Here is a 288,358-nt window from a genome sequence, read left to right as displayed (position 1 = left end):
CAAGGCTGAGGATTCACTGGTTATCTTCTTTCCAAACTTCCTTTGTTTCTCATCTTGAAGCAAAAGAGAGAAAACCTTACTTAAAGAAGGAACAGGATCCATAAGCAAAATCTGTCCTCTCACTGAAGTATAAGTGTCGTTAAGACCCATTAGGAAAGACAACACACACTCTTCTGCTTGATGTCCACATGAACAAGTCCTGTATTCAGAAAATTCTTGCCACAAACTCTTGAACTTGGTATAATAACCATTGATAGTCAAATCTTCTTGAGTCAAAGAACAAATCTCTCTCTTTAACTCAAAAATACGAGGACCATTCCCTTGTGCAAACCTATGTTGCAAATCCAACCAGACCTCCCTTGCGGTCTTGAAATAAACCACACTAGGTTGCAAATCCTTCGAAACAGAATTAAACAACCAAGCAAGAACAGTACTATTACACTTACACCAAGCAAAATAATAAGGGTGATCAACAGACTCAGGTTTGGGTATGGAACCATCAATGAAACCCAATTTTGTTTTAGCATCCAAGGCAATGAGAACAGCTCTACTCCAGGTACTATAATTCTCTTCAGTGAGATGTTGAACAACAAGAGAAACACCTGGATTATCACTATTAGACAAGAAATAGGGACTTGAAGAGTTTTCCCATGGATGAATAGTTGGAACAGAGGTGCTTGATGTGCTATCACCCATATCTACCAACTCAAATTTTGACTAAACAATCAAGATTGAGTATTCTACAATCAAGATTCACAAACACTGAACCAGGATAACAAAGACAAGCAATTGCAGTAATCCCAAGATTTCTTCAAGAATCAACAATGAATCCCATTGATCAATCAATATCTAAACAGAAATCAACTGCAGAAACCCTAAGATTTTACCACAAAATAGGATTCGAAGGAAATCCCAAATCCAATCTCACAATCCCTAGGCTTTGAACTCAATTGCTAGAAATTGCAAATGAAATTCAAGAACGAAATAGGGAAGAGACAAAAGCAGTGCAAGAATCAAGAATCAAGAGGAAAAAAAAATTCTACTTGATCCGAACTAAGCACTGAAAGTAAAGAAACAAGTAAAGGATTGAACTAGCGAATTTAGAGAGTTTCAAAAAATACCAGATGAAGCTCTCAACCAGTTCAGCTCTGATACCATGTTAGAATTCAAGCACATACACCCTCAACAATGGTGGAACTCATGGAAACCAGAAAAATGAGAGAGAGAGTGAAAGTTTGTATGTGAAAGAATCTGTATATTAAAATAAAGGGAACTCTGTTCCTTATATACAATGAGAGTTAACGGATGAAGCTAACTAACTATTCACAGCCTAACTAATCTACTAATACAGAGCTAACACGTGTCCATTACCATCTAACTAATTACATCAAAGTTGAACTACTTGTAGCTCTGAACTATCTATACAAAACGACTTGTAGCTTCTCTGTTTTCTTTTTCTATCTGCTGCTACTGCAATCTGCCTGAAGCCTCAAATGTCATGCTTTAATATATCCAAAATCTCTCGTGAACGGATTGAATGGATCTCGAAACCAGAGCCTACCAAGCACCGAACCAAGCATCGTTGACCGTACATAAACAGCTCAAGTTTAATAAAAAACTTGTTTATATTCAATTGTTTATAAAAAAGTCAATCTTAAGTTTTGTTCTATTGGAAACAGTTTATTTAGTTAAAATTGAAAAATTTTTGTTGAAAGTACTGTAAATAAAGGTTAAATTTAGTTGAAATAGTATAGTGGGATCTATGAGTAGTACCAAAAAATGTAATGAGACTCATGAATAGTAGCAAAAATAAGTTAAATAGTAAAATAAGTTAACTTTTTAAGCCATGCCAAATGCAACCTTAATTCTAAGCTTGTTTAATAAACGAGCCAAATTCAAGAATTTTTTTTTCTTCATGAACACATAAACAATATGACTCGATAAAAAAAAGTCAAACTTAGATAGGTTTATGAGCTTAGTAATAAGCTCGATATGGACTTATTCCTCCATCTAAAACTCAATGCACGTCATCCTAGAGCACATCCAATTATTCAATCTAAGGGAGAAATTTTTGGTATACTAGAAAGACCAATTTTGAGGACAACCATTCTAATTATTCTTTGGAAACTTTTTAATTTAACCAAATGTAAAGTAATCTAACAAAAATACAACTAAGAAATCAAACGTTGGAATCATCTATACTTTGTATTGTACTTTGTACCATAAACTTTGAGTTTTTGTTCAAATTAATAACAAACTTAACGTTAGAGTGCAAAATGTAACAATAATCATAGTTTAGAATACAAAATATGCATTTAAAAATTTTAAGGTGAAAGGTATAATATGAGATATAGTTTAGGGTGATAAAATATAATTTTCCTAAAATTATATTCAATAACTGTCTTTACAATTATTTTAAATCCTTGTCTAATTATATAAAATAGAGATACATAACACACTTCTCCCAATCTAAAGCATCAAGCTATATGGTGAGATCGATTTTGTCCCAACTTGTGAAGCTAATCAAAGCTTGGTCCTTAGAGTTTTATTTTTTATTTTTTAAGAAAAATTTGTCTTTAGAGTTTAGAGTAGGAAAATACGAGTTTTGTTACTTTTGTACAGTTGAGTGTTGTATTGATAGCGGCAACTTTTTGCTCTTCTATTCAAGTTTCCTTAAAATGACATTATGCATTTGATCATTAATAAATAATAAAGCTGCTAGTGGGATCACCATATTCATGGTTTAAAGAATATTGGACTGTAGTTGCCTCTACGTGCATGTGAGATTGATTTTTATTTCTTGAGAAAGCTGTGGATGATTTAACTAGTAATAATAAAGAACCTTATTTGAGGGAAATAAAGGCACCTACGTACATGACATCTATATCAACTACTACGTAGGGGCTAGCTAGGACTTGTTTCGGTTTTGGGCCATGCATTCGGCTCAAGAGTGGACCCATTTAAAGCTTGAATTTTGTATCCTTGTTCCATTCCTTGAGTGGTGCCTGTCTAGGTCAGGCAGGATAATGTGTCCATTAGTGGATTGGACGCAATACATTTAATACTAGCTAGTACAGGTGCTCGATTGATTGTCTTTACTGTTTGATATTCAATTCTCGACCTCAACCACTATCTAGGTAGATCCGTAGATGAGTAGATCAGCTTCGTGAGTCATGACCTCCTACAACAAACCAATCACTTGTAAAAGAGAAATGATAGCATCAAAAGTTTCACAATTTTTGCCACCATTTCCGACGAGACGAATTGTAAATGATAGAAAAATATTAGTGGGTCTATAAAGTTCACATCATTTATGGTAAAAGTTGCAAAATTATTTATGACAGTGACATTTCTCTTCATTAAAACGTGGATAAATATTCTGACACGATCATATTGAATGAATTTCCTCGAAATTAGAGCATACTAAGCATTATTGGTTGACAATAAATAACTCAAACTTAACAGGAACTAGGAAGTATACCCTATTTCGGGTGTATACTTCCCCTCCCATTTACAATTGATGGGAAGAAACATACACCCAAAATAAGATATTTTCTCCAAGCTTGATTTAATAAAAAGCTTATTTATAATTTAATCAAATATAAAGCAATCTAACAAGAATGCAACTAAGAAAACAAACGTTGGAATCATCTATATTCCCAAAAAAAAAAAAAAAAATCTAAAATTTTAGGAAAGTTAACTTTGATGATAATTCAAACTTCCACTAACCAAATTGCCCCATCTATAAACCACTCGCCCCCTATTTATAAGTATTATTAAAATCAAGTTTATTAAAGTTCTCTTAAAAATTTCGTATTAATAGGTATGCATCCGATATATTCTAATTTCACAATTCTTATAATATTTTTACAAATAGAAAGAGGTGAAATCTAAATCATAATGGAACCTAATTATACGCACGCTTGCAAACAATAATCAATTGACTAAATTCTATCAATTTTTTTTTTTTTTAAATAGTAATAAAAAACTTAATAGTCGTTAATGCACCGAGCTGGATCAGACCGGTCCATATTTACTTGATCCATGGGCCCTGAGGGTGGGGTAGGGCCAGCCTGGAAGGCTGCTAAACCTCCTCCTTCCCACATAAATTCGTGGACCCAATTTCATTGATTATATACACACAATTTCTCTATCCCTTTCTCCTAGGAGACTTTCTTTTTATATATATATATGTACTATTTTGGTTTTGAATGTGACTTCTAGAAATCTAAGTTATCAATAACTCTCTGAATTATTAGCTAAAAGAAAAACTCTTTAAATTTAAAAGTTAAAACTTAGGTGGTATCCTTGTGCTACTTACCAAAATACTATCCTATTGGCTATCCTTGTGGTTGGAGCAATGAAACTAGGTGGGTGGCATATGATCGGCCTTTTACCTTGTAAACTTCCTACAGTGATTTCTAACAAAATCAACCTAAACCTAAACCTAAACCTTATTTCTTTCATTGTTTACCTAGTAATTGAAAATATTGTACGTCCAAATCCAACCACCAACATTTACCATAATAAAGAAAACGAAAAATTTTCTAAGCACTGAGGGATAAGAAAATGTATTTTTCATGGACCCACTTTTAATTCCAACCCATTTGTGAAAAAAGCACAATTATCCAAAATCTTGTTCATGCACCCAATTTTTTATTTGTAGGCCACAGATATTTGTTGGGCTTATCCCGTGTGAGGGAGTGGCATATATAACCAAAATATGATAGATTTTTTATTTAGATGCGAAATTGCTCAATTGGTAAAAAGTTTATTGTCAAATAAAGAACCTTAGTTTGAATTCTCCATACACCAAAAATCAATTAAATTGGATGATAATTATTATAGAACATATATCATAAGTTTAAATTTTATTATATTTATTTATTAAAAAAAGAAAAAGAAAAAAAGAGAGACGAGTATTAAGACAATTTTATAGCTGGGTGGCATCTAAGATTTAACTTTTTTCTTCTTTCTTTTTTATTTTATTTTATGTTAATTTTTATTTTTGGTCAGGTAAGGAGGGTGACATCTATGATCTAACTCATACCTATTTCTTCCCTAGGACTTTAGTTGGGGTTTGGTTCTCTAAAATCTTAATACTCGTTAAAAGGGTGCAATGAAAATTTGCTTTAGTGGGACATTTAAAAACTAGATAGATATATAATTCACTAATAAGAAATTGCAAAATAAATAATAATAGTAAAAATAAAAAAACAGCAAATTTGGACAGTACTACTGGACTAATCAAGGCAGTGATACTATTATGCTTATGAGTTATGACAACAAAAAAAAATTATGAGCGAACTGTGTGTCTAGAGATTGATATAAAACCAAGATTGTTCTTTGTTTATCACGTGTTCCAAGCAAAGACAAGTATATCAACCAAAAAGACTATAGCTTTATGTAATTTTTTTTTTTTGTTATTTATTTTTCTTTCCAATATATATGTAATCTCCATTTTTAATTTGCAATATACGAGCGAATTATTAAGAAAATAAAATAGTTACAAATGGTGACGTGCTATGCATGTCAAAATCTTGTTTGTTGTGATTATTTATATATATTTTTGTGTTAAATTAATTTGAGAATGAAAAGAGAGAATGATGAATCTTACAAGCAAATATAGAGTCTAAAATTATCATCATTAAAAAAAAAAAAAAAAAAGGTGTCTAAACTATCAAATATAGAGTTAGAAAAAAAGAATCTAACTCTATATATGATAGTTTAGACATTTTTTTTTTTTTTTTATGATGATAGTTTTAGACACTTAATTAAACACCATTTTTTTTCCTCCTCAAATTAACTTCACAAAAGAACTGTGATATACGTACGTCACTATTCTTAGACATTGATGATTAATCTAGAGGAAAGTTTGTGAGATTTTTTGCATTTAAAAAAGAAGAAGAAGAAAAAAAAAAAAAAATTTGTGAGATATTGCTCCCCTTGGAGTTGGCACGTGCGGGTGCATAGTGCACAGCACAACTACCAGTCAGTCACAAAGTTAGAATAGCGGTTTGGATTTTGGTAAGTTAGATGACACTGTCCCACGTGTCCCAACTAACATTCCACGGTCGAACCTCAACTAATCCTCAAGACTTTGCTATGTGACCAACCTATGTGGACATTTTTTTTTTTTATTCATTATTTTCATCATTTGCATTTTTGTACTTCAAGAACCGTTAACAACTGTACCTGTAAATGCTGTTGGGTCCTAAATTAGTAGGACACTTTTTTAGATATAGACCTTATATTTAGGGTTGTCTAAATGGGCGCCGCAGAGTGCCCGTTAGCAATATCTTTTTTGAAAATTTTTCCACAATTTTTTTGTTTTTTTTTTTTAGAGTTTTATCTCATTTTGTCAAATTGCCCGTTAGCAATATCTTTTTTGAAATTTTTTTTGTTTTTTTTTTTCAGAGTTTTATCTCATTTTTTCAAATTTATAAGTATCGCTTGGTGACTTTTTTTTTTTTTTTTTTTAAATTGTCTTTTTTGCACCTTAACATTTCTCATTTATATATGTAGGGTTTGTTAGATTAAGACATTGATAACTCAAGAATAAGTCAAATTTGTTAATTTCTCCATGCTATTTTGGAAGACATTACTCCACTATTTATGCATATATATATATATATATATAGAGAGAGAGAGAGAGAGATCCATATTCAATAACATAGAATACAAAATTGATAAATCTCCTTTACCTTCTCATTTAGGTTACCTACCAATTTGTGTTAATTAAGTTCGTTAGTTATGATTAGCCTCCTCTCATACGCATTGCGCGCGTGCTTAGAAACTTTTTAATTTCTTACATAAAAAAAAATAATATAAAAGGAAAAAAAAAGTAGAGAGAGAGAGAGAGAGAATTGTTGAAAAATAAGAGGAATTACAAGCGATTATCCTCTTGATAGATACTGTGTATGCTAATTTTAAGTAAAATTAGGTGTGGTCTATATAACTAGAATATTACACTTCATTTGGTAGTTAGTAAAGAAATGGAAATAGTAAAGCATAAACGAATGGAATATAATGAAATGTATTTAAATAATGAAAAGAAATTAATGAAATCAAATGAAATTAAATAATTTTATTTGGATATTTTAAAGTAAAAGGAATGGAAATGAATGAACGTAAATGAAATGTAAGTAATCTTATTTGGAAATAATATTAGAAGAAATGATACCTGTAGGGACACGATTTTTAACGACCCAAGGATGACATTGGGTTCGTATGTAATGAGCTCGAATAATATGATTTGTAGAGAGTGGGTTTGAAAGGCCTGCCCTTGGTCGCCGGATAACGGTCTGGTCCTGATTTTATGAGAGCTCATACAAATGTAGGTTTGGCCTGTATAGCTAAGCCTTACATCGATGCAGTTTGAAAGGTTTGACTCCTCGGACTTAGTCCGAGGAGCATCGCATTCTCACCATTCTTCCTCCTTTTTGTAGGATCCCCCCCCCCCTTCTCTCAGCTCTCTTTCCTTTTTATACTAGTATTTACTTCCCGTTCTTCATCTACGTGTCAGTTTTTCCTTTTTTGGGGTAATTACTCGTCCTATCAATCCATACGTCAGAGTGGTTAGAGGTGGTTGGGAAAAGTCGAATAGCATGATCTGGAGTATGGGCTTGTCAGGTGCTGGGCTCCACATTACGGTGTTGGCAGCTTTCTCCCCTGTACTGTTCTTGTACTGAGTTTGTCATTTTCTTCAGACGTTTTGTGAGGTGTTGAGCGTGAGATCGTCCTCGGCCACATCTTTGGGCCTTTAAGGGGCTTTCATCATACGTCTTCGGTAGTAGGGCTCCTCGGCCTGGGCTTTGGGCCCTTAATACAAGGTGGGCTGGGACCGCAGATTTCAGGCCCCACAATACCAAAATCATTTTATAACAACGTTACTATTATACCCCTTTTAAAAATTAAATAGTTAAATTTATAGGGGTATTTGGAAATTTTAGTGAAATTGTCATTAAACATAATTTTTTTTAAATAGAATTTCAACTTATGGTGTTCACATATCTTATTCAACCATCAGGAATTTTACCAGTTGAGTTAATATAATTTCATTCCTTCAATTCCTCTCAATTTTGTGGGGAATAAAAATTTAATATTTTGAGGGAAAAATGAGTAATTAGTGTTCTTTTTTTCTCATTCCATTTCCTCACATTAAAATTCTCAATCAAGAGAATTGAAGGAATATTCTAAAATAATTTTTGTATTCCCTTCTTTTCTATTTTTTTCCTTTCTCCCAAATTGCATGTAACTATTTGCGTCCACTTTTCACTATTCCCAAAACTAATCTTTTTGGTAAATATTTCTAAACTACTTTTATTGTTTAGTTCAAACTGATTATCTAAAAAAATTAAATTAAATTAAATACATGTTAAATTAAATAGTAATGTTAAATTAAATACATGTTAGGGATGTTTTCAATTTTGAAGAGTATAAAAAATGAACACTGAAAAATGTCTTATAGCAATTATTTGTATTGATAGATTATATGCTGAACTAATCCCATACTCATATCATCTTCTGTCAAGGTTGTTAAAATCGGGATGCTACATAAGATCGTGGGAGGTAGGTGGGATCATGGATCGTAGAATCGGATTGTGAATCGTAAGATCCTACATTATTTGAGAGGAAAAAAAAGGTATATTAAATAATTACAAAAATTATACATTCATAAAAAACCAAAAATTTGCATTTATTTGATGTAATTACCCTATATCATTACATCTATTTGTAAGCATCATTTAAAAATGTCAAAAATCTCATAACGTGACACTCTATTGGGATATTATTTTTCGTTTGGTTCAACTAACACTCTATCTCTCTACATTAGAATAACAAAACTTGGTCTATTGGGATATTATTTTTCATTTGGGTCCAACCAAGTCTTCTATCAAGTTTAAAAAGATTACAAGAAACCAGAATCGTTTGGAATCGTCAAAATCGTATGATCCTGAATGATCGCTAAGATCCTTGAAAGATCTAGATCATTTTGGGCATGTGAGATTGTAAAATCGTAAGATCGTAGGATCTAGATCGGGATTTTGACAACCATGTCTCCTGCCAAATATGAACAGACATAAATTATATTTAGAAGAAGGTTACAAACATATAATATTCTGGGCTTAGAATTATGTTTATTTCAAAAAAAAAAAAAACGTATGAAAGCTTTTTATTTTATTTTTTATTTTTATAGAAGAAAAACCATATGAAAGCTAGTGACAAAAAATTAGCAGCTGGTTCTGGACCTTGGCCTAAGTTTATGTATAATAAGAAACATATATCTTTATTTATTTATTTATTTATTTTTTCTTTCTCTTTCTTGAGAAGACTTTTCTTAAATAATAATAAATTTAATTAACGAGATATGTTAGACCACAAATTAGTCTTTATGTGAATTAAGAAATTCAACAGATGATTTTAACCAATTCAAAAAATATTTCAAACCAATAGGAAAATAATTAAAAAAACACACAAAAACTCCAAAAATTATTTTGAAAATGAAAAACCAAGGAGATATAGTTTCAAATATACCCACTATAATAAAAGTTGTTAAAATATATCATGAAGTTTATGTATAAAACTTGAGTTCACAAAAGTTTATAAAATAAAAATATCACATTTCTAAAACGGTAAAACTTATATTTATGATCATAACATCCAAAAATTTATTCTCTAGGAAAAACCAAATCTTCCTTCCTTGCATGTGTCTCACAAAGAAAAACTCTAATTGCTTTCTTTTTTCTCATACATACGTTGCACTTTTCCAAGCCAAAAACTCGAATAAACGCCAGGAACTCTCATACTTGCAAATAAACAAATCCTCTTTAATTTGTGTGCTTTTCAAAAATTCAAAATATACCATTTGTTTGTTTTAGTGGAAATATATTTTTTTTCTTTTTTCTTTTAATACATTTTCTAGTGTTTGGCATTTGACGCATACATGAGTCAATTGAAAACATTATTTTTAGTCAAAGGAAATAAGTCCAATATAGCATAAAAAAGTTTTTTGCTCTTTAGAGTGGAATTTTTTTTTTTTTTTTTTTTTGAAATGCCTTATACTCAACAAAGCACCACAAAAAACTCTCCCAAAAGTAACTTCTCTCTCTATTACATCCTTTCTCTCACCATATGCCGACTCTTGATCGTCATTGACCGGTGGTTGATTGACCATTAACTTTTTTTTGAAATGAATTTGTTTGTTAAACAAGTCATTATCCTACCTAATTTTTCACATAGATTACAAATTTAGGGTTTGTTTTCCTATTTAAGGTTCCTAAATGGTCCACAAAAGAGATAATTTATTCTCATTTTGGGTGTTTTCTTTAATAAAAATTTTTGTTTATATAATTATTTGGAATCACAATAAATATTAATGATATTCCATGCAATTAATCCAAACAACAAAAAATATTTTCTAACTTATTTTTAGGTTTGCTATCAAACAAGTGAAAACGAGTCATTTTCTATAATAGTGTTTTTTGCCGAACCAAAGGAAGTGTTGCTACCTTTTGTCTTCTTGAACAATTATCTAATAACAAGACACACCCTATCTATAATAAATTTAATTTCATGTAAAGTAGACATAATTAACTTTACATGATTGAGTTTGCAATCGTAGTATCTTGCTTGCATTCCACTCTCTTTATTCATGGAAAATAAATACTATTTGAACAAAAATTATTGATCAAGATTTTATTTATTTATTTATTTTTTTTTGAGGATGATCAAGATCAAGATCAAGATGTTTCCTTGAAACAGGAATAAGATTCGTTTAACTTAACATTAGGGTTGGTAAAAAAGAACAGGAGTGTTAGTAAGTTATTACGTGTCCGTTTGACTTGAGCTTATAAACTCAGTTTTTAGCTAATTCTTTTATGTACAGGTTTTAAAATTTTCATTTTTTTTCCTCACTTTTTTAAAATATAAGTATAATTTAATACATTTTTAATAAAAAATTAGATAAATTATTCTCACGGACATTATATATATATATAAAAAAAAAGAAAAAAAAGCAAGCCACATAAGACACTTTTTTCTTTCTAAATAAAGACACATGATTGTAAAGAGTCTGAATAGGATGACCAGACCAAAGTATGGTGGGAACAAAAGGAGACTTCAATCTTTCATTTTTTCAAAAAGCTTATTGATGAGGCGGCTATGCATGCGTTGTCACTTGTGGCCCTTGTCAATGATAGGCTTATCAAATCATAAGTGCTTTAAAGGTGAGTTCTAAACTCTTCGAGGATGTGAGAAAATAATAGGAAGTCATAATTTCTTATTAACCATCTAGAAGGGGAGAGAGAGAATATAACTGAGTAAACCAATTAAAATTCTTACGTTGAAGTATTCCTCATTTCCTCTTATGCTTTGTTATAAGTCATGTTAAAATACTTGTGAGTTTCTTTCAACTAAATTATTCTAAACTCTAATTTTGCTCAAAGATTTAAGGTCAACTTAAAATTTTTAGGATACCCTTTTGATTTTGATACTTATAAGGAATATATTGTTGTTTAAGCCAGTTGCATGTGATACTAATTCCATTCACATTTGTTAATACAAAATCTTACTAAAAAAAAAAGTCATATGTTTTAAATATTAATAAATGTGGATGGAATTAGTATCACACGCAACAAAATAATAAACTCTGCTATACTAAGGTTTTTTTTTTTTTTTTTTTTTTTTTTTTTTTTTTTTTTTTTTTGTGTGGGTAGAATCTAGACTAAATTTTTGGTCAATGTAACTGACAAACTGTCACAATTACGAGCATGCCACCATATTTGTATCTTGCTTCTATCTTTCATAAGTATTTGGTGAATTGGTCCTAAAAAGTGAGGGATAATTTGATAAATTTCACATTATGGATCGTTTGGATACAGCTTATTTTGCTGAAAACTTAAAATTGAAAACTGAAAACAATAACAAATAATAAAAAAATTACTGTTCACATGCGGGTACTGTTCATTTGCCTGTTTGCACTGTTCATGTCCCATGAACATTGCAAGAGGCGCTGAGCTGAGAAAAAAAAAAAAAAAGCCAAAAACGCTGAATGCGGATGCACAAAATGCGCAATACAAACAGATACTATATAGAAATAGTATCAATTTAACAGTTTTACCAAAATCTTTTTTTTTTTTGGTTATGAATTTTAAAAATCTATGAAATAAGTGCCAACAAATAGACTTGTATTCTTCTCAAAAAAAAAAAAAAAACAAATAGACTTGTATTTGTATGCAATCTGTGCAAGTTCAGCTACATTGGATAGCCTTAAACATGGAGAGTGAGCCCAAAACATTGAGGTGTTTCCTAATCTACGTTGTCAACTATTAGCACCATAGTAGGTTGTTCAGTACCAATTAAGCATAAACTACTATATATATTTTTATTAACTAAATAAATTGAACATTATGAATAATTTTTTTAATTGAAGTTTAATATACTTTTTATTTGGGTAAAAATACATTTTTTTTTTGTTCTAAAATTAAAAATATATAATTAGTATTAAAAAAGACAATGTGAAAAAATTGAATTTAAGTTTTACATTATTGAGATTCAAAGTGATAATCAAACGGTAATGATATTATTTGCAGTATTTTCCACTATCCATCTATAGATAAAATAAAAAGTGTCACATGTATGACTAATATTTTTTACACTAAAGATGAGGGTAAAAATTCTTATATTTCATGAAAATTGAAATGTTGATGAAAATTTTCTCAAGAATTCTGTGAATCGTATAACCACATTCACACGAATCTTCATAAACTAATAATTTCTATCTCAAAATTCATAGTTAAGGAACACATCTCACTTAATTATTCTCTAAATACCATCTAACTTTCAGATTTCCTTTGAAGTATGGTTGCTAACAAAAATTCCCGACATATACTTATACCCATTGAAGCATGGTTATAACAAGATTTCCGACAAAACTCTTATCCATTTGAAGTATGGTTTTTTTTTTTAATGGTTATGAATCTATTTGAAGTATAGTTGCTAACAATAATTTATCAACAAGAATGTCTTCAAGGGAAGTGAAAAAAAAAATTATCCTTTTGCTCTACCAACTTCCAATATTTTAATCCAAGAATAATGGGTAAAAAAGTATTTCTCTCAACAAACATAGGACCCCATTACTAGAACCTCATTGACTCTCATACGTTGGATGAGATTTTCCACTGTATGCTGTGGTTTCCTGTCCAACTGACAAGATATCAATTTAGTTTAGTTTAAACTTTAAATCCACATAAATTTCACAACTTTAGTCACAATTGTCTATATAGTAGACTGATAAAGAAAAAACAGTAAATTTATATAAAAGTATCGTGCTATCAATTACAGTCTAGTCTACCATGTAAGATAATTATACATGGTAAAAGTGATACAGTTAAAAGTGTTACTAGATTTACTTGACGTCTTGACCCACACCCATACCCACACATAGCTCTAGAGTGAATCCACGCACCATGAAGGAAAGTGGGACAGGGTTTTTACTTTTTGGTTTTTACACAAAAGTTCTAAAACCCTATTTTGTTGATCAAAGAGTCAAAAGGTTGGGAAGAAGAGACGGTTAGTTGGCCGTACAATTAGGCTTGTAGCTCTTTTAGCCTCAAACAACCAATCACATTCTTCGAGACAAATAAGAATTTACTATGCAACAAGTTTTTGAAAAAACAATAATAAGTAGTATAATATTACATAAACAATAAATATGGCAAAACTGAACAGAGTTGGATCTTAGTTGGATTTTTTCCAAGTCCTCATCTTTTCTTCTGCAACTTTTCTTTGTGTCAAACTTGTAAATGTCTTCATTCTTCACACAAGTATTAAAAGTCCATATCTCTCTCTCTTTAAAGGGTACTGTTCAAAAACTTCAGGAACTTGAAATACCATTGAGAGTTTGAGACCCTCTTTTTTTATTTTTAAGATTTTCTTTTTTTAGCACAAAAAAGACAACTCCAACATATCCAGTGGTCCTTACTTTTTACCTACCAAAAAAAAAATATTATAGTGAGCTTTATGATGTACTGGTTAACGTTTCTCTCTCTCTCTCTTGAGGTCAAGTTCTTGTATATATGTCACGTATTATTTTGTAATTTCTAATTTTTTTTTTTTCATTTTCTTACAAATTTCTTCACTCTGTAATACAGGTTGAGTTCAATGTTATAAAGTGAGTTAGTTCTTGGGATTTCAAGAACCCAACCAACTTCTTAGTTTCTTAGTTATTGCCATTCTGGTTAGTACTCACTTCCTTTTCTATTTATGTTGAATTTTTTCTAACCAAATATTTTTGGATTTTGATTTATGATTTTTGTGTACCTGCTTTAGTTATTATAGGTTTCTCTGGTTTCTGAGTCATTTTTTTTTTTTTTTTTTTTCATTATTAGTAAAACTCTTGAAGTCCCATATTATCCTGCATTTTTGGGAAAAGTTTAATTGTTGCTGTGCTAGCAGAAGGCTTAAGTGAGTTGGGTCAAAACGTTTTCTATCTATTGTTTTGAAATATGCTGGTTTGCTTTCTATTCGTGCAATTATACTTATTATTGTTGTAGTATTCTTATAAGTTTTTCTTGCATAAAAATTAGTTTTTTATTTTTATTTTTATTTTTAAAAATCTTTAAAAGATGAAAGAGTCGAGGTTGGAAGTTGGCTACTTTCATATTGGTGTTTAAGAAAATCCCTGTAATGGAAATATTTTATGGTATTTCTTGGCTCTGCAATGAGTCACAACTAGATTCTTGGTTTTGTGATTTTTGAAGAGGGAAAAATCTGGATTGTTGCAATGGTTTAGAGTCCTCCGGTGCTGGCTGAGTTCCACTAGAAAAAGCTAATAGGGTTGATAATCTATTGTGGGATTGATGACAGGGTTCATGTTCATGAAAATGGAACAAGAATATATGAGAGCATCCACAACAGAGGAGCTGAGCTTTCTAATGATTGAAAAAGTGTTTAGAGGATTGCAGACTTGTGGTTGCAATGAAAACCAAGAAATTCAGTGAGTTAGAGGCAAATAAGCACAATTACGCTTGCTCACAAATGAAATGCTGGATAACAAAATCCACCAAGGGATGTCTATCCGATAGTGTTCAGTATTTTGATAGAGAGTATCAGTAGATGGTGTAATGTTATAGTGCTTCCAAAGTTTGCAGGAGAATTATTCTGAGTTATAAAAGGAGACACAGATTCAATTATTCTTCTAAGGCTGGATGATAGTTGAAGCTTGAGAGTGACTTCTCAGTTGTGCAAATGAGTATTTGGGGAAACTCAATTGGCTTCTTTCTGATTCAATTCAATCATTCTGTGTTTGTTCTTTTCTTCTTTTGAGAATGGCATGGAATTGTCTTAATGTCACATAATTGTTTGTTTGATAGCATATAACCTGGTTTGCAATAATTTATAGGCAACTAGATTCCAAAAGATGCTTCTCATCTTGTCGAGCAACTTTGATAAAAGAGAGTTTGATCCAGTTCTGGCATTTGATTAGGACCTCAGGACTGAAAAGATTAATACCTTGTTGGGAAGGATTCCTTGCTTGCTTAATTATAAAGAACATGACTTACTTTGTATTGGGAAAGTACTGACTTCCTTTTGTAATAGTAAAGAAAACCTGAGAGCAGGATTTTTTTTTGGGTCAAGTTCCTAGATCTATGTTTCCATAGTGCCAAATGCAGCTTCAGCTCAGTTTATATTAATTGACGATTAATGAAATTTGAGGCATATGTTTGGTGGTATGCTGTGTTCTACTAGTGCATACTATTCGAATTAAACAAGGGGTGATTTCCAGCGTGCATTTTGGAAATGACTTCTGGAGATGTTTTGTTGTTATTTATTAAGGATTATCACAAACTTTTCTTTAGTTTCTATTTAATTTATAGGTTCACTAGGAACGTAGTAACAATGATGGTTTCTTATACCTGTATTCTGGGTCTACTAATTTTCTTTTTATTTGTACTCTTTAGCACTTTAAATTGAATAGGCATTTACTTATTGGGGTCTAGAAGATAAGGCCCTTGCATCACACAATGATTTGGTGAACGTTGAGAAAAAAAATAAGTTTGCTTCTTGATTTAAAGACATGCTTAAAGTTGATCCTATTACCTTCTTCTATCTATTTTTATTTTATTTTATTTAAAAACATTCATCTTAAAAGATTTTATTAGCATAAAGCCTCTTCTGGAGCTAGCTAGCTGCTTGGAGTGGTTCAACACTTCCTCTCAAATGTCTTCAATGCCTTCCGATCTTCCTATGATCCTATCCTATAATTTTGTTGACTTCAATTATGGAAAGGTTGGACTGAGTGGTGATGAATATAATTGTAGAGGTGAATTATAACTTCAGTTTCTCATATGTCTTGGCTCTGTTGCATCAGCATGGGGTTATAAGTCAGGTTTGCAATCAATATTTATCATAGATACCAAGTTATTTGTGCAGCTGCATGTAACATAATTGTGTTCTTTTATGTGATGATAAATGCCTTTGCTGTTCTTCCTTCACACCATTTTACTCTTCTATTAGAGTTGCAATCAATGTTTATCATAGATACCAAGTTATTTGTGCAGCTGCATGTGACATAATCATGTTCTTTTATGTGATGATAAATGCCTTTGCTGTTCTTCCTTCTCATCATTTTACTATACTATTAGAGTAGAGTAGAGCTGTCCAGAAATTGCAGCCAATTTCCGGCCAGCTCTACTCTACTCTCATCTACTCCCCCTCTAACCAATCTGGCCATTAATTCAAAAACAATTACTAATTCACTAGTAGTTTATCTAATAATCCTAGTATTATGCAGGTTTGAGGAAGAAGAATTTGAGCTTTGCCCAGCTGTAACCAACATTGACAAAAGTAACTTCGCAAGCATATTTTAGTTGTCCTTGTATTTGAAGATTGCTTCCCAACAACTCTATAGCTTTGCTATCTCTAATAGAGGAATATCTAGTATTCCAGGCAAATGATAATTGGAGTTCAAGATTTTTAGTTAGTTCATACGGGCATATTGTGCTCCATGAAAACATAATTAGAACAGCATTTAATTATTGGAGATGGATACCAAAGAAGCAGAGAGAATAGTCATAGCTAAACCAGTTGCTTCAAGGCCTACTTGTTCCACTTTCAGATCTTTCTCAGAACTTCTCGCAGGTGCCATTAATGCCTCACCCTCTAATGTATGTTCAGAAACTGCAGTTGCTGCCATTAGACCAAAGACAGTGAGGTTTAAGCCAATGGTGAATCATGTTCCAGCTGGGTTGGTTTCGTCCCAGGTGACCTTCTAGCTCTTCTAAATATCCTTCTTCATTTGATTCTTCTTGTCTAATGATCTTTATGTGGCTGATAATTTCAGGCTGAGATCTCTGGAACAGCTGTTTGTAATTCATCTGATAAGGTTTTGAAACTTGATAGCAAATCAACTGTGGTATACAAACCTTTGGCAAAGCTTGCATCAAAGAGAACTGTGTCTCTTTTGGCAAATATGGTCAGTTGCTAAAATCTATGAGCATACCTCTTTCATTTCTGGTATATATGGCATCATAATGGCAGTTCATGTTGTTTTGTTGTTATTTACTTTTTTGTTCTATCATCCTAACCTGTGCAATACATATACAGCAGACATAAAATTGAACTTGGATAATTGTATACTTTCAAAGTTTAAGATTTTATTTTTTATTTTTTTTTGGGACCAGGGAAACTTCAACACTAGTCTTCAACAACCCCAACCATCAGTTGATGCCTCTGTCCAACATCCAAACCAAGGAAAACACAATTTCAGACCCCAACTTAGCACAAATCTTCATCAGAACAATCCATCATATGTTGAAACAAATCGGACAGTAGGGCCCTCAAAGATAGCATCACAGAACCTGGAGGAGGATGCAAAAGCTTTGCCACCCACGGCTAATGGTGATCGACCTTCTTATGATGGATATAATTGGAGGAAATATGGTCAAAAGCAAGTCAAAGGAAGTGAGTACCCAAGAAGTTATTATAAGTGCACACACCCAAATTGTCCTGTGAAGAAGAAGGTTGAGAGATCGTTGGACGGTCAGATTGCAGAGATTGTCTACAAGGGTGAGCACAGCCATTCAAAGCCTCAGCCTCCCAAGCGCAACTCATCAGGGACACAAGCACTTGCAATTGTATCAGATGGGGCTGGTCAAGATACCAACACTCCATTGTGGGCTAATCACAAAAATGAAGGGAATGAAAGTTCTGAAGGTAGAGTAGAAAATCAGAATGAAATAGGATTATCTGCACCTTCGACTTATCCAGGCAAAGCTATAGTGCCTTGTGATCCTGTTTCAACTGGAGCAATTAATGCTGGTGGTGGAACTCCTGATAATTCCTGCGGTCTTAGTGGAGAATGTGAAGAAGGGAGCAGAGCAATTGAGCCAGAGGATGATGAACCCAGAAGCAAAAGAAGGTATGATTAGGTGAACATTAATAGCAGCCTAAAATGAAACCAATAACAGGTATATGAAAGTAGTGACCCTATCTGAGCTGGCTGTGTACGACTCAAGTATTGGTGTTAGAGCTTGATATACATTGTTGACCCACTTTGTGACACCTTAAACTTTTGGGACTGATGGTTTTCTAATAAATGCTAAAGAATTTTAATTTAGGGATAAGTTCCAAAAATTTCAGCCTTTTGTTATAATCAAAAGCTCACTACTTATCAAAGAAATAATATAAGTTTATCTTATGTCAAATTTATGCTTGCCTTTTTTCTTTCTTCCTATGTATTTTCCCCTACTGTCCTTGCACAATCAGTGAGCTCTCTTATTTTCAGCGCACATCATTAACATTTTCCTCTTTCCAGTTGAATGCAACAGTTTTTGCTGAACTGTGCTCTCTGCTTCAGGAAAAGTGAGAATCAATCCAATGAAGCTGGCATACCAGGGGAAGGTGTACAAGAACCCCGCATTGTGGTGCAAAACTCCACAGATACCGAAATTACGACTGATGGCTTTCGCTGGAGGAAATATGGACAGAAAGTTGTCAAGGGAAATCCATATCCCAGGTTAAGATTCTATTACTTTTTGGATATGATATAATCTTTTCCTTTTCAGATCCAAGGTCTAATGTGGCATTTTAAGATTCAGAAACTAGGAACAAAAATTTGTGGTCCTTTCAACAATGCTTTATTTTGTCCATGTAACTGTCATCATTAGGCACACCTCCCACCCTCTGTAAATGAAAATTTTGAGATATCATGATGTTCACTATTAAACATAGGTTCTGTGAAAAAGTGAGCTTTGAAATTAAGCTCCAACATCATGCCTGTGGCAAGTATGTTCTGACTAGAGTTTGTATTGCATATATCATCTTGTGGCATAGGTTATAGTATTGGACGATACACGATACATATCGGATATGTATTGTATCAAACCAATAATATATTGTATGCTCATGAATCATACAATACAGAGCTGCATATCATAGGAATTGGATGTATTAGATGACATATAGACTTCAAACATGTAGATTAAGATTGGGTTTTTGCTAATATTTCAGTTTTGACTCAAGTCCAACAAGTTTTTGGACTTGTTTTTAACACAAATATATTGGGCTACACTGTTGAGTCCAATAAAATAACATGTCCATGAGTTTCTCTCTCTTTCACTTTTTACAAAAATTAGACAACACACTTGAATTTGGTTATTATGTATATTTGATTTATTTAGTTAGTTTTGTTAAATATTATTAGATAAGTGATGATTATATTAGTTATTAGTTAAACTAGTTGCAGACCCATGTGATGCGTGGGAATATGAATATTATGTAATGATTTATAATATATAAAAAGTAACTATTATTTCAAGTATTGTATATTTTTAAAAAAAGATTTCTACAAGTATTTTATTTTTACTTTTTTTATCTTTTTATCTTTACAAATATATCATTTTATTATTATCATTATCATTATTATTATTATTATTATTTATGTTTGATTAATATTGTTTTAAGGTGAATCATATTCTTCTAACTTCTATTGTAGTGTATTATATTTGCTTAATATACACCTAATTTTTATAAGTTTCAAATTTATTATTCAAATTTCTCATTTCTTAAGGAATAAGGAAATTATCATAATAAAGGAATAAATAATAAGCTTTATAATGATTTATAATAATAGGCTTTATAATAATTGGTAGGCATATTCAAATTCCTATTTTCAAAAAAACTAAGTATTAACCCAAATTAAAATTCAACTAAAGCTATAAAAGAGAAAGAGGAGATTTTATGATGGGATATTAAAAAAAAAAAAAAAAAACACAATATCAAAACACATATTAAAAAAAAAAAAAAAACTATCAACCTTAATTAGAGTTATAAGAAAGAACAAAAATTCACCGAAAGAAAGTAAAGAGAGAGAAGAGAGAGAGTACTCACAGTTTTGTGTGGAAAAAATATGGATTGAATGGGAAAACGATATCAAATTTATACAAAATAAAATGGATAGAAGAAGAGTCAAAATATAAAAAGGAAGAAGTATAATGGTAAAGTAGTGGGGAGATAAAGAGGTAAAAAGGAAAGGGAAATGTTGGAAGAAGTGTAACAGTAGGTGTGTGAACTAATAGGGAGAAGAAGAGTTTTTTTTTTTTTTTTTTGAAAATAGGTTTGAGAAAAGTTTAAATAGAGAAAAGAAAATATAAAAAATAAATTAATGACATGACTGCTGATGTGGCTTAACAGAAGCATAGTAACAATAAATGCTACACTTCAGCTTTTAATAATATATAGATATGTTGTTTTTTTTTTTAGAGAGTTTTAACCTATGGCGTCCGCTCCTGATGATAGTTCTTTATCATCAGATTAAGATACCAATTAGTTTTTGGTGTAGGCGGAGATTGAACCCCAAATCTCTTATGCAATCATCAAAGACTTTGCCAGTTAAGCTAACTGGAACCCACAATATGTTGTTGTTAAATGTGTTCCAAGTTTCTAATAAACTAGTAGTGGACTTACGGAATGCATGAAAATATATAATTATTTAATGTGATATAATTTATAATTTATTCTCTAAAATTTGTTGAATATAGTATATCAAGATTAGCCCTTTTAGGAAGTAGATTCACTTAAACAAAAAGTGATTAAAAAGAAAGGAAGAGGCTTGTGTCCTGTGGCCAGTTCCACTGGACATGCTACGATACAGACACGTGTCCAACCCAAGCCCAACCCAAAAAAATATTAAATAGTTAGCCAAAGCCATAAGTGGGAGAGATAGGACTTATGATGGGGATTTAAGAAACACAATATCAAAACAACAAAATGCATCATCCCAATGTATAGCTTTTTTTTTTGATGGGGTCCCAGTGTATATCTTTAAAAAAATACAAAAAACTCAGCAACTCAAAGCAAAGCTCCAAGAAAGAATAAAAACCCACCAAATGAGAGAGAGAGAGATCACTTAAAGTAGGCAAGAATATGGACTGAATAAGAGATGGGAAGGGTTGGAAACAGTTGGCTGATGTGGTACAATGAGAGGTTTGCAAAATTAATAGCTAATCATCTACTTCATATTATTATATATTGTTTTGTTTATGCATAGCTATAACTTTTTTATAAATTTTATTAAGTGTGCATCTTACAATATATGATTTAAAAAAAAAAAAAAAAAAACTCTTCTATAGGATTCATGTTTTGACAACCATGCCACTATATTTCTTTCAATAGAATAGTCCCTTTAAACATCATTTAATCTGTCTTGCAGAAGTTATTATAGATGTACTAGTCTCAAGTGCAATGTGCGCAAACATGTGGAAAGAGCATCAGATGATCCAAGAGCTTTTATCACCACATATGAGGGAAAACATAACCATGAAATGCCAGTCAAGAACACAAATCCAGTGGCCTCCGAAACGGATTCACTGCCCCCTAAAAGTAAAGACAAGCGATGATGAATTGACACCATGGATTGAAAACTTCATCAATCCATCTTTTGATCAGTCAGATAATGTCTGATAGAGTTCAGAGTTCAAGGGCAACAGAAGCCAAACGGCTAAAGCAATCTGCAATGGTAGATCATTTTTCCTGTGAATCTCATAAGTTCTTGATGAAGACAGCTTCTTCTTCTTCTTCTTCTTCTTCTTTTTTTTTTTGGTCTTCTCCTTTTTGTGGGTAAGTAAAAGTTTTAGTCGGTGACATAAGTTGACACTAAACCTTTTTTTCCTTTGGGATGAGTTACCATTTCACCTTTGTCTGACTCAGTTAAGCTTCTTAGTAATTCTTTATCTTTTAATTGTTTCCCACTCCATATAATAATAAGTAGACTTGTATATCCTGTGATCTGTATATGCACTTCAGTTTCTTTTAATGTTCTAGAGTTCTTAATTGTTACAACCTCCATAATTTTTGGTACTACACAGAAACCATTTGTACGTTTTTGCTGATATAGACCCTATGTGCTTATTACACGTGAACGTGTTTAACCTCGAATTTTCTGAGACATCTGCTAGTTTTCATTATTTGAATGTAATGCCAGTTTTCATCTGCTAGTTTTCATTATTTGAGGGAAAACATAACCATGAAATGCCAGTCAAGAACACAAATCCAGTGGCCTCCGAAACGGATTCACTGCCCCCTAAAAGTAAAGACAAGCGATGATGAATTGACACCATGGATTGAAAACTTCATCAATCCATCTTTTGATCAGTCAGATAATGTCTGATAGAGTTCAGAGTTCAAGGGCAACAGAAGCCAAACGGCTAAAGCAATCTGCAATGGTAGATCATTTTTCCTGTGAATCTCATAAGTTCTTGATGAAGACAGCTTCTTCTTCTTCTTCTTCTTCTTCTTTTTTTTTTTTTGGTCTTCTCCTTTTTGTGGGTAAGTAAAAGTTTTAGTCGGTGACATAAGTTGACACTAAACCTTTTTTTCCTTTGGGATGAGTTACCATTTCACCTTTATCTGACTCAGTTAAGCTTCTTAGTAATTCTTTATCTTTTAATTGTTTCCCACTCCATATAATAATAAGTAGACTTGTATATCCTGTGATCTGTATATGCACTTCAGTTTCTTTTAATGTTCTAGAGTTCTTAATTGTTACAACCTCCATAATTTTTGGTACTACACAGAAACCATTTGTACGTTTTTGCTGATATAGACCCTATGTGCTTATTACACGTGAACGTGTTTAACCTCGAATTTTCTGAGACATCTGCTAGTTTTCATTATTTGAATGTATATCAGCATATAGTAATTATTATAATCATCTAGTTTGTACAAAGCTAGACTTATTCCATCTCTCCTTTTGCTTTCAAATGTGGGAAAACTAATTTTACTCTTTCTGCTCGGAAAAACAAGCCCAAATCTTTGGTACACAATCAAAAGATTTAATCAGTATAGCTTATCTGACAATTTCCTTAGCTAAAAGGCTGTGCATACGTGCATTTTCTGCATGGATTCATTTGAATGCACGTGATCCTAGGTGAGCTGACCTGTAGTAAACAAGTAGAGTATACTAGGGCCCTTGAGAGAACTGTCATAGGAAATATCTTGTAAACAATAAAACAAGTTCGTATCATGAGGTGAAACATTAAACTTGTTAGAATCTAGAAAGAGTAATCATAATGAAATAGGCGCAATAGAGTTTCAAAGCCTATACCTATTGAAAAAAAATATCCAAGGATATTGTGCCTCTCTCCTGTTATCTAATCACAACCTTATCTTGTATAACCTGGTACTTCCAAGATTCTATTTATATTAAGAATGGTTCTGAGATTATTGCAAACTGGAATGAATGAGTCTATGAATTTGATTAAAGCTGCGTGGTCTTTACGCCCATGTATGTACTGTATCATTACATGTGATCACGTATAAATAAAGTTAGATAGTCTCACTGTTTCAGAACAAAAATAAAATCTTCAGACTTAAATTTGGGTCCGGGTTTTATATGATGGAAATATATTTATAAAAAACTGAAAAAAGGTAATAGCACCGCCCACACGGTTTGACAAATGTGTTGTTTATAATGATTGCCATTCTGCCAAAATTTGAAAATGGGGAACATGAACCCCATTTGTCATGAATCATGATATCAGGGATATAGAAATTTTTGAATGAAACAGGTGGAGAAAGTGAGAAACCATCTTGGCGGGTCCAATTAGAGCTAGCCGTTTTGTCACCAAACTGTTTAATGGAAACTATATTCTAATTGATTGCAAAACACCTCTATACTGTACTATAGTCTGAGTCTCTTATATCTATATAATTTTGCTTCTTCTTCTTCTATCTGCCTCTTGATTGTATTATGATTATTAGTATAATAATGTGTTCTATCCCCATACGCATAAGTCATAACTACTTCGTATATATTCCTCTATTATGATATTAACACTACTTAGCTGTAAGAGATTTTGTCACAGATTTGAGATTACAACTAATCTCATTATTTTAAATGCTCATTTCATAGAAAAGCGCATTATTTTTTTTAATTATAATTTGATAGTTAAAAAAGATGGATTTTTAAATCTTAAATGCCTTAATTGAAAACTCCCAAAAGTTTCAAATAAACTAAAAAGCTTTTGACGCATAATCATTACAATTTACAAAGACCATTTTTTTTTTCTTTTTTCAATTAATGTGAAAGAAAGTCATCCACCTTATGAGTAAGGCTAAAGATACAAACTATTTTACAAAAAAATTTACAACTTGCTGATGTGGTGAGTGATTATTGGTAAATAAAAAAGTGATGTTAATGATTGGTCTAAATGAAAACTAGTAAGAAGTTGGTCACAACATCAGTTTGTAAAACTATTGTAAAATAATTTGTGTGTGTAGTATTTATTACTCTCCACCTAACATGTTGAATCTCTTACTAAAAGGTAAATGAGATAAGTTACATTCTACTAGGGGTGACTAAGAATTTTTTTCAGGGTGGTCATAAAGAAACTTAAATTAAACAAAATCTAATAAAAAGATAAATTCATATATTGACAATAACAAAAAATAAAAGCAAACATGAAATCTTACAATTTTCTTCTACGAATTTTTTATTTATTTTGATATCATTGCATGATAATCTTATTATCAATACTGTAAGTTACATCTTTTTCAAAATTTTAGTTAAATAAAATTTTTCTTGGATTTTTCTTTTTGTTTGTATGGACTCAATATATTGTTAAGAGGAACAAAGTTTGAGGACAAAATTTGACTACAAACTTAGTTGTAGCTTAAGACTACAACTTTCACTAAACAAATTAACATGGCTACATATTTTGAAAATCTAACCATTGAATTGTAAGTTCTTTATGTTCTTAAAACGCAAGTCAAATTTCATGTCAATCAGATGTTATTTACTATTTGATCCATAAACTTATTTTTTGAGTTTAATTTTAGACTACAAAAACTCGAAATTTAAATATTTGATTGATGACATAAGCTATTGATCTTTGATATTCTTGAAGTTTTGCAAGCATGGAGGATATAAGAAAAAAAATGTAATCTAATTGTGGATTTGTCAAAATTCGTATCCATTAAAAAAAATATTGAGTGGAGTTATAGCCTTAGTCTACAACCAAGTTAATTTGTTGCTAAATTTTATCCAAAGTTTAATTATATTGAGTTTAAAAAAAAAATTAGGGTGGTCACATTTTTTTAAGGGTAAAAAAAATCATAAATTTTTAAATTTTATATATAATAATGTTTTTTTTTTTCCAGGTTAGGGTGGTCCTGTGGCCACCCTGGCTCTAACATGGAGTCGCCAGTGCATTCTACACACTCTAAATTTGAGACCAAATAAGTAAAATAAGGTACCTTATATTTTTTAAAGGAGATTTTAAATTAAACTCTATATTTTTATAAAATGTTTTTGTAGGGACATATTTTTCAGGCCAAGCCTAGGATGCATGGATCCTTAGACCAGGGAGCCCGATACAATGAATTTTGTAGAGAGTGGGCCAAAGAGCTGGGTTTTAATGTATGAACAATGACCAACACAGTATCTCTCATGGGCCGAGTTTAATAGAGAAGATTTGGTCATCGGCAAGATCCGAGGAGCTTTTTCTGGTGTCTCCTCTTTGTTGGCCTCCCCTTCTTGTTCCTCTTTACTCTTCTTTTATAGTCGGTTTTCTCCTCCTGACTGGGGTCCCCAGGGTAGGTACTTGTCCAATCCGCCTTTACCTCCAGTTATTGGGAATGGTTGTAAGGACAGAGAAGTATGGTTGTGTCAGGCACAAGGCACTGAGTACAATAAAGGTTGCCTTCCCTTGTACGCATTCGTTCTATCTGTCGTCTTTCTCCACTTTCGTGATTTCCCTGCCCTGTGGAACGGTCTGGAGTTTTGCCATTGATGGTCTGTTACCTCTTTTGCCCTCGGCTTTATCCATCCGAGGAGGATTTTTCCGTGGCCGAGGAGGGGTTTTTTCATGGACTAAGCCCCTGGCCCAGTATAGATATTCAAGCGGGCCTATTAGTCTTTTTCCCCCCCCACAATTTTAATTCAAACCAAAAATTTAGTATGTTTGAAATAAGGGATAATTACAGTAAACCCACCTGAGGTTTGGCCCGTTTACACGTTACCTACCCGTGGTTCAAAACTTATAACTTTGCCCACCTGAAGTTAGTTCTGTTAACCTTCCGTAACCCACCTCTCCATTTGCCGTTAGAAAAACAACCTTTTATTAAAAATAGAACATAACACGGATCAAACACGAACCATCAAATCTTTTCCTCACAAACACAAGAACACAACATTTGTAAATATAGTTCAAAATTTTCAGTTACACACATCCAAAACCAATTAAATCCTCTAAATCCATACCAAAATCCCTCACATTTTTCAAACCCAAACTGTAATAAAAAAAGTTTTAGAACCCAATCATAGATTAAACAGAAAATAGAAACAAACCAAAGAGAGAAAAACAGCACCATTGTTCATCTCTCCTCTAAAAACAAAAAATAACAGAGAAAACTCAAACAAACAATATCAAAGAGGGGGTTTTGTAGCTTGGGTTCAAGAACACACTTACTCTTGGTATGAACAGTCTTGAGCCAATCAATCCGAATAAAATTTTCATATTCGCACAAATCTTAAAAAATATTTACAAAAATCCTACACTTGAAAGTGTTGTACTCTAATTTCACAAAAATCCTTTCAGTCATTCACAAAAATCATACACAACTTCGTTCTCTCTCAAATCTCAAACCAAAACCAAAGCAAACCCCTCTTCAAAACCCAGACCCACTACACCCACAGCAAAGAAAATAAGATAGCAGAGAGAGAGAGGCGGATCGAAGTCACAGTCGCTGGAGATGGAACTGTTTGAGCCGATGCAGTCGCTGGAGATGCAGTCGCTGGAGATGAAGTGAACCAAGACACCCATGACCTCTTCGAAGTCACTCTCGAGTCCAACCATATCTAGACCCTCGTCACCCATACTCCCCAAATGGTTGACTCCTGGCTCTCCGACATCTACCGCATCCACCGCCGCCATCTCCACCGCCTCATCGTCGGCCTCGACGTCGAGTGGCGACCCAGTTTCAACCACAACATCGAAAACCCAGTTGCCACTCTCCAACTTTGCGTGGGTCGACGCTGCCTCATCTTCCAACTCATCTACGCCACTCACTTCCCCAACTCGCTCATCGAGTTTCTTAGCGACGAGGATTTCACTTTTGTTAGAGTTGGGGTTGAGAGTGATGTGGAGAAACTGCTGGATGATTATGATTTGAAAGTTGGGAATGTGGTTGACCTTTGTGGACTCACTGTGGACTGGTTGGGGAACAGGAATTTGAAGAACGCTGGGTTGAACGGTTTGGCTCGAGCTGTGCTGGGACTCAAGGTACATAAGCCGAGGCATGTAACTTTGAGTAGCTGGAGGTCCACGGAGGTTGAGAGATGAGAGAGAGAGAGATGACACGGTTGTTGTTGCATAGAGACACAAAACACCATATTCCAAGCTCTTTAGAAAAAATTCAAACCCTAACTCTTTGATTCATGTTATGTTGTGTTTTGGTTGTAAAAGTTGTTTTCTAACGGAAAAGCCAAAGGTGGGTAACAGATGGGTAACAAATTGAAGTTCAGGTGGGCAAAGTGATAAGTTTTGAACCACGGGTAGGTAACGTGTAAACGGGCCAAACCTCAGGTGGGTTTACTGTAATTATCCCTTGAAATAACCATTAATGCAAAATATTTAAATAAAATGCCATTTTATGACATAAATTGAAGTAATGCTCATTTATAATAGAGGTGTAAATCCTATAAAGAAAAAAAGAAAAAAGAAAAAAAAAAAAAAAGCATGCGTGTACCATAGTGTGAATGGAGCATAAAATAGAATCCTCATATGAGAAATTTTATTTTTAGTGATTCCAATGTTTTCTCGTTACTATCAATTGATTAGTGGTTTACTATCAATTGATTAGTGGTTGTGGTTTTCAGTTAGTTCAACTATTAAAATTTCTGATAGTTGAATAAGAGATCTGGAGTTCAATTTCCGTCTAAACCAAGAATTGAATGGTGTCTTGAACTGTGGACTGATGATAAAGAGTTATCATCAATAGTGGACGCTATAAGTTGAAACCCTCTTTAAAAAAATGATTTGTGATTTGAAATTTTAAATTATGATATTCTTAAAAGTTCAAATTAAATTTAAATTTTTCTTAAGAACTTGAAATTTATTGTCTGTTTGGATTGAGAAGGGAGGAAGGAGAGTAGAGTAGTGTTAGCTAAAAACTTAAAAATATGCTAATTTTGACCAAATTCCATTTTACTTTACTCTACTCCTTTTCCCTCTTCCTCAATGCAACCCAACCATTAGTTTGAAATTATTCCTAAGCTATGCAATTTAAAGCAAGTCATGTGATCATATCTCTGTCCCAGGTTTACCCAAAAAAAAAAAAAATCTCTGTCCCAAGATCCTCTCATTTGGCCAAATCAACGCGGTAACGAAGATTTCAATTCCATGGATAGACTCTACGAGTAGAAGAAGAAAAAAGAACAATCTCCATTACCGCTGGTGGAACCCACCCTTTTACAGTGACAAGCCATCACATATGGTCTTCATTATTTCTACTACTGGTTAATAAAAAGTTTAATTTTAAAAAAAATTAATAATAATCATATTGGTCAAACAATCAAACATTGAAAAATCAAAAAGAGATTTTTCATTTGTGTGAAACTGTGAACCCATATTTTTAGCCTCAAAAACGACAACGTCGCACGTCTTATGTAGTATATCCTCGACAAGCTCAGAGCTTCAAAAATTCAAAAGTGGTCCAGTCACTCTTTCCACCAATCTCAGCCAATCTATCTTTGTTTTCTAGTGTGGAATCAAAATTAAAAAAACAAAATAACAAAGCAAAGAAAAAGTAAACGTTACAATTTGCAAAACTTATTTCTTTTTAATTTTAAAAAACTAATATTTAAAGATATACAGACAGACCCAGAAGAGAGAGAGAGAGAGAGAGAGAGAGAGGTGGCTTTTATAATTCTAAGTTCTAACCCTGTTCTCTGTATCTGAACACTGGTCTTTCTCTGTTGATTGATTCTTGTTAATCTCTCTCTCTTTGATAACACTCTATATAGGCTAATAAATATATATATATATATATATACATATTTTCTTGAAAAGTAAAAAACATGGGTTGGATTCCATGCTCTGGAGGATTACAGAGTAGTAGTAAAGAGAAGACAAAGACTAAGAAGAAAATAGTGCTGCAGGAGAAGAAGTCATTTGATGGATCTATCAAACCCACTTCAGGTATTTTAAGATATATGTGTCATGTGTGTTTATGTGTGTACTATTAAGCAGAAAATCAATGATGCGTTTGTTAATAGTGCTTTCAATCAGTATAGTCTTATATTGGTTTGCTTTTTTTTTTTTTTTTTTTTTTTAGTTTGATAAAGTTTCTTGCTTTCTTTTCTGGGTTTGCGGAGATTTGATCAGGGATTAAATAATTCGATTGTATTTTGCCATTGCCCATTTGGAGTTTTGAAGTTTTCTCCAGGATTTGAAAAGGACCAAGAGAAAAATAATAAATAAAAAAATTGGGGATTGGATTGCTTGGTTTCTATTCATTATATTTTTTAATTATCAGCAAAGAAAGTTTCTGTGCATATTTTGAGTTGATTTCGATTATAAGATTTGTTTTTGTTTTTTTTTATTTTATTTTTATTTTATAATTGCTTTGGTCATTGCCTGTTAAGAATACAAAAGTGATACAAACGGATGTGTGGTAAATCACAAAAAAATGTAATTTATTTGATTATTATGTTGTTGAAATAGTATCAATCACATTTATGGCCACAATCAGTTTGTGTCTCTTGTAGTATTATTGACATTAGCCTTTTCCTATGATAAATAGGCATTTAGGAGGCATTTTAAAGTAAAAGGTTCCATAGTTGATAAACTTCATGCAATCATTCCGATCATTGTCTTCTGATTTCCTGAGAATCAAATCCAAAATTTTCTTTTGGCTATTTTCATTTTTTATTTTCTCTCATTGTTTCCTGTTTTTCTTTCTATGTTTGTGTTTTCAGAGAAATTAAAGACAGCTTCCTCGAGTGTCAAGGAGGGCTCTAAAAGTGGCGGGTCGGATAATATATCGGCACAAACATTTACATTCCGTGAGTTGGCAGCTGCAACTAAAAATTTTAGAGCAGAATGTTTTTTGGGTGAGGGTGGTTTTGGTAAAGTATATAAAGGGTGTTTGGAAAGTACCGATCAGGTTAGTTGAGTTCATTAGACATTAAATGTTCATAACAGAAGAAGATAAAGTAATTAGTCCATCATACTCTTAACTGTTTATAGGTGGCTTATTGATTGCTTAACAAAAAAGAGGAAAAGAAATCACGTTTATGCTTTTTGATTTTTAAGATTTTCAGAGTCGAATTCTTTATATAGCCTACAAGATATGGGATGATGATGAATTATGAAACTTGCTTCTTATTATTGTGTTTGGTATAGGCTGTAGCTATCAAGCAGCTTGATCGTAATGGGTTACAAGGGAACAGGGAATTTCTTGTTGAAGTCTTGATGTTAAGTCTGCTCCACCACCCTAATCTTGTTAATTTAATCGGCTATTGTGCTGATGGAGATCAAAGGCTTCTGGTTTATGAATATATGCCTCTAGGATCTTTGGAAGACCACTTACTTGGTATATATCTTGTGTTGCAGCTGTGCTTTTATTTCTCATCTTTTCCCCTTCTTTATCTATTTCCTTTTTAAATCTCTCACTTGGTCTCGGTGTCATATGCTTATTTTGCAGAGCTTTCAACTGGTAAGAAACAACTTGATTGGAATACAAGAATGAAAATTGCTGCTGGGGCTGCAAAGGGATTGGAGTATTTACATAACAAAGCTAGTCCTCCAGTTATATATAGAGATCTGAAATGTGCTAACATTTTGCTTGGTGAAGGTTATCATCCCAAGCTATCTGATTTTGGCTTGGCCAAACTTGGGCCTGTTGGGGATAACACACATGTATCCACAAGGGTCATGGGCACCTATGGATATTGTGCTCCAGAGTATGCAATGACAGGTCAACTGACTCTGAAATCAGATATTTATAGCTTTGGGGTTGTTCTTTTGGAGATCATTACAGGCAGGAAAGCAATTGACAATTCAAAAGCTGCAGGAGAGCAGAATCTGGTTCAATGGGTAAGAGACTGCCACCTTAATTTCATATTTCATGTACTGATGTTGATAGGGGTTTCAGGCCTTTCTTGTCCCTTTTAAAGTATTTGTGAGCTAACAACTGGATCTGTTTCATAATGAGATCTCACTATGTTAAGTTAGTAATATACTCCTACTTGACTAGCACTCTGGAATTGATCATGCCTCAATGGCGTAGATTCTATCACATTACAATGAGTACAAGAGGATTGCCTATTTTTAAGTGTTCCAAATATAGTCACATAAACCTTATGTGCTACAAGCCGAAAAATTTATGAGCCTGGCTATATCAACAGATGAGTTACTGGCATATGCATAATTATTCACCTCCTTGCAATGCCAAAATATATAAAGTTGAAATTACGCAACCTGAGGTTCTTCTCAACAAGTTAATAGCAACACTGACATGGTAAACAGTTTTTATCTGATTGTGAAAATTCTGATGTCAATAATTAATGAAATTTTACCTTGGTTTAATGACAGGCAAGACCCTTGTTTAAAGATCGTGAGAAATTCTCAAAAATGGCTGATCCCTTGCTCCAAGGTCAGTATCCTTCGAGGGGCTTGTACCAAGCTCTTGCCATTGCTGCAATGTGTGTTCAGGACCAGCCTAATATGCGGCCTGTCATAGCTGATGTTGTTACAGCTTTGACATACCTTGCTTCACAAAAATATGAGCCTGATACAGTCCAAGGCTCTCGCCATTCCCTCTTTTCTCCTCCTAGAACAAAGAGGGACAGTGATAAGAAGCAGAATGGTGGTGGTGGATCTCAGAGATCAAAATAAAATGTTCACTTAAAGAGTGCTCTGTGGTCGAAATGTTCACTTAAAGAGTGCTCTGTGGTAGAAGTGAATCTGAAATGGTTCTTTGATACTTATTGGGCTGCTGTCATTCATGCCAACCATGGCTACTGCTTCAGAACTATAGTGGTTTTATACAGATGAAATTTTTTTATTTTACATTGTGGTCAGTGATAAAAGGCTCAGACCTTAGTGTTGGTTGTTCATACATTTCACTCGTGCCTTGTTATCAAATTTTGCAGTGTATAGATAACAGGTGCATTTCCATACTCGATTATACATTTGTTAAAAGATTTTTGTACGTTTCTTTACTTGATGCGTATGTGAACCTAGGTTGCTTTACGCATAAAAGCTTGGCAGTGGGCTACTTGTTTTTATATATATCCACATTCTTTTACTTAATCCTGCTATTGTTGTGCATTCTACAAATACAAATGAAAGCTCTGTGAATTGTGAAGTAAAACGGTTCAACCATCACGCAACACACATCAATTGTGCCATATCTGTTCTCATATCCAACTTAATCTGATTCACAAGTTGTAATTGAAGAGAAACTGCAAGTTTCATCCCAAATAAAGAGTGAAGGGAAGTTAATGAACGCATATCAAGACTCGGATTATTGAATGAAAATAATTTCCTTGAATTTATTATTATTATTATTATTTTAAAAAAGTGTAGCTCAATAGTTGTTAGAGCGACCTATGTACTTATGTCTGGAAATTCTTGGGTTGGTGTCAGAGTGATGGTCTTGGACTCATATATATGAATAAACAGCTGTAAATTTATACTACTGTTTTCTAAGTTCTTTCTCCATTGTTCCTAGACTTAACGAGAATCTGTTCTTTTTGTTCTGGGAGAAATCAGACCAAGCTGTGGCCCCTTCCTTCAGCAATAGCTGTTATTGTCATCGTTTGCATGCATGTTTGAAAAACAATAGCAATTTACATTTGTAATACCTAGGCTTTTTGTAAAGGGGTAAAATGGACAAAATCTTCTAAAGTTGCTTCCATATCGTGAGAGTCCAAAACTCCAAATAAACATCCATGTTTACTTTTATTAACATTACCCAGTTTATGTAACTTGTTTAAATAATTTAATAAACCATATGATTAAAATATACATGAATGATAATTTGATTCGACATACAATTTTTTTATAAGCTTCAAACAGTTAAGGAAAAGACTTGTGATACAATGGGATGAAGTAGATTCTAACTCGGTTAAGCATAAAGTTTTGTCCTTTAAGCCACCTTATCCCATCTTATTTTACCATCCCAAAAAGTCATTTTATCAATAATATATCCCACAATCACCCTCATTTACAATACAACACAAGCCCACCACCGCTGCACTACACACACCTAACACCCCCACCACTAGCAACTAGGGTTGTCCACGGGTCGGTCCGGGTCAGGTTTGTGCCCAACCCAGAACCGACCCAACGGAATTGGGTTTTGGAAAAACTCACCCGCCGTTGACCGCCGGAGTAAATGAGTCGGGCGGATCAGACTTCAACGAGTGCGCGGACGGGTCGGTCGGAGTCAAAGATCTGAGAAAACAGCAAAAAAACGGCGAGGAAACTGCGAGAAAAGGTGAGAAAAACCCAGATCCGGCGAAAATCTCATCGGAATCTATGAGATTTCGCCAGATCCGGCCGTAATCTCACCAGATTCGATGAGATTTCGCTAGATTCGCTCAAAATTTTGTCAGATCTACGTGAAATAGCGCCTGAATCCGGGTTTTTTGGTCGAGATCTGGGTTTTTTCTTGCCGGAATCTGGGTTTCTCGCCGGAATCTGGGTTTTTCGTCGGATTATGGGTTTTTCGCCGGTCGGTTCGGGTTTTTCAGGTTTTTGGGGAGAGAAACCGAAACCGACCTGTCGAAGTCGGTTTCTGGTGGAGAAAATTCGTCGCCGACCGCTGGAGTAGGTCGGGTCAGCCGGTTTCGGATCGGTTCCGGTCGGTTCTCCGGGTGGGTCGGGTCACCAGATATGTTTGGACAGCCCTACTAGCAACTCATAAATCTACCGTCAACACCCCAAAAAAAAAAAAAAAAAAAAGCAACCCATGGTCAAACCCATTCAAAAAAAAAATCACTATTAGAGCCATTGGAGCTCCAATTCAAACCTTTGTCAAACCCACCATCAACCGATCCACGCCGATCCACCATCGAAGCTCCGATCCACACCAATCCAAACCCACCATCAACCGATCCCAGCCCACCACCATGCCCAGATCAAATCACGAACCCAACCCAGCTCCGGTGCAAGCCTTGAACGAGAAAGAGTGAGGACTGAGAGGAAGGGGGACTTTGCAAAAAAAAAAACACCACCACCGTGACCTTGACATGCCGAGATCCACCATAAACAAGCCACCACTGCACATCGAGAGAAACAGGGATTGGAGATGGAGAGACAGAGTGGGAGTGAGGGAGAGAGGACTGATGGAATAAAGAACTAATATTTCGTTTTAGAATTGAGCTACAGTGCAATTCTAAAAGTATAGCACTATTGGAAATTTTTTTGCAATAGTTGAGTTTTAGAATTCCGGATAAAGCTTGGTTTTTGTGTGAAAATTGTAAAGTTATCCTACATATGCCATTTAGAAGTCCCAGTGCGAATGCTCTAAGTGTTTTCCAAATGCTAAAAGTGGAAGGACTTTACTGTTCACGGGCAACATACAACTAATCTTTATAATAAGTACATTGCCTATTCTTTGTTACGAGAAGAACTAGGATTCAAATTTTTCTTTCCATTGTTTTAACTCTAGAATTAAAAAAAAAAAAAAAAAAACCTAGAAGAGATTCTAATCCAAAACTCAAAATCTAGGTCGGTACTTACTATTATTAAGGGAATAGAAGTCTTTGGTGTCCTTTTTATGTACTTCTAAATATAACCCTATTATTTAATAAAAATATTATTAATCTTTAAAAAAAAAAATTAACAATATCCCCAACCCATTAAATTTTACTCTCGCTATCTCCTTTTATTAAAAAAAAAAAAAAAAAATTAATTGCACAAATCTAACCCTAAATTATGAAAACACTTTCGGTCAATATTGTCAATTCCATTCCAGTGGCCATTTGAATTTACCCAATAAAACAAAAGGGTTAAACTTAGCTAATTGAATTCAAACACTTAAAAAGACTAATAAAATATAAGAATAAAGTTTTTTTTTTTTTTTTTTTTTTTTTTTTTTTTTTTTTTTTTTTTTTTTTTTTTTTTCTAAAAACACCTAAATATTTTAATTTAATTGAAAAATCTAATTGTAAGGACACAATTTGTCTCCCAAACCCAAATGATGGATGAACTTAGGCCCAAAGAGCCCAATACAATGAATTTATAGAGAGTGGGTTGAAAAACTGGGCTTTAATGAGTTAGACAACAAATAAAATGGATTTAAATGACAAGAAAATTAAGATAGACTGGTTTAATCTAAAGAAAATCGTCCTCAGCACTGTCCGAGGAGACCAATTCTTATATATTTCTTCTTAAATTTGATTACAAGTTCAATTCTTGATAGCTACAATGTTTCTCTCTTAATTTCTCGATCCCCTCTCTTCAGGGTATTCTTTCTGTTTTATATTATCTTCCTTCTTTCCTCTTTACCCTCCACGTGTAGGGCAGATTGCTGGTATTGATCCTTATTCTATCAGCACCTTCTTGAAGTCTCTGGTAGTAGCTGTAAGGCTGAAAATTACAGTTCAGATATCACTTCCACATTAATGTGACCAGTTGGTTAGGTGCAAAGCATTCAATGCGGTGGTAGCATCTTTCTCTTTAGATATTTTAGAACTTCTCTCTATTCTGTGCTTTTGTGATACTTATCCATATCAATAGAATCTCCTGTAACGATGCCCTGGATGGTAGACCACTACTTCGGACCTGGGCTTTGATTAGCCGAGGAGGTATTCATCTTCGGACCGCTCTCATGGACCCCTATGATAAAAAATAACCTATTCACTTATTAACATGAACTCCTCTGATAATGTTCATCCCTCCTTAGACTACTTCATGTCCTCAGATTGGGCTCCAGGCCTTGTATATTCTACTGGGCCTAACATCCCTACAAACTATGAAAACACTTTCGGTCAATATTGTCAATTCCATTCTAGTGGCCATTTCAATGTACCCAATAAAACAGAAGGGTTAAACTTAGCTAATTGAATTCAAAAAGACTAATAAAATATAAGAATAAAGTATTTTTTTTTTCTAAAAACAACTAAATATTTTAATTTAATCGAAAAATCTAATGTATTACACCCAATTACTGTACGAGGTTATGGAATTTGACAGCAATGCTTGCACTTCACAATTTTAATCCTAAAACTATAATAAAAACTTGCAATTACCATTTACCACCACCCACAGTCGGTTAAGTGTTAACACTCATATCATTGCACACATTTGGTGCGATGGTTACTCCACGAGTATAAGTGGTTGTGGAGTGTGGGGGGTAAGGGCCAGCGTTCAAGTCTCTAGGAGAGAGTTTCACACACATATACACATAGATTAGACTATCTTGTAAAAAAAAAAAAAAAAAAAAAGTGTTAACACTCATGTGCAACGCACGTGACATTTAGAAAGCTAAACTTAAACCGCCGCCCACACATTGATTAAAAAGACTAATAGGACCTCGGAAAACATTTTTTTTTTGGGAAAGAAGGAGTGAAGGACCTCGGAAAACATAAAACTAGTTGCCCCGAAATTGAAATCCTCAAAAACCACCACACCAATTATCCTAACAAAAAAAAAAAAAACTTTGGTTTCGGTTTCAGCCACTCGATACTTTGATTGTCTCTCGATATAATCTGATCGCTACCTCTGCTCCGAACATCCTCGGTCGTTTACATCAATAGGTAATTCTTCTTTCTCTTATCTCATATCATCTCAGCTTATTTTGTTTGATTCGAATTGGGTCGATTAATTTAACCCTTTTTTTTTTAATTGTAGTTGGGGTTTGGATTTTGGTGATTTTTGAGGGTTTTAGTGAGGGTATTCATTCGGATTTTGCAGATATAAATATGGGTATTAGGGTTAGGGTTAGGGTTAGGGTTAGGGTTCGGTTTTTAGGATCTATAATCGATGTTTTCATCAATTAAAGCTTTTTTTTTTCAATAAATTAATTTAAATTTGTGTTTCCTGTATTGGTTTTGGATTTAGATTCTGTGTGATTGTGTTCTTGAGCTTATTATGCTGTTTGATTTTATGTGTGAATGTTGGTTTGATCTATTAATTTAACCTGGTTGTCCCTAAGTAGTTAGATAAGAAAGAAATTATTGGTATTTGTAGCTATGCACTAATTGTGACTTGTTTTTGGGTTTTATTTTTTGCAGGTCTGTAGTGGGGTTTTTGGTGATTTTTATTTTTAATCATGGCTTCTTTGAAGGATGTTCTTCCGCCAGCCAAAGCGACCACGACTTTGTATTATGATCATTCGAATGATCCGTGGTTCAAGCAGAGGTTTAACTTCTCTGAAGCGGAGAAGTCTAGTGTTATTAAGCAGAATCCTGTTCCTCCTTATTTGAAGCGAGCGGGTTTTGTTCCCCGAAAGGTAGAGGATTTTGGGGATGGGGGTGCATTTCCGGAGATCCATATTGCACAGTACCCGCTTGACATGGGTAGGGATAGATCATCGAAGCCTGGATCGAAGATTCTTCCTGTTACTGTTGATGCCCATGGCAATGTTGCCTATGATGCAATTGTGAGGCAGAATGAGAATGCCCGCAAGATCGTTTACTCAGATCATAAAGATCTTATTCCAAAGGTTTTGAAAAATGATAGTGAAGAGAACGATGATGATGATGAGGATGAGCTGCAGAAAGAGATTGAGGAGACAACCCAAGAGACAAAAGCTGCACTTGAAAAGATTGTGAATGTGAGGTTGAGTGCGGCACAACCAAAAAATGTGCCAAAACAGAATTCTGACTCAAAGTTTATAAAGTATAAGCCGTCACAGCAATCAGTTGCATTCAACTCAGGTGCTAAAGAGAGAATAATCAGGATGATGGAGATGCCCGTGGATCCGCTTGAGCCACCTAAGTTCAAGCATAAGCGTGTTCCAAAGGCGTCTGGGTCCCCACCTGTGCCAGTGATGCATTCTCCTCCTAGGCCAGTGACCGTGAAGGACCAACAGGATTGGAAAATCCCACCTTGCATTTCAAATTGGAAGAACCCAAAAGGTTATACAATTCCTCTTGATAAACGTCTTGCAGCTGATGGCAGGGGCCTTCAAGATGTCCAGATCAATGATAATTTTGCAAAGCTTTCAGAAGCATTGTATGTTGCAGAGCAGAAGGCTCGAGAAGCTGTAGCAATGAGATCAAAGGTTCAAAAGGAGATGATGATGAAGGAGAAGGAACGGAAAGAACAGGAGCTGAGGGCACTAGCTCAAAGGGCACGCTCGGAGAGAACTGGTGTGGCACCCCCTGCTGCTGTTCCAATCCCCACTGAGAAGAATGCAATGGATAACTCTGATATGAGAGTCGATTATGAGCATTCAAGGGAAAGAGAGAAGGATATGCCTAAGGAGTCGAGGGAGGAAAGGGAAGAACGCATGCGGCGTGAAAAAATTCGAGAGGAGCGACGTCGAGAAAGGGAGAGGGAGAGAAGGTTGGAAGCCAAGGATGCTGCTATGGGGAAGAAGAGCAAGATCACAAGAGATAGAGATCGTGATATTAGTGAGAAGGTTGCTCTTGGCATGGCTTCTGCTGGAGCAGGAAGAGGAGGAGAGGTTATGTATGACCAAAGACTTTTTAACCAGGAGAAAGGAATGGACTCAGGATTTGCAACTGATGACCAGTACAATGTGTATGACAAGGGCTTGTTTACTGCTCAGCCAACACTTTCAACTTTATACAGGCCAAAGAAAGATGTCGATGCAGAGATTTATGGTGGTGCAGATGAGCAATTGGAGAAGATCGTGAAGACTGACCGCTTCAAGCCGGATAAGGGCTTTGGAGGGGCATCTGAAAAGGCTGCTCCAAGAGATGGACCACTTGAGTTTGAGCAGGTGGCTGAAGAGGCAGATCCATTTGGACTGGATCAGTTCTTGACAGAGGTGAAGAAGGGTAAGAAAGCCCTCGATAAAGTTGGTAGTGGTGGGACTATGAAAGCAAGTGCTGGATCTTCAATGAGAGATGGCTATGACGGAGGTTCCAGTAGAACTCGCATTGGATTTGAAAGAGGGCGTTAAGTTTTTTTTTTTTTTTTTTTTGTTGGGATGATATGTATTTCTGTTTATTAAGCTGGAAAGCTATCATTTTTTTTTGGTTGCTGATCTGCTTGATGTGCACGGTATAATTGCTTTTCCTTTGAGATTATCTTTTATCCTTTCCTTTTCTTAAATTTCAGTTTTTTTGTTATATGATATATTAGCATCTAGGAAGCCTTTTTAAGTTGAAAGGTTTCAGTAGCTGATAAACTTCATGCATTCATTGCTTCTTTCCTGAGAATTAAATCCTTATTTCCTTTCAGCTCTTTCTATTTTTTTTTTCCTCTTCATGCGTTCTGCTTTTCTTTCTGTCTGTGTTTTAGAGAAATTGAAGGCAGCTTTCCTGTCAAGGAGACATAAATGTGGAAAGTCTGATCGTATCTTAGTACACGTGCATTTATAATAAGATCTTACTAAATATAAACGACCAGCAGTCTGGAAATGCTCATGCTTCAATCACATTAGATTCTATCACACTTTTACAAGTTCAAGATGTTTGCTAAGTGGTTGAAATATGTCGAGAAATGAACTTTATATGTCAAATTATCTCAACGAATAGGTTGCTAGCATATATGATTGTGTACTCCCTCCTTGCGATGTCAGTTTGTAATTATATGCAGATTGAGATTCTCAACGAGTACATAGCAAACAGAAACCTGGAAAATGATTTTGATCTCTAATTATGCAAAGTCGATTTTTAATGAATTTTCATCTTGAATTGGCGACAGTTGCCTGATCCTTGTTTAAAAACGGAGAGAAATTGTCACAAATGGCTGATGCAGTGCTCTAATGTCACTTTCCTCTGAGGGACTTGTACCAAACTCTTGCCATGGCTGCAATGTGTGTTCAGAAGCAGCCTAAATATGTGGCCAGTCATTGCTGATGTTGTCACAGCTTTGACTTAAGTTGCCTCACAATAATTTGACCCTGATACACAGCAAGTGCAACGAGCCCGCCAGGCCCCCCTGTTCTCCTAGAACAAAGAGGATAGTGATAAGAATTGGTAGTAGTGGATCCCAGACAAAGATTTTTTATTTCTTTTAAACTTAAACGAGTGTTCTATGGTATCCGTGAATCTGGGATTACCACGGGTGTAATATATTTAACCATTGATTTAATCCAATGATAAGGAAACTTAAAAGCTCGTCAATTTGTGACCTCTCTTCATATTCTTCCCCTTTTTTAATTTCTATTATTTGGTTCTTTCTATTTTTCTCTACCGTCACAAACACTTGCTTCTCTCACCTTCCACAACCATCTCTCCCTAACCCCATAAACAACCATCTCTTACCAGCGGAGGCTTGGCACTTTGGTGGCAGCAGTGAGCCAGTGACGGTAGTTATTAATGTAAAAGTGATATTACTCCAATTACAACTTACACGCTTAGGTTCTTGAAAAGGATTTCCTAAATGCGTGCTAGAAGTAGATTAGTAGATGACTAGATGGGTTACCCCCTACGCAGCAACTTGCAAATAATCTTTTTAAACAATTTCTAGTTCATCAAACTAATTGAAGGATCCTTTCTGTAGACGTGAAAAATAATACTTTGCTTGAGGTTCGTGCATTTATTTCTATTTTTCAGGTAAAGAAATAGCAAGCAAAAGGAAGCCATCGATGCAAATATTTGACTTAAACAAAGTCTCTTTCTAGGACGGTGATGATGTTTTATTAAAAATAAATGTTCTAATAAAAATGAATCTAATTATTTTCTGTACACTTAAAGAGTGACTAGGTGAGGGAGAAAAAAGAAAAGAAAAGGAATTGATGTATCAATTCAAATTGACAATGGTACAGATAGATAGCCCTTCACACTCCAATTCCCATTGGATGATTACAATAGGAACGATAGTGACTAAACAGGACAACAATTAAGAACATGGGCATTAGGAGCTCATTATAAGAAAGTCTTTGCATTGAGTCTACCACTTCAATTCCCCACTAAGTTTCCTTCTGCTCGTTTTTTGTTTCTTTCTCTGACGAGCTTGGGTCCATTCCCTCATTGGGGGAATGACTTAAATTGGACTCCTTAACATCAGTTGGTTTGCCCTGTTAAAGGAATGCATATAAGTTGACAAGATTTATAAACAATACCAAGCGCATATAGGTGTATCAGAATAGCTTAAAGCGAACTTAAGAAGAGAGCAATGCCAACTTGGAAGTCTCAAAACAATTAAGGACCATAAAACTTCACTTTTCGTAATCTACTTAACGCATAGATGGTCAGAAATAGAAAACTGAAAACTGACTCTTGAAACTGAATGACAGAAAAAGAAATGCTTTTCAAACTGTCTTATGATCCATTGATGACTGTTTTGGAGTATATCTAGCAACAATATTTCAGTCACCATTGTTCTATTGGAGACTGAATGACAGAAAAATGAAATACCAACTCTTTAAACAGGCAAAGTGCAAATGTTTTACCTTGTTTCTATCACGCCAACCAAGTCCAAATGACAATAGACCTGTCTTTCTTGTGGGAGTGTCTTGATTACGAGTGGACCTACAAAAGCAGCTACCTTTATAATCATCTAGAAGTATTTGCCACAACAGAAACAATGGATTGATAAACACTTATAACTGCATTTGATACTTGCTGACTATTGATCATATATTTTGAAAATTTTCTTAAGGCACATAAAGCACATTTATCACAGAGCAGATATGAAAGAATATATCAAGTTAACAATCTTGTGACCAGATAATTCCCATGCTTCAAAAATCAGATTTGAAAGAAGAACTCCCACCTCGCATTTATCTCTCTGTTGCTTATACTATCTCTTTTTCCCCCCTTCTTTACTTACAACAAGTGGGGGAGAGGCATTTGAACCCCAATTCTCCCTGTAATGCCATTGAGCCACAAAACTCTTGGCAAAGGTGCTATCTGTGTCAGTTAATCTAAGACAATGGCATTTAACTTTGTCCATCCACTAAAAGTTAGAAGATTGAAGGCCATAATAGGAAAGGATCATTATGTTAATGGAACAAAGAGCTGAACACCTGCTGATTCACTTTGTCAGATTAAAGAATTGTTATTTACATCCAGGAGGACTGCATACCCAAAATTTTCAAAGGACCAACCAAGGATTTTCAGGATGTTAGTTGAGGAGTTTTGTTAATCATCAACATCAACAATCAAAAGATCTTGACTACACATGGATTAAACTGAATATGAAACAGAAATTTGATGTCAAGAGAATTCTCATGTACCGTGGAGAAGCATGTGCTTTCGATTGGCCAGATTCATATTGCAGGGTAGCCTCCAACATTGATTCTGCAACAACCACCCTCTTTTCCATCTCAGCGATTGAAGCCAAAGCCTTCTCATATCTTTCCTGCAAATATATCATCGTGCTGAGATTTAAGTGTAATCATCACTCATGTAATACAAAACTAGAAAGTTAAATATAGTTGCTTTGTGAGATCTTTAATTTGATGTTGGTTAAGGATAAGAAGATGAATAACCAGAATGGTTAAAACTACTTTTTTCTAGAACCATTCATTTGCCATAAGTTTATTATATTTAGAACAGACTACATGACAGAAGTAGAAGTGCTAGAATTCATAAAACAACAAACTTCATTCTAGTTGTGAGTAAAAAGTAGAGACACAAAGTGACAAATATAGTATGCCTCAAGATTATTATACCCACAAATAAAAGGTAACAATAAGAGGTAACAAAGCCCCTCAAATGATAAGAGTTAATACCTGAGTTGTATTTTTATCACTTTATTTGATGGCAGAGGGGCTATTTATAAGATGAAGGTAAGATAACACAATCATTTGGAGCAAAATATTAAGAGCCAAAGAAACAACCATGTGAAATGAGCCCGATCAAGATAAAGCATCATCATTGAACAAGTTGATTAAAATTTATAGTACTCAAAAGGATTATAGGAGATGCTCCATCAATTGGCTGAATTGAGGAAAGCATTGAGAAGGATTTTGTATCTAGCAACAATCACCATCATGTTAAGTCAGACAAAGACCAAATCTCATTAGAGTTCATATATTGATATGGGTTTACATGAGAGATTGAAAAAGAACAATATGGGTTTATATTACTATGAGAGAGATTGAAAAAAAAAACCATTATTGAGATCATAACCTTAGTGACCAGAATGCCTCTCAATGTAATTGAGAAAAGAAGTTAGAAGAATGCTTCAAAGGAATGATGGATAGGTTGTTTACATGGTTTTTCAAATGTAAAAATTAAAACTGGCATGTTAATCTGCCACCTAAGCTCATTTGATTCATAGAGCAGATGAGCCTACCTCAGACATGTGAATTAAAACTTTTAGACTACTTTTGTCTTTCCACAACTCCATAGACTCTACTATGATCTGTAATAACCAGGACACATCAAAGATCAGAAAGAACCTGAAGCACATGAACCGCATATCTCTGGGCAGCTGCATCTTGCTCCGCACTTATTCGAGCATCTTCAGTAACCCTTTGCTCTTGCTCTACCCGCATGAGGACCTATAGCATCTAAAAGTAATTAAAAATTTCTATGGGACTCACACAAAGTATACATCATTCTTTGGAGAATAAACATCTGGAATAACTAGACCTGCAGCATTGCAGTTTCTTGTTCCCTCTTGTCAGCAAGGGCTTGCTTTAGCTCTGCTAACTCTTGCTCCAATAGCTCAACCTGCAGGATAATATAAAAATATTTAAACCTTGTAAGCAAGATGGTTGACAACCAGCACAAAATTTAGTCACTCTATTACAAGCAAAATGGCTGACAAAGAGTTTATGGAAAGAGGGAACTTATTGTACTTGGGAGACTGATCCGGTTCCCATGCAATGATCTTATACTAATATAAAGCCACTAGAATACATGTGGCCAACACAAACTAATTTGTCCAGGATGTGTAGCCAACCACAAAAAATTGGGACTAAGGCTTTGTTGTTGTCGTTTTACTTATATAAAGCCACTGTTCATCTCCATCAGAACAGTAGTACACATTAAGCATTTTCTGCTTCATGGATCTAAAACACTAATTTGCCCTGACCACCAGGTGTGGTGGGGATGCATTTTTGACTTTGGTGTGAATGAGTGGTTGCTTTGTATTATTGAGTATTATTGCTTGGAAAAGATTTGGTTTTAGTTATTCAATATCAATCTTCATATTATTGTGTGTTTTAAATTATGTGTGGGACGAGGCGCCAAGGGGCAGGCAAACTCCCTTGCAGGCAACCATGATCCAGCCTTGCCCTGCACCATTGCATCACTAAATTTCTCAAAAAGAAAATAATGAGTAGATCTTAAACTCATAAACCTACCCTCAACACTCCATATTTATGAGAGGAAGTGTCATTCGAGCTAAAGATCACATATAATACTTGCAGGATTTTAGAGAAACAGAAAGTATTCACTCTCTTGGAAAGTATTGACAATAAATAAATAAAGCATTGACACATAAAATGCTTTAGAGAGGCTATTTATCTCATTAACTGCAGCAAATTTATAAAATTTATATAAAGGATCCAACAGAGCTTAAGGGAAAAAATCCAAATCTCTGTGTGTGTGTGTGAGAAAGAGAGAGAGAGAGGAAACCCCAATTCATGTCCATTTTAAAGCAATAACAGCACATATATTTTTCAATGTGGTATAATAAGCAGACAAAACTACTTATAATCTTCTAAATAAACTTTAATATACCCTTGCGCTCAATTCCCTTCGATTATCTTGTTTGACCATCTCCATAAGTGCTGTTTCCAGCTCTTCAGCCCTGGAAAAGAATAGGAGCCACAAAAGTATATTACATGATTGTTTTTGTAAGTCATATTCAACATATTTATATATCATTATAAGAATCATCAATGTTTTGAAACTGATTGCCATCTATAGAGTTTTATAGATACCGATTAATCTTAGTATCAGAAGTTGTCACTGAGCAACTCTTTAGATAAAAATAGTTAGAGAATTGGGCATAGAGTTGACTTTGAGAAGTTTCACAATTATAAGGGCAGAAAAAGGAAAAATAATATGCAAAGAAAGCAAAAGCATTAAGAAGGTTAAATACACAAAGTTCTCCGAGTAAGGAAATTTCAATCAATCCATTCCGGGAACATGGATGCAGAGTGGATAAGATAAGTAGACCAAATAAGGGCAGAACTAACACTGGGCTTGGCTGGCCTCCTACCACATGTACTAAATTAGTCATTTATTTATTTATCTTTAACACATCTTTCATTTTTACTAGAAAGATGCAGAAACTACATAGTTCTAACCTGAGGACAGCTGCTCTTTTCTCCTCCAGCAACCTGCACAATTCCACCTTCAACCAAACCACCTGCACATAAGCTGTTAATGATTGAACTTTAAAAGGAGTTGCGCAGGGATTGGTTGTATTTGTCAAATAGAAACAAGTGAAATACATTTGCAATAAAATCAGATAGTATGATTGGAAATTGCAAAGCTTGCAAGATAACATGCACAGAAATGTTCTGGCTAAAAAGTGCAGAGTAATCATAAGAATAAAAATTCATTTAAGTCTATTAAGTTGTGGAATTAAGCCACAAAAAGATTGGGAACTGATATCAAAGATATCAAAGCAGACCAAGGAGTCAAATATTAAATGCTTGAATTGACAATGGATAATCTACAAATCTTCAATAATTTGGTACAATTTTCTAGGAAGATAAACTTCATAACTAAAATTACAAATCCTTCAATAAACAATAACATAAAATATACCACATTTATTAAATATCTAAAAAATGTATTATGCCAACTGTTTTGGTCCACAAAGGAAGCACATTTGTAAATACTGTAACTGGGGAGTAAAGTTTTAATCCAATGAAATTTATGAATGAAACAAGGATGTAATAAAGTTAAAAATGCACTTCTGCTCTAATACTGTTGTAGTTTATTAGTTATTTTGCCTAAAGCCTTGTAGCTCAACTGGCATATCCTGGTATTTCCAACATAGGCATCTACGGTTCAAATTCCCCATTTGTTGTAACTATTGAATTATTAAAAAAAAAAAAAAAACTACTTATCCAAAAGAATTTATAGAATGAGAAAAGGATGTAATAAAGTTAAATGATTAGAAGATGACTGATTATAATAAAATTATGTAAAATACTTTTTCCATTGGTAAGTTACTCATGTAGTTAGCATTCTCGAACACACAATCTCAAACTTCACCCCATAATTGTGGGAGGAGGAAGTGCCCATTTGAGCTAGAACTCATTGGAAATTATGTAAAAGAACTTTGAAAGTCAAAGAATTACATTTAAATTTTTATGAGTGTTGCAAGTGTAGTTTTGCATCGTTGAGATGACTTGACTCACGTATATCCACAAAGATTCTAAAGATTATATATAATTACTAAAGACGAGCATAAAACGTACAAGCATCATCAAAATTTGGAGGTGAAAGATGGGGAATAATACTTATAACAAGGATGGTGGCACAATGAATTATCATTTAAAAAAAAAATTTCACATCAAGAGTCAATTTTGAGTTCTTTTTCCCCTTTTCTCTTCATTCTGGGGTTTAACGATGATATTTCCCCCCAGCAGATAAACAATGAACTTACTCAAGGCAAGGCCAAAGCAAACCTAGTTAATTTAGGTTTGCACTTGAAAAATCTTCAGTAGTGGTCTTAAACACTCTAATAAGAAATATTTTAAACAAGGAAAATTTAGGACCAAATAGAATTGGATTGCCTCAAGTGAATTATTTTGCTAAGTACCTAACCCAAAAAAAAAAAAAAAAAAGCTTCTACCAACAACTTAAATGATCTTCCGTATAATTTGATTGAGAGAGAAAGAGAAAAGGCTAAACATAATTCCTTTTGCTATGTTAGGAAAGACTATAGCTGAAGCCATTGTGACTCTTTGGAATCTCACACTCCAGAAGTCTAACTTCATGTAATCGATCCAACAAGGCCAGTCACCAATATCCAGAATGATGTCAAAATGGACAAGGTGGAAGAAGACTAAAATAACATCTGTTTTCTGATGGACCTCACAAGATTAATAAATCAACAACACAGTGTCTAGTACATGCATGGTATTCAAAAATCAAACAAGCACTATGTATAGAAGAGAAAATGAGAGAAAGCTACCTGTTCTTGAAGATCTGGTAGAGAATCTAATTCTGAATCAACACTTAGGCTATTAAGCAATCCATCCAAATTAGTGGTCCCGTTTAAAGGAGATTTATTTTCATCTGCAAGATTATCACCTCCTTCAGTGGATTTCTTTTCTTCTATTAGTGATACAGGATCATGCTTAAAACTATACAGTTTAGATGCAAGCCCTTTAGAATCCTTCCAAACTCGACCCCTTTTTGATCTTTCTTCCACTACTACTAGTACAGCTGGCCGATGTTTTGTTCTCAGTTCTTGCAATCTAGCCTCAGTTACAGCCAAAAAACCCATACAGGCAGTTAAAACAAGCTGACTACTATCAAATGTAGAGCCAGCAAGGGATTGCAACAAAGTAATTGCATCCCCAGCATCTTTAGTTGTAACTAAAGCAGGACCTACAGGAAATTACATACAAAAAAATTACATTACTTTAAACACCAAAAAACAGTGATAACGTTGAAATCCTCACATGCAACTTTACACAAATCACACACACATCCTAGTACCATATAACTCCATTAAAGCAAGTGCTGTTCGAAACAGCATAACCCGATTTCCTTCGAATAGAAGAACATCCCAAACTCGAAAAACTGTAGGGAAAGTAGTAACCCATAAAAAGATAAGCATGTATGATCACCAAAAAGTTGAAAAATCAATATTGTTTACACACACCACATAAACCTCACCACTTTCCCAAGGAAGCATATTCACAAAAATGGATAAGAACCAGGGTCCAGATATCCATGCTACCTGCACTCCCAAGTAATCCAGATGATTAACTGCACCAGAAGCATAAGTGGAATAAAAAACTACCCACACTGCTTCATTTAATGAAAAGAATCACAAAAGAGAATGACAAAAATAGCACATGTTTAAAATTGACAAACCCAATTTAGGAAATCTTTCACGCATCAGTTCCTCAAACACAAGTTGGTCCACCTGATAAAGCAGAAGAGATCATTTAAACATAATTGAAAACTACTTTTTGAATACTAAATCTATCATTGTCCAAATGAACATAGAAAATTATAAATCAGGATGCAATTAAAAAAAAATGCAAAAAACTATGGTGAAATTTTCACCTGAGATTCAATCATTTCCTCCGTATAGTAGCCACCAAAATAATCATCAATAATGCCTACCAAAGTCCTGAAAGGTTCCATGAAAACTAATAAAGATTTTGGGTTTATGTTAACATAATGGCCCAAGAGGCCCAATATATTGTAAGCCCATGTAGGCCTAACCCTAGCTCTTATATATACCCTACTAGGGTTCATTGTAATCAACAATTGAGAATACATTAAATATGTAGCCCCTAGGGATTTATCCCGTGGACATAGGCCGTTAGGCTGAACCACTTAACCCTTGTGTTTTCTCTTTCCTACTTCCACTTCTCTAAATTATTTCATTCTCGTCTTTCAACAAAAACAAAATCAGTTCTATAGTTAACCCAAGTATTCTCATGTCTGCCTGTTTGTGAAAAGAATGATTTTACAGTGCAGTCATGTTTAACGAGGATGCAACTTTTTTAAGTCAATTACAAAAACAAAAAATTATATGAGCCCAATAACAGAAAGGTTGTGCCTCAATCACAAATAATGCCCCATTCAGAAATCCTATTACAGCATAATCTCAATCAAACTTACCAAAAGGCATTCTCCTCAGGCATCAAAAGAAGCAGTATACCAGCAAAGAAATTCATTGCCTGCATGTAATTTGATACTAATGTGAAAGAACAACAATAACAATAACCAAGATTAACCACAAGGAAAAGATCATTAACACTTATCAACAGACAAAAGAGCATTATAGTAAAATTTATTTAAATGAACTTAAAACAAGAGTTCTTACAGAATGTCTCAAGGGAATTTCAAAATGTCATGTCAGGAAATGAACGCCTCAGCAGTTTTTCCTTTACTATTTTTTTTTTTGGGATGTTTGAGGGAAGGGGCAGGGAACCTTTCGAAAATACACTAATTTTTTTTGAAAATTCTTAACATACAAATGTGTGGCGTGTGTGAGTGAATAGATATAGGTACACACACACACACACAAGAATATATGTTTAGGTTAGGTTAGATTTATAGCTGGTGTAACTTTGTTAATACTTAATATTACACCACTTAATAACTTTTATTAATTTAATATTTTAAAATCCTATTGTTGAATTACATGTTTTATTTGTTTTTAATTCACATACCAAATTTCATATCAATCAGATGTTCTTTACTATTTGACCCATAAGCTCATGTTCTATGTATAAATAAAATACAAAAAATTTAAATTTAAACATTTTAGATATGAGATAATTATAGATCTTATAGAGGATATAAGGTGACAAGGTAAACCAAGATTAGAATTGTTAAAATACACATCCAATGCAAAATTGTTAAGTGATGTAACATTAACAGAAGTTACACCGGTATAACTTTAACCTCACTCCTATATTTGTGTGTGTGTGCACGCACATGATACACGTGTGCATATTGACACACAAAACTATAGTAAGGGCTAACAATATAAGAATAGGAGATGAACTCCAGAAGCAATCAATGATCCACAGCCTACAAAGTTAAGTTTGGATTAAAGGAACACTTAAGATGTCCAAAAAACTACAAATTTGTCTGTCTTCAACCAAACTATAATTTTCCACCACATGGTATTGAAGATTCTTAGTTTGGATGCCTCACATGAGTAAGATATCATTGCAAGAAAACTCTACCATGTCCTGGAGTTTTTTCCTTTTTTATTTTTTAATAAAGGATATAAAAACCTACCAGTTAAAAGCTAATAAAAAAATCTTTCATCAAGATGGCTTCACTAATCTTTATATCAATTCAAGATATTAAGGGTCAGCCTAAATCAAGTAATTACCAGTCTTATAACCTTTTGTTATTTATTTTTATATATAGGTAATTACTAGTTTTATAGCCATTATGTAACTTGTGGAACCCATGGTTCTAAGTTTGGTTTCAAAAGCAAATTTGAAACATATCTAGGGGAGCAACCCAGAAAAATAAAAGGTATGGAAAATATATATCTATTTAAAGTATACATAGAACGAGAGGAGACTTTACAAAGATGATGCAGCGTTAACAAAACACATTAAATTAACAAGATCAGAGTATTCCATATCCTTAAGGCTTAAATGTCATTACCAGATACCAAATTGTTTCCAAAACGACCAATTCTTATACATTTTTTTTTTTATGATCAATACCTTATACAGTCATGTGTTGTAGGTCAGTGCATTTTAAGAATTACTTTCAGGAGTTTGATTATGATAAGCTTAGAACAGAAACTTCATTCATTCAGGCCCTCTCAGTTCGTTGTATTTCAGCAAAATCATGATGACTTTGTACAATATATAAAGTAGATGAAACCAAGCAAATGAGAGATTTGAGAGAAAGAGAGTCAAGAAGAATGTTTCTAAAAGAAAACTATGAGCCAAGAAGGGGCTTTTGCAACATTATCTAAAAATCTTACCCATGACAGAGCATGGGATTTGGGCTTCATTCTGCCTCATGGAAAAGACGTTTATGTAAACTGGTGCATGTTTGATAGCAAGAATTTTCATAGAAGCAAAACTCACAAAGTAGGAACTATTTATGATTCTTTTACCTGACAGTACCCAACAGAGGGATTATGTCGAGCATATGCAAAAAGCAGACGCCTCAAGGAATTCCTACCATTGTCATCCAAAGCAGGATGACCTGGGAACGTTCGTGGTATGTCCTGCAAAGAGAAAATAAAAAAGTTAGTCTAGGGAGAAACCCAAAGTGCAACACAAAGCAAAAGAAGTAGCACCTACAAATTGAAATAAAGTCCAAGGCGCATGCATCTAATGACCTTCTCAATCTGCCTTTTCCATTTCTTGGGTACACCAGATGAGTCCTCATGCTCCCTGCATTCCCCATCATTAGCTTCTTGCGCCAGCAAATTCTGGTAATATCTCTCCACCCTCCGTGTCTTTACACCTACAAAGGCTTGCCAAACCTGTAATGGCAATAGTGTAGGAAACACTGCACTTCTTCATGAACATTATTATGGAGAATGAATGAACTCATCAATGTTAACTATACCTCTCCCCTGAGATCTTTGGGAACTCCCCCACGGACTAGGAACTCCACTTCTTCTTTCAAAGGAAATAAATTTTTGGGAGAGACCTCATCAACTTCTGCAGTTACTGTCCCGGCAGCATTCGCATTGTCATCCGATGTGGCATTAACATAAACGTCTTCGTCAAATTCTTCTTCAGAAGCCCCTTCTGGGGATTTTGCCTCTTCTATAGATGGAAGATGATCCCTGCTTATAGTTTTCTGCTCATCTATCATATCCTTTCTCGTCAGAATTCGAGAACTCATCATAATCTCAATAGCACCAAGGGATGGTCTTATCTGAGCCCATGTTTGGACCTCATGCGTCTTTGTTTCTTTTGAATGATGCACCTCCTTTTCAAGATCTCTTTCCTTCGAACCATCAGAGATTGACTTCCTACCACTTGAATCATCACTTTCCTCACTCTCTAAAACAGTCTCTACTTTGCACTCAGTAGCTTCAACCTGTAATGTCTCTTTATATTCCTCATCAGACGAGAACGGTTGATCAGATATTGCAAGTCGTTCAAGGAATTCCTTCCACTTATCTGATCTCTCCCCTTCCTCCTCCTGATACCATAAATATATCTCTAAGCTGGACTTAATAACCTGTTACTGCCACTTTTTTTCTATTTTTTGACGAGAAATTTTTAACTATCAAAATAAAAACTTTAAAAAAAATATCTGCTTCAATGCAGCATATATGGTAAAGGATAAATTTCACATTGAAAATGGAAATGATTTATCAGATCTCATATTCCCACAATATATATATATATATATATATATATATATATAAATGAGTGTACTTTATATATGCGTGTGTGGTTAAAACACCCCGTGTGCTTTATTTATTTCAAAAATCTTAGAAAATAGATTGTAAGTTCATAACCCTAATAGGCTAGTATGCAAGTTGCTCAAACAATCACAAACAGCTCCTCTCAGTGGAAGAACAGATAATGTCTATTTATTACTAGAACAAAAGTCATCATATTTGTAGATGCTCCTACGAAGAAAAATGAATCCTCTATGGGTCAGCATCAAGTTACACTTAGTGTTAATGTTACACCACTTAATAACTTTTTATTTGATTAATATTTTGAAACTCCCTCTGTCAGATTACGCGTTCTCTCTTCTCTTAAGTCTTAACACACAGACCAAATGTTGTTTTAATTAGATATCATTTACTATACTATCCATAAACGCATGTTTTGTGTAGAATTATCTAGTACAAAAAAACATGAAATTTAAATATTATGGAATTGCAATCTCTACTGTCAAAACCTTCAATGTCAAAACATTTTTTTTTGATAGGTAACCTTCAATGTCAAAACATGTAATATTGTTTCAGATAGTTACAATGAATTACTTCTTCACAAATTGCACTTTGCACGTGGATCTACAAGTACCAGTTTCATAAAAGTGTGAAGCTTAGCCTCAGCTAGTTAGTATTAACAAAAATAAACCTCGATAGCAGATACCTTGTAGATCTTAGCATACTCTTTATATCTTTGTGTGTGTTGCGGTCTCAAAGCAAATCCATAAGCATCCCTGTTGACAACAAATTTCATAATTTAATATACCTAAATGCCGAAAATCTACAATCCCAAGCTCCCAACCTTAAGCTATAAACATTAAACAAATTAACAAAAACCAAGAAATCAACACAACAAAAAAAAAATCATGAAAATCATAAGGTCTACCAATTTGTGTTTTGTTTTTTCCAAACTTACCTAGAACCAACCTCCAAATTACGCTTACTCACCAAGGACAACAACATAATTCAAAAAGAACTGCAATTCTACAGCCCATAGCTCTGATTTGATTTTACACCAAACTCAGAAAACTCCAAACCTCATCTCACTCACATTTCACACACTTCATTCATTCATTCATTCATCAAAAAAAAATCCTTCCTAATTTTCTCTAAAATTTCCAAGAATTCGTCAAATTTAGTTTTCAAATAATGGGAGGAAATTTAGGGTTTGAGGACACGTTTGAGAAACCAGAAAAAAAAAATGAGAACTATGCGCATATATTATTATTGTTGTGTAGATAAGAGTGAGAAAATTTGTACCTCCTGGGATCGAGAGTGTGGAGGAGATTGAAGCTCAGCTCCGCCATTTTTGGGAGAGAGAGAGAGAGAGATTAGGGTTTTGGAATGATCTAATGGCGAGTCCTTGAATTCCTGCACATTTGAACGTTTCTTCGTTTTTTTTTTTTTCTTTCGTTTTCGTGTCAAACTGACTGAAAAGCTTTGTGTGAGCCGTTTCGGTTTTATTTTTACAGTTGTGGATTTTTCAAACGTTTCTGTTTGTTTGCTTGTTTTTTTAGTCGTTACAGGTGGATGTTGATGGTCACGTGCTTGTTTAGCGGGCTGGGCTTTGTTAGAGAGACAGCACTTGAGTGTGTTGGGAATTTCAAGGACGCGTAGCGGAAATTTGGAGAGTTTTGGGTGACTTTTACAAAGGGATTGAGACAACCGATTTTTTTGTAGCGATGTTAGAAATGGCAATAAGTTTTTGGTCGCAAAAAGTGGTCACAAGTTTTGTCTTTTAATAAATGTTCATGAGGTACGTTTATAATGAATGCACAAGAAAAATTGTGTAAATGATTAGTTCATGAAAAATTGTATAAACGATTAGTTCATTTGAAATTTCCACCGCATCTCCCACAACTACAATTCACAACCTATATTTTAATTGCGATTAAAAAAAAAAATGATACTTTTAAGGGTGCAATCTTTTTCACAATTTTTTTTTTCCAAAACTATTAACATTACTTATTGTAATTGTGACATTAGTTTTATCATAGTATTAGTTATAACATGATCGATTGAGGGTCAACATGGATTAGATGACTTGGCTGACATAGATATGATATTGTCCTAAGCTTCTCTGACACTTAACTTAATAATCTCTTATCGTTGGGTGTAATGGATTCTACTTGATGTTTTCTATACTTGTAACTAGGGAAATAATGCAGTTTATATGGCTTTTAGTATGGTTCTTTATTTCTCCATAATTCTTGTCATTTTAGGCATCATGGGTGTTATAGCCATGATAGAGGTTATTGGCGCCATTTAGGAAGCTCACTTCTCTTATGGGAGTGAATCCAAACAATTATTATGTGATCCAAGCATCATGATTGGCAGTGCTTGTTAATTATGTGATTATTATATTAATGTTGTGATAGTTCATGACTTGAGGAATTTTAGACAATCATTATCCATATTTATGCGATATTAAAGATTGTTGATTTATACTAAAAGTCTCGTCACTCAATAGACACATCTGATATTTCTATCAAAAAGATTCAAAGTCAAATCTATTATTATCTATATTTATGTAGTATTAAAAATTGCTAATTTATACTAAAACTCTCGTCACTCAATTGACATATCTGATATTTCTATTGAAAAGATTCAAAGTCAAATCTCTCATCTTCAATCTTCAATCCCTATTGAAATATGAATAATTATATAATTTTTTTGATAAGCTGAGCCGACTTTTATCTCAAAAAAGAACTGACTTTATTGATTTTATGATCTTTAAAAAAAGGTTAAACGGACGCTATATTATTTTTATACTATTTGTCCTTAAGTAGTTGCAGTGCATACATGTCACGAAAATGAAACTTCTTTTTACTGACGTTTTTTAAATAACCTAGGACGGTGGGTTTATTAGAAAGTTTGTTTTCTTAATCTGTTGTTTGAAAGGATTATATGAGAAGGTGATAAAGGTAGAGTGACGGAGCTATTCATAGACGAGGGGCAATGCTCTCCTAATATTTTATTTTTTAAATAGTATTATTTAGATATATAAAAATAAAATGATTACCCAATCGTTCCTATTGTTGTTCATGGTCGCTTCCAAACACCCAAAAAAAAAAATGTATAATTAATTTGTTTGTTTTTATTTTTATTTTTTTATATATAGGCTCATAGTTTATATGAAATAAGATTTTTTTTTTTTTTAGAGTTTCAACCTATGTCGTCCGTTTTTTATGATAGTTCTTTATCATCAAATTAAGACATGAATTAGTTTTTGGTGTAGACGGAGATTGAACCCCGGATTTCTTATTCAACCATTAGAAATTTAAAAAAACATGTATAATTAATTTGTTTGTTTTTATTTTTATTTTTTTATATATAGGCTCATAGTTTATATGGAATAAGATTTTTTTTTTTTTTTAGAGTTTCAATTTATGTCGTCCGTTTTTTATAATAGTTCTTTATCATCAAATTAAGACATCAATCAGTTTTTGGTATAGGCGGAGATTGAACCCTGAATTTCTTATTCAACCATTAAAAATTTTACCAGTTGAACTAACTGAAAGCCATACGTACTCACTTTTTAAAATACTTCACACTAAATTATCTATTTTATATTAAATTTTATTAAAATATCAAATTTTCTTAATTTAATGATTTTTTTTTTTTTTTCACACGACAATTACTGTTAACTCTCTTCGGTTTTTTCTTACCTTTCCTCTCACCTAGAGTGAGCTTTTCCTATCACCTTTTCCTACCACTTTTCCCCTCCTTTTATCAACACTGCTTTCTCACCTGTCACCCGGTCTTTTCAACTTTTTTCTATATACCATCCTACTACACACTACCCCAAACACCTACCCCCAACATTGTCTGCACCTATTGAACCCTAGCCTAAACACCTACCCTATGGATGCAGACTTCGTTGAATGCTTACAAAATATAACCCTCACTGCAGATGAAGAGATTGATATTACTGTTAACCAGGACCACCGTACTCAAACGTTGGAGGAATGTGCCCTTAGTCATGAATATTTGATTTGATTTAGATTAAATATGATTTTTATTTAATTTAGATTATAAGAAATTAATTACAATATTTGATTTTTATAATCATGAATATCAGCGAAATTAGAATTCCAACAAAATTGAAGATGATTTTTTTGATGAAATCTTTGATTTTGTACAGTAAAAAAGAAATTGTTGTGAAATTTAGTACAAAAAATCCATATAATGATATTTGGAATTTAAAATTATGTCTTTTATTTTTTGTTGAAGCAATTATTTCCTTACTTTAATTATACTTTGTTAATAATAAATAAATGATAGTTTGGATTTTTTATATATTAATTTAATTTTAAAATTTAGTATATTTCTTCTCGAATAATGATTCTTTCTTATTTTTTTGGTCATGCTTTACCCTCAATTCCCAAAGATGAAATCTTTACTCCTGCTCTCCACTGATTCCACTTTCTCTACCCCCATCTTTTTTTTTTTTTTTTCATGTTTAGAAAGAATGGTAGGCAGAGAAATGGCAGGTAGACCAGTAAAGTGTAGGCCACATCTATGATCTACCTCGACCTCGAAAATCCTTAGCTGTACAAGTAGAGTAAAACTGTAAATGGTTTTTGAGCTGCGCTTTATAGTTGGAGCTGGCTTTAGCTGTGGTTTATAGCTGAGCTTCTTAGTCCCATGAGTGCAAGTGGTGGCTCTTATAATGTGGTTTGAGCAACACTGTGTGCAACATATCTACAAAGAGATCAATTACTGTGCAAACATGCTTTGCTAAGATGGCCTACACACGAGGATTTTATAATTTATGAAATTTTCCCACTGATTTGTCTTTCCTCATTTGTATTCAGAGTTCCGGACTACGCATTCTGATAGTGTTTATACTTGGAACTATTTAGTTCTAGTATCAAGTTGAGGCATATTGCCAAAATTGTCATTGGAAAATCCAGTTGTTAGAGAATCAACAATCAACAATCTGCTTCACAAGTCTTCAAAGAAACATTATTCCAAGGCCCAATTTTGTTGGAAAATATGATCGGAGATGAAGAAAAACACATATATAATATATTTAAACCAAGTTAAAAACATAATTATCATTTATCAACATACAATAACTGTTTTAGTACATTACCAACTTCTATTTATTTAAGTAATCCATGCATACTGATCACAAGCTCACACCGAGACAATTCATATTTTCCACTAGTACAGAACGCAAAGGCGCACAGCCACTTATTTAGCTTATTAATGTCCAAAAGCCCTGCTGGATTGTTCACTACTGAGCCTGTGAAAGAAAATTAGATTGAAGGATGGGTTAGCAAAAGGCATACTGTGGGAAATAAGAGTAGAAAAACTTCTACGAAGTCAAATTCATAATTCCATGTACTAAATGGACAGTACCAAGAAGCGGGCCTTGTAGAATTCAACGAGCTCTTTGGGATCCGTCTTTGTTGGCTTATAAGCATCAATCTTGTTTACCTCCTGCACAAGGGTTACCAAGAATAATTATAATTCAAGAAACCAAAACACTGATACAATAGGAACTTGTGCCTCCTTTAAAGCCATGTTTTTTCCCCCTTTACAACAAGTGGGGGAGCAGAGGGGGGATTTGGACACAAGTTCTCCACCTAAGAACCGGATAATGTCACTAAGTTACAAGACTCTTTAACTTCCAAAACCATGCTTTATGTGAAGAGATATAAATATTTTGTATATATATATATAGCATTTGAATGCATGCCCCACCATGCAACAGGTAGATTGATTGTTTCTAAACGCGAACAGAAGAGTATGATCAGGCTCAATCAACTCAGGCAAAGGACATCACAAATCAATAAAAGAGATCTTCCTCCAACTATCAATCAATCTACTTTCATTATCCTTTAGGTTTCAGAAACAATACCGAAGACGTGTACTGCCTTTTTTTTTGGGGGGGGGGGGGGGGGAGGCAAATATTTTCAGTCACAACCTATTACAATTATCTATAGTAACTGTAGCCCCAATGTTGCAACTCAATGCCACAACTTCCAAGCCAAAGCTATCAGTTGATTCAGTTCCTATCAATGAGGTATAGCTTCTAGAACTAATTAATCTTACAAGCAGTAAATCTTAGACCACTAGAACTCGCAATTGCCACTAAACATCATATGGGTTCTAACTTACCTCAATCCACTTTGCAAGTTTAGGCCTTCCTGCAGTGATGTCATAATTCCACAATGCTGAAAAGACAATTTGGAATCTTTCAACAAACGGGATGTAAGCTACGTCCGCCTGTAGATCACATAGCTCACAAATCAAAGGAGGAACACTTATATTATAGAGAATATCATTTAATAATCGTATTACTGGTTTCCACTTCCCACATATATATATATATATATATATATATAGCTAAACAGTCATTGTCTGTAGCATAGGTAAAATAAAATATTAAAATCTGAATCTTTAATATGTTTATAAAGAATATACCAAGGTCAATGAATGAACAAAAGGCAAGCAATACAGCACCAAATAATGATAAAAAATAACATAATGAAGAAGTCAACTTACCAAACTGAACTCATGGCCAAGGAAGAAAGGCCCATCTTCAAATTTACTAAGAGCATTCTCTAGGTGGTCAAAAGCAGGACCTGATGAAAGTTGGAAGTTTTAGTGATTCCAGAGCTTCTATATAAAATGCTGACAAGACTCAAGAGGCAGCTAGTTTTAAATCTTACCAGCTTCTTTAACTGTGTCTCCTTTGAATGATGTGTAAACTGTCTTGTTGAAGGTATCAGTGTAGGCTATCAAATCTTCAGCGAACTGTTTTTTAGCATGATCCTACAATATTTTCACATCATAGATTTTGTCAAATTCCAAGAGAGGGAGAGCGTATTTTTTATGAAGGGCCCGAATAAATTATGCAAATCTTACACTGGGGAGAAGAGAAGGCCCTTCAAAGTTGCTGTTTATATATTTAATCAAATCAAGGCTCTCCCCAATAACTTTTCCATTGTGTTCCAATGAGGGTACCTGTTAATATGGAAAATTTGATGATCAATCAAGAAGTTCAAACATCTCAATCAAGTATGCATCAGATAGGCATATTTATAATAAAATATCACCTTGTTTTCAGGGTAGACTTTCTCTTTGTACCAAGCAGGCCTATTTTGAAGGTTAATTGGAACTACTTTAATCTTGTCATATAATCCCTGCACCTCGAGATTTTCATCAGCATAAATATTGAATTAACCAAAAAAAAAAAAAAACCCAAGAAAAGGAAAAGGACAATTGATCCCAGAAGAGCTAAAGGATCTGTCTTTTAATTGAAACTAGAAGCTAGAAAAAGCAGTATCAGACAACTTAAGATGAATTCTAACAACAAATTAAGGAATGAGAACAAAGGGGACAAAGAGTGGTGAAAATAACCTTATAGTTCCTGGTGATCCACGTGCGCTGTGCATATGGGCATGAAAGAGAGATGTACAACCTAAAAAAAAAAGGGTCTAATTCATTTTAGCACAAGGTATAAAAATAAAATCCAAAAATTACTAGATAGACAACAAATTTCACAACTTGTTGAGGTAGTGAAATGTAATTCTGAAACCATCACTGGTATCATCATTTTATTATTTTTTATTGTCTTCAGGCTGTGAAATTTGTTGGGTCACTTATTGAAATCCTAATCAAAGACAGTGAATAGGACAAAAATGAAAATAAAACGAACCTTGTAGTTCCATCAAACAGTGGAGGTGGTTCAGAAGTGGCATCCAAGGGTGTGGGAAGGTGCTCATTCACGGTTCTGTACAACCCATAACAACATAAGTAAAAACAATCTTATTTTTACCACAAAATTCAGAGAACCCCAAATGGAAAAACGAAGAAAACCCAATTGAAAATGAAGAATTCTTGGTGATTTTTTGAATTTCGAGACACTTACGCTGCAGCCATTGATGATGTTTTTCTTGTTGTTGTAGTTGTTCACAGGGTGTTCTGATGTTCCTGCTTAATTCTCGAATTTGATGCTGAATGGTGTCTAAGTTCACAGAGCAACCGTATATATATAGGAGTTTCCAGACAGTGAAGTCGCGAGCAATGACGACATGTGTGCTTGACGAGGAAGAGAGAAGAATATTCTAGATGGTGTATTGAAGAAGAGCAACCACTTGACTTTTAACTCTTCTTTGTTTTTGTTTTTGTTTTTTTTTTTTTTTGGGTTTTTTTTTTAAATCAATCCAAATTAGAGTGGTATGATTATGCCATTATTGTCATATTTAAATGACATAGAATCTATTGATAGTTTTGTATTCGAATTAAATAAAATTCGACTAGATACTAAACATAAGATAAGTAAGTGGATAATATAAAAAAAAAAAGTAGAAAGGAGGGGAACAAGGGATTATAGGAGGGTTTATTCGTCTTCCCAGCCTTCGATACAAGAAAAAAGAATTTTCCATACCTTTTTTGTATCTTGTATCGAAATAATAAGATTTTGTGTCGAAATGCTAATGATTTTAGGTTTTGATACCATCTGCCAAAGATCCTATTTTTAGTTTCAAATTTTTCCAGGGTTCTCAAAACCCTTCGATAAATTTATAATTCAATGGAAATTTTAATTAAATACAAATACTAAAAAAAAAAAAATAGAGTAAGGTTTTATTAGTATAGAAAAAATTTTCATGATATCTGGTCAATAGAAATACACTTGGATTAGAAACTGTTGAAGTAGGCTCGTACGTGTATGGCTTGAATTGCCATAAGCCCAAGTTAATTACAAGTAAACCAAATACAACTTGTAATAGGAAACATAAGTGCATGTTTGGTAGACTGTAATAGGCGTTGTAATGTAATAGTTATTCCTATGATTTAGTTATTCTTTAGTTTGGTTATATTTTTATGAATAATTATTCTTCAAAATGAGAAATAACTATTCATCTTTAAAAGATTGTATTAGCTATTCCTTAGTAAGTGCAATAATTTCAAAACTTAATATATTTCCAAATAAATAAACTTTCCATATACATCTAACAATTATAAAAATAAAAAATCATAAAAAATAACATATATTTCTCTTAAATTTTAAAATAACAATTTTTAAGGAAATATAATTGTATGAGTAAGAAATTTCCTAAAATAAATGTTAAGTTTCATTATAATGTTATAACTCACAACTAAACTAATGAATAAGTTTAGTTATTACATTACGACACATTTTATTTCTAGTAATAAAGATTACAATTCTTGTCATAATTCCCATTCAGTGTACCAAACTTACCTTAAGTCTAAATCGGTCACCGTTGACCGAATACAATTGATACAAGGAATCCTATATTGCCAACTTAATAATAGCAATATATAAGTGCTAGTGTGCGGCAATTATAATTGACAATTCCTAAAAACCTAGCAGCAGCAGCAACCAGTGGCGGCTTCAGAATTTTCTTTTAGGGAGGTCAATAGTATCTTGAGTTAGGATTTTGTTGTTGGGAAGTAAAAAATAAAATGATTATTATTATTATTATTTTTTTTGTATATACAATTGTCATATTACGTACAATAAATAGTATACAATACAACTATATTGTAAAATAGTCTAAAAAAATTATTAATAGTTTAAAGATCAGTAAGAAAACAACGATAGAATGCATATAAATAAATAAATAATCATAATATTTGTCAAATTAATAATAATTTATTATAATCATATGTAGTATAAATTAAATAAAAATATATGATAAAGAAAAATAGTAACATACCTAAGAGCATGTCTGAGAGTAAACATTAAACTAATGAAAATAAATAGTAACTTATATAAGATTTTGCTTTTGAAGTGTATGGATTTTTAACCACACATGTGGTCATTCTCTTAGATTTGGAGCAAGCACTAAAAGACTTTTTGGACTCGAAAAACTGTAGAACACATATCAAACTATTTGGTTAGATAGAAAGAAAATATAGAAGGGAGAAAGAGAGAATGATAAAATAATCATAGATTTAAATACAGATCAGTTGTTTGTACAAGTGGTGTAATTTTTGTTGATGAAGAAGAAAAGTGTAGGAAAAAAGAGTTTCATTCTACCATCAATACTAAAGTAAGCTAGAGTCGAGAGAGAAGGTTTATTTATTTTTTAACAAATGAGCAATTTCAAGAGTAGCGCTACTGACAAAACATTTACACAATAAAATCTAGATGACAAGTTGTTAGAAGTATGTAAAAAAGTTATGTCAGTTATAAGTTTAGATAAAAAGTCAATTACAACTTGTCATTTAACCTTTATTATAAAAATATTGTGAAAATAGTACTAATATGATCATATTTCAAGTTTATTTCAATTGGGTTTTAAACAAAATTTAGGGACAGGGTGTTCAAAATTTTATTTTAAGGGTTAAAACAAAAACAAAAAATTAAAATTTTATATATAATTTTTTTTTTTTGGGGCCAAGCTAGGGGGTTCATTTGAACCCCTTAGACTAGCTGTAGAGCCGTTTGTGATAGCTGCATAAGAAGAAGAATAGTGTTTTCTTGTCTTGTGGGTGAGAGAGAGTTAGGGTGTATTAGGATTTGGGTTTCTTAAAAGTGTTTTTGTGCACTATTGTATCTCTCTATTTTTATAGTGAATTTCTCCGTCGTCGCCGTAGAGGTAGGCAGTTTGCCGAACCACGTAAATTCTTGTTTTTTTTGTGTGTGCTTGTTATTTAATTTCCGCTTATTTACTATTATTGATTTGAGTCCTAAGGTGCTATCTACACAACAGAAACAATCCCAGAAATTTTTTTTTTGCCAGAACCGCATGGAGCCATTTCCTTTTTTTTTTTTCAATACTCATAACTTACCACATGGTAAGTTGTGGTAAAAATTGTGTGATTGTTTGACTTTACGTTATGTTGTTTCAGCAATGATGTTTTCTAGAAAATGAGTCAATTTTCAAGAAACATTTTTTATAAAATTATATCATTTTTCAATATTTGGTAGCAACTTTAAATGAGTTGAAAAATAATCTAATAACTTTCCTTATATAGTTTGCTGTGAGATAGAGTTGTTTTCCAAAACAATTTAGGCTCTGTTTGGATTCACTTATTTTGCTAAAACTTAAATTTTCTGTTGAAAGTATTGTAGATAAAGGTAAAAGTTAACTGAAATAGTACAGTGGGACTCATAAATAGTACCAAAAAGTGCAGTGAGACCCATAAATAGTATCCAAAATAAGCTGAATGGTAAAATAAATTTGCAAAATTAATCATACCAAACGGACACTTAGTAGAAAACTATCTCTAAAAATAAGTTATACTTTTTACTCATATTTTTTTTATGCTACCAAACACTGTATCAATCATGTATTTTTATACCACTTTACATAATATAAGTGAATTTTAAATTTAGTTGGCTAAAATAGGATACTTTTTTAATACTCTTAAAAGTTTAAACTTTGAAATTTGGACGATGTCATGTTGTTGTCAACGTATTAGTAAAACATTGGACATAATAGAACATAATGTTGGGCGAGTGAGGAGCTTAGTAATTTCAAATTTTTTTTTTTTTTTTTTTTTTTTTTTTTTTTTTTTTTTTTTTAACTTGACAAAACGATTTATTTTTTTAATTAAAGAATACTGAACATATAGGAGAATAAATATGATTTTTATTTGATTTAGATTATAATAAATTTATTACAATATTTGATTTTTATAGTCATGAATATCATCGAAATTAGAATTCCAACAAAATTGAAGATGGTTTTTGATGAAATCTTTGATTTTGTAAAGTAAAAAAAGAAATTGTTGTGAAATTTAATACAAAAAATCACATATAACAATATTTGGAATTTAAAATAATGTCTTTTATTTTTTGTCGAAGCAATTATTTTTTTATTTCATCTATATTTTGTTAATACTAAATAAGGGTAATTCTAGCGTACCCACCCCTTTTTTTGGGGGGTACGGTACCCACAAGTGGACAACCTGCTATATCAGGTTACCAAAACATCACATTTGATGGTACCATCCTTACATTATGTAGTACTAACATCACATGTAACTGTACTTTTGTCACATACGGTAGTTCCCTTATTTTTTCTCACATTTGATGCTATCATCCTCACATTTTGCAGTACCAACATCACATGTGACTGTACTTTTGTCACATTCGGTGGTTCCTTTATTTTTTCTCATATTTGATGGTACCATCTTCACATTATGCAATACCAACATCACATGTGACTGTATTTTTGTCACATTCGGTGGTTCCTTTATTTTTTTTCTCACATTTGATGGTACCATCTTCACATTGTGCAGTACCAACATCACATGTAACTGTACTTTTGTCACATTTGGTGGTTCATTTATTTTTTCTCATATTTGATGGTACCATCTTCACATTATGCAATACCAACATCACATGTGACTGTATTTTTGTCACATTCGGTGGTTCCTTTATTTTTTTTCTCACATTTGATGGTACCATCTTCACATTGTGCAGTACTAACATCACATGTGACTGTACTTTTGTCACATTTGGTGGTTCCTTTATATTTTCTTACATTTGATGGTACCATTCTCACATTATGTAGTACCAACATCACATGTAACTGTATTTTTGTCACATTCGGTGGTTCATTTATTTTTTTTCTCACATTTGATGGTATTATCTTTACATTGCACAGTACCAATATCATATGTGACTGTACTTTTGTCACATTCGATGGTTCCCTTATTTTTTTCTCACATTTTATGGTACCATCCTCACATTGCGCAGTACCAACATCACCTATGACTGTATTTTTGTCACATTCGGTGGTTTTTTTTTTTTTCTCACATTTTATGGTACTAGCCTCACATTGCACAGTACCAGCATTACATGTGACTGTACTTTTATCACATTCGCTAGTTCCCTTGTTTTTTTTTTTCTCACATTTGATGGTACTATCCTCACATTCTGCAGCACCAGAATCACATGTCATTGCACTTTTATCACATTCCCTGATAGTCTTATTTTCTCTCACATTTAATGGTACTATCTTTACATTGAGTAGTACCACCGTGCTACACTTTCGTATAATAAAAAATTTTCAATCTCTGCTCTCAGTTTCTGAATCTCTGACTTTCTTCTTCTCTCTCTCGATTTTTCAATAATCTACGCTTCTCTCCAGTTTCGTCTCTCAAAATCTTCTTGTCCAAACCATCCACAAAAACCTATCTAAAGCGACGATTACTAAACAAAACCCTAAGCAGACCACAAAAGAAGAAACAGATCCCTAAGCCATGAATGGTTCCTTGCAAGCTCTAGCGAGGGAATTGTTCTGGCCAAAAAAAAAGAAATCCATTGTTTATTTGTTGTCCTACATTCCCTCTCTCTCTCTCTCTCTCTCTCTCAATTGTGCTCTCTTTCCTTTCTCTTCGACTTTGCTCCATTTTCAGAAAGGACCTCACCATTAATTGACCTCGTCGGTGCAGGGAAATTACATGGCGACGATCGAAACCCATTTCATGTACTATAGAGTTGGTTTGAAATTTCCCCAAATTTTTTGGATTTGAAAAAAATGATAACTATAAATCTGATAATACTTTTGTCATATTGTGTAGTTCCAATATCACTTTTGATAGTACTTTTGTCACATTTGGTGGTTCCCTTATTTGTTTTCTCACATTTGACAGTTCCATCCTCACATTGTGTAGTTCCAACATTACATTTGACGGTACTTTTGTCACATTTGGTGGTTTCCTTAATTTTTCTCACATTTGACGATTTTATTCTCACATTGTGTAGTTCTAACATTGCATGTAATAGTTCTTTTGTCACATTTAGTGGTTCCCATATTTTTTTTCTCACATTTGACAATTTCATCCTCACATTGTGCAATTCCAACATCACATTTGACAGTATTTTTATCACATTTGGTAGTTCCTTTAATTTTTCTTACATTTGATTGTTTCATTCTCACATTATGCAGTTCCAATATCACATGTGATAGTTATTTTGTCACATTTGGTGGTTCCCATATTTTTTCTCACATTTGACGATTTTATTCTCACATTGTGCAGTTCCAACATCATATTTGACAATATTTTTGTCACATTTGGTATTAACCTTATTTTTTCTCACATTTGACGGTTCCATCCTCACATTATCCAGTTCCAACATTACATTTGATGGTATTTTTTGTCACATTTGGTGGTTCCCTTATTTTTTTCTCACATTTGATGGTTCTATTCTCACATTGTGTAGTAAAAACATCACGTGTAACTATACTTTTGTCATATTCAGTGGTTCCTTTATTTTTTTTTCTTACATTTGATTATTCCATTCTCACATTGTGCAGTTCCAACATCACATGTGACTGTTCTTTTGTCACATTTGGTGATTCCCTTATTTTTTTTCTCACATTTGATAGTTTCATTGTCACATTCGGTAGTACCAACATATCATTTACCAAAAAGTGACTATAATGCTCTTAGAAACTAAAAAATCGACCATAATGCACCTTAAATCTAAAAATTGACTGAAATACCTAGAGTCCCAAAAAATGACCGAAATGACACTGAAACCTTAAAAAATTTTGAAATACCCTTGAAACCTATAAAATGACCAAAATATCTCATAAAACTTAAAAATAATCAAAATACCCCCGAAACCCTCAACAATTACTGGAATAACCTTAGTACTTTAAAAAAAATGACTGAATGATCCTAAAACCTAAAAAATGATAGAAATTACCTTAAAATATAAGAAATGATCGAAAATGACCAAGAAATCTAAAAAATGACCAAAATACCCTTAGTACCTAAAAAATTACTAAAATGACCTTGAAAACCTTAGAAAGGATTGAAATATCATGTTGAACTGTACTTTTGTCACAATCAGTGAGACCATTTTTTTTGTTTTTCACATTTGACAGTTTCATCGTCACATTATGTAGTACCAACATCACGTGTGACCGTACTTTGTCACATTCAATGGTTTTCTTATTTTTTCTCACATTTAATGGTTCCATTTTCACATCAAGTAGTACCAACATCACATCTAACAGTACTTTTATTATATTTGGTGGTACCTTTATTTTTTACCCACATTTGACAGTTTCATGTTAATATCATGCAGTACCAACATCTTATCTGATTGTGTTGTTATTACATTCGATGATAACCTCATTTTGTACTCACATTTAAAGGTTGAATCATCACATTACGCAGTATCAACTAGGGACGGAGAGAGACTTGGATGTTCAGGGGCAATGCCACCCCCCCCCCCCAACCTAATTATTTATAAAAAAAAATATTATTATATACATAGGTACTAATTTTAGCAACTTTGTTCCATAAGATTACACTTAGAATAGTGATGCCTAGATCTTCAAACCAAGCTCAAACAATAAATTTTTAAGAGTGTGGGCTTCTAAGTTAGGTGCAATGCTGAGATAATCACAAAATTTTTAAGAGTGTGGGCTTCTAAGTTAGGTGCAATGCTGAGATAATCACAAATTTAAGACTAATAGAACCTAAGTAACAAATAGGAATGAATAGACCAACCATTAAGTGTAAACTCTTCCTTGGGCAGGTCCGAGGATAGATCTTGTATTGATAAGTAAGGTTGATATTACTTTACAGGGTAATTCTCTGTTATTACACTTGTTTTCTTTTTTCTTGGAAAATGTTTATTCCCTTCTTTTTGGGAGGGTTCCTTTCCTTATATAGCCTATTTCCTTGTATCTCAACCCTCCATCTATACATTTTAGGGGAACTCTTTGAATGCTTGTCCCATTAGGATCCTTTTGGAGGTGGTAGAAAGAGCTGTGAGCTATGAAATCACTGTTCAAGGGTCATTTTCTCATTAATGCAACTGATTAGGTTGGTGTAGAGAATTGAATGCAAAGGTGGGAGGTGTCTTCTTCAAGAAGCTTCCTTCCTTGCATATCTTGTACCATTCCTTTGCCATTCATTCCCCTATCCTTGGGTTTTTCGGGTGTGCCAATTGCCCTTTAGCTTTAAAGGGTAAATGGGTCATGATAAGTTTTAAACTTAGAGTTTCACTATTTACTCATTAAATTTACCACTTAATTCTTCTAGACTAAACTCTTTTGCACTTTTATATCAACTCTAAAGAGTCTTTTTTATAAAAGGATTACTAGATTAGTCTTAATGAAGTCATTTCTGTCCTACACATGGCCTTCTTGACAATTACCATAGCATCTAAGAGGGAAAAATTTGATTCAACAGTTGTACAGAGAATCTAAAATGACTTAAAAGTTAGAGAAAAGCAACAAGAATAAATCGCAAATACTTTTCTCTATTGAATAATGAACACATCCACAATGGAGGATATGGACAACTATATTAGCCCAAAGAAGGATATGAAGTTTATGAACAACTCAACTTTATAAGCTATTTGAAAATTCCAGCCAAATATAGGGAAAAAGTAGAAAGGAATGTCTGAAGAAGAAAAAAATTTACAGCCAAATACTTCAATTGCCATCTTTCACATGTGTTGGTTTCTTCTGCAAGCGTCTCCCACACGTTTGCCATCTTCTCTGCATATCATGCCTATAAACAGGCATGTATCATTATCAGAGAAAAAAATTTCTCTTATTAAGTGTATAATGTAGCATTATTATTATTCAGGGCCACATATTGCCAACGTCAAAAAAAGGAACCTAATTTACAACAAATCCTCTCAACATAACAATAAATTTGGTGCCAATCTACCAGAAGCAACTTAGAATTTTAAATCCTACATCACAATTTATGTTGCCACACGTTTAACAATCAAGTAATAATAAGCTCTCATTATATGTACTTAATACATAAACAGAAGAGGCAACAGGCCTCCTAGTGATGATTTTCCAACAACAATACAACTCTTAGTTTTTACCTAGCAAACCCAAAAGGAGGCCACATTGCATTTGACTGGAAAAATACCACATCTTCAAACATCTTCGATACCAAGAAGTAATCAAAATAAAAAATATTATAAGTAGAAGGTGATTAGAATTATAAGCTAGCCAATACAATTGCATACCTGTCAGTCTACCCTACTTGTATCCAAATTAAATAACAGTACTGAAGCCTGTAGCTTAAAATAAAAAGGGAACCACATAAAATCAACAAATATTTGCAGAAGGCATCAAGTAATAACTTGTCAACTATAAACAAAGAGTATTTACTTTGCCAGCAAGGGTTGTGAACATTTTACATTTAGTGGACAAAAATCGTAACTCCAAAAGGAACTTAAGAAACCAGTGAGGAACAAAATCAACACAAAACACATAAATGAAGTGAAAGTTACGTTCTTTATTGAATCAAACTTTCAAGTCCTAAGCACAAAACTGAGGGAAACAAGCGAGCCAAATAATTTCACAACAATAATTAAAATGAAAGACAATTTCAGATTACCTTTACTCTAAGTGCTTACTCATTTCTTGATATTGTTGATGGTTCTTATCCATGTCCAGAAATTTTTTTCAGTCATGATAAGGGATTGCCTACCACACAAGAAAATCCAGATTTTCTTCAATGGTGCATAAAGATCGAGCTTTAATGTCAATGATCAGTGCTACATTGTATCACTTAGCTCTTGCTCTTGTTCTTGGGCAAACTATAGCTAAAGGTGTATGGGATACTTCGGAAAGGTGCTATACTTCTATGTCTAGATCTAACATTCTTGGTTTGAAGAGAGAACTAAATAGTTAAGTAGCATTAGGAAGAACAATGATTATATTGATGTGTACTTGGCCAAAATCAAAGATTGCAGAGACAAATTGGTGACAGTAGGAGTTCAAATTGAAGATGAAGAGCTTCTACACATTGTTCTTGATGGACTGCCATAAGGGTACTATTCCTTCAGTTCTGCTCTAAGAACCAGGGATGATCCTATAGGATATGAACAAGTTCATGTTCTTCTCACCTCTGAAGAAAAATCACTAAAGCATGCCTCTGAGCTAATCAAAGACCCTATTCATATGGCTATGATTGATCAAGGACCTATGCCAATTTCATCTCCTCCAATCCTTAATGGTCAGCTCCAAGCATATAGAGGAAGAGGTAGATCAACCAATAATTAAGGCAGAGGAGGAAGATCCTATAGAAGTGGTTATCATAATCAAAATCAGAAATTTTATCAAGGTGGTTATCAAGCAAATCTCTCTCTCTCTCTTGTTTTAGGTTAAACTCTATTACTTTAAACTATGCATACATAACTGCATTTTCACTAGGCAACCTAATTTGATGAACTATTGTATTTCCTTATTAAGAAACTGTGCTTGTTTCTATAACCCCCTTTTTATTACAGTTTAGACAGCATCAACCCCTTCCAAGAAAATCAATCTTCTTGGGCTACCAAAAATCTTAACAGCCCAGGAAGATACAATCACGTGCACATGCAATTTAAAGAAAAAAAAAATAGCGCAGCATTAATTGAGGAAAGGAACTACCGTTTTAGACATGGGATATAATTTACTTATAGCATCCACTCAATGATAATTGCTCTCTATCATTAGGGCAAGACACCAATTATTTTTTGGTTAGGTAAGATTTGAACCCCATGTCTCTTATTTTAAGACAAGATACTAGTTCCCAATTCAAACAAACCAAGATCCTATGAGAATGTCAATTATTTTCCAATGAGTGAATGTCAACTTGCAAACTAATTCAACTTGCACTAGAACCAGAGAAAAGTGTGTGTGTGTGTGTGTATATTGTATTCATGGAAACCAAGGACCACAATCTAAACGAACAAGATCATGAAAGGTAAGCCACGAAAGTTTACTAATACAAACAAGAAAAGGGGGAACAAAATTGATGTGTTCAAAAAAAAAAAAAATTTCCAAGAAATCTATGCTAAAAAACTAATGCTGAAATATTGTGCTTCAGTAATGGATCCGAAGGATCTAAAATCAATGATATCCAAACACCAAAACCATATATTAGGGAGTTTAGGGTTCCAAATTCATTCAAATACACGAAACAAAAAATTGCAAAAATAAAGAAAGAATACAACGAAGTTTGAAATTTCAAACAAAAAAACAAGTTAGAGTTCACACCTTGCCAATCTTGAACTTCATGGAAGCAGTCTCGAGCATCATCTTCGTTGACATTGCCTCTGAATTGAAAGAACGAGAGAGAGAGAACGCAACATCTGTTTTTTTTTTTTTTTTTTTTTTTTTGTTTTTTAGCTTTTATACTATAACTTGTTCTATCGGTAATCGGTAAGCCACTAAAACTCAGTTAAACGGCCAGGATTAAAGCCTTCAAAATTAATGGTCCAGATATGGGTGGGTACCATAACCCTACAAAAAACAAGTGGGTACTGTAGAATGACCCAATAAATAAATGATAGTTTGGATTTTTTATATATATAAATTTAATTTTAAAATTTAGTATATTTCTTCTCGAATAATGATTCTTTCTTATTTTTTGGTCATGCTTTACCCTCCATTCCCAAGGATGAAATCTTGACTCTGCTCTCCACTGAGCCCACTTTCTCTACCCCACCTTCATTTATTTATTTATTTTTTATTTTTTATTTTTTTTTTTGGTAACGTTTAGAAAGAATGGTGGGTAGAGAAATGGCAGGTAGTCCAGTACTGTGTAGGCCACATCTATGATCTACCTTGACCTCGAAAATCCTTAACTGTACTGTACAAGTAGAGTAAAACTGTAAATGTTTTTTGAGCTGCGCTTCATAGTTGGAGCTGGCTTTAGCTGTGGTTTATAGTTGAGCTTCTTAGTCCTATGACTGTGAGTACAGGTGGTTGCTCTAAATGTCAACACTGTGTGCAACATATCTACAAAGAGATCAATTACTGTGCAAACATGCTTGCTAAGATGGCCTACACACGTTGATTTTATAATTTATGAAATTTTCCCAGTGATTTGTCATTCCTCATTTGTAGTCAGAGTTTCGGACTACGCATTCTGATAGTGTTTATACTTGGAACTATTTAGTTCTAGTATCAAGTTGAGGCATATTTGCCAAAACTGTCATTGGAAAATCCAGTTGTTAGAGAATCAACAATCAACAATCTGCTTCAAAAGTCTTCAAAGAAACATTATACCAAGGCCCAATTTTGTTGGAAAATATGATCGGAGATGAAAGAAAAACACATGTATAATATATATATATATATATATATTTTTTTTTGCTAAGACACATGTATAATATATTTAAACCAAGTTAAAAACATAATTATCATTTATCAACATACAATAACTGTTTTAGTACATTACCAAGTACCGACTTCTATTTATTTAAGTAATCCATGCATACTGATCACAAGCTCCCACGGAGACAGTTCATATCTTCAACTAGTACAGAACACAAAGGCACACAGCCACTTATTTAGCTAATTAATGTCCAAAAGCCCTGCTGGATTGTTCACTACTGAGCCTGTGAAAGAAAATTAGATTGAAGGATGGGTTAGCAAAAGGCATACTGTGGGAAATAAGAGAAGAAAAACTTCGACGAAGTCAAATTCATAATTCCATGTACTAAATGGACAGTACCAAGAAGCGGGCCTTGTATTGTTCAACGAGCTCTTTGGGATCCATCTTTGTTGGCTTATAAGCATCAATCTTGTTTACCTCCTGCACAAGGGTTACCAAGAATAATTATAATTCAAGAAACCAAAACACTGATACAATAGGACTCTTGCCTCCTTTAAAGCCATGTTTTTTCCCCCTTTACAACAAGTGGGGGAGCGAAGGGGGATTTGGACACAAGTTCTCCACCTAAGAACTGGATAATGTCACTAAGTTATAAGACTCTTAACCTCCAAAACCATGCTTTAAGTGAAGAGAATATAAATATTTTGTATATATAGCATTTGCATGCATGCCCCACCATGCAACAGGTAGATTGATTGTTTCTAAACGCGAACAGAAGAGTATGATCAGGCTCAATCAACTCAAGCAAAGGATATCACAAATCAATAAAAGAGATCTTCCTCCAACTATCAATCAATCTACATTCATTATCCTTTAGGTTTCAGAAACAATACTGAAGACGTGTACTGCCTTTTGGGGGGACAAGGCAAATATTTTCAGTCACAACCTATTACAATTATCTATAGTAACTGTAGCCCCAATGTTGCAACTCAATGCCACAACTTCCAAGCCAAAGCTATCAGTTGATTCAGTTCCTATCAATGAGCTATAGCTTCTAGAACTAATTAATCTTACAAGCAGTAAATCTTAGACCACTAGAACTCGCAATTGCCACTAAATATCATATGGGTTCTAACTTACCTCAATCCACTTTGCAAGTTTAGGCCTTCCTGCAGTGATGTCATAATTCCACAATGCTGAAAAGGCGATTTGGAATCTTTCAACAAACGGGATGTAAGCTACGTCCACCTGAAGATCACATAGCTCACAAATCAAAGGAGGAACACTCATATTATAGAAAATATCGTTTAATAATCGTATTACTGGTTTCCACTTCCCATATATATATAGCTAAACAGTCATTGTCTGCCGCATAGGTAAAATAAAATATTAAAATCTGAATCTTTAATATGTTTATAAAGAATATACCAAGGTCAATGAATGAACAAAAGGCAAGCAATACAGCACCAAAGAATGATAAAAAATAACATAATGGAGAAGTCAACTTACCGAACTGAACTCATGGCCAAGGAAGAAAGGCCCATCTTCAAATTTACTAAGAGCATTCTCTAGGTGGTCAAAAGCAGGACCTGATGAAAGTTGGAAGTTTCAGTGATTCCAGAGCTTCTATATAAAATGCTGACAAGACTCGAGAGGCAGCTAGTTTTAAATCTTACCAGCTTCTTTAGTTGTGTCTCCTTTGAATGATGTGAACACTGTCTTGTTGAAGGTATCGGTGTAGGCTATCAAATCTTCAGCGAACTGTTTTTTAGCATGATCCTACAATATTTTCACATCATAGATTTAGTCAAATTCCAAAAGAGGGAGATTTTTTTATTTTATTTTTTTTATGAAGGGCACGAATAAATTATGCAAATCTTACATTGGGGAGAAGAGAAGGCCCTTCAAAGTTGCAGTCTATATATTTAATCAAATCAAGGCTCTCCCCAATAACTTTTCCATTGTGTTCCAATGAGGGTACCTGTTAATATGGAAAATTTGATGATCAATCAATAAATTCAAACAGCTCAATCAAGTATGCATTAGACAGGCATATTTACAATAAAATATCACCTTGTTTTCAGGGTAGACTCTCTCTTTGTACCAAGCAGGCCTGTTTTGAAGGTCAATTGGAACTACTTTAATCTTGTCATATAATCCCTGCACCTCGAGATACTCATCAACATAAATATTGAATTAACAAAAAAAAACTAAGAAAAGGAAAAGGACAAATGATCCCAGAAGAGCTAAAGGATCTGTCTTTTAATTGAAACTAGAAGCTAGAAAAAGCAGCATCAGACAACTTAAGATGAATTCTAACAACAAATTAAGGAATGGGAACAAAGAGGACAAAGAGTGGTGAAAATAACCTTATAGTTCCTGGTGATCCACGCGCGCTGTGCATATGGGCATATAAGAGAGATGTACAGCCTAAAAAAAAAACTACACTGGTGAGGTAGTGGAACGTAATTCTGAAACCATCACTGGTATCATCATTTTATTAATTTTTTTTTAGGCGAAAACACTATTTTGGTCATTATATTTTGAGGTTACAGTTTTTACAATCAATTTAGGGTGGGTTTGGATTCAGCAACGCTGAATCCTGCGTCCACGTTTTTCCCTTTTTTTTATTTTTTATTTTTTTTTATTACTTTCACGCGTTTAAGGAGAGACAGATTTGACTGTTCAGAGACATTTTCACTGTTCATGCACTGTTTTGTCACTGTTCACGTACTGTAACAGTTCACGCATTTAAAAATATTAAAAATGGGTCCCACAGTACTTTTTACATATTTAAAAATTATTTTGCTACAGTGTTTTCAGTTTTCAGTTTCAACAATAATAAGTTCAATTCAAACAGACCCTTAGTCCCTGCTGTTAACTCAATAACGAAAAATACTTATGTGACAAATGGTTTGTACATTTGACATATTTAATATTTAAAAATTAGATCAGATGCTGTCTAAGTTTAAGTGGCTATGTCAGCACTTAGGTGGCAAAAAAGCCACATAAGCTTTTATATATATTTTTTCTTTTTTGTTTTTTATAAACCTATTAACCTACAATCTCACAAAAATAAAACCAAATTTCTTAAATAGTAATATTTCATATCTCTCTTTCTGTCTCTCTCTCTCTCTCTCTCTCTCTCTGCGTGATGAGGAGCCAAAGCCAACAACCGCTGTCACTCCAACGCCATAGCCAATCCTTTGACTCAATCTCCGTCGTTCTGACTAACGTCCATGTGCGATGAGGAGCTCATGGGATGCTATTGCTGCACAAGGCGGCGACAATCCGAGGCTAGGTCCATGCTGGTCGAGCTTGAGACGAGGAGATCTGAGTCAGGTGGGTCGGGATCGGGATCGATTGGATCTGGTTTTCTTTAGGGTTGTTGGCCACAGATCAAGCTCTGTTGTGGTATTGGTGGATATGGGTTTGTAGCCAAGGATTTTGGGATTAGTTTGAATCTTTGAATTTGGGGCTTTTGTTTGAAATATCTGGAATTAGTTTGAAACTGGGATTGGTGGATCTGCATCTGGATTTTCTTTTAGGCGAGGATTTAGTTTTTTTAGAAACAACACGGCCTATGTTAATTAAAGATTGTTGGACTAAATTATTGTTTGGTTACCAAGAAATTGCAAGATAGGAAAAAAACCAATATCAATAAAATAAAAATGAAATTCTGCCAGGTTAAGAAAATTGTGAGAAACTTTAGAAGAAAAAAATGCAAAACGGAAAAAAGTAGTAAAGAATTTTTTTTTTTTTAAAGTTGATACGGCTTTTTTTTTCCACCTAGGTGCTGACATAGCCACTTAAACTTAGACACATCCTCATCTGATCCAATTTTTTAATATTAAACTAGTCTCATCAATCGCGTGCAATGAGATTTTTTTTTTTTTTTAGTGGTCCTGTTTTGTAGAAAAAAAAACTGGGTTTTTTATTTTATATATATATATATATAATTTTTATTTTGAAAATTTAATTTATAAGTAAATAAATAAATTTAAAAATTAATAGGATAGTTGACCTATTTTTTAGGCAATGTTTTAGTGGGAGTTATAGTTGTATTTTTACCCGATTGTCCTTTAGTTTTGTCTTTACTTAAATATAGAGGTGTAAGGGTATTTTATTGTCCTTTAGTTAAAGACATATGAGTATTTTTGAACTAAAAAATAAAGAATCCAAACAGGAAAATTCCTTAAATAGTAGTATAGATATGTCAAATGTGCAAACTGTTTGCCACAGTAAGTAATAAGTATTTTCTAAGTATTTTTTGTAAATAATTTTCATTAATGAGTTAACAACAGGACCAAATTGACCATAAATTTACAATAATAAGGACAAATTGACCGATACCAAAACACAAAAACTAAATTAACTGTAACTCTAAAAGGTAGGGTACAAAATGGTTTTTTGGCCTTTTTCCTATCTTCAGGCTGTGAAATTTGTTGGGTCAGAGAGTAAAGACAGTGAATAGGACAAAATTGAAAACAGAATGAACCTTGTAGTTCCATCAAACAGTGGAGGTGGTTCAGAAGTGGCATCCAAGGGTGTGGGAAGGTGCTCATTCACGGTCCTGTACAACCCATAACAACATAAGTAAAAACAATCTTATTTTTACCACAAAATTCAGAGAATCCCAAATGGAAAAACAAAAAAAACCCAATTGAAAATGAAGAATTCTTGGTGATTTTTTGAATTTCGAGACACTTACGCTGCAGCCATTGATGATGTTTTTCTTCTTGTTGTAGTTGTTCACAGAGTGTTCTGATGTTTCTGCTTAATTTTCGAATTTGATCCTGAATGGTGTCTAAGTTCACAGAGCAACCATATACATATAGGAGTTTCCAGACTGTGAAGTCGCGAGCAATGACAACATGTGTGCGTGACGAGGAAGAGAGAAGAATATTCTAGATGGTGTGTTGAAGAAGAGCAACACTTGGATTAGAAACTGTTGAAGTCGGCCCGTGTGTGTGGGGCTTGAATTGGCACAAGCCCAAGTCAATCACAAGTAAACCAAATAGTAATAGAAACCATATAAGTCTAAGTCGGTAACAATTCCATAATTGATATAAGGAATCCTAAATTGCCAGGGGCGGCGCCGCCAGGTGGTCTCAGGGTCAAGAGTAATTTTTTTTTTTTTGGGGAATTTTTTTTTGTTTTGAGAGAGAGTTTTATTTTATGACGTCCACTCCTGATGATAGTTCTTTATCATCAGATCAAGACACTAATTAGTTTTTGATGTAGGCGGAGATTGAATCCCAGATCTCTTATACAACTATCAGAGACTTTGTCACTTGAACTAACTGGAACTCACAGAGGAAAAAATTTGAAATACAATAATTGAACCCTATGGTTTATAATATGATATAATTAAACACTTTCTAATATAAATGCTTTTATAATACAACAATCCTATCCATATATATATTTTTAAAAAAGGTTAGTTATATATATTTTTTTCGTGGATCCCATGCCAATTACATTCTCAACCGAAACGTTTTGACGGGTCCTACCGGAGATAATATCTTCAACCCCACATGTTTTGACCAATTGGTTTTTTACTTTATCAACCAAAGGAGATCATCAGATGGGTTGGCCGTTGGTGGACCACTGCTCTGAATAATTTATGCGAACGAAGCTTTCTACTTAGATCCCAGATCCCACAAAGATTTCTAATTTAACATTGTTTTTGGATAATTCCCACAAGACTCGGGAATTATCCATCTTTACACGTCTTCTTCCTCTTTCTTTCAACCTACCACATTATAATAAGGGGTAGTGTTTATTTCATACTTCAAGTGACTGATACTCACCCACAATTCAGCAAAAAGAAAAAACTCACCAACAACATTGGTTAACCAATTCACTGAGACTAAAACTATTTAGAACTACTAGAGAGGGGAGTCTTTTTTTTTGAGAGAGAGAGCTAAGATGGAGCGAAGGGTGGTGGTGATATGTGCTGTTGTCGGAGTCTTGGGGCTCTCATCAGTTAATGTTGTTTAGAAACAATCCCACAATTTTTTTTTGCCAGAACCGCATGAAGCCCTTTTTTTTTTTTTTTTCAATACTCATAACTTACCACATGGTAAGTTGTTGTAAAAATTGTGTGATTGTTTGACTTTACATTCTATTGTTTCAGCAATGATGTTTTCTAAAAAATAAGTCATTTTCTAAGAAACATTTTCTATAAAATTATATAATTTTTCAATGTTTGGTAGCAATTTTAAATGAGTTGAAAAATAATCTAATAACTTTCCTTATTTAGTTTGCTGTGAGATAGAATTGTTTTCCAAAACAATTTAGGCTCTGTTTGGATCTGCTTATTTTGCTGAAACTGAAATTTTTTTGTTGAAAATATTGTAAATAAAGGTAAAAATTAGCTGAAATAGTATAGTAGGACCCATAAATAGTACCAAAAATTGCAGTGAGACCCATAAATAGTAGCAAAAATAAATTGAATAGTAAAATAAGTTGACAAAATTAATCATGCCAAACAGATACTTAGTAGAAAACTATCTCTAAAAATAAGCTATACATTTTATGTTAACTAAATATAGTTTTCCTTTTACTCATATTTTTTTATGCTACAAAACATTGGAAAACACGAAAGTGTGTGGATGAATTTTAGGATGCAGCTTCTATCTAGTGCTTCCAGTGCACTGACACGTGTCCATTTTTGGACATGTGTCATGATCGTAGTGGGTTTAGTGTCACAGGACACTGGACAAAAGTCGCACCCTGGATTTTAAGATAACGCATTATTTCACAATTTTGATGTGGCAGATTGTGAGTATCTATCACTTATACATAAACCTACTCTTTTTTCTTTCACTATTCACACTCTGCCATGTAATATTTGTGGCAAAAAAATTATTAGATAGGTTGTGGTAATAGATTTTCTTGTTTGGGGACCTCTTCTCTCCACCACTAGATTTGATTATCTTACGCTCTGTTCGGTTGCAATTGAAGAGGAAAAAGAAAAGTTAGGAGAAGGAAATTATAGAGAAATTCCTCTTATATGTTTGGAAATAGCAAATGAAAGCAAATAGAAAATCATATATTATATAATAAAAGTTGGGCTTAAAAACTGTGGTTACGCAAGTGATTTCACCAAATTACAACAATATTTTGAATAAAAACAATTTTTTAGATAGAGAAAACAACTTATTTATTTTTATCAATTTATTTTGTTAAAATAAAAATAAGTGTTTTAACAAAATATACAACATGCATATAAGTTTCAGTTAATAGAGACAACAACAATTTATTTATTCTTATCAATTTCTTTAAGTAAAGTAACAATAAGGGCACGTTTGATAGACTGTAACGGTAATTACATATGAATATGAATATGTATTATAAGGAATACAAGGTGCTATAATGTAATACTTATTACTATTCATTTGTTTAGTGATAACACAATAATAGAACCCTAAAAACAATGGAATGAAAATATTTTAAATCAAACTTAAGATATATTTTAAGAAATATTTTACTCATATAATTATATTTTCTAAAAAATAAATTTTTTTTTTCAATTTGAAAGAGAGATTAGTTATTATTTATGATTTTTATTTTCATAATTGTTATGTGCATATGAAAAGTTTTTTTATTTGGAAATATATTAATTTTAGAAATTAATACATCTATGAAGAAATAACTATTACAATCCTTTTAGAGATGAATAGTTATTCATCATTGTAAAGATTAGCTATTCATGATGAATGACTATTCCCTGTAATAAAAACATAACCAAATTACTGAATAGCTAAACCATAGGAATAACTATTACATTATAGTACTTATTACAGTCTACCAAACATATCCTAAGTGTTTTAACAAAACATGCAACATGCATTTTAGACAAAATAACAATTGTGTTTTAACAAACATGCAACATGCATCTAAATTTCAATTGATAGAGACAACAATTTATTTGTTCTTATCAATTTTTTTTTTAAATAAAGTAATAATAAGTTTTTTCACAATACATGTAGCATGCATCTAAGTTTCAGTTAATAGAGACAATAACTTGTTTATTCTTATTAGTTTCTTTAGATAAAGTAACTGTAAGGTCGCATTTAGATCTTGGGCCAAAGGTATGATTGGATCTAAGCCCAATAAGCTCAATACAATGAATTTGTAGAGAATAGGTTGGAAAACTAGGTTCTAATGAATAGAGCAACAGTTAGAATGAAGTTTAAAGGATAATCAAACAGAAATGAACCGGATTTCTCAAAGTAAACTGGTCCTCGGCACAATCCGAGGAGGTATGTTCTAGTATATAGTGATTGGAAATAGTTACAAATATGGTTCAAGTTGCTACAGTGCTTTCTCCTCCAAATTTCCGATTCCTTCTTTATGGAAGGTCTCTTATATTATATAGTCCCCTTTTGATGATCTTGACCCTACACTTATTGATCATTTAAGCCACTACTTGAGTGCTTGTCCCATCGTACACCCCATCAGGCTTTCTGTGAGTTGAGGTAGCTAAGACAGCACTGTTTAGGGGTCTTCTCCACATTAATGCAGTTAGAAAGTTAGCTGTAGAGCATTTAATACGGTGGTAGTAGCTTTTCCTTAAATATTTCTGAGCTCCCATTCTTCCAATACGTTCATAAGGCATGTACCTCTCAGTGGCATTTCCTGAAAGGTCACTTTGAGTGATAGAATATACATTTGATTTGTGCTTCGTTTATCCGAGGAAACAATTCTCCTCGGATCACATTTCCCAACCTTTCCACTTGCACGTTACTTATGAGACTCTGAACTTAACACTCTCACTACTGCTTATTTGCCCTCGGACCAATCAACGTCCTCGGCCAAAGCCCAAGACCCAACATACAATTTTGGGCCCTTATCCCTACAGTAACAATAAGTGTTTTAACAAAATTAACATACAACATGCATCTAAGTTTTAGAAATTTAAATTTTACTCCAACTAAAAATCTATTATCAAAATTTCAAAACTTATATATATAAATATATATATATATATATATATTCACCAATGGTCTTTCCATGGAATCTCTCTTGCACCCCACATTTTTGTTTTGTTTTGTTTTTGTTTTTGTTTTTGTTTTTGTTTTTTTTCCTTTGAGTTGCAACTTATGCATATGTATTTGTATTAGAATGATATACATGTTATATAGATTCATAGGAGTTGCTAAATTTATATGATACTCTTTCTCTCACTCTAGAACAATTTTTTTCTAATAAACAACTAGTCTCATTAATTATTAAATTAATGATTGAGATATATAATAAAAGTTAGGCTTAGGAGCTATGATTGCAAGAAGTGGCTACTCTTACTAATTAATAAATTAATTATATATTTTTTGTTAGGATATATTTCCCCGAAGGTATAATATTTAACAATTGTTTAATTTAGCTTAAACTTTATCATTTAAATTTCAAAATATTTAAATTCTATTCAAACTAATAGTTTATTATAAAAAATTTCTAAACTTAAATCTTACACAACAACCCATGTTTTCTTTCTAAAAAAAAAAAACCCACATTTTGATTAAAGGATAAGATTTAAAAATAATTAAAACAAATTTAAATTCTATTTGTGGGGGCCAGTTAATCAGGAGGTGTTGTTAAGGCCGTACTAACTGGGCCTATGGCCCAATCTGAGGACATTAGACCATCCGAGGATGTCCAGATAAGATTATAAAGGGAACAGAGTAAAGAGAAGAGCAGAGGTAATAAGAGATAAGTTCAACGAATGTCCGAGGCGAAAAGCCATTTCGGCAACAAGGGTCCGAAATCCAATAGAGTGTCATATCATCATGGACTTTCTTTGAAGTTACATCACAACTAAGGGTTGGACGTTGGACAAGGGGCAAGAAAAGAGAAGGGTAACAAATACCTTAAAAAAGCTGCTTCCTCCGCATTAAATACCTCCTAACCAACTGTCTGGCCGCATTAATGTGGAGGTGATGCTTAAGCACTAGTCAAGCAGCCTTACAGCTACTAGTTGATGGTTCTGGGAGGCGTTGGATGGGACAGGAAGGAGTTCCCCGAATCTAACCTACACGTGTGTGGTAGGGATAATATCAAGATTGTAGTATATAGCATGAGAAGATGTACTAAAAAAGGAGGAGGGGAAAAGAAATCAAAAACTTTTTCAATAAGACTGTGAACTCTTGTAAAAACTATTGAAAAAACAAGACAATATAATATAAATTCCTCAAGCCACTTTGAGGATAGACTTTCTTATCTTACTTGTGTTTAGTAGCCTTAAATTAGCAAATTTTATCGTTTTTCTTCTAGAGTAGATCTAGTTCTTTCATCCACGCTCTATAAATTTATTGTTTGGGCTTCTTGGGTTTAAACCCAATCCTGTATTGGGTCCGATCCAATTCCAGTCCTTAAAATTGACGCCGTCTGTGGAAAGAGCTTGATCTAGTCTAAAGGAGATTCGGTTACAACGTTCACGATAGAGGAGGCAATGTAATGAAAAACTTAGCGTAACTAATATCGTGCCATGTGTTAACTAGATATTTCGGTGCAAATGTTTGTTACTCATTAAAACAATCAAGGACCAAAATAATATCACTCATTCATCCATTGCTTTGGAATTTGGTGGTTTTATTAATTTTGAAAGACCTTTATTTATGGCAATCATGTATTTTTCTTTTTTGGGAGAAAAAAATCATATTATTAATTTAATACTTCCATCCATTGTAAAATTAGCATACTCTATCAAATAAAATCCTTGAAAGGTTTTCACAAAGTTGACAAAAACATAAAAATGAGTTTCTCCAAAAAAAAAAAAAAAAAAACATAAAAATGACTACCAATAGCAATCAACTTAGGTAGGAATTGATATGCACATATTTATGACTCTTTTTAAAAATGTATCCATGTGTATGCATAGGATTACAAGGTAGTTTATTAAAAATTCAATATAGATTTTTACTGTTGCAGTATATGTTAACAAATTAAATCTTTTAAGAGCTCTATAAGAACTCACAAATACCTCCACTTTTTTTAAAGACTGTGTTTGAGATGAAAGAAAGATCTTTGTAAACCAAAATTTTGGATCCTCTTGAACAACAAAATCCTTAGTTGGAATGAGATTTCAACTTAGCACCATTTTTTGAGATTTTGAGAGGAGTTGCTCTTTAGAGAGCATAGCACAATGAAAGTTGTAAGTTGTCTTGACCTTTAAATTGAAAATCTTTCAAATGGAATTCTTATTCATGAGTCAACCTACACAAAAAAATGTTTTGAAACACTACATAAAGAAAGCTCATGCTTTGAGCACTCCATATATAGTCCAGTCAACTGATGTAGAGATTGACAATTTTCGCCCTTGTGATATAACTTAACGCAATCGGTGTTCTAATATATTTTGTGAACTGCGCATGACTTGATATTACCATTTTGGTCAACTTACTAGCAATTTCTGGCTATGCATCAATGGTGGAATTTCCAAAATATTATCTCAATAAAAAGTATTATGTGGTATAATATTAATGGGAAATGCTAATGAGTGCCTTTAGGGTATTGGTTAACAATCCATTTTAAGAAATTTTTGACATCATTTTTATAGGAAATAAAAAAAGCTGTCAAAATATTAATTTTTTTTTTCCATAAAAACTTTCTTTAACTGAATTGTTAACCAATATTCTAAAGACATTCGTTAACATGACCCAATATTAATTAGAAAAGTCTAAGGACACACACCTTACCGCAACTTGCAAGTTTCAAGTGGTAATTTGATTACTTTGATCCAAACATAAGTTGACGCGTGAAAGTTGTGATAATGTACCAAATAAAATGCATGATCGTAGACGAATTAACAACTGCATGATGGCTAACTCTATCCCAATTCATATATATAAACAATATCTTTTTAGTACAGTACATCTTTTTTTGGGTAAAACTTTAGTACAGTACTGAACCATAGTACTATTTATTTAAGCAATTCATACATGCTGAAGACTCAGCTGCCCATGTCTTCAACTAGTACGTACACACATAAGACACCTTTGATATACCAGGAAATATTACAAAAAGGCAGACCATCACTTGTGCAAAGGAACTGTGAAATGTTCAGTGCCGAGCCTGAGGAAGAAAATTAGATAAAAGAGTGGTCAGAAAAAATGACATTTGAGGAAAATAATTAAGAGTATTTAACGAAATAAAATTCATAATTCCATTTGCATGTTACTAAATGGTTTGTACCGAAAATAGGGCCTTGAATGTTTCAACAATCACTTTGGGATCCGGCTTTGTTGCCTTATAAGCATCAATCTTGTTTAACTCCTGCACAGGGGTTGACATGAATAATCAATCAGTCATCAATCAATCAATATAGGAGAATTGAAATATTTTCAAGTCGCACGTAAGATATAAGAACAAATTAAATATTAACTTTTTGTTTTATTTGGTTCCATGTTTCTAGATTTTTCTAAATAAAAAATAAATAATTTTTGTATCCTTTAGTTCAATATTTCAAGATTTTTCATCCCTCATATATACATACAAAACTCTTTGTATTTTAATTCACTATTTTTACTTCTTGCACTTCTACCTCTTTATATATACGTACCCATAACCCATGATGTCATCCCACGTCAAATATACACAGACCAAAAATGATGTCATTTACCTTCAATTTTTCGACAATACCTACCTAACTTTAACATTGTTATCTCATCTAATCTTAACCCGTATAAGTTGGCTACAACTAAGGAATGAGACTTGTATTTTATATTGAGTGACAACGGCAATTGCGATTTTGATGTTAAGGTCGGACGATGAGGCTTTTCTTTTTAATGGTCCTAATTTGTAAAAAAAAAAAAACTGTGTTTTTATTTTATTTATATATATAATTTTTATTTTGAAAATCTAATTTATAAGTGAATAAATCAATTTGAAAATTAATAGGAGGGTAGTCCTATTTTTTAGGCAATATTTTAGTGGGAGTTAGAGTTGTATTTTTACCGGATTGTCCTTTAGTTTTGTCTCTACTTAAACATAGGGGTGTAGGGGCATTTTTGAACTAAAAAAATGAGAAATCCAAACAGGAAAAACCCCTTAAATAATAGTATAGATACATGTATAACATTTTCCAAAACCATCTTGCATAAAACATTATAACATTATTTGTGGGTATAAATTACTAGTTACCATTAAACAAGAGTTCTAGTACATTAGAGAATGTAAAATATAGATATGGCATTTAAATTGTATGCCCCACCGTAAAGATATCATGTTGAATTAAAAAATTGGCTATTAATCAAATGGGGGAGATAATTAATCTTATAACTTGCATATCTAGCTAAGACAATTAGAACTCACAATTGTCACTAAACCTCATATGTGTTTTAAGTTACCTCGATCCACTTAGCAAGTTTAGGCCTTCCTGTGGTGATGTCATAATTCCACATAGCTGAAAAGAAGATTTGGAATCTTTCAACAAACGGGATGTAAGCTATGTCCACCTGAAGATCACAAATTTACACTCAATAATCAATATTACTGCTTTCCACTTCCCATATATATAGCTAAATAATCTTTGTCTTTAGTATAGGGCAAATAAATTCTGAATCTTTACTATGTTTAACGAGAGAATGTACCAAAGTCAATAAATAAACAAAAGGCACGCAACACAGCTCCAACGAAAGATAAAAATGACATAGTTGAGAAGTCAACTTACCAAACTGAATTGACCAAGGAAGAAAGGCCCATCATCAAACTTGTGAAGAGCATTCTCCAGATGGTCAAAAGCAGGACCTGATTCAAGTTTAAGGTTTTAGTAAGCCCAGCTTCTATACAAAATGGTGTCAAGAGGCAGCAAGTTTTAAAGCTTACTAGCTTCTTTAACTGCGTCTCCTTTGAACGATGTGTACACTGTCTTGTTGAAGGTATCAATGTAGGGTATTAATTCTCCATGAGCAAACTCTTTTTTAACAGGATCCTATACAGTCACATCATAACTTTAGTCAAATTTCAATAGAGAGGTAGACAGCTTTTAAGAAGGGCACAATATTGAGTTATGCAAATCTTACATCGGGGCGAAGAGAAGGCCCTTCAAAGTTGCTGTCGACATATCTAATCAAATCAAGGCTCTCCCCGATGATTTTGCCATTGTGTTCCAATGCGGGTACCTGTTTATTTCTAGATATTGTTGGTCAATCAAGAAAATGAAACAGCCCAAACAATTATGCATTAGATAGGCATATTTTGTTTAAAAATATCACCTTGTTTTCATGGTAAACTTTCTCTTTGTACCAAGCAGGCCTGTTCTGAAGGTTAATAGGAACTAATTTAATATTGTCATGTAATCCCTGCAGCTCAAAATATTTAGCAACATAAATATTGAGTGCAAAACAATCCCTAGAAAAGCAAAAGGAGATATGATCCCATAAGAGCTGAAGGATCTATCTTGTTATCGAAATTAGAAGCTACTAAACGAATTAAGAAATGAGAACAAAGAAGACAAAAAGTCAAGAAAATAACCTTATAGTTCCGGGTGATCCACACACGCTGTGCAAATGGGCATGTGTAAGAGATGTACAACCTTTGTAAGAAAAAACGAAAAAACACAAACAGGTCCAAGTCCATTTTAGCATATATAAAACAATGAAAACATCCTAAACAAAGACATAGAAAAGACAGTGAATCGGACAAAAAGAAAAAACGAATTAACAAAAAGGGAGAGAAGAGTGAACCTTGTAGTTCCATCAAATAGAGGAGGTGGTTCGGAAGTGGCATCCAAAGCTGTGGGAAGATGCTCGTTCACGGTCCTACCCAACACATAACAACATTATTAAACAATGTCTTGCCACAAAATTCAGAGAACCCCAAATGCGGAAACAAAACAGGAACTACACAAAAGTGACAAAACAGCAACTGAGAAATAAAAAACTTGTGGTGAACTTCGAATTCTGAGACACTTACGCAGCAGCCATTGATGATGTTTTTTGCTTGTTGTTTTAAGAGGTCCTCTTCTTCTGTTGTTTATAATCTGATGATCACTGTCGTCTATGTCTAGTTGTCTACCCTTTATATAGAAACTTCTCTGAGTGTAATCGAAATGTGACTGACCACGTGGGAGAAAGAAAGAGATAATTGTCTAGATGCTGGAATTGAGGGCAGGTTCATGATAAGGCTGTGGACTCTTTCTCTTTACCCGTTTGATGTGATTATTTTTAAGGGTTTTGAAACTTTCAATATTTTCTACGTACGCGCTTGAGAGGGCGTGCGCCTTGGTGCCAAAGAAACCATATAAATTTCTTTACTAATTGTAAATTCCAGCGGCTAAAATGGCCAAATATCACATATTTTCAAAATTTCCAGTAAAATAGTACTATTTATAAACTATGTAGCAAAATATCCTTTTTTTGGAATTTGATTTTGTGAAAATCGAGTTCCACATAGAACTTGATTTCAACAATATCGAGTTCCATGAGTAAAAAATGTCACCTGATATGACTTTTCTCAATAAAAAATGCTATGTGGAATTTGATATTATAAAATGGAGTTTTGTGTAATTTCCTTTTGGAACTTGATATTTGTGAAATCGAGTTCTACATAAATTGAGTTCCAAAATGGTGGTATTCTGCTAAATAGTTTACAAATAGTTCTATTTTTTTGAAAATTTCGGCCATGTGTGGTATTTGGCCATTCCACCCCTAAATTTTACGGAATTTTTAAATTTTACTTTAAAGTTTTCAAAATTTTGATATGGTCCTCTGATGATAGGTGTCATTTTGATTGGAAGCCCTTCGGTCCATGTCAATGCTAGTTTATTTGTTAAGTGATACTTAAGCTCGTCACATGTGCTAATTAGCCAAATTAAATAATGCCACGTGGATCATGTAATTAAATAACTTCCAAGACTTTAAAACAATTAAAATAAACTGATTGTTCTTCCCCCTTTTTATATTCCATTGCTTTAATCTTACTCTCTCTCTCATCATTGGTTGATCACATTACTTGCTAGTGATGAAGTTGATGAACTCAAAGACGCTCTCTCAATTGAGAGCGCCTTCTTCATGATCCAACTAATATTTGTGATCGAGAGAAATTGGTCTTACTCGCGAACTTTCGAGCGAGGCTTTGATCATTGCTCTTGTTATGGCTACCTTCGTTTGTAATTGTTGAAACTTGAAATTTCGGACATTGTTGTTGCCAAACCTATCATAGCTACCTCTAAGATAATCATTGATCTTGATTATTGTGCGGCCACTGCTATTTGCGAGGTAAAATCTGCAAAGAGATTGTTTGTTTGTTAAGAAAGAATGTTTGAGTTTTTGTGTGTGTGTTTTGTTTCTAAGAAAATTTTGTTTGATTTTTCTAGGGAGATTAGATGATTTGTGGCAAGAAAAAAAACAGCAAACATAATTGTAACGCATCCATTGATTATGAAAAAAGATTTTTTTGGGAAGAACAACTATGATTTTGTTGATCAATTGCAAATTTCACCCCTAAAGTTTAGGGTAATTTTGATTTTGCTTCATAAATTTCAAATTTTCATCCACTCCCCAAATGCTAGGTATTGTTTTGAGTGGGAGCTCTTCTATTCATGCCCGCATTGATGTGTCAATTAAATGACACCTAAGTCTGCGAGTTTATCCAATTAAATTTTGCCACATGGATCATGTAATTAAATAACCTAAAAAACTTTAAAACAATTAAAATAAATCTCTAAAACCTGATAAAATAATTTTATTTAATCTAAGTTTTTATTCCTGTTGAACATTTTGTGGGATGAATTGATTGTTCTTCCCTCGCCAAATTTTTTAACATTCCATTGCTCTCTCTCTCTCTCTCTCTCATTACTTGCCATGGTGATGAATAATTATACTATTTTTTTAGAAAGAGATAAATAGTTATACTTAACTATATTTCTTTTTAATATTTTATCCCTACAATATACAGATTTTTTTACCTACATTACAATATTCTATCATCTTGTAAATATTTTATGCTTAATTCTATTTATTCACAATATTTCGCTTAGAAAGAGTATTGATAATACAAATAGATCATTTTATAGTAACAATTATCTATAATATTTAACAATACAAAGTTAGTGATTCTGATTTTTATAAGTTCATAAACAAAAATAATTTTATCTAATTAACTCAAATAATATATTTTTAACTATAATTTAGTTATTATAAATTATTATTATAGATTTGTGAATAGGTAAAATAGTCCTAGTTTTTACCATATGAAGGAGAAGAATAATTTAATTAACTTGCGAAGGAGCTCAAACTTGTTCGACCAAAAAAAATGAAGCAAACTTGAAAGTGTAATATAGTTTATTGATAAGCTCAAACTTGGTTCATTTCTTTTTCTCGATTACCGCTTTACCCATTCCATTATAATCTTATTTGGTTTTTGTTTCACAAAATTTTAATTCAAAGTCAAATTAGTTTCACCACATATCATATTCTTTTTGCAATTGTGGAAATATTAGATTTAGAACATTAACATCAGTTTATGCAAAAATTACAGCTTTATAAATTCTCACAATTTTTTAGTATAGTTATACTTTGGTCAACCTTTAGCAAATAAACTTTCAAAAAAAAAAAAAAAAAGAGAAGAAGAAGAAAAGAAAAACTAATCCAAACGTAAGTGTTGCGAGAAGAAGGATATGGAAGTGTGCTTCCATATAAAAATAAATTTAAACATAATTTGTAAAGTTGTGCCCTGATTAAAAAAATTGACATTTTTCCCTCTAAATTTTGATTCCATGATCTATTAACTAAATCTATGTTTTCCAATGTATTAAAAATATAAAAACAAAAATAGGATGTATTTTTTAAAGAACTTTGATGGTTGGTCTTCTAGACGTAAATCTGAATGAATAGGTGCCGGTGGAAAATAGTTCATGATGGTGGGCTAAATCAAGTTCCATTCGTCCATGATGGTCGTCCATGACCAAACTACGTCCAGACTAGTTCACGAGAAAGGGAGTCCAATAAAAAGTAGCACGGGTAATGAATAGGATTCGTCTACAAACATCATGACCATCTTAAGTAACCTAGTCGTCCATGTCACATAGAGGCATGGACGACCAAATGACACTTGGTAAATTTCAAAGGATTTTTCTACAAACACCAAGCAATCAAACCACGATCTATCATTCTAGAACGTGGGGAGGATTCTCTGAAATCCACTCCATTTTCTCCAATAATTATACACATCTCCCATGATGGTAGTGGATCTGAACAAGTAGACCCACTAAAAACTCTCTATAAAAGGGATCTGACTCTATCAGCTTATGTTACGTTCTACTATTTATCTACTCACTATCCTTGTGTTCTAGAGAGAAAAATTGACTTAACCGTTTGAGGGTCCTTGGCCGGTTCACCCCGGTCACCCTTGCCAGTTGTTTTCTTTCTCTTTAGATCATCAAAAAACAGTCATTGTAGCTCGGAACATTCAACCTACTTGATTTCCTTGCATCATCAGTTCATATACCTTTATATTTATCCTTCCTATGTATCAAAGGTGTCTTTTTTATTGTTAGGAGTTTTGATTATATTTGGAATTAAGTTATTACTCATTTAACGGTTCAAATGTTATTTTTACAGTTGCTTTGTGTAAGTACCATTTTACCGTTGCCAATGAATTGAACATTGGTTACAAAATGGGATGTCTAGACAAATAAAATTGTTGTCAAAGTCATATTTTCATTTAAAGTTGCTCTTGAGATCACCAAATGTAGTGACGAAATCGAGCCTCCAATCAATGAAGAATGTCGATGTAGACATGAGTGGCCAAAGTAGAAAGAATCAATTCAGGCCAAGTTAAACTCACTAGTAAAATTTAAAGTATTATGACCTATAGTCCCAATTACTTGAAAATGTAACGCCTTTTGGATGCAAATGGGCATTTATACAAAAATTTAATGTGAAAAATGAAATTGTGAGATACAAAGCATGACTTGTGGCATAAGGTTTCCTGAAAAGATATGGTATTGATTAGAAACATATTCTCCCATAATGGACACAATTATATATATATATATATATATTCAGTTTTTTAGTATTAGCTTGTTAGTTACTAACATGTATTATATCAGGTTACAAATGTCTATGTTTAACAAGCTGGATGCATGTGGCACAATCCTCTCAATAAATATCTATTGAAGAGGGATTTGATAATAATCCAATTTTTCCATGCTTATCTATATTCTATATATATCTAAAAGCTGAAACGTAGCATTTTATTGTTGCTATGCTCCTGCTTCTGTTGAGCTACATTATCCACCCATTTCCAACATTATCTCTTTTATTATTAACTTTTCTTTTTCTTATTAATTTACCAAGTTATTGTTATACTTTCTCCAACTTTTCCCCTCCTTTTACCTTTTTATCTCTCCACTTCTATTTACCTTAATATCACTTTTCCTCTATCTTTTTATCTTCTTTTATTTTTGGCTTTTATTATTCCCCTCCTTTTACTATAAATTTACAATTTTCTATCCCATTCTATACATATCTTTCCCACACACAAAAGATTATTTCTCTCTCTTTCTCTGTCACTTTTTTTTTTTTTTTTCCATTTTTTGGTGGATTTTATTTATTTATTTTTCTTGCATCTCTACTTTAGGTTGATGAATTTTTGTATTATTTGGAACTTTAATTTGGGTTGATGATTAAGTTTTGTTTTTAAGTTGTTATTTTTTCTTCTCTTTAATTTCATAGATGTTATCCTATTGTATTATAAAGATAGTGTATAAGAATATAATGTTATTTTATTACATAACATAATATGACTTGGATAATTTGGTGTATATTAATATATTTTTTATTTTTACCTTTTTTCTTCTCATATAATTTTCTATAATTCTCTCTCACATTCTCTCTTTAAATAAGTGGTTTCTCTAGATCTCTCTCTCTCTCTCTCTATTTTTTATTCTTTCTTGCAACTCTACTTTATATTGATGAATCATTATGATTTTTAAAACTCTATTTTGGGTTTATACATTTTGGTGCTATATTTTTTAGTTCCCCATTACAAGTAGTCCCTTTCTCTTATAGTTTCAATTTGATTTTTGTTTGAGTTAATACTTGATTGCTTTGGAAGAAAGAATTTGAGTTTATCAAGACATAATCTTGGCTATGCTAATTACAGATTGGTATTCGGTCTATTTCAATCTATTTTGGTCCACTTCATCTATTTGGTCTGGTTCTGTCTACTTCAGTCCAATTCGGTCCATTTAGATCCGATTCGGTCTACTTCAGTCCAATTAGGTCTACTTCGCTCAATTCAATCCAATTCGGTCCATTTGGTTCACTTTGGTCTGTTTCAATCCGTTCGATGTTCTTTGGTCAATTCGTACCTTCTTGGTCCACTTCGGTCCATTCCATTTAACTCTATTCATTCCGTCTACTTCCGTCCATTTGGTCCATGACGGTCCAATAAGGTCCATTTAGTCCAATTCGATCCATTTAGTCCACTTTACTCTATTCGGTCAAATTTTGGTCCAATTGGTCTGCGCCGGTCTATTCAGTCCATTTGGTCTAACTACTTAAGAATGAGAAAATACAAGTTTGGATTGAAAGTACTATCAATTATTTGAGTAATATCAATTGTAATTATATGATAAGTTTTAGTTATTATAATAATTTCCTTAAGAGAATGAGAATTTGAATAATAATTTTGAAACTTAAAAATTTTAATTGTACCAAAAGAAACTAGGAAAATATATTGCATAATAACAATAGTTAGAAGAATATGAACCATTTCAAAAAAGAATACTATCAATCAAAAACATCAAAAATGATAAAATTATATATTTGTAAGAATAGAGTGATGGAAATTATATTTTGAAATTGTTTAATTTTTTAGGGAGAACAAATTATCTACAAAAAGCTATAGAGAATAAATTATACATATTTAGTATAATTTGGTTATGAGTTTTGATTATCATAATAAACTCTTTTAAGAAAATGAAGAATTTGAATAATACATACATACATACATACATATATGCATATATGCATATTCATAGATTTCATGTTTAGAAAGACTTTCACTTAAATTTAGTTGGACTAAAATGTTATGTTAATGTGGCTCAACAAATGTGTACAACAATAAATACCATACTTAAGATTTTAGATATTATGAGTTTGGGATCTAAATTTGTTTTTGGATAAATTTGGATTTAGAATAGACACTCTCAACCCAAACATGTATTTACCTTATATGTAAATGCACAAAAATAGACCGAAGAGGACCAAAATAGATCGAAGTGGTCCAAATCGATCGAAGTGGACACAAATAGATCGAATTAGACCAAATGGAACAAAGTGGACCGAATGGGAATAAGGTGGACCAAATTGGACCTATTAAGACTGAAGTAGAGTGGATAAGAATGAATGGATAGATTAAGACCAAAGTGGACATAATGGATTGTATAGGAATGAATAGGATTGAATATGACCAAATTGGACAGAAGCGGACCGAATAGGACCAAAGTGGACCAAATAAAACCAATGTCGATTGAATAGGATTGGAGTAGACATAATGGACCGAATAGGACCAAAGTGGACGGAAAAACCAAAGTGTATAGAATGGACTGAATATGACCAAAGTGAACCGAATGGCCAGAATAAGATTGAAGTGGACAGAATAGAACCAATGTGGACCGAATGGGATCAAAGTGGACCAAATAGAACCAAATTGGATTTAATAGGACAAAATGGACTGAATAGAACCAATGTGGACCGAATAGGTCTTTTGAATATTTATCATTTTCTTGCATTTTTAGTGCTCATATTTCTAATTTTTAATGTCTATTTTGTTTGTATTTTTTAACTCTAAACTAAAGAGTTTAGCCCAAATATAATAAAATTTCATACTTTTCTACCCAAAAATAAAGGGGGAAAAAAAAGAATTTTTGAGCTAAATTTGAAAAGGCAACCTACAAAAGATTTAAGGCTTAATTAGTTCAAAATGGACCGTAAGGGATCGAAATTAACCCAGTGGACCAAATTGGACCGAATAAGACCGAAGTAGACCTAATTGGACAGAATAGAAATTGTTTAATTTTTAGGGAGAGCAATTTATCTTCAGAAAATTTTAGAGAATGAATTATACATTATATTACAATTACAAAATAATTATTTGTTCTCATGTATTGCGTAGGTCTACAACTAGTTTATTAAAAAGTCAAGATTTGGATTTTTATTGTTGTAGTATACGTTAACAATTTAAATCTTGTAAGTGCTCTATAAGAACTCTCAAATACCTCAACTCCTTTAAAGAATATGTATGAGATGAAAGAAGGGTAAACAAAATTTTTGATCCTCTAGAACAACAATCCTTAGTTCGAATGAGATTCCAACTCAACAACATTTTTTGAGATTTTGAGAGGAGCTGCTCTTTGAGATTAAATGCACAATAAAAGTTGTAAGTTGTCTTGACCTTTAAAATGAAAATCTATCAAATGCAATTCTTTATTCATGAGTCTACGTACACAAAAAATGTTTTGAAACACTTTCACATAAAGAAAGCTCATGCTTTGAGCACTCCATTTGTAGTCTGGTTCATTGATATAAAGAAGGATAATTTTCACCGTAAGGGTGTGTTTGGTAGAGTGGATTTTAGGGAGGATGGATAAAAAAAAGGAGAAAATGAGGAGGGAAAACTTTTTTGAGGGTGTTTGGTTGAGAGGAGGAGAGGAAAATGATGGTGGAGCTCCCCTGAGCCACCAAAAAGTTCTCTCCAAAATGGAGAGAAAACTTGGTGGGGGAAAATCTTCTTCAAGCACTTTTTTTTTTTTTTAATTCCAATTTTAATAACTTGTAAGTGTTTCGTTTGTTCACTGTCTCATTCCATTTTTTTTTAGATGTGATTTTTTTTCTAGACATGATTTTTTTTAATAATAAATTTGGGTGATTGTATTTTTTTTTTGTCACTTTTTTTGTTTCAAATGGGCATCATTTTTTAACAAGAATATATGTGTTAATTTATACAAACTCACTTTTTCTATCCCTTAACTTTTTCACTACCAACCAAACAAAAGTGAGGGAAATTAAAATCTTGTCTTTCCTCCCACCATTTTTCATCCTCCCATTTTTCCACTCCTCCAACCAAACGGATCCTAAAGATATCTTAGTATTGCAATCGGTGTTATAATGTATTTTGTGAACTGCACACAACTTGACATTACAATTTTGGTCAACTTACTAGCAATATCTTGTTATGCATCAATAATGGGATTTCCAAAACCTCAGCTCAATAATTGGTATTAGGTAGTTAATATTAATTAGGAAAAGTCTTGAGATACACACTTTACCACGACTTGCACATGTGTCAAGTGGTAATTTGATTACTTTTTATCAAGTACCAATGATAAACTCATATGTAAGTAATGTATTGATCCAATCACAAGTCAACACATGTGAAAGTTGTGATATTGAACGAAACAAAATGCGAGGCTGTGCAGAAGAATTAACAATTACACGATGGCTAACTTTGATCCCAATTATAATATATATATATATATATATATATATATATAAACAAAACATAATTATCAATGAACAATACTGTATCTTTCATAAAAAGAAAAAAATAATAATATCTTTTTAGTACAGTACCGAACCATAGTTCTATTTATTTAAGCAATTCATACATACTGACCACTCGCTGCCCATGTCTGACATCTTTGATATACCAAGAAATATTACATAAAAGCAGACCACCACTTGTCCAAAGGAACTGTGAAATGTTCACTGCTGAGGCTGAGGAAGAAAATTAGATAAAAGAGTGATTAGCAAAAAGGGCACCTTGAGGAAAATACTTAAAAGAGTATTTAACGAAATAAAAATTCATAATTCCATTTCCATGTACTAAATGGTTAATACCTGAAAGCGGGCCTTATATGATTCAATAACCACTTTGGCATCCACCTTTGTTGGCTTATAAGCATCAATCTTGTTTAACTCCTGCACAAGGGTTGACATGAATAATTACCTTTAAACAAGAACTCTGGTACACTCGGGACTCAAACCTCCTTTCAGCCATGTTTAAAGTAAAGAGAATGTAACATATATATATATATATATATATATATATATGCCCCACCATAAAGATATAATGTTGAATTAAAAAATTAGCTATTAACCAAATGGGGGAGATAATTATTCTTATAATTTGCATATCTAAGACCATTAGAACTCGCAATTGTCACTAAACATCATGTGTTTTAAGTTACCTCGATCCACCTAGCAAGTTTAGGCCTTCCTGTGGTGATATCATAATTCCACACGGCTGAAAAGAAGACTTGGAATCTTTCAACAAACGGGATGTAAGCTATGTCCACCTGAAGATCACAAAATTTCACTCAATAATCAATATTATTACTGCTTTCCATTTCCCATATATATAGCTAAATAATCTTTGTCTTTGGTATAGGGCAAATAAATTCTGAATCTTTACTATGTTTAACGAGAATGCAAAAAGGTCAATAAATAAACAAAAGACACGCAACACAGCACTAACGAAAGATAAAAATGACATAGTTGAGAAGTCAACTTACAAAACTGAATTGACCAAGGAAGAAAGGCCCATCATCAAATTTGTGAAGAACATTCTCCAGATGGTCAAAAGCAGGACCTGATGCAAGTTTAAGGTTTTAGTATGCCCAGCTTCTATACAAAATGGTGTCAAGAGTCAGCAAGTTTTAAATCTTACCAGCTTCTTTAACTGTGTCTCCTTTGAATGATGTGTACACTGTCTTGTTGAAGGTATCAGTGTAGGTTATTAATTCTTCAGCAAACTCTTTTTTTGCAGGATTCTACAGTCACATCATCACTTTAGTCAAATTCCAATAGAGCTCTTAAGAAGGGCACAATGAATTATGCAAATCTTACATCGGGGAGAAGAGAAGGCCCTTCAAAGTTGCTGTCTACATATTTAATCAAATCAAGGCTCTCCCCAATGATTTTGCCATTGTGTTCCAATGCGGGTACCTGTTAATTTCAAGATATTGTTGGTCAATTATGAAAATGAAACAGCTCAATCAATTATATATGCAGTAGATAGGCATATTTTGTCTTAAAAATATCACCTTGTTTTCATGGTGGACTTTCTCTTTGTATCAAGCGGGCCTGTTTTGAAGGTTAATTGGAACTAATTTAATCTTGTCATGTAATCCCTGCCGCTCAAAATATTCATCAACATAAATATTAAGTCCAAAACAATCCCAACAAAAGGAAAAGGACATATGATCCCAGAAGGGCTGAAGGGCCTGTCTTGTTATCGAAATTAGAAGCTACTAATATAAAGTTTTAGTATCGAGCAACTTAAGATGAAGTCTAGAAACGAATTAAGAAAAGTCATGAAAATAACCTTGTAGTTCCTGGTGATCCACACACGCTGTGCAAATGGGCATGCATAATTGATGTACGACCTTTGAAAAAAAGAAAAAAAGAAGGTCCAAGTTCATTTTATTATATAAGGTATAAAACATCCTAAACAAAGACATATAGTAAAGACAGTGAATAGGACAAAAACAAAAACAGAAGTAGGCCCAAAAAATAAACAAACAAAAAGGGAGAGAGAAGGGTGAACCTTGTAGCTCCATCAAAGAGAGGAGGTGGTTCAGATGTGGCATCCAAAGGTGTGGGAAGATGCTCGTTCACGGTCCTGTACAACCCACATATGTAAACAATCTTCTTCCGACCACAAAATTCAGAGAGTTGAGAAATGGAATTTTTTTTTGGTGGTGAGCTTCGAATTCTGAGACACTTACGCAGCAGCCATTGATGTTTGTTTTTGTTGTTGTTAGAAGAGTTCCGAGATTCTGCTTCTATTGTTTCTAATCTGATGCTCACTGTAATGTTTACTCATTATATAGAAAATTTCTGACTCTAAGTCGTGAGCAGTGACGAAATTGATATGTGACTGGCCAGTATTAGCCTAATTATGTCAAGTAGACAATGTAATTAAATAAACTTAAAAGGACTTCAAAACAATTAAAACAAAACTTTAAAATATAATAAAATAAAATAATGAAAAGTAACATTTACATTTTCCTTCCATTCAACATTTTGTGGGATGAACTAATTGTTCTTCCCTCTTTTTTTTCATTCCATTGCCTCTCTCTCTCTCTCTCTCTCTCACACACACACACACACACACACACATATTACTGATCGATCACATAACTTGCTGGTGATGAAGCTGATGAACTCAAAGACGCACTTGCGATTGAGAGCAACTTCTTCATGATCCGAATAATATTTGTGATCAGGAGAAATCGGTCTTACAAGGGCAGTGATCGCTGCTCTGTTGTGGGTACCTTCATTTGGACTAATTGAAACTTCGACCATCGGTGTTGCCAAAATCCGTCGTGGCTACCTCTACGATAATCATTGATCTTGATTATTGTGTGGCCACTGCTGTTTGCAAGGCAAGATCTATAAAGGGATTTATTTTATTTTATTTTATTATTTATTAAGAAAGAATGTTTGAGTTTTGTATCTATGTTTTGTTTCTAAAAAAAAATATTGTTTGAATTTTCTAGGACGATTAAAAAGTTTTTGGCATGAAAAAATAACAAACAAATAGCAAACCTAATTGTAACACATTCATTGACTGTGAAAAAGAAATTTTTGGGGAAGAACAACTAGGAATCTGTTCACCCATGAACATCAACACAGGCATCAACAGAATGATTGCCAATCAAAACGAACCTTAAACTTTAAAACGTTATGGGAGCAGACCAAATATTTTAAACTTTGAAAAGGGAAAAAAAAAAAATTTACCCAAAACTTTTATAAAGATAGTTTTTATATTTTTCAATGTTTGGTAAAAAAAAAAAAAAAAAGGGTTAACGGAAAACTATTTTTAGTTAACAGAAAACTTTTATAAAAATAAGGCTTATTTTTTATAAGTTGTTTTTCAAAAAAAAAAAAAATCTATCTCTCATACGGCACATGACCCTTATAATTATTATACTTTTCTAATTCAAGAAATAATATTTTTTTTCGCTCATTTAGCCTTTTTCACAATAAACTATCTTTAGTTAACAGAAAATTGCTATAAAAATAAGACTTATTTTCTATAGGTCATTTTCCAAAAAAAAAAAAAAAAAAAAAAGAAAGTTGGAAAACAATCTCTCTCTCATGCGGCGCATAACTCCTATAATTATTATATTCTTTTGATTCAGGAAACAATATTTTCTTTCGCTCATTCAGTCTTTTTCACAATAAACTCTCTCACTTTTTCTTTTCCCTTTGTTTTTTTTCTCCCTTCTCACACTCTCACTCTCACCCGCTTTGACCTCTTCTCTTCTCACAGATTTCTCTCTCTATCTGTCTCTCCTCTCTTTTTTCTCCCTAGTTCTTCTCCTCTCTATAACCCCGTTCTTTAATAAGGTTTTTTTTTTTTTTTCCTCCTCATAGATCTATCAACAATTTTATAACAATTTTTTGTATTTATCAAACTATTTGTATTGGATTAGTTTGCCAGTAAAACTATCTGGCCTATGTGGTATTTTGAACTATTTAAAATGGAACTTATGGGTATAATGATTATTTTGAATTATGAGAAGTATGGTTAATATATATATATATATATATATATATATATATTATGTACGTTACTCTTCCTATACATAAACAAGATGAGTATTTGAGATCATGAAAATTTGACAGCAAATATTAATTGTAACCGTTGTCAAAATTTTAGTTTGAAAACCAAATTTATTCTTGATTTTTTATTATTATTTATTTATATTGATTACATCAGGTGGGTTTACACAGTACACATATTATAAGAAATGTTATAAAAATTTGTGGATATCAAACACCATAAAACGTTCTTAAGTCCATTTTTAAAGTTGTTACCAAACTCCGGAAAATGAGATAGTTTTCTAGAAAATACTCTCTAGAAAGTGAACAATTTTCCAAAACTTGTGTGTGTACAAGGTTGGTTTCAAGGTACACCTGATATAACTCTAAGTAATGTTACATCATCTAATAACTTGTTATTGATTTCATATTTTTAAAATTTGACCGTTGGATTACATGTTTTATATATTTTTAACATGTATATCAATATTCAGGCCAATTAGTTTTTATTTATCATTCAATCCATAAACTTATCTTTTATTCATTATTTTAAATTACAAAAATTTGAATTTAAATAATTGATTAATGACATGACTATTGATATTTAATTATCTTAATATTTTGCAAGTATGGAGAATCTATTAACATAATATAATCCAACAGTTAATTTTTTAAAATTCGCATTCAATTAAAAAATATTGAGTGATGTAACGTTGCTTAGAGTTACACAAGATTTATAATTTGAACCTAACCCATAGAATTTTACACCTAAGCCATATATATATAAAATATATTATCAATCTTTTCTTAATTTTGTTTTTATCATTCCATAATTTGTGAGTCAAATAATTGTAAGGTTTACACATTACTAAATAGAGGATGACTTAATGCATAATAATAACTAATAAGAGAATTGTTGTCTTCTAGGTTGCATGAGTTTAGGACCTTTGACATTTCGCATGTGAAAAGGCAAGCCAGTAACTCCGCACATGCTCTTGCAGTATATGCAAAAGATATTGACTCTCTTGTAACTTGGGTGGAAGATTGTCCACCGTTCATTGAATCTTTAGTGATTCAAGATGCTATGTTTTATTCCTGATTTTTCAAATAAAGTTCACGCATTTCCCATCCAAAAAAAAAAAAAAAAAAAAGATAATTATTGAGTTGCGCACCTTATATCCTATATTATTCTCTAATTATATTCATTGAGTAAGATATTAGATGTACAAGAATGCTTGAATTATTTTAAATGAAAATGTTCAAAGATGTGACTTGTTCATCTCTTTCGGGTATGTTTGTTTTGATTTAAAATGTCACTTTATATATATATATATATAAAATCAAAACCTCTAAAACTCTCACAATTTTCTACGTCAGAACAATATTTAAATAAAATTATCATTTATTTAAATAAATTTTTTTGTTTAATCCAAATTTAACAATAAGTGAAACTCTATCTCTCTAACAAGTCCAACTTAAACTCAAATTCATCATTATCATTTAAAAAAAAAAAATTGTTTAATCCAAACTTAACAAATAGTGAAACTCTATCTCTCTAATAATTCTAACTTACACTCAAACTCAAATGTTAATAATAATATATATATATATAATGCAAGCAGTCTAATTCAACTTTCTTCTTTGATTAATAAATTTTATGTCAAATTTTTTTATATTGTTATTATAAATAAAATTTCAATTCAACATATGTGGATATTTGTTTATATCTAAGATTTTCTTTCTATCTTATTCTTTTATTATGTTTAGAATTGATTTTCTTTTGAGTATTTGGGTTAATCTCCATATTTATATTGACATTGTTTTCGTAGATTTGGTTTTTGGGTTGAAATTTATACTTATTTTTTAATTTTTTTATATTTTTATATATTGTACATGGCGGATAAAGCATATCTATTTGTTGGAGAAAAATCAAAGCTGCAACGCATGTCTTTCGGTCTAGGAAATGATAAATTTTTATTTGGTATGTTATATATAAATTTGTTGAATTTGGTTTGGTTTTGAAGTAGAATTTGGAGATTCTATAAATTTTGAAGTTTGATCTTAATTCTTCACCTTAAATGCTTTTTATTTAGGTTGATGTGATTTTTTGTTTTCCTATTAAAAGCTATGATTTTTGGTTGATTAATTATTTGTTTGGATTCAACATAAAAGATAATGGAATTAGGTATTATAATTTTGATATTGTTCTATGTTTTGAATTGTTTATATTGTTATTACTATGAGAAAGTCATATTACTACTCAAATTTGAAACTTGGTGTGTCTTTCTCATATCATGGTCTTTGTTTATATATTTGCAGTTTATATTAGTTTTGAGTGTGTGTGTGTGTGTAACTATTGGGAGTTTTGTTTTATTAATTTAAGAATTGTAAATTACTTTGTAAGTTTCGGTAACTTTGCATTTGCAACTCAATAACATTCAATGTTAGACAACACTTCTAAACTATGGAAAAGTATAGAAGTTAAATATTTTTTCATTTAAAAAAAAAAAAATACTATCTAGCAAAATGCCTATTTACTTATTGTTAGATTTTTTTTTTTTCAAAGTCAATAGTTTTACATGCATCATACAGGTTAACGACTAGTTTTTACTAAAACTCTTTCTCAAACTTCTTTTAGCCAACCGTGTTGTATAAGGCTATTGACTAAAAGCTTTTGTAGTTATTGAATAACACCTTTATATGAAATTATTTTATAATATTTAAGTCATTATCTAAATTACCTGACAAATTAATTTTAAATTATATGTTAATTATAAAATTGTTATGGTTTCTGACACATGCAGTACATTTCCTCATAATTTAAGGGTTAGTCACTCACTAAGTTGTCAATTTAGATACTAATTTATGATACACATTGCAAATGCTTAGAAAATTTAAGATAAATAATTATACTAAAATCTATATCTTGATTATTTTATTGCTACAATACACACAATTTTATGCTTATCCTATTTATTCATACTTTTTTCTACCACACATATATATACACACACTTTTTAGCTTAGAGAGTATTGATAAAATAAATATTCAATTTTATAGTGAAAATTATATATAATTTTTTTAGAAAAAATTATTTATAATATTAAACAATATAAGGTCAATGATTCTAATTTTTATAAGTTCATAAAAAATTTATTTTATCTCATTAACTCAAATAATATATTTTAATTATAATTTAGTTAATAATTATTAGTATAAATTTGTGAATGGGTGAAAAATTTTAGTCTTGATGTTTGCTATATATAGGCGAAGAATAACTTAATTTAGGAGCTTAAGTTTGTTCGATCAAAAAATAAACAAAACTTGAAAATGTAATATAGTTGGGTAATGAAGCTTGAACTCGGCTCATGTTTTTAAAATCTTAATATTTAGGCCAAAATGCAAAGCTTGGGTTTTACCACTTTTTATTTAAGTTCTTTAAGTTTGAGTTTTGTCATTTCAGTCCTTTAAGTTTTATTTATCCTCAATTAAGTCCTCATTTAACAATCTATTAATTGTTGTCATTATTTATAGTAAAACAATGTCGTTTTGCCCTTTTCTATTTTATTTTTTATTTGTTTATCAAAAAAATTATTATATACTTATTAATTTTAAGAAAACATTGATTTAAAAAAAAAAACCAAAAATTAATTTTAAGAGGTCTATGGAGAAGAACAACACCGATGAACAAAAATCTCTCTCTCTCACCCAAAAAAGAGAAGAAAAGAAAAGGCCAAAACCCCACCATGGCTGATAGAAAGAACAAGGAATGAAAATCCCAATTTTCACAACTCTAAAAAATGGTGCCATCGTCAAAAACATCTTCATTGTCAACACACCTCCGTCACTAACCTCTATTTCCCAAGATTACGAAGAAACCTTAGTTTTTGGACGACACCTAGATTGCAATATCACCTTAACTCACCCCAGCATCAGTAGATTCCACCTCCAATTCCATTGCAACCCTTCAATTTAGCACCTTTATCTCATTTACGTATCTTCAAGTATTTAAGTATCTTTCTTTGTTTCTCCGTTTGATACAAAACTGAGCCAGCTTGGTTCTTTGTGTCTATGGCATCCCTGTTTTCAGCTGCCAAGTACCTTCTGGAGTGGCGTGCCGCCGAGTACACCTCGTGACTGGAGCGGAGCTTGGTTCTATGCGTATATGGTTCTTGGTGTCTATTAGCTTTTTGATCAACTTACTAGCAATATATTGTTTAAGTACCGGTGGTGAGATTTTCAAATATTAACTTAATAAAAATGATTAGAGAATGTAATATTAGTTAAAGTTACATTGAGCGTGTGGAGATTTTTGTAGTGTTGGCAAAATTCTGTATTAAAAAGTTCCTATTCTAATTGCAAATTTTCATGTATTTCAATAGTAATTTCATCAAGTCATTGAGGCTCAAGTTTAGAAAAAAGAGTTCAAGTGCTGCAAAAGGAATCTCAATTGAGCAATATTCAGTGTATCAGAAAAAATTATGAGTAAGAGAGTTAGATTTAAAAATTAGTTACACAAAACAATTTGCTTGAAATTCATTTGAAACTTGGTTGAGGGAGTTGGCCCAGGAATTTCGGTTATTTACTTTCCCAATTATTTATGTACCCAATCAAACCTCAATTGAGAGTTGTCTAAGAACAAAAAATAACCTCTAATCTCAGAGAAGGAAGAAGATCTAGACCACCCGACCATCACCATAGAGAGAAATTCTTGTCACCACCATACTTCCATCCTCTCCAAATTGACTTACATTTGAGAGGAGATTTCATCCAAAAACCTTGATTATTCATGAATGCATTGGATTGTTTCTGGAAACCACAAAAGTAACCATCAAATCTTCAAGTGGCCTTGAAATATCCAAGTGATCGGATTTGTGATTGGCGATTGACTTGCATTACCAAGAAGCCAGGAACAAGGATCTCAAATACGAATACCTTACTCGTATTGGAGGTTTTTTCAGTAGTATTGTATTACAACTACATTCATGGTGGATTGGATTTTTTGAACGTGATCTTAAAGATTTTTTCCCATTACAGGTTTTGTCTTCGTCAATATATCGCTTGTTAGCGTGCGTGTGTTGTGGGTGACTGCTAGTTTATTGTTGTGTTCATATTATCCATGAAATTGGTTAATTAACTAATTGAGCCATTGCTAAAGAATTTGATAAAATTAGTAATAAGCCACGCATGCTAGGGATCTGCATAGCCTTTTTTTCAGAATGTAAGCACACACAAATGCATATATTTAAACATTAGGCTTTTAATTCTCGCACATTCACAAATTTTTTTTTTTTTTTTTTTTTAATGTTAAAATGTGAACATTCATGTAACAATTGTAAATATGCGTATAAAATAGTAGATACAAAAAAATATTTTTCCCAAGCATAAACAATAATTTTTTAGGACTACAAAATCGAACTGAGTTCTATTTATTTAAGCAATCCATACGTGTTGACCAGATGCTGTCTATATCTTCAACTAGTAAGTACACATGTTAAAGACATAATAATATACTAAATAAGAAACATTACATAAAGGCAGAAAGCCACTTATTTCTTCAACCAAAAAAAAAAAAAAAAAAAAAAAAAAGAGAAAAAAGACTCTCACATATTTCACTTATTAAAGTCCAAAGGAACTGTGCTGGTATGTTCAATTCTTAGCCTGAGAAAGAAATAAGATTAAAGACTGGTTAGCAAAAAGCATACACATGCGGAAAATAAGAGTGGAAAAGCTTAAAATCAAATTCATAAGTCCATGTACTAAATGAGTAAATGGTTAGTACCAAAAAGACGGACGTGAAAAATTCAACGGTCACTTTGGGGTCCGTCTTTGTTGACTTATAAGCATCAATCTTGTTTATCTCCTGCACAAGGATTAACAACAACAATTACCATTCAAGAACCAAGAACTCTCATACATGTAGTAACTCATGCCTCCTTCAGAGTCATATTTAAAGTGAAGAAAAATATATAGCATTTGCATGTTCACTGCATAATGATTTAGCTATTAGTTAAAGGACAAAGTTTGGTTACAATTCTCACTAAAAAAATTAACATGACTACAGAATTGAAAATCTGATAATTTGATTGCATGTTCTTTATGTTCTTAACAGTGAATTTCTCAAATTTATATCCAATAAAAAGATATCGAAGAGAGTTATAACCATTGACTACAACTAAGTTTGTAGTTAAACTTTGTTCCTAACTAAATAAGGAAGATAATTAATCTTACAATTTGTAAATCTTAGATTAGTAGAGCTTGCAAGCGCAACTAAACATCATACGTATTTCAATTTACCTCGATCCACCTAGCAAGTTTAGGTCTTCCTGCCGTTATGTCATAATTCCACACTGCTGAAAGGAAGTCTTGGGATTTTTCAACAAACGTGATGTAAACTATGTCCACCTGAAGATCACATAGTTTCACTCATAAATCAAAGGAGGAATTGTAGAAAATATTGTTTAATAATCATGCATATTACTGGTTTCCATTTCCCATATTTACATACAAACTATATAATCATTTTCCAGAGCATAGGTAAAATAAAATTTGAATCTTTAATATGTTTAAGGAGAGTGTACCAAGGTCAATAAATACAATAAGGCAGGCAACGCAGCACCAACGAAAGACTAAAATCATAGTTGAGAAGTCAACTTACCATATTGAAGTCATGGTCAAGTAAGAAAGGCCCATCATTAAATTTATGAAGAGCATTCTCTAGGTAGTCAAAACAAGGACCTGATGCAAGTTTAAGGTGTTAGTGAGCCTGGCTTCAATACAAAATGCTGTCAAGACTCAAGAGAGTCAGCAAGTTTTAAGTCTTACCTGCTTCTTTGATTGTGTCTCCTTTGAATGATGCGAACAGTATCTTGATGAAGGTATCACTGTAGGTTGTCAATTCTTCAGCAAACTCTTTTTTAGCAGGATCCTACAGTCATATCATAACTTCAGTAAAATTCCAAGAGAGGAAGAGAGCTTTTCTGAAGGGCACTTGGAATTATGCAAATCTTACATTGAGGTGAAAAGTAGGCCCTTCAAAGTTGCTGTCTACATATTTAAGCAAATCAAGGCTCTCCCCAATGACTTTGCCATTGTGTTCCAACGAGGGTACCTGATAATTTGAAAAAAAAAAATTTGATGATCAATCAAGAAATTCAAACAACTAGCTCAATGAAGTATGCATTGGATAGACATATTTCGTTTAAGAATATCACCTTGTTTACATGGTAGACTTTCTCTTTGTACCAGGCAGGCCTGTTCTGAATGTTAATTGCAACTAATTTAATCTTGTCTTGTAATCCCTGCAGCTCAAAATATTCATCAACTTAAATATTAAATCCAAAAAAAGAAAAAGAAAAAAAGAAACCAAGAAGAGGAAAAGGACAGAAGGGCTAAAGGGTCTGTCTTTTAATTGAAATTACAAGCTGAAAAGGCGCAGTATCGAACAAATTAAGAAAAAAGAACAAAGAGGACAAAAAGTTATGAAAATAACCTTATAGTTCCTGAGGATCCACACACGCTGTGCATGTGGGCATGTATAAGTGATGTACAACCTACAAAAAAAGAAAAAGACCAATTTTATTTTAGCATACAAGGTATAAAATCGTAAACTAAGGACATGGTAAAGACTAAAGACAGTGAATATCGGACAAAACAAAATAAAAATAAAAATAAAAGAAGAAGAAGAAGAAGAAAAGAAAATATCGTTCTTAATTATACCAGTGTGTGCTCTGTATGACACTGCCGCATCATCTAAACACGATTTCGGATAAATTATGAAATTTTGTTTTGAAGACACAATTTCACGTTTTCAAAAAATTATAACTGAAATCGTGTATTGAATACACTGAGGCTGTGTGTGACAGACATTAACAAAAAAAAAAAAAAAGGGACTGAAGACTGAAGAATGAAACCTTGTGGTTCCATCGAAGAGAGGAGGGGGCTCAGAAGTGGCATCCAAGACGGCGGGACGATGGTCGTTCACGGTCCTGCACAACACATAACAACGTTAGTAAACAATCTTATCCTTAATTACGACAAAATTCAGAGAACCCCAAAAGAACAACAACCAAAAAAAGACAGTTGAGAAAACGGAGAATTCTTGGTGATTTCAAATTCCTAGACACTTACGCAGCTGCCATTGATGACGTTCTTTTTTGTTGTTGTTCAGAGAGTTCCGAGGTTTCAGTTTGAAGGTCTTTTTAATCTGATGCTGAATGTTATCTATATGTGTTCACCGAGCTACCCTTTATATAGGACTTCACTGATAGGAGTATAGGACCTTTTCTGACTGATTCAGTGAAGTCGCGAGCAGTGACGAACACGAAGTGTGACTGTCACGTGGGGCGAATACAGAGATAATCATCTGAATGCTATGGACTTATCTCTTTTTTTATTTTGATGAAATTTGACTTTTCTCTTTAGTCTTTATCCACGATTAGATTTGATTTTTGTTTAAGAGAATAAATTGAGTCAGGGCTGGCGTAAAAAATGTGTTTTACGCCAGCCATTCCTGACCGACCATGTCACCAACCCTTTTTTTTTTTTTTTTTTTTTTTTTTTGAAAAAAAGATTAAAGTCCTATTTAGTATGCAAATTCAAACACATGTTTTCAGTTTTTAAACAATATTACACGTATTTTTACACATTTTTTCACCCACACATATTTCTAAAAAAACTGAAAATTGTTGTTTAAACACACATACCAAATGGGCCTTAAGCCTTAAGCCTCTCTCCCTTTCTTTCTCTTCTCTCCTCACCCAATCTCTCCATCTCTGAATCAAACCCACAACCTCCATGGTCGGAGCTTCAAAGCTCAACACAAGCCACCAACACCATTGCCATGGCTAAAACTCCACAGTCCAACCAATAGTCGCCGTCGTGAGCCACTACTGTGCGTGCTGTGTTCATCTGTTGATTTTACTTGTGTTCACACATCACAAGCATTACATAAAACACAGCACACACGCATCCAGCCATAGAAAACCCCAAGCCCCAAAATCCCAACGCAAAAACATAGCCACACCCAAGCCAAAAATCCAACCTTTTGAACACCCAAAACTCGAAACAAAAATCCTTTCTTTCTTACAACCCCTAAACCCAAATCAAAATCCCTTATTTTTCCAAATCATTAAACCCCAAAATGAAACCAAATCCCCAAACCCACAAACATGCAGGCAATAAAAAGAGAAACTTTTGGCCATAAATGAAAGAACAACAACAAAAAAATAAAAACAAAAAGAGAAATAGAGATAGAGAGAGAAGCTGAGGGAAAATAGGGCCACCCCAGCGTGGCTCGCGGTGGCAGCTATTGGTTGAACCATAGAGTTTCGGCCATGGCAGTGGTGTTGGTGGCTTGTGTAGAGCTTTAAAGCTCCGGCCATGGAGGTTGTGGGTTTGATTCAGAGATGAAGAGATTGGGTGAGGAGAGAAGAGAAAGAGAGGGAGAGAGGCTTAAGGCTTAAGGCTTAATCTTTTTTGCTAAAAAGAAAAGAAAAAATCGATGACGTGGTGGGTCAAGATTGATTGGCGTAAAACATACCTTTTACGCCAACTCCTGACCCAATTTATTCTCTTTTTTAGACTCTTTTTTTTAAAAAAGGTTTATAAGACTAAAACAATATGAAGTAATAAAACCATATATTAGTAAGTCATTTTAGAAAATTTTTTATTTGAAAACTAAAAAGTGATTAACTTTTTTTTTGACACCTTTTTTGCTTTCTCATAAAAAGCTTCTTAAAATTGATGATTAATGTGTACCCTAAAGGCATACATTAACAGGACCTAAGTCACCCAACTATATTTATTCTTTAAAAGACAAATTTTAGTTACAAAATTGATTGTAGTTTTAAGCTACAATCTTATTCAATATCTTTTTATTGGAGGTGAATTTTAACAAATCCATCATTGGATTACATCTTTTTCTTATATTCTTCATGCTTGCAAAATTTCTAGAAAATTAAAGATCAATAGCTATGTCATTAATAAATTGTTTAAATTGCAAGTTTTTGTAGTTTAAAACTATGCATAAAATATAAGCTCATAGATCATATAGTAAATAATATCCGATTAATACAAAATTTGACATGTCTATTAAGATCGTAAAGAATATGTAATTCAACTGTTAGATTTTCAAAATATGTAGTAATACTTATTTTATTGAGTAAAACTGTAACTTTGGGCTACAACCAATTTTGTAACTAAATTTTGTCATTCTTTAAATAAGTAGCATAACTAACATTAACAATTGAGGGCAGGTTAAGGTTATGGACTTTTCTAGTCTTTACCCAACATTTAGATTTGATTTTTATTTTTATGTACACGGTTTATGAGACTAAAATTATATGCATTATTTAAATAAGTAGCATAATTAATATTAACAAAATTCATTTAAAATTATGTGACTAAAATTACATATGAATTTTTTTTTCATTAACTACCTAGTAAGTTTAAAGAAAATAGTTTTAATCCGGTTTGAAGTTAAACTTTTTTCTATAAATTTCTTCCTCTTCTATTCATTCATTTTTTAAAAATAAAAATAAAATTAGGGTGAGTTCCTAAATTATTTTAAATGTAAATGTTTAAAGATTTTATTTGTTCATTTCTTTCATGCATGTTTGCTTTAATTTAAAATATCACTTTATTTTAATAAAAGTAAAAAATTTGACTTGCACACAGTAAAATTGAGTTTGGATCTATTCTATTAGTTTAATATATCTCTAACAACAGTGTATGACGTTGCTGTTGCCCTCAACACGAGTCTCAATGTGGGTCTTAATTCGTAATACTGCTATATGAATAATCCAGAGGATTTTATAATAATTCTTTTCTAAAGAGTCAAAAATTGTATACTACTTTAATCTATACGTGCAAAGGGGGGCATCTGAATAATACTCCATTTAGGAGAATTTTCCACCTTGTGATGTTGCAGTGACGAACGTGACAGTAATGGGTGGAAGAAAGATTACGCATAGCCCAAAAAAAATACCAGGTCTAGGTTGGTGGGAGAATAGAGAACAGAAAAGTGTGATAGCAATAACATTTCCTATATGGTGGAAATTACTGGTGGCATTTGCTCAAATAAAAAGTCCGGATCTGCAATGAACTTTTCCTGGGATTCTCTCTCAAGTCTCAATCCATAAACTAAAGCCTTTACTCAGCTTGACTTTGGCCTTGTTCCTCTTCTTGTGTTCTTCACCTAATGAAAAACTCACGGGCAGCAGAGATGTCAGACATTTGGGAAGACTTTGTTCTTTTCCTCTTTTGTCATTGGATTGAATTTGATAATTGACTTGGTCATGGACCGCTCTAGGTACAGTTCAGGGGTTCAAATGAACTCCCTGAGTTGGGCCAAAAAAAATATTTATATATAAATTTTTAATTTTTTTATTTGACCCTCCTAAAATAAATTTTGAACCCCCTAAACCTAATTTTTTTTTAAGCTTAGCTGAAATGAATTTGAATATGATCATCTTGACAATATCATGGTCTTTTTAACCACACCAAAATAAAAAATAAAACCAATTTGATCTAAAATATGGGGGAAAAAATAGTAAATCTAACAACAAAAGTATAAATTTGTTCATCTTAAATCTAAAAAATATCATTTAGATCTTAACAAATTTTAAATAAACTAATACATAAAAATTTATTGTATTTAGATCTCACTTGGAGTTCACTTAAAAACAATAATTTATAGGTTGAGTGTATTTAAAAATAATAGATGATTTCCAAGATTTAATCTTAGCAACAATAATTATTATCTTCATCGTATTAATAAACAATATGCAATGAACTTATAGTTTATTTTATATAAGAAACACTATGTTTATAATGCGCCCATAATAAAGCCTAAGTGGCAGATTGTAACTAGCTATTATTGACGAGAAAAAAAGTAATTTCAGTAGTAGTTTAAATTAGAACTAAAAATGACTTATAACCTAAAATGTGTTCAAAAATTGTTGTGAAAATATTATAGATGTAGCACTTCTTATCTTTTATCCTCTTACTAGTACATACTATGAATCATTTTCTAATAAAGAAATCACGTAGACCACAAGATTCACTCTCTCTTTTTCTACCCAAAATGCATCTTCTTGCTGACCCACCTAAAAATATATCCTAGAAACGTCACTAGACTTGGTGTGTTTACTTTACTGTGAAAATGGGAAATTCTGAAGTAGTCTCGAGTAGTGCTCTAAGCTCTCACAAAGGGGGTGGGCTCCATAATGGGACCTACGTGTGAGGCCCATCCCCTTTGTGAGAGCCCTGCTACTTTGGGAATACCTAAGTTTTTTTCGTGAAAAGGTTGAAAATTTATAATGTAGTGGTAACTGACTCACCCCTTTCATGTGCCACGTGATTCCCTCTATATAAAAGAGGAAGCAACTACTAGTATATATAGTTTTGGGTAAATTGTGTATTTGATCCCTATGTATTTGGAAATTGCTAACATAGTAAACGACCACAATAAAAAAAATCAGTTTTGATTAATGTAACAATAAACTAATTTTTTATTTTGGTTGTTTGCCATGTCAGCAATTTTCATCCAAGAGCTAACAACATAGACTAAATTAACACAATTGAATATGGTTAGGAACCAAAGTGAAATATGGTGTAAGGAATAAGAACCAAATACGTAGTTTACCCTATAATTTTTAATAAACGCAAATTAAAACAATTCTTTTTTGGTAAAAAGAAAATGCATAGGGGGAAGGGGCAAACTCTTACACCCAAGACAACTAGAAGAAGATAGACACCAACACATTCAATAGTGAGGAGATACTTAAATTCAAGACTGGAGTCTTGTTGACCCAAATCCCTTACCACTAGGCCACCTACTGCGTTGGCCATATGATAGGCCAAAAACGAATCGACTCCTTGTGACTAATTAATTAATTAATTAGTCAAGTTTGTTAATTAATCAAATTAACATTCAAAGTATGTGGTAACATAAACAAATCACCAATTAAACTAAATATGTAGTGGAAATTAAATTGACACGGTGATTTGTTTATGAATGGGGAAAACTTACACGGCAAAAACCCCACGGGGTGATTTTAAGGTCACCACTCCTGAGAATTTACTATTATCAAAACAAGCAGTTATAAGTAAAGGAATCCCAGTACCTTATACCAACCTACAATTGAACCCTTACCCCAATATCCAATTGGACTTGTTTTGTAATGACAATCTCTCCTTGTAATGCACAGCTCTCAATACGTGACTAACCAATTGCGCGGATCCCAGTACGCGACTTCAATCACCAACTAGAGAAAGTTGTTGGCTGCAAAGTTCTTCAGATCATGAAGTTTCTTGGTCACAAAACCCTATGGTGTATAAACACAGCAACTTCTTCAAGAACTAGGGCAAAACTAGGTTTCCGATCACACTTCTTCACTCTTGTGAAATTTGCTCTTGTGCTATTGTGTGTCACCTTTTACAGCCCTTAAAATAATCCTTGTATATGTTTAGGGTTGTGAAAAAAGAAAACCCAAACATATATTCACCGATTGAATGAAAAATAGTTCGGAAAAGCTAAGTTTCATAAACCTCAACAGATACCTATCTGTTGAGCTATTGTAGAGCCACGAGCTGGAACAGCTCTTCAAGTCTCGATAGATGCTAGCTGTCGAACTTTAATTAACAACACTTTTCACACTTGAATCTTGGACAGACTTGCATGGCTTTAACACTTGAACTCGAAACCTTATTTCTTAAAGCATTAAACACATCTTAGATCTACCCAATTATAAGTAAAGTGCATTTGTCAAAGGATTAGCCAATTACATAAAATAGTGTATGTTCCTAACACTTTAATCACATATGTCCTAACAATCTCCCCCTTTGACAATCCGTGACAAAACCACAACAAACAAATGAGATATAAGAGAAGTCATAAATCACTCAACTCATATTCACTTTTTAAATACAATAAAATCTATCCTAACACAAACTCTTGAAAAACTTTGTAAGAAGAGAGTTTATGGCAAGTAGACTTTGACAACCTGTATTTCTGAAACACTTTAAACAAAACTCATCAAGGCATCTTAATGTGAAACAGAAATAATAGATTGCATACATAATATAAGAAACATGTATATAAAGAAAGAAAAGAAATAACACATGGAGAGATAGGTGAAAAGAAAAACATACATCACTATATAAGGAATTTAAGAACAATGTATGTCAATAATGGTCACAAGACCAATATACAAGATGTGATGTATCTCAAATAGAAAGAAAAGAAAAAAATACATCAAAGCCTCACTACATTCCTTAATGTGCACTCTCCCCCTATCAAAAATCTCCTATACTAACTCTCCCCCTAACTATGACTACCCTTATAATCAAAACTACTCCCCATTTTTGTCACGAGTGATAAGGGGTAAGAGTATCTACTCATTAGTAGTGGAAGAGCTACCATCTCCATCCTCATCATCATCATCGTCGTCGGAGTTATCATCGTCCTTGAATGCCTCAGGTGCTACGGGAGGAGGAGAGGGAGACTCGACAAAGCCACCAAGGCGAGCCTGCCATCTAGCACTACGGCCGACACAGGTGTTCACCTAATACAACTCAGTAGAGAGTGTATCGAGGCGAGCATCCATGCGCTAAAGCTGTGCCATGATCGCCTCCAGAGTCACACCTCCCGCTGAAGTAGAGGGAGTGGAAGTGGATGGAGTAGAAGGAGTGGGAAGAGTTGCCAACCTGGACCGCCTCAAATGAAACTGCACCTCGCTCCGTTTAACAGTAGCGGCATCAATGGCATACATGATGTGGAAATGGTCGGACACGGGAAAGGGAACAGAAAAATGGCGTAAGATCCTCGTGATAGCAGAAGGGAAGATGAGCTTATCACGGGACGCTAAATCCCTATAAACCTCTATAATAGAAAGAATGAAATAAGAGGAAAAATCTATAATGAGATGCTCTAACAAAGAAAGCAAAAATCGAGCACGAGGCTCGATAATAGAGTTATAATGAGAAAGGGGATGAAAAACAAAAATCATAACCATGTTCAAAAACCAAGGGCCTTTAGTAAGGGCCATACAAGGAGTGAACTGACGATCACCCCAATCGGATGGACGCTCACAAAAAGCGGAAATGAGCTCGTCTTTGGACATAGTCCTCAGACACTCACAACCGAGGTAGTCAAGATGCTCTACCCTCGGGACATGGAGCACATAGGATACAATATCCGGTGTGACAACTATGCGTGTACCTCGAATGCGAGTAACAAAAAGAGGTACTAAATAGTCAAATCCATGCATGTTGGAGTAAAACTCCTGGATCAGCACGGATGGACATGTGACTAGGACGTCACACAGTGACTCCTAACCCCGACTGTGAATGACAGTGGGTAGGTCAGTGTCGGAGAAGTCCGACAAAATGACTTGGCGTTTCGAATGAACGCCTCGTCTAGAAAAGTTCTCCGAGAAGTCCTTTCAGGCATCCTCATCATAGAACCAAACAGAAAAAGGAGTAGGATCAGACGAAGTGGATGCCCCAGAACGAAGAGGGTTCCAGGACGAAGTGGATTTATGTTTTGGTGCCATGACGCACTAACGTAAACTAGAGAGTGAGGGGGGAAGAAAGAAACACTCAGAAAAGTCCCAAAAAAGTTCAAATATATAAAAATATATAGAATGTAAAGGACGTATGCATGAACATGTGACATGCAAAGAAAATTGCATCATAGACTCAGCCTAATCCAATCCTACTAGCACACAATCAGATAACATATATAACATACACCTAAATGCATGAAAATATAGTTATAATGCTCATGAGATGCAATGTATAAAGTTTTTAAGATCAAATCTTCAAAACCCATCCCAAAATTTTTGCAAAAACCTCTTTGATTTTGAAAAACCCCAAAATTTTTAAAATTCCCAAAAACTTAGGTTAAAAATCATGAAATGCATGAATATGAGGGATTTAGACACTTAACAAGGGAAGAATAACTTGATCTAGGCCGAAAACACCTTGAGGAAGAGGTTTGGAGTGAGGGAGAGAGGTTTGGGAGGTGAAAAGACATAGACAGATTGAGAGAGATCGAGGATAATGAAGACCAGATCGCGTTGACCCTTTATATAGGGGTTCAGTAATTCTTGACAAATAACAGGTGTCGAGAGGTATCAAGCTTTAAAAAGCTTCAACAGATTCAGCTATCAAGAAGGTGTCCATAGGTGTCCACAGCAAAACAAGCTTGATGGATCGAGGAGCTATTGAGGAGCTATCGAGGGGACAGAAACTTTTTCAATTAATCCACCTAGCTATCGAGAGGTGTCAAAATTGCGATAAAAAACAACTGAAGAGCTCGATAGATAAGCTAGGTATTGAGAGGTGTCAAGGAGTTGTCGAGATTGTTTTAAAAATAGTTTTTCAATGAAGAGAAAAACACAGACATGAATGCAATCAAACATGCAACTCAACCAAGGATCCAAACAACATTTTGACTTCTCAAAACATCTCTCATCAAAAAAATGATAAGCATTTTGATCCCAAAACACACACACACACACACACACTAAACAAGTCTAACCAATTTTATATTTCAAAAACAAGTTAAGACAGTTTAGTGGGCATACATTAACACGTGTAAACCTTGTGACGACTAAATCACATTGTACCTGCACATGTATCAAAATTAGCAAAGAGTATTGCGTGTTGTGTGTGAAAACATAGCAAGATTGCATAAGTGTCTACATGTTATGATGATTTGAGATATGAGAAAATCACTTTAACTCACACACAATCATAACTGTTTAATGGGAACTATCACCTTTGAGGTACATCCTATAACTCCTACATCTCCTAGAAGACACGCTTGCAATCATATTTAAAGCATTTTTATTCTTTTTACTTTTTATTTTCTTTGCATATTGTGAGAGTGTCTTTTTCGGGATACTCAGGCCCAAGGATCCCGAGCCTGAGTGAAAAAGAAAAAGGGGATTTGGTGGACTGGGCCTTGACTCACCGCAGCTAAATGGCTGTTTAAGAATCAAGTGAATGCAGAGAATGTTCCTGACATCATACAAAAGGATGACAAACAAGGATATCGAGGAGTGCCAGAATTAACAACGCAAGTTCAGAAGGAAAAATTAAGCAGGATTAGCAAGACAATAAAAAGAAGTAAATACTGTGGGGATCCTGGGGACAATATTTCATTAAAGCATTATCTATTTGATTACAGCAAGCTTACTAGGACGTGATACAAGGTCCAATCAAGCTCAAAAATTGCAGCCTTAAATGGCTATTTCAGCCTTCAAAACTTGCGAAGTTTGATTCTTGTTGGATCCGAGTATGTGCCATAGTTGCTTTTACAGGATATCGGGAAGCAGTATTTGTCTTTCCCTTTAGTATTTTCTTTCTGCCTAAACTTTCTGATGATTTTTCTAGTGAATCTCTTCTTTCTATTGTTCCTTTCTTTTTTTCTCGCTGCTTTTCTTCACAACCCATCCTCTCCTTTTATAGTGGAGTTTTCTGGGCGTCTTGGGGAACCGTTGGTTCCCCTGTTTTGGTCTTTCGTGAACAGAGTATGTTCTGTCCTCATCATCTCGGTAAGTCCCCTTTTCCGTTTTCTCTCATTCTTTCCTTTTCTTGGTTCTGATTCCTTCGAAAGTTTTCTGGTTGGCCATCCTCTTTGGGGTGTGCTGAGGTATGCCCTTCTCGGCATCCTTACTTCTGGTGTCTTTTACTTCTCCGTTTCTTTCCTATTTGGGCGGAATCCTGTTCTGCTCTTTTGAAATCATTTTGTTAACATTCTTCTTCCTTGTTTTGGTTCCCTGACGCCTTTTCTGTCTTTGCCATGAAGGGTCGCTTGCGTCCTTTTGTTTTTTTCTTGTTTTTCTTTCTATCGATCTGTCCTGGTCTTCTTTTTTCTTCGCGCTCATTGATGGTGCCCGAGGATCCTTGCGCCTTATACTTTGCTGTGATGTTCTTTCTTTTTCTTTTTTGGTTGCTTTTCCTTTTCTGGGCTTCGGGATCCTCAGGGCCTTTTGTATAATACCTTTGGACTTGGTCTTTTTTTTCTTCTGGGCTTAACTCACTCTTTCTTGGGCTTAGCTTATTCTTTCTTGGGCTTATTTTTTGCTGTGATTTTTTAGACCTCAACACATATTTTTCATTTTAAGCAAATCATATATGAGCATATAAGAGATAGAAAAGAAATACTCAATGATGTTAATCTTTTGACATTGCACTTTTGCTATGCTGAAGCATACAAATGTCATTTCATGATTGACGGGCAACAGTGGTGAAATGGTTATTTATGCCTTTCTCTTAGGATTTTTTAGTCATTCCCGTCAAAAAGAGTGATACGAGTGTTAAGTACAAAAGATTACTTAATTTTACTCATCATAAACACGTGCCACAAAGTTCACATGCTTAGTTGTGCATAGAGACGCTCATCTAAGCTATAAAAGATACAAAATTTAGAAAACTATGTTTCAATGGTCATCCAAGGTACACAAGTATCAATGTACACAAAACACACATAGTTTTTGTATTTTTTAATTTTTCAATTTTTTTTTTTTTTTTATATGAAAAACAAAATAAATCAAAACTGAAAAGAAACAACCAAAAACACATTTAATAAAAACAAAGCAAAACATAAAATTAGACTGACTCAAAATAATGAAGCAAAACACACAAGTAATGCAAACAAGAACAAGAAGAAGAGAGAGAGAAAAGTGATAGAATCACTTGAAACCCTTTTCCTTCCACACCTTGGAAGTACCTTTCCATTTAGCGAACCCTTGATCCGATGGTGAGGGGGAAGAATTGAAACCGTTCAAGTTCAAAAGGAACATGAGGGTTTTAAGAAGATCTCCAAGGGGAGCAAAAGAGGATGGAAGTTGATTCTGATCTCCCGACACGATCATGATATTGCTCTTTTGAGTGGCTAACCACTTGTAGCAATTTGGTCGAGTATGTCCAGCTGCTCCATTGCGATGACAGAAATGCTGCTTTTCTGTTTTGGCTTTTAAGAGTTTTCCTTCTTAGCCCTAAGATTTTTAGCTTCTTTCTTATCCTGCTTAAGGGGTGCTCCTAAGATAGATATACCCTTATCTATGTTCTCACTAACTAAGTCATTTTTAACAACATTGTTATCAGTTTCAATATTATTAGCAGGAGAAACAAAAACAATAGTACTAGTAGAAGCAATACTAGGAAAAGAGAAATCATACCCTAAACATGTTCGATCAGAAGCAGACTTCTGAAGACTGAGCATCTCATCGAGCTTTGCACTTGAAGTCCTCTCCAATTGAGCTCTGACTTGAAATAGCTCGGCTTCAAGTTTCTTGGTCTTCTCAGCCAAGAAATTATTCTCAACCCTTGGTGCTCCAATAGTCTGATTGGCTTCATCAAACTTTGTGGAAAGCTCTTCTCGTTCTAGCTCTACATCACTAAGCTTCTTGGTGGTCAACCTATACATCTTCTTATGCTTTTTTGAGACCTTGTATAGCTTTGCATAGGCTATGTGGATGTCATCTTGTTCATCCATCTTCTCAAACTTGGACTCCACCAATTTCTCTTCTTCATCCACATCTTCAACAATCCCCTCAGTAATTCCATCATCCTCATTGTCGGAATCATCCTCAGACTTTATGTCACTCAAAGTAGCAGCATTTGCCTTGCTCTTCCCAATGGTCTTGAGATATGTGGGGCACTCTTGTTTCATGTAACCAAAGCCTTGACACCTGAAGCACTTTGGTCCTGAGGGAACAGTGTACTGACTGCCATCCTTAGCATCCTTCTTCCCTTTGTCTTGACTTTTGAACTAAGAGGAACTAGATTTCTTACGGTCCTTGTTGAAGCCCTTCCCATTTGCATTCTTCATGAATTTCTTGAATTGCCTGGTGATGTAGGACTTCATCTTAGAATTTTCATCGTCTGAAGACTTATCCGTGTCATTGCTCTTGGCCTTCAATGCCATGCTCTTGCTCTTGATTGATTTCCCGATCCTTGTCAAACCTAACTCATAGATCTGCAGATTTCCAACCAGCTCAGTCAAAGGAATTTTGTCGATGCCCTTCGATTCCTCAATAATAGTGATTTTGGCATGGAATCTCTCGGGTAGAGATTTGAGCACCTTTCTCACAATCTTGGGTTCAAGAATGGTCTCCCCAAGATTGAAAGCTGAGTTCACTATGTCCTTGAGCTTGGCATAAAATTCATCGAACGACTCATCCTCCTCTATCTTGATCTCTTCAAAGCTGGTAGTGAGCCTCTAAAGTTTTGAATCTTTGACAACCTTAGTTCTCTCATAGGTTGTCTAGAGGATGGTCCATGCTTCCTTTGTAGTTTCAGTAGAGGATATCTTCTTGAATTCGTGACTGTACTAAATAGAGCATTCAATGCCCTGCTGTTGAAGTTTGCTGCCTTGATCTTAGCATCATCCTAGTCAGCCGGCACTTCTGTAGACTTGGTCCAACCTATCTCCACAGCTTGCCACACTTTTTCATTTAATAACTGCAAGAAAGTTCTCATGTGTACTTTCCAGTATGCATGGTTAGTGCCATCAAGCAAAGAAGGTATAATAAGTGACTGTCCTCTATCCATGACAACAGGGGTCAATGGATCACACATCAAATATTAAAACCTAATCAAAATGTGCCTGCTTTGATACCACTTGATAGGCCAAAAACAAATCAACCCCTTTTGATAAATTAATTGATTAATTAGTCAAGTTTTTTAATTAATCAAATTAACATGCAAACTACGTGGTAGCACAAACAAATCACCAATTAAACTAAACATGCAGCGGAAATTAAATTGACATGGTAATTTGTTTACGAATGGGTAAAACCTACACGGCAAAAACCCCACCGGGTGATTTTAAAGTCACCACTCCCAAGAATCCACTATTATCAAAACAAACAATTACAAGTAAAGGAATCTCAGTACCGTATACCAACCTACAGTTGAACCCTTACCCCAATACCCAATTGGACTTGTTCTGTAATGACAATCTCTCCTTGTAATGCATGACTCCCAATACGTGACTAACCAATTGCGCGGATCCCAGTACGCGACTTCAATCACCAACTAGAGAAGGTTGTTGGCTGCAAAGTATTTCAGATCATGAATTCTCGTGGTCACAAAACCCTATGGTGTACAAACACAGCAACTTCTACAAGAACTAGGGCAAAACTAGGTTTCCGGTCACACTTCTTCACTCTTGTGAAATTTGCTCTTGTGCTATTGTGTGTCACCTTTTACAACCCTTAAAATAATTCTTATATATGTTTAGGGTTGTGAGAAAAGAAAGCCCAAACATATATTCACGGATTGGATGAAAAATAGTTCGGAAAAGCTGAGTTTTATAAACCTCGACAGATACCTATTTGTCGAGCTGCTGTCGAGCCACGGGCTGGAACAGCTCTTCAAGTCTCGATAGATGCTAGCTGTCGAGCTTTAATGAACAACACTTGAATCTTGGACAAACTTGCATGACTTTAACACTTGAACTTGAAACCTTGTTTCTTGAAGCATTAAACAAATCCTAGATCTACCCAATTATAAGTAAAGTGTGTTTTGTCAAAAGATTAGCCAATTACATAAAATAGTGATATATGTTCCTAACACTTCAATCACATATGTCCTAACACCATAGCATAACATTTGTAATCTAGCATGTATTTCCACTTCCTCTATGTCTAACTTACCAAAATAAAAACCTCCTCTATATCTCTGTTTTGTGCTGAATGATTGTAAAGCTTTCTTATAAGTAAAAAATTTTATTTATTTATTTTTGCTGTCAATAGTAAAAGAAATATTTATATGGAACATATCTAAATTGGCATTACTAAACTGTAGAGTGATTCTTTTAGGGTTGCCTGTCAGTTTATGTAAGTTATACTGCAGGGTGATTGTTTTTACGAGATTTTATTTTATATATGCATGATTTTACCTTAGTTTTATAGCCTCGAAGAAATTATTATACCTTTTAGCTTTATAACATTGTATTTCAAATAAATAAATAAAACATTGTATTTCTTTTTAGATGGAAAAGAAAAAATTGAGGCAAACAGACTTACATGTGGGAAAAAACATGGTTCACACTTCACAGCTCTTTTAGCTTTAGGAATCTCTTACCAAATACGGTTCTTTTATTTTATTTTATTTTATTTTTTTATGAAGTTATTAACTTATTATTTATGTTTAAATTTTTAAATTTCTTTTTATTTATTATTGTACTTTTACTTGTTAGAATGAGATTTCATCTCAACACATTTTTTGAGAAGAATTGCTCTTTGGAGAGCATACTACGATGCAAGTTGTGAGATATATCTTACAAATGGAATTCTTATTCATGAGTCAACACACGTACACATACACACAAATGGTATTAAAGCACCTTTATATAAAGAAAACTCATCCTTTAAACACACCAATAGTAGTTCAGTTAGTTGATGTAAGTGACCAATATTTTTGTCCTTAAGAAGATGATAAAGAAACTCTTAGTTCTAATTCTAAATTACAATATTTTAATAAAATCAGTGGGTTGATGTATCTTGTGAATTGCACATGATCTGACATTACCTTCTTGATCAACTTACTAGCAATGTATTGTTAAGTATCAATGGTAAGATTTTCAAATATTAACTCAATAAAAATTATTAGGTGGTGTAATATGCTTGAAGTTACATTCATTGAGTGTGTGAGAATATTTATAGTGTTGAAAAAATTTGGTATCAAAAAGTTTCTATTGAGATTACGAATTTCCATGTATTTTAATTTTATTTCAACTATAATTTCATCAAATCGTTGAGGTTCAAGTTCAAAAGAAAGACTTCAAGTGCTATAGAAGGAATCTTAATTAAGTGAGATACAATGTATCAAGAGAAATTTCGAGCAAGACAATCAGATTTGAAAATTAGTTACACAAAACAATTCATCTAAAATTCACCCGAAACTTGGTTGAGTTAGTTTGCCTAGGAATTTCAATTTTTATTTTCCCAATTATTTTTTTAGCCAACCAACCCTTATTTGTGACTTGTATAAGAGCGAAAATTATTGTAATCTCCATATATGCCTTCATCCTCTCCAAATTGACTTGCAATTGAGATGAGATTCCATCCAAACACCTTGATAATTCATGAGTGCATTTGATTGTTGCTAGAAACCATAGAGGCAAACATCAAATCTTCAAGTAGCCTTGAAATATCTAAGAGATTGGAATTTGATGTGGCAATTGACTTGCATAACCTAGATGTCAAGAGCAGGGAGCTCGAATACAAATATCTTACTCATTCGGTAGATCTTGTTAGTAGTATTGTATCACAACTATTTTCATAGTGGATTCAATTTTAGAACATGGTCCAATGGAGTTTTTCCTATGCAGGTTTTATTTTCGTCAATATATTGGTTGTTAGTGTGCATTTGTTGTGGATGATTGCGGGTTTATGGTTGTGTTCATGTTATCCATTAAATCAGTTAATTAGCAACTTGAACCATAGTTAAAGAATTTGATAAAATTAGTATTAAGTTGTGCTAGGGATCTGCCTAGCCTTTTTCAAAGTGTAAGCACACACAAATGCATATATTTAAATATGAGGGTTTTTACTATTTCACATATCTTTTTTCACATACACTTTTATGTGTTGAAATGTAAACATTTTCATATCAATTATGGATATATGTGTGTAAAATAGTAGAAGTAAACGAACATGTTTCCTAAACATAAACAATATTTTTTAAGGACTGTTCTGAACCGAATGACTTATATTTATTCAAGCAATCATACGTGCTGATCAGACGCTGTCTATATCTACAACTAGTACGTATACACGTAAGACATAATATACTAAGAAACATTACAATAATGCAGAAAGCCACTTACTTCTTCAACAACAACAACAACAAAAAAAAAAAAAAAAAACAGCCACTTATTTCACTAATTAACGCCCAATTGAATTGTGCTGGTATGTTCAGTGCTTAGCCTGAGGAAGAAAATTAGATTAAAGAGTGGTTAGCAAAAAACACACTTGCAGAAAGTGAAAGTAGAAAAGCTTTAACAAAATCAAATTCATAATTCCAAGACTAAATGGTTAGTACCAAAAAGAGGGAACTGTATAATTCAACGATCACTTTGGGATCCGTCTTTGTTGGCTTGTAAGCATCAATCTTGTTCACCTCCTGCAAAAGGGTTAACAAGAACAATTACCATTCAAGAACCAAGAACTCTGATACATTAGGAACTCATGCCTCTTCAGAGCCATGTTTAAAAGTTAAGAGAATATAAAAATATATAAATGGGAGACATAATTAGCTAGTAACTAAATGGGAGACATAATTAATTTACAAGTTGTAAATCGTAGACTACTAGAACGCGCAATTGCCACTAAACATCATGCGTTTTAATTTACCTCGATCCACTTAGCAAGTTTAGGCCTTCCTGCAGTGATCTCATAATTCCAAACTCCTGAAAGGAAGGCTTGGAATTTTTCAACAAACGGGATGTAAGTTATGTCCACCTGAAGATCACATAGTTTCACTCATAAATTAAAGGAGGATTTGTAGAAAATATCGTTTAATAATCATATTACTGTAGAGCATAGCAGGTAAAATATATTTTGAATCTTTAATATGTTTAAAGAGAATGTACCAAAGGTCAATATATACACAATGAAAGATAAAAATCATAGTTGAGAATTCAACTTACCAAACTGAACTCATGGCCAAGGAAGAAAGGCCCATCATTAAATTTATGAAGAGCATTCTCTAGGTGGTCAAAAGCAGGACCTGATGCAAGTTTAAGGTTTTAGAGAGCCTGGCTTCTATACAAAATGGTGTAAAGACTCAAGAGGCATCTAATTTTAATTCTTACCAGCTTCTTTGACTGTATCTCCTTTGAATGACGCGAACACTATCTTGTTGAAGGTATCACTGTAGGTTATCAATTCTTCAGCAAACTCTTTTTTAGCAGGATCCTACAGTCATATCATAACTTTAGTCAAATTCCAAGAGAGGTACAGAGCTTTATGAAGGGCACAATGAATTATGCAAATCTTACGTTGGGGTGAAGAGAAGGGCGCCCTTCAAAGTTGCTGTCTACATATTTAATCAAATCAAGGCTCTCCCCAATGACTTTGCCATTGTGTTCCAATGAGGGCACCTGATAATATTTTTAAAAAAAAAAATTTGATGATCAATCAAGAAATTCAAACAGCTCAAGACATATTCGTTTAAGAATATCACCTTGTTTACATGGTAGACTTTCTCTTTGTACCAGGCAAGCCTGTTCTGAATGTTAATTGGAACTAACTTAGTCTTGTCTTGTAATCCCTGTCACTCAAAATATTCATCAACTTAAATATAAAGTCAAAATAAAAAATAAAAAAACCAGGAAAAGGAAAAGGACAGAAGATCCAAGAAGGGCTAAAGGGTTTGTCTTTCAATTGAAACTAGCATCAGACCCATGTGATGCATGCAAATATATAAATATTATGTAATGAGGTGTAATATATAAAGAGCAACAATTACTTCAAATTTTATCTATTTTTTAAAAATATTTATTTCTACAAGTATTTTTTTTTATCTTTTTATCACTACAAATATATAATTTTTTTTTTTTTTTTAAGATGAACCATATTCTTCTAGCTTCTATTGTAGTGTGTTATATTTGCCTAATATACAGGTAAATTTTATACGTTTCAAATTTATTATTCAAATTTCTCATCTCTTAAGGAATAAGGAGATTATCATAATAATAAAAACTCATCACAAAATTATAATTTTATCTTATCCAAGATTTAAATGAAATCAAAAGAATAAAAGATAGACTTTATAATAATTTATTACTCAAACAATTAATTTGTAAGCATATTCAAATTCATAGTCATGTAAATTGTGTTTTGGTAGAATCTCAAATTCCTATTTTCAAAAAAAACTAAGTATTAACCCAAAGCAAAATTCTTGATATGTTTTGTGCGCCCTAGGGTTTTGTAACCAAGTATTTCTTAATCTTCATCATTTGTGAAGTGAAAAACTTTGCACCCAACAACAATCATTCAAGTTGCTGGAGTTAGTCACGTATGAAGATCCGTATTGAAGGAGTTAGTCACATATTGAAGATTTGTGCAACAAAGGAAATAAGGCTACTACAATATGAAGTTCAATTGGGTATTGAAGTAAAGGTTCAACTGTAAGTTGGTATGCTGGGATAGACCAGGATAGTGGTAAGATTCCTCATACTTTGTAACCGCTTAATTATTGATTAGTGGATTCTTAGGAGTAGTTACGTTAAATTCACCCGGTGGAGTTTTTTCCTTACAAGAGGTTTTCCCCATTTGTCAACAAATTACTGTGTCAATTTAATTTCCACTTTATTTAGTTTATTTGGTGATTTGTTGGTGCCTCCATGATTTGCATGTAATTTGACCTAATTAATCAACTTGGGTAATTGAATTAATTAATTGGGATCAATCTATCTTAACCCAACAAAAAGTTTAAAAAGATAAAATAAGAGGTAAAAAATAAGTGGATAATGTGACTGCTAGTGTGGCTCAACAAAAATATAGCAATAATAAATGCTACGCTTCAGCTTTTGGATATAATATAGATTATAAGCTAAAAAAGCAATATCAAACAATTTAAGTTGAAGTCTAGAAGAAAATTAAGAAATGAAACAAAGAGGATAAAAAGTGATGAAAATAACATTATAGTTTCTAAGTATGGTTGTACACGGTGTGGTGCGGCCGATTTTTGGGGGCTATTTTGCACCACACCTGTTCCCTACATGTCTAACCGCACCTCAACTGTGGAGGGAGGAAACCGGCTTGCACAAGGTGCGGTACACCATGCAGGTTCGGTGTAGTTAGTTTAATTATTCCTCAATTTTCTCAAGAACCAAACACAATAAAGTTAACACCCCAAACCACATCTTAATCATTAAAATACCCCAAATATTCCCAAAATAAATATATTAAAAAAAACGAAACAAAAAATTCACTATCTTTCTGTCAACTATCCCATTTCAAATCACAAAAACTCATATAAAAACAAAAAAAAAAAAATGCAGATACAAATTTGGTAGAAAGCATAGTAGGAATTGAGCATCAAAACCTTCTCTAAAATCTTTGAGAGAGCTACATGGTGGCCTTGGAGCAGGGGCGGAGCTACATGTTAAGGTGGGGGGGCCATGGTCCCCCCAAAATTTTTGAAATTTTTTTTTACTATATAGAAATATTTAATATTTTAATAATTAGCCCTCAAAAATGGGACTTGGCCCCCCCAACTATTTGAGTTGGTCCAATAATGTTCTTAAAAAAAATTTTCAATTTGTCTAGTAGTTATAGAGAATGTATTGTTTCTCAAATTCATTTTTTATGGTAAAATGTGTTCTTGTAATTTTTAAAGTTTTGGATCATTTATATTTTTGAACACTTTATTAATTTAATTGAAATTTTTTTACTCACAACGGTAAACAATTTGGTAACTTATATTAAAAATGAAAATTGTAAGGATTTCACTATGGAAGATGATGAAAGATTAATTTAATTTTATGAAACATTTAGTTTTAAGGATTCATTATGAAAGATACTAATTTTTTGAGTGTGTATAGATACATGTGTTTGTGTATGTGTATAAAAGTTTGTATAGACTAATAAATTAGCAACACAAATCGGCCCCTCCAAACAAAAATTTATGACTCTACCCCTGTCTCAGAGAATAATGGCTTCAAGGGGTGGAGGCAGAGGTAAAGGAAGAGGCAAAGCCAGAGGCGGAGAGGAAGAGGGAGAGGGGAGACAAGTTCTCACGCAAGACTTGAGAGAAAGGAAGGGGAAGAAGCATATGTGAGAGAAAGTGTGAGAACTGAAAATTTTAACCTAAACTTAAAGTCTTAAACAAATTAAAACAACGTTGTTTTAATTTTTTTTTCAAAAAATATCTGATACTAAAAATGACATAGTTTTGGACCTAATATTAATTTTAATATTGGGTTCAAAACGGTGTCGTTTAATATCAAATTTTTAAACTTATAAAGTTACTATACGAATCATTTTAACGTGTATTATTATTAACTTAGACCTAGCTTCTTCTTCCTTCAAGTTTCACGCCTCCACCTGCCTCTCTCTCCAACTGGTACACTAATTCCTCTCTCTCTCTCTCTCTGTATTTTTCTTATACTAAAACACACAAACATATATAAATATATCAGTGCAGTGCGGTTCTCGTCAGTGTGCAAAACTCACCACCGCTTACCGCACCTGCCGGCGTTGGTACTCGGAAAACTCTGCAGACCACCACGCCTAAAACCTGCAATTGAGCCATGAGTCGGGTGGATTGGTGCAGTGGGAAGCGGTTTTGTCAGTATCGAGTGTTGGCTAAACAGGCCTATTCTTGAGGATCCACACACGCTGTAAATGTGGGCATGTATAAGCGATGTACAACCTTCAAAAAAAAAATAGTCCAAGTTCATTTTAGCATACAAGGTATAAAAAAGTCCTAAACAAAGGACGTAAAGACTAAAGACAGCGAATAACGGGAAAAAAAAAAAAAAAAAAAACAAAAACAGAATGCAGGCCCAAAAAATAATAAGAAAAGAAAATATCATTGCTAATTAAACACCTGTACATGTGCTCAGTGTGACATTGGCACATCAGCTGAATTTAGTTAAATTGTAAAATATTGTTTTGAATACACGAGGACTGTGTGCGACAGACATTAAAAAAATATATATATATTTAGGGTCTGAAGACTGAAGAGTGAACCTTGTGGTTCCATCGCATCCAAAGGTGTGGGAAGATGCTCATTCATGGTCCTGCACAACACATAACAATGTTAGTAAACAATCTTATTCATACCACAAAATTCAGAGAACCCCAAATGAAAAACAACTAGAAAAGGACAGTTGAAAAAATGGAGAATTCTTGGTGATTTCAAATTCCAAGACACTTATTACACAGCTGCCATTGATGATGTATATTTTGTTGTTCAGAGAGTTCCGTGGAGGTTTCAGTTTTATAGTACGTCTTTCTTATCTGATGCTGCATGTTATCTATGTTCACCGAGCTACCCTTTCTATAGGACTTCACTGATAGGAGTATAGGACTTTTCTAACTGTGATTCAGTGAATTCGTGAGCAGTGACGAACACGAAAAGAGAAATAATCATCTCGATGCGGGAATTGAGGGCAGGTTAAGGTTATGGACAACATGCTGTTAATCCCACCGCTCGAACTCTTTCCTCCCTAAACCCTCTAAGCACTTTGTGTATGGGAATGTATCAATTCAGCTACAATGTCTTTAACATTTAAACTAACTTGTAACTCATGCATATGCATGAATATACTTAAAATATATACATTAAAATGCATAGTATAATTTTTACTTATATAATTTAAATATTGTTAATAGTCATTCTTATAATTTTTTTTTTTTTTTTAACTCTTTAAAAAGTCTTATAAGAATATTATTAGGTAGAAAATGTAAATTGCCTATATTTAAAAAAAAAATTATGTTCATTAATTCTAAACTTTTTAGTTTTTGTATGGTACTTTACTTTCAAGAAATCAAGTATTGGGTTAATTTTTTTTTTAATTTTTTTTCTTTTGTAAATTTTATATTATTAAGTGGATTATAAATATTTAAGATAGTAATTAGTATTTAAATAGTGGATAATGGAGTGATTTATCTTTATCCTTTTTTTTTTCTTTTTATATGTTGCTTTACTTTCAAGAAATCAAGTACTAGGTAATTTTTTTTTTCACTTTTTTTTTTCTTTTTCAAATTTTATATTATTAAGTGGATTATAAATATTTAAGATAGTAATTAGTATTTAGAGTAAGGACTGTGAAGTGATTTATCTTTTTCTTTTTCTTTTTATATGGTACTTTACTTTTAAGAAATCAAGTACTGGGTAAATTTTTTTTCTTTTGTAATTTTTTTTCATTTATTCATTTCTAGCAACTATATTTTTCAAATTCTCAACCACTATATTTTTTTAAATCTCCCAAGGTTATCATTTTTGGTAACATTTTAATTTGAAATTTATCAAATCTATATAATTTGGAATGAAATTATTTGTTACTTTTTCCCTACAAAATTCATTAATTTTTTTGCCTAGTTTTATTTTTTAGGTTATGATTATTATTCATTAACTTATCATTATCCATTTCTAATTTTTCTTTAAAAAAACCTATCAAATTTTAATTTAAAGGATTATTATTATTTTGATTGTTAAGTTCATGGATTAAACAAAAATAATTTTTTTTGAAAAAAATGATAATGATGAGTTTGAGTTTAAGTTGGACTTGTTAGAGAGATTGAGTTTCACTACTTATTAAGTTTGAACTAAACAAAAATAATTTTATTTAAATATTGTACTGACATGGAAAATTGTGAGAGTTTCAAAAGTTTCGGTTATATATATATATATATATATTAACATAATTCATTTAAAATTATGTGATTAAAACTACATATGAATGATTTTTTTCATTAGCTACCTAGTAAGCTTTCTTGTGCCACGTGATTTCCTCTATACAAAAGAGAAAGCAACTATTAGTATATATAATTTTGGGTAAACTATGTATTTGGTCTCTGTCCTTTATATCATATTTTAATTTGGTTCCTAACCTTTCAATTATGTCAATTTGGTCTCTAACTTTTTAGTGAAGTGTTAATTTAGTCCCTAATCGATTTTTTATTTTGGTCGTTTGTCATGTTAGCAATTTCAATCTAAGAGATAACGACAGTGTCTAAATTGATACGGCACTGAAAGGTTAAAGACCAAATTGAAATATAGTGTAAATTATAGGAACCAAATACATAGTTTACCCTATAATTTTTAATAAATACATATTATAACAATTCTTTTTTGGTAAAAAGAAAATGCATAGGGGGAAGGGGCAATCCCTCGCAACCAGGGCAACTAGAAGAAGATAAACACCTACGCATTCACTAGTGAGGGGCACTCAAATTCAAGACCGCAGTCTTGTTAACCCAAATCCCTTAACGACTAGGCCCCACCTACCACGTTGGCCATAGCATAACATTTATAATCTAGCATGTATTTCCACTTCCTCTATGTCTGACTTGCCAAAATAAAAACCTCCTCTATATCGGTGTGTTTTGTGCTGAATGATAGTAAAGCCTCCTATAAGTAAAATATTTTATTTATTTATTTTTACTGTCAATAGTAAAAGAATATTTATATGGAACAAATCTAAATAATCGTTACTAAACTGCAGGGTGATTCTTTTTGGGTTGTCTGTCAGTTTATGTAAGTTATACTGCAGGGTGATTCTTTTTACGGGATTTTATTTTATATATGATTTTAGCTTAGTTTTATGGCCTCGAAGAAATTATTATACCTTTAAAAAAATGATAGCTTTAAAACATTGTATTTCAAATAAATAAATAAAACATTGTGTTTCAAATTTTTAGATGGAAAAGAAAAAAATTGAGGCAAACGGACTTATATGTGGGCAAAAATATGGTTCACACTTCACAGCTCTTTTAACTTTAGGAATCTCTTACCAAATACGGTTCTCTTATTTTTATTTTTATTTTTATGAAGTTATTAACTTATTTATTTATGTACAAATTTTTAAATTTATTTTTATTTATTATTGTACTTTTACTTATTAGAATGAGATTTCATCTCAACACACTTTTTTAGATTTTGAGAAGAATTGCTCTTTGGAGAGCATACTACAATGCAAGTTGTGAGATTTATCTTATAAATGGAATTCTTATTAATGAGTCAACACACACACACAAAAGGTCTTAAAGCACCTTTATATAAAGAAAACCCATCCTTTGAACACTCCAATAGTACTTAAGTTAATTGACGTAAGCAACCATTTTTGTCCTCAAGAAGATGATAAAGAAACTCTTAGTTCTAATTCTAAAGTACCATATTTTAATAAAATCAGTGGTTTGATGTATCTTGTGAATTGCACAAGATCTAACATTACCTTCTTGATCAACTTACTAGCAATGTATTGGTAAGTATCAATGGTGAGATTTTCAAATATTAACTCAATAAAAATTATTAGATGGTGTAATATACTTGAAGTTACATTCATTGAGTGTGTGAGAATATTTGTAGTGTTGGAAAATTTTAGTATCAAAAAGTTTCTATCGTAATTGTGAATTTCCATGTATTTTAATTTCATTACAATTGTAATTTCATCAAATCATTGAGGTTCGAGCTCAAAAGAAAGACTTCAAGTGCTACAAAAGGAATCTTAATTAACTGAGATACAATGTGTAAGGAGAAATTTTAAGCAAGGCATTTGAAAATTAGTTACACAAAACATTTCACCTAAAATTCACCCGAAACTTGGTTGAGCAAGTTTGCCTAGGAATTTCAATTTTGATTTTCCCAATTATTTTTTTAGCCAACCAACCCTTATTTGTGACTTGTATAAGAGCGAAAAATAATCTCTAAATTGACTTGCAATTGAGAGGAGATTTCATCCAAACGCCTTGATAATTCATGAGTGCATTTGATTGTTGCTAGAAACCATAGAGGCAAATCATCAAATCTTCAAGTAGCCTTGAAATATCTAAGAGATTGGGATTTGATGTTGGTAATTGACTTGCATAACCTAGATGTCAAGAGCGGAGAGCTCGAATACAAATATCTTACACATTCGGGAGATCTTGTAAGTAGTATTTTACCACAACTATTTTCATAGCGGATTCGATTTTAGAACATGGTCTATAAGGGTTTTTTCTTTTCGTTAATATATTGCTTGTTAGTGTGCATTTATTGTGGGTGATTGCGGGTTTATGGTTGTATTCACATTATCCATGAAATCAGTTAATCAACTACTCGAACCATAGTTAAAGAATTTGATAAAATTAGTACTAAGTTGTGCTAGGGATCTACATAAGCCTTCTTCAGGTGTAAGCACACACACAAATGCATATATTTAAACAAGGGGGTTTTAATTCTCACACATTTACCATTTCACATATCTTTTTTCATATACACTTTTATGTGTTAAAATATAGACATTCTCGTATCAATTATGGCTATATGTGTGTAAAACAGTAGATGTAAACAAATATGTTTCCTAAACATAAACAATATTTTTTTTTAAGAACTGTTCTGAACCGAATGACTTATATTTATTTAACCAATCCATACATGCTGATCAGACGCTGTCTATATCTTCAACTAGTACGTACACACGTAAGACATGATATACTAAGAAACATTACAATAAGGCAGAAAGCCACTTATTTCTTCAACAAAAGAAAAATAAAAAATAAAAGACAGCCACTTATTTCACTAATTAACGTCCAATGGAACTGTGCTGGTATGTTCAGTGCTTAGCCTGAGGAAGAAAATTAGATTAAAGAGTGGTTAGCAAAAAACACACTTGCAGAAAGTATGAGTAAAAAAGCTTCAACGAAATCAAATTCATAATTCCATGACTAAATGGTTAGTACCAAAAAGCGGGCACTGAATAATTCAACAATCACTTTGGGATCCGTCTTTGTTGGCTTATAAGCATCAATCTTGTTCACCTCCTGTACAAGGGTTAACAAGAACAATTACCATTCAAGAACCAAGAACTCTGATACATTAGGAACTCATGCCTCCTTCAGAGCCATGTTTAAAGTCAAGAGAATATAAAAATATATAGCATTTGCATGTATGCTCCACCGTAAAGATTAATGACTAAAATGAATTAGCTAGTAGCTAAATCGGGGAGATAATAAATTTACAAGTTGCAAATCTTAGACTACTAGAACTCGCAATTGCCACTAAACATCATATGTGTTTTAATTTACCTCGATCCACTTAGTAAGTTTAGGCCTTCCTGCAGTGATGTCATAATTCCACACTCCTGAAAGGAAGGCTTGGAATTTTTCAACAAACGGGATGTAAGCTATGTCCACCTGATGATCACAAAGTTTCACTCATAAATCAAAGGAGGAATTGTTGAAAATATCGTTTAATAATCATATAACTGGTTTCCACTTCCCATATTTATATATAACTATATATAATCATTGTCTAGAGCATAGGTAAAATAAAATTTGAATCTTTAATATGTTTAAAGAGAATGTACCAAGGTCAATATATACACAAAAGGCACACAACACACCACCAACGAAAGATCAAAGTCATAGTTGAGAATTCAACTTACCAAACTGAGCTCATGGCCAAGGAAGAAAGGCCCATCATTAAATTTATGAAGAGCATTCTCTAGGTGGTCAAAAGCAGGGCCTGATGCAAGTTTAAGGTTTTAGTGAGCCTGGCTTCTATAAAAAATGGTGTAAAGACTCAAGAGGCAGCAAGTTTTAAGTCTTACCAGCTTCTTTGACAGTGTCTCCTTTGAATGATGTGTACACTATCTTGTTGAAGGTATCACTGTAGGTTATCAGTTCTTCAGCAAACTCTTTTTTAGCAGGATCCTACAGTCATGTCATAACTTTAGAGTCAAATTCCAAGAGAGGTACAGAGATTTTATGAAGGGCACAATGAATTATGCAAATCTTACATTGGGTTGAAGAGAAGGTCCTTCAAAGTTGCTGTCTACATATTTAATCAAATCAAGGCTCTCCCCAATGACTTTGCCATTGTGTTCCAATGAGGGTACCTGATAATATTAAAAAAATTGATAATCAATCAAGAAATTCAAGCAGCTCAATGAAGTATGCAATAGATAGGCATTTAAAAGTATCACCTTGTTTTCATGGTAGACTTTCTCTTTGTACCAAGCAGGCCTGTTTTGAAGGTCAATTGGAACTAATTTAATCTTGTCATGTAATCCCTGCAACTCAAATATTCATCAACTTAGTAAGTAAAAAGAAAAAATCCCAAGAAAGGAAAAGGACAGATGATCCCAGAAGGGCTAAAGGGTCTGTCTTTTAATTGAAATTAGAAGCTAGAAAATCAGAATTGAACATCTAAGTTGAAGTCTATAAACAAATTAATTAAGAAATGAGAACAAAGAGGACAAAAAGTGATGAAAATAACCTTGTAGTTCCTGAGGATCCACACACGCTGTGCAAACGGGCATGTATAAGAGACGTACAACCTTCAAAAAATGGTCCAAGTTCAATTTGGCATACAAGGTGAAGGCATAAAAATAAAAAGATTTTATTAATGTGTACCCTAAAGACACACAATAATAAACTAATTTTGAAAAAAGTTTATCAAACACACAATAATAAACTAATTTTGAAAAAAGTTTATTGAGAATTGAAAAAGTCCTAATAAAACTTTTCTAAAGATAAATTTGCTAAGGACACACATTATCCAAAATAAAATCCTAAACAAAGGACATAATAAAATTAAAGAAAGTACTACCGTGCATCCTTGGTACGGTGGTCACTCCACCAATATAAATACTTGTGGAGTGTGGGGGACAAGGGCCAAGGTTCAAGTCTCCAGCGCACATATACACTTAGATTAGCCTAAAGTAGAAATTCTATCTTTAAAAAAAAAAAAAAAAAAAAAAAAAAAAAAAAAAAAAAAAAAAGTGATATCGGACAAAAACAAAAACACTGAAGATAGTAAAGATAGTGAATATCCGACAAATAAAATCTTTAAAAAAAAAAAAAAAAAAAAGCATTGGTGTGTACTATATGTACTACATCAACTGAAATCATGATTTAATTGTTAAATTGTGAAATCACGATTTCACTTTTTCATAATTATGACTGAAATAAATTTTGAAAATAAACAAGAAAATTTTTAGTTACTTCTGAAATATAGATAAATGTTACACTTCTCTCGTATTCATAGTATATCCCTACTATAAATTTAATGAGTAAACCCAAACATAAAAGAAGGGAGCACTGTTATTTGGGCCGCGAGAATACTTAAGAATTACTCAAACAAACGTTAATAACAACAAAAAAAGGGAGAGAAGAGTGAACCTTGTAGTTCCATCAAAGAGAGGAGGTTGTTCAGAAGTGGCATCCAAAGGTGTGGGAAGATGCTCGTTCACGATCCTGCACAACCCACATAACAACATAAGTAAAAACAATCTTACCCTTTACCACAAAATTCAGAGAACCTCAAATGAACAACAACAAGAAGTCAACAACAACAACAAAACAGTAGAGAAAATGGAAAATTCTTGGTGATTTTAAAGTCCAAGACACTTACGCAGCTACCATTGATGATGTTTTTTTTTTGTTGTTGTTGTTCGGAGAGTTCTGAGGTTTTAGTTTATAGTCTTTCTAATCTGATGCTGAATGTGATTTATGGTTCCCCGATCTACCATATTTATAGGAGTTTTCTCACCGTGATTCTATGAAGTCGCGAGCAATGACGAACTCCAAATGTGATTGCCACGTGGGAACGAAGACAGAGTTAATCATATAGATGCTGGAATTTTGGGCAGGTTCATGATAAGGTTCAAATTTGACTCTTCTCTTTGGTCTTTACCCATTCGATTTGATTACTTCTTAATGGTTTGACTTTTTTCTGTACGCTGTTTATAAGACTAAAACTATATTGTATACTGGTCTCATCCCACATAATCCGAGACTCTTTTTTTAATTTAAATCTGTCTATACTACTGTGGGGCCCAATAGTTTGTGGGTTCGGTCCGCTCGCTTATGGGGAGTCCACAGACCCCAAACTGAAAGAGGTCAGGGCCCAAGCCCAAAAATATTAAGCCCAAAGGGGCCCGAAGATACGGCCGAGGACAGCTTAGTCCTCGGCAGACCCAAAATCTCATTGATGAAAGTGGCATACAAGTAAACTTAAAAGATCAGAAAATATCTTGGGGAAATTGTCCTTAATACCCCTCATTGATATGACATTGCACCTAACAGAACCAGATTCTTAAACTTTATTAACCATGCCCAACAATGCTGGGATGGGATTGACGGGACAAATATCAGTCCTGGAAAAACTGACCCTACACGTGGACGAGGGACAACAAACGTAGGCTAGTATAAAAGGAAAGGTAAACTAATTGGAAAAATGACCCCATCTCACTTCCTGGAAAAAACTCCAGGAATGAGAATGCCCGGATAATATATGCTCTCCACCATAGAAAACCCATCGATGGGTAACCGGAGAAAAACACTAGTGCTCCTCGGACATGATCCGAGGAGTCCATTCCCTCAATTCATAAAGTTATTGGGCTTGGATATCCGGACTAAAGCCTCTTCTAGTCTAGGTTTATCTAAGGTCCGGCCTGTACTAACGTCCCGTAACCCAACGCTAACCTTTCAAGCCCACTCTCTACAAATATTATTGTGGGGGATCTTTCACACGCGAGCTCAACGTCGTTGTTGGGCCGTTTAAGAGTTGTGTCCCCACAATTGGCGCCGTCTGTGGGAAGGCTTGCGCGTTGGCACAGGTGGCGCATGAATCAACTCCCTAGCAAGCGAAGATTCGCGAGTTTTTCCCATCTCCGGCGACGTGCAGTTGCGGCTCTGACATAAGCTTCTGCTAGGGGCTACGCCTTGCACTGCTAACGGCGAGGGTGGCTCTAGGGGCTTCCGGCCTCAAGCCAACTCCCCCCTCCCTGCCCTAGAGGTTAACCTTCGAAAAATAAATGAGTATAAAAAAAAATTACAAAAAAGAAATCTTACAAGTTTTGGACAGAACCAAGGCTTTGTATGGTCCTCGGACCCAAGCCTATGGGGAAACCAAGTACGAAAAAGAAATCTTACAAGTTTTGGACAGAACCAAGGCCTTGCATGGTCCTCGGACTCAAGCCTATGGGGAAACCAAGTACAAAAAAGTTTTGGACAGAACCAAGGCCTTGTATGGTCCTCGGACCCAAGCCTATGGGGAAACCAAGTACCAAAAAAAAAAAAAAAAAAAAAAAAAAAGAAATCTTACAAGTTTTGGACAGAACCAAGGCCTTGTATGGTCCTCGGACCCAAGCCTATGGGGAAACCAAGTACGAAAAAGAAATCTTACAAGTTTTGAACAGAACCAAGGCCTTGCATGGTCCTCGGACTCAAGCCTATGGGGAAACCAAGTACAAAAAAGTTTTGGACAGAACCAAGGCCTTGCATGGTCCTCGGACTCAAGCCTATGGGGAAACCAAGTACAAAAAAGTTTTGGACAGAACCAAGGCCTTGTATGGTCCTCGAACCCAAGCCTATGGGGAAACCAAGTACAAACAAGAAATCTTACAAGTTTTGGACAGATCCAAGGCCTTGTATGGTCCTCGGACCCAAGCCTATGGGGAAACCAAGTACGAAAAAGAAATCTTACAAGTTTTGGACAGAACCAAGGCCTTGCATGGTCCTCGGACTCAAGCCTATAGGGAAACCAAGTACAAAAAAGTTTTGGACAGAACCAAGGCCTTGCATGGTCTTCGGACTCAAGCCTATGGGGAAACCAAGTACACAAAAGAAAAACACTAAAGTTTTGGACAGAACCAAGGCCTTGCATGGTCCTCGGACTCAAGCCTATGGGGAAACCAAGTACAAAAAAGTTTTGGACAGAACCAAGGCCTTGCATGGTCCTCGGACTCAAGCCTATAGGGAAACCAAGTACAAAAAAGTTTTGGACAGAACCAAGGCCTTGTATGGTCCTCGGACCCAAGCCTATGGGGAAACCAAGTACAAACAAGAAATCTTACAAGTTTTGGACAGAACCAAGGCCTTGCATGGTCCTCGGACCCAAGCCTATGGGGAAACCAAGTACAAAAAAGTTTTGGACAGAACCAAGGCCTTGCATGGTCTTCGGACTCAAGCCTATGGGGAAACCAAGTACACAAAAGAAAAATACTAAAGTTTTGGACAGAACCAAGGCCTTGCATGGTCCTCGGACTCAAGCCTATGGGGAAACCAAGTACAAAAAAGTTTTGGACAGAACCAAGGCCTTGCATGGTCCTCGGACCCAAGCCTATGGGGAAACCAAGTACGAAAAAGAAATCTTACAAGTTTTGGATAGAACCTAGGACTTGCATGATCCTCGGACTCAAGCCTATGGGGAAACCAAGGACATAAAAGTCTTAGACAGAACCTGGGACTTGTATGATCCTCAGACTTAAGCCTATGGGGAAACCAAGGACATAAAAGTCTCGGACATAACCTAGGGCTTGCATGGTCCTCGGACTCAAGTCTATGGGGAGGCCAAGTACATAAAAGAAAAAGCATAAGTTTTAAATAAAACCCAGGCTTTGCGAAGTCCTCGGACTCAGGCCTTTTGGGAAATCAACTGCTCGGATGGAGAAGTTTCTCGGCTCAAGTGCGGGAAAAAGTTAAGGCCAGTGTGTTAAGAAGATGGCGAAACGAACTGATGATCGTTAGCCTAAGGAAATTGTTCATTGGGAGGGTGACATGTCCCCGGATAACTACTTCTTACACCTTATCGAACACTTAGTCCCCATCTCGACTAATTTTAAGGTAAGTATCGTTCTTCACTGGTCGGATTGTTATGTCGAATAATAATTTTGTTAAAGTTATTATGACGTCTTTTTATTAGCGAGTATCTCGGCCTTAGTTGTCATTGGTTCAAATGCTATACTACTGTGCCGGGCAGAGTTTGCAAATTTATTAAAACATATAAACAGAACATGCGAAATAGAATAACAGTAACTTTTATTAATATGAAAAATTATTACAACGTACAAGGAAAGGCTTAAGCAAGCCTATACAAAAATGAACTGCCGAAGCAGTAATAACATCCGTAATACAGATAAGTAAACCGTCAGGTGTCCTTTAAACTCGCCTTCAAAGTCTCTCTAAAATCTCTGCCTCAGTACTGCTCATATCAGAAGAAGAGCCTTATATAGAAAAGGAGAAGGAGAAGGAAGAAGAATTGGAACACATGGAAGCACTTCAGCAAGCTCTTGTCGCTGAGGAGAGCAAAGGGAAAAGAAGATGGAGGACATGAGCAAGAAGGAGGAGAAGAAGAGGGAAGAGATGAAGAAAATAGAAAGGAGCAAAAGAGGGAGAAAGGGAATCAAAGGATGGCGCCAGTGAACAAAGAGAGGAAGAAGCAAGGGCGTTTAGTCCCTGCCTCAATCCTAACTCTTAGCACACTGGAGCCGTATTAGGTATGCTCATGAGAGAACGGATGGAGATGACAAGGGAGGTTTTCGACTCAGTTACACCGGAAGTGAGATGTGACGAGTCCCTGCTTCGGATTTTGGCTAAAAGAATGGGGAGGCAAATCTTGAGTCTCCGCCACCCTTGCCCCGACCGAGCCATCTCAAGTTTTGTTAGGACATGGCGTTTCTGGGGAAGGAAGGGCTTATTCATGGCTGGCTGCTATGATGGACATATTATTGGATAGGGTATAACCAAAGGAAAGAAGTGAACTTGGGGAAGAGCCTGAGGGGTTTGAATATGAGAGAATCACCTTTTGTCTTCTCTCTTTATATAGGGGAGGAAGACAAGGGTACGTAACACGTTCTAATCCCCAAGGAAATCTGCATATAAGTGTACATCTGTTTCGTTCCTCACGCTGTCAGTAACCGTTAGATCTGGGAGGTCTCGAAAAAGGAAGACATTAAAGGCGTGTTTCGGATAACCAAACGGCATAAACGCATCACGCGTAAATTGAGGGAAACATCTTGAAGACCGGCGCATTCCTCGGGGAGGTGAAGAGTCGCCAACGTTGGTCAAGGGCTGAATTAAATGAACCGCAGTAAAGGCTGGGTATTATCAAAACCCACCTTTCCAACCAAGACGTTGGACAGCAGAGTTTTGAGGGGCTAATGTGGGGCCTAATAGTTTGTGGGTTCGGTCCGCTCGCTTATGGGGAGTCCACAGACCCCAAACTGAAGGAGGCCAGGGCCCAAGCCCAAAAATATTAAGCCCAAAGGGGCCCGAAGATACGGCCGAGGACAGCTTAGTCCTCGGCAGACCCAAAATCTCATTGATGAAAGTGGCATACAAGTAAACTTAAAAGATCAGAAAATATCTCGGGGAAATTGTCCTTAATACCCCTCATTGATATGACATTGCACCTAACAGAACCGAATTCTTAGGCTTTATTAACCATGCCCAACAATGCTGGGATGGGATTGACGGGACAAATATCAGTCCTGGAAAAACTGACCCTACACGTGGACGAGGGACAACAAACGTAGGCTAGTATAAAAGGAAAGGTAAACTAATTGGAAAAATGACCCCATCTCACTTCCTGGAAAAAACTCCAGGAATGAGAATGCCCAGATAATATATGCTCTCCACCATGGAAAACCCATCGACGGGTAACCAGAGAAAAACACTAGTGCTCCTCGGACATGATCCGAGGAGTCCATTCCCTCAATTCATAAAGTTATTGGGCTTGGATATCCGAACTAAAGCCTCTTCTAGTCTAGGTTTATCTAAGGTCCGGCCTGTACTAACGTCCCGTAACCCAACGCTAGCATTTCAAGCCCACTCTCTACAAATATTATTGTGGGGGATCTTTCACGCGCGAGCTCAACGTCGTTGTTGGGCCGTTTAAGAGTTGTGTCCCCACAACTACTATTTTAGATGTTTCTCTTATTTGAACGGAACATTTTGTTGGTTCAAAAATACCTCCAACACTCTTAAGTTTAAGTAAAGACAAAACTAAAACTGTTTGGACCGAATATTTTGTTGGTTTAAAAATATCTCCAACACTCTTAAGTTTAAGTAGAGACAAAACTAAATGATGGTTAGGGAAAAATACATGGTTAACTTGTACTAAAACATTACCAACAAAATAGGAATACTTTCTATTCAGGTATTTTAACCATTGTAAGTTTCTTTGAAAAACATTCTCCTCTGTTCCCTTATGTGTGTGTTACAAATACTTAGTATTCTCAAAAGAAAAAATAGTGAGTTAATCTCACATTGGAAAATGAGTGTGTATTAGAGAGGTTTAAAGTCTGTGCTGTGTATCTAAGAGTTAGGCCCTTTTGGATATACACCATTGTAAGTTTCTTTAAAAAACCTTTTCCCCTCTCTCCTTGTGTATTTGTGTGTTACAAATACTTAGTATTTTCAACCAAAAAAAAAAAAAAACTCACTTTTCTTTTTTACTTTTAATAAGTCTTAACCATTTCACATCAACAATAAATTGTTAACCTTTAAAAAAATTAGAAGAGGCTAGTCTATTGTTAGTGAGGCTAGTCTATTGCCAATCTAAATTTTAAGAAACTAAAATTTAAGATTTGAAATAGAGTAAACTGCTGAATTTAGTGTGTGCTAGTTTTTAGAAGAAAAAAATGTATCAAACGTGCATGAGATATATTTAAATAGAAAGTACTAATTTTCAAGAAAAAAGTTTCTCTGATAGCTTTTTTGTTTTTGAATTGTTGAATTGCAATTTTAATCCCATTTTTTGTTTAAGAATAAAGATTATCTAATTAAATTCAATGTATTTTTGATATTTTTGAAACCATAACTAACTTTCTAAATTCTCTAAATATATAGAGATTATTTATAAATAACCTATCTTCTTCTTCTTTTTAAAATCATGTTTGGAAATTTGCATATGAATGATTTCTTCAATCAATAATATAATGAGTTTGAGGGAAATAACTCCAAAGCAATTTAGAATTTTTTTTTTTCCTATAAATTGCTTCTCCTTTCAATTATTATTATTTAAAATAAATAAATATTTACAAGAATGTTCAAAGATTTGATTTTCTTTTCATCTTCTTCGTATATATTTGTTATAATTTAAAATGTCACTTTTATATTTACCATGGTTTTGAAATTCGAACCATTAAAGGAACTAAAAAATTGAGAGGTTTAAGGTTTTTTTTAGATTAAGTAAAGGTTCAAACGAGCTTATATCATGACGTGTCATTTCAATTTATTTTTTTTTTTTTAGATTTGATAATTTTTTTTTTTTTTGAGAACGAGATTTGATAATTAAATTGTGTGCGTATATATATATATTAAAATTTTCATTCCTTAGCAACAAAATATGTGTGCCCAATAATTTGGGATTTAGACATGACCAACCATCACGTGCCATTCAATTGTTTTTATAAATTTGATACTTGAATTTAATATAATATAAACTTGAAAATGTACTATAGTTTTTGATGAGCTTAAACTTGACTTATGTTCGAAATAAAATTAAATAATTAATTTTTAATTTTTAATATTTTGCTTTACTCTGGTCATTTATAGTCTACCCATTGCATTATAATCTTTTTTTTTATTTTATTTTAAATGGAGTTTATGTTATTTGTTTATGTGCAACTTTTCACAACTTCAATTTTCATATTATAATTGTACTTTTATTTGTTTTCAGTAAAAAATAATGCTACCAAAAAAAAACTTTTACCATAAATTTCACAACTTTAGCAAATGCAAAAACCTTTATTTTCTTCTATTAATTTTTTTGATGATGTATCTTTCTCTTTTGTCAGAAGAAAGAGTAGCCCCAAATCCCAATGCACATAGACGCCATGGTGAATTACATTAAACTAGTTTGATGTAATGCACTATGGCGTCTATGTGCAATGGGGCTACCTGATGACTAATAATCAATTAGTCACATAAGAATATTTTCCACCTTGACCGCTTGATGTGATGTCGCGAGCAGTGACGAACTTGACCAGTAAAAATAAAAATTATGTGTTAGTTGTCTTTGTTGAGGATTTTTTTTTTTTTTTTCTAATTATTCAAAGCAATATTAGATACACAAATTTTTTTTTTAAGCAATAATAGAAAATCTTCTTCCACATTTTTCCATTCTCTTCCCTCACTTCACTTCATTTATCTATATATATATATATATATAAAACCGAAACCTTTGCTGGAACCACAATTTTCCACGTCAGCACAATATTTAAAAAATAAAAAATAAATAAAAATTATAACTCCTCAAAACCCTAGCAACCTTACCCCTCTCTCAAGTTAAGAAATATAAAGTCACGGTTTCTGCAAACTTTCTCTTTCTCCAGACGCAGGAAACCCTAAATCATTCAAGATCTACAAAACCCTTGCAACCTTACCCCTCTCTCAAGTTAAGAAATATAAAGCCACGGTTTCTGCAAACTCTCTCTCTCCAAACGTAGGAAGCCCTAAAGCATTCAAGATCTACAATGCACAGTATAGATTTTAGCTTATAAAGTTCAGCTTTTGTAAGGTTAGTTTTGTTTATATATTAATTAATACATAGTACTTTGTTCACCATTGAATACTCATATAATCAATTTCCAATTCAGTGTTTAAGAATTAAACCAAAATTCTAACTGCGCTATCATAAAATATTATTATTAGTATGAATTTTATGGAGTTGCGGTGTTCAAGAATTAAACCAAAATTCTTTTAAATTATCTATAATATTTTGTCCTCTGAAAATTTTATCTCTTTGATTTTAGTATATTGTGTTTCTTAAGCTATAGAGAGATTTTCTTTGGTTTCTGCAAACTCTCTCTCTCTCTCCAGATGTAGGAAGCCGTAAACGCACGGTATAGCATTCAAGATCTACAACTCACGGTATAGATTTTAGCTTATAAAGTTCAGCTTTTGTAAGGTTAGTTTTGTTTATATATTAATTAATACATAGTACTTTGTTCACCATTGAATACTCATATAATCAATTTCCAATTCAGTGTTCAAGAATTAAACCAAAATTCTAACTGCACTATCATAAAATATTATTATTAGTATGAATTTTATGGAGTTGCGGTGTTCAAGAATTAAACCAAAATTCTTTTAAATTATCTATAATATTTTGTCCTCTGAAAATTTTATCTCTTTGATTTTAGTATATTGTGTTTCTTAAGCTATAGAGAGATTTTCTTTGATTTCTGCAAACTCTCTCTCTCTCCAGATGTAGGAAGCCCTAAACGCACGGTATAGCATTCAAGATCTACAACTCACGGTATAAATTTTAGCTTATAAAGTTTAGCTTTTGTAAGGTTAGTTTGTTTATATATTTAATCCTTACGTTTAGGTTTAGGTTTAGGTTTAAGTTTTAAGAGATTTATATATTACTACTATGTGGCTGAATTTCCCGTGACATCAGTTTTATGTTTTTTTTTTTTTTTTTTTAAATTTGTTTTATGTAAGGTTAGTTTGTTTACATCAGTTCTTTATCTCAAAGATAAGGCTTTTATTTCTACCGTAAGAACTATTTATGTATGTATCCCTTGCAAGCACACATGAACTTAAATTGTCTTTTAATATATGCATGCTTTATTATTTTCTAATAGTTTTCCCGTGCATCGCACAGGTTAGCGACTAGTTATAAATAAAGCCCTTCTCAAGAAAGGCAATGAGCTCTTATTGAGAAGAATACTTGGCCCCAAAAAAAAAAAAAAAAAAAAATTGGCTATGAACAACTGATCAAACTCTCTCCCTCCATCACACTCATGATTGCCATTTTAAATCTAAGAACATCATGAATGAACTTGTATTGGTGTATAGTTTTACTATGACTAGATTAATAATTTTTGTTTGTACCATTTATTATCCGAACTTTATCTTTTTGGATTTGATTTCTTTGATAGGCCTAAAGTGTCATCGATCACAACAGACATGGGACTCACATGTCAGTGAGAGAAATGTTGTATAGGACAGGCTCATATGAAAATTTTTTGAGTTATAGAAAGTCAGTTGTTATTGATGACACTTTTAGAACATGTTAATGAGAGAGCTGTTGTATAAAACGAAAGCGGTAGATACTTTCCCCTATAACTCAAACTTACAAATATGGCCAACTCCTTCCCAAACTCCCCCACCCACACCCCCCCCCCCCCCCCCCCCCCCAAAAAAAAAAAAAAAACCAAAAAACTCCATTCTATTTTTCGCCCTAATATTCGGCAATCAGCCACCCTATCTAGAAGCATGTCAAAACTTCTTTCAAGTAGTATAGTATGGTGGTAGCGCTTAGATCTCCATATTATTAAACCAGAAATTAAAATTTGCTTCTTAATTTTTCACCACCAACACATTATTAATTTTTTTTTTTTTCAGTAAAACAAGCTTAATCATTAACTTAGGAATTCACAAGTCTATTACAACGTAAATTAGCCTTATCAAAAGCTAATATATCTTCCACCACAGACGGTGGGCTACAAAAAGTAACAAAACTATACAAAGATTGCGCTCCTATTTTAGCCAATGCATCAGCGCATTGGTTTGCTTCCCGGAATGCATGGATCACACGCTTGTTTGGAATTTCCTTCAAGAGGCTCCTGCAATCAGATAAGAGAGGCTCCATTAATTAAGAGGTTTTCAGTTTCATTGTTCATTAGAATAACAATGCTTAAAGCATCAAGTTCTATTATAAGTTGCTGAATGCCCATTTCCTTGGCTAGCAGCAGCCCGTCTCTAAGTGCCCAAAGCTCAGCCAAGGCACTATTAGTGAACCCAAGGCCTCTAGCAAACCCCTTCAGCCAAGCCCCATCGTGATCTCTAATTAAACCCCCTCCACCGGCTCTATCTGGATTCCTCATTGCTGAACCATCGGTGTTAAGTTTCAACCAACCACTCGGTGGCTTCTCCCAACCCACAGGAACAATGGATTTTTGTTGTTTGATCTTAGAAGCAAAACCAATGGCAAAAAATTCAGTACCGGCTTGGATACATTTCCTCCAAAATTGAGAATCCACAACACCAGTTCTAAAGAGGAAATTATTTCTGTGGGTCCACAAATGCCACAAACCCATAGGAAACAGCACCTTCCAAGGAATTCCTTTCACAAAGGCATTCATACCATCATTACAATTGAATTCCAGCCAAGTTTTAAAGGGCAGGGTGAATGAATTCTTGGTGCAATGGGGCACTTGCAGCTGTGACCAGAACTGATAAGCAACTTCACAGCTCCTGAATAAGTGATCAATAGATTCATTATGCTTGTAACACATTTTACACAAAGGATCAATGCTTAAACCTCTTGAACCCAACACTTGTGCTGTAGGAAGACTATCATGAAGACACAGCCAGATAAGGAATTGGATCTTTGGCAAAGTTTGAGACTTCCAAACCCATTTAAAGGACAAAGTATCCGGGTTCAGGGGGTTTAAACCCCTTGCAAGAAGATATGCAGCTTGGATAGAGAATAATCCATTATTAGAGTAAGCCCACATGAGACTATCACATTCTTGGTTTACAAAAGAGAAAGGTGTGGCCTTAATGGTGTTTAACACACTTGCTGGAAGTTCAAAGGAGATGCTTGAAGGCCTCCACGTATGGTTATCATCAAAGCATTGTCTTACAGTCAATTCTTCCTCCTCCTGGGTTAGAGGTCCATCAAAGCATTGTTTACCATTACTCTAATAATTGAAACTGAAGAAGAGAAGGCAACAATGTAATTTCTTGGTGGCACTAAAATAAATAAATAAATATAATACAGATTTTTCACATGCTACATTGCTACTTCATCAATTGCTTCTTTAGCTAGTCAGACTTCTTCACCACCCCACCACCAAGACAAGTAGCTACAACACCAAGAGATGCTTCAGTGAGACATGGAATCTTGTAGAAAGAGTTGAGAAGAAATGTTTAATTTTGGAATAGAAATTATAAAAGAGTACACGTAGAACAATGTGATAAAATTAATAAATGCTCACCAAAAAAATCCAAGATCATCTTACATCCAATAAAGCCCAGTACGATGCCAATTGCCGGCTGATAGAAAGCAAAGGAAGAAATGTGGGTTTTTGTTTGTCTAAATTTGAATATGTCAATTAAAAACTATACACGCTACAAAATTTTCAAGTAGATAGTGAAAAAAGTAAGAATTCATTAAGCATGGAATTTAAAACCAAATCTAGCACAATAAAAATGAAAATGTTGGTCTTAATAACAGCTAGTACAGGCAAATCATATCCTTTTTTGGTAAGCAATATGCAAGCAAATCCTAGTTAGACTCAACCACTCAGGGACTGGTAGCATAGTTGCCTCACCCGCGTTTCTTTGTTGTATAGCTACCTCACGAAGCAATGACTACACACTTCAAGAGAATCAATCCTATGTTCTCAGATAACAGAGACAAATATTAAAACTGATAGTTCTATTTTCCTACAAGATTCATGGTGCACCAGTTCCACCAGTTTGCAAGAAGCAGAAACCTTAGCAACAGAGGGAAATGGGGGAAACAACAGCAGTGCCAATAAAGAACCATGAAATAAGCATACAACAGACTCTTTAAGTTTTAATTATGTCAAATGGCTCAAACACTCAGTTCATATTGCATCATAACAAGTTGGTGAATATTTGAAAAGAGCATGATGACCTCATAGTGATAGAGAAAGTAGACAACAGAAGATCTGCTGAAAAGCGCAAATTTAGTTAGAGCAAGTCAGCTTTTTACCTGTCAATACTCCAGGTCTGACAGACCCTCAGAAATCAGTGTGTAAGCGATCTCAAACCTACAGTGTAAGAAGATACAGTCAACTAGTTATATTTAATATGAACGCAATCACCTTCAGCAATATATAGTAAAATGACCGTTATCAATATTTGACATAAATTTTAGATCATGTAATTATCTTCTGATACAAATGCATATTTTTTTCCTCCATAACCAACTCCAAAATGCAATCGAAATGCATCTTTGATACATCAAGCAGTTGTATAAAAGTAGCTCATAAGGGAACTCTAAATCAACAAAAAAAAATTACCATAAAGATGTGGAAATGAAATTAAACTGCAGATTAAAATGTCAAATCTATAAACAGGCTTCCAGATCACTGATGGCCAGTGTTGTTATATTTATAAGGATAAATTGTTTTGGAAGTATTCAAATTCAGGGGTTTTTAAGGTAAGAAATGCTTATAAGTTGCTTCAGGATGATACCCATCTATCTGTTCCAAACCACCATAGTTCTACCTCCATCCCAGCAAATATTTGGTATCTCATTTGGAAGGTGAAACTCCCTTTGAAGATTGGGAATTTTATTTGGAAGCTTATGCATAACAGTCTCCCTACTTTCCTGACCCTTAAAGAGAGAGGCATTTACAAACACCAGTACCTGCCCTTTATGCAATTCAGATGAGGAATCCACATCTCATCTTTTCTTGTATTGTTCCTTTGCTAGAGCTATGTGGCATGGTACCGCATTGGCTATTCAAACATCAGAACTAAGGAACATCTCTGTTCAGAAATGGATTAGGAATTTACTTAACAAACATAAGAGGTTGGATGAGGTTTCAATGCAGTACTTGCAAAGTATCTTCACTACTTTGTGGACTTTGTGGAATCACAGGAATAGGGTGGTTCATGAGGGCATACAACCTAACCCAATTGAAGTCATTCTAACAGCCCAAAATCTTTCTTGCAGGTATCAAAATATCTTCACAAATGCAATTCAACTTAACCAACAGAGGGTTCATCTCAGTTCTGGCCAGACAAGTATTGGGTGGAATTGGCAGGTTCTCATCAAGATTGCAGGGAGAAAGAGAAAACAAAACAACAGGTCTGCCTATGCTTATGAAGCCAGGACTGTTCAAGGAAATTGCATCTTCTTGGGTACTTTTAGTTGTGCTGCAAAAACTGCTTTGTGTGCTGCTCAGGAAGCCTTGATGGATGCATTATTGAAAGCCAGAGATATGGGGTATCAACGTATTTTGGTCTTATGTAATAGCAGTAGATTAGTCCAAGTTTCCAACTTAGTTCGAGCTCCAAACTAGCAGGAACAAACTATGGTTTCAGATAAACTGTCACTCCAGCAGAATGGACTTCTATGTAAACTGCTTTTTGTTCCAAACATAGTTATTAGTCATGTTTGGTATTTAGCTGATCAGGCTACTAAGATGCCAATCCATCAGTTTTGGGCACCTATGCTTTCTGATGTAAACAGTAACTCTTATGTAATTTTGTTTTCTGTCTTAATGGTATCAAAAAAAAAGACTTACCAAAATAAAAACCACCTCTATATCTGTGTGTTTTGTGCTGAATGATAGTAAAGCCTCCTCCTTATAAGTAAAAGATTTTATTTATTTATTTTTGCTGTCAATAGTAAAAGAATATTTATATGGAACAAATCTAAATAGTCATTACTAAACTGCAGGGTGATTCTTTTGTGGTTGCCTGTCAGTTTATGTAAGTTATACTGCAGGGTGATTCTTTTTACGGGATTTATTTTATATATGATTTTAGATTAGTTTTATGGCCTCAAAGAAATTATTATACCTTTAAAAAAGTGATAGCTTTAAAACATTGTATTTCAAATAAATAAATAAAGCATTGTATTTCAAATTTTTAGATGGAAAAGAAAAAATTGAGGCAAATGGACTTATATGTGGGCAAAAATATGGTTCACACTTCACAGCTTTTTTAGCTTTAGGAATCTCTTACCAAATATGGTTCTCTTATTTTATTTTATTTTTATGAAGTTATTAACTTATTTATTTATGTACAAATTTTTAAATTTATTTTATTTTTATTTATTATTGTACTTTTACTTGTTAGAATGAGATTTCATCTCAACACACTTTTTGAGATTTTGAATAGAATTGCTCTTTGGAGAGCATACTATGATGTAAGTTGTGAGATATATCTTATAAATGGAATTCTTATTCATGAGTCAACACACACACAAGGTCTTAAAGCACCTTTATGTAAAGAAAACCCATCCTTTCAACACTCCAATAGTAGTTCAATTAATTGATGTAAGTGACCATTTTTGTCCTCAAGAAGATAATAAAGAAACTCTTTAGTTCTAATTCTAAAGTACCATATTTTAATAAAATCAATGGTTTGATGTATCTTGTGAATTGCACAAGAGCTGACATTACCTTCTTGATCAACTTTCTAGCAATGTACTGTTGAATATCAACGGTGGGATTTTCAAATATTAACTCAATAAAAATTATTATGTGGTGTAATATACTTGAAGTTACATTCATTGAGTGTGTGAGAATATTTGTAGTGTTGGAAAAATTTAGTATCAAAAAGCTTCTATCGTAATTGTGAATTTTCATGTATTTTAATTTCATTTCAATTATAATTTCATCAAATCATCGAGGTTCGAGTTCAAAAGAAAGACTTCAAGTGCTACAAAAGGAATCTTAATTAAGTGAGATACAATGTGTCAGGAGAAATTTCGAGCAAAACAGTCAAATTTGAAAATTAGTTACACAAAACAATTCACCTAAAATTCACCCGAAAGGGCCGAAACTTGGTTGAGCGAGTTTGCCTAGGAATTTCAATTTTGATTTCCCCAATTATTTTTTTAGCCAACCCTTATTTATGACTTGTATAAGAGCGAAAAATAATCTCTAAATTGACTTGCAATTAAGAGGAGATTCCATCCAAACACCTTGATAATTCATGAGTGCATTTGATTGTTGCTAGAAAACATAGAGGCAAATCATCAAATCTTCAAGTAGCCTTGAAATATCTAAGAGATTGGGATTTGATGTTGGCAATTGACTTACATAACCTAGATGTCAAGAGCGGAGAGCTCAAATACAAATATCTTACTCCTTCGGGAGATCTTGTAAGTAGTATTTTATCACAACTATTTTCATAGTGGATTCAATTTTAGAACATGATCTATAAGGGTTTTTTCTTTTCGTCAATATATTGCTTGTTAGTGTGCATTTATTGTGGGGGATTGCAGGTTTATGGTTGTGTTCATATTATCCATGAAATCGGTTAATCAACTACTCAAACCATAGTTAAAGAATTTGATTAAGTAATAAGTTGTGCTAGGGATCTGCATAAGCCTTCTTTAAGGTGTAAGCACAAACACAAATGCATATATTTAAATAAGAGAGTTTTGATTCTCACAGATTTACTATTTCACATATCTTTTTTCACATACATTTTTATGTGTTAAAATGTAAACATTCTCGTATCACTTATAGATATATGTGCATGAAATAGTAGACGTAAACGATATATATATATATATATATATATGTTTCCTAAACATAAACAATATTTTTTTTAAGGACTGTTCTGAACCGAATGACTTATATTTATTCAAGCAATCCATACATGCTGATCAGATGCTGTCGATATCTTCAACTAGTACGTTCACACGTAAGATATGATATACTAAAAAACATTACAATAAGGCAGAAAGCCACTTACTTCTTCAACAAAAGAAAAATAAAAAATAAACGACAGCCACTAATTTCACTAATTAACGTCCAATGGAACTGTGCTGGTATGTTCAGTGCTTAGCCTGAGGAAGAAAATTAGATTAAAGAGTGGTTAGCAAAAAACACACTTGCAGAAAGTAAGAGTAAAAAAGCTTCAACGAAATCAAATTCATAATTCCATGACTAAATGGTTAGTACCAAAAAGCGGGCACTGAACATTTCAACGATCACTTTGGGATCCGCCTTTGTTGGCTTATAAGCATCAATCTTATTCACCTCCTGTACAAGGGTTAACAAGAACAATTACCATTCAAGAACCAAGAATTCTGATTTATTAGGAACTCATGCCTTCTTCAGAGCCATGTTTAAAGTCAAGAGAATATAAAAATATATAGCATTTGCATGTATGCTCCACCGTAAAGATTAATGACTAGAATGAATTAGCTAGTAGCTAAATGGGGGAGATAATAAATTTACAAGTTCCAATTCATAGTCTACTAGAACTCGCAATTGCCACTAAACATCATATGTGTTTTAATTTACCTCGATCCACTTAGTAAGTTTAGGCCTTCCTGCAGTGATGTCATAATTCCACACTCCTGAAAGGAAGGCTTGGAATTTTTCAACAAACGGGATGTAAGCTATGTCCACCTGAAGATCACATAGTTTCACTCAAAAATCAAAGGAGGAATTGTAGAAAATATCCTTTAATAATCATATAACTGGTTTCCACTTCCCATATTTATATATAAACTATACATAATCATTGTCTAGAGCATAGTTAAAATAAAATTTGAATCCTTAATATGTTTAAAGAGAATGGACCAAGGTCAGTATATACAAAAAAGGCACACAACACAGCACCAACGAAAGATCAAAATCAAAGTTGAGAATTCAACTTACCAAACTGAGCTCATGGCCAAGGAAGAAAGGGCCATCATTAAATTTATGAAGAGCATTCTCTAGGTGGTCAAAAGCAGGGCCTGATGCAAGTTTAAGGTTTTAGTGAGTCTGGCTTCTATAAAAAATGGTGTAAAGACTCAAGAGGCAGCAAGTTTTAAGTCTTACCAGCTTCTTTGACAGTGTCTCCTTTGAATGATGTGAACACTATCTTGTTGAAGGTATCACTGTAGGTTATCAGTTCTTCAGCAAACTCTTTTTTAGCAGGATCCTACAGTCATGTCATAACTTTAGTCAAATTCCAAGAGAGGTAGAGAGCTTTTATGAAGGGCACAATGAATTATGCAAATCTTACATTGGGGTGAAGAGAAGGTCCTTCAAAGTTGCTGTCTACATATTTAAGCAAATCAAGGCTCTCCCCAATGATTTTTCCATTGTGTTCCAATGAGGGTACCTGATAATATAAAAAATAATTGATAATCAATCAAGATATTCAAGCAGCTCAATGAAGTATGCATTAGATAGGCATTTAAAAGTATCACCTTGTTTTCATGGTAGACTTTCTCTTTGTACCAAGCAGGCCTGTTTTGAAGGTCAATTGGAACTAATTTAATCTTGTCATGTAATCCCTGCAACTCAAATATTCATCAACTTAAATAGTAAGTAAAAAAAAAAATCCCAAGAAAGGAAAAGGACAGATGATCCCAGAAGGGCTAAAGGGTCTGTCTCTTAATTGAAATTAGAAGCTAGAAAATCAGAATTGAACATCTAAGTTGAAGTCTATAAACAAATTAATTAAGAAATGAGAACAAAGAGGACAAAAAGTGATGAAAATAACCTTGTAGTTCCTGAGGATCCACACACGCTGTGCAAACGGGCATGTATAAGAGACGTACAACCTTCAAAAAATGGTCCAAGTTCATTTTGGCATACAAGGTAGAGGTATAAAAATAAAATCCTAAACAAAAGGACATAATAAAACTAAAGAAAGTGATATCGGACAAAACAAACTCGCTAAAGATAGTGAATATCCGACAGATAAAATATTTAAAAAAAAAAAAAAAAAAGCACTGATGGGTACTGCATTTACCACGTCAGCTGAAATCATGATTTCAATTGATAAATCCTGAAATCAGGATTTCACTTTTTCATAAGTATGACTGAAATAATGTTTGAAAACAAGATTTTCTAAGGTTGTGTACAGATTCGTGCAAAGATGTGTATAACAAACAGAAAAATTCTTAGGTAGTCTCAAGATAAATAGTATTTTTTCCGTCCTACATTCATAGTGGACCATTCTTCATGCTCAGAGTTCCTAAGGATTTCTCTAACTAACATTAACAACAACAAAAAAGGGAGAGAATAGTGAACCTTGTGGTTCCATCAAAGAGAGGAGGTTGTTCAGAAGTGGCATCCAAAGGTGTGGGAAGATGCTCGTTCACGATCCTGCACAACCCACATAACAACACTAGTAAAAACAATCTTACTCTTTACCACAAAATTCAGAGAACCCCAAATGAACAACAGCAACAACAACAACAAAACAGTTGAGAAAATGGAAAATGGTTAGTGATTTCAAATTCCAAGACACTTACGCAGCTGCCATTGATGATGTTTTTTTTTTGTTGTTGTTCGGAGAGTTCTGAGGGTTCAGTTTAAAGTCTTTCTAATCTGATGCTGAATGTGCTTTATGGTTCACCGATCTACCATATTTATAGGTGTTTTCTCACCGTGATTCTATGAAGTCGCGAGCAGTGACGAACTCCAAATGTGACTGCCACGTGGGAACGAAGACAGAGTTAATCATATAGATGCTGGAATTGAGGGCAGGTTCATGATAAGGTTCAAATTCGACTCTTCTCTTTGGTCTTTACCCATTTGATTTGATTACTTTTTAATACTTTTTTGTTATGTACGCTGTTTATAAGCCTAAAACTGTACAGTATACTAGTATCATCGCACGTATTTCCGTGAGCGATACACTTTTTTTAATTTGAATTTATTTATATAGGGAGAGTTTCTCCGTTTGGACTGAACATTTTTTTAGTTCAAAAATACCTCCAACCCTCCTAAGTTTAAGTAGATATAAAATTAAGGGATAATCAAGTAAAAATATATGTCTAACTTGCATCTATATTATTATTTAAGGGACTTCTCTTATTTGGACTGAACATTTTGTTGGTTCAAAAATACTCCAACACTCCTAAATTTAAGCACAGATAAAACTAAAGGATAGTCAAGTAAAAATACATATCTAACTTGCACTAATATATTGCTTACAAAATATGAGCACTCTCTATTCAAGTATTTGAAATGCTTCAACTACCTAAACTCACGTTTAAAAAAAAAAAAATCATTTCTTTTTTACCTTTAATAAGTCTTACCGTTTCACATCAACAAAAAATTATTAACTTAAAAAAAAAATAGAAGAGGCTAGTCTATTGCTAGTCTAAATTTTAAGAAACTAAGGGGCTGCTTCGTAGATTTGTTTAAAAATATGTTTTCAGTTTTTAAATAACATTACACACTTTTTCACCCACACGTATTTTCACACATGTTTTCAAACACATGTACTAAACACCTCCTAAAATTTAAGATTTGAAATGGAGTAAACTGTTGAATTTAGTGTGTGCTAGTTTTTAGGGAAAAATAAATTATCAAATGTGTGTGAGATATATTTAAATAGAGAGTGTACTAATTTTTAAGAAAAAAGTTTCTCTGGTATTTTTTTATTTTTGAATTTTGTTGAATTGCAATTTTAATCTCATTTTTTTTTTTTTTTTAAGAATAAAGATTATCTAATTAGATTATGCATATTTTTTGATATTTTTTGAAGTCATAACTAACTTTCTAAATCTTCTTAATAAAAAGAAATGAATTGCAATTTTAATCCCCTTTTTTATTTTTTAAGAATAACGATTATCTAATTAGACTAGGGGTATTTTTTATATTTTTTGAAACCATAACTAACTCTCTGAATCCTCTTAATATATAGAGATTATTTAAATAAGTAACCTGTGGGGGCCAAGAGTCTATGGGCCCGGCTTGCTCGCTTATAGGGAGTCCACAGGCCCCCAAACTAAAGGAGGCCAGGGCCCAAGCCCAAAAACAGTGAGCCCGATGTGGTTCAAGGGCACGTCCGAGGACCGCTCCGTCCTCGGAAAGCCCAGAACCCCATTAACGAAAATGGGATGCAGGCAGACTTGAAAGATCAGAAAATATCTCACGGAAATAGTCCTTAATACCCTTCATTGACATGACACCGCCCCAAACAGATCCGGATTTTTAGGCTTTATGGACCATCTCCCACAACTCAGGGATTAGACTGATGGGACAGATATCTGCCCCGGAAAGATCGACCCTACACGTGGACGAAGGACAACGAACGCAGGCGAGTATAAAAGAGAATGTTATGTGACCAAGAAAGAGGCCTCCATCGAGCTTCTGGAAAAAGGCTTGAAGAAAGAGAATGTCTGGATAATACACGCCGGACACCACGTAAAAACCCTTCGACGGGTAACCGGGGACAGCGCCAACGCTCCTCGGACATGATCCGAGGAGCCAAATCCTCCTAGAAACAAGATTGATGGGCCTGAATATCCAGCCCAAAGCTCTATCTCATATCAGTTCACCTGTAGTCCGACTCGAAATGTCGCCCCGTGCCCCAACGCTGGCCTTTCAAGCCCACTCTCTACAAATATTATTGTGAGGGACTTTCCGTATGCGAGCCCAACGTCGATGTCGGGCCGTTAAAGATTTTGTGTCCCTACAATTGGCGCCGTCTGTGGGAAAGGCTTGCGCGTTGGCACGAGTGGCACATGAGTCAGCCCTCTCGTAAACAGAGTTCCACGAGATTTTCTCATCTCCAGCGGCGTGCAGCTGTTGCTCCGCCGTGAGCTTCGTCTAGGGGCTACGCCTTGCACTGACGACGTAGCGGACAGCTCTAGGGGCTTGCGGCCTCGAGCCAACTCCTCCCTCCCTGGCCTAGGGGCTGACCTTCGAAAAATAAATCAGTGCAGAGAAAAGAGTACAAAAAGAACTCTTACAAGTAACGGACAGAACCAAGGCCTTGCATGGTCCCCGGACCCAAGCCTATGGGGAAACCGAGTACAAAGAGGACATCTTACAAGTAACGGACAGAACCAAGGCCTTGCATGGTCCTCGGACCCAAGCCTATGGGGAAACCAAGTACAAAAAGAACTCTTACAAGTAACGGACAAAACCAAGGCCTTGCATGGTCCCCGGACCCAAGCCTATGGGGAAACCGAGTACAAATAGGACATCTTAAAAGTAATGGACAGAACCAAGGCCTTGCATGGTCCTCGGACCCAAGCCTATGGGGAAACCAAGTACAAAAAGAACTCTTACAAGTAACGGACAGAACCAAGGCCTTGCATGGTCCCCGGACCCAAGCCTATGGGGAAACCGAGTACAAAGAGGACATCTTAAAAGTAATGGACAGAACCAAGGCCTTGCATGGTCCCCGGACCCAAGCCTATGGGGAAACCGAGTACAAAGAGGACATCTTAAAAGTAATGGACAGAACCAAGGCCTTGCATGGTCCTCGGACCCAAGCCTATGGGGAAACCAAGTACAAAAAGAACTCTTACAAGTAACGGACAGAACCAAGGCCTTGCATGGTCCCCGGACCCAAGCCTATGGGGAAACCGAGTACAAAGAGGACATCTTAAAAGTAATGGACAGAACCAAGGCCTTGCATGGTCCTCGGACCCAAGCCTATGGGGAAACCAAGTACAAAAAGAACTCTTACAAGTAACGGACAGAACCAAGGCCTTGCATGGTCCCCGGACCCAAGCCTATGGGGAAACCGAGTACAAAGAGGACATCTTAAAAGTAATGGACAGAACCAAGGCCTTGCATGGTCCTCGGACCCAAGCCTATGGGGAAACCAAGTACAAAAAGAACTCTTACAAGTAACGGACAGAACCAAGGCCTTGCATGGTCCCCGGACCCAAGCCTATGGGGAAACCGAGTACAAAGAGGACATCTTAAAAGTAATGGACAGAACCAAGGCCTTGCATGGTCCTCGGACCCAAGCCTATGGGGAAACCAAGTACAAAAAGAACTCTTACAAGTAACGGACAGAACCAAGGCCTTGCATGGTCCCCGGACCCAAGCCTATGGGGAAACCGAGTACAAAGAGGACATCTTAAAAGTAATGGACAGAACTAAGGCCTTGCATGGTCCTCGGACCCAAGCCTTTGGGGAAACCAAGTACAAAAAGAACTCTTACAAGTAACGGACAGAACCAAGGCCTTGCATGGTCCCCGGACCCAAGCCTATGGGGAAACCGAGTACAAAGAGGACATCTTAAAAGTAATGGACAGAACCAAGGCCTTGCATGGTCCTCGGACCCAAGCTTATGGGGAAACCAAGTACAAAAAGAACTCTTACAAGTAACGGACAGAACCAAGGCCTTGCATGGTCCCCGGACCCAAGCCTATGGGGAAACCGAGTACAAAGAGGACATCTTAAAAGTAATGGACAGAACCAAGGCCTTGCATGGTCCCCGGACCCAAGCCTATGGGGAAACCGAGTACAAAGAGGACATCTTAAAAGTAATGGACAGAACCAAGGCCTTGCATGGTCCTCGAACCCAAGCCTATGGGGAAACCAAGTACAAAAAGAACTCTTACAAGTAACGGACAGAACCAAGGCCTTGCATGGTCCCCGGACCCAAGCCTATGGGGAAACCGAGTACAAAGAGGACATCTTAAAAGTAATGGACAGAACCAAGACCTTGCATGGTCCTCGGACCCAAGCCTATGGGGAAACCAAGTACAAAAAGAACTCTTACAAGTAACGGACAGAACCAAGGCCTTGCATGGTCCCCGGACCCAAGCCTATGGGGAAACCGAGTACAAAGAGGACATCTTAAAAGTAATGGACAGAACCAAGGCCTTGCATGGTCCTCGGACCCAAGCCTATGGGGAAACCAAGTACAAAAAGAACTCTTACAAGTAACGGACAGAACCAAGGCCTTGCATGGTCCCCGGACCCAAGCCTATGGGGAAACCGAGTACAAAGAGGACATCTTAAAAGTAATGGACAGAACCAAGGCCTTGCATGGTCCTCGGACCCAAGCCTATGGGGAAACCAAGTACAAAAAGAACTCTTACAAGTAACGGACAGAACCAAGGCCTTGCATGGTCCCCGGACCCAAGCCTATGGGGAAACCGAGTACAAAGAGGACATCTTAAAAGTAATGGACAGAACCAAGGCCTTGCATGGTCCTCGGACCCAAGCCTATGGGGAAACCAAGTACAAAGATGAAGACATCACCGGAACCCCCTATATCCCAGTCGATGGCTCAGATGGATTGCTTAGAAATCATCAGCCTTGGACGATATTCACGCGCTTATCACAGAATATCCAACTGGTATCTCGGTTAGTTTTCTTAAGTTTCATTTATTATGAATCATCAATGTAATGCCTGGTATGATCGATAAATTGGAGTTAGTTGAATTATGCTTCAAGTCATACGGCCCTAAGTACTCTTGAAGAAACGTACACAGAGGGCACACCCATTCAAGAAACAGTGTGGTCAAAGAAACAGTGCTCAAAACAAGTAAAGAAATTTCCATTCTTATCATGAAGAAGAGATAGTATAGTGTACAAGGAAAAGCTGAAATCAGCCTACGTCGAAGCCTACTACATAAGCAAGAAAAAGAAAAATACAAGAAAGCTGTAGAAAGCCGAGGAGGTATGTCGGAGGAGAGGTTGGCTACAGCTCCGAGACCTTATTCTTCCCCCGCATCTTTGCCTGCCCATAACTCAGGCAGCCAAAGAGACCCAACTTGAACCTGACACCGTTGAAGAAAAGGTGTAGGGAGTTGGAGGTGGTGAGGCTTTCTTTAAATATACGCCCACCGCAAAGCAGAGGCGCTGATGGAGGAAAACCCTTCTTCTGCCGCACCAAAACTCTGGCATGGACAGAACCTGCTTCGGATTTTGACTAAAAGAGGGGAAGATTCCTTTCCCTCTCGGTGGAGATGGAGTGCTCTCCTGAACTTGTGCTTCCTGTGCCCATACCTTGCTGTTATAAGCCTCATGAAGACACGGCGCTTCCGCGGCGGAGGAAGTTCTTTATTCCCAACCCTCGCCTTCAACATGTTGTGCCAAGAAAGGAGGACTCCGGATATGGGAGGCGTGATGTAAGAGAAAGCTAAAAGAAGGGGTGTATATATAAAGCAACCTTTTTCTCCCTCCTATTTATTTGAAAAGACAAGACGATGTCAGTCAACTCACGCGGCGTCCCAAGGAGCACTACAGACAAAGTGGTCTTGGCTCAACTTCCAACGTCAACTGCAACTAAGAGACTCGAGGGGCCTCGTAAAGGCGCGCCTCGATCCTTGGGACGTCAGTGAAATACCGCATGGCCAGAGGCTGCAGAAATATCTTTCAATCTGCGGGTCCATTGGATTCGCGGCCCAGGCCCGCTTTGCGTGGAGGCCCAGGGACACCCTGTTCGGCACCTAAGGCTTGCATGGTCCTCGGACTCAAGCTAAAAGGGAAAACCAAGTACTGATGCAGACATTGGTCTTGGACAGAACCTAAGGCTTGCATGGTCCTCGGACTCAAGCTAAAAGGGAAAACCAAGTACTGATGCAGACATTGGTCTTGGACAGAACCTAAGGCTTGCATGGTCCTCGGACTCAAGCTAAAAGGGAAAACCTAGTACCGGTAAAGACCCAAGTCTCGGACTCAAGCCTAAGAGAAAAGTCAAGTGCATAAGATAAAACGCATAAGTCCTGAACAAAGCCCAGGTTTTGCAAAGTCCTCGGACTCAGGCTTCTTGGGAAATCAATTGCCTTAATGAAGAAATTTTTCGGCTTAAATAATGGAAAGGGTTAGAGCTTGTGCGTCATGGAGATGGCAGAGCAACCTAATGATCGTCAACCTACGGAGGCCATTCATCCGATGGGTAACATGTCCTCGGAAAAATACTTCTCACACCATATCGAGCATTCAACACCCATCACTGCTAACTTTAAGATAAGTCTCATTCTTCGCTGGTCAGATTGTTATGTTGAATAGTAATCTCTTTAAAGTTATCGTGGCATTTTTTTTTTTTTTTTTTTTTTTTATTATCAAGGATTACTTTAGCCTTAGTTATTATTGATTGAAATGCTATATTATTATGCCGATCAGCGCTTTCACACTTGTTAAAATATATAAACAAGACATAAGAAATAAAGTAACACTGACTTTTATTAATATGAAAATTTGTTACAACGTACAAAGAAGGGCTTAAACAAGCCTATACAAAAAATGAACTGTTAAAACAGTAACAATATCCGTAATACAAATAAGTAAACCATCAGGTGCCTTCTGTGTTCGCCTTCAAAGTCTTTCTGAAATCTATGCCTCGGTACTGCTCATATCAGGAGAAGATCCTTATACAAAAATAATGACGGAGAAGGAAGACGAATTGGAAGACATGGAAGCACTTCAGCAAGCTCTTGTTACTGAAGAATGCAAGGGAAAAAGAAGATGGAGGACATGAGCGGGAAGGAGGAGAAGAAGAGTGAAGCAATGAAAAGAAAGTAAAAGGAGCAAAAGAGGGAGAAGGGGAGCCTTATTAGGTATGCTCGTGAGAGAGCAGATGGAGATGACAAGGGAAGTTTTCGACTCAGTCACACCAGAAGTGGGGTGTGACGAATCCCTGCTTCGGATTTTGGCTAAAAGAATGGGGAGGCAAATCTTAAGCCTCCGCCATCCTTGCCCAGACCGAGCCATCTCGAGTTTTGTTGGGACATGGCGTTTCTGGGAAAGGAGGGATTTGTTCATGGTGGATTACTGTGAAATAAGTATTATAGAAGTGGGCGTAACCGGAAGGAGGAAATGGACTCTGGGAAGAACGTGAGGGATTCTGATATGAAAAGGTCACCTCCTGTCTTCTCTCTTTATATAGGGGACGAAGAAGAGGGTATGTGACACATTCGGACCCTCAGGGAAATCCAGAGTATGACGCGTCGTTTCGCTCTCCCTCACCATCAGTAACCGTTACATCTGGAAGGTCTCGTAAATGGTAAGGGATTAAAGGCACGTTGCGGATAACCACGCGGCATAACGGCAACGTACGTAAATCCAGGAAAAACGGCTCGTAGACCGGCGCAGCCCTCGTGGAGGTGAAGAGTCACCAACGTGGATCAAGGGCCGAATTAAATGAGCCGCAATTAAAGCTCGCAATTACCGAAACCCACCTCTCCAACCAGGACGTTGGACAGCAGGGTTTCAAGGGGCTATTGTGGGGGCCAAGAGTCTATGGGCCCGGCTTGCTCGCTTATAGGGAGTCCACAGGCCCCCAAACTAAAGGAGGCCAGGGCCCAAGCCCAAAAACAGTGAGCCCGATGTGGTTCAAGGGCACGTCCGAGGACCGCTCCGTCCTCGGAAAGCCCAGAACCCCATTAACGAAAATGGGATGCAGGCAGACTTGAAAGATCAGAAAATATCTCACGGAAATAGTCCTTAATACCCTTCATTGACATGACACCGCCCCAAACAGATCCGGATTTTTAGGCTTTATGGACCATCTCCCACAACTCAGGGATTAGACTGATGGGACAGATATCTGCCCCGGAAAGATCGACCCTACACGTGGACGAAGGACAACGAACGCAAGCGAGTATAAAAGAGAATGTTATGTGACCAAGAAAGAGGCCTCCATCGAGCTTCTGGAAAAAGGCTTGAAGAAAGAGAATGTCTGGATAATACACGCCGGACACCACGTAAAAACCCTTCGACGGGTAACCGGGGACAGCGCCAACGCTCCTCGGACATGATCCGAGGAGCCAAATCCTCCTAGAAACAAGATTGATGGGCCTGAATATCCAGCCCAAAGCTCTATCTCATATCAGTTCACCTGTAGTCCGACTCGAAATGTCGCCCCGTGCCCCAACGCTGGCCTTTCAAGCCCACTCTCTACAAATATTATTGTGAGGGACTTTCCGTGTGCGAGCCCAACGTCGATGTCGGGCCGTTAAAGATTTTGTGTCCCTACATAACCTATCTTCTTTTCTTTAAAAAAAATCATATTAGGAAATTTACATATGAATAATTTCTTCAATCGATAATATAATGAGTTGGAGGAAAATTACTCCAAACCAATTTAGAATTAAATTTTTTTCGTATAAATTTCTTCTTCTTTCAATTATTATTATTTAAATTAAATAAATATTTACAAGAATGTTCAAAGATTATATTTTTTTTCATCTTCTTCATGTATGTTTTTTTATAAATTATTAAGTTTTTTTTATATCAAGCAAGGGTTCAAATGAGGTTAAACCATGACTTGTCAATTAATTTTTTTATATATATACTTAAATTGTATATATATAATAAAATTTTCATTCCTTAGCAACAAAATATGTGTGGCCCAATGGTTTGGGATTTGGACATGACCAATAATGAATTTTCATTCAATTGTTTTTAAAAATTTGATACTTAAATTTAATATATATATATATATATATATATATATTTGGGATTTGGACATGACCAATCATGACGTGTCATTCAATTGTTTTCATAAATTTGATACCTAAATTTAATATATTTATATATGTGTGTATTAAATTTTTCATTCCTTAGCAACAAAATATATGTGCCCCAATGATTTAGGATTTGGACATGGTCAAGACACTAATTAGTTTTTTGATGTAAGCAAAGATACAACCCCAAATTGTTTATTTGAAAATAAAAGATTTTATCAATTTAGTTAACTGGAACCCACAACTCTTAGCTTATTTAAAATTGTTGGTTAAAAGCTTTTGTTGTTTTATGTGGCATTATTTTATAATATCTACTTTCTTATCCAAATTAGTATGTAAGTTATCTGAAAAATTAATTTTAAACTAAATGTTAATTATAGAATTTTTTTACGTTTTTTAACACACTGTAAATATCCTCATAATTTAAAGGGTTAGTCACCCCCTAATTTTTTAATTTTGATACTAATTTAGATGGTATGAAACATATTTGCAAATGCTTAGAAAATGTAAGATAAATAGTTATAATTAACTCTATATTTTGACTATTTTATTGCTACAATATCCATAGTCTTATACATACATAATACATTACAATATTCTATCATCTTGTTAATCTTTTATGCATGTGTCATTCACAAGATTGGTAATCTAATAATTTGTAAGCTCATAAACGAAAATAATTTTATATCTAATTACCTCAAATAATATAATTTTAACTATTAATTATTTATTATTAGTATAAATTTGTGAATGAGTAAAAAATTTGAGTAGTAGTGTTTATTATATATGGAAGATTAATATCTTAATTAAGTAGCTTGCGAATGAGCTCAAGCTTACTTGATAGGAAAATAACCTAAACTTAAAAATGTAGTATAGTTTAGTGACGAGCTTAAACTCGACTCATGTTTGAAATAAAATTAAATAAACAATTTTGAATTTTTAATATTTTGCTCCATTTATAGCCTATCCATTGCATTATAATCTTTTTTTATTATTATTTTATTTTAAATGGAGTTTATGTTATTTGTTTATATGCAACTTTTCACAACTTCAATTTTCTTAAATATAATTGTACTTTTATTCTAGTTTAATGTAATACACCATGGCGTCTATGTGCAATGGGGCTACCTGATGAATAATAGTCAATTAATCATATAAGACTATTTTCCACCTTGACTGCTTGACATGATGTCGCGAGCAGTGACGAACTTGACAGTAAAAATAAAAATTATGAATTTGTTGAGTCTTTGTTGAGGATTTATTTATTTTTTTTTTTTTTTCTAATTATTCAAAGCAATATTAGATACACAAAATTTTTACTTTTATTTTTTTAAAGCAATATGAGAAAATCTTCTTCCACACTTTTCCATTCTCTTCCCCCACTTCACTTCTCTTATTATAAATAAAGCCCTTCTCAACAAAGGCAAAGAGCTCTTATTGAGAAGAATACTTGGCCCCAAAAAAAAAAATTTGACCATGAACAACTGATCAAACTCTCTCCCTCCATCACACTCATGATTGCCATTTTAAATCTAAGAACATCATCAATGAACTTGTATTGGTGTACAATTTTATGACTAGATTAATAATTTTTGTTTGTACCATTTATTATCCGAACTTAATCTTTTTGGATTTGATTTCTTTGATAGGCCTAAAAGTGTTATTGATCACAACATACATGGAACCCACTTGTCAGTGAAAGAAATGTTATATAAGACGGGCTCATATGAAAATTTTTCAAGTTATAGATCTGTTGTAATTGATGACACTTTTAAAACATGTCACTGAGAGAGCTCTTGTATAGAACGTAAGCAGGAGATACTTTCTCCTATAACTCAAACTTGCAAATATGGCAAATTCCTTCCCAATCTCTATTTCTCTCTCTCTCTCTCTCTCTCTCTCTCTCTCCAACTCCATTCTCTATTTTTGGCCCTAATATTCAGCAAAATCAACCAGCCACCTGCCACCCTATCTAGAAGCACGTCAAGACTTCTTTCAAGTAGTATAGTATGGTGATAGCGCGTAGATCTCCATATTATTAAGCCAGAAATTAAAATTTGCTTCTTAATTTTTCACCACCAACACATTATTAATTCGGGTCATTGTTTCCCATTATTCTAATAATTGAAACTGAAGGAGAGAAGGCAACAATGTAATTTCTTGGTGGCACTACTTAAAAAAATAATAAATATAATACAGATTTTTCACATGCTACTTCATCAATTGCTTCTTTAGCTAATCAGACTTATTCAACAGACTTAATAGCACCCCACCACTAAGACAAGTAGCTACAACACCAAGAGATGCTTCAGTTGAGACATGGAATCCTGTAGAAAGAGTTGAGAAGAAAATATTTAATTTTGGAATAGAAATTATAAAAGAGTACACGTAGAACAAGGTGATAAAATTAATAAATGCTCACCAAAAAAATCCAAGATCATCTTACATCCAATAAAGCCCAGTACGATGCCAATTGCCGGCTGATAGAAAGCAAAGGAAGAAATGTGGGTTTTTGTTTGTCTAAATTTGAATATATCAACCAAAAACTATACACGCTGCAAAATTTTCAAGTAGATAGTGAAAAAAGTAAGAATTCATTAAGCATGGAATTTAAAACCAAATCTAGCACAATAAAAATGAAAATGTTGGTCTTAATAACAGCTAGTACAGGCAAATCATATCCTTTTTTGGTAAGCAATATGCAAGCAAATCCTAGTTAGACTCAACCACTCAGGGACTGGTAGCATAGTTGCCTCACCCGAGTTTCTTTGTTGTATAGCTGCTTCAGATAATAGAGACAAATATTAAAACTGATAGTTCTATTTTCCTACTATGAGGCTGTTAGTCTTACAAGATTCATGGTGCACCAGTTCCACCAGTTTGCAAGAAGCAGAGAAACCTTAGCAATAGAGGGAAATGGGGAAACAACAGCAGTGCCAATAAAGAACCATGAAATAAGCATACAACAGACTCTTTAAGTTTTAATTATGTCAAATGGCTCAAACACTCAGTTCATATTGCCTCATAACAAGTTGGTGAATATTTGAAAAGAGCATGTCTGTCGAAAAGATTGCAAATTTAGTTAAGAGCAAGTCAGCTTTTTACCTGTAAATACTCCAAGTCTGACATACCCTCAGAAATCAGAGTGTAAAGCGATCTCAAACCTACAGTGTAAGAAGATACAGTCAACTAGTTATATTTAATATGAACGCAATCACCTTCAGCAATATATAGTAAAATGACCATTATCAATATTTGACATAAATTTTAGATCATGTAATTATCTTCTGATACAAATGCATATTTTTTTCCTCCATAACCAACTCCAAAATGCAATCGAAATGCATCTTTGATACATCAAGCAGTTGTATAAAAGTAGCTCATAAGGGAACTCTAAATCAACAAAAAAAAATTACCATAAAGATGTGGAAATGAAATTAAACTGCAGATTAAAATGTCATATCCATAAACAGGCTTCCAGATCACTGATGGCCAGTGTTGTATATTTATAATTACCAAAGTTCTTAATCACCAAAAACTTGTTATCATGGTATGATAATAAGTAAAAAGAGATCCAGGAACACAGTGCATGCAATTTGTACACACACCTCAACTCAATTTTAACAGGAACAATCAGTTTTAGAGATATTAATAGCACTTACAAGGACTACCAAAAGTAACAAGAATTACCTAAGATCGCAAAGAGATTAGAAGTAAAAACTATGAAAGGATCCCGTGTTACACCAAAGACTGCAGGTATTGAGTCAACCTAAAGAAAATAAGCGCTGTATCAACATCTCCATCACAAAATGCCAGTCTCTAAATAAATACATATGCCTGACAGTATTAAGAAACTGGGAAAACCTACTGCAAATGCTATGTCACTGAGCTCAATAACTGCTACCGTGAGAAGTAAAGGAGTGGCCTGCCCAAAATGTGTGACACCTGTTAGAAATCAAGTAAAATTAATTTAAGATGGTAAAGAACTTTAAATCTCTGAGAAACAAAAAATGCTACTTGCTGATCCAGGGTTAAATTTTAACCCGTCCCTTGCAGCTTTAAACAGTTGTATCCTATGTATGTTGAATATATGACACACTAATGTTACTTACTTTCCAGACACCACCCTGACTTGTTATAAAACGATTGCCATCATAACTAGCTGCAAGGAACAAAAAGGAATGAGACTTTAGAGCAGAAAGATCAATTAGTACAGAGCCAATCAGCTTTAAGGCATTAAAAAACATGACAACTCCATTCTGAAGCTGCCTAAAGAATGCTTCCATCATGTGTATATTGTTTTTAACTACTAAAGATGGAACACTATATCAATGCAGTAACAGTGCTCATGCTCCAGATTATGAGTGTGTCAAAAACAGGAGAAGCAACATTGTTTGGGTGTTTGCTCTCTAGTTATAAAAGGCAATAAAAAATTAGTGGCATAAAATTAGTCAGAGGAAATAACCCATTCAATGCAACCAATCCTTTGTCCAATGTGTATTGTAAAAATCAGATGATGGAGGCACCTGATCATACTTTAAAAAGTGCAAGAAAAGTATATAAATACCCCAATAACTAAGATGTCCTTATTTCACATTTTGACAGAAGAAAAAAGAGGTAATCAGATTTATAAGCAAGCCTACAAATTAGGCTAATCTAGGTTCAACATTTTTACACAAGTAGAGTTCAAATTGAGCCAAGAGCAGCCCTGACTAACGACTCAGCCCCAGAAAGTAAGAAGATCCCTGTTGAGTACCAGCCTAGAAAAATATATATAAAGCAATGGTAATAGTCCGATTAAGAATTCAGAAGGAAAGAAATATACAGCAGAACATTACCTGTGACAGGGATAAATCTTTGGCATGTCTTCACCACAAAGTTGTCGGATAGGTCACTATCATCTTCTTCACTGGTAAATAGCTATCAAAAGATCACAAACATTTTAAGTCACTAGACATTTAATCTTCAAGAATCACCTCTTGCATGAGACCTTCCTTTCTTTTCGAATAAAATTATTGTTAGCAATATGGTTAAATGATTAAATTCACCTTTACTTAAGCTTTTGGGACAATCTATAATTTATCATAGTGTCAAAGTAGGTGGTAATGAGTTCGAACCCTACCTCCACACTACCTCCCATTTAAAAAGTTAAAAATCCCACGTATTGGGCCCCATTTATTAAGGGGGAATCTAGGCTCACATGCGAAAAGGAGTGTTAGAATAATGGTTAAATGATTAAATCCACCATTACCTAACAACTTAAGCTTTAAAGACCAAACAAGTGGAAGAGAAGGTTTTCCAAGCACTATTATGTCTTTGGTTTCTATTTTGGATATTGACCCGCACCCACATGGAACATGGTTCAACCATTGCAGCTTGACTTACTGGCCAAGGGTGGAGACAATATTGCTCTACTTTACCTTCAGTCTGTACTAAGTTTATACTTGTGAGGGACTATTTTGCAATGATTTAGTATAATTAGGTAACAGAAGTTTCCCCTCAAACCAAGAGAGGAGGCAGGGGGAAGAAGTTTCCACATCTACGATACAATTGAAATAGAAGCATCTGAGCTACTAATTCTTGATCAGTTCTTTGTACTCATCATATTGACTCTGACACCAAAAAAAAATCCATTACAGACCAAAAACTAGTAACTTCTCAAACTCTTTCTTTGGGTATGGGAATGGGGGAACCACAGAAAATGGATAGATTACATTTAAAATTTGCTACATCCTTTCAGAAGAGAAGATTTAACCTTAAATGAGGAGTATAGGAGAATTGAAGCCAGTAGTAGGTTCACTGCCTCGAATCTCTAAAACAACAGGAAAAAAAAAAATTCATAAAGAGCACGTAGAATAGAAAAGGCCACTATCAAAAACACATGTACAAGTGTATGCAGGCAACAGGAACAGCTAGACACTTACCTGAAGGGTGGCCGCTCCAAGGAGTATCAACGTCAAACGAAAGACCACAGCACCAACAATACCATATGAAAGTACCCGATTCTATACCTCCAGAAAATAGAATTTGTCATTGCCAGAAATTGATATATAAAGGTGGGGGGGGAGGGGAACATATATATATTAACATACTTATATAAAATTTGAGAACCCAAGGACCATAAGGTAAAACAATCCAAATTTTATTAGAGGAACAAAAATTTGTGCCTCACCTGATACATAATTGGCACTTTAAAGTACTTGAATATCAAAACAAAGACAAACAGATTGTCCACTGACAAACTTTGTTCCAATATATACCTGCACATAGTCCATAATGGTCATTGTGAAGGAAATAATCCAAGCATAAAGAACAAAACCCAGTTCAAGTGAGCAGAAGAAGAAGATAAAATGAACTGAGTCAAAAATATAATATAAACCATGAAGTCAGAAAAAACAAATTTTAAGAACTGTTCAAACTCAAAACTATAATAATAGATGATAACATTACAAACCATGCTCATGTTCTCCAACTTATATTGGTCTTAAGACATCCCTCCTCAGAGGAACAATATGCAATGTTGGCAACAGTTCAGATTTGTGTAGTTTGACTAATTTACTAGTGCTTTATCCTACTAAGAACCATAAAGAACAGTAGAGGGAGGGAGGCTGACTTAAGTGAAGAATAAATGAAGGCCTCCAGAAGAAATCAGACTTGTATCAATAGCAAGCTTCACCTCCAAGGCGTTTATTTTCTCACATGTTTGAACTTCACAAGATGCATATCATTTTCTCATTCAGGTTCCATTAAAAATTAAAGGTAACAATATAGAGAGCTTTGGAATAACCTTCATATTTAAAATTAATGCCCAAGAGTTTGGAACTGCATAGCGCTGCTCGAATCACAAACAATAATCTCAGATAACACATATCACCGAGTCCAAGAGTTGATGTTTATAATTTGAACAGGAACTGTTATCGCCAAAGAAAGATGTCTGCCGGATATTTAAGCATGTAAATAGTCATGGTACTTATGCAGACATGAGAGCTCTAGAAGCATAGATTTTAGCTTTGGCAATATCAATTCCTTAGCTTGACTTGCCTACTGCGATTTGTAATTGATATACAGATTTTAGCTTTATTAACAAACATTAGCTGTGTTATGAACTTTCTATTTGTTGTTGAAAAGCATCTATGATGCAAAATTCAGCATACCCAGCAAAAAACTCAGTGGCCTTGCCAACTCCATCTTTCAAACCCAAACCAATGCCAAATGCCACTGCAGTGCACACCTATAAAATTAATGAATTAAATGAAATTGCTCAAGATGATGACAGAATCAATAGATCCCAGTAATCAAAATAAGCTCAGGGCGAGAGGGTGCTCACACACAAGGCAACAGTTCTAACAGAGGAGGTATACTCATGCGCCTGAGTTGTTTCTAAATGACTGGCCGAAGAAGAAGTGTCAGATGTCTCTGTGTTGACAATGTCATCATATGATTGAGAATTGATTCTCTTGCTTTCTGCGGATTCATTCCACCAATACTTAAATTCTATTAAACTACAGCACCAAATTACATCAATATATCTTGCAGATAAGCAGAGCAACAAAATTTGAAATGTGTACAATTGTCGGATATGACATGGAAAATACCATAGATGGTAATACTTTTTATTAAATTCAATTATAAGGTTGATTTATTGAATTTTTTTATTATTTTATTATATTACATATATAATCTGAACAAAATCATCAATGCAGCACATTGTAAAGCTGTTAGACATTAAATGAATTAACACAAATTACACAACTTCATTCTGGCATTAGAGTACATTGAAATCAAATATTAGAAACTGTCCTCAAATGAGAGAGAGAGAGAGAGAGAGAGAGTATAAGGTTCCAGAACTAAGCGGCCACATTATGAAGCAATTAAAGCAGGTTGGGAAAGTGCAATATCATTTCTTTTTGCAAAATGCCCTTACGAGTTACGCCTGTAGCATCAGGAAAACAACTGAAAAGCAGTTTTTATGATATGTATCATGAATACTCCCAAAAGATTTTGAAAGTTTTTGCTCTCAAATTTTCAAAATCAAACACAATCAAGTTACACCTAGTATCATCCACCCAATATATATATATATATATATATTTTTTTTTTTTTATTAAATGTGAATTTTGACAAATCCACCGGATTACATTTTCTTCTAATACCTAGAGGATCAAAGATTAATAACTATGTCATTTATTAAATGTTTAAATTTTACTGTCGCTTTTGTAAGACATACCTAGCGGCTAGTGCACAAGGCTCGAGCATTATACACAGGGCCTATAAATTACCCCAATTTGTCATAAATTAGCAAATTAAAAGCAAAAATGTAAAAATATCACAATTCACACACACAGCTTATTTGTTGGAATCCAATTAACACGAAATTTAATAAACTCTTTCAAAGTCACAAATATAGAATTAGAATTAAAAATCAGAGAGTATGTAAAACGTGATCACATGAAATTCACCTGAGGTAGATAAATTATCCTCCTGCTCGGTTCCTCTGGAGCAAGAAATTGGAAAATATTCGGCTCGGCGACAATTATGACCGACTGTAAAATCAAAATTCAAAAGGATTTTTGATAATTAAGACTGTATTGTAATACAAAATACACACGGAGAGAGAGAGAGACCTGTAGGTGTAGAAATGGTGAGAATATGGTGGTGGCTAAGTTGAAGGCGAGTCCATTTGGGTGGGAGCGAAACCCTAGGCATGCCGGGGTGGATTACTGAAGCTAATCCCATGGTTGATTGAAGCTAGTCTAATCAGATTTACAATTTTTGGTACGAAATTCAAAAGAGGAGCAGGAGAAGGAGTGAGAGTGTTTTTTTTTGGTATAATCTTATCCTCTCGAATTTTTTTAATTCAGGAGTGTCTTCTTCACGACAGTATTCTATTCAGTACATTGTTATTGTCGTTTGTCCTTTTCTTTTTTCTTTTTTCTTTTTTTTTTTTTTTTTTTTTTTTACAGAATTCGTACCTGTCTAATAGAAGAAAAAAAAAAAATATATATATATATATATATACAATTTTGTCTAAAAATGACTTATATAAGATTGTATATAATTGTATATGTGGTTGCACGATTTTCCTGGCCCAACTGACGTTGGTCCGGCCCTGGTCCAAAGCACAACCCACAATAAATACTTGTAGAGAATGGGTTAAAGAGCTTGGCCTCAATGACACTAGCGGGTCTATTGCATGTAGTATACTGCTTGCAGAAAGAAAAATAAGAACACCAAGAAGGATTCCTCCAGTTTGATTTTATTTATCTTTTTCTCTCTTACAGTTCTCCTAGTTCTGCCCCCCTCTCTTTGAGGGACTTCATTTACATTATATATTCTTCATCTTTTCATCCCAGCCTTACACCTGTTAGCCATCCAAGCATCCACTCGAGCACCTGTCCCATCAGACGCCCTCATCAGACTCTTTGTGAGTTGCAGAGGCCAAGGCGATACTGTTCAGGGGTCTTTTCCTCATTAATGCGGCCAAGAGGGTGGTTGGGGCGCAATTAATGTGGTGGTAGCCTTCAGTGAGATATTTTAAATTTAATTCGTTTTATATGTTGGGGAAGGTGAGCTGAAATGGCTGAGCAGAGTTTCTCGTCTGGCTTCATGATGTCCGAGAACGAATTGCTTCTCGGACGGGTTTCCTTGGAGCTGCTGGGGTTGGTAATGCTGCATAGGAGGCTCCTCCTCGGATAGTAAGCTCCTCGGATGGGCCTGAGTTCGGAATAGCCCATCATTTCTGGGCCGGCCCCCACAGTATAAATTTACAAATTTATTACAATAATTATGTAAATTTACACTGGTACTGTTCATTTTATATTTAGTTGTTTATTATTTCTTTATGTATCTCAAAAATAAAAAAAATAAATAACTAAAGAAGAAGGTGGATGGTAGTTGTTGTATGTGAAAAAATATAAATAATTTAAAAATTCAATAAAAATTGATATTTTAATGAAATGTAATATATACCTTAAAATAGATAATCTTAATGTTGAGTATTTTTAAAAGTTAGTATGTAAAATAGAAAAAGTAAAATCTTGTGCTAAAATAAACAAAAATTTTGAATGTTGTTAGTTTGTTTGGGTTTTTATTCGGTCGAAATAGAGAAATGGCGACAATTAGAAACGTGTGGTCTTCATTGGAATCTATGTGATTGCGATCTCCTAAAAAAACAGAGAATAATGGCTTCTCATCGAGCGGGTCAAGTTCATCAGTTCTCATACATCAAACTACCACTTGAACTAATCTTGCCAATTTTTTGTCACTAGAGACCAATCATCGACCAAACCGCCTCTCGAATCATATGATTTTCAAGTCGAATGACGTTGACTCAGGTGAATTGGGTGGGTTTGATCAGGTGGTGGAGAGCCCTAGTTTTAGGTGACCTAAAGAAGTTGACTATGAGTTTTGAATTCATTACCAACACCGCATAGATCTCTTGAGGAATTGAGAATCACTCGACTTATTCTTATGAGTTTTTTCACTTATTGATTTTTTATTAAAAGTTGACCTATGTCAAAAGTTTTGTAATTTAATTGACACATTATGGTATTTTCAACTAATACGTCTACCGTTCAAATCTCAACTATTAAATTATCAAAAAAATTCAAAAGCAAGATAAATTAAAAGTTAGATTAAAAGGCCTATGGCAAATGGATAGTAAAGTTTTGACTAAAGTATACTTTTAGCTCTTAAAATTTGAGGTTTCTTTATTTTGGTCCATTAGGTTTAAAATTTTTTTAATTTGACATTTCATGTTTGATTATATTTTTGTATTGATCCCATTGTTAATTTTCATTAGTAATTTGACTATTAAATTCCTTCATATTTAACTATTTCACAAAATATAAGGTCTAAAATGTTGTAGAGCATAAAATAAAAAATAAAAATAAAAAAAAACATATTATAGATTGTTAGATTACTAACAAAAATATATGACATGACCAATATGAAAACAAAATCAAACATAAAAGACTAAAATAAGAATTTTGAAACATAAGAGCATTCACAATAAGCACTTGTAGCAGTGGAGCTAAATAGCTATATAGCTATTTTAGCTCCACCAAAACACAAAAATCACCAATCCAGCAGTGGAGCTAAAGGTATTTTTTTTACCTTCATTGCTACAATGCACAGCTCTCTATGGCTATGCATTGTAGATGAGAGCTAAAAAAAATAAAAAATTTTATTCCTAGCTCGGATTAAGAAACATAAAACGCAACAAATGAAATTCACACAAAGCACAACCACTCAATTTGATTTCCATGGCTCCACCACTCTCCACATCGATTCAAACAAGCTCCAGCCACTAATTCAAACCGCAACAACAAAATCCACACGATTCAAAATGCAAAACTCAACAACTGAAACCCGAGCAAAACGCAACCACCAATTTGATCTCCATGGCTCCACCACTCTCACTGATTCAAACAAGCTTCAGCCACTGAAACTGATTCAAAAACCCACCACCGATTCAGCAACCCACGCCGATTCAACCCACAATGCCGATTCAACCCACCTCTGAAACCCAGCCGATTCAAACCACCTTTGAAACCCACGCCGATTCAACCCACCTTTGAAACCCAACCAATTCAAACCACCACTTTAAACCCAGTAAACACCAATTCAACCCAACCAAAACAACTGAGTGAAGAGAAAAAAAAAATAGAGAGAAAAGGAGGGACAGAGAAATAGAAAGATAGTCAGAAAAGAGGGAGAGTCAGAGAAGAAAGGGAGAGATAGAATAAAATATTAGACGATTGAGATGATAATAGGCTATCATGACGATTGAGAAATTTTTTTTTAGTCAAAAGATAAATTTGTATATATATAATTTGGGGTTAAAACAAAATATTATTGTTACTCTAGTTTTTTATTTGCTATCATGATGATTGAAAAATTGTTTTAGTAAAAAAAAATGTATAGGTATCATTTGGGGTTAAAAAAAATCATTTGTTAACACTAGATGATTATTTGCTATCATGTGGCAACAGCAGCGGCAGTGGAAGAGTCGGCAGTGGTGGCGGCGGTAGTGGTAGTGGTAGCAGTAGCGGTTGCAGGTGGTTGTGATTGTTGTTAATTGTAATAAATGTATTATTTTATTATAATAGATATTATTATTTTATTGTAGTAGATATATATTATTTTATTGTGATGTTTATATTATTTTATTTTGTTGAAAGTTAAAATAGATCCACTGCTGTAACATGTAAGTAGATAAAATAGATAAAATAATTTTTTATGGTACCAAATAGCTAAATTTTTAACTCTATTACTTTAAATGCTCTAAAGTTGTTAAAATAGCAACGAAGGAGCTATACTTAAAATGCAGCTACAACAAAGGAGCTATACTTAAAAAAAAAAAAATAGCAACGAAGTTACAATACGTTGTCAACCTACTGTAGCTAGAGCCTAGAAGTTATAAATAAAAACTATTATTTTATTTGGTTCTCCTTTTACCACTCCTTTTTCTCTTTTATTTAATCATTTCTTCTTTCAACTGTGTCATTGTCGTACCTTCTCCTTTGTTTCTGTTGACGTGGGTTCAATTTGTGGCTTGAATTGCCACTGAAGCCCACGAGGCCCACAACTTGGAAGTCGGTCAAGTATGACAGAATACAACTAAGAATATAATTCCTAGTATTGCCGACCTATAACATATATATATATATATATATATATATATATTAGGTTTGTGTTGAACGGCATATATAGAGAATTCCAATAACCCATTAGGTATAGCAGCATAAGAGAAAAAGAGAGGTAGTCAACTTCTATTTTTATTGTTTCTGTGAGAGAGTGTTAGGGTGTAATTGAAATTTGAGTTTCTTGAGAGTATTATTGCACTGTTGTATCTCCTAATTTTTTTATAGTTAAATTTTTCCGTCGTTGCTGTGGAGGTAGGCAGTTTGTCGAATCACGTAAATTCTTGTATTCTTTGTATGTGCTTGTTATTTAGGGTTTGTTTGGATGCTTTTTTTTCATCACTCAATTTTCGTCATTCATCACTCATCACTCATCACTCATCACTTTAAAATACCCTACTTGTTTGGCATCATCACTCACTTGCCATCACTCAATATTTTTCACACTGTTTGTGGGTCCCAAACCTGTCACTCGATGCAGCTTTTTTTTTTACTAGTACCCAAACTCACCAAACCTAGTAAAAAAAAAAAGAAAAAAGAAAAGAAAAGAAAACCAAACTCACCGAACCTAGTGAAAGAAGAAGAAGAAGAAAAAAAAAAAAAACCCGAGTGAAAGAAGAAGGAAAAAAAAAAAACCCAGCCAACGGAGACTAGTGAAAAAAAAAAAAAAAAAAGAACCCAGCCAACGGAGACTAGTGAAAAAAAAAAAGAAAAAAAAAAGAAAAAAGAAAGAAAGAACCCAGCCAACGGAGACAGCTAACCCTGATAGTGGGTCCTTCTATGTGTGTTTAATTACAAAAATGTCATTGAAAACAGAATTATGGAAACTGAAAACAGCTAAAATGTGTTTTTAGTTTTCATAACTCATAATTCAAAAATCAAAAAAATTGAGTGATGGAAACAAAAAAACTAGAAACAGAGTTATGTGATGCCAAACGGACTTCTCAGCTATAGGTCCCACTATTTTTGAGTTATGAGTTATGAAAATAGAGTTATGAGTTATGGAAATCGCTCATCCAAACAGCCTCTGATTTACTATTATTGATTTGAGTCCTGGTGTGCTATTTGCACAATAGTTTCTATCGCTCATGCCCAGCCCCTCCATTTCTTCTCCTTTGGTTCTCCATTACTCCATCTTCTCCTTGGTTCTCCATTACTGCATCACTCCATTAAAATCCTCTCTATTTGGGTGTGGTGGTGGTCGTCACTCGTGGTGGCTAGATTGGGATTGCCATCACTGCCGCCTCCAGTATGGGTTTGTGTGGTTAAGATCTCTGGGTTTGTTGGGTTGTGTGGTTATGGGTTTGTCGAAGTTTTGGCATTGGTTATGCATCGTGGTTCCTCGACCACCTCCTCCTTAAATTAATTATCTAAACATACAATGCTTTCTCATCTTCCCCAACATTTCTTCCTCACCCCCCTTATTGGTAATACATTTTTTTCTTCCTCTTCATACTTTCATATTTAAATACATTCTCTCTGCCTCTCTTCTGACTTCAAGCTTAGAAATTGTGATTGGGTTAATTTTCGACCCTTACATTTTTGTTAATGTTTTATGTCAAAATATCATTCAACAGTGAATAAAGGGATTTTAAGCATGTAGATTTCAAATAAAACTCAAGTGGATGTGCATTATTTTTAATTAAAAAAAATTAAAAGTTTAAATAATAATATCAGGTTATTAAAAGTAGATTCTTTTCAAAATAAAATAAAATAAAAGTAGCTTTTTTTAATTTTAATTTTAATTTTAATTTTTTATATATGAAACAATTTTCAAAGTCAATTACGTATTATAGATTTTAAGGTCTATCCAATAAATGACATAAAATTCTATAACCGTTAAATAGCCATTAAAAAACCCTATCATATCTTTAAAATAAATGAAAATGAAAATTAAATATTTTAGAAATGAAATGAAGGCCATGATATTCCAAAAAGGACAAAGTTTATCTCTCTCAAACTTTTATTTTATATTTTTATTTGATGTAAATTTTGATAAATTCATTATTAGATTGTATTTTCTTATTATAACATTTATATTTGCAAAATTTTAAAAAGATAAAAAATTAATAACTGTATCATCAATCAAATATTTAAATTTCAATCAAATATAGTTTTTTGTTTTTTGTTTTTTGTTTTTTTTTTTTGCAATTCATAAAATGATGAGAGTTACACTTGAATCTATTGTTTGGTTAATGTGTTCAAAATAGGATTTTGAAAACAGTTGAGAGGATGTTTTCAAATGCAGAGAATGTTTTTAATAACATATTTGTAAATAAATTGAAGGCGAAAAGCACATTTTAGTCCCTACATTTTCAGACGATTCTCATTTTAGTTCCTACATTTTATTTTTATCGCTTTTAGTCCCTATCCTGAAAAACGCTTTCCGTTTTGGTCCCTACCATTACTCATTTAACAGAAATATCCTACGTGGCAAACAGTCCAACAGTAAATGCTGACGTGTCTATTAAAATAATATTAAAAAAAATATTTGCATTTTTAAAAATGCCACGACAACAATTTAATTTTTTTTAAAAGCCACATCAGATAAAAATAATATAAAAATTTCTAACCTAATTATTTAAAAAAAAAAGAAAAGAAATTAGTTAAATTAATTTTTTTTCCTTTTTTTTGGAAGAACATGAAGAACTCAAACTAGGTGTTCTTCATTTTTCTTCCCCAACTAAGCTTGCCCAGAAAATTAAAAATTTACTTTTATTTTCTTGCATTTTCTTAGCAACCAAAACCATAAAATCACCCAGATTTACAAAATAAAAAGATATGCCCATAAAAATTTACAAAACACAAACATTCAACAAGATTTTCTTATACTTTGAAACCAAACACAAAAAACACAAAACTCAAACCCAGATTTTCGGCCTCCATGCACAACCAAACCTAGCGAAGCCCAAATAAGATCTTTAGAGAAAGCGTACACCTGATTCCACTTTGGATTCGAAATCTTCTCCAAACAAGTAGTCGATTTGGATTCAAACAACATACACCACAAACCCATAAATCAACATACACCACAAACCCAGGAAATCAACATCGGAATACAACATACACCACAAACCCACAAACCCAAAAATCAACATACACCACAAACCCAGATCAACAAAAGTCACAACCCACAAACCCACCGTCAGAATACACATTTCCACCACGATCTACACCATTGAGTTGAGAGATAGAGAGATGAAAGAGAGAGACTTATCGATCTGGGATAGAGAGACAACGATCTGTGAGTTAGAGAGAGTTTGGGCTATTTGGGTTTGAGTTTGAGAGAATCGTGAGAGAGAGCGTAGGTCGTTTAAAGAAAGAAAAGAAGAGAACCACCGCTGGTTGTGGTGGTGGCGGTAGTGGCAATGAGTAGAGGAGGCCGACCATGGAGTTTGAAAGAGTTGTGAGAGTTTTGGAAGAGAGAGGAAGGTTTGAGATTTAGAAGTGAAGGGAACCGGTTTGATAAGGCAGTGTTGGGGTTTGAAGGTTTTCTTTTGAGTGTGTGAAAATTTTTTGGGTTTGTGAATGAGAATTTTTTGGGTTTGGATGCCAAGAAAATACATGAAAAAAAGAAAGAAAAGGGAAGAAAATAAGGATTAATTTGCTAAGAATATGAGTCAATCTTTTGGGGGAAGAACACAAAGAACATGATGATGTTCTTCCAAAAATGAAGAACACATAGTTCTGAGTTCTTCATGTTCTTCCAAAAAAAAGGAAAAAAATTAATTTAACTAATTTCTTTTCTTTTTTAAAAAAATAATTAGGTTAGAAATTTTTATATTATTTTTATCTGATATGGCTTTTAAAAAAAATTAAATTGCTGACATAGCATTTTAAAAAATGCAAATATTTTTTTTAATATTATTTTAATAGACATGTCAGCATTTACTGTTGGACCGTTTGCCACTTAGGATATTTCTGTTAAATAAGTAACGGCATGGACCAAAATGGGAAACGTTTTTTCAGGATAAGGACTAAAAGCGGTAAAAATAAAATGTAAGGATTAAAATGGGAATCGCCTGAAAATATAGGGACTAAAATGTGTTTTTCGCCTAAATTGAAAACAATGGATTCCGTGTGTTTGTTCAAACTCTTATATCTCTTAAATTAAGGTACTTATCTTTTTCTTCTTTCTTTTTGATAAAAAGATACTTATCTTTATCACAAAAAAATTCTCACACTTCAAATTTGAAACTTATCATTAAAAAAAGAAGTTACACTTGCTCTATTCCCTATCATCATCCACTTAAACACATTTTTTTTATATAATATTTTGAAATTTTTTCTTATAATTGAGAACCATATAACAGTATTAAAATTATTATCTAAAAATTAATTTTAATTTCAATTTAAAAAAAAATTATTTTCATACTCATTTTGAAAATAAAAACAAAAATTCTCCTACCAAAGTCATCCTAATTTCTTGACGTGGATTTATTTGGAAAGAAACTCTCTTTACAAAAGTTCCCCTTGAAAAGATAAAGCACATTTATTTAAATTTAACTTTCACGGTTTCGAAAAAAAAATAAAAATAAATAACTTTCACAAAAATCAAAGAAACAAGCACCGTTAACGACGCTCCGTGTACATTGACATAATAAAGTTAAAACGGTGGAAAACAGTGTAACCCCGTGGCGAAATCCCGTCCTTTCGATTTCGATATAAAACAATCCCATCCGTTACTTTTTGAGTCGCCCTTTCGCCTGCGCTTTATTCTTCTCTTAACAAAAACTCGCCTTTTCACAAAAAAAATCTCAGACAATCACAACAACCCAAAACCCAGCCCATCTCTCTACTCGTCTCTCTCTCGCCGTAATTCTCACGCGATCTCCGATTCTCTCAAACAATGGCCACCGATTCATCAGAGCAACTCAACCTCAACAACCCTACTACTACAACTACTGCTGCTGCAGAGGAAAACCCTAAAAAAACCCTAGACGACGACAGTACCACTACTACTGCTGTACCGCCCACCACCACCACCACCACCACCACCACCGAGCCAGATCATCTCGAAGAAGAAGAAGAAGAGGAAGAGCCAACCGATGAGGCTTCCGATCAGCCTTCTGTAACCACCGTCGATTCCGATGCGAAGTCCGGCGACGATTCAAAGAGCGCCGTAGCCGCCGCCTCCGCCGCCGCGACGGCTGCCTCGCCTGTAGCAGGGGATGTTGTTGATGTGGATCCGGCTTCCAATATTCAGAAGAAGATCCGTCGTGCCGAGCGATTCGGAATTTCCTTGCAACTCACCGAGGAGGAGAAGCGTAATTCACGAAAGGAGAGGTATAAATACAGTCTTTTTCTATTTTGTTGGTTATTTTTTTTGTTGAATTGGTGTTTAGTTTCTGTTTGTTTGCGAAGAAATTACTTTGATATGAATTATTAAATGAGTTCCGATGTAGGTGAAGTAGGGTTTGTTAATGGTTTATATGCTAGTTTTAGATTTTGGTGTTCTTTCATTATGCAATGCTCGAAAGGTTGAGTTATTTGTATAGCTTGTTTGAAATGTAGACATAGGGAGTTTGTGATTGCATTATAGATTTTTTTTGATTGGTGAATTTTCATTTTTATTTTTTTAATTTTTTTTAAGAAAGACTACACCATGAAAAGTGAACAATGGGCACGAAGAAGCCTACAGTACTACACAGAAAAAATTATGTACAAAAAGACAATGACTCAATCGAAAGCGGAATTGATTTAAGATGTTAGGAGTTTAGCACTAAATTAGGTTTCTTGATGATATGAGCCTTGTAGCTCAATTGACAACTCCTGATGTTTCCAATGGATACATCCAAGGATCAAATCCTTCCACCCCCAACTATTGAATTATCCTTATTGAATAAGGTTTGATGTTTTAAGGGTATAGGTAATGAAAAGGTGGAATCTTGAATTTGTTGATGGCCTTTTTGTACCCAAAAAAATGAATACAAAATAGAAATGAAATAAAGAGAGTAAAACACTATGCAATCACACCTAGGACATCCTAAGCAATCACAAGTAGGTAGGAGAAGACAATCACACACTTAAAGCTTAAAATTATCTGCTGGAATTTTAGAACTTCTAAACCAAATAGGAAAAGGATTCAAAATACGAAGTAAGACTCATGAACCTTTAGTATAGCCAAGGACAGCCCATTTCAGAAATTTGGAAATGACTAAATTGCACCAATTCTAGTAGAACCCAATCAAAACTAATCCATCCAAAATCTCCCAAATTATTGCTTCAGCACTAGAAACAGCTTTCCCTCGTCTCTTATAAGCCTTTAAAGGGGACTACCTGTTATGTTACCATTAGGAATATGGCACTGTTAGAATAACAAAAGAATTCCTGTTAGAATACTAAGAGAAAAAGGTTTTAAAAAGAACAAAGAAAATGGGGATTTTATTGACAACTCAAGTGCAATATGGGGACATTGGTGTCTTTTTAGGGGCAAAATGAAATCAAACAAAATAAAATGATGATTGAATCAATAAGCTAATGGTATATCATGAGCATTCCATTTAACCAAGAGTAGGTTAGTCCAAAGAAACTCAAATGTGTTGTTAATGGTGTTAAGTAAGACTTTTTTTGAGCTTGATTTTCATTTTTGTAAAAGTTTTGGTTGGGGGGGGGGGAGTTCCCTTAAACCTCAAGGGATTTTGGTGTTATTCCATTTTTTTGGGCATTGTATGGTCATTTCTCAGTTACACATTCTGTGTAGTGCTTGCTTGGATTCTTTGCTCTTTTTTTTTCCTTTTTTTTTTTTTTTTTTCTGTTTACTGTTGGAATTTAATCAAGTGTGTAATGTTCTTATTGTAGGTTTGGCACCGGTTCCACAGTGCCTGGGTCAGACTCAGAGGCATTTAAGAAGTCAGAGGATCTGAAGAGGAAGGCTAGAGCAGAGAGGTTTCCTTTCCTGTGGTTTTAATACTTTGTTTATATATATTGAAGTAGAATTTTCTAAAATCTTTAGTTGGTCTTTTGCTTTCTGCTAGGCAGATTCTTTATAAAAACTTTTTTTTCTTTCCCAGGTTTGGGATTCGTGATTCGCCTGTGGCTACTGATGAGGATGCAAAGAAGAAAGCTCGGCTTGCCAAATTTGCACCGGTTTCTAAAACAGATCCCTTGGAAGAAGAGAAAAGGAAGGCAAGGACGATCAGGTTTGTATCAAGACCAACTGTCAATTGTCATCCCTCATTTCCATTTATAGATCATTTACATGTTTCTGATAGTCTATAATTGAAGATTTTTTGTTGTATGTTTGCTTAAATTTCTTGTTGATTAAGTTTAATGTTTGCTTAGGTTTTCAAACCCTCCAAAAAATTCTTCATCACCTGTGAATGGCAAAGGAAATATGGAGTCGGTAAGGGCCTTTTAATTTATTTTTGCATTCCTTTTGGATAAGAGAGTATACAATTGTGCTTAGTTTTGATCTTCTTTTGTTGTGGATCAGAAGGCAGCTATTGCAGGCAAGGCTGGAGGAGGGGTTTGAATTGAAGCTCCCTTTTTAATAGTAAGGTATTTTTTGAGATGCAACTTCCTGTGGCTGTTTTGGTACTAATACATACATACATATATATATATATATATAATTTTTATCATTTTTTTAATTTTATGCTGTAAGAAGTTGCTTCTAGTATCTACACCTCCCCGTCCCCCTCCCTTTGATCCCAAAAACAAAATCATAAAACAGATATGTCATCAAAGTTGTCAATATTGTTTTGTAAAGGTTAGTACAGCTAAATTTCCCAGATTGGTAGTAAGGCATGCATTGTTGTTCTGGATAGGGTAGCCATGAGAATATTATATTCAAAGAGGCAGCTGCAAATTTGAAATTATTGAAATACATCTCCATTTATACAAAATTGCTAATTTTAGAAAGGTAATGAAGTGTTGGTTACATCCCGTTGCTTAGTCAAATTTTCCTTGAGTGACAATGTTGATACTGGGGCTACTTGTGATATGTGCCCATGGATGCATGTCACGTTCTATTGGAGAGACCATGATTATGTGGCAATGACATGGTCTATCTAGCTGGAGCCAATACTAACTCATTCGAAACGGGTAACAGCTAAAGCTTGCATCCTTATAGGGAACTAGTTACTAGTTCCTTTAAATATAACAAGGTTGACAGCTTTTAATTACTACAAAGTTTGAAGTTAAGAGTCAAGATATAGGAATTATGTTTGCCTTGGTTTGTGAAGTGGGAGGGAGCTCTAGTTTTTTGAGTTTGATGATCATCCCCTTGAGATTCAACTGTGGAGTTGGTTACTGGTGAATTACCACATAGTTTGCCACCAATGGGAGGCATTCAGCCTGTTATTGATTTAATACTAGGGGTAGCTACGCTACATGCCGGCTTATAGAACATCATCTCTACAATAAGCTTAAAAATAGCGACAACAGGTTGAGAAGTTGATTACCAAAGGTTGTGAAGTTGATTACCAAAGGTTGTAGTGTGCGAAAGAAAAAGCCCTTTTGTTGTTTCTGCATTGCTTACACCTATGAAGGATGGCTTGTGGAGGATGTAGGGCCATTAATAAGGTCACAATCAAGTACTGATTTTCAATTCCTTGGTTAGAAGATATTTTCTCAACAAGTTAGTTAGTCTAAAGGTGTTCTCCAAAATGGACTTTTGGAGTGGTTACCATCATATTAGAATGAGGAGAGCTGATGAATGGAAGACTACATTCAAGACATCGGATGGGCTTAACGGGTGGCTAGTAATGCCGTTTGGATTGTCTTAATGAGTAGATAGTAATTCCATTTGGATTGTTCAATTGACCAAGCACTTTCATGTGGGTTATGCCAGGGGTACTCAAACCTTTCATGAGGGTTTGTAGTTTTTTTTTTTTTAATGATGTATTGATGTATAGTCAAAGTAAGGAATAGCATTTGAGTCATTTGTGCGAAGTGTTAAAGGTTCTTCACAAGGAGAAAGTCTATGTAAACTTGATGAAGTGCACTTTCTAGTTATCTTTATCTGCATCCTTTTTTCCCCCACACATATGAATCTTTTTTATTTTTAAGCACTTGGTTTGTGTAAGTTGGGTTAGTATTGGACTAATAGGCTTTTGTAGCTTTGTTTTCAGTTAGGAAAAGGGGTCATTTGTTAATCATATTAATATTTTAATATTAAAATAAAAATTTTAAATTAACAGTAGTTGTGTTCTTTTACGACTGAAATAGAACTTTTTTATTAGCAAAATTTTTGTTTGGTATTTATGCACGCGTGCGTGTACACACACACACACACACACACACATATATATGCATGTATGTATGTATGGTGTAGCGAGAATCCTGAGATGTTACACTAAAGAAAGCTGGTATCGAAATATTTTGTTTCAATAGACAAACCATGACAATTACCAAAATGGTATTTAACAACTTTGTATGTCACACTAACCTTTTTCTCAACACCCTCTTTCATCACTGTGATTCATCATCATTCATGTTTTTGCACAAGTGGTTAAATTGGTATTTATCTTTATCCAAGCTATCACGGGTAATATTCACAATTCTTACTTTTGAGTAATAATTTGAATTCCAATCTCATGTGTGGGTCACTTGGGCTCCTGCGTAGGTCACATTTGATCCCTATTAGTAAGTAATTGACGGAAATTGTTAGGAAATTCATTGATCTAGCGGTCAAATTGGCACATCATTAGAAGTTTGAGTTTGAAATTGTTTCAATTGAAAGTACAAGGTGATTTTTATTTTTTGTAAACATGGTCAACTTTTTTATTTTTTGTTTTTAATTGTGTTTACATGTTCTTATCAGCCAGTAATTTAGTTTCTTCCATATACCTTTTGTATTGCTGGTCTAATTAATTTTTTTTTTTGTAAATTTCTTTTTTCTGTCAGGTTTGGTGTTTTTTCTTTTTTGTTGATTATCCTGTGGCTTCTTCGTCCATTCCTACTTTCCAACATGCGATTTCCCAGATGCAGAACTTTTTATTCTTAGACAGCTACCTTTTGCACTGAACAAGATTTTGGTATCGTGAAGTTGTTTTCGTATTCTGAATGTGGTTTAGCAGTGGTTCACCTGGTGAGACCTAGAGTAATTTACGACTTCCTACATGGTGTTAGTTATCTCAGAGTCTATAAAGAGTATCAGAAATTCAAAGTGACAAAGTAGCTGAAATTTAACACTTAGATTTTTCATTTGCCTAGTTTACCCTTAATTGAATTCACCCTTAGATTCATCTGATATCTGCTAATAGTTGCATATTCATGATCATGTGGAAGGGCAGCACTAAGTTGGTTTTGTGAGTTGTTCATCTGATCCAAGATTGGTAGTGTCAAAACTTGTTGTAGTGCTTTGCTATTAGTAGTTAATGGTTGTATGCTAGAACTAACTGAATTAGAATATGGGCCTTTTAAGAAAAGTAGTTAGGTAAATCTCTATTCTGGTTGACTTAATCATAATTTAGGATAATTTTCATCTTTGCAGTTTTAGGTTAGGTGATTGACTTTTGATGGTAGGACTGATAGTACAGCATTCACAGCCTAGAACAACATGCACATTGCTTCTCTGATGTTAAGATTATGACTTTGGGAATGACAGCATACCTGGCATTTTTTAGGTGCATAATTTGTTTGTTTTTTGAGCCAGATTTGAGTGTGTTCCCACCTGAAATAGGAAAAAAATAAAGGAAAGATTTGTGTTAGCTCTGTACTATTCTGCATTAATTCTTCACTCCAAGTAAGAAAAAAGGAAAAAAAAAAAAAATCATCTCTCCAAGTAAGGTTTTGTCTTATGTCTTATTTGATGGCAGTGTGTCATGGCATGCTTTTGTCTACTACTAATCATGGATCAGATTTCATTAATTTATGCTTGTCACATCTTACTACTTAGTTTGGCTGATATTATCTTTGCAAATATCTGTGGGATCAGCCAAGATATGAAAGCATATGCTACTTAGTACTGTTGTCCAACATGATCATGAAACCATCTCAAGATTGGATGAATAAATTGGAAGGTAAATCTGTCAGATGAGATGGTAATTTCTGATATTCTCTGTTTGTCATTTGAGATAAGTGCACTCTTTGTAGGTCCTCGTAAATTTTCATAGGTCTCACTGGGAGAATTGTTCAATCAGCAAGGTGGGTACTCTGATTGCTAGGTTTGTCATAGAGTTGTAATTTTTATAGATTTCTAATATGTAGCTTTGAATTATTGAAAATTTGCGAACTGTGCTGCTTCTGTAAGAGTTCTTGTTTGTTAGTAGGATTAGATGGGAATGTATCTGTATACTTGAGGATATCAGGAAAATCATCTGTTTGTTGCCCCATTCGTTCTTTTTTGTGCTTTTGGTGATATATTGATTTTCTGTAGTGCATATTAGAAATGCTATTTTTACCAAAACTTATTGTAGCAGCAATGATGTTCCATTTGTGCCAGGGCACAAACTGGTTGGGTGTATCTGCACCCAACCAGATACACTTGTTCGGTTTAAGAGAGATGATTAGGGGTGTTGGCAAAATCACGACAGACGAGTTGTGAGAATGGTACAATGGAGTATTTTTTTGTAAATTTTTGTAAAATATAGAACGATTTCTAAATCCGTCTCTCCCTTTTTCATAAGTGGTTTACAATTTTCCGTGTAGAAAAACTTATTTTCATTCTTTTGCTTAAAAAAAAAATCATGACATGATGGATTGAAGATGAGTTTCTTCGACCATCAATTCTTTTCCCAATCTACATTTATCACAACTCTGCCACTGCACTTTCTCCTCGACTCAGCTAAAATCTCAGCAGACTGGTGTGTGACACTACACTATGTAAAAACACTTTCTATATCCAGCCATAAATGGATGCCATTTTTAAAGTAATTGATGTTAGATTCTAGTGACGGTAATGCGGGTTAATGACATCTAAACGGAGAATGAAAAATGAGCTTTAACAGTTAGCTTGAGCTAAAATTCATAGACCCACATTCTATTAGTCATCCTTTAGTGACAATAGGGTTTTGTTAAGGTACTTTACCAAATTTAGATAACACTGTAGTCTAGGGAATTGTTTTTTTAGTTGTTTCTTTTGTTTTCATTCCCAGCAACCGAAATGTTTCTCTCCCTCTCAAACTTTGCTTCTTCACTAAACCCATTATCTCTCTTCCACTGGTAATGAAAAGGTTCGGATCATTTTTCTATCTCTGGTATCTGTAACGTAGATAACCCTATTCTGATCTCTCTCTTCTGCTTTTTTTTTTTTTTCTTTTTCTTTTTTTAATAATGAAAAATTTTGAATCACATCTAAGTGGGTTTTGTTTCTTGTAAGGGCCGTGTAAGAGTTGGCCAATTTAATTTGTTCAGATGTGAAAGAAGAAAAAGTACGATGTATTCTATGGTTTCTATCTGCCCTGCTCCTGCGCTTTACTAAACCAGCTGCACAGCATTAGTTCTCCAGAAAGAGTGATGGGTACTCATACAACTTCGAGTTAAGCTCCTCAATAATTGTTTACAATCATCAATCGAGGGACCATGAATACGGTTGTAACTTGTAAGCGTCGGTGTTTGCATGAAATCCACAACTAGAGCTTTCAATTCAATGGCTGACTTTCTTTGACCTTTTTAAGTATATTTTTAGATAAGCATTGCAACACTTAGGACTTCATGATACTTCATAAACTCAGATTGCAAATAAATTCTATTTGTAATGACGATCTGATACATTCTCAGAGAACCGAGGAAAATAATATCGAAACTGATATCTACACGTTTAACGTGCATGTCATTTCATCTTCATCTGCATTGAACACATGCAGTCTTTGTTCAAGCGAACTTAGCGAAGGGTTGTCAAGTTCTCTTCGATTGCTCTGACCGGTCTTCGTTTATTGCTAGCCTGCCAGGCCTTAGCCCTTACTGAAACCGAAGAACAATATGGCCGAGCTCAACTGTGTCATGTCATCAGCTTCTAAATCAATGATCATTATTAAAATAAAAAGTGAATCTTTTACAATAATACTTAAAAAGTCACTGAAAGTGAGTTTTGTAATTGTCATTAGATGATGGGTTCTCAAGATCATTTTAGTGAGCTCCAGTGTTGTTGTCGAATTATGGGCCCTTTGAGAAGACCTTCAACTTGCTATAACCTTTTTTTTTAAACCACAACCACTAGTGCTTTGGATTCAAGAACTAAAAATTCGGTATCATTAAGGATATAGCATTTTTTTTTCCTTTTTTTATAGTGGTTGTGGATTTCATGCAAACTAAGTAACTGACACTTAAGTTGCATACACTACACTTGTCGAGAAGGGTTTTTATTCCCTTATATTCATTTTTTTACATTCACTTTCATGTATTAAAATGTGGACATTCTCGCATCAATTGTGAATATTGATGTAAAATAGTGGATGTAAATGAGTGTAAGAGGATATTTTCCTTTTCGAGCAGCTAATGCCCGATAAGTTTAGTGAAGCTTGGAGTAGAACATGTGAAAGACCTCATACTTTTCTTCTCCCCCATCTGAACTTATGTTGTTTTTTACAGTGGGATGAAACTACCATGTTGTACTCTAGAACTTACTGTTACTGCTATGGTTGTACCGACGTGTATCCTAATTAATTTCAAAATGTTAAATAATTTTTTTTAATAAAATAGCAAGTTGGTTGTTTCTGATGTCTGAGGAGAGAATAAGACTGCACAATACTTCATAAACTCATAGGTTACAAATACATTTTATTTAAAATGACAAACTGATACATCTTCAAAGAACCAAGGATGAAAATAATACGAAAACTTATATCTAAATGGTTAAGATGCATGTCATTTCATCTTAATCTGCATTGAAGACATGTAGGTAAAATATTTGTACACACTGCATCAATTCTCCTAATATTCCAGCAAAGTAGGTGGGAATTCTCATAGCACACCAGAACTCCACTTCGGAAACCTCATGGTCTATGTGCCAGTAAGAGATTTCAGACCAACTGTTCTTCCCAACAAATCTTTTACCTATATGGGAAGGCTTGCTGCTATTTGAGTAGCCTAAAATAAAAGGATTATTTTGGCCAAAAACAATTAAAAGACTCTGCATTCTATTTTTATCTAAAAATTGAAGCTGGTTGTCACAAATTTTCCTTGCAAGAGGTCCACTGGACTAGGAGTTGGCAGTGGCAGGCACCCCTCCACCTCCACTAATTGAAAGGGGAGAGCTGTGGAGTGGATTGCCATGGATTGAATGAGGATCTATAAACACAACAATAACTGTGATATCATCATGAAAATGTCTCCGCACGCCTCTATCAATTGTTTTCAGGTCTGAGTACCTCATTTCTCTTTTCTTAGCTGCTTCTTGAAGTGCAGCTTTGACAAGCCTCCTGGCAATTCCCTGGATTGCAAAGCAAGGGAAAGGTCAATGAAAGTCATTGTTTTGAAACAACAATTTTTCACTAGTGATACTAGGACCAAAGGCTTTCATATATGATTATGACAGTAGTTAATTTGCAATATAGACAATGAAATCTTACATAACGTGGGTAATTAACAACAATGTTGACAGCCTCCTGGTTACTGAGATGCTCCCATAGACCATCAGAAGCAAATATGAGAAATTGATCATCAGGGTGCAGTTTGTGTACTGAAATCGATGGCTCTGAACTAAGGACCGGTTTGAGGAAAGGTTCGGGCAGCCTAAATCTAGGGAGGAGAGGCTCTGTGTTGAACTCTGCATTCTTCAAATATGCATCACCAATGGATCTTGAAACCTGCAAACGAAATTAGAAGCTCTTTTAACAAAAGTAATTCATACTGTTTTTTAAGTCACCCGCATCTTCGATAATCTCAGTATGCACTTTCCTGTTGCAGTGTTGCTTATTACTTGCTCAATCATGACGAGTATAATTGCTCATGCAGTGCCAAAATATGGGTCTGAGATATAGTAAGTGTCACAAAGACCTGAGATACTATAAGCTTCTAAATGGAAATATTTTTTAAAAATTTTTTTTTTATAAGGCTAGATGAATCAAAAAGCATTCATCGCATTAAAGCTAAAATTTGTGAAGATGGAACTCAAGCTAAAATTTATATAAGCGAAGGTAAAAACTAAAAAATGAAGCTTGGAGAATCATAAATCATGATTCATAAGTAACTGTCTGACAAAGGAAAAAGAAAATTCATTTAAAAAAAATGAAAATCCCAAGACTAATACCTGTATGAGGCCTTTCACACGCCAAATTTTGTGCTTCAACACCACAATCTGTGAATCATGGGGATGCATTGACCGAAGTTCCTCCCTCACTGATTCCATATTTGCATTGTGCTCTGTGGATAGTTGAATAGCTGTGACTTCCCTAGTGCCTCTTTCTGCTCGGCCTAAAACCACCCGAGAATCTCCAACATTTGCAATATGTAAAAGTCCATTGCATATTATTCCCACCAAGCAACATGATCCAGCAGAAGCAATCTGTGGCTTACTAAGCCATTGCTTCTTAACAAGGGAGAGAAAGCTTTCTTCAGTTGCTGAGAAAGCCTTTTCGATGACATTTTCCGATATGCCCTGATGTTCAGTTGCATATCCTGCATCACAAGAGCAGAAAGTATATGACATCTAGCTCTATTTACAAAATCATTAAATGAAACAACCGAATTCCTGTTGGAACTAATTAAGAGTAGCAATTATTAGAGAGTGATAGGGAGTGCTATGCAAAGATGCATTGCATATCCAGAAGTTTAACTTTAAACCCACCATTCTTCATGCTGTTTTCAACTAAGAGTTAATCTTCATGGAATGAATGTAAAGGTTCACTTAAGGTAGCATAATTTTAAGAACGTGCATGAAACACATAATGGGGAATTTCTCCAAATATTATTTTTTTATTTACTGTTCTACCCTAGACCATAAGTATGTTTAATTTCTCTATCTTCTACTAGTAGTTGATTTCGCTAGCCGTTCAGGGATACTAACACGTCCAACTAGCCAGGTTTGTGCAAGGTTGCTAACTAATTATTAGTACATACAGAACCATTACTAACAATTATTGAAACTAAGTCTTTAATGAAATTGAATATATAGCCATGCATTAAAGATGATAACATACTTTTAAGATTGCAAAAAAGTTTGTCATTGACAAAACGTGAAGCCTCAGTTCCTCCATGTCCATCATACACCCCAACGAAGGTCCCCTGAGGACCTGAGTCTGTCCAACTCAATGGTCCAGACTCGAGTTGGCTTTGATCCTCCATCAAGCTATTGGCTTGAATTGTAGCCATTGAGAACTCCCCATGAACATGGTGCCCCAAATCCTTGTACCACAACAAACAATCACCCTCTACAGATGGTTTCCAACACGGCTTTACCATTCTCTCAACAAGAAGAAGAAGAAAGTCTTAGTATCAAAATTTTGAAGTTGGCTATACTCTCTCTCAAGTCTCAACTCTCAAGCAACCACTTATTTAACACAGACACGTGTTTTATATTTATTATCCAAATGACCCAGCAATCAAAATACTTTCCAAACCCAACCTCAGCTCCAGTTTCTGCTTATGTTCAAAGCCTACATACCCTAACTCCTACATTATATAGTAGTAAACCAAGACACCACTAATATGAATAAATTTGAGATAAAACCAAAGGGGTATGGGCAAAATCAACTGAGAAGTGGGAACTGTCCCCTTCAGACAGGAAAGCAATGGTTTTTATGTGAGTTCAGAGAATATGGAGGTGTGCTGGTTCCGTGTACCTTGAACCTGGTTGAATGTGTTTGGTTGTTCTATATATGTGTGATGTTTCTGGAACAGACTTAGCTGTAAAAAGACAGAAAGATATGATATTGGCAGAGTTTAGGCCACCATCAAAGTGATCAAAGGGAGCAATGGATAAGAGAAGGGATTGGAGTTTACCGACAGAAGATTTTAGATTGTTGTCAGATTAGATTTAAGATGACCAAATAAAGAGATTTAAACAACAAAGTCTGACATTGTTGTTGCTCATCTTTACTTTGTTTTTAAATGTTTATTTTGGTTTGTGAGGCCAAGTTAATTTCATGGGTTTTTTTTTTTTTGGAAAATCGATGGCTGAGGTTTTGAGTTCTATAAACTATATAAGCTTTAACCCATCATATCATGAAATTTTTGCTCATCTCCAAATTTTTTTTTTGTCTGATTGCTTGTCTCCTACTTGATTTTCTATTTTTCAGGTTTTGAGGCATTTCTTTATCTTATTTTTTTGAATTATTTTGAAATACATTTACTATTGAGCATAAAAAAAAAAGTTAAACAAACATACCTATATTTAAAAAATTGTATATAAATTAAAAGGTCAATTACACATAACACCTATGTGTTGTACCTTAAAACAAAGTAACAAATATGAAATTACCTTGTGATTTATTTTGTGACACTTAGTTGCGTTTTTGTTTTATGAAGTATTTCTACTAACTTTAACAAAATTTGATGATGTGGCAAGTGCTAATATTACATATAGAAAAAGAATTAAAGACAAAGATCATTCTACCCCTAATTTTTGGCTCCTAGTCTCCTTCAATCCTCATATGGATTTGTGTATGTTTACAAGGCTTAAGCGTAGAAGAATCATTTTATTTAATTATTTCCCTATAGCTGTTATTTTTCTAATAGGTGTTTTTTTTATTATAAATAATTTGATAATTAGGAGAGGGGAAATTTGAACCCTAAATATCTCATTTGAAAACACTAAGAAATACTAATCAATTCAACTACAAGGCTTTTAGCACTTAACAAATTATCAGATTTCATTAAAGTTAATGGAATGCCTAATAACAAACCACAAGGGAGGTAAATGCAGAATGCCTAGTATAAAGGAAATCACAAGTGAGGTAAATGTAAGACAAAAATGACAATTGATGCAAACTTTTTATTTTTTGAGAATCAGGTCAAATATTTTCATTAATCTTGTGCTAAATCAGCACGAACAAAGTGTTCAATGTGTGGTGGAACAACTTCCATCCAAACCAAATAGTGAGGAGAAGCAAGAACTCTTCTAGTAAGAGTACGAGATACAAAGTTAAATGGTGTATTTTGGATTTTCACCTCACAAATATTAAGATAATAATAGAAAATCATTAAAAATGAGAAAATCTCCTTTAAGATTTATTCATTACATATATCACAAAGAGTTACATAAAAAAGTAATTTTTTTCTCAAATACTTTTCAAATGCAAAGTTATGGTATTTTAAAACTAGGCCAAAATGTACTTTACATTCTCTAAGTTTGGGCCGCATCTAAATTTGGTCATTTAACTTTCAAAACTTATAATTTATCATTGACTATTGTAATGATGTTTGTGTTCCCCTTCTATCTTTGTCAATCACATTTTAGCCATTAATCCGCCAAAAAATAATACTGTATCATTTTTTCTATTTTTTGTTCACAACGATGTCATTTTTGGGTGGGTTAACAATAATTTTTCATTGTAAAATTGTCGAATTAAAAACAACCACAATAATTCGACAATTTTAAGAGTATAACAATAGTTTAGCCTTCAAAATCGTGACTTTTAGAAGTTAATTAAAAACATTTTATGGTGGATTGTGTCACTATTACACATCAAACAGTTGAAATAGGAATCTTTAGTGGCACCTGTATATGGACATTGTGAAAAGATTTTAATACAATGCTCTTTTAATTGTAACTCGTTATCAAACTACACTGTTTTGTAGGGGAAGGTGGTTGAAATATATTTAAAATGATCACATTTTAGTTATCTTACACTCTCCTCTTCTCTACTTGCTCCTTATCTCTCTCAATCCAAATATAGGATTAAGCATGAGAACCAACAACATGTCAACCAAACCCTCCACTTTTCAATGTTTGGTAGCTAAGAAAAGCAAAAGGTACAAATCTCGATTCTTGAAGCAAATATTTGACGAATTATCTTTCCCATTTTCTTGTGCTATTTGTAATTGTAATAATGTTATTGTGGTTATAATGTACAGTCCCTCAGTTTTGCTTCTACATATGATCTTCCCATGCTTAATAATTTGAGATCGCTACAACTTAAAGTAAGATGTTGTGAATGGAATTTATAACCAAACCTTTTGAACAAACTGGGATGCCACCCAAAATTCCTATGTCTACTTTATCTGTGTCATTCTTTTGTTAGACACATAGATAAAGTAAGGACGGACCCGGGTGGGGGCTCAAGGTGGCCCGGGCCGCCCTGGGTCCAAATTTTTTTATATAATTATTATATATTTTATTTTTTGTAGTTTAGTTCCCTTCCAAAACCTTAGGCTCCATTTCTCTCCATTCAGCTCATCTAACTTAACCCAAATAGCAACTATTCAACTAAAAAACTTAACAAAACAATAAAAACATTCACAATGGTGATTGTATTTTAGAAAAAAAAAAAAAAAAAAACATTATTTTACTACCAAAGAACCAAAAAATCATGTGTCATTGGAGAAACTAAAGCTAAATTTTTTGCAACTACAGTAAACTGGTATAAATACCAATTGATTATAGCAAGTTGTTTAATGAGTTGTTTATATTATTAAAGCTAAATTTTTTGCAACTACAGTAAACTGGTATAAATACTAGTTGACTGTAGCAAGTTGTTTAATGAGTTGTTTATATTATTTTAAATGAAGTGATAAAAAAATAGAACATTTAATATTGGGTGTATTGTAAAGTGAGATGATAAAATAAATAAAATAGTTTTTTGAGGTGCTAAAAACTCTGTGAATGCTCTAACTCAACAATAAAAAAATTCTAGCCATCCTAGTATTAAGGAAAAAACATTATTTTGTTTATTTTATTTTTATTTTTTTTGTCTTTGTTAGTAGATGATTGCATCTTAATGTATTTAGAAATAACGATTTTTCGTATTTATAATTTTTTAATACTATATGGATGTTTATTTGAAGTTTTTATTTTATTTTATTTTTTTATTTTTTTTTATACTCCGATCCCCGCTGGTTTAAAATTCTAGGTCGGTTCCTAAGTTAAGGAAACTAATGAAATTTAATAGAGTGACTAATAATACTCTTTCTTATTTTTTTTTCCTTATGCTGATAAGAATACTATTTTTTAAACTTTAGGAATATTGCTTATTTGAAACTTTAGGAACTCAAAAGCATTTAGTAGGTAAATTTTAGATTAAAACGGTATATCTTATCCTAAAATTTTAGTTACATTGCCATAGGCCCATAGTAGACATTACAAACAGCAGTTATTGCCGATGGCCCATATTAAGCAACATAACTTTTTGTTTTGAAATTTTTAAAGTTTCAAAATAATTTTTGTCGGATCGTGTGCCTTACTGATCCATCCAACGACCAATTGATGAAGGATGAGGGGGCGCAAATCTTTTATAGCATTTGATCGCAGACCAAGCCCATTGGTATTGGAGTGAATTGTGAAATCCCTCACAATCCCTCCCTCACAATGCGGCTCCAACGACTCGAACCTATGACTAGGCTCTGATATCACTTGTCAGATCGTGTGCCTTACCGATCCATCCAACGACCAATTGGTGAAGGATGAGGGGGCACAAATCTTTTATAGCATTCGATCACAGACCAAGCCCATTGGTATTGGAGCGAATTGTGAAATCCCTCACAATTTCTACTAATCATCAATCAATATATATATAAAAACAAAGACCTCATGCGAGAGAGCATGATGTTTTGCCATGTGATGCACTCTATGAAGAGAATTGAGATACCCTTAACCCATATTAGAGATAAGAACAAATTTAAAAGTGGAGACTCTTTATTTTCTTTGGTTCAATGTTTCAAGACTAATTTTTGTTACATTTTGTATTCAATGTTTTAAGACTACTATTTATTTCATTTGGTTCAATGTGTCAAGACCTTCCATCTCTCACACACACAAAAAACTCTTTGCATTTTCATCATCCTTTTCACTTTTACTCATTTATATACACATGTCCATAGCCTTTCATATCATCCTATCTCAAACACACTTAGACAAAAAATGATGTCATTTAGTTTCGACCTTTCAATAACATCTACATAACTCCAACGTTGCAGTATCATTTGATTGTAACCCGTATGAGTACGCTATGACCAAGGAAGGAGACTTGTGTTTTTTATTCAATGATGGTAGTTTACGATTTTGATGTTGAAGTCAGACATTGTAGATTTTGTGAAGATTATGATTCGCTTGGAGTTTTTGAGTGTTTGAGATTTTGGTTTGAGAAAGTTATAAAAGTATTTTATTTTAGAACTAAAGAAAAAGAAACCTTCTAATTGATTATTTATGAAGTTAGCTTTTTTATTTTTTTATTTTTTTAAATTTTGTGTTAGAATTCATAATTTGTAGGTTTCTTTGTATGTAGCCATAGTGGTAAAAACAAAAATCGATGGTGACTTAAAAGTATTTTTTTGCTTTTTTAAAAAAGGATACAGAAGCCCAACTAAAGTCAATTGAATTTTGATAAATGAATCTATTCTTAGCAAATTTCTCTTTGTTTAATCACATTCTCTTTATGTTGATACTTACAAATGATTTTCTTAATTCCATTGAGATAATTAATTGGGTGTTTATGATCAAGGTCTCCATATTTGATGGTGAGAATAGAGTGATTGAGAAAGTGTTTGGTAGGTTGTTTAAATTTATGTAATTTTAGGATATAAAAGTATTTTATATTTTAAATTTTTATTTGTAGATTTCAAAATCATTTAATCAGTTTGAAAAATAAAATCTACTTTTAACGGTAAATATTATAATATATTATAATCTTACAATGTTATACAATTTTTTAAAATAAATTATGAATTAAAAAAAAAAATCAAGTTTCAAAGTATTTAACAATATTGTGGGCAAATATAAATATTATACAACAAAAATTGTGGGCAAACATAAATATTATACAACAAAATAAGTATTAAGTATTATATGTAGATTTTAATATACATAAAAATGATTTCAAATGAAATTGTAAAGTCGTCCGCGCATCGTGTGGAATATCATCTAGTTATATAAAAAAGAGCCAATAGCTTTGGCTACAGTACATTTGGTTCATTCAACCTTTGCCTTTTGTAACAAGCCAAAAATGTGAGTTTGGTGTGAAAGAAAAAGTTTTTACATTAAAAAAAATATTAATTATGTCCACAAAATTTTCATAATAAAATTTAAGTAATAAGTTATTATTTACTATTATTGGTGGGAATAATAATTTTAGTGGTGGATTCAAATTAGAATCATTAATAATTTACAATCGAAGATTTTTTGTAATAGTATTGTAGAAATATTGTAGACGTAACACTTAGTATTTTATACTATTACCACAACGAAAAATAAAGGTATTGCAAAAAAAAAAAAAAAAAAAAAATACTACATTCACAACATTTTAATAACAAATCTTAAGTGGTAAAATTGTTATTCTAATTTAAAACTACTAATGAAATTACTTTTTTGTCCACTAATAATAACATGTAACAGCCTACTACTTATAATTTGTAATGAAAATGTTGTAGACATACAATTTCTCTTATGAAAAATGTTAAGACATTTTGTTGTTGTCACATTATTTTCACAACTTCTGAGATATCAATTCTTTACAAGTCAAAGTAAAATATAACAAAATTATAAAGGTATTATGAAAATGTTGTGTCATTCTTTGTGTTTCTAGAAAAAAAATTTATTAGTCAATTTTTGTTAAGACAAAATTCACTATTTCACATATAATTTTCTTAGATTGATTTTTTGTATATATATATTTTCTATGCTTAGGATTAAAATACTTTTCATCCTTTATGTTTGGGGTAATTCACAATTCCTTCTTAAACTTTAAAATCAAGCAATTTCCCCCTTAATATTTTGGAAATGAACAAATATGTCATATTGTTATTCTCTCCATTAAACTCTAATGAAAACTTATACTTCTTAAAATATTTCATTGTGTAATGTCTAAAATTCTCTTACCAAATTTTAACATCTCAAAAATTTTCTTCGTGTATTTTGAGTTTTAGATGGTAGTTGTGGGGGTAAAATCTGCCAGTCAACGTTGGGCCATAGTACATGTACTAGGCCCAACCACAGTAAGAAGTGAAGACACGGGCGGAAGACCCCCCCAGCCCAATCATGTTGGGCCGGGCTTGCTTAGGGGCGTCCGAGGAGGAGTACCTCCTCAGACGCACCAAATGGGAGTCCGATTCACTCCCTTTACATGGCGCAAGGCCAACCAATATCAAGGAAGGGTGCATGACGTCCGCGGGGGGGGGGGGGGGGGGGGGCAACCACAACTGCCGCATTAAATGCCAAGGAGCAACTTTTCCAGCAGCATTTATGTGGAAAGGATAGGGGAACAGGATTATCTTGGCCAGTGCAACTCACAGAAAAGATGGAGGATGTCCTATGGGACAGGCACTCAAGTAGAAGCCCAGATGATTAACAAGTGTAGGGTCATTATCGTAGAAAGGATGCTATATAAGAGAAGAATATCCCCATAGTCAGGGGATCGAAAACCAGAGGAAGAAAAACAAAGAAAAGAAAAAGGAGTTGTAAGAGAAAGCAGAAGATACAGCCTCACGGACTGTTATCCCAAAAGCTTAGAGGAATATCCCCACGTCCAACTGGTTGCATGGCTTGTTCGTAGCTACGTTCACGCTGTCAAGACCTAGTTCTGTAACCTACTCTCTACAAATTCATTGTTGAGGGACTTTTGGGCCAGAATCGCTCGCCTGTTGGGCCTGAGCTCCAAAACCCGCCCCTACAATTAGCGCCGTCTGTGGGGAGAACTTGTGTCTCGACAAATGAAACAGTAAGGGATGGAAGGATCAGGTTCGCGCCAAACCGGACGTGCAGAATCTCAACGACAGGACAACTTTGTAAACCTCGAACGAGCGAAGGACCAAGATAATCAACGAGAGGGCAGTGTGAACACCTCTCACACGAGTAGAAGCCGCTCAAAAGGGAAGGATCACGCGTCCCACCAACACAACGAGCGGAGGGCTCTACAGCAAGAGATTGATGATTTGAAGAAGAAGCTGCGTCGGGCCCAGCGAAAACGTCCTTCGCCCGTTTCGGACACTAGCAGTGGTGAGGACGCTGAATACAGACGAAGGTCGAGAACCCCTCCGAGCGAGACATTCTCCTACGAGGAAGAACGGCCTCACAAACGCGGTCGCAAAAGCCCGTCTTACCAAGGCCTGGTCAATGACGCCATGAGCAAGGCCCTGGACCGAATCTCCTAGTCGCCATTTACCCGTAGAATCGAGAGGGCGGTGCTTCCTCGACGGTTCAATTAGCCAGCGTTTGCCCTATACAATGGTCGAACTGACCTAGTGGAGCACGTGAGCTAGTTTAACCAAAGGATGGCCGTCCACTCCAGGGATGAGGCGTTAATGTGTAAGGTGTTTCCATCCAGCTTGGGATCCCTGGCAATGAGATGGTTTGATGCCCTCCCACCGAATTCCATAGATTCCTTTAAACAGCTGACACAGGCTTTTGGTTCCCGTTTCATCACCAGCACTAGAGCCCTTCGGCCCCTCGATTCCCTCTTATCCTTATCCATGCGAGTAGGAGAAACGCTGAAGGCCTACTCGGACAGATATTGGGAAACGTACAACGAGATAGAAGGGAACTACGACGACGTCGCCATCAGTACATTCAAAAGGGGCCTACCGACAGAGCATGGCTTGAGAAAGTCTCTCACTGGGAAGCCAGTCACCAGCGTGCGACAACTCATGGACAGGATAGACAAGTACAAAAGGGTCGAGGAGGACCAGCAGATTGGGAAGGGAAAGGCGAAGGTTGTCCCTCAGGAGAGAAGGGACTTCAAGTCGGACCGCTTCGGCAGCAGTAACAAGCCGAGAAGGGATTATATGGAACAATCGGGATCTACTGGGGCTCAGGTAGTCCACGCTGTGTTCCGAGAACCATTGCACGAGATCCTGGAGAAAGTAAAACACAAACCTTACTTTCAGTGGCCGAACAGGATGGCAGGCGACCCCTCAAAACGCAACCAGAATCTGTACTGTGCGTATCATCAAGAGCCCGGTCACGCCACTGACGAATGCAGGAACCTGAAGAACTATTTGGATCGGCTTGTCCGAGAAGGAAAGCTAAGGCATCTGTTGCACCGCCCTGAGCAGTCGAATGTCGAAACCAGACAAAGCGCATTGAGGCCACCCATAGGCACGATAAATGTCATTCTTGCCGCACCTGGGAGAACCGTCTCCAACCCGTTCAGAGTGATGTCAGTGGGTAGGTTCCTGACAGAGCCAGACGAAAGAGGATCCACGAGAGCCAGAGCGAGGGCCCCGCCATTGATCGGGTTCACGGAGGAGGATAAGGAAGGAACTATTCAACCCCATGAAGATGCCCTAGTCGTGACGCTCAGAATAGGAGGTTATGACGTGAAGAGGGTGTTAGTTGATCAGGGTAGCGCCATGGAGGTAATGTACCCAGACCTGTATAAGGGGCTGAACTTGAAGCAGGAAGACCTGTCGCCATACGATTCGCCCCTGCTTAGCTTTGAGGGAAAAGTCGTCATCCCGAAAGGCATGATTAGATTGCCTGTGCAAACAGACACAGAAGTAGTGGAAGTGGACTTCATCGTGGTAGACGCATACTCCCCCTACACAACTATTGTGGCACGGCCATGGCTTCATGCACTAGGGGCTGTGTCGTCAACCCTGCACCAGAAAGTGAAATATCCATCAGAAGGTCGAATCAAAGAGATAGTAGGGGACCAAGGAATGGCCAGGCAATGCATGGTGTCGGCGATTTCTCGACGATCAAGCAGCGGACCTTCCACTTCGACCGAGAATAGCTTATAGCAATCAAGGACCTCGGTCCTAACTACGGGTAATGGAGGACCGGCCATGGAGGTGAGTTGTGAGGAGCTGGAGAAAGTGCTCGTTGGATCAGACCCCGAGAAGTTTTTCCAAATTGGCTCGGAATTACCAGCGCAGGAGAAGTCGGCGCTAATCAATTTTCTTCGACGAAATGAGGACGTATTCGCCTGGGATCCTTACGAAGCCCCCGGGGTTGACCCAGACCTAATACGCCATCACCTTAACGTTAAATCCGGCTATTACACCGAAGAAGCAGCCTCCCCGGCGCCCGTCAAAAGAGCATGCAGACGCCGTGAGAGAGGAAGTCGCAAAATTGAAGAGAGCTGGGGCTATTAAGGAAGTATTCTATCCCGAATGGTTGGCGAACATAGTCGTGGTGAAGAAGAAGAGCGGGAAATGGCGGGTCTGCGTGGACTTCACGGACCTAAACAAGGCATGCCTGAAGGATCCTTTCCCGATGCCGCGAATAGACCGACTGGTAGATGCAACTGTCGGACACCCCCGAATGAGTTTTTTGGATGCTTTCCAGGGCTACCATCAGATATCCTAGGCCGTCGAAGACCAGGAAAAAACTGCTTTCGTCACCCCAGTTGGCAACTATCATTACAAGGTGATGCCCTTTGACCTGAAGAATGCCGGGTCTACCTATCAAAGGATGATGACTAGGATCTTTGAGAAACAGATGGGAAAAACTATCGAGGTGTATATAGACGATATGGTAGTAAAGAGTAAATTGGTGGCTGACCACATCAGAGACCTCGACGAAGTATTTCAAATCCTGAGAAGGTACAATTTGCGACTGAACGCATCCAAATGCTCATTTGGGGTGGGATCGGGGAAATTCCTGGGCTATATGGTAACCCACCGAGGAATCGAGGTTAACCCTAACCAAATAAGGGCCATTCATAGCATGCAGCCTCCTCGGAATCCCAAAGAGGTCCAGAAGCTTACCGGCATGATAGCGGCTTTGAACCGTTTCATATCCCGCTCAGCGGATAGATGCAGACCGTTTTTCCTCCTATTGCACAAGTGGAAGGGTGTTGTATGCATACATCGCGGTCCCCGCTCATGCGGTGAGCCTAGTGCTAATTCGAGAGGACAGCGGCACGCAGCGGCTCGTGTATTACGTAAGCAAATCGCTACAGGAGGCGGAGACCAGGTACCTCCCCCTCGAAAAGGCAATATTGGCAGTCGTGCAAGCTACAAAGAAGCTCCCCCACTATTTTCAGGCACATACAGTAGTTGTGCTAACCCAACTTCCACTGAAATCAGTCCTCCGTAGCGCCGACTACACAGGAAGAATAGCTAAATGGGGAACCATCCTGAGCGCCTTCGACATTAGATACATGCCTCGCACCGCCATAAAGGGTCAGGTCCTCGCCGATCTGGTAGCTGAATTCGCGGAGCCTACCTTAGAAGGGGTGGAAGTGTCGGGATCACCGAGTGCCGATAGAAGATTGGTCGGCACGATTTATCTGCAAGAACATGATAGGTGGAGAGCATACATCGATGGTGCAGCAAACCACAGGGGCTCCGGGGTGGGACTCGTTCTAATCTCTCCCGAAGGTATCACCTTGGAAAAGTCGTTGAGACTGGGATTCTCGGCAACGAATAACGAAGCCGAGTATGAGGCGCTGTTGGAGGGGATGTCAATGATCCGGAAGTTGGGTGGAAAATGCGTAAGCATATTCTCGGATTCGAGACTCATAGTGGGGCAAGTAAGTGGGGAATTGGAGGCGACGAAGGATGAAAGAATGCGAGGGTACCTTGCCCGAGCTAAACACCTGCAAGCCCATTTTGATGACTTCCGTTTAACGCATATACCCAGAAGTGGGAATACCCATGCTGATTCTCTGGCAACACTGGCCACCTCCTCGGCTCAGCCCCTTCCGCGGGTTATTTTAGTTGAGGACCTCTGCCGCCCAACGGAAGAGGAGCCCAACGGAATTCGGGTACACAGCGTCGGGGAGGGACCAAGCTGGATGGACCCACTTGTCCGGTTTTTGAAACACGACTCCTTACCGGACGATAAAGTTGAGGCTGACAAAATCAGGAGGAGAGCTCCCCGATTTCGGTTGTCCGAGGACTCCAAGCTTTACAGACGCTCATTCTCAGGGCCATACTTATTGTGTGTGCATCCAAGGGCTACAGAACTCATTCTGGAGGAGTTACATGAGGGGATTTGCAGAAGCCATACAGGGGGCCGGTCCCTCTCTCACAGGGCCATGACGCTGGGTTACTGGTGGCCGAGCATGCATAAGGAGGCTTTGGAATATGTAAAGAAGTGTGACCAATGCCAAAGGTTTGCTCTGAATATACATCAGCCGGGCGGAGTACTTAACCCGCTGTCCAGCCCTTGGCCATTCGCACAATGGGGCCTAGATATATTAGGGCCGTTCCCCAAAGCTGCCGGGAACAAGAAGTTTCTTCTCGTCGGCACCGATTATTTCACGAAGTGGGTCGAAGCTGAAGCGCTGGCAAACATTAGGGATGTCGATGTCAAGAAGTTTATCTGGAAAAATATTGTCACCAGGTTTGGGACCCCACACACCCTGATCTCGGACAATGGTCTCCAATTTGACAGCAAGGCCTTTAGGGAATATTGTAGTGAACTGGGGATTGTCAACCGATACTCTACACCCAGCCTACCCGCAGGGAAACGGACAAGCGGAGGCCATCAACAAAACCATAGTGAATGGACTGAAGAAGAGGTTGGACGACGTGAAAGGGAGGTGGGTTGAAGAGCTAGCACATGTCTTGTGGACATACCGCACCACTCCTCGCAGGTCCACGGGAGAAACCCCCTTCTCGCTGACCTATGGGGCCGAGGCCGTCATCCCGTTAGAGATAAACTTTCCCTCCCAGAGGACTACTGCATTCAACCCCATTGCTAACGACGGACTTCTGGAAAAAAGCCTGGACCTCCTCGAAGAGAGAATGGAAAGCGCGATGGTGCACCTTGCCTACTATCAACAAAAGCTCAAACGGGGCTATGACGCCAAGGTGAAGTCAAGGCCCTTGACGCCCGGGGATTTAGTGCTGAGGAAAGTTCTGGGGACCGCGAGGAACCCTGCATGGGGGAAGCTTGGACCAAACTGGGAGGGCCCATACCGTGTCACGTCTGTGGCCGGCATTGGAGCGTACTTTTTGGAAGACTTGGACAAACGTGTAGTGCCACGTCCGTGGAATGTAAATAACCTGAAAATATACTTTTATTAATGAAAGACACTATACTTGATGCCGTGTTATTGTCCAACGATTCTCAATAAGCGTTAAACAGAATCCAAGTCCTGCATGGCTCCTCGGACCACAGACTTGGGGGAAATTAACTGCGCAACGATTCTCAATAAGCGTTAAACAGAACCCAAGTCCTGCATGGCTCCTCGGACCACAGACTTGGGGGAAATTAACCGCGCAACGATTCTCAATAAGCGTTAAACAGAACCCAAGTCCTGCATGGCTCCTCGGACCACAGACTTGGGGGAAATTAACTGCGCAACGATTCTTAATAGGCGTTAAACAGAACCCAAGTCCTGCATGGCTCCTCGGACCACAGACTTGGGGGAAATTAACCACGCAACGATTCTCAATACGCGTTAAACAGAACCTAAGTCCTGCATGGCTCCTCAGACCACAGACTTGGGGGAAATTAACCGCGCAACGATTCTCAATAGGCGTTAAACAGAACCCAAGTCCTGCATGGCTCCTCGGACCACAGACTAGGGGGAAATTAACCGCGCAACGATTCTCAATAAGTGTTAAACTGAGCCCAAGTCCTGCACGGATTCTCAGCCACGAACTTGGGAGAAATCAACTTCGTAGCCGTTTTTGCCCAATTATGAATTATTGCTATTCTAAACGCACTCATTCATTTATACTTAACTTTCAACAGTAAAAGGGCAAAACCAATATCCATTCATGATGAAAACAAAATAGAATAAAGCAACGATATTTGAAATGAAATAACTTTGGTCACTTAATCTTCAAAGTAGTTCGGTTCACAAACATTGGCAATGATTAAACAAAACGAAGCACAAAAAGCAAAACGAAGGAATTCTTGTACTACGTCTCTAAGAGCCCTGAGGTGGAGCAGGCTGATCATCCGCTGCTGGGTGCTCCGTGGCAACCTCCTGGGCCTGTGCAAGGATCTCGCTGATGCGAAGACTGTCCTCGGGTGACTGGCTCTGCATGGCGTGCTCCGTGCCCCCAACTTCAGGAACAGAGGAGTCTGCTGGAGGGGGCTCAGTGGAAGCGGCCTCGTCAGGAATCTCGCGTATTTCCTCAAGGAAAAAGATGTTCTCAGTTTTCCTGAGATCAGAATCTGCGGGGACGGCTGCCCGATCCAGGGCTATACCCCAGGACGTGGTGACGTATTCCCTGCAGACGGTGGCAACTTCCTCGGCCAATCTCTTCTCGGTATCGTGGACTCCACGTTCATATGAAGCCGCCACGGCCTTCTCGGCAACTTCCCTAAACAAGCAAGCTTCCTCCTTGGTCCTTGCAAGCTCAGCCTTAAGCTCTGAAACCGCCTGTTGCTCCGCTGTCAGCTTTTCGTCAGAGCGGCGGAGCTGCTTGCGCAGCTCGTCAGTTTGCTTTTCAGTGTTTTTAAGGCCGGCTTCTGCATTCGCATTGACCTTCTTCACCTTCTTTAGTTCGTTACTCTAACGATCAAAATCCCGTTTGAGATTGCCAGCGGCCCTCTCAACTGCAGAACGGAACTGAGCCTTCCTATGCACATCCTCACGAGCCTTCTTGGCTCACTCCTCAGCAACATAAATTTGTTGAGTGACCTGCGCTCGGACAGAAATGAAAACGCTGTTAAAACATAACGATAAGAAGGTACACAGTATAGAGACAAGACGGAAGATTCCACTTACCACGGCCATGTCCCTTTTCAGTGACATGAAAAGTTCTGGCTGATTAATCTTCCTGAGACCCTCCATGTCACGGGGCAAGAGAAGAGGCTGTTGCAGGGCCTCGGCCAAGAATGAGGCTTGCTCTCGTTGGGATTCCCATAGGGTCGCATCCCAGGGGATTGGGGCACCCTCTAACTCGATCCGAGGAGACCATGTCCGTTGCCCCCTAGCAATGGCCGCCTCGTCTCGGCTCTCAGTGGACCTTGTCCTTCTCTCTCGGGGCTCTTTCGTCTCCTTGCCCTTCTTTTTAGGCCTGGCCTTTTCACGGGAAACCTCTCCCTCCTCCGTCTCTTCTACGGGCCTTTTTCGCCTTAAGTTAGGCATAGGCTGCAGCGCCACATCCGACGAGGGAGGGAGAGGAGGAACGGGAGCTTTAGGGGCAATCTGTACCTTCGAGACGTCCCTGGAGGTCTGCCCCTTGGACCTGTTAGATAGAAGGCCCCTGAGGCCAGTCCTTGGCTGGAGATCTATTCCTTCTTCTTCTTCTGTGTCTTCACTGATATCGGGTTGTACGATGACTAAACCAGTACCAAGAGCCGCTGAGGCGCGATCCAAGTCAGCGTCAGAGTCGGAGAGCTCTACTATTTTAACCGACGCTCCCCCTTCCTCGGTAAATTGAAACTGGTCTATCTGATCCTCTAAGGATGAATGCGAAGAACCAGCCTCCTCCTCCGGGATAACTACTGGGGGAAAAGCGCGTTGGGGAGGCAACTGAATAGGAGGCAAGTCGTTTGCGGCGAGAAACCCTGGTATGGATACGTCAATGCGTGCCAATCTCGGACTACCAGCCCTTATAGCTTGTCCGGCTTCCACCAGGGATCGAGTGAGTGGAACGTAGTCCAAAATTAAAGGAGCCGACCGTAGTTGTCCGTCCTCGCTAACGAAAATCTCGGACCTCAGGAGGTAATTCAGAGCCTGGATGTTGACCAAGCTCAGCTGAGGGGATGTTCGCCCTTTGTCTGCAAAGGCCGATAAAAGTGTTATGTTAGTCCGAGGAGACATGCAACCAAACCAACAAGTTTAAAATAAAAGAAAAAGGGGGGAGAGGAGCTCAAAACTAAGGTCTTCCCCACGGAATCTAGCTCTATGACACCCCACCTGGCGTTCCCGCCCTAGTCGGACAGTGAGGGCTGTCATGCCATGGTCCGGAGACGATCAAATGGTCGTCCTTCAGGCCTTTGCTAGACTTCGGAAGGCAGGATATCAACCTTACTTCGTCAGTCCTGGACTTTAGATAGTATGAGTCGCCGAGCTTATGGCATTCATAAAGATGAACCACGTCGTTCCATGAAAGGCCGAGGTTCATCTGATCGTTCAGGGCGTCGACACACCCCAGGATCCGGAACAAGTTTGCGGTGCATTGATGGGGGGCCAATCTATGACCACGTAGGTAATCCCTAGTTATTCTCCCCATTAGAATCGTCATTCCTCCTTCCACGAAGGCTATCATTGAAATTGCGACGTCCCCTGTTTTTCTCTTGAGCAAAATATCCTCCAGATGGCAATACTCTAAACCTACCTCCGGTGGAATACGATACTTTGCCCTGAAGCCCGCCATACCGGCCGGAGAATCTACCATTTTCTCAAGCCTACCCATCCCCTCTAATCCTAAAACAACTTGAAGGCAGTTTGAATAATGGAGAATAATGAAGAAAAAGCGCGCACTTACGGGTAAGAAGCTCGAAGAAGTCTTCAAGAGAATGGCAGCGGAAGTGAGAACGGACCAAAGGAGAAAGCTCTGAGACGTTTTGAATATTGGAGTGCTCGTAAAAAATGAGGGGCGAACACCTTCAAAACCTGTTATACTTGGAAGAAGTTGAATAGATGAACTTACGTCCAGAGCGAGTGAAACGCTGTCCACCGTAGATCCGGTCTCCAACCGTTGGATCAGATGAGTGTGAAACCTCAAAAGCTGCAGTTACTTTCCCCCGGTCATTAAACGCCCTCAGCATTAATGAGGCATGCGAGGGCATACCCCTCCCTTTACACGTGTAAAGCAGGAGTTCATCACAAACTGTCCAGTGAGTATTAAAATCCCGCCTTTCCTCCTCGGACGCGAAAGAAAGGCCGGAATTTTGAGGGGCTATTGTGGGGGTAAAATCCGCCAGTCAACGTTGGGCCATAGTACATGTACTAGGCCCAACCACAGTAAGAAGTGAAGACACGGGCGGAAGACCCCCCCAGCCCAATCATGTTGGGCTGGGCTTGCTTAGGGGCGTCCGAGGAGGAGTACCTCCTCAGACGCACCAAATGGGAGTTCGATTCACTCCCTTTACATGGCGCAAGGCCAACCAATATCAAGGAATGGTGCATGACGTCCGGGGGGGGGGGGGGGGCAACCACAACTACCGCATTAAATGCCAAGGAGCAACTTTTCCAGCCGCATTTATGTGGAAAGGACAGGGGAACGGGATTATCTTGGCCAGTGCAACTCACAGAAAAGATGGAGGATGTCCTATGCGACAGGCACTCAAGTAGAGGCCTAGATGATTAACAAGTGTAGGGTCATTATCGTAGAAAGGATGCTATATAAGAGAAGAATATCCCCATGGTCAGGGGATCGAAAACCAGAGGAAGAAAAACAAAGAAAAGAAAAAGGAGTTGTAAGAGAAAGCAGAAGATATAGCCCCACGGACTGTTATCCCAAAAGCTTAGAGGAATATCCCCATGTCCAACTGGTTGCATGGCTTGTTCGTAGCTACGTTCACGCTATCAAGACCTAGTTCTGTAACCTACTCTCTACAAATTCATTGTTGAAGGACTTTTGGGCCAGAATCGCTCGCCTGTTGGGCCTGAGCTCCAAAACTCGCCCCTACAGTAGTAAAGTTTAGAAAGTTGGAATGATAATATAAAGTATTTTATTTCCTCGCCTTTTGTTATCTTTTTTTTTTTTTTATCTTTTTTTCTTTTTCCCTTTTCTTGCTTAAAATGGGTGTTCATTAAAATCTAATTAAGCTAAAGATTGCACCTAGTCACCTAGACTCATGTAGAGTGATAAAGAAGAATATATATATGAATGTCAAAATTTTCATTGTATTTGATTATAGGTATTTGATGAAGAGTTTTAATTGTACCATATGACATTATTCATTATTAAAATTTAAATATTATGATAAGGTTTTAGCAAAACTCAGTTGTTTATTGTCGGAAGATAATATTCATTATCATCCTTAAAAATTTTTAATGAATAAATATTGACTTTAACAAATAAATATTAAAATTCTTATACGAAAGATATTCACTTTGTATGAAATTTTTTTTTATTTTTTTATTTTTTATAATTCATACTTTTTCAAATAAAAATTATATCCTAATTTTTTCAATCAACTAGCACGTGACTTGCAGTGCCACCCACACCAGTAAGTTAACGTAAACATATAGGGTCCGTTTGGATTGAACTTGTTTGCTTTGCCCTTTCTGTGTAATTTACTAATTTTCTTTCCTTTTCTCTTTCTTCCTTTCTCTCTTTGCTTTTTATTTCTTCCTCACTTCAGCTAACTTTTCTCCCCAGTCACCACAGCTTCTTCTTTTTATTTTTTTCCTCTTTCTTTCTGACTCTTCACACCGGTGCTTCAACCTTCTCTCTTCTCTGCCATTATTACTCTAACAACCTCCTTTACTCTCCTCACCTACCTCTCTTTAACTAAAATAAATTTGCTTCATTTGATATTACCGTTGGCACACTTCTCTCTTTCTCATTTCATTTCGTTATTTCTTCTCCTCCATTTCCACTTCACTCTTCCCCACATCCTTCTCTCACATTTGCTCTTTTTCATTTCAAAGTTCTGAACCGAAGCTCTTGGTCAGCCGAAGAGGTACTTGCCATGGTCGAAGTCGCTGACCGACGAGACCCAACCTCTTCACCGGCAAGGCCTGCTCTGTCACCGACGGGCTATCACTCCACTTTGTTCATTTTATTAATCTTCTCCCAGGTGCAAACTATCTCTCTCTCCCTCTCCATTATTTTATTTTTTGTATTCTATGTTCGCTGTTAAAATTAGTTTTACCCCATGGACTGATGTTGATGAGCACAGGAGATTTTCTTTCGTAGATTCTTTTCGAAAACATTATTTTACAAGTTTTATGTGTTGAGTACTGAGAAACGTTTGATAATGTAAAGATTGCATTTTTCTGCTTATTCACATACTTTGGGTGTTTGGAGATGGAGATGTGAGGCTGGGGGTTTGAATATATGTTAGTTTGTGTGCTCCATCCAATTTTTTTTAAAAATTTGTATGTTTGTAGTACGTGTGGAATAATTTATTTAAGAGAAACTGAAATTTTTTTTTGCTGAATAGATAAAGTTAAAAGATAACTGAAATAATTCAGGGATCTATAAATAATATAAAAAATGTAATGGGATCTATAAATAGTAGAAAAAATAAGTTAAATAGTAAAAGAAAAAGTTGGCCTTTTAAGCCAATGCCATATGCACATGTAGTTGTATGCTCCATCAATTTTTTTGAAAAAAAAATTTGTGAGCTTTGTTTGGTAGAAATTATGGAATGGAAGGATTTCGAAACATTACTTTTTTTGGCGATTTAGAGTGCTTCAATGGGGTACTTAAAGGAGCATGCTAGCTTGTCCATAACCGCAATAGTGAAGTTCACATTTTATAATATGAACTCGTACTTTGATGATCGTCGTAACAAAACTCTAGAGCAGATGGAAGAGGGGCAAGAATGGTGCAAATATGCCTATGACCAGTTTGAGACAAATCAAGAGAAGACAAAGCTCCATATCGTTAGAAGGATGAGCGTGCAAGAGTGCTTATATATAGTGGAAACACAGTCTAATCTTTTGGCTACTAGCGGGGGAGATCACACCTATGGGGTTGATCTCATGGAAATGACATGCACATGCAAGAAATGGGAAGCATACAAGATCCCCTGTTCACGCTTAATAGCAGTTTGTGCTAAGTATAAACACGATGCAATGGAGTATATGGATCCTTTATATCGCGTGTCTGAACGGTACCACAGCTATGTGCCAATATTCCAACCATTGAAAGATAGGTTAGAATGACCGGATATGGAAGAAAGGAGAACAGCGATGCCAAACCTACGGTTGATCAGAGAGAAAGGTTGGCCTAAATCCATGAAAATCCGCAATGAGATGGATGAACAAGATAGGAAGTTGCCAACCTCTTTGTGGATTGAGAACGGACCGAAGTCAAGGTGTGGGTTGTGTCACCAAGGTGGGCATAACTGTCGTATATGTCCGACTCGAAATGTGAAATTAACAAGCCGTGGTGCTATATAGCAGGTAACAATTACAAGTCATTGTAACAAGGGGGGATATATGATAAGTTATTCTCATAATTTGTTGTCTATTAGTCTTGTTATTTTTCTTCATCTGTTGGTTTTCCTAATTTTAGTTTAGCCTTTGCATGAACACTGCCTTCGAGAATTGCGTTTAGTAATCCATACATTGTGCAGACATTATGAATTCATATGTTTAGGTATTTCCATATGTCATTGTCATATTATTTGTTATTTTATTTTATTTTATTTTTTGTATTCTAAGTTTGCTGTTAAAATGAGTTTTACCCCATGGATTGATGTTGATGAGCACATGAGATTTTCTTTCGTAGATTCTTTTCGAAAACATTATTTTAGAAGTTTTATGTATTGAGTACTGAGAAACGTTTGATAATGTAAAGATTGCATTTTTCTGCATAATCACATGCTTTGGGTGTTTGGAGATGGAGGTGTGAGGCTGTGGGTTTGAATATATGTTAGTTTGTGTGCTCCATCAAATAAAAAAAAAATTGTGTGTTCATGGTATGTGTGGAACAACTTATTTAAGTGAAACTGAAATTTTTTTACTGAAAGTACTCTAGATAAAGTTAAAATGTAGCTGAAATAATACAAGGATCTATGAATAGTACCAAAAATACAATGAGACTCATGAATAGTAGCAAAAAGAAGCTAAATAGTAAAAAAAAATTGGTTTTTTAAGCCAATGCCAAACACACACGTAATTTGTATGCTCCATCAATTTTTAAAAAAAAAATTGTGTGCTTTGTTTTGTAGGAATTATGGAATGGAAGGATTTCGAAAGATTACTTTTTTTGGCGATGGCACCCGTTCAATCAGTTGCCATCCTCTCAGCTGGAGCTTTCTCTCTTGCTACTGATGGGTCGGAGGAAATCGTTTCTCGTTTGATTCATATGGCCAAACTTCAGGACCCGACCATTATTCTGGTATTTTCTCATTTCATTATATCTTCTTTCATTTTTTTTTTCTCTCAAAACTTCACTTCTAAACCTTTTATATTTTCTGTGTATGATGAAAAAGGTTTTGACTTAATTAATGGGGTTTTTGAGTTGAAGAGAGATATCATTATAAGCTCCACTTTGACGAGATACTCTTAATGGAAGAGAAAAAGAAGAGAGGTGAAAGCAACTGGAGATGGAGACGAGAAGAAGGGAGAGTCCTACAAACCAAAATAACCTAAACTTTGATTGATTAAAAGCAAAAAAGTTGGAAGAAAAACAAAAAGGCCACTTATTTATTCTTAAAGAAACCCCTAAAGGATTTCAAAATACCCCATATCAAGTGATGATCATAGGCTTGACTTAATAAATTCTTACAATATTTTCACAATTATTGACAATATTCACTGTTCATTGACAAATTCTTTTTGTCTTTTCTTTTAAATTTTATATATGCATACACAACAGTTACACTGACATAACAAATTGTTACAATATTTTTACAATTATTGAGTTGTCAATTTTTTAAAGGTCAAAATAAAATAATAAAATAAGAGACTGAAACCAATTACAACTGAAAATAAATGTAATGAAAATATTATAACATCTTCTTCTTGTCACAATAATTTCACAATCGTCGAGATCTCAATTCCTTATAAATCATAATAAAATAAAATAAAAAGAAATGTTATGTCAACAACATTTTCACAACAAATTTTATGTGACAAGGTATTTTTGATGAATAAAAAAGTGATATCAGTAGTGGGCTCAGTTTAAAACCAATAATAACTTGTCATTTAGAATTTGTTCTAAAATGTTATGGATGTAGCATTTCTCTCAAATAAAATTAAAAAAATATCTATTCGGATCCTAAAAATGAAAGTATTGTGAAAATGTTGTGATATTTTGTTGTATTTGTAGAATTATTTTTTAGTATATATAGTTAAATTGGGTGAGCCAAAATTTTGGTTTCATGCACAATTTTCTTATGTTTTCTTTTTGTATTTTTTTTTAATGCATAATTTTAAAACCAATAATAATTTTTTACCTAAGATTTATTGTGTAAATGTTGTGAACGTAAAAAATAAAATAATAAAATATCAAACTAGGACTTACCACACCTGGAAATAAAAAATATTGCAAAAATATTGTAACATTTTGTTATGTTCCTAGGCTTTTTTTTTTTTTTTTTTTTTTTTGGTTTAGTCGAATTTGGCTTCTCATTTTTTTTAAATTACTCTAAAATAAAATAATAAAATATCAAACTAGGACTCACCATTGTTAGAAATAAAGGTACTGTAAAAATATCGTGACATTTTGTTATTTTTCTAGACTTCTTTTTTGGTTTAGTCAATTTGTTGAGCCAAAATTTATTGTTTTATGCATAGGTTTTTTAGGTTGATTTTTTTTTGAACACATTGTTTCAAGTTTTTATTTATTTATTTATTTATTTTTTATTTTTTAACATTGTTTTACACACACACACACACACACACACAATTGACGAAGTAACACTTTCCTCCTTTATGTTTGGGGTAGTTTCATTCCCCCCTAAACTAAAGTTGAATAATTTCTTCCTTTATATTTTGTAAATGAGCATATACCCCTATTGTTACTCTCATAGTTAAACCCTAACGAAATCTCATAAATCCTAAAATATTTCATCGTGCAATGTCTAAAATACTCCTACTAAATTTTAATGTCCCAAAAAAATGTTTTGTGTATTTTGAATTTTATGTGATAGATTAGTAGTCATGCTTGGTAAGTTAGAATGTTGATATATGGTGTTCTATTTGTTACCTAGAGAACACTAGTTTATTAGGTTTAAATCTTCTAAACTTATAATTTTATCTAATAGAAACTTTGATGACAGATGTCTTTTTGTTTTTTTTTTTCTTTTCTTGCTTAAAAATGTGTTCGTTAAAAATAAGTAAGCTAAACATCGTAGTTAGATTTATAAAATAAGATGATAAATAATGAAGTATGAATAACAAAATCTTCATTGTAGATGATTGCGAGTATTCAATTTGATGAAGATCTTTAAAAAAATTGTAGCATATATTATCATTTATTGCAAAAATTTAAATATTGTGGAAAGATGATGACATTTTTTTTTTTGAAAGGAAGAGATGATGACATTCATTATCATTCTTTATAATATTTATTGGTAAATAGATATTACATTTAGTAAATAGGCTCTAAAGAATTTTTATAATAAATAAATATTCAAATAACTATTTTAATTTAAGTACATGACTTTATACTTCTTCAATAAAAAAAATCTATATTAATTTTCTCACTAAAAGGGCAGTACGCGTGCAACCCACACTAGTTTTTTTTTTTTTTAAATGGCAACCGACTGTTTTTTTCCATTTTCATATTCAACTCTTTCTTTAATATCATTAAGAACATAAATATATATATATATATATATATATATAATCATTAAATTTTTTTGTTTGTTGAGAAACACTAAAATTTGTTTAAAAGGACACTGTTTGTTTTACGTGTCACTCTCACAGTCTCATCCTCATAAATTATCAAGAATCATGGTTTGTTCAAAGCTATGTTAGAACTTAGAAGTAAGCCGAGATGGGGTCTGTGTTGGGCTAATTCTTTTAAAGCCCAAACAATTGGTCCAAAAAAAAAAAAAAAAATCTTGTGAGAAAGGCTTAATTACCTCGAGACCATACGAAATGGGTCTTCCAAAAAAGAGCCCAAAATTATTTCCATAATGGTCCAAACCCGCATGAAAACCCAAAGGGATAAAGTGTGCAAGTTGGGGTTTTTGGCCAAAATGCCCATAAGCATTAATTTTTGAAATATTTAGCAACAGAGCACTGTTTCGGAAATAATTAGGGAAATACCACTTTTTCTGGTACTCGAGCTTGGTGAGCTCGAGTACCATGTTTTTTTAATCCACCGTTGCCCCATATTCAAGGAGTCCTATAGTGGCGTTTTTAAGCCCTATAGTGACGTTTTTGGGCCATATAGCGGCGTTTTTAAGCCCCCATACCAGGTTAAGGGGCCCTATAGTGACGTTTTCGGGCCCTATAGCGGCGTTTCCTGCAAATTTTTTTTTTATAAGTCCCCATAACAGGTTCAAGGGGCCCTATAGTGACGTTTTTAAGCCTTATAGTGGCGTTTTTAAGCCTTATAGTGACGTTTTTGGGCCCTATAGCGGCGTTTTCCTGCAAAAATTTTTTTATAAGTCCCCATAACAGGTTCAAGGGGCCCTATAGTGGCGTTTTTAAGCCCTATAGTGACGTTTTCGGGCCCTATAGCGGCATTTTTTTTTGAGAAGATGTTTGACCAATGAAAAGATGGTACTCGAGCTCACCATGCTCGAGTACCAGAAAAAGTGGTATTTCCTTAATTATTTCCGAAACAGTGCTCTGTTGCTAAATATTTCAAAAATTAATGCTAATGGACCATTTTGGCCGGGGTTTTTGGAGGGCATAAAATATCTTTTTTTTCTTCACGTATTTTGGGATTCATAGGAAGTCTTGCAAGTGAGCTTGGAGTGGTTGCAAGCCCATGTGCATTATGGGTGTACGTCCTAAGGAATAATGCTAGTTTTTTTTTTTTTTTTTTGGGATGAGTAAGGAATAATGCTAGTTACATCTATGCTATTTAATTACAATTGAGGTGTTTAAGTTATTTATAAAGCTCAAATCAACCCAGTATATGCTTGATGTGAGACTTAGCACACACCTATACAGCACACATTTAATTAATCTAATTAAATATTCAATCAATCTAAGGTATCACACCCCTACAACATAAATGTTTCTCTTCTTGCACTCAATAGGTTTGAAATTAAGTTTTTTGTTCGTATAGTAACACTAATGAAATTCTTTTTTTTCTTCTCTTCTTCTAAAGGAAAAAGACTCTCCATTTCAAATCTTATCCATTTCCGCAATTTTATTATTGAGATTTTATGTTACAAATTTAAAGGTGTATAAAATTTTTAATGACATGACAATCTGTACATTGATAAATCCAAAAAAATAAAGTTTGAATCATGGTGGTTGTCATTTGAGTGGTTAGAGGTGGTTTGTTGGTTGGTGGCTATTTTTTGAATGGTTGGTGGTGTTTTGGTGGCTGTTTTTCCTTCCGATGTGGAGTTTTTTTTGGGGTAGGGGGGGGGGTGGTCTGTGCACCAGTTTTTCTTTGTTGACGGTTGTGGGGCCAGAGAACTTACGACTCAGCCCACTTTCCACTAGGGCCCAGGGCCCGTGCCAAGGAGGGTAGTTGCTGAGGACGAGTAGGGGAAGACCAAATAGCCTAGAGACGCGGCCGAAGATGACCCTGTCCTCGGCATCCCAAAACTTCGAAGGGAAGAGTGACATGTCATCAAATGTAGCCTCCAAAGGCCCCTAGAAGAAGAGGCGAGTAGAATGGGACCCACGTGGGGGTACGGTGTGGAGGTGGTTCAAGGTAAATATGTCCCCTCCGCATTGAATGCGTCCACAAACGTCCTAATCATATTAATGAGAAAAGATGTCTGAACAGTGTGGTTTCGGTTATTATAACTAACAAAAAGTAAGGGGAGGCGGCTGATGGGACAGGTACTTGAATAGGCGCCTGCCTGATCAACAGGTGGAGGGCCAGGATCAGCCAAGAAGGGCTATATAATGTGAAGACTTATGCGTCAAGGAAAGGGGGCTGAGAAAAAGGCCAAGAACGAGAGCCTCCCAGACCGTCTCGAGGAGAAAAACTCCCTGAGCAAACATGGTTTAATTCTGTATGAACACCACGACTAACCACCGTTCGGTGACCAAGGCCTAACCTTTCAAACCCACGCTCTACAAATTATATTGTTTAGACCCTTAACGTGTGAACCCAATACTGTTTTGGGGCCGTCACGAATTGAGTCCTTACAACGGTCTATACAGACTTCACAGGTTTTTTTTTTTTTTTTTTGGTTGTTGAAGGTTTGTGCACACTGCATAGGTTTGTGCACCAATTTTTTTTATTTTATTTTATTTTTTATTTTATTTTATTTTATTTTTTGCTTAAGGTCTATGCACTAGTTGAGTTCTGAGAAGTATGAAAAAAAATAATTTTACAGTGAAACATACAATTAAAAAATTATTTTCACTATATTTTCATGTTGACAATCAAACACGGTAAAATGTTTTACATGTAAAATATTTTATATTTGCAAATATTTTACTTCGAAACAATCGGAGCGTTAATGTACTCACTGGTTACATTCAACTTGCTCTCACCCTCTCAGTGCTATACATTGACTTACTAAAATTTAAAAAGAAAAAAAAAAGGCACCATTTAGCCATCGTCGATTCCTTCGTTAATGTGAATAGCAAACTTGATCGTCAATACAAACTCACATCCAAGAACTTGCCAATTATAATTTAACACATGAGCAAAAAAAAAAAAAAACCCACAATTTTTTTATAATCTAATGAGAGTGTTTAGAGCTTTTTAAGTATTTGACTATTCTTGGCGTAAGTAATCCCTCATCCCACACAAAGTACTTGTTCACATGCACCAAAAGTCCACCGTAGGACCAGATATACTGTTCTCAACATTTTGGCTCTAACTAATCTTAGCCTATTTGGTTCATGTCTAGGAGCATGTACAACCTAAACAGAATGATCTTGATTATATGACATCGATTGATAAATACCACGTATTTTCGAAATTTTCTGAAAAATAGCATTATTCACAAACTATGTAGCAGAATATCACCCTTTTGGAATTCATTTTTGTGAAAATGGAGTTACTTAAGTTTCATAGAACTTGATTTCAACAATATCGAATTCCATGCATAAAAAATGTCCCATGATGTGACTTTTCTCAATAAAAAATGCTACTTGGAACTCGGTATTTATAGAATCAAGTTTTGTATAATTTCCTTTTGTAACTCCATATTTGTAAAATTAAGTTCTACACAAAAAAATTGAGTTACAAAAGAGTGGTATTCTCCTACATAGTAGGCAAGCAATACTATTTTACTAAAAAGTTTGGGCATATGTGGTATTGCATTTTGGCCTATAAGCTTAGTACAAATTATATATATATATATATATATATATATATTTGCCATCAATCCGTTCTTCCAACAATAGCAAATTACTTTTGAATTTCTTGCGCTAGTATCATGTTAAGCATTCGCATATAGTTTCTTCAAAAAAATTTCATTTTACCATTTCAAAAACTATTTTATCTATTATAACATACTATTTTACAACACACCCAATATCCCAACTTTTATTTTCCTATACAACATATTAAAATAATATATATCTACACAATAAAATATACAACACAAAACCATCTCTCCTCTTTCTATTAATAAAAAATTGGAGACACAACAAAATAATATTATTTAAGAATACAATCTTGCTACAAGAGCACAATGGTATATTTTTTTTACAATTACAACTTCGGGTAATACATGCTTTCAGTGTTTGTGGATTGTAAAATACCATTTTGGGGCTTTAGCCCCAATACTAATGCTCTAATATAGTTCATCTTTTAACCAAAGTAGCTTAGAATTGTTAACTTTTGTGGACTAAAAACTTTCCACGCCAATCTGAAATGTTTGGACGTGAGTGTGACTCCCTTCGGGGAAAAGGCTTCTCTTTGGTCCTTCTCTGTACCGACAGTGCAGTTTGAACTTTGAACTTTGAAATTCATAGTGCCCTTCCTTTTATTCCTCTGTGCAATGTGAAATTCTCCTTTTGCAATAAAAAAAAAAAAAAAAAAGCAGAAAAAGCAAAATCTAAATGTTGAGGCAAGAAAAAAGTTCTTAGTAGATCAACCGAAGGAAGAATAGAGAGAATTTGCACTATGTCTATTCGTGTACTCCAAGACTTCAACATGTGAGGGGTTGCAAGTAATCCAAGCACACGGACCGAACGGCAAAGTACTGCAGAACAGGCTATAAGGGAATATTAATATGTCTTGGGTTCAGCGATCCTTGCCTTTTGACATGTTCAGATTTCATGCAAATTATCTTATTTTGTGTGCATTAAGTATGTTTCACCTTTCAAAGTCACTTCTAGAAACTAGAGCTTAATCAATGATTTCAACTTGATTATCACTCAAGCCAAGGCTCAATTGCTCTTCTTGAAAGTTAGCTATGCGCGGTCCTCACGGGCCACAGCAAGCTTACACAGTTTTACACCGATGCAAGCTTGCCTCTCCAGCAAGCAACACAACAATGCTATGCATATAATAAATGAAAAATGTTATTTTAAAAAAAAATTTATGAGAAATTTTTTTTCTTTTATAACTTTTTATAATTTTCATAAAAGAGGCGTTAAAATTTTCTTTAAATAATTTAAAAATAATTTCCCTAAAAGCATTCATTAATAGGATTCATAATAAATTTCATAATTATTTTACAAATGGTTGAGAAGGCAGATTTTGATTAGTACGTGTAACATCACTTTTGCATGTTTTTATTGAAAATTGATATCAATTTTATTATACACCAATTATAACTTGTACACAGCATTTGGGGAAAATCTCATGCCCTTTGGCTCAATAATTACTACTTTATTAGTGCTTTGTAGTCCCCTCCTACCCTTTTCTTTCATAAAAAAATAAATTTTACTAAAAACATAAACCTTGTATATCTAACACCAATCGAAAATAAATAAGCCACCGTTTGGCCAGCCCCTATCACGAGGCAAAGAGCAAAACCGAGCTAATTGCTGTCCAAGGACAAAAGTCACGTTTACATCTCTTTGGGTTCGGACAATCATTCGAGTCAATGGACCCAAATTCAATTGAAGCTTGATTATGTCGAGTGTTGGGACTTGGGAGGTTGGGACCCAGGGCTCAGCTTAGAACTAATTAACCATATAAGCAACAAGCATTAGCCTAAATCGAACAATCAAATCCTATAAATAAGAAGTCACTAGTATGAAGTGACCACATCCAACTGACATTCAACCACTTTCAAAGCTATACACTAACTTATAAGTACATAAGCACAAAAAAGAAAATGGCCCAGAGTTGAGAGTTGGGACCCAAAGCCTAGGCCCTAAAGCATGAAATAAACAAGACAATCCCCACTTCACATGCTCTCTGTGAAGCGCACAATCAAAAATAACTTTATTACCAATACGCTCAGATTAATGCAAATACTTAATATTCTGCTAATATTGCTATGCTATCTCATCCTCTGTTTGCTTCAATGCAAAACCAACAGAAATGGCTTTATCTTTCTGAAATGTCTCTTTCTACAGTGCTATTCAAAAGAAAATTAAGATAAAATGTTGTGCATACTTAAATTGGACCAACACGAACCATGTGTCTTCTCTGCATTGAGCTCTGAATCTCTTCCTTGACATTCCTTAGAGCATTAAGAACTTCACAAACACTTTCATTCAATGGCTTCACTTCAACAGTCTTTGAGGTCATTGGAAAACTCAACGGAACTAATGCCAACGAGTTATCAACATCATTCTCATGATCACTCTCATTTTCTACTATTGAAGATTTTAAGCTTGAACAACTGAAACAAATTAGCAAATTGAACTTGATTAGCTTAATGACTAAAAAAAAAATTTATTTTGAAAAATATTTAAAAATCATGACTTTGCAGGTTTGAATTGTGTACCTATGATTATCAGACCTTGGATCTTCAGAGCTGGGGCTCAATTTATGGGAAGGGTCATCGTGATTAGAATTAGAATTGGAACTAGCACTAGCACTAGCACTAGAAGTACCTTGAGGACTAAAATCATTTTCAGTGGAAGGACTTGAATGGATTTGAGTGGGTGTAGAGGTTTCTGAGACATTGTGCTTCAGATTTTGTGAAATTTGTGGGCTTGAGAATTGGGATTTGGGTTCATCTTCTTCTGGGTGTCTGGAAACTGATGTACTTGTGGATGATGTACAAGACATTTCACACTTTTCGGATGTACTAGATTGCTCTGATTCCACAGATATTGTAGAAATGTTCAAAGATTCAAGCTTCTTCATCAATAATTTAAGCTTCTTCTCAGCTTTGTTCCTGAATTTTGTCTCTTCTTTAAGTTGGTTCTCTAGCTCTATCAACTTAATTCCCAAACACATTTCAGAAAAAAGTCAGAGAAAGACAGCTGTGTCGTACAAATGGTTTTCAAATCTTTTTGAAAATGTGAATCTAAATCTGACCAGTCCTAGGAAAGGAACAGTAAATCAAGTTCAAAAGAGCCATTACCTTGTTGCCTAGGAGCTCTGCATTTTCTTTAGCAACCCTTGAAGCTTGTCTCTCTGCAAGCAATCTGCCTCTCAGGCACTCCACAGTTCTAACACCATCATCCCCTTCCACTTTCTTATCACTGAGAGAAAACCCATTTCAAAAAAGTGAAAAAAATGTGTGTTTGAATATTGAAAGAGAAAGAAGAAGACGAACCCACCTCCATTTTCTATCAGCTATCATGTTCTTTTCTCTTTGGCCTGTCACTGCAGACATTTCTTGATCTGAATCTTCAGTACACAACTGTCCCTAGTCACACCCCCCCAGCTAAATTGTTCACTATTTCTATCTGTATATAAAAATATGGGAACCAAGATATGTGAATTTTTTTTCTCTCTCTTTATGTTTGGTGTAGAATCTATGCTAATGCAAAAACAAAAATACTACAATCGATGTCAGAAAACTAAGGTCAGACAGCTTGGACTCTTCTTGCCTTACCCTATCAGATGGGTTATATATCCACTGCCCAAAAGGCACTCACTTTTACTATTTTGTGGGTAAATGGTAATTGTAATTTTATATTGTTACTACCATAATTGAACTTAAACCGTCCATTTATTATACATTATGGCTCTTGTGCCTAGTTAAGTCCAAGCTGTGAGTCTTTATGGTCATCGACCTTCTCAATACATGGCACATGATCACTAATGAAAAAGTTGTTCTCGCATGCCTTCCTCAATCTAATTGGTCATCTAATTTTCTCATTGATTTCAAGGTTTTTTCTTCTTCTTTTTTTGAGAAAAAGAAAAATTTTAAGCCCACATAAAATGATACAATTTGTGTCACAACTATTCACATAGCAGATTATGAGTAGTGAAAAAAAAATTATGAATTCATATGAAAGTGACAAATAACTAATCACAATCTAACATATAAGATAATTGTGACAAAAATTATGATAATTTATATGGCACCACAATTAATCATAGAAAAATTTCTAGTGCTTAATTAGGCAGCGAAATGTTTATACTTGCTTAAAACAGATGGTAAAATCAGACAATTACGGTGAGCAATTAAGTGAGCAAGCTGTGACATTAGAGATATAAAGGGCGGGTCCATGTCAGTTTAATTAGCAATAGCTGCAATACAGGCATTTATTGATTTTATTAATTTGCATGCATATTTAAATTTATTAAATACATATAGGAGAGAGAGAGAGAGAGAGAGAGAGAGAGAGCCCGGGCATTTGAATAAATTTGAAATTTGAAAAAAAAAATCACATAACTACCAAAAAAATACTGATGTCACTTCTGTCTCTATTCCTTTCACGTGGTGTTCCTGAACCGTGTTCGTTCAATCGGTGTCCTTCATCTTGCTCGTGTTCTTTTTTTATTTATTTACTTTTTTTTGGCACTCAGATCCTTTCTATACATTTATTTGTTAATGTATACATCTTGGTTTTTATTTATTTATTTATAATTTTTCCTCCAAAATAGTGTGCATGCAAAACCAATTCAAATTTAAGCCAAAATATATACATAAATATATTGTAGGTCGGTAAGGTTTGGTGGATAGATATTTGATGGAAGGTCTTACAATAGGACGATCAAATTGTTCAACACCCGCACAAGACGAGCGTGGCAACCCCAATAGGGTCGATAGTGAGCACTTTGATGATTAAATTAGGATTTTTTTCTCCAAAGTTTTGGTGAGCTAAATTGTTATGGATCCAAAATTGCTTTCCTCAGGGCTGGGGTTGGGGAGGGGGTATTTATACTTGGGGAAATACTAATGGATGTTCTTAAGACAATGATTAACAATCTATTTAAATAAAGTTTTTATGGGAAGAGAAAAAAAAATTATTGTTTTGATAGCTTTTTTCATTTCCCATAAAAGTGGTAGTAAAACTTTCCTAAAATGGATTGTTAATCATTGCCCCTAAGGACACTCGTTAACATGACTCTTATACTTAAAGGGCACCTTACAACCCTAGGTTGCCCATCATATCCTGCCCTATCTACTCTCGACCGAGGTAACCATTTCCTGCTTGGTTTTTCGGTCTATGAGTGCTTCCAAGCAGTGGTTGGGACTTGGAACTCTGGCCAAGGGGACTGCCACATCAAATTAAATGTTAGGTGAGATTGTTAGGCGCAATTAATGCGATTGTGACTTACAAGATTTCTTAATCTACTTTTAAAGAGTCGTTCTCAAATCGGTCATAGTGCACGGCATGTTGGTCATGACTATGGAACGACTAGACTAGACATTTTCTGGTCTCATGTATCGGTTTACCACATTGATGTCATATCTATAAAATGAAGTTCCAATTTTATGCACACATACAGTAACATCTTCGTAAGAAATTGACATAATGTACATATGCAATCAAAAGTTACTTATTTAAGTAATAACATACTCCCCATGTACCAAATTTTTAGTCCTCAATTCTATTTTGGAATCTCCTAAAATATAATTATTAGAATTTTTTTGTGTTGGCTAATTCTATGACAAAGTTTGCTTGTAATCGTTGAACAATATTCAATTGCATTTGTGTGGTGTACTTAAGGTTGAAGACTAAAGATTGTTGTTCATTGTGCAAGTATGCATAATTCCGTTGAGCAAATTTCATGATCAATTGATTGAGCAGGTATGATAAGTTAGATAGAAACTTTTGCCAGTCATTTGCGAGACATTCAGTAGAGAGAATGCTATAAGGAAAGCACCAACCTAAGCTTTCATGGAAACTTTGTGGCCTATCACGCCTTAAACCCTTCATTCTTTATTTACAAAAATCCAACCCTAACTTAAGAAGAAGAAAGACGGCAACACAAAACATTGAAAATCCTTTATGTAAGGTTGAATTTAATCAACCATTTTGTTTGCTTTATTTCGTGCCAAATTTTACTTGTAATTCAGCATTTAGAAACCCTGTATTTAGGTGGGAATCATGTAAGAGTAGTGTGTGAGAGAGTTTGAAGAAAAGCTCAAGATTGTGCACTCAGCAAGGGTCTCGTGACTGGATCTTGCAGCTTGCAAGTTGTCAAAGGATGCATATGAGTGAAGCATGCAGAGAGTTGAACAGTCACGCCAGTTGGAGCACCATAGGACAAAAAGTCTAGTCTAGTCATTCAGTTAGCTCGCGGCTTGGACTCTCGACTCAATCAAGTTACGAGGCCAAGTTGTCAGTCCACTTTGTCTGGGAAAAACTAACTCTTCGCATTCCAAATACACACCAGTGTAAATACCCCTTATACCCACGAAATGTAAAGAGCTTTCAGAGAGAATTTTGAGAGAGAAACCCTAGAGAAAAACAAGATTGACTTATCCACAATCTTTATATATTGATTCTCCAAATTCCTCAACTCTCACCCTCTTCGTTGTTACATCCTTGAGAGGTTCATTAGCTAAATCATTTTCTCACCATACCCATATTTGTGAGAAGGTTTTTGGTGCTTGGGAAGTAGTTAGGAAGGGAACAATTTATATTGGTTGATGCTATGGGCTATAGCGGAATTTGGTAAGCTAGAGAAGACAAAGTTCGGTGCAACCTCATTGGAGTAGGAGCTTGGAGGGCTTAGGTACATTGGGTAGATTAGGTTTGGAGGGTCTTTTGCTGTTCATGTATCCTAACTTGATTCTCTAGTAGATTATTGACCGCTTGGAGGGTGGCAAAGAGGTTTTATGCCGAGGGCTTCGGTTTCCTCTTCGATAACACATCATTGTGTTGTTCTTGTGTTTGCATCTCTCTTCCCTTAATCTTTGCCATTTAATTTTTGCTGTGGATGTGATTTTATTTAGTTTAGATTGTTTATCAATTCTGTTCTAAGCTTATGTTCATATTTCGCACATACATTGTTTGATAATAAGTTTGAATTGGTAATTTGTAATTTAGGGGTCTAAACGTTTATAGTGTTTTATACGCTATTTGAACATTCACTTTACTAAGCCTTTTAAGTCTTTTTAGCATTCGACCTTTCCAATTGCCCATGCTTGAGAGGTTATTTACTTCCAAACACAAAGATTACCACCTTTGTAACAAAGTTGTTGTTTTTAAACCACAAAGACTAGCCAAATCATTAAGAAGCCTTTGAGTGACCAAGAAATTGGTTTTGTGGTCGGTGGATCAACTTGTGACATCAAGTAACATTGAAGGCACAAGGCAAGAATTGCTAGGTGAGTAACATTTGTATTGCAAAAACCTTTAATAGTATTCTTGTTGAGTTAGGCTTTGGTACGGAGTGCTATGACCTTTTGGGTTTTCACTCCACAAACAAATTCTTGTTTTTATGTGTGCAAGTTGTTCATGTGACATTTATCTTGTGCTTGTTAATCTGTGATCAATATTGTGATTAAATTAATTAAGTACGTACCCAGGCTCAATATGGAATCATTGATTATATTGGTGGTAGCCATATTAAGGGTCTAAACAACATTTTAGTAGTATCTTTTGACACGTCAATAAATAAAATTCCTTACTATATCTTTTACTTTATTCAAAATGTTAATACTCCTCTTTCACTAGAGTCTAAATTAAGGAGTGTGATTTTAGAAACTTGCACCATTTTATTTGGAAGATAATGTTGTAAATAATTTTCCCTTAAAAAGTTAGATTTTTTTAAATAGGACAAACAATATGGGATTGAGTAGCTACTCTTTACCATCTTATAATTAATTGAAGTTTAGGGGCTTGTTAGGAACCTTGGAGGTCGTTGGAGACTATAAGTTAAGTCTTTCAATATGTATTGTGGTATTGATGTCAAGAGATGGAATAAAAATTATTAATCTCATTTAAGAGTGTTCTACTTTATACTCCTCCCTTCACCATTTCTTAAATATATATATATTTTTTTCCTACTTTATAAAATGACCAAATTTAAAATGAAAAAAAAAAAATCATACACATCATATTCTGCAATTGATGAAACGTAAAGTGGAACATTAAGGGTCTGTTTGGATACCGCTTATTTGCTGAAAACTGAAAACTTATTGCTGAAAATACTATAGCAATATGATTTTTAAAGGTATGAATAGTGCTGTAAAACTAAAAAATACATTGGTATGTGCATTTTGTTGAGTTTGGTGGTCTCATGAACAGTGTCATGGGACCCCAAAAATAAATCAAACGCAACATTAAAACCGCCAAACGCTATCCAAACTCACACTAAGGGTGACAAATAATAGTTAACATAGAATGAGTTCGAGGTTACTCAATAAGTAAATTCTCTTGTCATTAAGTAATAAATCTAGTAGGTTCCAGTTAGCTCAACTAGTAAAATCTTTGATGGTTGTATAAAAGATTTGGGATTTAATCCCGCTTATACAAAAAACTAATTTGGACTGATGATAAAGAGCTATTATCAGGAGCGGACACCATAGGTTGAATCTTTTTTTTTTTTTTTTTTTTTAAAGTAATAAGTTTAGGATTCAAATCCCACTAATCTTAACCTGATGATAAAGAATAGTCATTATAGAGTGAACGTTATAAATTTAAACTCTATCATGTGTCTCTATATATATATATATATATATTAAAAAAAAAAGTATTGAAAGCAGTATGGATTCGGATCTGTGCTGGCTGGACTTTAGGTAGGCCACGCTGCAATTATCATCTCTAATTACGTATCCATTTGCTGTGAAATCCAAAATCATTATACTAGTTTCTTTCATTAAAATATTAAGGGAACATTATGATTATCAATATGGGTTTCAAAATCTTCTTGCACTGCACTCAAAGAAATGCATAGCAATCACTTGATTTGGTTTTGCTATCAATACATCTATGATCTGCATACACCTAACTCATTATCATTTGACCGGACCACTTCATCTTTTATCAATGGGAGGCGGTTCTGAGTAGGGCCAGAGTCTGGTGGTGTATTCAATTAAATTAGGTTTCTGCATGTTTGAGTAGATTGTAATGTTTAAAAAGAAATGGATATCATCAATGTATTTGGTTAATTTCACCATGGAGTATCTTTTTACAGGAAAAAGTTCTTGCCTCATTAGGTTATGTCTCAATTAAAATCCCTCATGCAAGCTTTGAAAGTTTGAATGTCTAAATAAACCAGAAAACCATGAGTTGAAGAGGGCCCAACAAATAAATCAAGGAAGATAGTTGTTCTCTAATTTAAAATAATAAAAATAATGAGAGATATGACATCATGTATGCATTTCTTAACATTCTAGTAGATGCTTTTATAATAAAGTATTATTATATAAATATAATTAAAAATTCGTTTTGACATTTCAATGAGGTATTAATTATTGGTTTTTTTTTTGTAAACAACTCCTTCGGTTTATTTTTTTTATTAACAATTTAATTGTTCAATTTTGATTTCTCACATGTTGTCGTTTGGCCAAGTGATATCCTCCTCTTTTCTTTTATTTATATTTTTTTCCACTATTTCTCCTGATATAATGTGGACAATCCTTTTGTTCTTGTATTTTACAAACTTAATAATTTTCATTCATTTAACCCCCCAAAAAAAAAAAAAAAAAATCCTCATTGTACTATAAATTAAATTAGATTTATTAAGATAATTCAGCTCTAGAGAAAAACTCTATTATCAAAATTTTAATATATATTATTATTTCAATTAAATTTCTATTATTAATGTGGGGTCTAATAGTTTATGGGTTCGGCCCATGCGCTTATGGGAAGCCCACCGGTCCTAAACTGAAGGAGGCGAGGGCCCAAGCTCGAAACTAGGAAACATAAAAAGTGGCCCAAAGACACAGCCGAGGACGGTTTCGTCCTCGGCAGGTCCAAAACCTCATGGATAGGAATGGAACACGAGTAAGCTAGAAAGATCAGAAAATATCCTGGGGAAGTTGTCTTTAATACCCTTCCCTGACATGACTCTGCCCCTAACAGAGCCGGGATCTTAGGCTTTATGGATCATCCCCAGCAATTTTGGGATTAGACTGATGGGACAGATATCTGTTCTGGAAAGATCGACCCTACACGTGGACGAAGGATAACAAACGTAAGCCAGTATAAAAGAGAATGTTACGTGACCAAAGGGGAGGGCTCCCCATCTATCTTCTGGAGAAAGACTTGATGAAAGAGAATGCCTGGATAATATACGCTGGACACCACCTAAAAGCCCACCGACGGGTAACCGGAGACAGCACCATCCATCCTCGGACATGATCCGAGGAGCCAAATCCTCCTGGATACAAGATTGAAGGGCCTGAATATCCAGCCCAAAGCTCGTTCTCATATTGGTTCACCTACAGTCCGGCCCGAAACGTCGCCCTGTGATCCAACGCTGCCTTTCAAGCCCACTCTCTACAAATATTATTGTGAGGGACTTTCCGTGTGCGACACCAACATCGTTGTTGGGCCGTTAAAGATTTTGTGTCCCTACAATTAAAAATTTGAAATTTTTTTTATCATTTATTATAATCACCTACCATGGTTTTATTTTTAACACAAAATTTGATCTTTGCAATAGGCTTCCATAATATAATTTAAGGTAATTTCCCCCACCCCCCTTTTTAGCCCAAAAAAGGGTAATTTTTTCTTTTATTTTTATTATCTAGTTTATTTTTCAGATGATAATTGTAAATCATTTTATTTACTTTACATTTAAAATTAATTAATTTATAAGTTTTATTGGTATACAGTATTGTATACTACTAGCTATAAATATAATTACAAATGAAGCATGTCAAAGAATTTTTTTTTTCTTTATGTTGCTAATAATTTTCTTTTAGCCAACTTATAAAAGATCGTGCTTGTTTAATTATGATGGAAAATCGATTGGGTATCTTTCATTTTTCTTTTAGGGATTCGCTTTTCTTTTCTTCTTTTTTCAAATTTCTTAGGTTTGGGCTGGTTTTGATGGGAAGATGATGGATTTTGGGCTGTATATGCTGAAATTTTGTGAGACTATTTGATGCTCAGATAAAACTGTACAACTCTATTGTATCAATTAAGTTTGGGCCAGTTTCCAAAATAATTGTGTGGGCGAGAGAGGTACGAGCGTAGCGTAGGCCTCTTTTTTTCACCTTCCTTTCATTAAGCTAATGAACTTGGGCTTTGGGCTCGTTGGGTCGCTCCTATCCACAATAAGAAACACATGGTGTGTACGGCTTCCTTCCCACTTACAGGTATTGGGCTTATTGACTAGCTCCACTTAGCAATTCGGCAATGGTCTTCAAGGCTTCACTTCATTGGGCTTATAGCCATGCTATCCAAAGCCCATATTTGTTCTTTCATTAGAAAGTTAATTCTGTACTTTTTCATTTAAGTAGAAAATATTCCATTTTGTCTTGAATAAGTTCTTTCAAAAGAGTTTCTGCTTCCTTGGTGAATATCTTCGTAGAAGCTATATGATTTATTGGAACTGTAGGGCCCATTTGGATGGAGGGGGAAAGGAGGGAGAGTGGAGAGGAGTAAAGTAGAATTGGCTAAAAATAATCTAATTTTGGGTCAAATCTACGCTATGCTACTTTACTCTACTCCTCCTCAATTGAAACGGACCAACAGTTTATTTGTTTTTAAATATGCACATAACTTAACATGAAATTTATTTATCGGTTCAATTTTTAATGAATCAATATAACCACTCATTCCAATATAAATAGTTAATATTTAGTTTTTTGCGGGGTTGGTTGAGAGTTAAGCTCTTGCCAATTGATTTTGAGTAGTGTTATCAGGATCATATGAGAATTGTGCAAAGCCTGCAAATACTTCGAACTGTGTAACTTTCGATTTTGATTTGCTGGCAACTTTTCTAATGGCTTTGATATGAGTTGTAAATCCTACTCTAGAAATGAAATTCCCACATAAATAGCAAGTTTGATTATAGATCTACTACCTAAAACTCAATGTGCAATCTTAGAGCATTAGCATAAGTCTTTGTAAATTTTTCTGTCTATTTTAGCACTAGAATTTACTTTTTCTATTTTATACAATCACTCCTCAAAAACACTCACATCAGATTATCTATTATACACACTATTTTATTTAAATAATATATATATATATATATATATATTTCTTCTTTATTAATATTTTCATTTAATGTCTCTCTCCCTCCTTTCTCATATCTCAAAAGTAAAAACCCTTAGACCTCTCACGCCTCCACACCCTCAGACCTCCCATGCCTCCATAGCCTTTCACCTCTTTCTCTGTGTAGCTATTACTGCTGTTGCTTATTCTTCTTTGCTTCTTTTGCTGCCGCCTCTTCTTCTTCTTCTTCTTCTTCTTCACTTCTTTACAATTTTGTAATTTGGCTTTGCTGATTCTTGTATAAGAGCTTGATCATGGATGAGTTTGAGATCTAGATTTAGGATGGATTTGTCAAAGGAATAGAGTTAGAGCATCCACATCCGGATTCTAAATCCCATCTTATTTTACCATCCCAAAAACCTACTTTATCAATTATACAATACCATTTTACAATACACCCAACATCCCAACTTTTATTTTCCTATTCTACTCATTAAAATAATATTTTTACATAATAAAACAATATATCCTTAAACCCAAATAAAAACAAAAACCCAATCCCCAAATAACCTCTTCAACCAACTGCTGCTTCAACCCAATACCCAATACCCCAGAAACGCCAGCCACAAACGCCATCCAAACCGATCCTCAGCCCCAGAGCCACCACAACCCACCACCGACGCACTACACACCTGACACCGCCACTGCCACCACCAGACCCAACTCATAAACCCAGTAGCTGAACCAAAAAAAAAAAAAAAAACACAATCCAATGGCAACACAGCACAGCCAAATCCAGCCAAATCAAAATCAAAACCAAAATCAAAATCCTAAATCAAAATCAAAATCCAAAATCCAAAATCAAAAATCAAACCCATCTGTTCTCGCAAAACCCAAACCCAAACCCATCTGTTCTCACCGGCAGCGATGGCGAGAGAGAGAGGGTCGCTCGTCCACCCATTCTCCTCCTTCACGCGCCCTGACACACTCGGCGAAGCCACCGCTCGCTTCAAGCGCAACCTCGGTCACTTCCGCGTGAACTACACGTTCATCGCGCTCCTCATCCTCTTCCTCAGCCTCCTCTGGCACCCGATCTCCATGATCGTCTTCCTCGCCATCTTCGTCGCCTGGTCTTTCCTCTACTTCCTCCGCGACCGTCCACTCCTCCTCTTCCACATCACCGTCGACGACCGCATCGTCTTGGCCTTGCTCTTCATCATCATCATCATCTTCGACCCAAACGCCAAACACCACCCAAACGCCACCCAATCACCACCCAAATTCGACCCTCACGCCGGAAACCCACGACCTCCACGCCTCCACCACAGCTTTTCTGATCAAGCCTCCACGCCGTTGCCTCCATTCCGTTGAAGAAGAGAGAGCAGGAAGAAAGAGAGAGAAAAGAAACAGAAAAAATGAGAGAGGAGAGAGGAGTTTACCGGGATAAATGAGAGAGGAGAGAGAAATAAGAGTATTAAAATATTATTTTTTTTTATAACATTTAGCTACAGTACCATCTTACATTTGAGATGGTACTGTAGCTAAATCCCAAATTTGGAATTAGCATTTAGCATATGGCCTTCCCATTGTTGAGTAGTTTTGGGGCTTAAATGCCAAATGTTCCTAACATTTGGCATATAGAAGCCCCAATGTTGATGCTCTAATAGGGAAGATGGTAGAGGAAGAGAGAGAATCTTATGGAGAGAGAGTAGGGGAAGAGAAAGAAGATTTGAAGGGAGAAGTGAGGTAAAAATAATTAAAAATTATACGGTTACTGTAACAAAAGTGTATATGAACAGTGATATAGATTAACAAAAGTGCATCTGAATAGTGATATAGATAGACTGATATGGGTAGTATTTGAGCAAAATTGACCACTTTTTCCATTTTACATTAACTGATGCAAGTGTTCTTAGCAATCAATACGTAATCATGAATATTCTCATTTTTCAATAATTCAACTATTTTATTTTACCAATTTTATTTCAGGTTCATATGCTTGCTATATTTTTAACAACAGACTTCCTCTTAGGCGCAATATGCAAACATATAAATGCATGTTGCGACTACAGTTGTGCCTAGGCAGAGTATATTATTCTCAATCAAATATAATATGTCCGGAAATCAGACAATATAAGAAGATAAGAATCGATTCAAGTTAAATTCAAATAATACCAGGTAGCTAATTAGAGAATTAGGATTGTATTTCATTTCAAGTTGTATTTAAATTTAAATAGGAGTTGGTTCCTATTTGTTAGGATTAGATTATGATGAAATTATCTTATTCTTGACTATTTATGTATGCAGAAGGAATTAATGAGAATTAAGTAGAAAATTAACTTAAAAAACATATTTTTTCTTTAAGTTCAGAAGATTGGTCATCATCTTAAATTGACTACACCGGGTTCGTTTGGATTGAGCTTATTTTTGCTGAAACTGAAAACTGAAACTGAAAACACTGTAGTAAAATAATTTTTAAATATGTAAATAGTATCGTGAGACCCATTTTTAATGAAAAAGTTGTCGAAAAGTGAAATTTGTGGGTCCGTAAACAGTATACAGATGCACTGTTTACGCACAGAAAGTCAACAAATCCGGCTTTAAAAAAAAATAATAAAAAAAAGGGGTTGAAACGCAGACGCACTGCGTTTCAGCCCAATCCAAACGCTACCACCGTATTGAATTAATCAAATCTAAGGATTATGGTAACATAGATTAATAAACAAAAGAAACAATACTGAGAATAATTATTGAATTGGTGTCATAATTATCATAAATCATAATCACTTACTACAAATCAATGCAAATTAATTTCCAAATTTTGCTATCGTACATGGAAAAGGACTATAATGAATAATTATTTGCAATCAATCATTATATCCATTCAATTTCCTTTTTTTTTTTTTTTTCAAAAATAAATAAAAACCTCAACCATAAACATCAAATTCACTATAAAAAAAAAAAGCCTCAAATCTCTGTTAATCTATAAATATCTGTTCACCTTTGTCATTTTATTTAGATACAAATCCACAATAAATGCCTCTAACCTTAACCACAGGTGTTTCTATCACAAAAACAAGCAATTTATCTATACTCTACAAAATCCATCCATCACAATTCACAACCATTCATCAGAACCGAACCATCTTGATCTTTCAGTCTTCAACTCTTCATGGCCAAAACACTATCCGATTTTGACACGTGTAGATCATCTAAGTCATGATTGTGAAGAACATGCAATCTATGATCACCTACATTCATCATACATCGAAGCTCCTATTACCCACCTTGATCAGAACGTCCCACAGCCGTTGGATCTCTCCGAAAACATCATCAGTAGGAAGCTCAAACCGACAGCAAGGACACGTGTTCCTCTTCCTTAACCATGGCAAAATGCAAATCCAATGAAACAAATGCTCGCATGGAAACTCACACACGTCTCTCCCTTCTCTCATCTCCTCCTTACATATCACACACTCAACACCACCGCCTCTCACCTCCACAGATGGCAGAGCCACCACTGCCGCCGCCGACGCCGCCACCTCTCTCCCCATCTTCCCATCACCATTATTATGATCACAGCAATAACCCATTTCACCCACAAACCTCCAACACCTCGTCACCATTTCAATGTACGGAATCAACACCGACCCATTATAGAACCCAATACCAGAATTCCTCAACATGGTGTCAGAGACTAGTTTACTTAAAATTCCGCGCCATTCGGCGGGAGACTCGGTTTCTAGAGACTCTGGATTGTGTTGGCGAGTTTCACAGAGTAGTAGTAGGAGTAAAATTGCGTCGAGGTCTTTTTGCTTGAGTGTGTTGGAGGGTATTGGAGGCGGTGATGAATATGGTTTGGGGTGGAGGTGAAGTGTGAGGTGGCGAAGGGAAGAGAGGAGGTTGCGAGCAATGAGGAGGGTTTTTTGTGGGAGAGAAAGAGAGTGGAGGTGGTGGAGAGTGAGGGAGAAGAGAGTGGGAGAGGTGAGGAGAGCTGAGAGGCGGTGGTGGCGGTGGTGGATATCTGAGAAAATGGAGTGGGTGAGATCTGAGAGCTGGGGAGGAGTGAGAGTAGAGAGTGCAGCCATGATGGTTGTGGTGGTTGTTTCTTCTTTCATAATGGGATCGTGTGTTTGCACTTCACTTTAGGTTGTCAGAGGACAAAGTATGAGGAATGAGAGTGGAATGTGTGGCTTTTTATGTGAGTTTGACTCACTTTGTGGGTTATTTTAACGCCAATTGTGCCCCTCGTTTTGGGTAACAAAAGTTAGGCCACAACTTTTATTACAATTGGCCGTGACAAATTATACATGATAAATAAGAAAAAGCGAACCTATATAAAAATAATAGTAAGTCAATTATAGTATGTCGCATAAGATAATTATGGTAAAAGTTGTGATATTTTACATGATAGTATTAGAATTAAAGCTATTATAGTGGTGAGAGAATATAAAATCCCACTTTAATAGTTTAATTAGTTGAAATCAATTCTTGTATTATTTAAATTTTAATACCAAATCCAATGTAATCTTTCTTGTTAATCATTTACTTGGGATGCATAATGCACTAATCATAATATCATATCCTTAATTGGGAAATCTTCATTAAGAGAATAGGAATTAAGTTGGTCTTGACTCTTTCTAAGCATTCACTTGACACAAAATGTGCAACATTTAAAAGCATCACAATTTTTAAGGGTATAAGTATAACAAAACTTTAACGCAATAAACAAAATAAACTAATAAAAAAGTCCATCCAAATAGACATTTACTAATAAAATAATTATGCGACTCGCATTCTTCTTATGCATCAAAATCGAAATGATGAAGAAACCCATTGTAGATATACGATTTTGCTAAACTTATTTTGAGAATCACAAATTTCATTATTTTGGTATATATTTAATTATCCAATTTCATTTTGTTGGTGGAGGGAGAATGAACTCTAAATGTATTCGTTGAAAATATCAAGAAAATCACATTATTAATTGAGTTACAGTACTCTTGACGTTCATGATAAGAACTTGAAACTTGAAAGTCATTGTGTGTCTAGAAGCTAAACAACAAATGATTTAATTGATAAAATCACCATTACAGGTAGGTTAAAAAAAAAAAAAAATTACTACTATCAATTTTACTACAAAATGTTTACAAATCAATATGATTTTAAATTTGATGCAAGCCATTTCAAAAGCATAATAATTTTTTTTTTTTAATAATTGGCATCGCATCAATTTGTAAGACATGTAATAAAATTGTATCTCTAACATCACCTAAAAGAAAATAAGAAAATTGCTTCTTGTAAGTCTTCTGATCGTACTTGTGTTTTTTGTCACGGTAATTATTAATTAGAAGGGGACATATTAAGTACTCCCGGGTGATATGACACTCCAAACATTCCAATAGAAAACAAACTACCTTATACAAAAATTAACCTTTTCACATAACTTTTTACACTAATGTAACTATCTGCTGAACTCACATGTAAATATCTGTCAAGTTTGGACACAATGGTCAATCTCCCGAGAAATGATCTATTTCACCAAAAAAGAGAACGAGTGCATTGTATTGGATTTTGGAGATCTGCATAAGATACTCGGAACCCTATAGAGGATTGGATTAAAAAAAGAATAGAGTGGCCGAAAAATGAGAATGTGAATTTTTGTCCACAAATGAGTGTCCAGTTCAAGCCCTTTTGTCACTCCTTTTCTTTTCATTATCTCTGATAATTATTGCCTTAATTCTAACGGGGAACAAAACAAGCAGAAAGAAAAATAAACATTTTGGCCCATCCATGGCTCGTTGCTCTTGTCCCCAACAAACTAATACATTAACAAACAAAGGCGCGAAGCTGGTGGCAACTAGTCATCACATTCACACTGTAAACCCTGCGCTTGTTACGCTTATTTGTCACCATTCACCTTTACATTAACCGCCTTCTTCTCCCATAATTCTTCTTTGGAGTATGAGCAACTTGCTTGTGTTTACATTACATGCTAGATGAGAGAAAGGGTAGTCTAAAATTCCATGATGAACATTGTTATAATGCATAGTAGGACTCAAAACTCCTAAAGGAAATAACAATATTGAAGCAACCAAATTACACTCGGGACCTACTAAAGCAGGGACACAATATATACCATCGAGGTGTTAACAAGAAGTAAAGGTTTCCCACTAGAATCAAAGCATGAAAAAGCCAAAAACATTCTCAATTAAAAGAGATGAGTCAAGCGAAAAAGTGTAAAGATGAGCCATGAACATTCTTACCCTTTGCTATTGGTATAATTAACAGCAATCTCTGTCAGAAGTTACACCATAGTTCATCCAAAAGTTTTACTGACAGCTGCTTCCCAAAAAAAAAAAAGGTCAAAAGTAACTGTCACTATCTTCAAAAGGTTTACATGTGGAACAGTACTTAACAGAAAGTGACCATTTTGTTCACTTTTCACAAAGCATATTAATTCAATACTTTCAAAAAAGAAAAAGAAATCATAATGGCATCAACCTCGGTTCACTTACGTTTGGGGATCCAATGTTCTTAGATTTTTTAGCTCTGCATTGCCTTTTCATCACATTGCTATGACATAAACACAATCTAATTAACTGATACCCAGTCACTACTTCTAACCTGAAGGATGGCTGATGTAAACAATGTAGAAGTCACCAAGCAGCAGCAGCAGCCACTTCCAAGGACATTTGAACTGCAGGAAGCTGAAATTATCTCTCATTGATATTGCCAAATTGACCACATTAGATACCATAACTGCCAGTCACGTACAGGCAATCCCTCTAATAAGTACCTCATTTGCATTTTCAAAGTAAACTGAGATCAGGCTTTCCAGAACCTTTAGGTTTACAACCTTGGATGGAGCTAGAAGTTTTAACTTTTAAGTCTCTCATCAACGAAATTTTATGAACATGGCTCTTTAATGAAGGATCAAGGAAATTGACCGGCAACTGAAAAGAGAACCACCACTTAGCCTCGATTAGTGTTCTACCTTCTAAGATATGTTATCAGCAAAACTAATCCTCAGAATGAAATTATTCCATATTCTAGACAGAAAAAGACCACTTGTTTGTTTCAACTTTAAGTACCCATGCCAGGTCATAGAACTCATCCACAAAAATGATTTGTAGCTTCAATTTCTAGCTATAATACTCTGAATTCATAGATTCCTACTACTGAATATCCAGGTGCTATTTCACAATCAATTGGATATCCAAATTATAAGAAAACCACTAAATGGTGAGTCACTGTGGCCCTATTAATGGATGGTGCACATTGAGCCCCTCAGTCCAATCCTTTATTCCAAAGATTTCTTCAATATTGATGATCTGGTTTCAACTAAAAATACTCTCCTCATCTAACTCATCCCTCGAAACATACCCTTCCTCTCTCATTAACCCAAGCAATCCTCCCAAAATTTCATAAATCTCTTCAGCTCTTCCATTTGATACATCCCTGGCTATAAAGCTTTGCAATCCTCCACTTGTTTCAATCCAACTACTGCCTGGGATCTTTTTCAACCCAATTTTTTTTATCCTTTCCCTGGTCTTATCAGCTTCTTCCCATCTCCCAGCTTGAGAATACAGATTTGCCATAATAATGTAATTCCCAGTGTTTTCAGGCTCAATCTCAAACAAATGATCACAAACAAACTTCCCCAGCTCAACATCACCAGAAACAGCAGCCCCGTTAAGCAATGCACCCCAAACTTTAGCACTTGGTTCAATTGGCATTTTGGAGACAAATTCTGCAGCTTCAGATAGTCTCCCAGCTCGGCTAAGAACACCTACCATGCATGCATAATGTTCAACTGAAGGCTGTATGCCATATTTCATAAACATGGCATCGAAGATCTCCCAAGCTTCTTCTACCATTCCAGAATGAGCACAAGCTGACAATACAGCAGTGAATGTTACTGGGTCTGGCCTAATCCCATTATTTAGCATCTCATTAAAAAGACAAAGAGTAGTGTTAGCATCTCCATGGGCCGCATATGCTGAGATTATTGCTGTCCAAATGATCAAGCTCTTATGTTTTGATTGATCAAAAATCCGTTGTGCCCCATGAAGAAACCCTGATTTTGCATAAGTGTCTATAATGGCAGTGGACACATAAATATTGCTGTCATAATTGTTTTTAACAGAATAAGCATGTATTTCCTTTCCTACTTTTAGGTTTGATAAGCATGAAATTGTAGGGAGAATGCTCGAAATTGTTACAGTATTTGGTTTAAAACCACATGCTTGCATTTCTATAACTAAATCTAAGACTCCTTCATGCCGGTTGTTCTGAACCAAACCTGAAATCACAGCATTCCATGTACTTAATCCCGGGTTTTTTATGTTTCGGAAAAGATCCATTGCGTTGTCCACAAAACCATGAAGCATGTACCCTGAAATTATCGATCCATGGGTGACTTCATCCTTGTCACTCATCTCATCAAACAATTCTCGAGCATAGTCCAAGCTACCACATTTTGCATACAACCCAATAATAGCATTATAAACTGAAACATCAATGTCAATTTGGCTCTCATTTATGAACCGATGAACTTCTATCCCAAAAATAAGGTCATGTGACTGCCCACATGCCTGCAAGACACTGACAATTGTCATCCCATTAGGCCGCAACCCAGATGAACCTAACATCTCTATATACAATTCCTTACACTCCTCATAAAACCCAGCTTGAGAATACCCTGCTATCATTGAATTCCAAGACACAATATCTCTCTCAGGCATTCTATCAAACACAGTTCTTGCAAAGCCAATCTCATCACATCTCGAGTACTGCGTAATCAAAGCATTAACAACAAAGATATCCAGGTCAAACCCACGTCGAAGAACAAAACAGTGAACCTCCTTGGCCAACCTTGAATGAGAAAACAAGGACGATAACGCCTTTAAAACACACGAAATCGTATAACAATCGGGCTTTACATCCGTCAAATTAGAGGACACCAGGGACAGAAAGAGTTTCAGCATGTCGAGGTACCTGTTGTTGAGGGAATACCCAATGAGCAAAGCGTTCCAAGAGAATATATTTTTGTCGGGAATTTTATCGAACACGTTACGGGCATCGCGGAGGTGATTTGATTTTGAGTAGAAAGCGATGAGCTTTGAGGCGAGAAAGTTGTTGGGTGTGACGGAGAAGAGGACGAGGCGAGAATGGAGCTGCCTGCCCAGGCGGAAGAGGTGGTGGTCGGTGCAGTGCTGGATGAGGCAGCCATAAGCTCCGTAGTCGAGACCATTGGCTGCTAAGAGGCTTTGTAGGGCTTGTTGGACGTAGCCGTTGGACGCGGTCTGTATTCGAATGTTCAATGCCTTGGTTATCCTCATTCACTTTGTTTGATGATATTCCAATTCCATTGTTGCTCGAAAATAGTAAATACACACTTCAATATGGCCTAGGCTCTAGCGTCTCAGTACTCAATTCATTTTATTTTTAATTTAATTTTTTTCAAAGAGTTTTCAAGTATTGCTTATTTTTTTTTTTTTTAAGAAAGAAAGAATGGGAGCCTTTATGGCTATATTTCACCCCCGGATAGGGAGCCGGCCGCAAGAGAGCCCAGCTAAAGGGAGCTTGCTAAGCCGTGTGAGAGTCACCTCTTTTTATCGAGTACACCCCTCACCAAGTTTACCCACCAACGAAAACCTGCGGGCAGCGGGACTCGAATCTAAGTGTGGTTGCACGAAGAACCCGAGCCTTACCCACTCAACCAAGCCCCCGTTGGTAGTATTGCTTATTTTTTTCAATGATTCAAAGTTAGGGAAAAGTGAATGAATGTGTTATGAGCGTTGATTTAAGAAATATTTTTAGAAAATTTTTTTTTTGACAACTTTTAATATTTTTCTGGTGTCAAGACTTTTTAAAAATGATTTATTATCAAACATAACCCTTTAAAGTATATAAAAGAAGCTAAGCTCATTTTTCACACACCAGTATACACAATATTCACCATTATGAAATGTGAAAAGATGATAGTTACATTTAAAACATAGAAAGTAAATATGTCCGAAAGATGTGAAATTAGTTGTGTGAAAAAATCATTACCCTATAAAAGAATATTTATATAATATTCCTAAAACTTAGAAAGAAAATTAGTATAGGAGAAGGGAAGTGAAAGAAGACAATCAAAAGAGTACAAAGAAGATAAGAACTAACAAAGAAGATGGATGGGAATTGATGCATAAGTATATGAGAATTGGTACATAGATATTGTAACCGTTTTAAGTGATATATAGAAAGACTATATTATGTTCCCTATTCTTACAAAGAGAATTACACTCCATAAGAAGTAAAGCGAAAGAAGACCATCAAAGAAGATAACTACTACAACAAGGTAGATAAGAACTATCAAAGAAGATAGGAGCTGGCACATAAGTACATAGGAAGTGTCTTTAACTTCTTTAACGTAGCTTTTCTGCCCTTTGTTATATGAAAGTGCCTACCAAGTTTGTAGCATGGTCTATCTAATCCTTACATCTAATTGATAAGGTTGAGATATTTTTCTTTGTTTAGTGGAGGCACACTGTCCTTAATATGAAGTAAGACTTCTATGTCATCTACAAATAAAAATAAGTCGTTTGACACATCAAGATTTTTTTCTTGTGGCTATGTCTTCTAACAAATCTTTAGCTTTAATTATTTGATTTGCAATTGGCATGTAGTTGATTAATATTTAAGTAATAAAGAGCCTTCTAATAAATGTTACCATAAAATTTTTGAAGGTTGATTCATTGATTTCTTTTGCTTAATTGAACAAACTAATTAAGTTTTGTGCCGAATAATTGTTCCATCAACATATACTAATTCAAATAGTCATTTCGTCTTTAGAGATATCTTTAGTTTTTCATAAGAAAATGAAAGATTTAACTCTTAAAGTTATGTTATAGAAATAATTTTGTTGACATGTTATTTTTAAAATAATACTTGATGTGGGACAAAGCAGGTTAAGGAATTGCAAGACACAAATGAGGATATAGGTGAAGCATAAAAGGTTTCGTCTCACCCCATCTCATTGTCATCCCAAAATAAAATGGAAAGAAGAAATAGTGGATGTTATTTTTCAACTAGGTCATAGGAATTCATCCTCCCCCGAAAATAGGGAGTGTAAAAGTGAAGAGAAAAATTCGCAGTAGAAAAAGAATGTTTAAAAATATGATTTTACCTCTCTTTGATTATATTCTTTAATATTTTTGCATCCTTTTCTTAAATTGTTTTTAAAACTGCTGTTGACCCATAAGACAAATTTTTGTATGAAAAAAAAAAAAAACTAATAGTTTTATTGGGATGATTTCAAATGAATTTGTAACAACAATTAAATAATTGAGCTGTTCGTTTAGATTGAGGGGGAGAGAGGGAGGATTAAATAGAATAGAGTAAATTTACTACAAAATTAGTTTATTTTTAGCCAATTCTATTCTACTCCCCTCCACTATTCCTTCTTCCTCCCTCCATCCAAACAGGCTATAAATAATACATATTTAATAAAAAATTAATAACTAAAATTTAATATTCCAAATAAATAATAAATAAAAAATATGTGAAACATATATATCAATATAATTTTTTTTTCAATATAAAATATTAATCATTATTAAATAAATTTCCTCTTCTTCTATCCTTCTATATTAAAATTCAAACAAATTTTTTTTTTTTTGATATTCATTATTATCTTTTTACTTTTTCTATTTTCTCTATAAAATATATACAATTAAAAAAAAAAAAATCTCTTTATTTTTTTCTCCCACTTTCCTCTTACTTATATATGGTTCCTACCAAATGAAGCTTTAAAACAAACATAAAATTGAATTTTGTATTATTAAATTATAAATATCATACTTGAGTTTTATTTTTTAAATGAATGTTAATGCTATTAGATTTTTACTAGCATTTTTGGAAAATTACAACAACGTATTATCAAAACCCAGAAACTTTAAAAACTCTTCCGCTTCAGAATTGTTGCCCTTTCCATTTCAGCATCTTAACAATATCCACCTGAAAACAAATTAGGGTTTTGTTGCTTTCTACTTCTAGACTCAAAATAAAGCTTTCTAGGGTTTCTGGGTTTTCTAGAAAAGGAAAAAAAGGGCAAAGCTTTCTAGGGTTTCAAAGTCGCCGGAGACGGTTGAGAATCAGAATAGCCGGAACTTCGACACGGTACTCACACCTAAGCACCTTATAGAGAATGCTTTTTTAGTTTTTTCTACAATTTATTGTATTATTGGTTTTTTTGTTTGTTTGTTTGTTTGTTTGTTTGTTTCTTTCATTTTGGAAATGTGAAAAATGTATTCTATGTTATTTGTTTTTGATGGGTTTTTTGATAATTGTATAAACTTGAGTGTAGAGAATTTTAGGATTAGGAGAGTGGAAAAACAAACATTATGGTAAAAGATTTAGGTACGATGTTGTACTTTTGTTAGTATAAGATTGTACATAGAATGAGTAATTTGGTTGCTTATTATGAGGAAAAAAAATTAAAACATGTTTAGATTAATAGAATGCCGTGTGATTAAGTAGTCAGTTTAAGGATTTGATATCTGTTTATTTATCACCATTGTGGTTTTGTGGGAATTTTTTGTGTAAGTTTGAGTACAATGTTTACCCGATATCTTAAGTCTTGTTCTTCTGTTCAAACTTGAATTAGCTGGAGATTGTAGACTATGTTTGTGACAAATGAAGTCAATTTGCAATTGGGAAATATCTGGTGAACTTTTTAGTGAGTTAGAAATGGGATTAGGCCTCAGTTAAAGGCATCTTGTGGTTTTGACCCGTGTGTTGGTAAAATGAGTACAGGGATGGACAAACTTAACAGCAAATATGTATGTTGCAACTTTTGTCATAAAAATAACTACAATCATGTTTGGTCACTTAGGATTTCATTTGGTTTTTGTAAGATTTGGTAATCAACTTTTCCATAATTACCTGCCACTGTGTGTAGTGAAGGTGCAAGAGGTTTTTTTTGATATAAATGACAGCAGAATGAGCAAGACTTAGTTTTTGAATGTGCTGGAACTGGGGTGAAATAATAATTTGTCTTCACAATTTCTACATTTTATTCTAATGCATGTGAATTGTAATTTAGTTATAGATTTGCTTGGGACTGTGTTTATGCCTTCTGCTTTCCTGGTGCACCACACATGCTTTCCAATTGTTCATTCTCGGATGAAATTTGTTAGTATTTAACTGTTATGATTTTTCACATTCTAGGCAATCTGATCTATGTACTTACAAAAAGACCTGATAATCATATTTTATTCTTACATACTGTTTCTCTCTTTTCACAAGCTTTGTGAGAAAGAGTGCTTGAAATGGAAAACACAAGCACAGAGCAGGAACCAGAGTCTTCATCAACAGGGATTTTCAAGTTACCAGGAGAACCGGCTATTGTCATTAACGGGGTCCCTAATGTATCTGCAATTGACAGCACTCCTGTTCTCGGTAATACGGTGAATGATGCAGAAAGAAACAGAAATACATCTTTTGGTGATTGGTTAGAAGGAAGGGTAGTTCAGAAGTTGTTTGGGAATCGATACTTTTCTGGTGTGGTTACCGAGTTTGACAGAGAAGCGGGCTGGTACAGGGTGGTGTATGAAGATGGTGACTTTGAAGATCTTGACTGGCATGAGTTGGAAGAGGTGCTTCAGCCTTTAGATATAACAGTTCCACTGAGATCATTAGCACTGAAGACTAACAAGAAAATCCAAAAACTTCTTCATAAATCTGGCAAAAATGTGGCTCAATCTCGGGCTCGCCGGGTAAAACATGTGGGAAGTAGGGGTAAGAAGATTGTGGAGTATCAAGAGGCATCATAGATGAAGTTCAACTGTTCATTGGGCTTAACTCGTGGCACAATTTCAAAGGTTGATGAAGAGAATTCAAAAGACAGATCCACTTGTCAAAACTGGTAATTTGAAATTTGGCCTTGTGAGATGGACGAACATAATGTGACTCATGAGGAGAACACTAAATCTGAGTAGCCAATGTTTCGTGGTGATCTTGGAACTGAGAATCCGATGATTTTCTCATTCGTAGTGTCTTAATTTTGTATGTTTGTGACTTGTCAAATGCAGTACATATGTAGTAGCCATTCATAGTATTTTCTGTGTTTGTAACTTGTCAAATGCGGCACATATGTAGTAGTATCAACAAAACTCTCAGTACTTGTGTGGAACCCGTGTTGAAACTTGAAATCTTGAATGATGAACAAGAAAAAAAAAATTGTTATATTCAGTTAAGAGTACTGCAACTCGTTTTCTTAAGAATTAGTTCCTTAGAAAAATGGACAAAATTGTCATATACTGCTGTGCCCAACTATTTTGTGGGCTTGCTATTGAATTCATCAAGTAGATGACAAGGGAACTTTGATTTACATGTGATTGTTTTTGTGGTTCCAGCAGTTGTCTTAGTAGAAGCCCACACCTTGGCTAATTTAGCCTCCAACTGCTATAGTAGTACCATAAGAGTTACTTGTGGTTTGTAGACTTTGTATACTGCTTGTCTTTCTTCAATGGTATAAAAAAGTTTTGCCATGAAATATAATACCGAACAGTTCCATTTGGTAGAAAATTTCTCTTTTAATAATTATTTTAAAGAATACAGCATTTTTTTGGTAAAAGAATACAGCATTTTAAAACTATTCTTTTTGAATACTTTTTGAAAGTGTGACTTCAAATCAATATTTCAGGTTGAGTTCTTAACTGCCAACATACTCACTAGTGATGCTGCTCGATGATACCTTGGCTCAATAATACCACGCTTGTAGAGACTTCCAAATCCCTTAAAGATGATGATTTTTGTATCGGATTTTGGTGTCGTTGTTTAATTTGTTAGAATCATTGTCGTCCCATGTGGTCTTGATATCGTGGGTTCAAGTTCAACCCATTATTTGTCTTCAAATGAAACTCTGGTTATTTAGGATTAGACTCCACGCTTAGATCATGGATTCAATTCACGATTTCATATGTTGACAGTCTTGCTTGTTATTGCTTGTCACCTCAGCATAAAATCATGACTTGAAGATGAAATTGTCATTTCAAAAAGTATTATATTTTGACAAATGGCTTTATAAATGCTATATTTTCAGAAAATCGCTCTTACAAATTTCAATTCTTTTGCCAATTGCCTCCAAGAGGAGGTGTGTGGTTTTGATTTAGGTATGTCCCTTCTGTTGAGATTCGTGATTGGAAGTTTTCTAAGAATAATAATTTAACCAAAAAAGAAAATATTTTCCAATTCGGATCCAAATACTTTATAATATAAATGACTGACTATAATTTAGGAAAAGAAAGGAAAGAGAAAAGTGTGTGACTAGAGAATAAAAGGCAGGAAACATCTAGAATTGATATGATAAAAACACCAAGAAGGCTCCACAGATTTTGTAGCTCACTCATGCACTTAGGGGAGTAACAAAGTAATTTCAAGAAAAACAAAAATGTGTAGTCAGGAGAATAAAAGGCATGTACATCTAGAATTGATGACAAAAAAAGGAAAATGGCCTCATAGATTTTTAGCTCATCTATGAACTTAGGAGTAACAAAATAATTTCAGCCCTATAAATAGATGTCGTTTAAGTCATTCTTAAGTCGTTTTGTCAAAAACAAGCACCTCAATTCTCATTTTTTATATAGAGTTTATAAATTTGATCACACTCAAGTAGAGTAAACAAAAGAATTCTCTAGGAAAAAAAGAGAGAGATTCTGTTGATACCTAAAAAAATACACACACCACCCTTCATGCATACCATAGAATAGCTTATAGCCATATATAAAAAAAACTACATACACAAACTAAAAAGGAGACGACTTCCTAAAATGGCTCACCTCAAACTTGAAAAGCATGAATAGAAAGGTCAAGAAAAGCAATACATCTTGATGAGCTTTGGTTGGGAATGAATGGAATTGTTCGACAAAGCTGTTCCAGGAAGAAACTTTCTCATAGTTTTCAAACACTATCACAGCCTAAACCTTTTACTTCACACAAATGGAAACACACACCACAAAACAAGAGGCGGCTAGACAAAGCACTGAGAGTTCTCGACCTTATCACACCCAAACCCAGTACTGTCACCTCAACTCGACAAACCCACCTTCGTCTCGTTCAAAACATATTACCCACTGAGGATTTTGCTGCTACAAATGCAAAGTTCGGAATCACAGACGTGTTTGATGAAATGCTTGAATCGTATTCTAGGAAGAGTTTTGTTGACGCGAGTGTTTTGTCACATGCTGTGAGTTCGTGCGGGTCTATGCGTAATCTGCGTGGCGGTATTCAGTATCATTGCTCTGCAATAAGAACTGGCTTTGTTGAGAATGTTTACGTGGGGAGCTCTTTGATCAGTCTGTATGGCAAATGTGCGGAGTTAGAAAATGCTTATAGGATGTTTGAAGAAATGCCTGTGAGAAATGTGGTGTCGTGGACAGCTATTATTGCTGCATTTGCACAAGAGTGGCAGGTTGATGTGTGTTTGGACCTTTTCCATCAGATGAGGAATTCGACGTGGAAACCGAATGAATTTACTTTCACAAGTCTTCTGAGTGCTTGTACTGGTAGTGGAGCTCTTGGGCATGGGAGAAGTGCTCATTGCCAAACAATTCAAATGGGTTTCGATTCATACATCCACACTGCTAATGCTCTCGTCTCAATGTATTGCAAATGTGGGGCTGTTGAAGATGCGCTTTACATTTTTGAAAAGATTGATGGTAAAGATATTGTATCGTGGAACTCAATGATTGCGGGGTATGCCCAGCATGGGCTTGCACTGCAGGCAATTGATCTTTATGAAGAAATGAAGAAGCAAAGCATTGAACCTGATGCCATTACTTTCCTTGGTGTCCTCTCTTCATGTCGTCATGCAGGTCTTATTAAAGAAGGATGGTTCTACTTCAATTCAATGGTTGAACTGCGTGTGCAGCCGGATCTAGATCACTATTCGTGTGTCGTTGATCTTCTTGGCCGGGCTGGGCTATTGGATGAAGCTAAAGATTTTATTGAAAAAATGCCTATCTATCCTAATGCTGTTATATGGGGCTCCCTGCTATCTTCTTCTAGGCTTCACGGGAGTGTTTGGATTGGCATCCACGCTGCAGAGAACAGGCTGTTGCTGGAACCAAGTTGCTCTGCTACCCTTGTGCAATTGGCAAATTTGTATGCCAGCGTGGGGTACTGGGATCGGGCAGCTGGAGTGCGGAAATTGATGAAAGATAGAGGGCTAAAAACAAAACCAGGGTATAGTTGGGTTGAAATAAAAGATAACGTGTGCCAATTTAGGGCAGAAGACAGGTCAAACCCTAGAATGGCTGAAATTGTTTTTGTGTTGGACATTTTGGTAGACCATATGAAAACTTTAGGTTATGAGGCTGAAATGCATGAAGAAGTTGACAATGCTTTATTTTCGATAGGGATAAGTTAAGAAATGGCACCATGATGTGGTCGTCTACATCAGTCAAAGTCCAGCTTCATAGGTATTTAGTACCTGCCTTTAAGCAGTGTGATGTTGCATTCATTGAATGGACTTTCAACAACAGAGTGCAAATGACACGAAACGCTGGAGTTACAGACCTGTCTGGTGCACTGCATTGAGATGGAACCACTTACACGATGAATTTATGTTCCAGAGATGTGTTCTAATTTGTTTATTTCCTCTAGAGATAGAGTTTTGACAGTCCTCAATCTCATGGGAACCATTTTGGAGAAAGTTGGTCATCATACTAGCAAGGGTCTGGAAGCAAGATTACCGAGGTGCCTGCCTTCTACTGCCTTATGAGTGATGATATAATGCCTAGAGACAGAGTACATTGCTGCCGTAGAATCAGTGGAGTACTAGACAAAAGAGAGGTCCCTTGGTTTAGTTAACAGTTGCAGCAAGGAAAGCCCAAGATCTGGGGGCACAACTGAATCTTAGGGCATTCTAATGGTGATTGCATGGGAATAGAATTTAGTATAAGAAGCTGAATTGGAATGAGAACTGCTCTTCATCTATGTGGTGATAACAATGAGATAGAATCCCAAAATAGTATTCCACTCTACATAATAAGATGGTGGAATGAAATCATATTTAACTCAAATTTTCCAAAATAGCTTTATTTATATATAGAGTGATATGATCTTTATTATGTATAAATTGAAAATTCTTAAATTAATATTACTTCCTTTGCTCAAAATTATTTTCTCTATGAAAGTCAAAAGGGAAAAAGATTGATAGTGTCTTTTTATGAACATTAAAGTCAAAATTCAATCTTATAAAACAAGTTTGGATTTATATATTTATTTATGCAAATTACATTATCCAACTTTCTTCAACTACTCAAAACTCAAAAGTCGCCAATTGACCAAAGCCCTTTCACCCATTCCTCCTTATCATCAAGAGATTAATGAAAACGTGATCCTGTGGTTGATTGGGGAATGAGATTTATTGGCACCTGACTTCCACATAAATTCCTACCTCTGGACATTTTGCTTGAAAAATGAAAAGAAGTCAAAGTAGGAAAGAACTAAAGATAATATGGTGGGAGCAATGAAAGAAGTTGCAAACATGCTTGGTTTTCAATTAAATGATGCATTAAGCAATCCTAACAAGGCAGTCAATGGAGCAGTAGCATTTGAATGTAGGTTAAGAATCAATGCGAGCTGTTGAAACTTGAAGGTATTTGGCCTACCACTAAGGAGCATCACTAGGAAACAAAATTGATTGCTTGTTAACATGAATTGATATTTTTTTTTTCAACATGCCATATTAGAGGAATATTTCCTGAAGGGACTTATTAACAGACACTTTTTAGGTCAATAGCCTTATAATTTAATCGGCATCATCTAATGTTTCTAATGGATATATTTAAGGTTTAAATCTCTCATCTCCAACCATCAAATTATTTTGGAGGGGGGGGGGGGGGGGAATAAGACTTTTGAGTAGTTGATAAAAGTTGGATAATCTTTTTTTTTTTTTTTTTACATGATAGAAATTATACTCTAGCCTAATCTAATAAGTAAATATATGTATGAAACTCCTTCTTGGAAACTTAAACCCCGGCCTTTATTCCCCACACCCCATAAACACTTATACTTGTGGAGTAACCATCGCGCCAAGGGTGCGCGGTATTAATCTAAATCTTATAGATGATGATCACTCTATACTCATACTTGTGAAGTGACCATCGCGTCAAGGGTGCGCAGTAGTATCCTAAATCTTATAGATGATTGTGATGCTTTCTAGCCTTCTATATATTTGGAAATTTTAAACTTACATCAATTATATGGGTTGTAAGATTAACTTTTATATATATATATATATATACACACACATACATATTAATTCCAAACTTATTTCATATGACATCATGCTATTCAAATAGTCGAATTAAGACTTTATCGTTTATAGAACTTGTTATCATCTTTTTTTTCTTTTTAAAAATATATGAAGTTATTAATTTTAACAAAAGACAAGTAGATTAATATAAAATTGTTTCAATTTATACAGAAACAGCTGTTAAGCTAAACCCATAGAAATTGTAAATGTAATTTTATTGATAAAGGTATTTTAGGAAATTTGACTTCACATGATTTTATTCCACCATCTTATCTTTTTTTTATTTTTTTTGAGAAGCATTTCCACCATCTTATCAAATAGTGCCAAATTGTAGATTTATGGTTCTTCTCCTGTATTGTTACCAAACATATATGGGAATAATGATTCCATTACAAATGATATTTATGATAATACTTAAATTGCACAAGGCATGACATGGACAGCTTATTATTAGGATTGTGCAAAATTTTCTGAATTCTTAGAAAGAGATTCTAATGGGATCATTCAAAATCCCAGTTGCATCAACCTAATTAAACGATGGGAATCAATTGGAGTCTGTTTGGTTGAATGAGTGGAAAATTAGGAGGATGAAAAATTAGTAGGAAGATGGAAAAGTGGGAGGATAGAAAATATTTGGCTTTCCCTCATGTGTGTTTAGTTGGAGGGGTGAAAAAATGAGAGGGTGGAAAACTTTTTTGTTTGGTTGGAAAGAAAAAGGAGACGATAAAAACTGTAATTTATATAAATTAACTATTATATCATTTTTATATAATAGTGGGAAAGTGAGAGGGGTAGGTGAGTATAATAAAGTAAAGGTATTTGTTTAAATTACATCATCAGCATCTTTTCCTCTCTATTTTTCTCCCAAATTGGGAGGATAAAAAAGTGAGAGCCCGGAGGGATTATTTTTCCTCCTATTTTCTGTCTCTCTTGTTTTCTCTCCTGAACCAAACGGTAAAAAATGTCATTTTCCACCCTATTTTCCTCTCCCTATTTTCCATCCTCCCTATTTTCACCCCAACCAAACATACCCTTAGGCTCAACATCAAAATTCTGTCACCTCCATTATCACCAATCATATAGAAAAATTCATTCCCAGTAGCTACAGGAGCAATTAGATCAAAAATTAACTTAAAAAGCTCGATTATGAAGCATCCACCATTGAAGATTATCCAATCATTGAAAACTGTAACGTCTAAATGGCTTCATGTCGACCAAGTAATATTCAATCATTGCAGATTATCAAAATGGAATTTGAAAATAAAAAATACATACATATTGATTTCAGATGCTTCGCTTCAATGAGTTCAGAAGTCCGTTTCAACTGACAAACAAAGAGAGCACGTAGGAAGAAGGAACAGTTTTGCTTATCTCCTTAATAGCTTTTCAAGGCTCATTTCTTACCCTCAAATATTAGTTTAGGACAAAAATGAAATGCCCTCACTTGATAAAACTAACAAAATTGTGAACAAGAAAACAAAAAAGGTTGCCTACACTTACCAATTTGCATTTAGCGATTGACTTCTTTAAATTGTACAAAAACAAGAGTCTTTCATTTCTCTAATCAACGAAAACATAAATAAGACTGTAAGAGATAACATGCTTCCAGAACATTTAAATTGATTTCAAAATGCCCAAGAAAAATGCCTCTCATAAAATAGGAAATTTCCTATCTATGTTAAGGCACAAAATCAAAGCAAGTGCAATTAGAATAACAATTCCTACCCTTGCTTTAAACCACCGACCAATACCACCAGATATAGGAGACAAAAGGGACCAAACTATTACTGGAGGACACGCACAGAGATTTGATTATTAAGACAGATGCCTCTGTTCTTTTTGATGAATGCATTCATTGCTTCATTCTTTGAAGGAAAGTTTACTGTTGCCATTCTAATGGCATCAGGGAATGCACCTCTGCAATGGTACAGAAAAGGATTCAGTTTGAGAAAATTATCAGAACAAATGTATACAATATTTAACATTTTTAAAAACTAATTGACATAAACCTCATAAACATCTCAATTGAGGATGCTTCATATACACAACCGGTCAGGAAGCGTTCCACATCTTCTGGAAGAGCATTTCGAGGGAGCCCTTGCAGTAAAACCTGACAGAAATAGGCAAGGGAAAATTACATCATTAGATGTACAGTAAGAAAACAAATATTCATGTAAATACTAGAAAGAGTCACAATGCTTCAGCCAACAGTCTCCAAGTTCAAAAAGATCTACCATAAAACGCAGATAACATATGTACTGCAAAGAGTTTTGGATATTGTTGCAACAATTAAGGTTCCGCAAATTTGTGGCATATTTTTAACACAAAAAACCCAATATGCAAAGTCAAAACATCTTTGCAGAGAATGCCTCAATCTCAGACATAAGCAGCTATACCAACTAACAATGTTGACACGGCAGCAGGGATAATCATGAAATTGTGCAGATAAGATAAAATAAATAAAATAGTCCATAAGCTCTTCAGCATGGATATATATGCCATATGTATGAACAATTTATGAAATAATTTGTGAAATAGTTAAGAGAATCTGCATAACTAATAAAATAGTTCTTCAAGAGAGTAGTAGTTTTGACATGGTAATCCAAGATTCAAGTTCATGGGGACTTTGTTAATAATTGGAATATACTCAATTAGAGACAGAAAGAGGCGTAGCATGGTGATAACATCATTGTGCTCTCAAGTTACAAAGGGATTAGGTGCGTACAACTTCATCACATAACCCAGTCAAACTATTCATCTAAAACATGGCTCAGTATCAGAACCCACACTTTAGATATCATGAATCAATGTACCATTTCTTGATCCACTCTCAAAATGTCAATCAACATTCTACAAATTAGGAGAACGTTTAGCCCCTATGTGGATGAAGTAGCATCCTAGGTTCTAACAACCTAAATTTCTTAAGTTCTACAACAAGTGAATTCTGTTGCATAAAACAAGATAGAGCTTTGGGACAACTGCTACATCAACTAAAGATTAAAACACACACACACACACACACACACATAATCGAGAACTTTGACTTACAGTTTTTCCATTATAGGGCATAAGAAGGTCCCACTGCGAACGATCGCCCTGACATCCAAGAAAACAAACATAATCATCCCTAGACATATTTGCATAATAACACAACCTAATCAATTATATCTTAGCAAATGTGTTTATAGTGACATTACCCTCTCCAATTTGTACAATCGACCCTTCCTTCCAATCATCCTAAAAGCTTGATCATAGGCATTACGAAAAGGAAATTGCACCATCCTGATAATAGCAATAGATCCCATTTGAAAAAGAAAAAAGAAAAACTTCCAGGTATCAAAACAATACTATGTAAAATCCACGAAGTGCAAACAAAGAAAAAAAAGGTCAAAGAATAGAAGCAGCAAATGCACAATGTGTTGCTTGCAAACAGAAAGCATAAATCAGAATTCTCTATCGGCTTCTAGAGAGAAATAATACAAACACATTTCTTATTTAATCAATAAAATGTAACAGAAAACAGACAATATGCATGATTGAATACTGAATTACATGCATAAAATTCTAAAAAGCAAAGTGAAATCAAGGGAAGATTACACTCCAATTGGCATAAAGCTCCAGTTGTAGTTAACTTTCACATCATCCATGGTCAAATTGCACCCTTTAAGCATGTTGATAATGTCTGTCTTCAGTGTATGCTTTGTAATTCCAAATATCTTCCCATAGACCGGACCTGATATCATTCAAGAGAGAGAGTACAAAATATATGCCCATTTCAGTGATATGTTTTGTGCATTTAAAGGTTATTTTTTAAAATTATCAGTACTTTAAATTATGCTCATTTCCTACATTTTCTCAGCAACCATACATAGCCAAAAATATATGCCTTGTAATTCCAAGTAACCTCCCATAGACCAGACCCGATATCATTCAAGAGAGAGAGTACAAACTATATGCCTATTTCAATGATATATTTTGTGTACTTAAAAGGCTTTTTGATTATTATTTTAAATTATGTTCATTTCATACATTTTCTCAGCAACCAAACAGAGCCAAAAATATTTATACTTAAAACCCAAAACCCATTTGCCCATTTCAGTGAAACGCTATGTGTATCATTTTTATAATAATTATTATTATTTTCTTTATAACATTTCCAACAGTTTCTCAGCAACCAAACAGAATCAAAAGGACAACATAACCTAAAACCTCTCTCCTAAACCCTACTTTTCGATAACCCCAAAAAGACCCAGACTGGATAACAAATAAAACCAAAGCCTAAGCCTATGATTATCACTGAAAATTACGAAAATGGCGAAATCAAAGCTCGAAATTTCCCGAACCTGTGTCTGTGGCGTTTTGAAGAAATGGATCAATCGGTGAATTCTGAGGCGGCTGCTCCGCCTCGGTCGAGAACCTTCTCGGCGATTCGCGAAGAAGCCACGAGGCAGGGATGCCATGGCTCGCCTTAGCCGAAAAGTTGGATCTCAATGCGGTTCCGAGATAACCCAGCTTTGACATTTTTCTCAGCTAAGCGTTGGGGACTCACTGTGACTAAAATAACTCACTATACTAATCTACTGTTAGAGCTAGCTTCCTCCAATGTTTATCTATATATCGATATAGGCTCCTTAACTTTTGGAAAATTGTACTTTGCCACAGTATTGGAACAATAATTCCATAACTAATTTTTCGTGCCACGGTAAGGGTAGAAGCATAATTTCAATAATAGATTCATATTAGAACTAGCAATTGGTTGCTGGCGTTAGGAGTTTTTTGTGAAAATATCGTGGACTTAACATTACTCATTTTTTTTTTTTAGTCTTTTGACTAAATTATAAATTATATTCTCTAACTTAATTCAAAATTCAATTCAATTATGTAATTTTTGATATATTTATTTCAGTTTTATAACTTTCATTCGTCTTGAATGTAATTTCTTTCATAAGTTTTGTTAAGGGCAGTTGTACATTATCTTTAAGGGTTCAAATGAAACCCCTAACTTGAAAAAAAACTATATATATATATATATATATAAATTATTAGTTTAATTTACACTTAAAAGTATTTTTGACTCTCTAATCATATATCAGCCTAATCCAAAACCAAAAAATAATACAAATCACAGATCACTCTTACTTTCTCTCTCTAATCTGATCTCTAATCTCATTCTTATGAATCTAATCTCATCTTTCCTCTGAGTATCTCGGTATCTTTGACTCTACAAGTAAAAAGAGAATGTTTATAAGTTGTGGTGCCTCTCTCTTTATTATAAATTTATAGTATATGTGTATTTGTTTGAATGTGTGTGTATATAGTATAAATATAACATAATTTTTTATAATTTAATTTAAGAAATACAAAAGGTTCATTGCATGTGCGTGTATTGTTATCATGTTATAAAGTTAATGTATTATTTATGTTAAAGCATTTGATTTTAAAAAAAAAAAAAATTATGAGAAGTATTTGATTAGTTAAGTATGAATGAATATGAGTGTGTAGGTCAATAATTAATAAAGTACAAATGGGTTGAGTATTATCATTTAGTTTAAAATATTTTTATAAAAACAAGAACAAAGACAATTGCATAAATTAAAAATATTATACAAACTTAACAAAATAAAATGGTCACATTTACTCACATTAACAATTGATAATGAAAACTTATAACGAACTATTATATAAATATTTCAAAATATGAAAATTCGTAGAAGGAAATTGTAAAATTTCATATATTTAGATTTTTTTTTCTAATTTTTTATTTGGTTGATAACTTGATATATTTAACTTCTCTTTTTATTACCTTCTATTTAATTGAAGTTTCTTAATGCCCCTGAAAAAAAAAATCTGGAGCTGAATAAATAAAAAATAGTGTATAATTTATAATTTAGGTTTTTTTAATTTTTATTGGTGCGTACAATCAAACAGTACAACTCCGCTTGATTAAGTTTATGGCCCGCATAAGGCCCTGCTAGGTTGTTTAGCCCATATCTACAAAATAAAAAACCTGGCCTGGTTTAACTGGGCCCTTTCAATCTCTCTCCCCGCTAGGTAGTTTTTCATTGGCCCAAACCAGATCCATCCCGGTTAGGCGGTTTCATGTTTCAACATTTTTTTTTCTACCTTTAAAATATATATATTTAGTAGTTCTACAAGTAATACAAAAATTTTGCTACATTGATCTTATTAACAACCATGTCACCAATCAGAAATAAGTAATTCAAATACTTAGTTATGAGGTGGTTGAGATTTATTCATCATATTCATTATCATATCAGTTTGTAAGTTTCATATAGTAAAACTTATAATACCTTTAGCAATTTTCCTTTTTTCTTTTTTTTGTTGGGGTTGTAAGGGTTGCTGGGTTAGATCATTCTTTTCTATTATCTACTTTTCTACTAATTTTTTTTTTTTTTACTTTCTATTTATGCTTCTCCATCACCCAAAATATATACCCACACATAATTTTGGTGCTCCATGGAAAAAATTATCTTATTGGGCCACTATATCTAGCTGCTTCTTTAAATACATTCTCTCACATGTTGTGAGTAGTTGCATGAAGTGCTCTCTCACACACACTTTTTTTTCTTCTTAATAAAAAGAAAGCTCATAGGTGTGGTCACTACTCCTAACTCACTTAAACTCTACTCATAAATGTCGTGGGATCACCCATGCAACAATGGAGCTTCCTATTACTAGAATTCACAATCTCAAACTCACAAAGTGATGGGTCATAAGTGCTTCCTATCAATAAACCACCCCGTGAGTGGTGGACACTCCCTCACTCATCAAACAACTTAATTAGGAGGGATTTCTGCTAGCTAAAGCCTTCCTTTGTTAGTCTATTCCTTTTATATAGTATTTTTTTAAGTAACACACGTATATGCAATGGATTGTGATTGTTGCATGCATGCGTATTGGTTTTTCTTTTCACCTTTCCTAAAATGGTACTGGATCATAAAATTTGACGCACATTGTTTCTTGATTTAAGTTTTACACTAGCTAATGAAGCTTGTAATTTGTAAAAAAAAAAAAAAGGCAGAAGTGGTTTTTTAGTCCAACAAAATCATCTACCTTAGGAACTGGAATCAACACCTTCGATTTAGTTAGCATTTCTTTACAGTAAGGTTTCAAATCATCCATATATTTAATACTTAAAAATTTTGGGTATTTTTTTTGTATTCCATTTAAGCAATTAAAACTTAAATTAGAAATCTACTACTGCTCTCTCCCTCTGATCTAGCTATTTCACTCGGTTTCAAATATAATCCAGATGCAACCTTGAGCAGTAACGGGGCGGAGCTACAGCATGGCCCCCCAAAATTTTAAAAAATTATTTTATATTATGTATAAGTATTAAAAAATTTAAATATTTAGCTAAAAAATAGAAGTTGGCCCTCCCAAATGTTTGAGTTAGTTCAATGATGCTCTTAAAAATCAATAGAAATTTTCAATTGATCTAGTAGTTATAGAGATAAGGTAGTTTTTGTTTTCTCTAATTCATTTTTTTTTACATGTTTAATATCAAACTAGACAATTTTTGTATAGTATTGGAGTTTAAAAGATGATAAATTCCCCTAAAAAATTATCTTGCGAATATACAAATGTGAAGGTTATTAATTTTATATACAATATATTTATAAATTATGACCTACTCTAGTATCAAAATATTAATGTTTATATTTATGTATGTGCGTTTATGCCTGAGTGTGATGGTTTATCTTGACTCGAAACTAATATATTAGTAACAAAATTTAGCCCCTCCAAACAAAAAGTCCTAGCTCCGCCCCTAAGCAGTTGAGCTTTAGGGCACATGTTCCTGGATACGGTGAGTCACAAATCACAACCCACAAGCACAACACAAATCTGGAGTAGGACCATGAATATATAATCATAAGCTTTACTGGGGCATTATTTTGTAATCTTGAGGATTAGTAGTTGTCCTATTATCGATTGATAAGTTTTCTTCTTTATCATTTTTTGATGAATAGTTGTTTTCTTTATCATTTTGCACTTGTGCACATGCAAGAGGCCTCAAGTGGAAATATATCGATTTTTATATCTATGCAGACAATAAGTATCGTAGACAGAGCTTTCCTCGTCATGTTATTGTAAATGCAAGGGTCATATCATGTGCCCTTACGTCCTTTACTCTTGAGATGAAAGAACCAGCCCAATGATCTGAAAAAACAGGAGAACTGAATTGTTTGACGCCAAAAAATAACTAGAACTAATTTTGGCTCAGTCCTCATAAACTTTAGCTTTTGATACAGAGCTTTCCTCGTCATTTAATTGTAAATGCAACAGTCATATCATGTGCCCTTACGTCACACCTCTTTCTCTTGTTACAAGTTCTGGCTATGAGCACAGATCAAGCTCATTTTTGAACATCGCATATGGAATCAAATGAAGAACAAGCCTGGGAAGCTCTGACCTCTTGCAATTATGGAGGACAAGTTCACATCTTAAGCATTCATATCATTACATACTTATCCATTTGGGAATAACTTATTCAGTTTTTTGTTGAAAACATTTTGTTGAAAATGTGCTAGAAGTATATTTGTATTTTAAAAAAATGAGAAAAAAAAAAAAGTTGAACTTATAAGCTCCAGCCAAATAAATAGCTCGTGAACAAAACAGAATCCCTAACATATTTCAACACCATATACCTCAATTATGGTAATCCCTACAAAATAACACTACCAACTTTTGTTCTTCTTTCGTGATTCCAAAATCTCTTCCAAAGGCGGTTGGCTTGGACAAGAATAGATTATAAGTTTCTATCACATATTTATAACTAATAATTATATTGAGCAGCAGAAATATATTAGTCATTAATGTGGTTAGTTTTGAAAGCAAGTCTCATGAGCTTCCTGTAAAAATTTTGTGGGCTAGAAGTTTGATTATGAAAATGTGCATAAAGAGAAGTTAAAAAAAAAAAATTAAAAAGCAAAGAGAATTGTTCATGGTGCAACTAAATCCAAATGATAAGGTTTTCTGTTAATGAAAAATTTAAAGTTTTATAAATAAACAAATTTCTTGTCACAAAAATTAAAATTTCATACTCATAAACCTAGAAAATCGTAGCAACTCAGAAAATTCATACCCATAAACATGCAACCCACCAAGCAAAGAGAAACCCATATTGTTGAACCCATCCCCACCACTATGAAGTGACAATACAAAATTAGCCATCCTACCACCTGTCAACCCCAACCAGAAAATCAATTAGCCACCGTCACAAAATCCAACCATCAATGGATCTCAACGAAGCCTCCAAAACCCCTCAAAAGAGAACCATCTCTGACATGACTCGAAACAAATCTGCACTAATCCTTACTCGACAACCAACTTGCCACCACCAAAAAATCCAAGTGAGCCCAAGCTCACCTAGACCTTGGTATTGCGGCATTTTATAAAGTGCCAGTATATAGCGATGTTTCTAGAGCACTAGTATATAGCGTGTACACATCTATAAATAAATATACATAGATACTATAGTAAACTTGTAAATTTATACAAATATACACTTATTAATGTAAAGAAATACTATATTCTCAACACTTTCACAATAAATCATAAGTCACAAGTTATTATAAGTTATTTTGGGTGGAAGAAATAGTAATTTTAGTAATATGTTTAAATCAGAACCAATAACAACTTATCATTTTTTATTTTTTTGCCAAAATATTTTGTAGGTAACACTTATTTATTTTTGGCAAATTTACATATTTTTCGGCTAAATGGATTAGAGAAAGTGACGTGAGATACCATAACCAGGACACATGTCTAATTAGGAGAATGCCACCTAGCAGTTAGTCGTGAAAGACTAAGAAAGTACAGGGGCACCAAAGTAAAACAAAAATTTCTTCAGCATTTTCATTTTCAATCTCTCTCTCTCTCTCTCTCTGAGCTTTGAAGCTTCAGCGCAAAAATGGCGTTCTCACTCCCACGTACTACGCACTTACTCTCTTCTCGATTCCCTTTCGTCGTCGTTTAGAACCTCTAATTTCTCTCTCTCTCTCTCTCTCTAGAACACAGTGGACGCGCTTTCTCACACTCGTCGCGCTTACCACATCGAACTCGGGGCTCGCGAGAAAGCCGTAAGTCTCCCTCTCTTTTCTCTATTTCTCTATCACTGTATCTCTATTGTTTGATATCTTTTAGGGTTTATAAACATGCATATCAAATTCATCTAGATTTGGTCAAGTTAGTAGCTGAAACACTGAATCAAACACCTAAAGAATCCTAAATTTGATGTATTTCTGAATTTTAAATTTAAGTATACTTGTCTTTGTGAATGAATTGGGTCATTTTATATGGAACCCAGTAATGGGTTTTCCAATTTTTTGTGTGTTGTGTTGGTACTAAGTTGCTTAAACTTTGCAGCTCTTGGCAGAGGACCCGGCTCTGAAGTGCTTCAAATCCCATAAGAAGAGTGTGAATGCAGTTAAAAGAATGGGAGATGTTCTCACTCTTGTTGTCGTTGCAGGTAAGCCATTCAAAATTTTAAGTATTTTTGAAGAGTATATGGTAGACATGAAGAGTAATTCAAAATGGACATATTGGAACAAAAGTAATTTGTTCAAGTATCTAAAAAGCTTTCATGTTTTAAGAATTGAACTCAAATCGTGAAATGAATTACAAGGGTTTTTGAAATTATCCATAACCATTTTATATTTTGACAAATCATTATATGTTATTTGCAAGTTATTTATAATTGGTGCACTGAATTATATCATAGTGATTTATTTCCACTGTATATGTCATTTGTTCTTTTTTAAGGTTTTTTTATTTATTTATTTTTTATTTTTTATTTTATAAAAAATGTGCAAATGCCAATGGCCTGCTCCTAACATAATAGGGTAGAGGGTGAAGTGATCTAGATAAACCATATGCATGTGCAATTCACCCATAAAAATAAAAATAAAAAGTTCAAATTATCTTAGTCCTAGGAAGCATGGACATGTTATTTGGGATGCCGTAATAGTTTCCCATATGCTGCATCATATTATAATTTTTTTAAAATTGCTTGTGTCTGTGCATCCTAGTCTTAAGTCTATTTTAGTTGCCTAAAATTTTCTAATTTGTCAAACACTAGAAGCATAAAGTGGTAGTGGGGGGAGGTGACATTTTCTCCTAAGAACTCCAAATATTTGAAGGATGTAGGAAGTGTACCAGCTGTTTCTAGCTTCTCTATGATATGATTGTTTCTATTCAATAATTGTTATGTCCATGGTACGAGAAGGAACTGAACATCCCCTTTCTCCTCCTCTGTATATTCCCTTATATTGATTGCCAATATGCCCAAGTAATCTGGTAAGATCCAAGTTTGAACTTATTTTTGCATTTGCAATCCTATTCTTTTTCTGTAAGAGCTTACTACATTTGTATAATTACATAGGCAGTCGCACATTACAAGTTATATAAGCTCTGTAGCAAGAAACAGAAAATAGCATTCTCTAGGTAGCACCCTCTAGCATGCTAGATTCCTGCACCTAAGCTAAAAATTTCTGATATTTTGGCCAATTCCAAATTTAATCCAGTATGAAGTACAAGAGTTAATTACCAATGTGCTTTAACTCAAATGGTATCTCCTGCTCTTATAAGAGCAAGGGGGAGGGGGAGGTCTTGGGTTCTAGACCCATTTGGTGCGTGTCAATTAGCAGTTAAAAAAAAAAAAAAAAAAAAAGGAACAAGAGTTCTAGTATGCAATTGATAAAACCTAAATCTGAGACATTGTATTATGAGAATTGTTTTTGTTCAGAAAGTCTAGGGACATCTTTCTACGACTTTTTTCACAACTGTTGATATGGCCTATTATGATTGGTGGATAATAAAAGTGGTACCGGTGGTATACCCAATTGAAAGTGATATTGCTTTAATCACAGCCGGCCATTTGTACTTTACAAAAATTATTACTCTTATTTGTTTGACTTTAAACCTTTTGCTAATGAGTTGATGGTTTCATGGTTGTTACTTGTTTGCATTTTTGCCATGATGTGTGTACATGTGATGTTTAGAACCTTTAGATCTGACAAACTTTTTTGGCATGCTTCCTGAAGAATGGATTAAACTGCTAATAAACCCATATGATTCAACTTTTGTAAACTTGATTTATTATCTTGGGTGGGGAAGCTTGAGAGTTTTTTGGATTATATTTATCTTATTGAACAGTAGAATTAGAGCAAGCAGCTTGAATTTAAATTCAAGACAATAGGAAATGTTCTATACCTTTCATATCAAATTTTCAGCAGAAAATTTTATGTTATGGTCTGAGTGACCTTCACTCAAGAAAAAAAAAGGGCCTGAATGACCTTACAAATTATTGTGTGAAGTGGCCAATCTTAAGTGAGAAGGCCCTGTTGACTTGCATCATTTTAAAGAAAAACAAAAAATGGTAAAATAAACTTTTAACATCTTTTGCATTGGGGAATTTGCTTCTATCACAATTTCATTTGGTGACTAGACTGATAGATTTAAGCATCTTTTGGATTGGGGAATTTGCTTCTATAACAATGTCCAGTGTTGCATTTCTTAAATTATTCCAGCCTCCGCCTTTTTCTTAACTCTTATACTCCTTTTTTTTGGGGGGCGTACCAACAGGTATCATCCCCGTAGAACAATGTTCTTTTTCAGAACTTTTAACCAATCCATACGACCCTGAGAGTGGCTTTTGCTAAAACTCAAGCAGTTTTTTCTTTGAAGCATGCCCTAATTGATGGAATGGAATGAAAGAGACTTTTTTAAGAGTTCCCCAGTTTGAGAATTTAGTAGAAAGAAACATACCAATTTTATCACCCCTTTTATAAAGTCCCAAACACACTAAAGAAAATTCAGTATGTTCCGTGCCATTCTTTTAAGATCTACTATCCTTTCTATTTCACTCCATTGTTTCAAAGACTCCCAAACAGTGACATCGACAATATAAAATTACAATAGATCAAATAGTGATATAATTTTTAAAGTGTAGAACAATAGAACCTAATTTATCAAAGCATTATTTTACCTTCACTTTACATTAGAATAACAATAATCTTAACCTTTGCAAGTAAAGATGGATTAACTTAAAATTTAATAAATATTACAAATTTTCACATCAAATAAAGAATAAAATAAATTTATTTACTCAAATAGGACCTTTTGATAATAAGTTTAGGGGTAGAAAGGAAGGAGTTTGGGGGGGGGGGGGGGGGGTGGGGGGGAGAGTGGTGTTTGATGGCAACCAGTTTACCAAAAGATACTCCTAGAGAGAGAGCAAAAAAGAATAGATGAGCTTATTCCATTTTTTAGTTAGATATTGACCACAAGAAAGAAAAAAGTAGGAGGTGATAATTGATTTTTAAGTTGCTATATATAAAAGTATGATATTGTGACCATCATTATGGGACACTAGGGGGCCTAAAACATTTCCCTTAATGGTCTATATGGTGGACCTAACCTTGAAAGAGTTTACTAGAATGAAAATATTAAGATGGATGAGTAAAAATACAATGTTAAGATTCGAAATGAAGAAATTCGCCTAACTATAGGAGTATCTTATTGATGAAAAGATGGGTAAGAGTTGCTTGAGACAATTTGATCACATGTAGAGGAGATCGATTAATCCACCAATGAGGAATATGAGTTGGTTCAAGTTGAGTGAACGGAGAAAGGGAAAGGAACATCTACAATAACTTTAAAAAAGGACATCAATTAAGGAGATGACCAACTTTGATTATTGTTTGTTGAGGATCCCCAACAATTCCAATGTGTTGTTGTTGTGGTACAATAAGTCTTATATCAATTATAATGAGTGAATTTCTAGAGTTCTTGATAAGACAAATCGTCAGAGATTATTTCTTGTAGTAAGGGTGAATAAAATAACATTGTTAGTGGCTTGTTCATCTCTTCGCAATGAATTAAACTCATTGCGGTAGGCTATAGAGCTGAAGGGATTTCCTTTTATTATTATTAATAATATTATTATTATTAAGTTGAGTGGATTTTGCAGGATTATAAAGTTTTTTTTTGAAACCAGATTTTGATATTCTTATGTTTGGAAGAAAAAGTAATATTAAAGCTGAAGAATTTCTTGTTTGGGTATCTGCCAGTGATGAAGCCCATGGTGTCTTTGAAGCATTTCATAGGCTTCTTGCCTTCCTTGTCTCGTATCTTGGTGTCCACTTTCAAGTTTTGGGTGTCTCTCCACTTGAAACACATTTTACTTTAGTCTTGCTTTTCATCATGGCTACAGTCGTCTTTAGCATTGCATATGTGGAGATAAAACTGCAACCTCAAGACACTGACCTTCCAATATTCAGGTCCATTTGTCTGGTTTCTGGAATTATTGCCATTGAGCTACTTGTTGCCATAATCATTTCTCCCTTTTGGCTATTCATGGTTAATTTTTGTCCAATCTTTCTCGTGGGGGTACTGAGTCATTCATACCGACATATTTCTGAGTGTCTTTACAACACAGTTCATAAGATTTATGAATTAGGTTGTAAGACATATGACTGGCTCCTACAGAAATTCCAATATGCAGCTTCTCAAGCATTTTCTTTAAGGGAACAAGAAGGCAACGGTATACAAAGGGAAGAGATTGTTTAAGTGACCTGTTATTGTTAATTAGACCTGAAGTAGGTAAAAATTTTCAATAATGCAATTTTCTGTTTGTGGAAGTTTGAGCTTTTTTACATTTAATTTAGCATTTTTTTTAAAAAAAACTTTACTAAACATCTTACATCCAACTGCTTAGATAATATAATTTGCAATGCAATTTGCAAATTTTCAGCAATTAGATTTATAAGGTTAAAAGGTTTAATGGAAAGTGAGACATCTATTTTATTTTATTTTTGTGACAACACCAAAAATTTATTAGTAGGGGAAACAAAACCAGACAGAAGCCAGGATATTAGGACACCATGTTTGCCCCAACTACGGCAGCCATATGACAATACTACAAAGTGACAAAACAATTGCCAAAGCTTAGACCGAAAAACATGCATATACAGTCATTGTGCCACTTTAGCCAAATTGATTGTCTCTCAAGATCTGGGAATGGACTCTTCTAACTCATGTTTGCACACCTTGTAGTTCCTTGATAAGATCAATGCTTGTGATTACTTTCCTTGGTAGTAGAGTCAGCTAGTGTAAGAGTTAAACTGATTGCAGTATCCTTTTGTGTGAATTCCCTATAGTGGCATCCTGGCAATACTCAAATGCATTCATCTGTCTTTGCACGCATAAGCTGTTGCCCCCCATTTGTTTCTTCTGGATCTTGCTCTTTCTCGCATCAAAATTACTTGCCACTATAACACTTGCAGCTTGCCAATTTTGGATGCTTTTTCAGCTAACACCAGCATTGCATTGTGACTGCATACCCTCACCATATTTTGTCTTGATTCTCCAGTTTTTCTGATAAAACAATGTTTCGAATCCATTTGGACCAAGGGTCTTTAAAACACCCATTTGAGTGGGCATACAGTACTTCTGCTATTGATTAGTGCCTAGGCATTGCATGTCTATTGCTTGAAGTTGACTCAAATATGTTCTACAGAGAATTGATATAGAATACACTAAAATGATCCACTATTCCCTGTTCTGTCTTGTACTGAGTAGATCCATTGATCATCTGCCATTTGAGCCTTAAGATTTTATTATCCAGTTTTCCTTTGTTCACCACCAACATATGAAGATTCTTGATATTTCTCTCGCATCAACCACCAATCTTGTCAAGCTTTTTGAGTCCAAATAATTGGCTCCCTTTCTAGTATTTCGGAGATTTCCAAATGGAATGTTGCAGAATTCTTCATTTTGCAGATCTTTCCTTTTGGATGAATAAGATATTTATCCTACGTAGAAAAACACCAAGGTGAAAGAATTACATCAAGACATTGACCCCTAGGTGGAGCTGCCTCTTCTAATCTTTGCATGCTCTGTATCACTGCAACAGTGAGATGTGTGCCAAAAAATTCCTTTGATGACCACTGTTTCTGTTCTTCCTTCCTTCCCAAAATTTCTTGAGAAAAATGTCTAATAGGAATTTGAAGTTTCTATTAATTTGAAGAAAATCCTAATGGCTTGGGACAAAGTGCACCATATTTATAGGGAAGTGCAAACTAACCCTAATAATTTGTCAAATGTGAGAGTGGTTGTTTCCTAGATGACAAATATCTCTTAGATTTGAGCTATTGAGTCTACAAAATTACGGGCAAAGTTCTCCCATCTTTTTATAATCTCTCTCAATACTGACTTTCCACATATGGGTCGGTATATCATGTTAGTTTGTGTTGTCAGAACTGAACTCAATCACAATCGCACTTACATCCAAAATAATTAGCTTGCATTTTTCGTTTGGAAAGCAAACAAATATCCTGTACATCTGTCCAAGTGCTACAATAACACCAATACACCACTGGGAAGATGACTGGAAATAATAATGAACATTTTAGACATTTCTAGGATTTGGAATCATAGCCTTTTTATAAGCTTTAACAAAATCTGCCTCTATAATCTTCTTCTTATAGCAATTGGTTTTACACTTTTATGTGTGTAGCATCCTTTAAAATTCCTTTCTCACAAACGATAAGGTAGCAAAGGACAAAAGGAACGAAAATGTTTATGTTATAGAAAACTTCCAAGAGCCTTGTAACTCAATTGACACTTCCTGATAGTTTCAATGGAGGCATCCATAATTCAATAATCCCCTAATTATCAAAAAGAAAATAAACATGTTTCCCTAGGCATTTTATTTGGGTGAATTTCTAGAACCAAGAGAGTTTCTTCATATAGTCGCACATTTATCATTATCTTCAAAGAGACTCTAGAAATTAAATGTTCTACTAATATCTTATGATATGAAAGATTGTAGTATAACCCCCATTGGGTACCCAAGTGGTGGACTCACTAGTTTGGGGTGTGACGTAAACCTGGAATTCCCACATTTGATCCACCACACCACCAGTCTACAGGGTTTTAGTTTGGCAAAAAGTTGGAACATCATTTTCTTATATCAGGAGGAAGAAAAAATAAATAAATAAAAGAATGTCGTGGTATAATTGTGCAGTAACTACATAATGTAGGATTAAAGGCCTAGGACCAATGTCCAACCATAATTCCAAAAAGAAAAAAGTTGACCATAATGTTCTTTGGAGATATTGAGATACAGTATTAGCAATTACATGAGGCTAGCAGTTACATGAGGTATCCAAAAAAACCTTCAGGACTATAGGACCAAAGAAAAGGAACTAAGAAAGAAGAATCGCAAAAGAATACAATTTATAGCGGTTATATGAAGTCAAATTTTGGTGCTAATTTTTATCAAAGCAAAACTGATAAAAAAACTAAAATTAAGACATACCTCTTCGAGAAACTCTTATGAAGTTTGAGAATCAATCAAATTGTCAAACCTTATATACAAACAGAAACTAATTCCCATGAACGTCTAGACCTCTCTAGACTCATCTCTTCAATCCTTATCAACCGTTGGACTTCAAAGTGGATATTGGCTTGGAATGATAAGCAAAAGCTTTGATAAACTAATTCCAAAGTGAGCTTGCTTGGTTATCTCCATTTTCCCATCCAACAAAAGTCAATTATCACATCATTATGCATTATAAGAGCATCAACTTGCTAGACTATTAGATGATTAAAATTAATTGAAAAATGTATGTGAACTGCCATACCTCTTCATCTTCTTACAAGTTCTAGCTATGAGCTCAAATCCAGCTCAGTTTTGAAGATCATATATGTAAGCAAATGAAGAGCGAGCCTGGAAAGCTAGGACTTCTGGCAATTATTGAGAAAGTTCACATCTTATATGAATTTCTGTCATTATACACTTCATCCTGCAATGAAAACAGAACGTCCAACATGAATCAGCACCATATACCTCAAATATGGTAATCCGTGTTCTTCTAAAGGTTGTTGGCCTGGACAAAAACAGATAATTTTGCATCAAATTTTTATAATTTAAAATTTGATTGATTGAGCAGAATCACATTAGTCATTAACAAAATTTGTTTTCAAAGCAAGTCTCATGATCTTCCTGTTAAGCATGTTGTGGGCTAGGTTTGATATTGAAAATTTGCATAGAGACAAGTTAAAAAAGCACAAAGAGAGTTTTTCATGGTGCAACTAAATCCAAATGATGGGTTTTTTCCTGTTAATGGACAATTTAAAGGTCATTAGAACAAATAATTTCTTATCACAACAATTTAAAGTCACTAGTTTGGGTGTGTGGATCATAAGGCTGGTGCCACTCTGTTATTATGTAAATCCAAGAAAACAATTCAGCTATATCAATACTTTTTGGTCACTGAAGCAAAGAAGGCATGATTGCAACAGAACTTTGAAGGAGTTGTAACGCAAAATTGTTTAAGCAATATGAATTTACCTGTTATTGAAGATGGTATTTAGCCCAAACACCATATATGACATCTGTTATTGTTGCAATCTGTTAAATGCATATTGTTATATTAAGTACAAATAATGAGAAAAGGACAAGGGAGCATTATCCAAAACACTATTCGTCTGCAAGATGGTAGCATTTTGATTGAACTACGAGTAAAATTTGGAAGAACAAAGAAACTTTCAGGTTCATATTTGGTAATGGCATAAACCCATCCAAGACCAACTTGTTCATATAGTCTTCTAACTGCCTGCAAAAGTTGTCATTTAAATTCTTTTTTCTTGGTTAAAATGAATCCCAGATAATACAACTAAAAGAAAAGTCTTATCAGAGTTCTTTAGCCAGCTTCTTCAAACAGATTCTACATCTAAAGAATCCCAAATGTGTCCCACACCATTGTATTTACTATTGACAAAGTTGTTTAATCATTGGAAAGGTGACGGATAAGGAAATTGGCTTAGTGAGAAATATCATTCCCCATGTACCTATAAGAGGACCTCAGTAAGCTTCCTATGCAAGCATTAATAGAATGATAGAATCATGGTGGTGATCATTGGCACTTCATAGTTCCACATCCTTATGCTGCACTTAGGCCTCCTTGAGAGTTTAGATATTCGAACAATTAGTGATTGTCTAGAACACATTAAAGTTCAAGGTTTACAATCCTGAACTTGTACTAATTGATTCCAGTCATGGAATAGCAACAGTCTATTGGTGGGGTTTTCTTTCCCCCATTTATCCTATAACTTTCACGGGTTGGACCACCGAAACACAAATTAGTACATATTCACATAGCATAGGTGACATGCACACGTGATGGAAATTAGACTTGATAATCCTCTCAACACAAAGAAATTAGACTTGATTAATTCAAGATAGTGACCTCAGACTTGGTGGAAATTTGGAAAGAAAAGTAAAATAAGAAATGCTAGCACAATTAATGTACAATTATAGGGGGAAAAAGGGTAGGAAATGGGGCGAACTTCAACACCAGTGACAACAGTTCCATCAGAGGATTGAGCGAATCCTTCCCATAACCTAAACAATAAACAGACTTCATCATTATATTGTAATAAATCTGACAAAAGAGGTGCTCTAAAATCTATGTATACATACCACAAAGTTAATATGCTCTACTTTGTATTCTACAAAGTTATCATTTACTTTCCTATGGCCAAACCATGCAGCTACAAGGTTTCATGCTGGATTTTTCAGAAAATTTCTTATGATCCATAAAAGCCACCAAAAAAAGTAATATTAGTCAGTGAAGTCATATTGGATACGACCAAGAGGTAGTGTTACTGTCACATATAATTCATTTTCTACTTCTTATCTTATAGCTCCTACCAAACCCTCTTAAACCAGCAAATTGTGACAGTAACATATTAGTCTCTGAAATCATATTGAAATGACTACCAGGTAGTGTTGCTTTCACACATACTTCATTTTCTATTTCTTATCTTACAGCCCTAACCAAACCCTCTTAAACCAGCAAATTGTGTCTACTGAAAATTTCAATACTGTTTAGAACATACAAAGTTGTAGTTTAGGCCTTGATTCTCCTCTAGAGAATAATCATCAGAACTTATATCAATAAACTTGATTGTACCATAGCACTTATTCCTCTCCTTGAGCATGTAAACCTGACATAGTGACATTATAACGAACTTAAACGCATCAAATATTTAAAATCACCAACTTCAAAAATAACAAATTTACATATAAATCAACCAACATGATACATATACGCTGAAAAGAAATGCATTATTTCAAAATGAATGCTTATTAAAGAAAAAGTTTTGCATTATTCTGTTTTTGATTCAGTGCAAAGAAGACAAAGGAATTTGGCTTAATGGAAATCAAGGTGTTCACATGTTGATTAGTTCAGCTCTCTCTATTTCTGATGGTGCACTGCCTAGGTGCTTAAGAGGACCTTAGGAAACTTCCTAAACACTCCTTGGTATAATCATGGTGGTGACCAATGGAGTTTAACAACTCCACATCTTTATGCTACACTTAGGCCTCCTTTAGAGTTGAGATATTCAAACATGTAAAAGGGATTACCTAGGAAAGCTTTAGAATCTTGAACTTATCAAAAGGAGTATGTTGTGAGTTTCTCTAAAACCACCAGCAATTTTGTTGGTGGATTTCTGTCACAAAAAAACAAAACATTAACATAAAAATAGGACATGAACTTCGAAATTTATTGTTTCATGAGTGAAAATAATTATTTCAAGATATGCCATGAAATATTGACTAATAGATAAATGAACATATACAGTGTATGCGTTTCTCTTTTTTAGCAATTGAAATTATAGTATTTCTTTAGATTGTCAAAAGTTCATCTAATATCTCAAAAAAGAATGCAAAGAAAAATTTCTTCTATCCTTAAGCATAATGCGATTGCCCAATGTCCGTCCCACTAAGAAAGTACATCGTTGTGAGGTACGATTACTGTCTCAAGTCCTAACCTTGTTTCTTTGCATCAACATATATATTAAGCACCAATGCAACACCATAGTATAAATTAAACAATACATAGTATTGGATTAAAAACTATAAAGCAATTTATAAGCTCTAAAAAGTAGTTAAAAATTGTCACACAAGCGCAACAAATTTGTAATGTTCTAACAAGAAAGATTCAAAAACCAAAATTATCATAACATCAACTTGTATCTACATACTAGATCCAACTGCATGAATTTTTATAACCTCCTGAAAAGAGAGACTAAAAATTCTCACCAACCAAACAGCACATTGTGATAGAGAGACCAAAGATGAATAGTAAAGGAAGAAACAAATACATGGGAAATGAAAATGCCATCCACAATGATACAAAAGCAAAAAAAAAAAATATATATATATATATATAGAGAGAGAGAGAGAGAGAGAGAGGATAGTTGGTGCAACAGATTGTGAGAATTGGTGATTTTGGGTGAAAATCATTAATGAAATCAGTGAGAAATGCCTAATTTGAGTTTGGAAACCCTAATCCCCAAATTCATGAAGATAGAAACGAAGAGGTAGAGAGAGTCGAGAGGCTCAAAGAGATTGGGCTTATTATTTTTGGGTTAATTGGGTTTATTAGGTTTTTAGTTAAAAGCCCAGTTATTATATAAGTTTACTAGGTCTAATTGGGTCAGTGCTTTGACCCAAGAAATAATTGGGTGAGTTCAGCTTCTATTAGAGCGGATGGGTCTAGAGCATAGGAAGCCTGTAGAGTAGAAGATTTATATTAAAGCAAGAGGAAGTATGTAGAAGGTTCTACTTCTTGTTCTAATAAACCTTCCACTCTTACATGCTTCCTATTCCTCTAATAAATACAAATGCTCATTTTAAAGTTTTTTTTTTTTTTTTTCTCTAATATTCACTTTTTTTTTTTTTTTGTCATTTATAACTCATTCATTTTAAGAATTTTTTTTTGGAAAAAATTTTTACGAATATTTAAAGTATATGTTCATATGATATAAGTAAATCTCCTTGTAATTTTTTTTTTTTAAAGAACCTCTTTTTCATTTGCATTTTTTGGATCAGGGATATAGGAATAATAGCAAAAAATTTACCTAAAATATATATATTTTATGATTTTTATGATTAAAGTCATAAAAATGGTTTTATTTTTTTTAGATAAAAAAATAGTTTCTCATTTAGTTTTTGTTATCACTATTTATTGTTTATCTTATATTGTAGTATATGTTAAGGTATGTGAAAATAATGTTTTAAAAGGATGTTAACTATAAATATGGAGCATTTATATATACAATATATTTTTTGTGTTAAATTTTTCTTTATTTTTGAAAAAAAAAAAAACTCTATTACTACTTACAATACTTAACAAAATTGTGAAATATACTGATTCCTGCCATATACAACAATCTTTTGATCCACATATAACAATACAATACTCCAATTAGTAATCATTTTAAGAAACTATTATTTTGATAAACCTTTAAAAACTTGAAATCTAATGTGATTTTGCACTCATTTATTTCTTAAAGATCAAAAAAATATTATAAAATATTTTTTTTAAAAAAATGTATTTGAGTATCACATAAAATTATAAAATCTAAGTTACATTGGAGTTTTGAACATGTGTAAAAGTCTAAAAAGTGTATTGTTAGAACTTGGTTGAATGGTAAGAACTGTCGACTTTTGGGGTAATAGGGTCATTACACTTTAAAATATTTTTTTGGATGAACTGCACTTTAAGATGTACATTGAAGTTTTTGAGCATATATAAGTCTTTCTGTTTTTGAGCGTGTTAAAAAAAAATAATAAATAACCCATAAAAATTGAAAATTTTTCAAAAAGTTTGATCGCTTGTGTTGTGTATATATAATGTGAGTTTGGCCTAATACCTTCGTACTAATGGCGTAGTGCATTTACGAGCTTAGCTTGTTATGTATGCACATATATCTTTGTGGGAAAAATCTTTAAAACTATGTGTGATTATTGTAAATCAATATTCGAGCTTGTCATGAATGATTGGCCAATAGTTTTGTTGGTTTTGATACTTGCATAGACTTGTGCCTATATCTCGTCCCACTTTATTTTTATGTTTTTGCTTAAAGAGCTCAACAAATGTAAATCTCAAAATGAAAAGAGATAATGAGCTGCAAAAATCGTCGCGCATACTAGTATTTGGCTAGGAAAAAGGGAAAGCGACTTTTTATTGAACTGTATGATGCTCAAAAAGCTAAAGGCTTATTCTTAATATTGAAATATCAACAATTTCAAGCATCGATCTCAAAATGAGATGTATTGTTCAAAAAATGATCAAATGTTATGATTTGTATAGAAGCCAAATGAAAAGCTTCTAAGATTTGTAATCATTTTCTTGTGGGAGGTCATATATGTTTACTTCTATAATTGAGATAGACCACTTGACTTAGTATTAGTTGTGTATGACTTGATTGAATTGATCATTAAAACTTCACTCTGGTCTAAGGATTATTCTACATTTGATACTCACCCACAACACACAAGTTTTAGTTCAATTAATGCTTATTTCATTTGTGTGATTGTACATGATTAAATGTGATGTGTATGATCAATTGCTTGTCGATCAAACCCAAAAAGATTTTTAAATATTTTATATGTTTTTTAAAGTGTTTTTATACTTTCGTGCTTTAAGTTTTTGTTTCAAAATGCATTTTTGTGTTGGTCTTCAAAAACTTCTTCAGAGGCATTTTCGCAAGAAGCTCGTGACTAAGCACTTCCCGCGAAAAGAGGTTAAGGCAAAAACTGGAAAACACAAAATTTCAGACAGAGACTTTTCCAACTGTCTCACGACTATTTCGCAACTAAAGGCTTCCCGCGAAAAGCTTTGTGCTTCAAATGTGTTTTTCACGAGTATCTAACCCGTGAAAAACGTGTGTTTTCAATTTTTATAGGGCTAATGTGACAGTTTTTTAAAACACTCTTGAGTTCCCTCCCTTTGCCTCACTCGAACCTCTCTCAAACTCAAATTGATTTTCACTCAAAACCCATCAATTTCAAGTTCAAATCTCTGCAAAATCTCTTCAAAGGTATGTTTCTTAACAATCTTTTCACTCTTTTGTTAGATTATGCAGAAAAATTTCTAAGTTTGTCTTGAATTGGGGATTTTCAAAAAAGGGTTGGGTTTATTGATTTTGGGCAAATTTTTTTCAAAATCTTGATTGGGCTTTGTCCCATTTGACTTCATTGTATCTGTGTTAGCCCTTTGTGGCAATTTGAACTTGTATTTAGGCATATTTTCATATGTTCATGCATTGCCCATATGTGTAGTGTAGTGTTGCATTCCATATGTTTGACAAAATGCTCAAGTGGCATTTTTGAGTTGTTTTGGACTCAAATGAGTTCCAATTTTTGGGTTTACCCTTGATTGAACTTGTTTAACATGTTTTGATCATTGGGTGTGTTTTACACACTTTGACCCACTTGTGTCTATCCATGCCTTGTCATGCATCTCCTAGGCACACCTTATGCACACTAGATGCACACACATGCACAATTGCTTTTGTTTTGCATTTTGGTAATATTCACATGTTTTAGCACTTAAAGCATGATCATTTGACACTATTATGTTCTGTTTTAAGTCTTTGTGCTTATGTTTTAGACTAACTTGACACTAATCAAGTTTGTGTTCTGTTTTTGTGTTTTTGTACTTGTTTCTTTCTGTTGTGTGTTTCCTTGTGCAGATGTCTCCCACCAAACACTCTGCTTCTAAGAAATCCTTCAAGCATCCTCGCACGGACTCCGACAACTTCAAGTCCATTGAGGCAAACATAGCTTATAACAACTACTACAAACGAGCAACAATCATCATAGAAAGGGTTGTTCGATTGGATACTCTTAAGTACACTTCCATTCCTGATGTGTTCAAGGAGAGGACGTGGATAAAACTGCTGAATCCAAGTGGCAATGTATACGTAGAAATCATCAAAAAGTTCTTTTCAAATGCTAGTGTGGATGGAGACCAAATTAATTGCTGGGTGAGACACAAGAAGTTTGTAACAAGGGACTTCATACAAGAGTTCTTAGAAGTTCGTCCTCCTTCTCAACTGATTACAGTGCAATACGATGATCGATTGGACTCTATTGAGCCAATGGTGGAGGTTCTTGGCGGCTCTCTACACAAGAAATCAATGAACACCATTCCACTCAACGCGGAGATAAGGACTCTAACATATGTCATGATCCACAACTTGTATCCAGTCACCAACTTGACAACATTGTCCGCTCCGAGGACAATTTTCTTATACGATCTCTTCACACATAAAGAGATCGACATTTGTGGACACATTTCCCATCTCCTAACCAAGAGCATCACCAAAAGGAACACAAGGACAATCATACCATTCCCCACTCTCATCATGGGCCTCATTGCAAAGACAAGGCTCAAACTTCCGAGCGGTCTCACAATTGTACCAAGAGATTATCCCATTGGTGCTAACACTGTGACTAGAAGCAAAGTTCACATCATCAAATCCAAAACCGTCGTCTCTCAAATACCAACAGATCATGCTGAGGAAGAGGGTGGAGATACTAAGGAAGAGATTGACAGATTTACCTCAGCACCAGAAAGTTCTGCTCAACCATCCTCTCAAACACAAGCACGGGGACCCAATCATCTTGATCGCCTCATTGCTAGGGTAAAGTAGATGTATGGCATGCTTGACTCCCATGTGCAGCACATCGCAGACCAGTTTGCATACATCCAGGGGTAGATTACTGCACTATCTTCACAGATTGAGGATATGTCAATGGAGTAGGGATCTAATTCAGAGTCCGAGCAGTTCTAGCCTCTTTGGCCATTTCGGTCAAAAAGGGGGAGAAAATTTTGACGGGGAGTATGCACAATTGAGGGGGAGCAGAGCATAGTCATAGTTATTGGTTTATTGTTGGCGGTTTAGCATTTCTCTGTTTGGTTTAAACTTTATTTGTTTTTACAACTCTTGGATAGTTTATTGCTTTCTTTTAAAGCTTAAGTACTTTGGTTTTAATTTCCAGTTTCATTGCTTTATAGCATTTTTTTTTTTTTGTACTTCTAGATGTTGCTAAACTATCTTGAGTACCACACTCTTGTACCCTTGTAGGATTCTATATCCTTGATGCAAATACTTTGTGTATTTTGCATTGGTTGTGTGTTGGACATGCAATTGATCCTCGGATTGGTCTTATTGCATTGCATGTCCGGATAATCATTTACTAGCTAAATGATCATTGTAGTCATTTTTTAATGACTGACCTTATTTGATCAAGATATGCTTAACTGTCTATATAGTGTTTACTACCTTGATCGCATTTTACTTGCTTATATATGTACCGTATATTCAACTTGTCATAAGCTTAATGAAGGTTTTGTTTGTGTGCGAGTGTTTCAGGTTACAGGTATATACATGCAAGTGCTTCACAGCTTCTGGATTAGGTGTGAGTGAGTTTTGCCACTGTTCTCAAACTCACGTTTAAGTCTAGAGTCTGTTTTAGGGATTTTGTCATCGAATAGCCAAAAAGGGAGATTGTAAAGTCGTAATTTACAACTAGTTTATGTTGGCTTTAATTCCGTGCCAAATTTGATTGTAATTTTGTTCAATCTTATGTACCATGTATTTTATGTGGGATTTATTTGTAAGGTTGTGTGTGTGTGTGAGAGAGAGAGAGAGAGAGAGAGAGAAAGAGAGAGTGTGTGTGTGTGTGTGTGTGAAGACTCAAGGCTGTTGAAGACTAAAGCAGTTTTCGCAGGTAGCTCGCGAGTAGGCTTCCCCCGAAGTGAAGCATGTGCCCATCACATAACTAGAATGCGAAGAGTCAGGAAAGAATGAGGACAGCTGGTTTTTGCTAGTGTCTCGTGGGTAAGGCCTTCCCGTGAAATACCCGTGAAACATTCTGTTTTGCTAATCTGTCATATCTGATACACACTATCTATACCCACACTATATATACCCACATTACCCACAGATGTTGAGGAGTGCTTCTGAGAGAAAACCCTAGCCACAACCATTAAAAGTTAGAGATTGTTATACCCACATTTCTCTACACAATTCATTGTGATTTTTCCTCAACTATTACCTCTCCATTTCCATATTCTTGAAAGGTTGATAGCCTAAACACTTATCACACCCATTCTGAGTGTCAAGTGAGGTTTTGGTACTGCTGGAAAGTATTGGAAGAAGCCAAGCTTTGGCGGATGCAATCAAGTGTATTGCGGGATCCGGAGAGTTAGACAAAACAGTTCCGAGAAGCCTTGTTGGAGTAGGAGTTTGGAGGGCTTAGGTGCATTTGGTAGATTAGGCTTGGAGGGTCTCTTGCTACTTGTGTATCCCAACTGATTGTCTAGTGGATCGATTTACCGCTTGGAGGGCAACGGAGAGGTTTTACGCCAAGTACTTCGGTTTCCTCTTCGATAACATAGCAACGTGTTATCTTGTATTTGCATTCTTCTTCCCTACTCTTTTAGCTTTCATTTTACTACTGTGTTTTAATGAATATAGCTTAGAGTAGTTATATTGTTTATCCGCTCGCATTTACTCTATTCCACACTTAGTATAAGTTAGAGTAAAATCAATTGAGCTGTAATTTTTAATTTGGGGGTCTAAACAGCTCTTATATTTTTAACACATTTTCGAGCTTTCAAAAACCAAAAGAGCAACTGTCACTGGAGAATGAAGAGTAAAAAAATAGAATTTTTTCAAAGTATGTGCTATGAATTAAGGTTATGTTTTATAGATAGAATTTTTGCAAGTATAGGACAAATGAGGGGTTGTACAACATGCACTTGACGAATTTTAATGTATTGTTATGTTAAGTTGATTGTTTTCTATTACATAAAATGATCCCGCATATTGAGCAGGTTAACCGCTAGTCTATATATTACTAAAAGTTGAAGTGTAGCGTTTAATGCTGCTGCTCTCACGTTGCGCCACATCAGCTGCCACGACATTCTTTTTTTTTCTTTTCTTTTTTAAAATATAATTTGTCCTACAATTTTAAAATGGTTTTTACAATTTCAACCCTATAAATGTAGCCCACTACTTATTTATTTACCTTCACTATCACTCTATAATAAAATCCAACCCAGTACTTATTTATTTACTTCCACTATTACCCTATAATAAATCTGTATAATTAATCCAGTCTACTTCTTATTTATTTAGTTCCACTATCAAGCCCAACCCAAAATCTTTTCAATTCAGTTTTAGGGTTTTCTGTGAGCCTTTTCAGTTTTAAGGGAAAAAAAAAAAAAACAAACAAACAAACGTTGAAGCCTTTCAAGCTTTAGGTTTTTTTTTTTTTTTTTTTTTCAATTTTCTTATAATTGTTTTTAATATTTATTTTTTTAATATTTACACTTTTCCAACCTTTCTCTCTCCCTTACCATTTCATCTTCCCACTACTTGTTCAATCTTTCTCCCTCCCTTATCTTTTCATCTCCCCACTACTCTCTATATTAACATCATTCTTCTTTTTTCCCTTTATCTTCCTTTATTTTTGTCTCTTCTTATTCACACTTTCTTACTATAAATTTGTCACTATCTCTTCTATTCTATGCATAGTTTTCCCTCACCCAAAAAAAAAAAAAAAAAAAAAAAGGTTCCCTCTCTCTCTCTCTCTCTCTAAATTTTTTGGTGGATTTTTTTTTTTATTTTTCTTGCATCTCTACTTTAGGTTGATAATTTTTTATATTCTTTAAAACTCTATTTTGGGTTAATGCGATTTAGTTTTGTTTTTTTTACATTGTTGTTGTTGTTGTTTTTTTTTTGTTTTTTATTTTTTATTTATTCTCTTTGATTGTTAAATGTTATCCTATTGCGTTCTAAAGAATTAAATATAGTATATAAAAATATAATATTATTCTATTACGTAGCATGATTTGGATAATTTGGTATTTATTCTGTTACATAGCATGATTTTTTATAGTGCTTAATTTAGATGTTAAACTATGAGACTTTACTAATTTCTGTTTATTTTCTAATCCTTTGTGGTGGACAAAGTACTCTTAATAGTTGTATCAGAAGTACCCTATAATGCCATTTATTTAAAGAAAAGCAAATGTTAGACAAACGAAAATAATCGGATAGGTGACAAATTTTAACTTTTGCAATTTTATTTTTATTATTATTATTTTATAACAATGCATATATAGAAATTTAATTCTTAGGTTTTGCTAATAATTGTTTATTTGATAATATGTTTTGGGTAGCTGAAATTATAATTTCTACAAAGAAAATAACCTTAATAGATTATCAAAAACAAAATTTTATCCTCATATTGGTTCAATTAATCATTGTTAAGTTTTATTATTTTTTTTTAGTTTATATTTTTTTGGTGTTTTGGATTGTTCCTATATTACATTTATGATTGTTCCTATAATAAATAAAAATATAATTACAAAATACATTACTCATTATTAGATTAGTTTAAATTGTAAAAAAAAAAAAAATTAATAAAATCAAGATAAAAATAATTATCACGCGCAACGCGCGGGTTCGCGGCTAGTATATATAAAAGCAGAGACCTCATGCTAGAAAGTATGAGATTGTGCCATGTGGCGCATTCCTTGAAGTTCTCTTTATAACTCAATATAGAAAATAATTTTTAGTTGGAATAATAATAATAATAAATTTAGAATATAACATTCTTACTTATGTTTAGTTGCTTTGACAACACTTGTCACAAAAGCCATAAAAAAAATTAAATATTTGTGAATTCACTAAAATTAATCTTAATCCTTTAAATTTCCGAACTCCTTTGTGTGTGTGTGTGTGTTGAACTAACACTGTAGTATGTATTCTCTGTAATTAGAAATATGACTAATATAATAAATATGTTTATTTTGTTATATTAATTATTTTAAGCATAGTGAAATTTTAATATCATTTTTCTAAGATTTATATGAGAAACAATTGGGTTTTTTATGTGAGAAATAACTGATTTGAAATATGGCATTTTTACTCAAATTTAGTAGTTTTTGCAACAATTGAAACCATGTCCAACAAAAAGGGGAAAATTTTTTAGTAACACACAATCAAGAATGTAAAAGAAATAAATAAATAATAATAATAATTGAAGGATATATGCATTTTTTAGTAGGCATGAAACAGATCTATCTATATTAGCTACTATATCATGCAATTTTCAATTTGTAAACACATATATATAGTATGATCAAATCACTGTACTACTCTTAGTATATTTCTATTTTGTCCATATATAAAATAACTAAAGGTTACAATTTTTTACAATGATATTTATTGAAATATCTTTTTTATACATCAATAGTTGGGGGTGGAGATCTGAATCTTGAATGTTTCTATTAGAAATTGAGGTGCTAATCAGTTAAGTTACAAGATTTTTTATAAAACTTATTGAAATATTGAAGAAAACTAATAATAAGTTGCACCGCACCTTGTACGAAAACTCAACTAGTTATAAACAATAGTAGTTTCAAACAGAGTGCAAATAAGTAGACACCTTAGGGATTTCACAAGAAGTTACAGTAAACATGATACTAGAAATAAGTATGACACAAAATTTTGTTCAAAAACATCAATTTTTTTAGGAGTTAGGTTATGTTGCTCCAATTTCTAGGCCCCATGGATTGGATCAGATAAGGTGTATAATTGCTGCAATATTATAAATCCGATCAAGGGTTCTGTAAATGGAAATTTTAAGCAACGAGACCTTAGAAAAATGACAATAGCATCATATCCTCAAACTACAGAAGAAATATATAAAAAAACATTTTATTCCCTTTCTTTTCCCTAATCAAGATCAAGAATTGTGTAAAATTAAAATGAAATGAAACAATTTAATAATCTATTCAAGATCAAGGAATTGTTATCATTATTAATAAAGCATTGTGTGAAGGACCAAAGGTAGAAGCAATTCTGGAGTCCCACATCGCCTAGGAAAACACATAGAGATGTGTTTATAAGGAGCAATCTTCCTTCAAGGTGTAGAAGAGTGGAATGTTCAAATAAAAATCTGAAAGAGATGGATACTAGCACAAACAACAGACGGGCATTGCAACTTATATTACAACAATGCCATCGATTCATCCTAAAACCTTTACATAACTCAACTCATCCCCCCTTATATTACAACAATGCCATCGAACTCAACTCATCCTACAATGCACTCGTCAACAATGCAACTTATATTACAACAATGCCATCCAACTCAACTTATATTACAACAATGCCATCTAGCCCAACTCATCCTACCATGCACTTGTCATCCTTACATACTTATATTACAACACTTATATTACAACAATGCCATCCAACTCAACTTATATTACAACAATGCCATCTAGCCCAACTCATCCTACCATGCAATTGTCATCCTTACATACTTATATATAGTTTCCCTGCCTGAAAGAAAGCATTTCAACATTTACAACTTATATATAGTTTCCCTCAGAAAACAGCCACAATGTCTGAAACATACAGGTAGTGTATCGTAGTTTTTTTTTTTTAAACACTCTGGTGCCATCGTAGAAGGTACCAGAGTGTTAAAAAATCGTCATTTGTACATAAATATTAAATAGCTCGCATTCACATTGAATTTTTTTTTTTTTCCAATTTACAAATTTGATTGTTACTTGAATTTTTTTTTATTATTATTTAATAATTGATATTCTTTTTTCATTCTTAACCAGCTTCATCACAACGATCGGATTGAAAGCTGCTTTTTATGGCCTATTGAGCAGGTTTGGGTTCTTGGTTTTATCTCTCTATTGCTTTGTTTTTCATTTTTTTCAAAATGATTGGATCAATTTTTGTTTAATAATTGATTTTTTAACTTTTGTCTTCTACGATTTTCAGCTTAAAAACTGTTGCGTTCGAAGGGGTGAAACTAATTTATGAAGCACTTGTTTACGTACTGAATAGGTTTGGTTTATCCTTCATTTTTCAATATTTCAAATTTGATTGTTATTTGAAGGGGTTTACTTTTGAAGTTTCAACTTAAATTCGGCAGTTAATTTATTGAAGGGATTTACTTCTTTTTTTTTTTTTTTTTTTTTTTTTTTTTTTTTTTGTGTGGAAGTTAAGTGAATTTTGATTTTCCTATGTTTGGAAGAAAAATTAATATTAAAGCTGAAGGTTTCTTGTTTGTGTATGTGCCAGTAATGAAGCACTCTCTTTCATTGAAGCATTTCACGCGCTTCTTGGTGACCTCGCCTTGTTTCCAATTGCCTTAATTGGTATACACTTTCAAGTCTTGGGCGTCTCGCCACTTCATACACATTTTGCTATCATCTTGCTTTTCTTCATGGCTACAATCGTCCATCGCATTGCATATATGGAGATTAAACTACAACGTCAAGATGCTGGGTTCCTTCCCATATTGAGGTTCATTTGTTTGGTTTTTGGAATTATTGCTATTGAGCTACTCTTCGCAATAATCATCTCTCCCTTCTGGCTCTTCATGGTTAATTTATGCCCAATCCTGATCCTAGGGGTATTGCGTCATTTGTACCAACAAATTTATCAATGTGTTTACTACACAGCTAATTTAGTATGTAGCTTGTTTAAAAAGATTTGTCAATTACTTGATCAGATATAGGACTGGGTCCTACAGAAATTTTAGTAAGCAGATTCTCAAGCATTTTCTTCAAGGGAGAAGGAAGACAATTGATGAGGACAAGAAACAGCTCAAGGAAAAAAAAAGATTAAATATACAAAGATTCAAGAATTGTGGTCTAGTTTTGATATTGGATCTTCTTAGCACCTTTGGCAGGTTATTTTAGCTATTATTGAGTCTTACTATTGAGTCTTTTAGGTTGGGAAGTTGTTGGATCAGTTTTAAATAAGCTTACTAGAATAAGGGCAATTTGGTCATTTTGAAAAATTCTGGAATAAACTGTCCTTGACTATACCAAAGACCCATGAGTCTTATTTAATGTTTTGAGTACTCCTCCTATATGGTTTAGGAGTTATTAAGTCTTTTATTTATTTATATGTGTGTGTATAATGAATACAACTCCCCCAAAAAGACCTTTTATATATATATATATATATATATATATATATATATATATATATATTTATATCTTTATTTGAATTTGTTTTTCTTCTATTTTGGTGGGTGCAATGGTGGCACCACATTATGCTCAGGGTATTTCCAGGAACACCCTAACCTTAAAAAAAATATATATATATATATATATATCTATATAATAATTAATTTTTTTTATTTGTTTACCCTTAAAAGAAAATTAGGAAAACCCTCAAATTAAAAAAAAAATTATTTGTTCTACTTTCAAGCAAAAAAAAAAAAAAAAATTGTAACAGAGCAAGTAACAAGCCCACAGATTCTCAAAAAAAAAAAAAAAAAAAAAATGGACGGCAAGCCCAATATCAAGCCCACGACAAGCCCAACAAATTACAGAGGTAGCAAACCCATGGATTCTCAGAAGAAAAAAAAAAAAAAAAAAAAAGCAAATCACTAATGCTCTATTTGGATGTTTAAAAAGGAGGGGAGTAGAGGAAAGAGATGAATAGTAACTCAATTACCTTATTTGGAAATTTTGTAAGGGAGGAAGGGGAGGGGTTTGAAAGAGTTTCAACTACCTCTAACTCCTCATTTTTAATTCCCCAAATTAAAAGAAGGAAAGTAAAGTAGATAAATTATTGATCAAATGAATTTCTCAATTTACCCCTTTTTAAATTAACAAAATTTCAAACCAATTATATAAAATAAATTCACATTATTATTCACGTTATTTCTATCATCAGTCTCAAATTTCTCTCAACTCTCTCAGCCTTGAAGACTCAGCTGCCTCTCTCTCACACGATTTCTTCCACACTTCGCGCTGTCTCTCTCTCACACAACTTCTTCACAATCAATCGTCTCTCACGCCTGGGTTTTTCTTTCAGAGGTAAACTCTATTTTTCTTTTTGTTTCATGAGTTGGATCAAATAACTATGTTCTTAAAATTGTGATTTTATTGGGTAATTTCTTATTAATTGTGATTTTATTTGGTAATAACATGTTATTTGTAGGTGGGTTTCGGATTTGAGGGCTTTTTTTCTTAAATTTTAAAGTTTCAAAATATTGCTCATAACGTGTTTGATAAAGTGCTTGAGTGAGTCTAGATTGTGAACTTGCATAAATTTGTATATTGTAACTATATATGGATCTGTGCTTATTGTTTATTTTTATCTAAACACTTGCAATCCTTTTAGTTTGTGATATATGGATGAACTATGGTTAAACCTAGGCTTTGTGATTGTTTATTCTGTGTAAGTTTGATTTTATGGTCAGGTTTTTGATTATTGGTTTGTGTTTGTGATTTTTATTGGGTAATTTCTTGTTTTTTGTGAATGGGTTTCTGATTTGGGGTTTTTTTATTTATTAGAATTTTAAAGTTTCAAAGAGTTGCTCACAATGTGTTTGATAAATTGCTTGTTTGATTGTGTATAATCAAACTCACTTGAGTTTGTGCAGCATCTCACTGTGTAGTTGTCTCTCTCTTTGTTATTCTTTTCTTCTCCTTCCTTCGTTGTTGGTGCCTTTTATGGTCAAGGAATTGCATGTTTGGCCAATGGATCCAACTGGGATCGCAATGGGACCACATCAAACATATTTACTGCACTCCGAGCTGCACCCTTATCTGAACTTCTTCTTTTTTTGGTAGTAGCCTTGCTCTGTATAATTAATGACATATAAAACACAAGCTATTCATATATTACTGTTTTTGTTAGGATCCTAAATTGGGGCTAGTTCATGCTTTCATTTTGTTTAAGGGAATGTATGAGTATGAGCAAGGTTGAATTTTGTTTCTTGTGATAAAAACCATGCAGGACATATCTTATGTTATACACATAGAGACCTAAAGCACCATCATATTCCATGAACCATCCTATATTGTCTACATCCAACATGTGTTCGTAATTCGTATTTCAACATTGGTCTATGTTAAATATATTGTGATTTAAATGTTAAATATTCTTTTTGATTTTAATTTTTTCATAGTTTATGTTGTGATTCATAGGGAACATGGTTTGTCAATCAGTAATGGTGATACTTTTATTTGTCTTGTAAAGTTGTTGGTGCTGGATATAGTACATACTGCACAGTTGGGTTTCTTTGATTGTGTGCATATTCTAGCATGTGCACACACACATGCATTGAACATGTCTCTGTGTTTGCATGTTGTTCGTTGCTATGAAGTTGGTTCTCTTATTTGATTTTAATTTCATTCATTACTATAACCATGAAGTGGCTTGAAGACTTTGTCTGCTTACAGTCAACTTTTATGCTTTTCACATCTGAGTGAAGCTATGTTGACCTCATCTGGAGCTATTTTTTCTGGTTTTGTCTTGACCTGCCTTGTTTCTCATACATAATATATTTAACATGGGCTGTCAGAAAACACTGGCGCTTAGCTGCTAAGAGGAAAGATTAGGATTTGAGTTTAGAAGAACAGTGAAGTGGAAGAATTGTCCAGGATAGCGGATGCTCCTTTAGAAGCGCTTTAATTCTCATAAATCTGTCTGTAATCACACAGCTCTGACTCCACTCCCTCCCCCCCCCCCCCCCCCCCCCCCCCTTTTCCTTCTCATAATTCTGAATATACATAGCTATTGACCGGTACCTAATTTGGCAAGGGCATTTGCACATATATATTTGATTCTCTCTATATATGTTTTAATTCTTTAGCATGAATTCTATAAGGCATCTAAGAATTGAATTGGACTGCCTTATTCAACAATGTTTTTGCACTACTGTAGCTTGCCTACCAAGAAACATTGGCTAGGGGAAAAACAGAAAAAATTAGAATATGGAATTGTTATTGTCTTCTACAAAAATTAGAATGTCTTAACTTGATGAAATATGTCTGGCTTTCTTGTAGGTACCCAAGACATTGTCTGCTGAAGTTCTTGGGAAGTTGGGAGCACCACCAAAGAGTGTTCTTCCAGAATTCCCAAGGTGCAACAATTGTTGCAGGACTTCTTTGATGGGAAGGAGCTCTACAAGAGCATCAATCCAGATGAGGCTGTTGCTTATGGAGCCACTGTTCAAGTTGCTATCTTGACAGGAATGGGTAATGATAAAATTCAAGACATCGTACTCTCAGATGTCACTCCTCTATCCCTCGGTATAGAGACTAATGTTTCTACAATAGTGAAGGCCACTGGTGTGAAAAAGAGTATCACTATTACCAATGATAAGTGGAGATTGTCCAATGAAGAGGTTGAGAAGATGGTCCAGGACGCAAAGTGATACAAGGCTGAAGATGATGATCACTAGAAGAAGGTTAAGGCTAAGTTGGATTTGGAGAACTATGCCTACGACATGAAGAATGCTATCGATGCCGATAAAGTTGGTGCCAAGCTTCTCCCTGCTACTAAGAAAAATATTAAAGATGCCATTGAACAGGTGATTCAATGGTCATTAGATGAACGGCAGGTCATGGATTTAAAACTGTATGAGGACAGGCTGACATGGCTCAAGAGAATCTGCATTCCCATTAGGACTAGTGGAAAAAAATAATAAATTTGAGCCAGCCCCATTCTACAGAAATATGATAGTTACTGGAATTCGTCATTGCACTCTATCATTGCAAGGGATGTAATCATTTGAAGTTCAAACTATGTCACCGGTGTTACTATTTCATTACATTTTGTCAAAAATCTTTGGTTCAACTGTTTTCTTGCTAGTCATTTGGCCTTGTTCTGCAATTGTTTGAAATTTTGAAAAAAATGTCCACTGATATGGATTGAACTTCAAGCCTTCAACCCATGGCTTGGTTGTTGAATTTTCTGTAATCACACAGCTCTCATAAATTTGGTGTTTCATCATCAAATAGTTGATTGGAGGAAGATGGTCCTGCCACATCATCTTCAATAAAAATACCTTTTTGTTTATCTACTGAATTAGGTGAAGAAAGTGATGATTTTGAAAATGAACATGAACGAGAAGGGTGTGGCACAGAAATATGAGGCACGGCCTGCATAACACCATGTACTAGCCCTGAAGCAAATCTTTTCTTTGCAAATTTTTTTCTTATTTTAATTATTATCAATTAAGGATGGTTTTTTTTAGTATAATAAAAAGGAAAAAAAATTTAATCACAGACCAATGTTGATTATTTAATTCACATCAAAAAAAAAATTTTATCAAAAAAAATATTGCATGTTATAGTTATAATTATTTATGGCTTGTTTGGAAGTTTAGAGATGGAGGACAATAGAGTGGAGTAGAGGGGAGGAGAGTAGTGGGGAGGAGAGTAAAGGAGAATGATTCTCCTTCATTTTGTTTGGATGTTTTTAAAATTAGTAAGGAAGAAGGACTAATTTAGCCCTTCTCCTTGTTTGGATGTTTTAAAAATTAGGATGGAGAGGAGAGAAAATAATTTAAATAGACAAATTTACCCCTATTTGAAAATGAACTTACAACATTAGTCTATGATTAATTTGTTAGATTAAATAATTATTTAATCAACATTCTCATTCCATTAAATACCACTAATATCCATCAAAAATATAAATATATATATATATATATATATACATATAAAACTACTATTAACTATTATAAAATAATTTTTATTACCTCAAAAAAAATTATAATAAAAATTAAATTAAATTTTCTTTATTGTATATACCTGTGTTGGGTTGAAGAAGAAAGAGTTTAACCAAAAAAAAAAAGAAGAAGAAAGAGGTTTTCCCAGCGAACCCCAAGGAGAACCCGTCAGAGCAAGCCACTGTCGTGTCGAAGCACGGCGATTGGAGATCGACAGCGATGGTGTGGTGGTTTGGAGCGGCGGCGATGACGTGGTGGTTTGGAGTGGCGGCGATGGTGGATTCTCTCTCTTTCTTTCATTTCGATCCTCTCTTTCACTCACTTCGATTCTCTCTCTCAGATTATTATGTATGTTTTGGTTTGCTTTGAATTTTTGTTGTGGGTCTCTTAGATCGGCGTGGATTGGATATCAAAATCGGCAACAGGGACTGAAGATCGGCGGCAACAGCGTGG

At 34.5% G+C, this 288,358-nt stretch overlaps 22 protein-coding genes, 4 long non-coding RNA genes and 1 pseudogene across 36 annotated transcripts; 10 read left to right on the top strand and 17 right to left on the bottom strand.

Annotated features, from left to right (window-relative positions):
* The first annotated feature begins 13,733 nt into the window (after window positions 1–13,733).
* Window positions 13,734–22,987, top strand: LOC126691745 (WRKY transcription factor 44). Of its 3 annotated transcripts, none has more exons than XM_050386850.1 (7): window positions 13,734–14,061; window positions 14,154–14,239; window positions 16,796–17,264; window positions 17,345–17,476; window positions 17,685–18,421; window positions 18,860–19,018; window positions 21,713–22,987. In XM_050386850.1, the coding sequence occupies exons 3-7, from the start codon at window positions 17,046–17,048 to the stop codon at window positions 21,897–21,899; spliced, it is 1,434 nt and encodes a 477-aa protein (XP_050242807.1). In that variant the 5' UTR covers window positions 13,734–14,061; window positions 14,154–14,239; window positions 16,796–17,045; the 3' UTR covers window positions 21,900–22,987. The 3 variants fall into 3 exon arrangements, with proteins under 3 accessions (XP_050242807.1, XP_050242808.1, XP_050242809.1); XM_050386851.1 differs by having other exon boundaries at window positions 13,735–13,860; XM_050386852.1 differs by lacking the exons at window positions 13,734–14,061; window positions 14,154–14,239 and adding an exon at window positions 16,199–16,390.
* A 6,386-nt stretch (window positions 22,988–29,373) lies between these two features.
* On the top strand, window positions 29,374–32,816 carry LOC126691744 (probable serine/threonine-protein kinase PBL7). The gene is made up of 5 exons (XM_050386848.1): window positions 29,374–29,699; window positions 30,479–30,666; window positions 30,906–31,095; window positions 31,207–31,598; window positions 32,097–32,816. The coding sequence occupies exons 1-5, from the start codon at window positions 29,579–29,581 to the stop codon at window positions 32,397–32,399; spliced, it is 1,194 nt and encodes a 397-aa protein (XP_050242805.1). The 5' UTR covers window positions 29,374–29,578; the 3' UTR covers window positions 32,400–32,816.
* A 4,247-nt stretch (window positions 32,817–37,063) lies between these two features.
* LOC126691743 (SNW/SKI-interacting protein A) lies at window positions 37,064–39,758 on the top strand. Its single transcript, XM_050386847.1, has 2 exons — window positions 37,064–37,270; window positions 37,748–39,758. The coding sequence occupies exon 2, from the start codon at window positions 37,786–37,788 to the stop codon at window positions 39,604–39,606; it is 1,821 nt and encodes a 606-aa protein (XP_050242804.1). The 5' UTR covers window positions 37,064–37,270; window positions 37,748–37,785; the 3' UTR covers window positions 39,607–39,758.
* Window positions 39,759–41,247: 1,489 nt separating this feature from the next.
* Window positions 41,248–54,121, bottom strand: LOC126691742 (uncharacterized). 2 transcript variants are annotated; one of them, XM_050386845.1, is made up of 18 exons: window positions 53,904–54,121; window positions 53,308–53,377; window positions 51,812–52,396; window positions 51,579–51,725; window positions 51,351–51,464; window positions 49,376–49,434; window positions 48,812–48,878; window positions 48,617–48,668; window positions 48,416–48,508; window positions 48,236–48,319; window positions 47,706–48,124; window positions 45,862–45,923; window positions 45,290–45,359; window positions 44,195–44,275; window positions 44,002–44,103; window positions 42,832–42,956; window positions 42,046–42,124; window positions 41,248–41,670 (listed from the first exon to the last, which is right to left on the bottom strand). In XM_050386845.1, exons 1-18 carry the CDS (start codon window positions 53,948–53,950, stop codon window positions 41,563–41,565), a joined length of 2,364 nt encoding a protein of 787 aa, XP_050242802.1. In that variant the 5' UTR covers window positions 53,951–54,121; the 3' UTR covers window positions 41,248–41,562. The 2 variants fall into 2 exon arrangements, with proteins under 2 accessions (XP_050242802.1, XP_050242803.1); XM_050386846.1 differs by lacking the exon at window positions 48,236–48,319.
* A 3,531-nt stretch (window positions 54,122–57,652) lies between these two features.
* Window positions 57,653–60,740, bottom strand: LOC126691736 (glutathione S-transferase L3-like). The gene is made up of 10 exons (XM_050386842.1): window positions 60,529–60,740; window positions 60,316–60,390; window positions 60,018–60,078; window positions 59,714–59,800; window positions 59,523–59,621; window positions 59,327–59,429; window positions 59,160–59,239; window positions 58,773–58,880; window positions 58,011–58,091; window positions 57,653–57,894 (listed from the first exon to the last, which is right to left on the bottom strand). Exons 1-10 carry the CDS (start codon window positions 60,537–60,539, stop codon window positions 57,886–57,888), a joined length of 714 nt encoding a protein of 237 aa, XP_050242799.1. The 5' UTR covers window positions 60,540–60,740; the 3' UTR covers window positions 57,653–57,885.
* Window positions 60,741–68,842: 8,102 nt separating this feature from the next.
* On the bottom strand, window positions 68,843–71,722 carry LOC126691740 (uncharacterized). The gene is made up of 2 exons (XR_007644827.1): window positions 71,612–71,722; window positions 68,843–69,116 (listed from the first exon to the last, which is right to left on the bottom strand). It is a non-coding gene; the product is annotated as an uncharacterized LOC126691740 (long non-coding RNA).
* Window positions 71,723–72,731: 1,009 nt separating this feature from the next.
* LOC126691737 (glutathione S-transferase L3-like) lies at window positions 72,732–77,646 on the bottom strand. The gene is made up of 10 exons (XM_050386843.1): window positions 77,386–77,646; window positions 77,173–77,247; window positions 75,044–75,104; window positions 74,748–74,834; window positions 74,557–74,655; window positions 74,351–74,453; window positions 74,184–74,263; window positions 73,815–73,922; window positions 73,074–73,154; window positions 72,732–72,957 (listed from the first exon to the last, which is right to left on the bottom strand). The coding sequence occupies exons 1-10, from the start codon at window positions 77,394–77,396 to the stop codon at window positions 72,949–72,951; spliced, it is 714 nt and encodes a 237-aa protein (XP_050242800.1). The 5' UTR covers window positions 77,397–77,646; the 3' UTR covers window positions 72,732–72,948.
* Window positions 77,647–84,568: 6,922 nt separating this feature from the next.
* LOC126691739 (glutathione S-transferase L3-like) lies at window positions 84,569–87,613 on the bottom strand. Its single transcript, XM_050386844.1, has 10 exons — window positions 87,594–87,613; window positions 87,365–87,439; window positions 87,153–87,213; window positions 86,894–86,980; window positions 86,702–86,800; window positions 86,505–86,610; window positions 86,350–86,426; window positions 86,027–86,134; window positions 84,873–84,953; window positions 84,569–84,752 (listed from the first exon to the last, which is right to left on the bottom strand). Exons 1-10 carry the CDS (start codon window positions 87,602–87,604, stop codon window positions 84,741–84,743), a joined length of 717 nt encoding a protein of 238 aa, XP_050242801.1. The 5' UTR covers window positions 87,605–87,613; the 3' UTR covers window positions 84,569–84,740.
* Window positions 87,614–96,192: 8,579 nt separating this feature from the next.
* Window positions 96,193–98,535, bottom strand: LOC126691738 (glutathione S-transferase L3-like; annotated as a pseudogene).
* A 7,029-nt stretch (window positions 98,536–105,564) lies between these two features.
* On the bottom strand, window positions 105,565–108,569 carry LOC126691735 (glutathione S-transferase L3-like). Its single transcript, XM_050386841.1, has 10 exons — window positions 108,368–108,569; window positions 108,151–108,225; window positions 107,730–107,790; window positions 107,452–107,538; window positions 107,250–107,348; window positions 107,063–107,165; window positions 106,896–106,975; window positions 106,535–106,642; window positions 106,020–106,100; window positions 105,565–105,898 (listed from the first exon to the last, which is right to left on the bottom strand). The coding sequence occupies exons 1-10, from the start codon at window positions 108,376–108,378 to the stop codon at window positions 105,887–105,889; spliced, it is 717 nt and encodes a 238-aa protein (XP_050242798.1). The 5' UTR covers window positions 108,379–108,569; the 3' UTR covers window positions 105,565–105,886.
* Window positions 108,570–124,111: 15,542 nt separating this feature from the next.
* On the bottom strand, window positions 124,112–128,521 carry LOC126690785 (glutathione S-transferase L3-like). The gene is made up of 8 exons (XM_050385913.1): window positions 128,453–128,521; window positions 125,447–125,533; window positions 125,262–125,363; window positions 125,076–125,178; window positions 124,911–124,990; window positions 124,615–124,722; window positions 124,304–124,384; window positions 124,112–124,188 (listed from the first exon to the last, which is right to left on the bottom strand). The coding sequence occupies exons 1-8, from the start codon at window positions 128,519–128,521 to the stop codon at window positions 124,177–124,179; spliced, it is 642 nt and encodes a 213-aa protein (XP_050241870.1). The 3' UTR covers window positions 124,112–124,176.
* A 4,787-nt stretch (window positions 128,522–133,308) lies between these two features.
* LOC126691734 (glutathione S-transferase L3-like) lies at window positions 133,309–154,774 on the bottom strand. 2 transcript variants are annotated; one of them, XM_050386838.1, is made up of 10 exons: window positions 154,634–154,774; window positions 136,099–136,173; window positions 135,194–135,254; window positions 134,901–134,987; window positions 134,715–134,813; window positions 134,526–134,628; window positions 134,361–134,440; window positions 134,002–134,109; window positions 133,657–133,737; window positions 133,309–133,541 (listed from the first exon to the last, which is right to left on the bottom strand). In XM_050386838.1, the coding sequence occupies exons 1-10, from the start codon at window positions 154,642–154,644 to the stop codon at window positions 133,530–133,532; spliced, it is 717 nt and encodes a 238-aa protein (XP_050242795.1). In that variant the 5' UTR covers window positions 154,645–154,774; the 3' UTR covers window positions 133,309–133,529. The 2 variants fall into 2 exon arrangements, with proteins under 2 accessions (XP_050242795.1, XP_050242797.1); XM_050386840.1 differs by lacking the exon at window positions 154,634–154,774 and adding an exon at window positions 136,331–136,507.
* On the bottom strand, window positions 133,309–154,784 carry LOC126691733 (glutathione S-transferase L3-like). 2 transcript variants are annotated; one of them, XM_050386837.1, is made up of 10 exons: window positions 154,634–154,784; window positions 154,410–154,484; window positions 153,877–153,937; window positions 153,581–153,667; window positions 153,394–153,492; window positions 153,207–153,309; window positions 153,042–153,121; window positions 152,682–152,789; window positions 152,337–152,417; window positions 133,309–133,541 (listed from the first exon to the last, which is right to left on the bottom strand). In XM_050386837.1, exons 1-10 carry the CDS (start codon window positions 154,642–154,644, stop codon window positions 133,530–133,532), a joined length of 717 nt encoding a protein of 238 aa, XP_050242794.1. In that variant the 5' UTR covers window positions 154,645–154,784; the 3' UTR covers window positions 133,309–133,529. The 2 variants fall into 2 exon arrangements, with proteins under 2 accessions (XP_050242794.1, XP_050242793.1); XM_050386836.1 differs by lacking the exon at window positions 133,309–133,541 and adding an exon at window positions 151,989–152,221.
* A 10,784-nt stretch (window positions 154,785–165,568) lies between these two features.
* LOC126691731 (thylakoid membrane protein TERC, chloroplastic) lies at window positions 165,569–172,426 on the bottom strand. Of its 2 annotated transcripts, XM_050386834.1 has the most exons (14): window positions 172,177–172,425; window positions 172,012–172,095; window positions 170,880–171,016; window positions 170,707–170,783; window positions 169,725–169,812; window positions 169,477–169,557; window positions 169,308–169,364; window positions 168,391–168,472; window positions 167,665–167,714; window positions 167,421–167,477; window positions 167,243–167,321; window positions 166,658–166,716; window positions 165,975–166,032; window positions 165,569–165,879 (listed from the first exon to the last, which is right to left on the bottom strand). In XM_050386834.1, the coding sequence occupies exons 1-14, from the start codon at window positions 172,286–172,288 to the stop codon at window positions 165,788–165,790; spliced, it is 1,113 nt and encodes a 370-aa protein (XP_050242791.1). In that variant the 5' UTR covers window positions 172,289–172,425; the 3' UTR covers window positions 165,569–165,787. The 2 variants fall into 2 exon arrangements, with proteins under 2 accessions (XP_050242791.1, XP_050242792.1); XM_050386835.1 differs by lacking the exon at window positions 165,569–165,879 and having other exon boundaries at window positions 166,011–166,107; window positions 172,177–172,426.
* An 8,470-nt stretch (window positions 172,427–180,896) lies between these two features.
* On the top strand, window positions 180,897–187,475 carry LOC126691730 (protein MODIFIER OF SNC1 11). Of its 4 annotated transcripts, none has more exons than XM_050386833.1 (6): window positions 180,897–181,482; window positions 182,998–183,084; window positions 183,210–183,338; window positions 183,481–183,541; window positions 183,635–183,691; window positions 186,046–187,475. In XM_050386833.1, exons 1-5 carry the CDS (start codon window positions 181,046–181,048, stop codon window positions 183,668–183,670), a joined length of 750 nt encoding a protein of 249 aa, XP_050242790.1. In that variant the 5' UTR covers window positions 180,897–181,045; the 3' UTR covers window positions 183,671–183,691; window positions 186,046–187,475. The 4 variants fall into 4 exon arrangements, with proteins under 4 accessions (XP_050242790.1, XP_050242789.1, XP_050242788.1 ...); XM_050386832.1 differs by having other exon boundaries at window positions 180,898–181,482; window positions 183,635–183,696; XM_050386831.1 differs by having other exon boundaries at window positions 180,899–181,482; window positions 183,632–183,691.
* Window positions 187,476–189,964: 2,489 nt separating this feature from the next.
* LOC126691729 (probable protein phosphatase 2C 38) lies at window positions 189,965–192,535 on the bottom strand. Its single transcript, XM_050386829.1, has 4 exons — window positions 192,222–192,535; window positions 191,333–191,700; window positions 190,653–190,889; window positions 189,965–190,513 (listed from the first exon to the last, which is right to left on the bottom strand). The coding sequence occupies exons 1-4, from the start codon at window positions 192,481–192,483 to the stop codon at window positions 190,283–190,285; spliced, it is 1,098 nt and encodes a 365-aa protein (XP_050242786.1). The 5' UTR covers window positions 192,484–192,535; the 3' UTR covers window positions 189,965–190,282.
* Window positions 192,536–210,347: 17,812 nt separating this feature from the next.
* On the top strand, window positions 210,348–213,487 carry LOC126691728 (uncharacterized). 2 transcript variants are annotated; one of them, XR_007644826.1, is made up of 3 exons: window positions 210,348–210,775; window positions 212,879–213,048; window positions 213,143–213,487. It is a non-coding gene; the product is annotated as an uncharacterized LOC126691728 (long non-coding RNA). The 2 variants fall into 2 exon arrangements; XR_007644825.1 differs by having other exon boundaries at window positions 210,348–212,108.
* A 7,684-nt stretch (window positions 213,488–221,171) lies between these two features.
* On the bottom strand, window positions 221,172–222,709 carry LOC126691727 (uncharacterized). Its single transcript, XM_050386828.1, has 4 exons — window positions 222,444–222,709; window positions 222,245–222,365; window positions 221,660–222,099; window positions 221,172–221,554 (listed from the first exon to the last, which is right to left on the bottom strand). Exons 1-4 carry the CDS (start codon window positions 222,497–222,499, stop codon window positions 221,326–221,328), a joined length of 846 nt encoding a protein of 281 aa, XP_050242785.1. The 5' UTR covers window positions 222,500–222,709; the 3' UTR covers window positions 221,172–221,325.
* Window positions 222,710–231,727: 9,018 nt separating this feature from the next.
* LOC126691726 (PRA1 family protein F3-like) lies at window positions 231,728–232,639 on the top strand. The gene has a single exon (XM_050386826.1). It carries the CDS (start codon window positions 232,110–232,112, stop codon window positions 232,551–232,553), a length of 444 nt encoding a protein of 147 aa, XP_050242783.1. The 5' UTR covers window positions 231,728–232,109; the 3' UTR covers window positions 232,554–232,639.
* A 1,521-nt stretch (window positions 232,640–234,160) lies between these two features.
* On the bottom strand, window positions 234,161–235,385 carry LOC126691725 (E3 ubiquitin-protein ligase SGR9, amyloplastic). The gene has a single exon (XM_050386825.1). It carries the CDS (start codon window positions 235,298–235,300, stop codon window positions 234,443–234,445), a length of 858 nt encoding a protein of 285 aa, XP_050242782.1. The 5' UTR covers window positions 235,301–235,385; the 3' UTR covers window positions 234,161–234,442.
* Window positions 235,386–237,373: 1,988 nt separating this feature from the next.
* On the bottom strand, window positions 237,374–240,673 carry LOC126691724 (pentatricopeptide repeat-containing protein At2g37310). Its single transcript, XM_050386824.1, has 2 exons — window positions 237,810–240,673; window positions 237,374–237,524 (listed from the first exon to the last, which is right to left on the bottom strand). The coding sequence occupies exon 1, from the start codon at window positions 240,524–240,526 to the stop codon at window positions 238,523–238,525; it is 2,004 nt and encodes a 667-aa protein (XP_050242781.1). The 5' UTR covers window positions 240,527–240,673; the 3' UTR covers window positions 237,374–237,524; window positions 237,810–238,522.
* Window positions 240,674–243,075: 2,402 nt separating this feature from the next.
* LOC126691722 (dirigent protein 17-like) lies at window positions 243,076–245,428 on the top strand. The gene is made up of 2 exons (XM_050386823.1): window positions 243,076–243,350; window positions 244,479–245,428. Exon 2 carries the CDS (start codon window positions 244,502–244,504, stop codon window positions 245,003–245,005), a length of 504 nt encoding a protein of 167 aa, XP_050242780.1. The 5' UTR covers window positions 243,076–243,350; window positions 244,479–244,501; the 3' UTR covers window positions 245,006–245,428.
* A 1,375-nt stretch (window positions 245,429–246,803) lies between these two features.
* Window positions 246,804–249,312, top strand: LOC126691721 (pentatricopeptide repeat-containing protein At2g37320). The gene has a single exon (XM_050386822.1). It carries the CDS (start codon window positions 247,081–247,083, stop codon window positions 248,599–248,601), a length of 1,521 nt encoding a protein of 506 aa, XP_050242779.1. The 5' UTR covers window positions 246,804–247,080; the 3' UTR covers window positions 248,602–249,312.
* Window positions 249,313–251,980: 2,668 nt separating this feature from the next.
* Window positions 251,981–255,087, bottom strand: LOC126691720 (uncharacterized). Its single transcript, XM_050386821.1, has 6 exons — window positions 254,838–255,087; window positions 254,092–254,227; window positions 253,692–253,776; window positions 253,543–253,590; window positions 252,504–252,604; window positions 251,981–252,411 (listed from the first exon to the last, which is right to left on the bottom strand). The coding sequence occupies exons 1-6, from the start codon at window positions 255,013–255,015 to the stop codon at window positions 252,279–252,281; spliced, it is 681 nt and encodes a 226-aa protein (XP_050242778.1). The 5' UTR covers window positions 255,016–255,087; the 3' UTR covers window positions 251,981–252,278.
* A 5,273-nt stretch (window positions 255,088–260,360) lies between these two features.
* On the top strand, window positions 260,361–265,157 carry LOC126691718 (succinate dehydrogenase subunit 7A, mitochondrial-like; the record flags this gene model as incomplete). Its single annotated transcript, XM_050386820.1, has 4 exons — window positions 260,361–260,447; window positions 260,529–260,597; window positions 260,884–260,986; window positions 264,588–265,157. Coding segments are annotated over 4 exons (378 nt in total), but the record flags the coding sequence as incomplete, so codon positions are not given.
* A 2,371-nt stretch (window positions 265,158–267,528) lies between these two features.
* Window positions 267,529–272,074, bottom strand: LOC126691719 (uncharacterized). Its single transcript, XR_007644824.1, has 2 exons — window positions 270,953–272,074; window positions 267,529–270,531 (listed from the first exon to the last, which is right to left on the bottom strand). It is a non-coding gene; the product is annotated as an uncharacterized LOC126691719 (long non-coding RNA).
* Window positions 272,075–283,887: 11,813 nt separating this feature from the next.
* On the top strand, window positions 283,888–287,025 carry LOC126691717 (uncharacterized). Its single transcript, XR_007644823.1, has 2 exons — window positions 283,888–284,255; window positions 286,233–287,025. It is a non-coding gene; the product is annotated as an uncharacterized LOC126691717 (long non-coding RNA).
* The last annotated feature ends 1,333 nt before the right edge of the window (window positions 287,026–288,358 follow it).

Source organism: Quercus robur, chromosome 7 (genome assembly GCF_932294415.1).
Source record: "Quercus robur chromosome 7, dhQueRobu3.1, whole genome shotgun sequence".
Taxonomy (NCBI): Eukaryota; Viridiplantae; Streptophyta; class Magnoliopsida; order Fagales; family Fagaceae; genus Quercus; species Quercus robur.
The sequence above is the reverse complement of the archived record's forward strand: the minus strand, read 5'-3'. Positions and strand labels throughout refer to the sequence as shown.

Bases quoted from the DNA above. Each gene is read 5' to 3' on its own strand.
- LOC126691745 (XM_050386850.1), top strand. From the start codon at position 17,046: ATGGATACCAAAGAAGCAGAGAGAATAGTCATAGCTAAACCAGTTGCT. The intron at 17,265-17,344 runs GTGACCTTCTAG...TGATAATTTCAG, and splicing joins CTGGGTTGGTTTCGTCCCAG to GCTGAGATCTCTGGAACAGC. The intron at 19,019-21,712 runs GTTAAGATTCTA...TCTGTCTTGCAG, and splicing joins AAGGGAAATCCATATCCCAG to AAGTTATTATAGATGTACTA.
- LOC126691744 (XM_050386848.1), top strand. From the start codon at position 29,579: ATGGGTTGGATTCCATGCTCTGGAGGATTACAGAGTAGTAGTAAAGAG. The intron at 30,667-30,905 runs GTTAGTTGAGTT...TGTTTGGTATAG, and splicing joins GTTTGGAAAGTACCGATCAG to GCTGTAGCTATCAAGCAGCT. The intron at 31,096-31,206 runs GTATATATCTTG...CTTATTTTGCAG, and splicing joins TTTGGAAGACCACTTACTTG to AGCTTTCAACTGGTAAGAAA.
- LOC126691743 (XM_050386847.1), top strand. From the start codon at position 37,786: ATGGCTTCTTTGAAGGATGTTCTTCCGCCAGCCAAAGCGACCACGACT.
- LOC126691742 (XM_050386845.1), bottom strand. From the start codon at position 53,950: ATGGCGGAGCTGAGCTTCAATCTCCTCCACACTCTCGATCCCAGGAG. The intron at 48,669-48,811 runs GTGAAAATTTCA...CTGCTTTATCAG, and splicing joins AGGAAATGATTGAATCTCAG to GTGGACCAACTTGTGTTTGA. The intron at 44,276-45,289 runs GTATATTAAAGT...ATTATCCTGCAG, and splicing joins GAAGGGAATTGAGCGCAAGG to GTTGAGCTATTGGAGCAAGA.
- LOC126691736 (XM_050386842.1), bottom strand. The intron at 60,079-60,315 runs GTTCGTTTTATT...TTTTTTTTTTAG, and splicing joins CTGTTTGATGGAACTACAAG to GTTGTACATCTCTCTTTCAT. The intron at 59,240-59,326 runs GTAAGATTTAAA...AACTTTCATCAG, and splicing joins AGACACAGTTAAAGAAGCTG to GTCCTGCTTTTGACCACCTA.
- LOC126691737 (XM_050386843.1), bottom strand. The intron at 74,656-74,747 runs GTGATATTTTAT...CCATATTAACAG, and splicing joins GAGTCTACCCTGAAAACAAG to GTACCCTCATTGGAACACAA. The intron at 74,454-74,556 runs GTAAGATTTGCA...AAAATATTGTAG, and splicing joins GGCCTTCTCTTCTCCCCAAT to GATCATGCTAAAAAACAGTT.
- LOC126691739 (XM_050386844.1), bottom strand. The intron at 86,427-86,504 runs GTAAGCTTTAAA...AACTTGAATCAG, and splicing joins AGACGCAGTTAAAGAAGCTA to GTCCTGCTTTTGACCATCTG. The intron at 84,954-86,026 runs GTAACTTAAAAC...ACCCCTGTGCAG, and splicing joins AACTTGCTAAGTGGATCGAG to GAGTTAAACAAGATTGATGC.
- LOC126691735 (XM_050386841.1), bottom strand. The intron at 107,791-108,150 runs GTTTCATTCTTC...CTTTTTTTGTAG, and splicing joins CTCTTCGATGGAACCACAAG to GTTGTACATCACTTATACAT. The intron at 107,166-107,249 runs GTAAGATTTGCA...ATATGACTGTAG, and splicing joins GGCCTACTTTTCACCTCAAT to GATCCTGCTAAAAAAGAGTT.
- LOC126690785 (XM_050385913.1), bottom strand. From the start codon at position 128,521: ATGGCTCAATTGCAGGTTTTAGGCGTGGTGGTCTGCAGAGTTTTCCGA. The intron at 125,179-125,261 runs GTAAGATTTGCA...ATATGACTGTAG, and splicing joins GCCCTTCTCTTCACCCCAAC to GATCCTGCTAAAAAAGAGTT. The intron at 124,723-124,910 runs GTAAGTTGAATT...TGTGATCTTCAG, and splicing joins TTGGCCATGAGTTCAGTTTG to GTGGACATAACTTACATCCC.
- LOC126691733 (XM_050386837.1), bottom strand. The intron at 153,668-153,876 runs GTTATTTTCATC...TTTGAGTTGCAG, and splicing joins GGATCCTCAGGAACTACAAG to GGATTACATGACAAGATTAA. The intron at 153,122-153,206 runs GTAAGACTTAAA...AACTTGCATCAG, and splicing joins AGACACTGTCAAAGAAGCTG to GCCCTGCTTTTGACCACCTA.
- LOC126691734 (XM_050386838.1), bottom strand. The intron at 134,988-135,193 runs GTTATTTTCATC...TTTGAGTTGCAG, and splicing joins GGATCCTCAGGAACTACAAG to GGATTACATGACAAGATTAA. The intron at 134,814-134,900 runs GTGATACTTTTA...TAATATTATCAG, and splicing joins AAGTCTACCATGAAAACAAG to GTACCCTCATTGGAACACAA.
- LOC126691731 (XM_050386834.1), bottom strand. From the start codon at position 172,288: ATGGGATTAGCTTCAGTAATCCACCCCGGCATGCCTAGGGTTTCGCTC. The intron at 171,017-172,011 runs GTGAATTTCATG...ATGAATCCGCAG, and splicing joins GGATAATTTATCTACCTCAG to AAAGCAAGAGAATCAATTCT. The intron at 169,365-169,476 runs GTAAGTGTCTAG...CTGTTGTTTTAG, and splicing joins TTGGAGCGGCCACCCTTCAG to AGATTCGAGGCAGTGAACCT.
- LOC126691730 (XM_050386831.1), top strand. From the start codon at position 181,046: ATGGCCACCGATTCATCAGAGCAACTCAACCTCAACAACCCTACTACT. The intron at 183,085-183,209 runs GTTTCCTTTCCT...TTTCTTTCCCAG, and splicing joins AGGAAGGCTAGAGCAGAGAG to GTTTGGGATTCGTGATTCGC. The intron at 183,542-183,631 runs GTAAGGGCCTTT...GTTGTGGATCAG, and splicing joins GCAAAGGAAATATGGAGTCG to AAGGCAGCTATTGCAGGCAA.
- LOC126691729 (XM_050386829.1), bottom strand. From the start codon at position 192,483: ATGGTAAAGCCGTGTTGGAAACCATCTGTAGAGGGTGATTGTTTGTTG. The intron at 190,890-191,332 runs GTATTAGTCTTG...TTTCGTTTGCAG, and splicing joins GTGTGAAAGGCCTCATACAG to GTTTCAAGATCCATTGGTGA. The intron at 190,514-190,652 runs GTAAGATTTCAT...TTTGCAATCCAG, and splicing joins TTGTTAATTACCCACGTTAT to GGAATTGCCAGGAGGCTTGT.
- LOC126691727 (XM_050386828.1), bottom strand. From the start codon at position 222,499: ATGTCTGCAGTGACAGGCCAAAGAGAAAAGAACATGATAGCTGATAGA. The intron at 222,100-222,244 runs GTAATGGCTCTT...TTGGGAATTAAG, and splicing joins CAGAGCTCCTAGGCAACAAG to TTGATAGAGCTAGAGAACCA. The intron at 221,555-221,659 runs GTACACAATTCA...AATTTGTTTCAG, and splicing joins CCAAGGTCTGATAATCATAG to TTGTTCAAGCTTAAAATCTT.
- LOC126691726 (XM_050386826.1), top strand. From the start codon at position 232,110: ATGGCGAGAGAGAGAGGGTCGCTCGTCCACCCATTCTCCTCCTTCACG.
- LOC126691725 (XM_050386825.1), bottom strand. From the start codon at position 235,300: ATGAAAGAAGAAACAACCACCACAACCATCATGGCTGCACTCTCTACT.
- LOC126691724 (XM_050386824.1), bottom strand. From the start codon at position 240,526: ATGAGGATAACCAAGGCATTGAACATTCGAATACAGACCGCGTCCAAC.
- LOC126691722 (XM_050386823.1), top strand. From the start codon at position 244,502: ATGGAAAACACAAGCACAGAGCAGGAACCAGAGTCTTCATCAACAGGG.
- LOC126691721 (XM_050386822.1), top strand. From the start codon at position 247,081: ATGAATGGAATTGTTCGACAAAGCTGTTCCAGGAAGAAACTTTCTCAT.
- LOC126691720 (XM_050386821.1), bottom strand. From the start codon at position 255,015: ATGTCAAAGCTGGGTTATCTCGGAACCGCATTGAGATCCAACTTTTCG. The intron at 254,228-254,837 runs GTTCGGGAAATT...GAATGATATCAG, and splicing joins TCAAAACGCCACAGACACAG to GTCCGGTCTATGGGAAGATA. The intron at 252,412-252,503 runs GTTTATGTCAAT...GTACCATTGCAG, and splicing joins TCAATTGAGATGTTTATGAG to AGGTGCATTCCCTGATGCCA.